Genomic DNA, 233,101 nt, shown 5'->3' with positions numbered 1-233,101 from the left:
TCTCCTCTCCACCACTTCTTTTATCTCCTTGAACCCTGTTGATCTGTGGGCCTTTCTATTTTCTCCAGCCCAGCAGCCTCTTCCTACTTTTCTTCTGGACAGTGTAGACCCTTTCTCATTCCTCCTCTCTCTTTACCATTCTCACCAGTGCCCTCAACCCATTTACCCCTTGGCATTCTACCAATTCACCTCCTTGACTTTTCAACAAAGGATCTGAAGCCAGAGGTCTGGGTTTGAATCTCAGCTTCATCATTTACTAGCTGGATGACCTTGGGCAAGCTACTTTACTGTTGTGCCTCATTATCCTCTTCCATAAAATGGGTGTAATCAAAGCACCTCCCTTGTAGGGTTGTTAGGAATAAATGAGTTAACAACTACATAAGGAAAAGAAAAAGGTACTTAAGACAGTACCTGGCCTTTAGGAAGAGCTATGTAAGTGTTAGCTACTGTTATTCTTCAGAGCAGTGTCTCTTAGCCTTTTTTATGCTAAGAACACTTCTGGCAATCTGGTGAAGTCTAAGGAACCCCTTCCCAGAATAATGCATGCATGAGATAAATAAAGATTGCAAAAGAAATACTATTACCAAAATAAGAAAGACATCTGTAATGTAGTTATATAAGTGCTTCTTTATTAATACATTAAATACCAAACTCTATCAACAGGTCTAGTGACTACGATGATTTCAAATAGTGATGTAATTTTGGGAGATCTGCAACAACCATGATATGCTATGAAAATTTGATTTCTATTGGTGACAAAGCCACAGGTACTGCTAATACTACTGTAGTTTGTTACCCACATGCCCTAGAAGGACATGCTACATATCTGTTGGTGATAGTGAAAATAAAGATGCAATTCCCACCCCCACCTCCAAGTCCATTGGCTCCCTGAATTCTCTCTACAGACTCTGAAAGGGCTGTGGACCCTGGGTTAAGAACTACTGCATTTAAAGCAAACAGAGGCTATTGGGTGAACACTTCCTCTCTTTTCACCTCCAACCTTGTCTCTACCCACACTCTCCTTTCCTTGGGTCTCAGAGAAGAGAGGTCCTGTTTGAGGCTTGCCCTTCCCACTGGGCTCTGGATCCCAACCCTTCCCACTTCCTTGGGGATTTGTGCCATTGAGCATCCCCTCTCTTATTGTTCGCGCCTCTGTCTGAAGATAATTAGAAAATAGGGAGCAGGACTTCCCTGTGGTCCAGTGGTTAAGACTCCACGCTTCCACTGCAGGGGCATGGGTTCGATCCCTGGTCGGGGAGCTAAGATCCCATGTGCCGCACCACTTGGTGCCGCCAAAAAAAAAAAAAAAAAAAAAAAAAAAAGGAAACAGAGCAAACTGAACTTTTGCACACACTCATCAGTTAGGGTGCATGAGGGCCAGAGGTGAGCAAAGAGTCATGTCAGGGACACCAAAACCCGCAACATCCAGCATTACCCAAGGGGTGTTAGCTCTACCAGGAGGTGAGCGAAGAGCAAAGGTGGTCTTCACTCCTGGGAGATAAAAACCACAGGATAACCCATTTAACCCTCGTGGGTGCCTGCAGTTATCCCTGCAAAGGCAGAGCTGCACTAGCTCCGACTCTGAGGTGACATTGGCAAATATAAAGGCCCCCAGCTGATGAGTATGGAGAGCATCTGAAGGTGTGCCTGTAATTTCTGAGTGAGTCGGGGCACAATTCAAATGAATGGTTTAAATTCTGAAGGAGTGTGTGGGATGTGAGAATGACTGTGATGTTTATCTGAGAGCATGCTGAGGACTGCATGCTAGCTGAGTGTTTATCATTTGAATAAATGGGACTGATGTCTAAATGAGCCTGTTTGATGCCAGCCTAAGGTCATGATGACTTTACCTTTGCCCAACTCAATGGTCGTTGTTCAGCCTTTGTGTAATCAGGACTTTCTGGCTGCATCTGACATGGTTGATCACTTCCCCCTCCTAGAAACCACCCCTTGGCTTCCATGACACCTCACTTTCCTGGTTCCTCCTGCTCCCCTGCTTCTTCTTGGCCTTCTGCCTGAGTTCCTTTTCTGGGGAGGTCATCCATCTCCTGGTTTCAATATTGCCTCTCTGCTGAAGACTTCCTAATCTCCAGGCTTACCTTCACCGAATTTCAGAATGAGATAGCCAATCATTTGCTGGCCCCCTACACCAGATGTCCCTTAGGCACCTCCAACACATGTCCTAAACTAAACTCAGTCCTTGCCTCCAACATCTGTTCTATCTCAGTTGGTAGCAATACCATCTTTCCAGACTCCAAAGCTGGACGCTGGGAATGATGCCCTCTTCATTCCATCTAATCAATTGCCAAATCCTGTTGATCTAACTCTTACATACGTCTTAAATCTGGCACTTCCTCTCTCCCATCTTCCTACTATCACTATCCAAAATCTCTTGCCTGAACTATTATAACTAGTGAGATCCCACTGTTGTCCCTCTTAAAAGGATCCTCCAAGAAGCCAGAAGAAACCTCTTCCTAAAACTAAAATTTTATTATGTTACCCCCTCCTTGCTTTAAACCCTTTGAGTGGTTCTCCCCCACTTTTAGGGCTCTCCATAAGTTGCTGCATTCTGACTGTCTGACTTCAGCCTGTATAACACTGTACTTTCCAGCAATGACGAGTGACTTGATACCCTCCACAGTAGTGCTGCCAGATGAGATACAAGATGCTCAGTAATGAAGTTTGAGTTTCACATAAACAACAAATAATTTTTAGCATAAGTATCTCCCATGCAATATTTGGGGCATACTTATACTAATATTATTTGTTAATAATTAAAATTATTTGTTATTTATCTGAAATTCATATCTGAGTGGGAATCCTCTATTTTCAGTTGCTAAATATGGCACCCCTACCCCACAGATAACCTCCAGGATGGTGAGATACTCCTCTTCAGGCTCCCATGGCTCTCTATGCCCACCTCTGAACCAATACTTTCCCTCCTGAGAGATCAGGGATGTATTCTGATCTCTTTATCCTTCATTTGCCATACAGGGCCTGGCGCAGAACAGACAGCAGTTTGCTGAGTGAATGAATGCATATGTGTGACATCCCAATAAACCTGCATCATTTGGTGGAATCGATGTGTTGTGATCAGTACACAGCGTCAGTTCCACTTGTAGCTACCTTCCCTTCACAGACTTGGAAGAATTACCTCATGGTTTACATATCCACCCAGCAGGCGAGCTAAAAAGCTGGGAGTCGTCTGCAGGCTTAGTGAAGCCATTACATGACCAGTTGGGTTTGTTTTTTGTTTGTTTGTTTGTTTGTTTGGAGGGGAGGAGTGGGAGGGAGGCAACAGTATTCTGGCAATATGGAGGTCGAGGAAGGCAAAGAGGACGGGAGCAAGGGAGGAAGTGGGGAAGGAAGGGAAAGGGATGTGGACAGCCGGTGGGAAGGCAGGAAAGCGAGCAGGTACGCATGAAGGCGGAGAACCAGGAGCCAGCTGGCGCCGGAGCGAGCAGTGACAGCCGCCGCCCTCAGGGGGCGGGAGCCGGGAGGAGGGAGGCTCTGGCAATGCGGGTGGAAGCGTTCTTCTCCCTCCGGGCTCCTCATCACCCCTCCTCCAGGCGGCGCGGAACACCCCCGCCCCACTCCTGGTCAGAGGCGGACACAGGGGCTGGCCCTCTCGGGGCCTCCCAGCTCTCCAGCCAAGGACTTAGACTAGTTTCTCCAACAACTCTCCCGGCCCCCAAATCCCCTCCGCGCCCGCCCGGGTCGAGTTAGAAAAGACTCGGAACAGAATAAACGGGTGTGAGGGAGATGAGTCAGCCCGGGCGGGGCGGCAGTGCCAGTGAAACCCCCGCCAGTGTGACTGGGCGACACCCAGAAGTGGGGGGCCCGCGGGGGCAGGGGTGACCATTCCGGGTGCGAGGCTTTAGAGGCCCTGTGTGTGATAAGTCTTGACCATGCACCCACTGAAGGGGCGGCTGGCGGCTGTGGGACCTGGGTCGAGTCTTCTTCGTCTTCCGGCCTCAGTTTCCTCCGCAATCAAGTGGGAATACGAATACTCGCTTTATCCTAGTGTGTCATGTCTGGTATAAAAGGTGGTCAGTCAGTAGTAACTGTCGTGCTTAGTGCTTGTGCCCTCCACCCTAGGCCACCTGCGCCATGTGAGACTGTCCCATTGGAGGGGATATGGGACACAATGGGGGAGACCCTGATCCGTCGGCACAGGTAGCCCAAAGGTGGCTCAGGCCCTCAAAGAGACTGGCGAAGGGGCTCGTTAGGAGGGAACCCAGAGTCCAGCGAAGGGGATCGGCAGGGGGCAAGTTCCCCTTTTATTTCTGCCACTCCCGGTGGGGAAGAAGAGTCGCCTGCTCTGGAACCAAGTATTGGATGGCGATGTACAGGCTGCACCCACTCTAAGCAAGTCAACAGATTCAATATGCTTGTTACTCACTCATTCTTTTTCTTTATCAGAGGGGTTGCTAGCTAAACGGAAGGATTCACACTAAGATTCCAGTACGGGGCTGTCCTATAGTCCTGACTGAGTGTGGGAAGACCGGACCCAGGGAGAGGAAGGAGGGCGGCAGGGGGCTCGGAGATTGACAAGTATAGCTTCGCCACCACCCACTCAGCCCATCTTCCCTTCTGGAGCGGTGCACAGCATCTGCGCATGCGCTCCCCCTCCAACGCCCGGCCCTCCGGCAGGGTCGAGCTGGCCTCCGTGGAGGTGCTGTCCGCGCATGCGCGGCCCGCTCATGTGCTCCCAGTGGGGTGGGAGAGTCAGTTGAGGAGCTGGAGGTGCGATTGAGGGGAGGATTGCGGCCCAACTCATAGGGAGTGGCTGTTAGGAGATGTGGACAAAGCGGCGTGTGACAGCGACAGGTCACAGAGAGAGGAGGAGGAGAAGTGCGGCCGCTCGGGGCGGTTTAGGCAGGCGCAGAGCCCTCAGAGGTAGACAGGGACTAGTGGTTGCTCCTTTCTCCCGGACTGCAATTTGGGGGCCCCTGGGGAGGCAGAAAACCAGAAGACGGAAGGGGGTGGGTGTGTTAGACCCGGAGGAAAGCCCTCTCGATCCCGTCCTCACATCTCCATGCCCTAGAAGGGACTCAGTCTTAGGTCCAGTGGACCCCAGATCATCCCCCTGAAGAAAAGCTAAATTTGGACAGTAACCGCGCCGGACCCCACCCCCAGTCTTTCGGTCAGTTCCAGGGGCTCACACCACCCTCTGGGGGACTCTTGAGTCGAAAAGGGGGTCCCTGGGGCAGGGCAGGGTTGAAAATTGCTGTGGAGTCGTCTTTGTGGCCTAGGAAAACCGCTGCTTCCTCACTGGCCACTGAGGTCGAGGAAGATCCCAGACACGACCAGCCAGCGCCCAGAGGAGTGACTTCAGACCACCGATCAGGTAGTGAAGACTGAAGGAGATGCAAACTGGCCCAGTGGGAGACTGGGTTAATGACTCTGAGCTTTTACCCCCAGACCCCTGTAAGGAAAGGGAAGGAAGCCTTTGGCTGCTCCGGCTGCAGGTGTGAAGTCACCGAGGCTCCAGGGACCTTGAAGCCTGATGCTTCTTATGAATGAGGATCCCTAGGCCCAGTCACACTATTTAACACTTATATATGACGTTATATATGGCGTTGTCGTGAGGACTAACAAAGTAAATACACTCAAAGTGAGTGTATTTACTTTGTTAGTCCTCACGACAACGCTACGAGGTAGGGATTACAATCATCCCCAGTTTACAGATAAAGAGAGTGCTGAGAAGTTAAGCCACTTTCCAAAGTCACATAACTAGTAAGGAGCAAAGCAGGACTTGAAACTCAAGGCAGTTGGCTCCAGAGTCTGCACTCCTAAGAGCACAAGCTATAGGCTCTGGGTAAGAGGCCAGATAAGAGAGACCCAGTAAAAGGTCAAGCTTGGAAATCATTTCCTGAGCACCTTCTCTCACACTATTGTGTTTCTCTCACACCATTTCAGTCTTCCCAACAATCCTGTGAAGAAGGACTTGCTTGGTAACGGAGAAAAAGAGAGGTTCCATATCCTGTCCCAGATTACACAGACAGTAGTTGGACCAAGTTGATGAAGCAACTGTTTTTTTTAATGAAACACCTTTTCATTTATTTATTTATTTATTTACATATTTTTGGTTGCGTTGGGTCTTTGTTGCTGTGTGTGGGCTTTCTCTAGTTGCGTCAAGCGGAGGCTACTCTCTGTTGTGGTGCGCGGGCTTCTCATTGCAGTGGCTTCTCTTGTGGAGCGCGGGCTCTAGGCACGCGGGCTTCAGTAGTTGTGGCATGTGGGCTCAGTAGTTGTGGTGCACAGGCTTCGTTGCTCCGTGGCATGTGGGATCTTCCTGGACCAGGGATCAAACCCGTGTCCCCTGCAATGGCAGGCAGATTCTTTCTTTCTTTCTTTAATAAATTAATTAATTTATGGCTGCGTTGGGGCTTCGTTGCTGCGCGTGGGCTTTCTTCTAGTTGCAGCGAGCGGAGGCTACTCTATGTTGCAGTGCACGGGCTTCTCGTGGTGGCTTCTCTTGTTGTGGAGCACGGGCTGCACGGGCTTCAGTAGTTGTGGCACGTGGGCTCAGTAGTTGTGGCTCGCGGGCTCTAGAGCACAGGCTCAGTAGTTGTGGCTCGCGGGCTTAGTTGCTCCACAGCATGTGGGATCTTCCCGGACCAGGGCTCAAATGTGTGTCCCCTGCATTGGCAGACAGATTCTTAACCACTGCGCCACCAGGGAAGTCCTGATGAAGAAACTTGGTTCAGGTAACAAGTTAACCAAGACAAATGATGAGACTAAAATCTAGGTCTCCTGTCTCACAGTCTTGGGGTCTGTGTAGTCAGACCACTGAAGATGGCTGTTCTCTTGCTCTCTGTACGTCCCCTGCTCGACCAGTGCCTGCTTCACCTATCCCCTACTCACATGACTGACCTTCCTACATACTTGCCCCAGGCCCCAGCTACTGACGAATGTTCTTATCAGTGGGGCAATGAGGGGCATGCTCCTCTGCTAGTTTCCCTGGTAACCGATGAGCCAACCTGACGTCAATTCCCCCTATAACTGGCAATCTCCCCTTCCCCCGGAGCAAAGATTGCAGCTATGTCCTGCCCGCCATAGCTATGTCCTGCCTGCCATCCGCAGCGCACAGTGGGATGTCGCTCCAGGACCTTGCTTCAGACATGTAAGATCCCCCCATCCATTAAACCACTGATGTCTCTGTCTCAGACTCTGGGCTCTTTCTTCAGTCTTGAAGCTGGGCAAGCACAGGGCTTATAGGCCTGCGGGGTGCAGCCCAACAGGGTCTTTTTACTATATGCATTTTAACAAACATTTATTTGTTCATTCAGCAAATGTTTGTTGTGCGTGTCATTCTTGGAGACACTTAAGATTCAGCAGTGAACAAAACAGACGTGGTCTCTGTCCCTGAGTCTCGGAGGGTGACGGTGGAGAGTGTCAAAGATCAACAAAGCTGGACTTTAGTTAAAGCAGTGAAAACAGATTTTGTTCAGTAACTACTGACAGTAGGGGAAAGAGCTGAGCTCCGTTCCAATTTGTGCAGGGTGTTTTAAAGGGAGAATGAGAGAGGAGGGAGGAGGAGCAAGCAGGGGCTCAAGTAGAGTGAGGGAAGTGAAAAATTACAAAAAGCAGGTAAGAGGGTTGGTCAGTGTAAGAGCAATTATGTTGCTCAAAAACTAGGTTCGCCTCTTGGTGGGTGTCAAGCCAAAAGATACAACCAAGTCAAAGAGCAGGAGAAGGAAGGACTTATTACTTGCAGCAAATAAGGAGAACACTGGGGATTTTTCCCAAAGCAGTATCTCCCCGAACAGCAAAATTGGGGAAGTTTTAAGCTAAGGGTGCATGCATATTCATGAAGGGGATTGGGCAGTGTATGCATATACATGGAGGGGCTTGAGCAGAGGAGAATGCAGCATAGAATTGGGGCAAAGGTCGTCAGAGTCCAAGCTATAGTTGAAGTCATGACGTCAGCAAAGGTCAGCATCATCATCCTTTAGGTTCCAGTTGATCTGGTGGTTGAGCACTCGAGGGGGGTTTGAATTCTGCAAAACAGCTCAAGAAAGTGCTTCAGGCTAATCTTTACCCTTGAAACAGAACTGGGAGTCCTTACAACTGATTTATTATCTTTGCTATTATTACTTCTCTTGCCTGACAACAGTTTGTTCTTTTGTTCCCTTAAGATCATTATTACTGAGACCTGTTCAAGGGCAAGCATTGTGGCCAGGCTTAGATCACAAAATGGTTTAGGCCTAAAATGACTTCTCTCTCTCTTTTTTTTATTGAAGTATAGTTGATTTACAATGTCATGTTAGTTTCCGGTGTACAGCAAAGTGATTCAGTTATACATACATATATATATATTCATATTCTTTTCCATTATGGTTTATTACAGAATATTGACTATAGCTCCCTGTGCTATACAGTAGGACCTTGTTGTTTATCCATCCTATATATAATAGTTTGCATCTGCTAATCCCAAACTCCTAGTCCTTCCCTCCCCCACCTCTCCTCCCACTTGGCAACCACAAGTCTGTTCTCTATGTCTGTGAGTCTGTTTCTGTTTCATAGATAAGTTCATTTGTGTCATATTTTAGATTCCATATATAAGTGATATCATATGGTATTTGTCTTTCTCTCTCTCTCTCTCTCTCTTTTTTTTTTTGGCATGCCGCATGGCTCGAGGTATCTTAATTCCCCGACCAGGGATTGAACCTGGGCCCTCAGCAGTGAAAGTGCCGAGTCCTAACCACTGGACTGCCAGGGAATTCCCTGTCTTTCTCTTTCTTGATTTACTTCACTTAGTATGATAATCTCTAGGTCCATCCATGTTGCTGCAAATGGCATTATTTCATTCTTTTTTATGGCTGAGTAATATTCCATTGTATACATATACCACATCTTTTTTGTCCATTCATCTGTTGATGGACATTTACGTTGCTTCCATGTCTTGGCAATAGTAAATAGTGCTGCTATTTCTCTGAATATATGCCCAGGAGTGGGATTACTGGATCATATGGCATCTCGTTTTAGTTTTTTGTTTTTTGAGTGAAAGCAGATTTATTCAGAGAAATACATACTCCATAGACAGAGTAGGCCATCTCAGAAGGCGAGAGCTCTTTTTAGTTTTTTAAGGAACCTCCATATTCCATAGTGGCTGCACAAATTTACATTCCCACCAACAGTGTAAGAGGGTTCCCTTTTCTCCACCCTCTTCAACATTTGTTATTTGTAGACCTTTTAACAATGGCCATTCTGACTGGTGTGATAAAATGGCTTCTTTTTTTTTAATAGTTTTTAATTTTTATTATTTATTTGTTTATTTATTTATTTTGACTGCGTTCAGTCTTCATTGCTGTGCACGGGCTTTCTCTATTTGAGAAAATGTATTTTATTTTGCTTTAAAAATGTTTATATCTTTCTGTTGTATAGTTATTTTGTTATCTTCTTTTCAAATGTGCAGAAAAGTAGAGAATAGTATAAAACACACCCAGTTTTTTTTAACATCTTTATTGCAGTATAATTGCTTTACAATGGTGTGTTAGTTTCTGCTGTATAACAAAGTGGATCAGCTATGCATATACATATATCCCCATATCCCCTCCCTCTTGCATCTCCCTCCCACCCTCCCTATCCCACCCCTCTAGGTGGTCACAAAGCACTGAGCTGATCTCCCTGTGCTATGTGGCTGCTTCCCACTAGCTATTTTACATTTGGTAGAAAACACCCCCAGTTTTATCAAACCTTCACATTTTGTCATAGTTACTTCAGATTTGGCTTTTAATTTTTTATCTATTTAATTTTATTATTTTTCCTTTTGGCCGCGCCCCTCGGCTTGTGTAATCTCAGTTCCCCGACTAGGGATTGAACGGCACTGAAAGCACCGAATCCTAACCACTGGACCACCACGGAACTCCCCAGATTTGGTTTTTTAAAGAGAGCATTAACAGTACAGTTGAATCCCCCTCAGCAATTCCCCAGGCGCATCCCCTTCCTCCCCCAGGGACCACTGTCCTGAATTTGGAATTTTTCATGTCCATGCATGTCTCATTATTTTGCAAACATGACATAGTCTTTTTTTTTTTTTTTTTGGCTGCACTGCGCAGCTTACAGGATCTTAGTTCCCCGAACAGGGATCGAACCTGTGCCCCCTGTGGTGGAAGCTCAGAGTCCTAACCACTAGATCACCAGGGAATTCCTGATATAGTCTTGTTTTGCGTGAGTGGTATTAACACTGTGTGGCCCCTATGCTGGACATGCAGCTCTAGATATTCCCTACATCTCCACAGAGCTCTCCAGCACCCAAAGAACTTTAGGGTCCAATATTTCCTGTGCTCCTCACACAAGCCTCTTAAGAAGGCAGAACAAGTGTTATGATCCCCCATTCAACTCAAGAGGAAACAAAGATCCAGAGTGAAGGGCCAAGACCACAAAGGGGCAGAGGTCCAGGCTCGCTGCAGGCTCTCCCAGCTCAGTGCGGTTTCCACTACTCAGTTGCCATGCGGGTCGTATCAACTCAATAAGTATGAACGACTGGAGAACAAGCCAGTGAGAGGGAGAGGAGAGGAGCGTGGAGACAAGGGTAGGAAGGAGGGAAAAATAAAAGGGCAGAGTTGGTGGCGAGAGCTGTATGGCTTTAAATCTACCAGTGGCTCTCAACCTTGACTGCTCTTTGGGATCGCCTGGGGAGCTTCAAGAAACACTGATGCTTGGAACCCTCCCCCAGAGATTCTAATGTAACCGGCCTGCCAGGCGTCCTGAGCAGCAGGATGTTGAAAAGCTCTCCAGCTGATTTTTTAATGTATAGCCTAGGTGAGGACAATTGACTAAGCAAAGCAATTTGTCAGGCAGTGAATTGGTTGAGGGGGTGGTACTGAAAGGCTGGCTTGTTAACCTTAATAAGATCTTAGACCTCAAAGCCTGGCTTGATAATACAATGTAAATAAGGTATTGAGATCTTAGCCCTGGAGTCTATGGACAGAAATGGGCCAAAATGAAATAGGTGATATAAACCGGTTTCCTCAGTGATGTTCATACTAGTCTTAGATTATTTTGTTCAGTTATCAGGGCTTTAACTTGAAGGGAAGACCAGCAATTTTCAGAATGAATACCAGTAAACCCCCACAGAGTAATAGAATTCGTCAAACATTCTCTAAGTACTTCCTTTGTGCAGGGTCTGTGCTATAGGGAAGTAAGAGAGATGGAAAACTCACAATCCTTGCCCTCCAGAAGCTCAGACTAACTGGCAACCCAGACAAATATACGACAATTAACACAGTGTGCTGAGTGTTAGAAATAAGTCCAAAGTGCGAGGGAACAGAGGGCAGAGAATACCTAACTCTACCTCAGGGAGACTAGCAGAGGGGCTCAGAGTAGGCTTCACAGGAGTGCTGCATGAGCTGGGTCTTGAAGGATGAGTAGGAGTTGGTTAAGTGTATGGTTGAGGCTGGGGGTTTGGAAGAGCATGTGCAAAGGCTGAGGCATAAGTGCGGCTGCAGAAGGGCAAATTGTTTGGTATGGTACAAGCACAGGGAATAAATATGTGGTGGGGGAGAACTTTATCCTGTAGGCAGCAGGAAATCATCAAATGGAGGAGTGTGCGGAGAAAAGCAAGGTCCTTATGGAGGCGAGGGCATCTAAATTAAGTCTTGGAATATGAGCAGAAATTCAACAGGCAGGGATGTGGGATGGAGAAGAAGGTTTCCCAAGTCGGGGTGGGAGTGGGACGGGGAATAGTGTGAGCAAAGGTGTGGAGGCAGGAATGAGCCTGACGTGTGTCAGGTGCATTGAGGGAATCCATAAGCTGGTAGGCATGATCAAAATCATCTGGGGTGTTGTTTAAAAATGTCAATGCCTGGGCTCCACTAACCCACTTCCCTAGAGATTCTGATTTATATGGTCTGGGGTGGGGCTGGGGTCCAGGCCTCAGTATTTTTTTAAAAATCCCTGTGATCCTAATACGCAGTTGAGCTTGAAAGCCACAGCTGTAGGGGAGTTGTTGAGGACGTGGTTGGGAAGGTAGGCTAGAGTCAGATACTTGTGATGATAAATGAGCTAACGTTTATTGAATGTTAACTATGTGGCAGACACTCCATTAGTCCATTTTATCCTCATAACCCTATGAGGATAGGTACTATTATCCTGTGTTGCAGGTGAAGAAAGAATAATTTGACCAAAGTAAGTGGCAGGCAATCTGGCTTCAAAGCATATCCTAGAAGGATTTGTATTCCAGGCCAAAGAGCTTGGGCTTTCTTCTGTAACCGTTTTTATTAGTTTAGTGTGTATCTGTCCAGAATACCTTTATGCGTGTACAAGCAAGTATGGATACATATTCCCCCCTTTCTTACACAAAAGGTAGCATACTAGATACACTGTTTTGCATCTTGCTTTATTAACCATATATCCGGGAAATCTTTACAAATCAATACATAGAGAACTTTCTCATTCTCTTTTTACAGTTCCTGAGCATTTGTTTGTGTGTATGTACCCTAATTTACTTATTCTTGAGTTGTCCTCTGTTTCTAACTATCAAAATGCTGTAATGAATAATCACATATGCATTGTTTTGTACATTTCCAGAAATGAAATTGCTGGGTCAAGGGGTATATGTGCATTTGTAATTTCAATGAATACTGCCAAATTTTTCTCCATAGGTCCTGTATTATTTTGCATTCCTACCTGCAGTGTATGACAGTATGTAGGCACATTTTTTTTTCATGAAATAAGTTTTACTAATCATTTCAAAGGTCAAAAAAATTGAAAAATTTCTAGCAGGACTGATCAAGAGAAAAAAGTGAGAATTCAAATTACTAACACCAGCTATAAAAATCAGGATATCACTACATATCCTACAGATATATGAAGGTTAATAAGTAAATACAATAAACAACTTGAGCAATTTGATATCTTACATAAAATGGGCAAGTTCCCTGAAAATAAAATGACTAAGATTGACATTAGAAGAAATAGAAACTCTTAATTGTTCTATAACTGTTAAAGAAATTGGATTCAACAACATTCCCCCACAAAAAACTCTAGGCCCAGATGGCTTCACCAGTGAATGCTATCTAACATTTAAGGAGGAAATATCAATCCTACATGGTTATTTACAGAAAATGGAGAACAAGGGGATATATCTTACCTCATTTTATTTCAGCTCACTGTGACCAAAACTTGATTGTCTATATCTTCTCGTGTTCATTTGGAGAGCTGTGTTTTTCAAGGAATTTACCTATTTTAATCTAAATTGTGAAATTTATTTGCATAAAATTGTTCATAACCATGTTTTAATACTTGCAATGTCTATAAGGTCTGTAGTGATGTCCTTTTTAAAAAAAAATTTATTTATCTATTATTATTTTTTTGGCCACACTGCGCGGCATTCAGGATCTTAGCTCTCTGACCAGGGATCGAACCTGTGCCCCCTGCACTGGAAGCATGGAGTTTTAACCACTGGACCGCCAGGGCGGTCCCCTGTAGGGATGTCCTTTATATTCCCGATATTTGTTATTAATATCTTCTCTCTTTATTCTTGATTAGTTTTTCTAGGTGTTTATCAATTTTTAAATTTTTAAATTTTTTTAAATTTTTGGCTGTGTTGGGTCTTTGTTGCTTTGAGTGGGCTTTCTCTAGTTGTGGCGAGCAGGGGCTACTCTTCGTTGAGGTGCGCGGGCTTCTCATTGCAGTGGCTTCTCTTGTTGCAGAGCATGGGCTCTAGGCACCCGGGCTTCAGTAGTTGTGGCATGCGGGCTCAGTAGTTGTGGCTCGTGGGCTCTAGAGCACAGGCTCAGTAGTTGCGGCACACGGGCTTAGTTGCTCTGTGGCATGTGGGATCTTCCCAGACCAGGGCTTGAACCTGTGTCGCCTGCACTGGTAGGCGGATTCTTAACCACTGCACCACCAGGGAAGCCCTTATCAATTTTTAAAATAAGTTTTCTAACAACCAACTCTTGGTTATTAATATATATTTTTTGTACATTTGTTTTCTATGTGTTTGTTTTCTGTACTTCCTTTTTTTTTTTTTTTTTTTTTTTGCTACTGCCTTGGAATTTCAGGCTTTTCTTTTCCCAGCATATGCACTCAAGATTATAAAAGTTTCTTTAAGGACCGCTTTGGCTGTACCCCCTAGTTTTCTAATTTCTAATTTGATTTCTACATTGACCCTTCTGTTATTTAGTGATGTACTACTTAATTTCCCAGCAGTTCTGGATTTTCTAGTTATCATATTGTTATTTATGGTATCACATATTTCTACTATGATCAGAGAATGTGCTCTGAATTATTTCAATACTTTGAAATTTATTAAGCTTACTCTATAGCTCTGGATATGGCTAATTTTGGTAAATGTTCTATATGTATTTCAAAAAGTTTATTCTGTTTTCATTGGCTCTGGTGTCCTGTATATGTCAAAATTTTTTTAAAGGTGGGTGTTTTTCTTCTTTTAATTTTATTTATTTTTTGGCTGTGTTGGGTCTTCATTGCTGCGTGTGGGCTTTCTCTAGTTGAGGCGAGCGGTGGCTTCTCTTGCTGTGGAGCATGGGCCCTAGGCTCACGGGCTTCAGTAGTTGTGGTGTGTGGGCTCAGTAGTTGTGGCACGAGGACTCTAGGGCACATGGGCTTCAGTAGTTGTGGCACGTGGGCTCAGTAGTTGTGGCTCACGGACTCTAGAGCGCAGGCTCAGTAGTTGTGGTGCACGGGCTTAGCTGCTCCGCGGCAAGTGGGATCTTCCTGGACCAGGGCTTGAACCGATGTCCCCTGCATTGGCAGGCAGATTCTTAACCACTGCGCCATCAGGGAATTCCCTATGTCAATTATTAATAGTTGTTCAGATATTTTATATCCTTCCAGATTCATGGAGTGGAACTGGAGATGTTTGGGTCTAAGTTCTTATTTTTTATATTGAAGTACAGTTGATGTACAATGTAAGTTTCAGGTGTACAACATAGTGATTCAAAAATTTTAAAGGTTATACCCCATTTCTAGTTACTATAAAATATTGGCTATATTCCCTGTGCTGTACAATATATCCTTGTAGCTTATTTATTTTATACATAGTAGTTTCTACCTCTTAATCCCCTACCCCTCTCTTGCCGCCCCTTCCCTCTCTCCACTGGTAACCACTAGTTTGTTCTCTGTATCTGTGAGTCTGTTTCTTTTTTGTTATATTCACTAGTTGTTTTATTTTTTAGATTCCACATGTAAGTGATATCATACAGTATTTGTCTTTCTTTGTCTGACATTTCACTTCATAATACCCTCCACGTCTCTCCATGTTGTTGCAAATGGCAGAATTTCATTCTTTTTATGGCTGAGTAGTATTCCATTGTATATATGTACCACATCTTCTTTATCCATTCATCTGTTGATGGACACTTAGATTGCTTCCATATCTTGGCTATTGCAAATAATGCTGCTATGAACATTGGGGTGCATGTATCTTTTCTAATTAGTGTTTTTGCTTTTTTTTCAGTTAAATACCCAGGAGTGGAATTGCTGGGTCATGTGATAGTTCTATTTTTGTTTTTTTGAGAAACCTCCATGCTGTTTTCCATAATGGCTGCACCAATTTATATTTCCAACAACAGTGTACAGGGTTTCCCTTTTCTCTACATCCTAACCAACATTTGTTATCTGTTTTTGATGATAGCCATTCTGACAGGTGTGAGGTGAAATTTCATTGTGGTTTTGATTTGCATGTCTCTAATGATTAACAATGTTGAGCATCTTTTCATGTTTTTGGATGCACTCCTATTTCCAGAGGTACCTGATACTGTTAATTTTGGAGTCTTTTGGGGATTCCACTTTCAATATTATGCTGATTTTTATCCTCCCAACTGCTAGTATATAATTTTGCTTTCTCTGGTCTGCTATATCTATTACCACTCATCCATATGCCTCCCACATACCAAAATACATTCCAGAATTTTCTTCTATAATTCTTTTTGTCCTTATGGGTTGAGGTCTTTTTTTTTTTTTTTTGTAGGCACAATTTAAAGAATTACTTAAATTTGGAATAGGTGATATGCATTTACTTCAAAAATGAAGATTAAAAGGTGTGCAGAGGACAGACTTCCCTGGTGGTCTAGTGGTTAAGACTCTGTGCTCCCAGTGCGGGGGGCACGGGTTTGATCCCTGGTCAGGGAACTAAGATCCTGTATGCCACACAATGTGGCAAAAAAAAAATGGTGTGCAGTGGAAAACTTCCTGCCATCACTGTCCATCTACCCAATGTCCACCTTCCCCAACATTAACATTATTCTTTTTTTTTTTTTTTTTTTTTTTTGCCACAAGGCCTGTGGGATCTTAATTCCCTGACCAGGGATTGAACCTGGGCCCTTGGCACTGAGAGCGTGGAGTCCTAACCACTGGACCACCAGGGTATTCCCTAACATTATTCTTTATTAATAATATTCTAGTGTTTTCATTCTCTCACCACACCCCCCCTGCCCCAACTCTCTCTCTCTCATAGGGATTAAAAAAATTTATTAATAGAACTTTTCATACATACACAAAGATAAAGAATAATTCTGAAAAGGAGGAACAGTCTGAGTCCTATGAACTGTCAAAACAACCACACTGGAAACACTGGGAATAGAATCCAATGTGAGTAGGAGGAACATAGTGTTAAAGGAAAAAGAAGGTCCAGATAAAAGTGAGGGAGGAGAATAGAAACCCCAATATCTCAGAGAGCAAGTACCCATAGTTTTGAGCTCTTCACAAAAAAATAGAAGAGGGAGCTATAGAGCCATGAAGTTAAAAAAGCCATCCTGAACCATGCTTCCCTTCTAAACATTCAAGAAAATTGATTTCATATAAAAGAAAGGAGGTCAAATCCCATATAACGTTATTATAAGAAAAAAGAGGATAAGGAGCAGAATAACATCCCTATGGATAATGAGAGAACGCCAGAAAGACATGCCTACGAAACCAATGAAAATTCCATACTGGTATTTCCAAATGAGCTAAGAGATTAACAAGTGATACAAGATATGAAAAAGCAGCATAAATCAGAATGAGAAAAATCCAGCAATCGGACTTCCCTGGTGGTGCAGTGGGTAAGAATCCGCCTGCCAATGCAGGGGACATGGGTTCGAGCCCTGGTCCGGGAAGATCCCACATGCCACAGAGCAACTAAGCCCGTGTGCCACAACTACTGAAGCCTGTGTGCCTGGAGCCCGTGCTCCACCAACAGGAGAGGCCAGTGCAATGAGAAGCCCGCCCACTGCAACGAAGAGTAGCCCCCACTCGCCACAACTAGAGAAAGCCTGCGCGTAGCAACGAAGACCTAATGCAGCCAAAAGTAAAATAAATAAATAAATAAATGAAAAGACTTCTGGTTTCAACTTGGACATGAAAGGAACTGAAGAAAAGAAGCTCCCATCCTTACAACAAGAAATAAGTTGGACAGAGAGCAAATTAACAACAGTGTGAACTCATCAGAGAACTGAGATCACAGGACAGATGGTCATCCTGAAATCTGGAGAGAAACTAGTGCCTGCAGGGAGACACAGGACCAGAGCATTTGCTCACCTGGGGCAGAAGCCACTGGAAGCTATATGAGCTGAGAGGAACATTAAACCAGAAATTTTGACAGATTGCTGGAGGCTGAGTGCAGGCTAGGGAGAGAGTGTGAAGCTTCTGGGGGCTGCAGTGCAGGTTTTTACCTCAGGAACCCCACCAAGCTCTCACCGGAAGGATAAGGGAGAATCTGGAGAAAGTTCCCTCCCTGGCCCCATGGCGGGAGGAGGGAGATAGCAGCCACAACACCAGACCACCTACACTGTCCCCTTACCTGCAGGGGGCAGAGTAAGGCTTCTAGACTGGCTAAGGGGCAGTGACCCAGGTGTGAGATCTCTTAGTTCTTTGGGGATCTGTGTCCTAGGGCGCGGGGTCCATGAACTGTTTGGGGCTCTGCTTCCCAGTATGTGAAGACTTTGAGTACTTTGGTCTATGTGTCCAGGGTGTGAGCCCTCTGAAGTATTTGGGGGTTGCTGACCCACAGTCTGAGGTTCTGAGATGTTTGGGAGTCATTGTCACAGATGTGAGGTCACTGAGATATTTGTGTTTCTTTGTCTCAGGCTGTGAATTCCTTGGGATGTCTGGGGGTCTGTGTCTGAGAGTGTGAGGTCTCTAGGCTGTATCTCAGGCTGTGAGGCCTCTGAACCCTTTGGGGTTCTACTTCTCAACGTGTGACATCTCACACTTCCTAGCTTGTGCAATCTTTGAGCTGATTTGTTTTTGACCGTGGCATGAGTTCTCTGAAGTCTTTATGGGTCCATTTCCATGGTTGTGAGGTGTTTGATATTTTGAGGGTTGGCGTTCCTGACTATAAACATCTCTGAATTTTTGAGGTTCTCTCCTTGAATCTGAGGCCACGTTGCTGTTCCAAGGTGGTGTTTAGCCATGTGTCAGGTTTCTGAGCTGATTTAGCAATTATGTCCAAAATGTGAGGTCAGTAAGCTTTTTAGTCTCTTTGCAGGATGTTAAATGTACAAGTAATTTTGGGAGTCTGTCTTCCAAGTTGTGAAATCTCAAATGCTGATTGGGACATTTTATCATACGGTGATACTAGGTGTTTAGGGGCTCTGTGTCCCAGGGTGTGAGCTGCTTGAGGGCCTTCGTCTACGTCATGATATCTTTAATCTGTAGCTTATTTTATTTTTTTATATTTATTTATTTATTTGGCTGTGCTGGGTCTTAGTTGTGGCACGCGGGATCTTCGTTGCCGCGTGCGGGATCTTCAGTCGTGGCATGCGGGATCTTTAGTTGCAGCATGCGAACTCTTAGTGTGGCATGCGAACTCTTAGTTGTGGCATGTGGGATCTAGTTCCCTGACCAGGGATCGAACCCGAACTCCCTGCATTGGGAGCGCAAAGTCTTAGCCACTGGACCACCAGGGAAGTCCCTAATCTATAGTTTGATATGTAGAGTCTCAATACCATGGTGCGTGCTATCTGAGTTACTTGCGTCTTTGTTCCACAGAGTGAAATCTCTGAGCTCTTCTGTGTCCCATGGTGTGAGGTCTCTGGGCTTTTTGGGGATCTATGTCCTAAGTGTGAGCTCTCTAAGTTGTTTGGTGTCCTGTTTTCTATTTTTTTTTTCTCTCTTTTCTTGGCCACACTGAGCAGCGCGCGAGATCTTAGTTCCCCTACCAGGGTTAGAACCCGTGCCCCCTGCACTGGAAGCACAGAGTCTTAACCACTGGACCGCCAGGGAATCCCTGATGTCCTGTTTTCTAGGTTGTGAATTCAAGCTGATTTGTCCATTTTCTACCTGGGTTTGAGGCCTCTGAGCCCTTTGTGCTTTTGCTATCCAGGGTATGGGGACTCTAAACTTTTGTGAGACTCTCCCTGATGGTGAGGTTTCGATATTCTGTGGGTCTGTATCCCTGAGTATGGAGGCTCTGATTTTAAGGTTTTCATTCTGGTTCCTGTTCAGAGGTATGTTTCAGGCCTCTGAGCTGTGCTGATATAGTACCTATGTCCAGAATGTGAGGTCACTCAGCTGTCTGGGTTTCTGTTCAAGATGATAGTGCCCAAGCAGTTTGTGGGTCTGCATCCTTGGATGTGTGGCATCTACAGGTGTTTGAGGGATTTTGTCGTAGAATGAGATGTCTCTCCTCTGTTTGGGATCTGTTTCCAGGATGTCTCTGTACTCTTTCTAGGGCTGTGCCTCTGGGTGTTAAGTTCTCTATGATGCTTTTGTGGAGATGGGCCACGTAATGAGGACCTTTGAACTGATTTAAGTTTTCTGTCTTAGGATCTGACGTTTGTGTTCTTTCAGGGTTTCTGTGTCCCAAGGCATAAGGTCTCAAATCTGTTTGGGATTCTGTGTCCATGGTATGAGACGTGTAGGCTTTTGGGGGTCTGTGCCCACCATATGTGGCCTATGAGCTTTTGGTGGATCTGTTTTTCAGGGTGTGTAGTTTCTAAGTTGTTTGGGATAGATCACCAACTGAGAAGATCACTGGTGTGAGATACCTCTGAGCTCTCTGAGGATTTGTGTCTGATGTGTGAGATGTCAGAGGTGATTGGGGCCTCTGAGGTTTAAACAGGCAGGCTTGTGTCAGGGTTGGAGGTCTCAGAACTCTTGGGGACTATGTGTCTAATGTATGAGGTATCTAAGTTGTTTGCTGGTGTGTTTTGGAGGATGAGGTCTGTGCTATTGGTGGTCTGTACCCCAGGTTGTGAAATTCCTGTACTTTTGGGGGGGGTCTTTGTCCCAGGGTGTGAGGCACCTGGGGGATTAGGGGGTTATGAATTTTGGGGGTTCAGTCCATGTGGGAGGTTTCTGAGATTTTCACGGATCTTTGTCAGGATTTGAAGTCATAAAGATTTGGGGGAACGTTTTCATGGTGACTTGTCTCTGATATGCCTAGGTGTCTGTATCCATGGGTGCAAAGTCTTTAAGATGTTTTGGTGTCTGTTTTTTAGCGTGATTGGTTGGGGTACTAGAGGGAATGAGCTGAAGCAATGGGAAGAAGTTGTCTGAGAGTGGGATGCATGAACTTAATATTGTACATTTTCCAGTTTGGGTGATGATGTCAAGGTTATTTCTGTGGGAGTGAGTGACTGAGAAGATCACTGGAGGAGAGAAAGTCAAGGAAGAGAGGCCAGGTCTCTGTGTGGAAATGGAAGGGTCATTTAAATGGAAATGAAATTGGTAAGGTTCAAGGGAGGGGTGATATTGGAGAGAGGCATAGCAATCTAGGAGCTAAAATTCCAGAGAAATGAGAGGTGGTAGATGACTTTGACCAAATTGGGACCCTTGTAACATGAGCATTGAAACTGAGGGGCTTTGGGGGGAGGGATAATATAGGGGTAGGGGAAAAAAGGGTTATTATGGGATTATATGAAATTATGTCTGTGAAACTTCTTTTTATATAAATTTATTTATTTATTTTTATTTTTGGCTGCATTGGGTTTTTTTTTTTCCTTTTTTTTTTTATTAGTTTCTGCTTTATAACAAAGTGAATCAGTCATACATATACATCTGTTCCCACATCCCCTCCCTCATGCATCTCCCTCCCTCCCACCCTCCCCATCCCTCCCCTCCAGGCAGTCACAAAGCACCGAGCTGATCTCCCTGTGCTCTGCGGCTGCTTCCCACTATCTATCTACCCTACGTTTGGTAGTGTATATATGTCCATGCCTCTCTTTCGCTTTGTCACAGCTTACCCTTCCCCCTCCCCATATCCTCAAGTCCATTCTCAAGTAGGTCTGTGTCTTTATTCCCGTTTTACCCCTAGGTTCTTCATGACATTTTTTTTTCTTATATTCCATATATATGTGTTAGCATACGGTATTTGTCTTTCTCTTTCTGACTTACTTCACTCTGTATGACAGACTCTAGGTCTATCCACCTCATTACAAATAGCTCAGTTTCGTTTCTTTTTATGGCTGAGTAATATTCCATTGTATATATGTGCCACATCTTCTTTATCCATTCATCCGATGATGGACACTTAGGTTGTTTCCAGCTCCGGGCTATTGTGAATAGAGCTGCAATGAACATTTTGGTACATGTCTCTTTTTGAATTATGGTTTTCTCAGGGTATATGCCTAGTAGTGGGATTGCTGGATCATATGGTAGTTCTATTTTTAGTTTTTTAAGGAACCTCCATACTGTTCTCCATAGTGGCTGTACCAATTCACATTCCCACCAGCAGTGCAAGAGTGTTCCCTTTTCTCCACACCCTCTCCAGCATTTATTGTTTCTAGATTTCTTGATGATGGCCATTCTGACTGGTGTGAGATGATATCTCATTGTAGTTTTGATTTGCATTTCTCTAATGATTAATGATGTTGAGCATTCTTTCATGTGTTTGTTGGCAGTCTGTATATCTTCTTTGGAGAAATGCCTATTTAAGTCTTCTGCCCATTTTTGGATTGGGTTGTTTGTTTTTTTGCTATTGAGCTGCATGAGCTGTTTATAAATTTTGGAGATTAATCCTTTGTCAGTTGCTTCATTTGCAAATATTTTCTCCCATTCTGAGGGTTGTCTTTTGGTCTTGTTTATGGTTTCCTTTGCTGTGCAAAAGCTTTGAAGTTTCATTAGGTCCCATGTGTTTATCTTTGTTTTTATTTCCATTTCTCTAGGAGGTGGGTCCAAAAGGATCTTGCTATGATTTATGTCATAGAGTGTTCTACCTATGTTTTCCTCTAAGAGTTGGATAGTTTCTGGCCTTATATTTAAGTCTTTAATCCATTTTGAGCTTATTTTTGTGTATGGTGTTAGGGAATGATCTAATCTCATACTTTTACATGTCCCTGTCCAGTTTTCCCAGCACCACTTATTGAAGAGGCTGTCCTTTCTCCACTGTACATTCCTGCCTCCTTTATCAAAGATAAGTTGGCCATATGTGCGTGGGTTTATCTCTGGGCTTTCTATCCTGATCCACTGATCTATCTTTCTGTTTTTATGCCAGTACCACACTGTCTTAATTACTGTAGCTTTGTAGTATAGTCTGAAGTCAGGGAGCCTGATTCCTCCAGCTCCTTTTTTCGTTCTCAAGATTGCTTTGGCTATTCGGGGTCTTTTGTTTTTCCAAACAAATTTTGAAATTTTTTGTTCTAGTTCTGTGAAAAATGCCAGTGGTAGTTTGATAGGGATTGCATTGAAACTGTAGATTGCTTTGGGTAGTAGAGTCATTTTCACAATATTGATTCTTCCAATCCAGGAGCATGGTATATCTCTCCATCTGTTTGTATCATCTTTAATTTCTTTCATCAGTGTCTTATAATTTTCTGCATACAGGTCTTTTGTCTCCTTAGGTAGGTTTATTCCTAGATATTTTATTCTTTTTGTTGCAATGGTAAATGGGAGTGTTTTCTTGATTTCATTTTCAGATTTTTCATCATTAGTGTACAGGAATGCCAGAGATTTCTGTACATTAATTTTGTAACCTGCTACTTTACCAAATTCATTGATTAGCTCTAGTAGTTTTTCGGTAGCATCTTTAGGATTCTCTATGTATAGTATCATGTCATCTGCAAACAATGACAGCTTTACTTCTTCTTTTCCGATTTGGATTCCTTTTATTTCCTTTTCTTCTCTGATTGCTGTGGCTAAAACTTCCAAAACTAGGTTGAATAAGAGTGGTGAGAGTGGGCAGCCTTGTCTTGTTCCTGATCTTAGTGGAAATGGTTTCAGTTTCTCACCATTGAGGACAATGTTGGCTGTGGGTTTGTCATATATGGCCTTTATTATGTTGAGGAAAGATCCCTCTATGCCTACTTTCTGCAGGGTTTTTATCATAAAAGGGTGTTGAATTTTGTCGAAAGCTTTCTCTGCATCTATTGAGATGATCATATGGTTTTTCTCCTTCAACTTGTTAATATGGTGTATCACATGGATTGATTTGCGTATATTGAAGAATCCTTGCATTCCTGGAATAAACCCCACTTGATCATGGTGTATGATCCTTTTAATGTGCTGTTGGATTCTGTTTGCTAGTATTTTGTTGAGGATTTTTGCATCTATGTTCATCAGTGATATTGGCCTGTAGTTTTCTTTCTTTGTGACATCCTTGCCTGGTTTTGGTATCAAGGTGATGGTGGCCTCGTAGAATGAGTTTGGGAGTGTTCCTTCCTCTGAAATTGTTTGGAAGAGTTTGAGAAGGATGGGTGTTAGCTCTTCTCTAAATGTTTGATAGAATTCGCCTGTGAAGCCATCTGGTCCTGGGCTTTTGTTTGATGGAAGATTTTTAATCACAGTTTCAATTTCAGTGCTTGTGATTGGTCTATTCATATTTTCTATTTCTTCCTGAGTCAGTCTTGGCAGGTTGTGCATTTCTAAGAATTTGTCCATTTCTTCCAGGTTGTCCATTTTATTGGCATAGAGTTGCTTGTAGTAATCTCTCATGATCTTTTGTATTTCTGCAGTGTCAGTTGTTACTTCTCCTTTTTCATTTCTAATTCTATTGATTTGAGTCTTCTCCCTTCTTTTCTTGATGAGTCTGGCTAATGGTTTGTCAATTTTGTTTATCTTCTCAAAGAACCAGCTTTTAGTTTGGTTGATCTTTGCTATCGTTTCCTTCATTTCTTTTTCATTTATTTCTGATCTGATCTTTATGATTTCTTTCCTTCTGCTAGCTTTGGGGGTTTTTTGTTCTTCTTTCTCTAATTGCTTTAGGTGCAGGGTCAGGTTGTTTGCTCGAAATGTTTCCTGTTTCTTAAGGTGGGATTGTATTGCTATAAACTTCCCCCTTAGAACTGCTTTTGCTGCATCCCATAGGTTTTGGGTTGTCGTGTCTCCATTGTCATTTGTTTCTAGGTATTTTTTAATTTCCTCTCTGATTTCTTCAGTGATCACGTCGTTATTGAGTAGTGTATTGTTTAGCCTCCATGTGTTTGTATTTTTTACAGATCTTTTCCTGTAATTGATGTCTAGTCTCATAGCATTGTGGTCGGAAAAGATACTTGATACAATTTCAATTTTCTTAAATTTACCAAGGCTTGATTTGTGACCCAAGATATGATCTATCCTGGAGAATGTTCCATGAGCACTTGAGAAAAATGTGTATTCTGTTGTTTTTGGATGAAATGTCCTATAAATATCAACTAAGTCCATCTTGTTTAATGTATCATTTAAAGCTTGTGTTTCCTTATTTATTTTCATTTTGGACGATCTGTCCATTGGTGAAAGTGGGGTGTTAAAGTCCCCTACTATGATTGTGTTACTGTCGATTTCCCCTTTTATGGCTGTTAGTATTTGCCTTATGTATTGAGGTGCTCCTATGTTGGGTGCATAAATATTTACAATTGTTATATCTTCTTCTTGGATCGATCCCTTGATCATTATGTAGTGTCCTTCTTTGTCTCTTCTAATAGTCTTTATTTTAAAGTCTATTTTGTCTGATATAAGAATTGCTACTCCAGCTTTCTTTTGATTTCCATTTGCATGGAATATCTTTTTCCATCCCCTTACTTTCAATCTGTATGTGTCTTTAGGTCTGAAGTGGGTCTCTTGTAGACAGCATATATATGGGTCTTGTTTTTGTATCCATTCAGCCACTCTGTGTCTTTTAGTGGGAGCATTTAGTCCATTTACATTTAAGGTAATTATTGATATGTATGTTCCTATTCCCATTTCCTTAATTGCTTTGGGTTCGTTATTGTAGGTATATTCCTTCTGTTGTGTTTCTTGCCTAGAGAAGTTCCTTTAGCATTTGTTGTAAAGCTGGTTTGGTGGTGCTGAACTCTCTCAGCTTTTGCTTGTCTGTAAACGTTTTAATTTCTCCATCAAATCTGAATGAGATCCTTGCTGGGTAGAGTAATCTTGGCTGCAGGTTTCTCTCCTTCATCACTTTAATTATGGCCTGCCACTCCCTTCTGGCTTGTAGAGTTTCTGCTGAGAGATCAGCTGTTAACCTGATGGGGATTCCCTTGTGTGTTATTTGTTGTTTTTCCCTTGCTGCTTTTAATATGATTTCTTTGTGTTTAATTTTTGACAGTTTGATTAATATGTGTCTTGGTGTATTTCTCCTTGGATTTATTCTGTATGGGACTCTCTGTGCCTCCTGGACTTGATTAACTATTTCCTTTCCCATATTGGGGAAGTTTTCAACTATAATCTCTTCCAATATTTTCTCAGTCCCTTTCTTTTTCTCTTCTTCTTCTGGAACCCCTATAATTCGAATGTTGGTGCGTTTAATGTTGTCCCAGAGGTCTCTGAGACTGTCCTCTGTTCTTTTCATTCTTTTTTCTTTATTTTGCTCTGCATCAGTTATTTCCACTATTTTATCTTCCACCTCACTTATCCGTTCTTCTGCCTCAGTTATTCTGCTCTTGATCCCATCTAGAGTATTTTTTATTTCATGTATTGTGTTTTTAATCGATGCTTGATTCATCTTTAGTTCTTCTAGGTCCTTGTTAACTGTTTCTTGCATTTTGTCTATTCTATTTCCAAGATTTTGGATCATCTTTACCATCATTATTCTGAATTCTTTTTCAGGTAGACTGCCTATTACCTCTTCATTTGTTAGGTCTGGTAGGTTTTTATCTTGCTCCTTCACCTGCTGTGTGTTTTTCTGTCTTCTCATTTTGCTTATGTTACTGTGTTTGGGGTCTCCTTTTTGCAGGCTGCAGATTCGTAGTTCCCGTTGTTTTTCGTGTCTGACCCCAGTGGCTAAGGTTGTTTCAGTAGGTTGTATAGGCTTCCTCGTGGGGGGGACTAATGCCTGTGTTCTGATGGTTGAGGCTCGATCTTGTCTTTCTGGTGGACAGGTCCACGTCTGGTGGCGTGTTTGGGGGTGCCTATGGCCTTATTATGTTTTTAGGTAGCTTCTCTGCTAATGGGTGGGGTTGTGTTCCTGCCTTGCTAGTTGCTTGGCATAGGGTGACCAGCACTGTAGCTTGCTGGTCGTTGACTGAAGCTGGGTGCTGGTGTTGGGATGGAGATCTCTGGGAGATTTTCGCTGCTTGATATTATGTGGAGCTGGGAGGTCTCTTGTGGACCCGTGTCCTGAAGTTGGCTCTCCCACTTCAGAGGCACAGCACTGGCTCCTGGCTGCAGCACCAAGAGCCTTTCATCCACCCAGCTCAGAATAACAGGGAGAAAAAGCAGAAAGAAAGAATTAGTAGAAGAAAGAAAGAGAGAGGGAAAGAAAGGAAGAAGGGAAGAAAGGAAGGAAGGAAGGAAGGAAGAAAGAAAGGAGGGAGGGAGTGAGGAAGGATGGAAAGAAAGAAGGAAAGAAAGGAGGGAGGGAGGGAGCAATGAAAGCAAAAGGAAGAGTGAATGGAAGAAGGGAGGGAGGGAGGGAGGAAGGAAAGAAAGAAAGAAAGACAGGAGGGAGGGAGGGGGGAAGGAAAGAAAAAGAAAGTGGAAAGAAGAAGGGTGGGAGGGAGGGAGGAAAGAAAAAGAAAGAAGGAAAGGAAGAGCAGAGGGAGGGAGGGAGGAAGGGAAGGTAGGAAAAAAAGAAAGAGCAGGTAAAGTAAAATAGAATAAAGTATGAAATATAGTAGCGTTATTAAAATTAGAAAGTAATTATTGAAAAAAAAAAAACAAAAAACGGACCGATAGAACCCTGGGACATATGGTGGAAGCAAAGCTATACAGAGAGAATCTTACACAGAAGATTACACATACACATTCACAAAAAGAGAGCATGGGGAAAAATAAAAAATCTTGCTCTCCAAGCCCACCTCCTCAATTTGGGATAATTCGTTGTAAAAAGAGGAAAAGGGCAAGACGTCTGAAATCTTGCTCTCTAAGTCCACCTCCTTACTTTGGAATAATTCGTTGTAAAAAGAGGAAAAGGGGGGAAAGTCTTAAATCTTGTCCTCAAAGTCCACTTCCTCAATTTGGGATGATTCGCTGTCCATTCATGCACTCCACAGACGCAGGGCACATCAAATGGACCGTGGAGCTTTAATCCGCTGCCTCCGAGGCTGCACAGAGAGATTTCCCTGACTCTGCTCTCACAGCTCCCGGGTCTCAGCCTTGGACCTGGCCCCGCCTCTGTGCGTAGGTCGCCGGAGGGCGTCCGTTCTTCGCTCAGACAGGACGGGTTTAAAGGAGCCGCTGATTCGGGGGCTCTGGCTCACTCATGCAGAGGGGAGGGAGGGGCGCGCAGTGTGGGGCGGGCCTGCGGCGGCAGAGGCCGGCGTGACGTTGCAGCTGCCCGTGGCGCTCCGTGCGCTTTCCCGGGAAAGCCGTCCTCGGGTCTCGGGACCCAGGCAGTAGCGGGGTGCACAGGTCCCCCGGAAGGCGGGGCGGACAGTGACCCGCGCTCGCACACAGGCCCCGCGGCTGCGGCGGCGGCGGGCGGCGGCAGGCGGCGGCGGCGGCGGGCCGCGAGGGCGGCGGCGGCGGCGGGCCGCGGCGGCGGCGGGCGGCGGCAGGCGGCGGCGGTGGCGGGCCGCGGGGGCGGCGGCGGCGGCGGGCCGCGGCGGCGGCGGCGGGCGGCGGGCGGCGGCGGGCGGTGGGCGGCGGCGGGCCGCGGCGGCGGCGGGCGTCGGCGGGCGGTGGGCGGCGGCGGGCCGCGGCGGCGGCCCACGCCCGTCTCCGAGGTCCACGCCTTACCTGCGGCTCGCGCCTGTCTCCAGCGCTTCCCTAAGCAGCCCTTTTAATGCCCTCTCCTCGCACACCAGGAAACGAAAGTGAAAGTGAAAAAAGACTCTTGCCTCTTCAGCAACTCCAGACCCTTTCCCCGGACTCCCTCCGGGCTAGCCGTGGTGCACTAACCCCTTCAGGCTCTCTTCCTGCCGCCAGCCCCAGTCCTCTCCCTGCGCTCCGACTGAAAGCCGATACCCAAGCCTCAGCTCCCAGCCCCGCCCGCCACGGCGGCCGAGCAGACAAGCCTCTCGGGCTGGTGTGTGCCTGAGGGCACCGATCCTCTGTGCCGGAATCTCTCCGCTTTGCCCTCCACACCCCTGTTGCTGTGCTCTCCTCCGCTACTCCGAAGCTTTCCCCCTCCGCCACCTGCAGTCTCCGCCCGCGAAGGGGCTTGTAGTGTGTAGAAACCTTCCCTCCTTCACGGCTCCCTCCCAGTAGTGCAGGTCCCGTCCCTATCCTATTGTCTCTGTTTCTTCTTTTTTTCTTTTGCCCTACCCAGGTATGTGGGGAGTTTCTTGCCTTTTAGGGGGTCTGAGGTCTTCTGTCAGCGTTCAGTAGGTGTTCTGTAGGAGTTGATGCACGTGTAGATGAATTTCTGATGTATCTGTGGGGAGGAAGGTGATCTCCGCGTCTTACTCTTCCGCCATCTTCCTGCATTGGGTCTTTGTTGCTGCATGCAGGCTTTCTCTAGTTGCGGCGAGCGGGGGCTACTCTTTGTTACAGTGCGTGGGCTCTAGGTGCGCGGGCTTCAGTAGTTGTGGCTTGCAGGCTCTAGAGTGCAGGCTCAGTAGTTGTGGCGCACGGACTTAGTTGCTCCGTGGCATGCGGGATCTTCCCGGACCAGGGCTCAAACCCGTGTCCCCTGCATTGGCAGGTGGATTCTTAACCACTGCGCCACCAGGGAAGTCCCTGTGTGAAACTTTTGAAAATTATAAAGCACTATAGAATTTAAATAGTCTTTCATTCAATAAAAAAAATTTTTTTAACTGAGGGGCTTTAGGACAATGGGAGGCAGAATTGTTTGAAAGTAATCTCTGTGTAACAAGGATTTTAAAAATAACTCTTATATGAAGAAGGAATGACGGACTCTCATCACTTTGCACACCACTAATGAAGCAGTGGATCCAGGCAACGGCTATCTAGGGCCACAGCGTCACAAGAGAGAACCGGACGTACATGCCTCCTGATGGAAGACCTCACAGCACCACCTATGAAGGATTTTTGCCCCAAAACTGAATGTGTAGAAGGTCAATTTCTAGATCCAACTACCAGTTTATTGATCTCCAGGCATCAGAAGTACATGTTAAACTAGACCATAGGAAGCAGTCAGCCTAATAATCCAGGCTTCCTTCAGGTCTCCGCTTGAATGTCACCTCCTCAGTGAGATCTGCCCTGACCATGTCATATAAAATAACAAGCCCTCCCTATCTCAACGACCCGGCACTCCCTCTCCCTTTGCTCTGATTTGCACTCAGTATCATCATCTGAGTTTCTTATTTTTATTGCTCATTCATTATTTGTCTCTGTCTTGTGAGAAAGTGACATTCATGAAGGCAGGGGCTTTGTCTGGTTGCTGTGTTGTGTGTCCCCAGCAGCCAGAACATGGCCGGGTACAGAGTTAAGCAATGCATAAGCATCTGTGGAGTACATGCATGCATGAATGAATGGATCTGGCAGAGCATCATAGCAGTAGTTCTAGCCCAGCTCAGTGCTCATGATAATTCTCCCACCTGCTTTCTGTTCATCAGAAGGCCCTGCTCCCCACCCCAAGGATGTTAAGGCAGATGTGGGCTCACAGCTCATCTTCAAAGGCTATTGTACCTTTTGTCATAAAACATACTTCCTCAATCCTAACACAATAAATATAACTTCTGCTTCCCTTTTCCTGGAGTGGGGGTAGGTGTGGAATAAAATTCTATCAAGAACTTTAAAAATAGTTAAAGCAGGTGACCCCTGTGATCTTAGAATATCGAGACAAATGTAGCCATTCCTGTTGATATTTGGATGATAAATTCTTATGGTAAATGCAACCTGGTTTGAAGGGGTAGTCTGTAGGAAGATGAATTGTCAAAAAGAATACACCACATTGATATGGGTTGTCATTAGGTCCCATAATTGTGACTTGTCAATGAAACATCATCCCCAACTGGACCTACAGAACATTATGCCGGAGGGTCGTGGGCCAAATCACTAAGTTCCTTATTAATTCGTTTCAGTGTCATAGTCTGTGCTTTTTGTCTGGCTCCTCCGTATCTTGGTGTGTGCTCAAAGGTCCGGCCCAAACTCTTGATTATCCGGGCTGCTGGGAAGGGTTGCCTCTTCATCTCACACCAGCTCTGCCAGACATAGGCACAGAGAGGCTGCGGGGTCCCTCAAGCTGAGGCCTCAGCCTCCTCCCCGCCCACCTGACAGCTGCTGCATCCCTGACCCTATGGTGCTCATGCACACACCACGAGGTGATGGTATTTTTCAATACTATCAAAAGGTTTGATTTTTTTTTTTTTTTTTGGTTGCACCCGGTGGCTTGTAGGATCTTAGTTCCCCACCCAGGGATTGAACCCGGTCCTAACCACTGGACCGCCAGGGACTTTCCAAGGTTTGATTTTTTTTTTTTAATATAGAATTAGGCTTTTTATCTTGTGTCATGTAACCGTCTATTTCCTTACCACCAATTTATTTTAATTTTGGATTAAATAAGTGATTTGGATTAAATAAAAAAAATTCTATCAACATTCTTTAGGTGAATTCCTAGTACATAGAGTTATTTGAGCCACAACAAGTCCATTGGGGAATTTCCTTTTTCTCTACTCTAGAACAGTTTATATCGAGTTTGAGACAAAGTGATGGAAGAATATTATCTAGAGCTGCACTGTCTAATATGGTAGCCACTAGCTACATGTGTCTATTTGCAAATAAATTAATTAAAATTAATTAATAGTATTTGACACATGCTACAACATGGATGAATCTTGAGGAAATTATGCTAAGTGCAATACGTCAGTCACAAAAGGACAAATACTGTATGATTCCACTTATATGAAGTACCTAGAGTGGTCAAATTCATAGAGACAGAAAGTAGAATGATGGTTGCCAGGGGCTGGGGGAGAGGGTAATGGGGAGTGATTGTTTAATAGGTACAGAGTTTCAGTTTTGCAAGAGGAAAAGAGTTCAGGAGACGGATGGTAGTGATGGTTGCACAGCAATGTGAATGTACTTAATACTACTCAACTGTATACTTAAAAATGGTTAAGATGGTAAATTTTATGTTATTTTGTATATTTTACCACAATAAAAAAAATTAAAGTAAGAATTCAGTTCCTCAGTCACACTTGCCACATTTAAGTCCTCAATAGCCATATATGGCTAGTGGCTGCCATATTGGACAGTGTAAAAATAGAACACTTCCATCATTCAGAACGTTTTATTGGACAGTGCTGCTCTAGAGTTATGGGAGAAAGCACTGGAAGAACTAAAACCAGAAAGAGGTTGAAGAGGTATAAATGGTTGTCTCTGGGCCTGAAATATGGGGTGAGGAGGGTCACGCAGAAACCTTGTTTTTCACCAAAAGTTCCTCAGGACTGTGGGACTTAGTCCCATGCTCATGAATTACTGTGATGAAAATGTCCGAAGGTCGAAGGGTACAAAATTTCACTTATGAGTAAATTCTGGGGATATAATGTACAGCGAAATGACTATAGTTAACAATACTGTACTGTATACTCGAAAGTTGCTATGAGAGTAGTTTTTATGTTCTCACCATAACAACAACAAAATGGTCATCATGTGAGGTAAAGGATGCATTAACTAACCTTATTGTGATAAGCATTTCACAATATATAAGTGTATCAAACCATCACATTGTACTTCTTAAACTTACACAATATTGTATGTCAGTTACATCTCAATAAAGCTGGAAAAAATGTCTGAAGGAAAACCCACTCCCCCAGGCCCCACCGGAGAGTTAGATTCCCTCCTCCTTCCCCTTCTTTCCTCCTCCTCCTCCTTCCCTCTTTTTTTGCTTTCTTTTTTAAATTGAGGTGAAGTTCACGTAACATAAAATTAGCTATTATAAAGTGAGCAATTCAGTGACAAGTAGTATATTCACAATATTATGCAGCTACCACCTCTATCTAGTTCCAAAACATTTTCATCACCCTCATAAGGAAACTTTGTACCCATTAAGCAGTTGCTCCCCATTCCATCCCTGCTACCCTCCCAGCCCCTGACAACCACCAATCTGTGTTCTATCTCTGTGTATTTACCCATTGTAGAATCATACAATATGTGACCTTTTATGTCTGGCTTCTTTCACATAATGTGAAAGCATAATGCATAATGTTTTAAAGCATAGCATAATGTTTTCAAGATTCATCCACGTTGTAACATATATAGTATGTACTTCATAACTTTTTATGACTGAATAATATTCCTTTGTATGTATATACCACATTTTGTTTATCCATTCATCTGTTGGCGAATATATGGGCTGTTTCCTTATTTTGGGTACTGTGAATAATTATGCTATTAACATGTATGCATATCTATTTGGTGAGTACGAGTTTTCAGTTCTTTTGTGTGTCTACCTAGAAGTGGAATTGCTGGATCAGGTGGTAATTCTATATTTAGCTTTTTTGTTTGTTTGTTTAGCTTTTTGAGGAATCGCCAAACTGTTTCCACCGTGGCTGAACCATTTTACATTTCCACTAGCAGTGTACAAGGGTTCCAATTTCTCCACATCCTCACCAACATTTATTTTCTGTTTTTGTTTGTTTTTTTTTAAATTATAGCAGTCGTATTGGGAATGGTACCTCATTGTGGGTTTGATTTGCATTTTCGTAATGATGATTGATGTTGAGCATCTTTTCGTGTGCTTTCTAGCCATTTGCATATCTTCTTTGGAGAAATGTCTATTCAAGTCCTTTGCCCATTTTAAAAATCAGATTTTTTGTTGTTGTTGTTGAGTTGTAAGACTTTTAAAAAGATATATTCTGGATACTAGACCCTTATCAGACATATGATTTGCAAACACTCTCTCCTATTCTGTAGGTTGTCTTTTCACTTCCTTGATAATGGTCTTTGATCCACAAAAGTTTTTAATGTTTATGAAACCCAATTCATCTGTTTTTTCTTTTGTTGTCTGTAATTTTGGTGTTATACCTAAGAATCCATTTTCTTTTTCAAAAAAATTTTTTATTGAAGTATAGTTGATTTACATGTTAATTTCTGCTGTACAGCAAATGATTCAAATATATATATGTATGTATATATATGTATACTTTTTGTTTTTTGGGTTTTTTTGGCCGTGCCATGCAGCTTGCAGGATCTTCCCCGACCAGGGATTGAACCCGGGCCATGGCAGTGAAAGCCTAGAATCCTAACCACTAGGCAACCAGGGAACTCCCTATACATTCTTTTTCATATTCTTTTCCATTATGGTTTATGACAGGTGGCAGGTGCTTCCCACCCAGTGGATCACCTGACTCTTGCAGTGCATGCCTTGGCCTATGGGAGTGGGAGGGGAGAAGATTCTAGATCACAGTCTTTCTGCTATCTCTCTCTTTCAGTCAGAGGTACAGACACAGCCCCCTGAATGACCCAGACACACCCATGTACAGTGACTATGCGTTGCTCACACCCCCACGGCATACAAACCCAGACATAGGCACACACACTCTGACACATGGCAACAGCAAACACAGACACCTGCAGATACAGTCACCCAGAGACACTCAGTATAGTGACCATTAGTCACTCACAAAGAGACACAAATCCCATAGAGACCCACATGCCATGTGGACACACAGCCCGTGAGCACAGGTATGAGCAGAGCCTATGCAGGCTAACACACAGCAATGTCAAACCAGACCTATGCAGACACAGTCACACAGGTACATACACAAGCAAAGGTGCTGAGAAACAAAGGGGCATGCAGACTGGGGTCACACACATCCAGAAGCAGCCATAGAAATTTTCCTAAAACACACTGTCAGACACAGGTACACAGAATGGAACATAGTTTTCACATCTGGTGATATCCAGTATGTCTCTTTTGGGGATGTGGCAATCATTAGTGATCACTGCCTGGATCTATATTTTCATTAGGAGATAGGCTGTAGTGAATCCAATGAAGTAAGAGAGGTACTATCAAACATAATTATGGACCATAGAATTTAAGCTGGGTAAGGAGGAAAGTGAGGACATGAGAGAGGTCTGGAACAGTGAAAAGGTAGTGGCATCAATAAATTCTGGGTCCTAATGGGGTTGAAGGGTGTGATGGTTAATTTTATGTGTCAACTTGACTGGACTGTGGGGTGCTTCCTGTTCTCACACCGTGTGCTCTGCTGGCCCAGAGGCCTTAGCTCAAAAGGGAGGAATGCTTCCATAAGGAGATGCAACAGTAATTCCATTGAAATGAAAGTTAAGACTGCTGCCCCACCTCTTTGGTCCTTTTGTGTCTCTGAATCAACAGTCAAAGAAGGGAATTACTGTGCTGGCTGGTGTGAATCCTCACTACCAAGGGGACATTGGACCACTACTTCACAATGGAGGTCAGAAAGAGTATGTCTGGAATACAGGTGATCCCTTAGTATTACCATGCCCTGCGATTGAGGACAATGGAAAACTACAACAACCCAATTCAGGCAGGGCCACTAATGGCCCAGGTCCTTCAAGAATGAAGGTAAAGAACCACCACAAGCTGAGGTTCTTGCTAAAAGCAAAAGGAATATGGGATGGGTTGTGGAAGAAGGTGGTTATGAATACCAGCTACAAGCGCATGACCAGTTACAGAAATGACGACTGTAATTGTGAGTACTTCCTCCTTGTTTTGTGCTATACTGAATTTTTGTGCCCCTCAAAATTCATATGTTGCAACCCTAATCCCCAATGTGTTGGACTTTTCTTTGAAATTTTATTTTATTTTAAAAATAATTTTTAAATTTTATATTGGAATATAGCTGATTAACAATGTTGTGTTAGTTTCAGGTGTACAGCAAAGGTATTCACTTATACATATACATGTATCTATTCTCTTTCAAATTCTTTTCCCATTTAGGTTATTACAGAGTATTGAGTAGAGTTTCCTGTGCTATATAGTAGGTCCTTGTTGGTTACCTATTTTAAATACAGCAGTGTGTACATGTCAGTCCCAAACCCCCAATCTATCCCTCCCCCCGACCCTTCCCCACTGGTAACCATAAGTTCGTTCTCCCCAGTGTGTTGGACTTTGGATGTGGGGCCTTTGGGAGGTAATTAGGTCATGAGGGTGGAGCCCTTATAAAAGGGATGGGATCAGTGGCCTTATAAACGAAACTCCAGAGAGCTCCCTTGCCCCTTCCACCATGTGAGGACACAGTGAGAAGATGAACATCTATAAACCAGGAAGCAGGTCCTCACTGGACACTAAATCTACCAGCACCTTCATCTTGGACCTTCCAGCCTCCAGAACTGTAAGAAGTAAATATTGTTTGTAAACCACCCAGGCTATGGTATTTTTGTTATAGCAGCCCAAATGGAATAAGACATTTTGTTATGAACGTGTGTGTGTGTGTGTGTGTGTGTGTGTGTGTGTGTGAAATATCCTTTTCTTCCCGCTTGTATTCTCTTATCATGGAACATAAGATGTATTCACTCTATATCATAGTATTTAAGTATCGTTAACTTTACATCATAGTATTTAAGTTATGGGATATCAAGGAGAAGATTAAACATCACCCAAGGACTTTACCTCCTCTTTTGGGGAAGGAGTTAATGCATTTTTAGTGTACGCAGGTTAGCTGAATCATGTTAGGTAGAAGGATAACCTTGTTATTACCTTCATTTGGAGATTAAGTATGACTTAAGGAGATGTGTATGTGTGTCAAGCTGACAAGGGGTGGACTTGTGATGGTTAATTTTATATGTCAATTTGACTGGGCCATGGGGTACCCAGATATTTAGTGACACATTATTCTAGGTGTTTCTGTGAGGGTGTTTTTGGATGAGATTAACATTTAAATCAGTAGACTGAGTAAAACAGATTGCCCTCTCTGATGTGAGTGGGCCTCATCCAATCCGTTGAAGGCCTGAATAGAACAAAAAGACTGACTCTCCCCACAGGTAAGAAGGAAATCCTTCTGCCTGACCGCCTTTGAAGTGGGACATCACCTTTCCCTGCCTTTGGCTGTGAACTGAAATATCTACTCTTCCTGGGTCTTGAGCTTGCTGGCCTTTGAACTGGAACTACACCAACAGTTCTCCTGGTTCTCAGGACTTCAGGTTTGTACTGGAACTACACTGTTGGCTCCCCTGGCTCTCCAGATTGCTGAGTCACCACCGTGAAGATCTTGGGACTTGTCAACCTCCATAATTGCATAGGACAATTCCTTATCATAAATCCCTCTACATAAATCCTATTGGTTCTGTTTCTCTGGAGAACCCTGACTAATACAAAAGGAAAGTGAGTTGGAAGAAGAGGTGGTGGTCAAAGAGTGAGAGCCTTTTTTTAAAAAAAGATTTATTGTTTGTTTGTTTGTTTATTTATTTACTTATGCCTGCGTCAGGTCTTAGTTGCGGCACGCAGGATCTTCGTTGAGGCATGTGGGATCTTTCGTTGCGGCGCGCTGGCTCTTCACTGTGGTGTTCAGGCTTCTCTCTAGTTGTGGCGTGCAGGTTTTCTCTTCTCTAGTTGAGGTGCACAAGCTCAGTAGTTGTGGCGTGCAGGCTTAATTGCCCCGTGGCATGTGGGATCTTAGTTCCCCGACCAGGGATCGAACCCACGTCCCCTGCACTGTAAGGCAGATTCTTCACCATGGACCGCCGGGGAAGTCCCGAAGAGTGAGAACCTTGAAATTGATATTGTAGAGAGGCTTCACTGAATGTTATCCATACAGGTTAGGGTATAATGATGGGAGTGGGTGGCTGAAGGAGGGTGGGCACAGCATTAATGGAGAAGAAGAGGAGCTCATGGAACAGAGAGGCCAGAGGTTTGGAATGTGTATTTTGAATCCACCATCATGTAGATTTTGAAATCACCAAGGTTCTGAACAAGAGAGGAACTGGAGAGAGTGAAAACTTAAAGAGGAGTGATGAGGGGTGTGGTAGATGACTGTAACAAAGATGCAGAGAAGGCCTTGTAGACTGATGCTTGTGCCTCAGTCTGGACGAGGAGCTGGAGGACTTCCTGAGTAGGAAGGGAACATGATCTGGGGGCTGTGTGTGAAGTGCAAGGACATTTATGCCTCCTAGATCAGTGGTCTGAGAGCTGTGGGAGCGAATTCATTGCTCAAGAGGGCTGCACTATTGTCCAGGAAGGTTCATGTTCCCACTGGAGTGAGAAGGCAAACTCAACCTTCAGAGAAGAGGTTGAGGATGGAGGGATTCTGCTGATGACTAAGTGTGAGTTCCAGAAGGCAACATCTCAGGAGATGGGTCAGAAAAGAGAGTTTGGGGACTTCTGTTTCCAGCCATGATGCAGGAACAGGGACTAGAGTTAGTTTCTTGCCTTAAACAACTAAAAAACCAGATAAAATATACGGAATGATGGTTTATAGATATGAGACAACAGGAAACATGGGACCATGTTTCCTCAGAGAAGGGAAACATGAATAAACCATATGATTACCTGGAGAGAATTTCCATGTGCAGTGCAATGATGTGGCGGGGAGGACTCAAAACGAGCCTGGTGGTCTCGCTGAGTTTAGAAGACACAGTTAAGAGTTTGTGGAGCTCACAGCAGCTAGAATTTGCAGGACAGGTCAGAGTGCTATGGAAGAGAGAGCTGCGCACAGAGAAAGGTGTGGAGAACTACAGATGGTTCCCTTCAAGTCTTCAACCAAGTACCGATCAGCACGCCTATGTGATAAAACTGCCTGAGGCCAAAGAAAGGCCACTGAAAAGGATCTGGAGGAACAATCCTCAGAGGCAGGAATAGTTCATTTCCAAATCAGCCTGAGTGGAAAAACCTCCTCAGAAACGTATTGCCTCAGTACTAAAGTAGCTCTAGACTAACAGTCAAATTAGCCCTGGACTAAAGGCTATTCAGGTCCTGCCTAAAAAAACTTAAAAGCAAGCCTCAAAAGGATTAAATTGATTAACTGTATCCTAGAACAAAGCCCACCCCCATCCCCCAATTTTTTAAGTACCAAAAATTTTTAAAAAAAGCACTCAGCAAGGTAAAATTTACAACGTCTGGCATCCAATAAAACAAAGAAGCAGGAAAATACACCCATAATGAGGAGAAAAAGAATTCATAGAAAATGACCCAGATGAGAGAACCAATAGACAAAAGGACATTAAAACAGCTATTGCAAATATAATCCATACGCTCAAGAAGGTAGAGGAGAGCACGAGCAGCACCCAAGGAAGACCGTACTCCGCCCCTGCTCCTCCCAAACTGAGATCCAGTCCTTGTTGGAGAGAATATGGTCGTGGTTCTCTGAATGGTGGAACTTGCTGGAAATCTGCTTTCTGGAACTTGGCAGAAATCCACCCTCTAGGGTGCCAAAGAAGGTTGTTCATGGGGAGGTGTGTCATCAGAGGCACTCTGCTACAGAACTACCTGAGGGAGGGTGCGGGGGTTGGGGGGGCTGGAGGGAGTGGCCGGCCACTGGGCACTTCTGGCTGTTATGCGTGCGCATTGTAAGAACTGGAGAATGAAGATGCTGTGTGAGTGCTTCAGAAGCCGGAGGCAAACTGCTAGTGAGCTGGCTGATGGGGGATTCCAGGGAGGAGCTGCTGGCCACTGGGTGCTGGCGGTCACCACGCACTGCAGGAGCCAGGCACTGGAAAATGTGTGGGTGCTTCAGGCCCCCGGTGCTGGAGAAAGCTGTGTGTGCTGCAGGACCCTGCTGAATGGGCACCCCAGAACCAGTAAGCAAAACCATTTTCCACCTTGCAATGCCTCTCTAGCGCCCTCTACTGGCAAAGCTTCCGTGCGGGTTGGCGAAGGAAAAGATATTTAAAGGGACCAGATCCATTTGCGCAGAGCAGGCATAAAGAGTGGATTTGAAGCCAAGAGGCAAAAATCAGTAAGTGGCACAGTCCACCCCTTTGACTACTCAGCTTCTGTGTGCACCCTTTTTGAATTCTTGCACAACAAAACAATTTTATTTCTTCTTAACAAGATATAACTATTCTTCTCGTAAGAGAGGAAGTTATCACTCTCTCCCCCAAATGAGGAGACACCACACAGTTCCAAAAGTCATTGTATCCATTACTGGCTGTTAATTATTCCTCAAATTTAGTCACAGTTCCACTGATATTCTATTATCTAAAGACTAAATTGTAAAATTAACTTCCAACAACTATTTGTATATAAAATAAAAATGATATAAAATCAAAGTGGGAAGGAGAGAGAAAAAGAAAATGGCTAGCATATAAAAATAAATACATAAAAAATAATAATAAATAAATACATAAATATAACAAGCAAAAAGGAAATTGGCAAGGCTACAATAGTACTCATTTCTGTATTTGATCATGAGGCTGTAATCGCCATCGATGGCTTCCTTCTTCTTTCTTCCACTATCCATTCTGTATTTCCCCCTGGCTTCTTCCAGAACCTCAGATGCTTTTTCACCTGATGGAGTAACTCAAACTTTTATTCCTGAGTCCTCAATCATCCTGCCAGTTTTTAGTTGCTGTAGTTCTCTATTACTTTTTACTATTGGGCATGGAAGTACTAAGGGGCACCCTAAATAATCCTCTGGGTTGCAGACATAGTCCTCCTTGCCTGTGTTGTGTAGCACCAAACCAATTTCCCCTTGGTAATGAAGGTCAATCATTCCAGCCAGTAAATTAACTCTACCTCCCCCAATTTTTTTGGCCTGTAGTTTCATTGGCATAGAGCCTAAAATGTCTCACCTTCCCATTCAGTGGACCCATTGATGTGCCTCCTGGTAGAGGCCTCTCCCACTGGCAGAGAAGAGTCATCAGAATTTAGGGCACAATGCCCCCAGCTTCATTAGGGTCTTCCCACACGTACCCATTCTATCTTACAGGATCCTATTCCTTCCCTATCAGTGCCCTCAGTTTAATAGTAGACACCCTGCGAGGCTAGGAGTTCAACTTGCATTGTAATTCAGCTAGTCACAGGATGAGATTCTGCATTTGATTTTTCAGCAGAAGACTGACCCCAGCTCAAAGATAGTCAGGCAGTGAGGAAGTGAATTCTCCATCAATCAGCCTTCTTCTTCTATTCAAGATTTTAGTTGATTGGATGAGGCCAACTCACATTGGGGAGGGCAATCTGTTTTACTTAGTCTACCAAGTCAAATGTTAATCTCATCCAGAAACAGTCTCAAAGGCATATTCAGAATAATATTTAACCAACTATCTGGGCACTCCATGGCCCTGTCAATTTGACACATAAAAATCAGAGGGACTTGAAAGTGAAATTAAGAAAACACTCCCATTTACCACTGCAACAAAAAGAATAAAATACTTAGGAATAAACCTACCTAAGGAGACAAAACACCTGCATGCAGAAAATTATAAGACACTGATGAAAGAAATTAAAGATGATACAAACAGTTGGAGAGATATACCGTGTTCTTGGATTGGAAGAATCAACATTGTGAAAATGACTCTACTACCTAAAGCAATCTACAGACTCAATGCAATCCCTATCAAACTACCACTGGCATTTTTCACAGAACTAGAACAAAAAATTTCACAATTTGTATGGAAACACAAAAGACCCCGAATAGCCAAAACAATCTTGAGAAAGAAAAACAGAGCTGGAGGAATCAGGTTCCCTGACTTCAGACTATACTACAAAGCTACAGTAATCAAGACAGTATGGTATTGGCACAAAAACAGAAAGGTAGATCAATGGAACAGGATAGAAAGCCCAGAGATAAACCCACGCACATATGGTCACCTTATCTTTGACAAAGGAGGCAAGAATGTACAGTGGAGAAAGGACAGCCTCTTCAATAAGTGATGCTGGGAAAACTGGACAGCTACATGGAAAAGAATGAAATTAGAACACTCCCTAACACCATACACAAAAATAAACTCAAAATGGATTAAAGACCTAAATGTAAGACCAGACACTATCAAACTCTTAGAGGAAAACATAGGCAGAACACTCTATGACATAAATCACAGCAAGATCCTTTTTGACCCACCTCCTAGAGAAATGGAAATAAAAACAAAAATAAACAAATGGGACCTAATGAAGCTTCAAAGCTTTTGCACAGCAAAGGAAACCATAAACAAGATGAAAATACAACCCTCAGAATAGGAGAACATATTTACAAATGAAGCAACTGACAAAGGATTAATCTCCAAAATTAACAAGCAGTTCATGCAGCTCAATATCCAAAAAACAAACAACCCAATCCAAAAATGGTCAGAAGACCTAAATAGACATTTCTCCAAAGAAGACATACAGATTGCCAACAAACACATGAAAGAATACTCAACATCATTAATCATTAGAGAAATGCAAATCAAAACTACAATGCAATATCATCTCACACCAGTCAGAATGGCCATCATCCAAAAATCTACAAACAATAAATGCTGGAGAGGGTGTGGAGAAAGGGGAACCCTCCTGCACTCTTGGTGGGAATGTAAGTTGATACAACCACTATGGAGAACAGTATGGAGGTTCCTTAAAAAACTAAAAATAGAACTCCCATACGACCCAGCAATCCCACTACTGGGCATATACCCAGAGAAAACCATAATTCAAAAAGAGTCATGTACCACAATGTTCATTGCAGCTCTATTTACAATAGCCAGGACTTGGAAGCAACCTAAGTGTCCATCAAGAGATGAATGGATAAAGAAGATGTGGCACATATATACAATGGAATATCACTCAGCCATAAAAAGAAACGAAATTGAGTTATTTGTAGTGAGGTGGATGGACCTAGAGTCTGTCCTATAGAGTGAAGTAAGTCAGAAAGAGAAAAACAAATACCGTATGCTAACACATATATATAGAATCTAATATATGTGTGTGTGTGTGTGTATATATATATATATATATATATATATATATATATATATATATATATATATAGTCATGAAGAACCTAGGGGGAAGACGGGAATAAAGACGCAGACCTACTAGAGAATGGACTTGAGGACACGGGGAGGGGGAAGGGTAAGCTGGGACAAAGTGAGAGAGTGGTAGTGTATATATCGACATATATACACTACCAAATGTAAAACAGATAGCTAGTGGCAAGCAGTCGCATAGCACAGGAAGATCGGCTCGGTGCTTTGTGACCACCTAGAGGGGTGGGATAGGGAGGGTGGGAGGGAGGGAGACAGAAGAGGGAAGAGATATGGGGACATATGTATATGTATAACTAATTCACTTTGTTATAAAGCAGAAATTAACACACCATTGTAAAGCAATTATACTCCAATAAAAATGTTTGAAAAAAAAATCAGAAGCACTTAGATATACAGACTAGCAGAGATCAAAGTTGCCAAGATGGGAAACAAAAATTCTGTGAGTGAGTTATTAGGTGTACTACTTAGAGGGACCACTCCTAATTCTACCCCTTGATTTCAGGACCCATTTATACTGGCTGTGGGGGGAGACAGCACCATATAATGGTCTCTGATTCAAAGTATATACTGCATCCTATAAAACAGAATCCCCTCCTTTTAGGGTGTTGTTTCCCAACTAGCATCATAACTGAGTCTTCAAAGCTAATCCAGAAACTCAGTTCACAGCAAAGGACGTGTAGCAAAGTGTTCATGCCTATGGAATTAACTGGTCTTACCACATGCAACATCATCTAGAAGCAGCTAGCCTAATTGAGAGGTAGAATGGCTTTGAAGACTTTGAGATTGGTGTCTTTATAAGAAGAGACATGAGAGAGCCCTTTCTGTCCACTATGTGAAGACACAGCAAGGAGATGGTTACCTGTAAGTCAGGAAGAGGGATCTCAGCACAAACCAAATTGGCCTGCACCCAGATGGTGGAACTTCCCAGCCTCCAGAACTGTGAGAAATATGTTTCTGATGTTTAAGCCACCCCGTCTATGGTACTTCTGTTATGGTCGCCTGAGCAGACTAATATACCTGGGCCCATTGTTTCTTTTACCAAACACTGGAGAGGATGGTGAAAAAGGCTGATTGATAGGCAGAGAGTACATCACTTTATCCACCCAATTATTAAGCGTCTCCTCTGCATGTGTGCCTTTTGGTGGGCATTCGCATGGGACACAAATATCTCCACTGTCTGTGTCCATTCAGAGGTCCGTTCACCTCTCTCCTCGCTAGACTTCCTTGTCACTAATATTCCAGTCCTGTTCCTTCCAAGTCCCTGACCACACATCAGCACAGATCTATACTTTTGGTCATCTCTCACTCTAGACACAGTGGACAATGAATATACTGCCCTGTGTTCTGCTCACTGGAGAGGATTTTCCTTCACTACGGTCATTCAGGGTCACCCCCGAGTAGAGCTGTGATGTGCATCTGTCCATTTTCAGATGGTACCAGCATATCATGCAGATGCGTATGTAAGTCAGGCTTGAGTCTTTTCATCCTCAGTTAACTGGTCATAAGGAACGCCCCATGACATCATAGACATCAACTGAAGGAGAGGAGGCAATACAACAGGAGTTGGTGTCAAAAGAGTCTGAGCCACTTGCTCAGGCAACTTACTTGGACCTTCTGGACCTGCCCAACTTGGTGTCTTCTATACCATTTTCATTTGATATTAGACTGCTGCTATACATGGCTTATTTATGGCCCTGTGGCTGTGTGGGTCACACAAGACACCTACGTGGGGATCTTAGGCTGTATGGTTACCTGCTATCTCATGGTTAGGTGTTCAGTCTCTGCCAAGGTCCAGTACTAAGCCAGCAGCTGTTTCTCAAAAGGAGAATAGTTATCTGCAAAAGAGGGCTCAAATTGCTCTAAAATCCTGGAGGCCAACGCTGTGATTCTTTCATTAGTGCTTACCAGAAATGTCATACGGCATTCTCCTTTGTCATAGACACTTCGAGTATCATTGGATCTGCTGGATCATAAGGTCCAACGTGAAGAGCAGCTTGTCCTTCAGCCTGAACTGCAGAGCTTTAGCTTGTTCTGGTCCCATTCAAAACTGGAGAGCTTGTGGGCAATTCTGTAGATAGGTTCAAAGTAACACACTCAAATGTTGCTTCCAAAATCCAGAGAAGCCTGCAAAAGTATCTTAGTCCGTTCAGGCTGCTATAACAAAATACCACAGATTGGGTGGCTTATAAAGAACAAACACTTAGGGGCTTCCCTGGTGGCAAAGTGGTTAAGAATCCACCTGCCAATTCAGGGGACACGGGTTCAAGCCCTGGTCCGGGAAGATCCCACATGGCGCGGAGCAACCAAGCCCGTGTGCCACAACTACTGAGCCTGCGCTCTAGAGCCTGCAAGCCACAACTACTGAGCCCGTGTGCCACAGCTACTGAAGCCCGCATGCCTAGAGCCTGTGCTCCGCAACAAGAGAAGCCACCGCAATGAGAAGCCCACGCACAGCAACGAAGAGTAGCCCCTGCTCTCCGCAACTAAGAAAGCCCGTGCACAGCAACGAAGACCCAAAGCAGCCAAAAGTAAAATAAATAAAATAAATAAATTTATATTAAAAAAAGAACAAACACTTATTTCTCACAGTTCTGGAGGCCAGAAGTCCAAGATCACGGCGCTGGCAGATTCAGTGTCTGGTAACAGCCCGCTTCATCATTGACAGCCATCTTCTCACTGTAACCTCACATGGTAGAAGGAGTGAGGGAGCTCTGTGGGGTCCTTTTCATAAGAGCACTAGTCCCATTCGTGAGGGCTCCATCCTCATGACCTAAGTATATTCCAAAGCACCTCCTAATACTGTCACACTGGGAATTAGGATTTCAACATACGAATTTTGGGGGGGGACACAAACATTCAGACTATAGCACAAGAATTATACCTCTTTGTGGTAGAAGGTGTGAAGTGTGGCAGCTTGTCTTTCCCCTTGGAGGGAATTTTTCAACATGCTCTAGACCATTTATTCCTAGAGACTTCACTGAGGCAACAGGCCCCTGAATGTTTGCAGGGTTTATATACAACTGTATTCATCAGGCTTCCCCAGGAAAACAGAACAAATAGGATGTGTATATACTAGAGAGAGCTTTATCTTGAGGAATTGACTCATATGATTATGGAGGCTACCAAGTCTAAAATCTGCAGGGTGGGCTGTCAGGCTGGAGACCCAGGGAAAAGCCAATGTTGAAGTTCAAGTATGAAGGCCATCTGCTGGCAGAATTCCTTCTAGCTCGGGAAGATTAGTTCTTCAGCTGATTGGATGAGGCCCACCCACATTATGGAGGATGATCTGCTTTATTAAAAGTCAACCAATTTTTTTTTTTTGGCTACGCCACGCAGCATGTGGCATCTTAGTTCCCCCACCAGGAATCGAACCCGTGCCCCCTGTAGTGGAAGCACGGACTCCTAACCACGGGGCCACCAGGGAACTCCCCACCGATTTAAATGTTAATCTCATCCAAAAAAATCACCTTCACAGAAACATCCAGAATAACGTTGGACCAAATATCTGGGCACTGGCCCAGCCATATTGACCCTTAAAGTTAACCATCACCCAACACTTTCATTCTTACTAAGGCATCTAAAGTACTTGTTACTTCCTGCTCACCAGATCCAATCAACATGTCATCAGTGTAGTAGCCCAGTGTGATGTTTTTTTGAGTGTCAATGTTATGGAGATCTCTGCAGACTGTATTATGGCAGAGATGGAGAGATTTGACATAGCCCTGAGGCAACACCTTGAAGTTACACTGTTGTTCTTATCAGGTAAAAGCAAATGGTTTCTGGAAGTCCTTGAAAATTGGTATGGAGGAAGAGTCATTAGCCAGGCCAATACCTGCATACTGAGTTCCAGGGGCTATGTTGAGTTGTTGCAGTAAATATACTATCGCTGGAACAGCAGCTACAATTGGAGTCACCATCTGATTAAATTTATCGTAGTCTATGGTCATTATGCAAGATTCATCTGACTTCTACACAGGCCAAACTGGTGAGTTAAATGGAGATGTGGGAGGTGTCAGCACATCTACTTCTTTAACTTCTTCTACAGGGCCATTAATCTCTGCATTCCCCTAGGGATGCGTTATCACTTCTGGTTTACTAACTTTGAAGGGAGTGGAAATTCACTTGCATTTAGCTCTTCTTACCATAATGGCTCTCATTATTATCAGCAAGCTGATGTGGGGATTATGCCAGTTTCTAAGTATGTTTATTCCTGGGATAAATTCAGGAATTGGAGAAATAACTACAAGGTGGGTTAATGGACCAACTGGGCTCAATGGGAATCAGATCTGAGCTAAGACTCAATCACCTGACCATCGTAAACCCCCCACTTTCGCTGTTGGGCCACAGTAGCATTTCAGGTCCCCAGAAATTAGTGTCAAATCAGAGCCACTATTTAGTAATCCTCATAAGGTCTGGGTATTTCCTTTTCCCCAATGCTCACTCACTCTATTAAATGGCCACAGGTCCCTCTGGTGAAGGCTTGGAGGAAGATTTACAGTATGTTCTTACAGCAATGGTACAGGCTCCTTCCTCGAGTGGACCTGGCATCTCCTTCAATCAAGGGGCTCTGGGTCAGTGAACTGACTTCTGAAAACAGTGAGAGGCTGACTCTCCACTGTGGTGACCTGAGTCAGATTTTTAGCCACTAGATCTAGAACTTTTCCTATCATATAGATTGAGTGATAGTCTAGTAGGCTATTCATCTATTTTATTCCTAGGGACATCATGATCAATTTGCCTGTACATCCATGCTGCCCTTTACAGATGTGCCCACTTTGTCTTTGGCAGTTAAGTGCTGCTACTTGGCCTCGGCTTCTCTGGGTTTCCATCATCACCATTGAAGCCAGGAAGCCTATCTTAGCCTTTTCTGGCTGCTATAACAGAATATCATAGACTGGTGGCTTATTAACAACAGAAATTTACTTCTCACAGTTTTGGAGGCTGGGAAGTCCAAGATCAAAGCACTGGCAGATTCAGTGAGGGCCTGCTTCCTCGTTCGTAGATGGCTGTCTTCTTCCTGTGTCCTCACATGGCGGAAAGGGCTAGAGATCTCTCTGGAGCCCCTTTTATAAGGGCACTAATCCCATTCATGAGGGCTCCACTCTCATGACCGAATCACCTTCCAAAGGCCCCCATCTCCAAATACTATCACATTGGGGATTAGATTTCAGCATATGAACTGGGGGTGGGTGGGAGACATATTCAATATATAGCATTCTGCCCCTGGCCCCCCCAAAATCACATCCTTCTCACATGCAAAATACATTCATTCCATCCCAACAGCCTGAAAAGTCTTAATTCATTCCAGCATCAACTCTAAAGTCTAAATTCCAAAGTCTCATCTAAATATCCTCTAAATCAGATATGGGTGAGACTCAAAGTACAATTCATCCTGAGGAAAATTGCCCTCCAGCTGTGAACCCAACAAGTTATGTGCTTCCAAAATACGGTGTTAGGACAGGCATAGGGTAGACATTCCTATTCCAAAATGGAGGAATAGGAGAGAAGAAAGGAGTGACAAAGGCCAGAGCAAGTCCTCTTTGGCCAGGTGCTCTGCTCTCCAGGCCCAATGGGGTGGAGGCCCACCTTCCAGATACACTGGGGTGAAGCACAATGGTGTGGCTTTGCTGGGCAAGGGCTGGGCCCCCAAGGCTTCAGACAGCCAGCTCGCAGGTGGTTCTGTGCCACGGCCCCATGGCTCTTGCATCTGGAGTCCTGAGCCTGCAGCTCTGCCAGGAGGCCCAGTCCTTTGAAATCAAGGTGGAGGCACCATGTCCCCTTGGTTCTGCTGGATGTAGCCCATACCACCCCAGGCCGCCGGAGCTGCACCTGGGGCAGGTGGGGAGCCTAGTGCCGAGTGCACTAGCAGAACCCACCACCACGTGAGGCGGTGCCGGGCAGTGTGCCAGCAGCTCCTCCTTTGAAATTACTCTGCCCCCAGGGCCCTTGCACTCTGGGCCTGTGATCAGAAGGGCAGCCCTGATGATCTCTGGATTGTCTTCAGGGTCATTCTTCCCCTACGTCATTCCTGGCCTACAAAAGAGAGCAACCACAAAGCTTTCCAAGTTTGCAGGTGCGCTTCTCACTAATGCTTTCTCAATGTCTCGGTGGAAGTAGTGTCTTCTGAGCCTTGTCATGGAACATAGTTGGGGGTTGCATTCAAGTCATACATGATAAGTTCTGTCCAACATTCCCATTGCCCAAAGCCTTTGGATTCCCTCCTCCATATCATGCCAGGACACCTCTGGCATCTCAACCTCATTAACTGTAGGCCACAATTGAGTCTCAGTTTCAGTCAGCCAACCAAGTAAACCCTTAAAGCATGTGCTGACACGTTAAATCCAGAATCTCTAGTAAGTGTACCTATATCAATGAATTCTGCCTCATCTAGAGTTATATTCTGCCCTCCTTCATCTAACACCCTTAGAGTCCTCTTCTGCATATATTCCCCAGATTTCTGCCAGTATACATTAGCAAAGTCTTGTGATTATTTTGGTGTATAAGCAATTTCCAGCTTGGTCATAGTGTGCACTTGTTCCCCTGGACCATGCTGAGATTTGACCTCAGTCATGTGTCTATCAGCAGTAGGGGTGGTTGCGGTGGGTCATGAGGAGAATGAGTATCCCTTTTCAAGGCACCTCGACCAGGTGAGCTTATCACAGCATTTTCAAGGAGAGAAAGGTTAGTTTCGGACACTGAAGGGCAAGCTACTTCCATTAGTAAGGAAGGCTCAGAGTGACTTGGTAGCTCAGGACTGTGAGTTTCATTTGGGACCAAACAGATATCCCCATTCCAAGTTTCAGGATCACATTCTTTAACAGTCAATACCATAACTTTCACATGGAAAATTGTCAAGACTGTGAATTCAACTGTCGTTGTAATTCAACAACTTAATACAATTAAATGTTGTGTTTGCTGTTCAGCAATATTAGCCCTGTTGCTAGACATCATGAAAGTTCTCTGGTTCTTAGGCTGTGACTTGAGCTGAGAAATTAACAGACCCAAGCTTGTTATTTTTCTCTTTGTAAGTGCTCAAGCGCATTCAAAATAATCTATCCCCCATCACGGTCTTCATAGTCATGATCATGGCCATAATAGTCAAGTGCAGCAGCCATTTCGGCTTCCAGGGAATGTGCTTCAGTTGGCACTTCATCACAATCAACCATAGGTTGATTAATTGTGATGCAACGGCATGCCATGGATTACTAGCATCCATCTCTCATTGGCAAGGAGTTCAGCACCGTGCATAAGCCAGAGGTGTGAACAAACCAATCTCAAAGTCCCATCTTTGCAGATCTCTTTCCTAGCACCACTCCTGGTAACAATTCTGTATCAGTCTGAGTCCTAGCTGGAGAGAGGAGTAACACAGTAATTTGAACAGGGAAAGTTAATATAAGGAATTACCTATAACAGGGGATTGGAATAATGAGGGATTGGTTAGTGAGATGTGAAGAGAATTCGAAATAGCAGATATAAGAAGTAGTCACAAGGGAATTCCCTGGTGGTCCAGTGGTTAGGACTCGGCACTTTCACTGCCGAGGGCCGGGTTCGATCCCTGGCCGGGGAACTAAGATCCAATAAGCCATGCAGTGTGGCAAAGGAATTAGTCACTATCCCTAGGCTGGCATAGAATGCTCCTGGGGCTGAGATCCAGATCTTGTTGGAGAGACATGACTGTAGTTCACTGCAGGGCAGAGAAGTCATTGTGCTGCACTGGTGGAACTTTCCAGAAATCTGCCTGCTGGGAGGCAGGAGAAAGCTGTTCACTGAGTGCTGCTGGCCTCTGTGCACCGCAAGAGCCAGGCCCTGGGGAAGCTGTGAGTGCATCAAGATCCAGGAGCATTGTGCTTGCTACCAAACTGCCTGAGGGTGAGTTCTGCAGGGAGAGGAAAGCTGCTGATCACTGCGTACTACTGACCACCATGCGCGGTAGAAATCAGGCACTGGAAGAGTTGTGAGCACTGCAGGAGTCTGCTTCTAGAAAAAGCCATGCAGAAGGAGCCTGTCAAGCGAACATGCAGGAGTCAGGAAGGAAACCTCTTTTCCTCTTGCAATATCTCTCTAGCACCCTCTACTGAGAAAGTTTCAGTGCCAGCTGTCAAAGGAAAAATGGTTAAAATTGCTTCATTATCAGAGAAGAGGGAGAAAGGGTGAATTTGAAGTTGAGAGGCAATAAATTGATAACCAGCACACCATGGGTCAAACAAGAAATCCTAAGAAAAATTAAAAAGTATTTTGAATGAAATTAAAATGAAATTAAAAAATATAATGTATCAAAATGTATGGAATGCAGCAAAATCAGTGCTTAGAAAGAAAATCATAGCATTAAGTGCTTATATTGGAAGAGTAGTCTCAAACCAATGACCTCAGCTTCTACCTTAAGAAATTATGATAAAAAGAGGAAATCAAACCTAAAGTAAGCAGAAGAAAGAAAATAATCAAGAGCAGAAATCACTGAAGTAGAAAACAAAAAAACAGTACAGAAAAGCAAAGAAACCAATAGCTGGCTCTTTGGGAAGATCAATAAAACTGATAAACCTCTAGCCAGATTGATGAGGGAAAAAGGAGAGAAGACCCAAATGCCTAATATTAGGAATGAGATTTTGGACAACACTGCAGATCCTACAGAAATTAAGATAATAATAAAGGGATGTTATTTATTTTTTAAATTTTATTAAAGTATAGTTGATTTACAATGTTGTGTTAATTTGTTGTGTACAGCAAAGTGACTCGGTTATATATATATATATATATATATATATATATATATATATATATATATGTATTCTTTTCCATTATGGTTTGTCACAGAATATTGAATATAGTTCCCCTGTGCTATACAGGATGACCTTGTTGTTTATCCATCCTATATATAATAGTTTGCCTCTGCTAATCCCAAACTCCCATTCCTTCCCTCCCCTACCGCCCCCTCCCCCCGGCCCTGGCAACCACAACTATGTTCTCTATATCTGTGAGTCTGTTTTTGTTTTATAGATATGTTGATTTGTATCATATTTTAAATTCCACATATAAGTGATATCCTATGGTATTTGTCTTTCTCTTTCTGACTCACTTCGCTTAGTATGATAATCTCTAGGTCCATCCATGTTGATGCAAATGGCATTATTTCATTCTTTTTGATGGCTGAGTAATAGTCCATTGTATATATGTACCACATCTTCTTTATCCATTCATCTGTCAGTGGACATTTATGTTGTTTTCATGTCTTGGCTATTGTAAATAGTGCTGCTGTGAACATAGCGGTGCATGTGTCCTTTTGAATTATAGTTTTGTCTGGGTATATGCCCAAGAGTGGGATTGCTGGATCATATGGCAACTCTATTTTTAGTTTTTTGAGGAACCTCCATACAATTTTCCGTAGTGGCTGCACCAATTTACATTCCTACCAACAGTGTAAGAGGGCTCTCTTTCCTCCACACCCTCTCCAGCATTTGTTCTTTGTAGACTTTTTAATCATGGCCATTCTGACTGGTGTGAGGTGATACCTCATTGTAGTTTTGATTTACGTTTCTCTAATAATTAGCGACGTTGAGCATCTTTTCATGTGCCTACTGGCCATCTGTATGTCTTCTTTGGAGAAATGTCTATTTAAGTCTTCTGCCCATTTTTCGATTGGGTTGTTTGTTTTTTTGTTGTTGAGTTGTATGAACTGTTTGTATACTTTGGAAATTAAGCCCTTGTTGGTCTCATCATTTGCAAATGTTTTATCCCATTCTGTAGGTTGTCTTTTTGGTTTGTTTATGGTTTCTTTTGCTGTGCAAAATCTTGTAAGTTTGATTAGGTCCCATTTGTTTATTTTTGTTTTTATTTCTATTGCCTTGGGAGTCTGACCTAAGAAAACATTGGTACGATTTATGTTAAAGGAATGTCATGAAGAGCTTTATGCTCATAAATTTGACAATTTAGATAAAATAGAGACATTCCTTAAAAGACACAAGCTACTGAGCTTACTCCAGAAAAAGACAATCTGAATAGCCACATGTCTTTTTTTTTTTTAATTTATTTTTGGCTGCATTGGGTCTTCGTTGTGGTGCACAGGCTTCTCATTGTGGTGCCTTCTCTTGTGGCGGAGCACGGGCTCTGGGCACGTGGGCTTCAGTAGTTGTGGCATGTGGGTTCAGTAGTTGTGGCTCGCGGGTTCTAGAGCACAGGCTCAGTAGTGTGGCACATGGGCTTAATTGCTCCACGGCATGTGGGATCTTCCTGAACCAGGGCTTGAACCCGTGTTCCCTGCATTGGCAGGTGGATCCTTAACCACTGCACCACCAGGGAAGTCCCTAGCCATATGTCTTTAAAGAAATTTATTTCATAGTTTAAAACTTTCCTACGAAGAAAACCCCATGCCCCGATGGCTTCACTGGGGAATTTGACCAAAGAGCTAAAGAAGAAATAATAGCAGTTGTACACAAACTCTTCCAGGGGATAGAAGAGTCATGTATTAATTTTCTATTGCTGCATAATAAATAACTACAAACTTAGTGGCTTAAATCAATATCCATTTATTATCTCAGTTTCTGTAGGTCAGAAGTCCAGTATAACACAACACTGTCCAATATAAAATAAAAATTAAAAAAAAGTCCAGTATAACATGACTCTGCTCAGTATAACAAGGCTGAAATCAAAGTGTTTGCCAAGCCAAGATCTTGTCTGGAGGCTCTGGTGAAAAGTATGCTCCCAAGCTCATTCTTGTTGGCAAAATCCAGTTCCTTGCAGTTGTAGGACTGAGGATCTCACTTCCTTGCTGACCATCATCTGGGGATGCTTTTATCTCCTAGAGGCCGCCCACATTCTTTGCCATGTGGCCCCCCTCTGTCTTTGGGACATCAACAGTGTGTCAAATACTTTTTGTCCTTCTGATTTTGGACCTTTATTACATCTGTAAAATCCCTTCACAGCAGTAACTAGATCCATGTTTAATTAAATAACGGGGAGAAAGTACGTGTACACCAGGGGCTGGAAATCTTAGGGGCTGTCTTAGAATTCTGCCTACCACAAGGAAGGCATACTTCCCGACATATTCTATGAGTTCAGTATCACCCTGATGTTATATCAAAACCAGACAAAGAAATCCCAGCAAGTTATTTTATGGATATCAACAAACTGATTCTAAAATGTGTAATGGAGAGGCAAAAGATCTAGAATAGCCAAGTCAATATTGAAGGTGAAGAACAGAGTTGGAGGACTGTTGCTACCCGATTTCAAGACTTACTATAAAGCTACAGTAATTAAGACAGTGTGGTATTGGCAAAAGAATAGACAAACAGATCAATAGAACAGAGGAGAGAGACCAGAAATAGACCCACATAAATGTAGTCAACTGATCTTTGACAAAGGAGCAAAGATAATAACAATGGAGCAAAGATAGTCTTTTCAACAGGCTGTTGACACCTGTCAGGATGGTAATTATCAGAAACAACAGCAACAACAGTGACAAGAGACAGCAAGTGTTGGTGAGAATAGGGAGGAATTAGAACCCTTGCACACTGTTGGTTGAAATGCAAAATGGTGCAACTACTATGGAAAAATGATATGGCAGGTTCTCAAAAGTTAAAAATAGAACTATCATAGGATCCAAGAATCCCACTTCTGGTTATTTATCTGAAAGAATTGAAATCAGTATCTCAAAGAGATATGAGCACTCCTATGTTCACTGCAGCACTATTCATAATAGCCAAGATGTGTGAACAACCTAAATGTCCACTGACAGGTGAATGGATAAAGAAAACATGGTATATACATACAATGGAGGGACTTCCCTGGTGGTCCAGTGGGTAAGACTCCAAGCTTCCAATGCAGGGGGCCTGGGATTGATCCCTGGTTGGGGAACTAGATCCTGCATGCATGCCGCAACTAAGAGTTCGCATGCCTCAACCAAGATCCCACATGCCGCAGTGAAGGTCCTGCCGTGCCGCAACTAAGACCTGGTGCAGCCTAAATAAATATGAATATTTTACATACAGTGGAATACTATTGAGCCTTTAAAAAGAAGAAAACTGCAATATGCAACAACATGGATGAACTCTGAGGACATTATGCTAAATGAAATAAGCCAGTCACAGTAAGACAAATACTGCATGAATCTACTCATATGAGGTATCTTAAGTAGTCAAATTCATAGAATCAAGGAATGGAATGGTGGTTGTCAAGGGCTGGGTTGAGGGGGCAATGGAGAGTTACTAATCAATGGGCGTAAAGTTTCAGTCAAACAAGATGAATAATCTTTAGAGAGCTACTGTGCAACACTGTACATATATAGTCAGCAATAATAATTTTTACACTTAAAAATTTGTTAATGGGGTAGATCTCATGTTAAAGAGTTCTTATCACAATAAAATAAATTGTGCTGAAAGAACTGGTCATTCACATGCCAAAAAAGTAATCTAGACACAGAACTGACACCATTCACAAAAAGTAACTCAAACCCAAATGTAAAATGCAAAACTATAGAACTCCTAGAAGATACCATAGGAGAAAAATCTAGACGACTTTGGGTTTGGCAATGACTTTTTAGATAAAACACCAAATGCATGATCCATGTAAGAAAGAATTAACAAGCTGGACTTCATTAAAATTAAAAACTTCTGCTCTGTGAAAGACACTGTCAGGAGAATGAAAAAACCAGTCGCAAACTGGGAGAAAATATTTGAAAAAGAGATATCTGGTAAAGGACTATTATCCTAAATACACGAAGAATTCTTAAAGCTCAACAGTAAGAAAATGAACAACCCAATTAAAAAATGAGCCAAAAACCTTAACAGACACCTCACCAAAGAAGACATACAAATGGCAAATAAGCATATGAAAAGATGATCCACATCCTATGTCATTAGGGAAATGCAAATGAAAACAGTAATGAGATGCCACTACCACCTATCAGAATGGCCCAAATCCAGAATGCTGACAACACCAAATGCTGGCTAAGATGTGGAGCAACAGGAACTCTCATTCATTGCTGGTGGGAATGGAAGATGGTACAACAACTTTGGAAGACAGTTTGGTAGTTTCTTACAAAGCTAAAGATACTCTTGCCACATCATCTGGCAATCACACTCCTTGGTATTTACCCAAAAGGATTGAAAACTTACATACAAAAGTCCATACAAAAAACTGCACGTGGAAATTACCAAAACTTGGAAGCAACCAAGATGTCCTTCAGTGGGTGAATGGATTTATAAACTGTGGTACATCCAGACAACGAAATACTATTCAGTGCTAAATAGAAATGAGCTATCAAGCCATGAAAAGATATGGAGGAACTTTAAATGCGTATTACTAAGTTAAAGAAGCTGATCTGAAAAGGTATGATTCCAACTATATGACATTCTGGAAAAGGCAAAACTATGGAGACAGTAAAAAGATCAGTAGTTGCCAGGGGCTAGGGGGAAGGAGTGAGGGATAAAGAGGCAGAGCACAGAGGATTTTTAGAGAAGTGAATATACTTTGTATGATACTGTAATGGATACATGTCATTACATATTTGTCCAAACCCACAGAGTGTACAGCACGAAGAGTGAACTCTAATGTAAGGTATGGACTTTGAGTGATTATGATGTGCTAATGTAGGTTCATCAATGGTAACAAACGTACCCCTCTGGTGCAGGATGTTGTTAATGGGGGAGGCTATGCATGTGTGGGGGCAGGGGGTATATGGGAAATCTCTGTATCTTCCTCTCAATTTTGCTATGAATCTAAAATTGATCTAAAAATAAAGTCTATTAAAAAAATCAAAGAAAACTACAGATCAATCTCCCTCATAAACATAGATACACAAATGAATGGATAAAAAAGATGTGGTATATATATTTGCAATGGAATACTACTCGGCCTTAAAAAAGAATGAAATCTTGCCATTTGTGACAACATGGATGAGGGTATTATGCTAAGTGAAATAAGTCAGACAGAGAAAGACATATACTGTATGATTTCACTCATATGTGGAATATTTAAAAAAACAAAATAAATGAACAAACAAAACAAGAACAAACTCATAGATACAGAGAACAGATTGGTGGTTACCAGAGGGGAACAGGTGTGGGGAGAGGGAGAAATGGGTAATGGGGGTCAATTGTATGGTGATGGACAGAACCTAGACTTTTGGTGGTGAGCATGCTCTAGGGTATACAGAAGGTAAATTGTAATGTTGTACACATGAAAATTATATCATGTTATAAACCAATGTTACTTCAAAAAAAAAGAGAGGAGTAGACAGTTGTGGGGATCCTTTCACAATGTATATAGATATAAAATCATCATATTGTACACTTTAAATACATTACAATTTTATTTGTCAATTATACCTCAATAAAGCTGAAACCCCCCCCCACAGATACATGAGTTTTTAACAAAATCCGAGCAAATCAAATCCAACACAATATATGAAAAAGATAATACATAATGACCAAGTGGGTTTTAATCCCAGGAATACAAGTTTGGCTTAGCACTTGAAAACCAATCAATGTAATTCACCATATTAATGAACTAGTAAAGAAAAACCATATGATCATCTTGATTGATGCCAGTAAAGCATTTGACAAAATCCAACATCCATTTCTGATAAAATAAAATAAAAAAGAAACAATAAACAATCTCTTAGAAATTTAGGAATTTGGGGGCTTCTTTAATCTGATAAAGGGCACCTACATAAAAACTACAGCTAATTTCATTCATTTTTTTTTTTTTTTTTTGGCCACTCCGCATGGCTTGCAGGATCTTAGTTCCCTGACTAGGGATTAAACTTGGGGCCATGGCAGTGAAAGCGCCGAGTCCTAACCACTGGACCACCAGGGAACTCCCTCATTCTTTTTTTTTTAATTGAAATATAGTTGATTTACATTGTGTTAACTTCTGCTGTACAGCAAAGTGATTCAGTTATATATATATATATATATATATATATATATATATTCTTTTTTTAATATTCTTTTCCATCATGGTTTATCACAGAATATTGAATATAGTTCTCTAGGCTATACAGTAGGACCTTGTTTATCCATTCTCTATGTATAATAGTTTGCATCTGCTAATCCCAAACTCCCAATCCATCCCTCCACCTTGGCAACCACAAGTCTGTTCTCTATGTCTGTAAGCCTGTTTCTGTTTCATAGATAAGTTCATTTGTGTCATATTTTAGATTCCACATATAAGTAATATCATATGGATGGGATGCTTTAATCCTTTCTTCCTTCCTCTCTTCCTCCCTCCCTCCCTCCCTTCTTTCCTTCCTTCCCTCCTTCCCTCCTTCTCTTCCTGATGCCCGCATACCTGGGGCTTTGGCTCTGGCCGAGTCCATGGGGCCAGGCCCTCAGGCTGCTCTCCCACTAGATGGTAGGCTGTTTAATTTTAATTTTAATTTTAAACTGTATTGGAGTATAGTTGATTAATAGTGTTGTGTTAGTTTCAGGTGTACAGCAAAGTGATTCAGTTATACATATACATGTATATATATTTTTTCAAATTCTTTTCCCATTTAGGTTATTACAGAATATTGAGCAGAGTTCCTTGTGTTATACAGTAGGTCCTTGTAGGCTAGGCTGCGGGATCTCAGTTCCCTGACCAGGGATCGAACCTGGGCCCCTGCAGTGAGAGCACCAAGTCTTAACCACTGGACCGCCAGGGAATTCCCTAGGCTGTGTATTTTTTTTAAAGATATATTTATTATTTGTTTTAATTTATTTATTTTTGGCTGCATCGGGTCTTAGTTGCAGCATGTGGGATTTTCTTTGAGGCATGCGGGATCTTTCATTGGGGCACAAGGACTCTACATTGTGGAGTGCAGGCTTCTCTCTAGTTGTGGCATGCAGGTTGTCTCTCTCTAGTTGTGGTGTGCAGGCTCCAGGGCGCGTGGGCTCTGTAGCTTGCGGCACGCAGCCTCTAGCTGAGGCGCGCGAGCTCAGTAGTTGTGGCCTGCGGGCTTAGTTGCCCCGTGGCATGTGGGATCTTAGTTCCCCGACCAGGGATTGAACCTGCATCCCTTGCATTGCAAGGCGGATTCTTTACCACTGGACCACCAGGGAAGTCCCAAGGCTGTTTATTTATTTATTTTTATTTATTTATATATTTTTAACGTCTTTATTGGAGTATAATTGCTTTACAATGGTGTGTTAGTTTCTGCTTTATAACAAAGTGGATCAGTTATACATATACGTATGTTCCCATATCTCTTCCCTCTTGCGTCTCCCTCCCTCCCACCCTCCCTATCCCATCCCTCTAGGTGGTCACAAAGCACCGAGCTGATTGCCCTGTGCTATGCGGCTGCTTCCCACTAGCTATCTATTTTACATTTGGTGGTGTATATAAGTCCATGCCACTCTCTCACTTCGTCCCACCTTACCCTTCCCCCTCCCCGTATCCTCAAGTCCATTCTCTACATCTGCGTCTTTATTCCTGTCGTGCCCCTAGGTTCTTCAGAACCATTTTTTTTTTTTTTTTTTTAGATTCCATATATATGTGTTAGCGTTCGGTATTTGTTTTTCTCTTTCTGACTTACTTCACTCTGTATGACAGTCTCTAGGCCCATCCACCTCACTACAAATAACTCAGTTTCGTTTCTTTTTATGGCTAATATTCCATTGTATATATGTGCCACATCTTCTTTATCCATGCATCTGTCAATGGACACTTAGGTTGTTTCCATGACCTGGCTATTGTAAATAGTGCTGCAATGAGCATTGGGGTGCATGTGTCTTTTTGAATTATGGTTTTCTCTGAGTATATGCCCAGTAGTGGGATTTCTGGATCATACGGTAGTTCTATTTTTAGTTTTTTAAGGAACCTCCATACTGTTCTCTATAGTGGCTGTACCAATTTACATTCCCACCAACAGTGCAAGAGTGTTCCCTTTTCTCCACACCCTCTCCAGCATTCATTGTTTGTAGATTTAAACAAAATGTTTTTGTTTATTTATTTTTGGCTGTGTCAGGCCTTAGTTGCGGCACACAGGATCTTTGTTGAGGCATGTGGGATCTTTCATTGCGGCACGCGGGCTTCTCTCTAATTGCGGCGTACAGGTTTTCTCTTCTCTAGTTGTGGCGTGCAGGCTCCAGAGCAGGTGGGCTCTGTAGTTTGTGGCACGCAGGCTCTCTAGCTGAGGCTCACGAGCTCAGTAGTTGTGGTGGGTGGGCTTAGTTGCTGCGAGGCATGTGGGATCTTAGTTCCCTGAACAGGGATTGAACCCACATCCCCTGCATTGCAAGGTAGATTCTTTACCACTGGACCACCAGGGAAGTCCCTGTTTGTAGATTTTTTATTATTTATTTATTAATTTTAATAAATTTATTTATTTATCTTTGGCTGCGTTGGGTCTTCGTTGCTGCGTGCAGGCTTTCTCTAATTGCGGTGAGTGGGGGCTACTCTTTGTTGTGGTGCGTAGGCTGCTCATTGTGGTGGCTTCTCTTGTTGTGGAGCATGGGCTCTAGGCACGCGGGCTTCAGTAGTTGTGGCACACAGGCTCAGTAGTTGTGGCTCGCGGGCTCTAGAGCGCAGGCTCAGTAGTTGTGGCGCACAGGCTTCATTGCTCCACGGCATATGGGATCTTCCTAGAGCAGGGATCGAACCCGTGTCCCCTGCATTGGCCGGCAGATTCTTAACCAGTGAGCCACCAAGGTAAGTTCCTGTAGATTTTTTAATGATGGCCATTCTGACCGGTGTTAGGTGATACCTCATTGTAGTTTTGATTTGCATTTCTGTAATAGTGATGTTGAGCATCTTTTCATGTGTTTGTTGGCCATCTGTCATTTGTGTTTCTTCTTTTCTGAATTGCCTTTTCATGTCCTTGGATGTTTTTCTGTTGGGGAGTTTGTCTCTTAGTGATTTGTAAATAAAAATATATATATATACAGTAAGGATTAACCCATTGCCTGTTAGAGATGTATTTTTTCCTAGATTGCCGTTGCTTTTTAATTCTTCTCGTGGTGTTGCCAATGTTTTAGTAGTCGAATATATCAGTCTTTTCCATTATAATGTCTTTTGTAGTTTTTAGTGTTAGATTTTCCATATCCCAGATCACTTGTTATTTGCCCCCCAAAATAAGTTCACGTTTTTCACACTTGAATCTTCCATTTGGAATTTATGTAGTGTGAATTGCAGAGCAAACTTTCTATTTCTCCCCCTTCCAATACTTAGGCAAGTTTCCCAAACTTAACACTGACAAAGCTATTCCCTCCCCAACTGGCTCTTGGTGCTTCATTTTCTCTTTACAGTAGACCACAGCACACTGAATAGTCATGGCTTGAAGCCATTCTGTCAGGTCTGCTCATTTCAGCTTCCACCTTGCTTAGCATGTCTGTTTCCCAAAGTCTCAAGGCCAGCTATACTTGCAAATGAAGACAGTAAGCCTGTTCATTTATTTGCCTCTTTTTATGTTTATGCTTCTCACAAGAGTTTTGTAGCATCCTTCTTCACATGGATCCCAAACACTGGTTCTTAAGATTATTCCTAGGTATTTTATGTTACTGTTGTGAAGGGAATCTATTTCCTGTTATTTTCTAACTGGTCATTGCTTGTATTTGAGAAAATGTTTAATCTTGCTACCCCTGCCTATCGAGTCTTTGTGTATCCATTGCTCCCTGAACTTTCCCAACACCTAACCCCTTCCCTTCAGTGAGTTTTTGGAAAGCAGTGACTTCTCAGTGTTGTCAGTACATGGTAAGCGCTCAGTAAAAATGTTTATGTTGGGTAATAATTGTTTCTCCAGCCCAGACATATTATGTTTCATAAGTATAGAGCCATACATCCCAGTTTATCTGGGTTTGTTTGCACTTGTGGCCCAGCGTAATTTTTTTTTTTTTGGTGGCTGTGCCATGTGGCATGTAGGAATCTTAGTTCCCTGACCAGGGATGGAACCCGCGCCCCCTGCAATGGAAGCATGGAGTACTAACCACTGGACCACCAGGGAAGTCCCACGGCATAATTAATAACACCCTTTTTATTTTAAAATTTGCCCAACTTTGGATGATAAGTTATATGGTCACCCTAATTATAAGAAAAGGGGACTATTTTAATAAGGAGATAACCAGTAGTAATTGTAACTCACACACCAGTGGAGGGAATTATTAGGGGGCAAAAAGAGACATGTTTAATCATATCATGAAAGCAGCTATTAATTAGCCTTCACGTAGAATTAGGCCTGTTATTGACTTCCCTGATACCTGCCTCAAATGCATTTGTCCATCTCAAAAAACATACTTTGAAATATCTCAGGTGTAGAGAAGTGATAAAGTATTATAGTATTATAAGACATACTTATGTACCCAGCACCACCCAGCTTAAGAAATAAAACATTTAATTTAAGCCCTCTGGGGTAATGTACCTCTTCCCAACTGCATCCCCTTTTGTCCCCCATGGCTTATCCTGAACATCGTGCAGTACTGTCATACTTATGCACGGGCTTCCATATTCATACATGTGGATGTGGTTTTTCATGTTCTTGGTACACACGTATGTAGTATTGCTTTGCAATTTTTAAACAGGCAGGTCTCATACATTTTTGCTTATCTTTGAGATTGTGTATGCTGATATATGCAATGGATATTTTTACTACTGTGTAGGATTTCTTTATATTAATTTATCAGATTATACTTGTTGGACAATAAATGTTTACACGGATGTTTTGTTCATTATAACCAGGCCTCCTGCTGGACTCACTTAAGCTCTAATAACTTTTGATTCTCTTGGTTTAGCAAAATGGTTTTTCTTCAACAGCTATACCTTGTTTCCTGCTTTATGGAAATGGCTAGAACTTGCAGAACAGTGTTAATGGTGATAATTGACCACTTTATGCTTGCAGTGTGATGTTGACTGTTGGTCTGATGCTACCTTATCAAGGTAGTATCTTTACAAGTTACCAGGAATAGTTACTGTTGGCAAATGCCTTGCATCTACTGTCAAAAGGTTTTTCTCTTTTGACATTGAGGTGATGAATATCCCAAAGGCAAATCATACTCACTCACATTAGGTTTTTGTGGTATGCCATTGAGTTAGATTCATTTATTTCCTTCAGGATTATTCCATCTGTACTCTGAACTTCCACACCCGACTCCCAACCCTTGCACCCCTTTCAAACTTAAATGACCAGAGCTTTATTCTTTGATTTTTCCAAGAACCGGTTCTTAAGTGTATTGGTCAATTCTACTATATTTCTGCTTATTTGTTCCTTTTATTTTAAAGCCTTGGTGGACTCCTAGCCTCATCTCAGGCCACTATCCTTTGCTCAAGCCTTGCCCTATCAACTGGACTCTTGCTGCCTTGAGCTAGATTACCCTGTTCTTCTTAATCTTCACTCTCACACAGACTTATAATTCAACCCAAATGCCACTGACGATAGAAAGCCTTTCCTGATCTCCCAGGCTAGACCAGGTACTTCTGCTGGGCACCCAGACCCCCTTCAGAACTGATCTGTCTCCACCCCTTGACTAGAAGCTCAATAGGAGGGACAGGGTTGATTCATCTGTCTTCTCAGTGGTCAGGAGGGCCAGGAACAGACAAGTGTGAACATTGGAAGAAAAAAAAAAGATTAGCAGCCATTTGCATCAGGACCAAGGGATCAGGTTAAGGACAGACACACCACTGCTTTCCTAGATCCACACTTTGGGACATGGTCAAGGGGAAAATCTCTAAGAAGTAGAGCCTTGGAGAATGAGAAAAACCACACAAAGCAAGTACCACTTGAGGTTATTTTTCTAACTAAACTTTTATTACTTTTTTCTTTGAAGGCTGGAACCATCAAAGTCCTTAGATCAACTTTAAGTGCTGGATGGAGTAAAAAAACCACAGAAGACTGTTGGGCGATCTGTGAACACACTGGCAAACGAACAGATGACAAAACCAAACCAAAAAGGATGGAAAGACTGTTCTGGGGAGCTAGTCAAATTATTTGCTTATTAAAATTTGTTAGAAATAAACTAAAACATTAATAAATGAAATCAAAATTTTAAACTGAGCTCCAGGCTTGAAACTGTTATAAAGGCTCAGGAAATAGAAACTTCGGTTGGGCTGAGTGAATTCTCTTACAACCTGCTGGTTTGTTCCCCTAGAGCAAGGCGATGCTTTGTCCTTGGCTGCAATCTCTAACACCATCACCACCCCCAAGTGCAGATCCCATTCTGAAAAAGATCCCCCCAGTTCCTGATGACTCTGAAGGAGGAGGATGCACCCGTGTGGTGACAGAGATGGCTTTCTGGAGAGTCCATTGGATTTCTTCTCCAGCCATCTCGCATGTGCTCAAGAGGTGTTTATTTCTTTTTAAACTTGAAAAAAACTCCATTGTGAAAAGTGAGTTATGAAGAGTGCTCTTTATTTGAAACCTCCACAACACAGACGCCAATCTTGTCTCGCATTGAATCATTAGCTGTGCACATCAACACATTCCAAGCACAAATTAAGAAATGCAAACAGAACAAAAAAATATATATATATATAATTTTTTTCCCCTATCCAAAGGTTTCAAGTCTCAATGCAGCAAATCCTTCTGAACACAGAATCTGAGGAGCACACTGTTCAAACAGTTGGGACAAATGGGTCCCTGTAAAGGCTATTGCCTTTTTAATACGTGGGGCGAGGGATCATGGACGGCATGGAACGGGGAGAGGTGAGGAAAAGGGAGCGGGGAGAGAGAATGAGCAGGAAAGGGGGAACGGGTATGCGCTGGGGAAGATGGGGCAGCTGGGACACACACATGGTGAGTTGGTGGATTTTCACTTATTGGTTTTTGACATTTTCTTTCTGGTTCTTTTTTGTTTTCATTTCCCCCCTTCCCAGGTCCAACAATGGTAGAAAAACCCCACAGTGGTGGGCGGGGCCTTATTAGGCCAGCCCAAAGCCTTCAGAGCACTCCTGGATGGCCAATAGTAGCATGTGGCGGAGCTTCTCAAAGCTCTCATAGGCAGGCAGGTCCAGCTGATTAAAACTAGGGAAAGAAGAAAGATCAATTCGTGACAAAAGATGATAACCAAATCCGTGTTCCCATGGTGCCCACTTGACTTCTGCTTGTAGACTCCCAATCCTGTCCTAGCCTTGTCTGCCCTCCTCTAATCTGGCCCCAATACTGGCCACCAGGCACCTAAAACATAATCTGACCCTGTCACTCCTCCTTAAACACCATGGCCCTACATGAAAGCTCCAAGGAGGCATTCAGGGTCACTGGTCACCCCTGCCGTTCTTTAGCATTCTGCTCCCTGCAACTCCTTGCTCTGGCTACGTTGAGCCCTGGAATACACCTTGTTCTCACATGGCAGTGTTCACCTGCAATGTCACCCCAGCCCCACTGTGAATCTGGGCCAGCTTCTCATCTCAAATATCATCTTCTCCACAAAAACCACCAAACTGTGAGTTACCCCAGGTCCGGGGTACCCGGGGCCAGATTTGCGCTCCTGACCACGGGTAGGGGCCTAGAAGTAGCAAATACGCAAATTCAATCTAAATGCTGAAAAGGAGAACAAACCCTTCCTCTTACCATGTGTGAGCTGAAGGCAGGCGGTCTGTGGACCTGTCATCTCGATGGATCTGAAACTTCTGAATGCCATTCATGCCTTCAAGGGCAGCAAAACCTTGCAGGGGCACCTTGGAAGTACCCGTGACAAACTGGAGGAACTTGGCACGGTCAGCTTGATCGAAAGAACGCAATGCTCTCCAGAACCACTGGATCTACAGGAATGAACACAAGAAGCCAGTGTTAGGTAGAGAGTTCTTGGAAGAAAGGGGGATGGGACTTGGAATGTTAGGCAAGTCCCTTCTGTGAGACAGGTTTCAGTTCCTCCATTCACAAGATGAGCAAGGAGATCACCTGAAAACTGAAACTCCAGAAGAGTGAAGAGTTAGGTACAGGTAAGCTGTCACTCAAAACTCCCTTCCCCTAAGAGTACTGGTTTACTTGGTGTCATATAAACTAACACTGCTTAAGGATACAGGGAGGGATGCCAGCAGCAACTCACCTGAATAGAGTTGGACTGGTACTTGTGGTATTCAGTGTTGGATTTCAAATCGTCAATGTCGATTGTGGGCAGTCCTGATATGAGCAGCTCTAACTCCTGCTCAGTGAAGATGGAAATGAGGCGCTTTGGAATGATCTCATAGAAACCTTCTAAGAAAGCCGCCAGCTGTTTGCGGATGGCTCCTGGGGAGAGAACCAACAAGCCACGTGGCATCTGAACTCATACAACTGTTAGAGGTCAGAGATCCCCAATCTGGCAGGATGCTGACTGATCTGCCTACCTCACCTACCACTCTTGTTTCTAGGCTCCCATATGAGGGTGGATGAAGGGAAATATTTTTTGGTCAGGTTTTTGGACTCCTTTTATGCAAGGCATTTGTGGCTGGCATAGGGGAAGAGAAGAAACAATGTCTGTGAAATGAGTGAGGCCTGACCTTGCCCCATACTGAGCAACTAGGGGGTCTAACGGACATTTCCCCTACCTGTCATTCTCATCTGGCACACCAGGTGTACATACTCCTTCTTATTCTCCTCTGTTACCAAGATGTTGGCCCCATTGGGTTTGAGGTCACGAACTTCACACACTCCAAACTCTTGGACCTAGAATACCCAAAACCAATAATATGAATCAGGCTTGGTCTAGGATGGAACTTACATAGATACCTGGAAACACACCCTAAACTCTTTGCTGTATCCTGGGCAAGGAGATGAAGCAAGGTCATAAAAAACAGTGACTTTTCTCATGAGCCCATAAATCCCTAATAGGGAAAGGCCAAGGGTTTGGTCCTAAAACATACAGAAACTATCAATAGTAAAAGGGAAAAGGGCATGGATAACGTACATAATGTAACACAACAGAATCTTTATGGAAAGCAATTTGGGGTAAGAGTAACCTTGAAATTGTTTTGTTTTTCATTTATGTCTATTTGTACAATTTTTCTAGAGTGAACTGCCTTTGGGAATGAAGAATAATGTACTAGAGCACTTTTTCAAAACATAGAGGAAACCAGGAAACAGCCTGGATTGTTTTTACAAATTCTGTTTTTTCTGTTTGTGCCACCTCATGCAAATACCCACTGCTCTCTGCCAGATGGGGAACGGGGAATGGGACTTAAGACATCAAGATGCTTCCTTAGCATTAGAGATTATCCAATGCCAGTTCAAGGACAACCCCATAATGGGTTTCCTAGACTAGCTGGGATGTGCCATGGTCAGGATCTCCTGACCTACCTCAGTGCTGAAGGTGAGGTCGTAGCCTAGTGTGGAGACATCGTTTTCCAGCAGATAAACCAGGCCCTGGTAGAAGTGGTAATCTTCGCTCTCCATATCTGTATATCTAGATAAACAAAATTAGGGCCATGGGTTGGGGTGGAGAGGTAGCCTAGTGATGGGACACAAGAAAAGGGACCAGATTTCCAGGACTGAAGACAGTCCCAGGTTTGTGCCACATCCTCACCTGACAGACTTGCCCAAGATGTGTTTGTAGAAGGACCGAGTAAAGTAGCACTCCAGGAGGCGGTTGTCATATACAGCTTTGGCCACGATGCGTCCGACAAACTTGAAGTAGCTAAGGTGGTTGGGGTTGCAGTGGGAAGATGGATTGATGGTGTACGTGACCCGATCACCAGGTGAGGTACGGAACAAGGCATACATAGGGTTAAACATCTCCCGAGAGATGATCATATACCACTCCCGCAGGAGCCCTCCAGCATCCTGCCCTTCTTCTCCTTCAAACACTATATACCTGTATAAGAGAGCAGAAACAGGGATGTGCAGAAAGCCCAGGACAAATCCATTCTTTTGCACAGCATGACCTGAGTGAGCGATTGTGAAGGAGTAGCTGGGGAGTGCAGGGTCAGAGGACAGTGGTAAATGCAGAGTGCCAGGAGAGCCCAGAGGAGTGGTGGGGATCTGGAAGAGATGTCCCGAAGTATCAGTAAAGCCTCACCCATATTCCAGAAAACAATAATAGGAAAGGTATAAAGGCCTAATAAGAAAGTAGGGAGGAATCATCAAGTGGCATCAAAGAGACCTGAGCTCAGAGTCCGACGTCTGTAAGGATTTGGTGGTGGAGGAGTAGGGTTCAGTCTGTTTTGGAAGCCTCTCTGACTTCCTGTGTGACTACATGGATAGTGAGCCCATGCCATAAGGGAAGGGAGGAATCAAGTTCCTGAGTTCAGGAGGATCAAACTACATCAATAGGTCTATCATCTCAATGGCTCCCATGACATGTGGTACTGCAAACTGCCAATCTCCTCTAGGTGGCGCCAGAATCACTAATGAGGGATTACCAATTTGGTGGGGAGCCACTCTTGCAAGTACGGTCTCCCTCAACCCAGGGTACCATTTGCTCAGCAGGGTTCCCGTTCCTAGTGTAACAACGGAGGAAGCTCTCTTTGCGAAGCCATCAGGTGTACCTTTGTAAATGCGAAAGACTCTCCAGTCTGTATAGGAATTGTTGGATAGCTCAGCCCAAGGGCCAGGTGGCCAGCAGAAGACCAGTCGCATGAGACTGGGTGGAGAAGACGGGTGATAGTTCAGTGAGATTATCTAAGCTGGATTCCTCTTAGGAATTCCTACTGGGGAGGGCAGCACCTCCCTAAGTTCCCCTACACATTTGGGCCCCAAGTAAGCCTTCACTACCACGTAGGGAGGGTCCCAACCCCCCCATCCTGTTTATTCTCTGCTCTGGGCTCTTACAATCGATTCTTCATTTCTTCAGGGGATTTCCGGTGCAGCTCACGATAGGAGTCTTCAAACACATGGTCACGGCGGACGTGCACAGCCATGTCTTCTTTCCGGAGCCCCTCGTCCAAACGCTCCAGCTCTTGGCGGAAATATCTTGGGAGGTAGGAAAGGAAGGAAAATAAGATTGGGGTGGCAGAGTAAACTTTTGTTTGCCTGATTAGGATGAAGATCCGCAGTGATGTTCCCCCCATCCTCCAGACCCTCTGATCCTTCCAGTGTTTGGGAGAGGCAGGTCATTCACTACCAACTCTAAATTTTTCCCATCTCCATCGAATAGGGGCCCACAGACATTATGGCATGGAATTTCTGCAATAAGCAGGTAAGCATGTGTAGGTGCACAGGAAGGAAGAGAAGAGTAAAAAATGACAGGAGTGTTGTGGAGGCTTGCCCCCCCCCCCCCCACGAGCCCTGCTGTGGCTACCTGCACCTCCTGTATTACCCCAAAGGAAGGACTGGGACTTTAGAAATCATGTGATTAAACAAAGGCATGCATTTCTCTGATGAAGAATGGAGACTGGGATGGAGAAGGCCAAGGAGTATTTAAGTACAATGATTGTCCATGGCACAGACGAGTCTCTCCCCCACCCCCACCCCCCAGCATCCTTCTAAGGGCTGCCACCAAGGGAAACTTCTTTCCCTGAAAACATCATCCCAGGAGAAATTTTGGCTCCTTCCTGGGAGAGGAGATACCATTTAGAGAGTTCCCATCCCCCCAACACCAGGGCACATACTTGCGCTTGACATCAAAGTCGAGGACACGAATGTAGTCTACCAGGACAGCAAAAGGCCCGTCAGCGAGGTGGGTGGTGGACTGCCGTAGAATCTGGTTTAACACAGTGCGATGAGTCTCTGGAGGGGAGAAAGGACAGCAGGAATCAGCACATCATGGGTCTCAGAAGAATGAATGAAAGCCAACCAGCCAGCAATTCTCTCTTGTTTCAGGGGAAAAAAACGTAGTGTGGCACACAAGGACTTCCAGACCCAGTCCCTACCTCACTAGCCTCACTTTCCAACCCGCCCCCTCCCCCCCTCCCCCTGCAAATCAGCTAAGAACAAAATGTATGAATTGACCCTGTAAAAAAAAATGAAGCCTTCTACATTTGGGGGCCTAAGAGTTGCCTGTACCTGCAAAGCGAAGAAACTTCTGTGTGTCAGGGGGCAGGCTTGATGAGATGTGCATAGACGAGGGCTCCCGGGAGAAGAATGGGTCAAGGGAGGAAGGAGTGGCTGGGGTTAAGGGGGCAGGGGAGAGTGGAGGAGGCTCGTCCTTGATGTGTGCCAGCTGGCTCTCACGGGTGTCTCGGACAGGAGGCTTGCTCTCCCGCTCTGTGGCATGGACCAGAAAGAAGGCCTCGACAGCAGGCTGTAGTACTGGAGGTAGGAACGATAGGATAGTGACAATTTACTTTATAAACTTCAACATATAAAACTCTTCCCCCCTCATCATCAAATTTCAAAAGTACTACATGAAAAAGTAATGAAAACTTGCAGGAGAAATATAATGGTGCCACAGAGGAAGTCAGAGCTTCCAGAGAAAAATGGGATAGGCAACCAGTTATAAAGATTTCCCCGGTCTAAAAAGTAAAAGATACCAGCTACCAGAAGAGAAGGCTAATCTTTTTTTCTGACAATGAAGTCAGAGAAAAAAAATCCTCTTCTTTGAACTCCTATTATGGAGATCTGACGGAGAGGAGTAATCTGGAAGGAAGAAAATTAAGCTGGCAGAAAAGGCCCTAGAGCAGATCAGTGGACCTGGGCCCTCCCTCAGACCACAACTCACCTAGCACCGCATGCTGGTCATGGGATTCCTCCAGTTCCTTTAGGCATTCTCCCAGCATGTCCCACAGCTCATCTAAGCTCAGTTGCTCACTGAGCAGGGGTAACTCAGGTGGCCTCTCCTCCTTCTCCTTCTCCCCCTGTGGAGTTCCATCTGAGCCTAGAGGGCACAGAGAGGAGAGATTGGGAAGCCCCTGAGGTTTTTCCTTCATTCAGACCAAATGCACAGGCCATTAGACAGATCAAGTAGATCGGTCCACTGGCCACTGCGTAATTGAGTGACATGTGAAAGCAAGCTCTAGTCCTATACTAGATGGCATTTAAACTTAAACTGAATAAAATTAAATACAAGAAAAACTTTGGGGCCTCCCTGGTGGCGCAGTGGTTGAGAGTCCGCCTGCCGATGCAGGGGATACGGGTTCGTGCCCCGGTCTGGGAGGATCCCATATGCCGCGGAGCGGCTGGGCCCGTGAGCCATGGCCGCTGAGCCTGCGCATCCGGAGCCTGTGCTCCGCAACGGGGAGAGGCCACAACAGTGAGAGGCCCGCTTACGGCAAAAAAAAAAAAAAAAAAGAAAAACTTTGTCTAGTTGCACTAGACACTTTTTCAAGTGCTCAATAGCTACATGTAGCTAACGGCTACTGCAAGAAAATTCTACCAGACAGCACTGGTCTTCTCATTGCCTTACTAGCTCCCAGAAAACCTATGGATTATTAAATGATTTAATATATTTTAAAAACTGGATGTCCTATGACAACATTATCCCACAGGAATGTGTTAAAAGGGTGCCTGGTGGTGCAGTGGTTGAGAGTCCGCCTGCCGATGCAGGAGGGGACATGGGTTCGTGCCCCGGTCTGGGAAGATCCCACATGCCGCGGAGCGGCAGGGCCCGTGAGCCATGGCCGCCGGGCCTGCGCAGGCTCCGCGGCGGGAGAGGCCACAACAGTGAGAGGCCCGCATGTCGCAAAAAAAAAAAAAAAAAAGGGTGCCAAAAAGCGTTCTATATGAAATTAACCTTGAGAAATGCTGCTAGTAATAGCATCCACTGTGTGCCAGGTACTGCTCTAAATGCTATATATACACGTGTTAACTCAATCCTAACTATGAATATCCCTATTTTAAATGAGGAAACTGAAACAGAGAGGTTTGCCTTAGGTCCCAGAGATAGTAAATGGGGAGACAAGACTCAAACGTATGCTATCTCCACACGATATCATCATAGTTTCTTGTTTCTTTACTACAGAAATTGCAATGTGTGCTATGAGTCTCCAATGAGGACCAGGTGGTGATGGTTAGTGATCTTAGTTGATTGGTACGGGCCTATCAACATACAGAAACCAGGGTTCACTTGAACAAACTGGAGAACACTGAGCTTATGTATGTTGGAAGCAGGGGATCCAGCAGCCATTCCATGAAGACTGGTTCTCCCTTTTGTTGGGCTGGAAATAGGAAGTAGTACTGACCAATGGACTGAGTATCTTGAGCACTGGGAGATGGCTGGTCCACATCCATGGGTGATTCCTCCCTTCGGACAGATGCCTCTGACTGGCTTGACTCCGACTGGATAAAAGGGAGACAAAGTCACATAAAGGGTGCAACTCTGCTTTCCTCAGGGACAGGCGAGAGGTTGTCCTACAATCTCTCACATACCATAAGCTTGGAAAGAAGCCTCCCATGTCTTCCCATATGGAAAGAAGTTTCCTTAGGTAGCTCTCCAGGACAAAAGAATGGCCTTCCCACCTCCTTTGCTGTCCTCCACCCTGAGCTAGCAAGCTTTTGCAAAGAGCTCCCTGGATGCCCCATTTGCCTCCACTCTATTCCAGGCCTGTGTCCAGTCAGGAACCATCCTCCTGGACTTCAAGACTTCTAGGGACAGTTTACACACGTATATATACCTATATATAAAACTCAGATGGGCAGAAGGTAGGTTTACTCTTTGTTCCTTTTTGCTCACAAAAGGGGAAATAACGGCAATGAATTAGTGCAATCTTTGATGGGTGGGATTGGCTTTTTTAAAAAGCCAACATCTGTCCTATCAGGTGTGGGAAAGAGACTGGGCAGAAAAAATACTCCAAAATGAAGAGTTCTCTATTCTTCCTTTCTACCCTGCTGGAGCTACAGCCCTTAAATTCTAGGCTGTTCCCAGCATACTCAATGAAATCACACTGTATAACAGTAATTACAGACAAATAAAAAACAGGCCTCGAGATATCCTTATTTCCCGGATCTTGGGAAGGCAACTTGCATGTTGTTACAAGGACAGGAAAACAATGAGTGCCACAGCGTATATACATGATGCCAGGCTTTTCCTACAGCCACTCTGTGCTGAGATCCCAACAATGAACTGGCTACCTAGGAACCTGAAAAGGCTTCCTCCTAAAAGTGCCCAAGTGCCTGGGTGCCAAAGGAGTATGGAGAATAGAGGCAGAGACCAGGGTGGAGGGATCAGCCATGGCCAGAAGAGGCTGTGTGGGATGTGTACCAAGCTTGGGGGACTTTCAAGGGCAGGATTCCTGACGTGTCTCTGAGGTACTTGCATTGTTCCATGAGACTGAAAAATCTTTTATCACGAATCCCCTCAGAACCCAGACACTTAGCATTATGCAGTTTGCAAAAGCGCCACTGTTGACTGGATAGCTGGGAGTGGGGAATGATGGCCAAGCTTTAAATCAAACCAAACCAAACCAAACCAATAAACAAACAGTAAAGAAAGCACCAAGAGAAAGTAACCCTGTTGTCCAGAAGCATTCATATAGCAAACTTAATGCAAAAGCATACAAGGTAAGGGCAATGAAACCCCACTGATGATGTGGTGGGGGAGGGAGGAGAGACAAATGAATGAGGGGCCACAGGCATCATGCTAACCGTTGCTGCTTGTTGCTGTCTCCGCGCCCTTTGACCCTCACGTACCATTTGTATAATGGCATCAGCCTCAGCCTCCAGCTGCCGAACAGCTGCCTGGATGCTGCTAGCTGAGCCTAAACCGGAAGAACCTGGGAGAAAGAAAAAAGAAGATGCAAACTGTAGAAAGAGAGAATGCTCAATATTCTCTCTCCCATCTCCTGGGCCACCACAGGGCACCTTGCTGAAGTCTTTGAGCTTTAAGCTCAGGAAGCCTCAGAATGCTCATCATCAGGCACTAAGAACTACCATTACAGATAAGGACAGGCGACATGGGGCTGGGCAGACGGATGGTGGCAGGTGAGAGAGTTCTGCGGGACAGGGGGAAAGATGTTGGATTTGGCATGCCACAGCTGAGGCAACATGGCTACAATATTTTAGCCAAGAGTGTTCAAGGAAGCAGAGAGGAGACAAACTCAGTGAGTTAAATCTTGTTCACCAAAAGATCTGTCCCCAATTTCCTTGCCAGATTTCCACTCCCCTTTAATTCCCACTTGCCCTAGTGAAATTTCCTATGTAGACGGCTTGAGTGAGATACAGAATGCAGCCACCAACATTTTAAGATAGGATCATCATTTTCCTTAGAAAAGATCAAACAGGAAGGAGACATGACATTAAGTCTTGCCCTCCAGGGTATCTTGTTTTTCCACCACCAACCCTGCCCCTCAACTGGACACCCCAGTTCCATACCTAGCCTGCCTGTCTGCTTGGCTTTCTTGTTAGCTCGGCGTGTGTCGTCCCGGAGCTGGATGATGACCTGCAGTACCCTCAAGAAGAACTTCTGGGTAGATGTCTTGGATGTCAACATGGACATAGAAGGCAACTGGAGCTCCCGGCCACCCAGAGGTCGCTTCTGAGATGCCACGATTACCACATTCTCAGCCATGTCGAACCTGGAGAGTGTAGAGGTGGCTTGCGCATACTGAGGGCATCAAAGCATCAACACCCAGAGCAGGTAGGGCTTTCTTGTGTCAAGCAGGGGGTAAGGAATCTCAGAAGAAAATCACACAAGTAGGAAAAATAGGGCCGAGTGTGTACAGGACAGAAACAAAATCTGTCCAGGGAAGAGGGAAAAAATAACCAGGAAGCCAGGAAGAGCCACTCTTCAGGATGTCCCTGATCCCAACCCCACAGCCAAAGGGGCAGCTGCCACCTACCTGCTCTGCATTTTGCCTTTCAGCTTGGTGGTCTGTGGCTGCTCCTCAGGCAGGCCATCAGGGGAGAGGGTCTCACACTGGGCTCGCCGCTGCTGTTCCAGATTGTATTCCCGTAGTTCAGCCAGAAGGGTTCCTGGGCAGGCAGAGAAGCCAGCAAGTGTTCAGAGACTTCCTTAATGAAGCAGTGAAAAGCCAAACCTTTCCAAGAAAACTTCCTAGGTGCTTTGCTCAGCTGCACTGAACCTGGAGTGAGCAGAAATTTTGCTCTGTTCATTTTACTATGTGTGCTCACAGATCAACTAACTGCTCAGGGGCCACTGGTTTATCTGGCCTTGAGAATTTGCTGAATCTACAAGAAATACAGCTCAGTGCAGAGGGGAAAAAGTATCTTTTCTGAAGCCCGTATACCTCTCAAACTTCTTAGGTTTTTGTGGTAATCTCAGGCAAATTGCTTAACCTCTTTCCCAATTTGCTTACCCATCTTAATAATGGGGCTCATACTGCCTAACCTCACAAGGCTGCTTTGAGAATTAGGAGATAACTGTCTAGCAGAGTGCCTAGGATACTGCCTAACCTATGGATGTTGAATAAATGGTGGCAGTCAAGAAAGATCAGAGGCCTCTTTTGGAAGAACTCTGTAATTCTCATGCAACAAAGAACATCCTAGGTCACACAGTTTAATTGACTCTCATATCACCTCAGCTCCAGGGATGTTTGTGAGAAGGAGATAACTACACAGGTGGTTGAGATCTAGGGAGACCCATGATTGGGATGGGGGGTGGGAGAGAGCAAAGAGAGTCTCTATGCTGAAAGCAAATTTGGCCCCACTCCTTGATTCAGTCACCCCATCACCTGGGTTTTAGTTTTCTTCTTGGTACAACAGGAAGACTGAAACTAGATAATTTGCAAGTATTCTTAGAATTTTTGTACCCTCAAAACTGCACAAAGGCAGAGAGTATTATTCTTTCAATTCCCGAGCCTAAATGTAGCATAGGTGCATCTCTGAGGTGGTGAACTGCCTCATCAGGCTCATCATAGGGCTCTTATGAGTGCCCAGGATGGAAAAGCAATGTTGGTCCTATGGGTGCTCACTTTCCTTCACTAAGCACCAATTACCAGCTGTGTGCCAGGGATTGGGAATGTAGAGAGAAGACCAGCCCTGCTCTCAGAGAACTGTGCAGAGGAAAATAGATGACAACCTAGTATTATCAGTGCTGTGACAGAAGAGCTCATGGGGCTGTGCTACAGATGCATAGAGGAGTTTGATTCAGCCTGGGGGTTCAGGGAAGGCTTCCATAAAGAGGTGACACTTAAGTGGAAGGTTTCAGAAAAACAGGGTGCTTTACTCCTATTATTACCTATCTGTTTACAAAGGGTATAACCCAGATGGCGGGCTCCATTCAGCAGCAGCTTCAAAACAGTGTCCCGGGTCCCAGGGTCCCCCCGAGAGAGCTGCAGTAACACATTGGCTGCATCCTCTAGGCCTTCTTCAGAACAAGAATGGGATGTCAACACCTGGGAAAAAGAAAGGAGATGGGGTGAGCCCCAACTTGAGAACTAAAATATTATCTACCCCAGTCAACTCTTTCTCCCCCAACCTTGGGAGGTCGGAAGAGCTTGGACTCACCTCCACAGAGAGCTGGAGCTGATTTTCAGTGAGGCCAGAGGATACCATCTTAAAGTCTGTGCTGCTGCCGATATCACCCACCTTCGCTGGAGATTTGCTGGCCTTAGTAGTAGTAGAAGCTTTGAGGAAACGGACAGAACACTGTAAGCCTCTGAAACTCACATGCCAGAGACTTACTTAAGTGGCAGAGCCAATCGCTGCACTGCCCAGGGCTTCAAGATGGAAAAGTAGTGAAAATGAAGATCCACCCCACATAGCCAAATCCAAATGACTTGGGATACCAAGGACTCTTATGACTGTACCTTCTAAAGTGACAAAGAATCCCAGATATTCCTCGCAACTGTTCCCCTACCGTCAGAGGGCCCTCTGAAAGCCCCCCGTCCTTCAAAATCTGTTTCTTCAAATGATTCTTCTTAGTGTGCCACAGGGCTCATTCCCTTCACTTCCTGCGGTGGCCTGGCTACTTGATTCTACCCTGATTCCCACTGTATCCTGCTTGCTCTTGAACTGCTTCCTCTGAGAACTGGCTCCCTCAACCAGGCTAGAAAGACTGGGGATTCTTTAAAGACAGGGACTTTCTCCCCCTCCTCCTTTTTTGAGCTTAGCCTAGGGGAAGCCACATTCAGTGGTCTCCACAGGAGTGGTGGAGGGGGGAGGGAGTGGAAGACGGAGAGAGAGAACTTGGACGAATGAGGGTGAGAATGAACACATTTGGCTCTCACAAACACAAACCAAGCTGATTGTTGTCATTTAGGGAGGAATACCCGGGTGGGGGAGAGTTGGGGGTGAGGTGGGTGTACACACCCCACAGCTCCCAGCCTATATCCACACTTACTTGAAACAGTAGTGGTAGAAGTCGTGGGGGTAGTCACTGTGGTTGAAGCGGCTACAGCAATGGTGGATATAGTCGTGGCAGCAACCAGGGACGGAACAGAAGTGACAGGGGTGGTTGCAGCAGGGGCAGTGGGTGCGCTGGAGGCAGCAGTGGTAGTGGTGGTAGTTGTGGTTGAGGTGGCAACAGCGGTGGAGGAAGCACTGCTGCCAGAATTAGCCTGTGCTTCCGACACTTTGTTTTCTGGGAGAGCAATTGAGATGAGAGAAAGGAGTCTGAGGAGTTTCTCAGTTAAGAGAGAGCTCCGGCGGATGACTGGGTGTGACAACATGTTCATGAGCTGCCCCAGTGGAGAGGCCTCGAGGCTGTATGGGGAAGTTTCCCCCTCACCACCAGCGCTCACTGGCACTGACTTCACAGAGTTCTTGCCTTTCCGGCTGACATTCATGTTGTCCAGTTTTACCAATAAGTCCCAGAAGTCTGTGCAAATGCCACTGCTCGTGGACTGTGAAGAGCATGGGCTGCAGGCCTGCTTACTGCCCCTCTCCCGATCACTCTCACAGTTTGTTTCTTTGGTCCGCTGCTGTGTGAAGTGGCTGGGAAACACCTGCCAGGAAAAGAAGGACAGGCTTGGTCTACGAGGTCTACACAGAAAATGTCTTGTGACAAGGAAAGACAACTGGCTCCTAGACTCTCCACTCCTTTGGACAGCTTTAGTAACACTGGAGAGATGTAACATAGGAGTTTTATCCAACTGATGTTGTGAAGCAGCCTAGAGAAACTAACAAAAGCTCTGTAGGGAGACAGACGATTAGCAAACTTTTCTGAGCATCTATCTCTATACTTACAAAATAGGGAGGATACCTACACGGCTGTGCAAAATTGTTGAGATTAGAGATAATGCATTTTGCATAGTGCCTGGTAAAAGGCAGGCCCTCAACAAATGGCAGCAAAGCTTATGAAAAAGAGGACTGAAAAAAAAAAGGACTGAATTAAGTCCTAGGTCCAGCCAGCTCCATCACTTAGTAGCCACATGACAAAGCCACTAAAGATTTCTGTATCCCAGCTTCTTCATCTGTAAAATGGGAACCATGCAGACCACTGAGGGTTGTTTGATGGCTGAATGAGACAATGCATGAAAATTGTGAAGAGTGAACACAAAAAACCCACAAAATTATTTACTGGACAACCTTCCAGAAACAGTACAGGCCTCAGCACCAATGATGAGGACCTGGTAGCTCCCTCAGAGTTCAGATTTCACCTACGCTATGGCTGACAACTGTCTTCCATCCCCAGGAGTTGGGTTCCTCCAAGCTCCTCACCTTGGCTAATTGAATGAGTGTATCCAGAACGTGTCTGCAGACAACAGGAGCAGCCTGAGGGTGGATGTGGACAGTGGAGCCACTACTTGCATGCTTCTCAGTATGTTTGCGCCCCCCTGAACGCTGGATCTGGAATATATTAGTCCTGCAGCCTAGGGCTGCATCCATGGATACTGAGAGCCAGGAAAGCTGGTTGGAGCTCTTAGATTCCATCTTGTGTAGCAGGTCCAGGGGCCGGTTCTCATGGCTGCTTGACCCACAGCTCTTGCTTGACTTTTTGCCCTTTTCCTCACTTGAGGAGAGCCTGGGTGTTTCAATGCAAAGCTCACTCTCACTGCTGCGCTGCAAGATGGAGAGCAGGCTTCGGATGACCCAGTGGCGGGTCTGGGCATGGTAGCAGAGATTTCTCAGTACTCGATGTAGACGGCTAGTATTGAGCTTCGGCTCATCCACAAAAAGTAGGACCAGGAGACAAGACAGGGCTTCGTGATCCAGGAGGAGCCGTCCTCGGAGGCGTAGGAGAGTGTCCACATTACTGCCAGAAGGCCTGGAATAGAGCATGGTTTCTGGGTAATACTTCGGCTAGAGCTCTGGGATCAGGCATAGGCCTAGGGGAGGGGGATGAGCTGGATACACCCCAGGAGGCTCGAGCAGGGAAGGTGTCCAGTCCAAGGACTCTTAAGTATTCTTTTTTTTTTTTTTTTTTCTTTTTGTGGTATGCGGGCCTCTTACTGTTGTGGCCTCTCCCGTTGCGGAGCACAGACTCCGGACGCGCAGGCCCAGCGGCCATGGCTCACGGGCCCAGCCGCTCCGCGGCATATGGGATCCTCCCAGACCGGGGCACGAACCCGTATCCCCTGCATCGGCAGGCGGACTCTTAACCACTGCGCCACCAGGGAGGCCCTTAAGTATTCTTAATAGTAACAACAGCTGTCCCCTTGAGTGCCTACTATGTTCCAGACACCCTACAATATCTGTAACAGCTTTCCTCACGGGGCTCCTGTAAAGACTAGAGAACCACCCAATTTTGAGATGAGCAAGAGGCTCAGATAGGTTAAGTGACTTGCCCTTCATCACACAACGACTGAGAAGAGAGCAGAGATTGCAGCCCAGGTCTGTATCAACTGCTAAAACTGGACTGCCCATAAAGTCTTAGGACACAATGCTTACTTTGGCCTTCTGTAGACTACCAGGAGGTTGCCTGCTGAATAGGGACTGATCACTCCACGCCCTGGCCTCGTTAATAATGAACTCTTCTGCAGCCTAGATGTTGTAATCTCAAGGCAAGCGGTTCTCACTGTTTTCCTATTTGTGTGGGAGGCAGGTGGCTTGCCTTGTTGTAACCACAGCTAGAGCCTGCTGCCTGCCTACATTACTTTGTGATTATGGTCTACAGTAGCTACACTAACCAGAAGTGTGGCTTTCTGAAGGGGGAGTCCAAAGATCTGGCTTCCCCATTCATTCAAGTAAACATCCTAGAGAGGTCATTCAGCCTCTCCACCTATAAATAAAGGGAGTTGGACTAGTAGTAGACATGAAAGGTGGTATGGCAAGGAAAAAACGACAGGCAAAGGGTACCTATTATGGCTGCTGCTACCCCCCATCTGGAAGGTGCCGCCTCTCTGCACGGCAAGCCGAGTGTATTGGACCCCACGGTTGCCACTCAGGCGACTGGTGAAGGCTGGAAGGAAAGAAAAAGGAAACTGAAATTGGGGAGGGGGTGTGTGCTGAGCTGGGTCCAAGTAATACAAAGGGGGAACAAAGAGTCTCATGTGGCCAAAGCCAGACATTCCAGAGCCCTCCCACTTGCCTCCCTCTGTACCCGGGCTTCGAAGAATGGCAGAGAGTGCAGAGGTGCTGCTGTGCCCAAAAAGCCGCTCATGCATGAGCTGCCTCTGCCGGGCTTCCTGCTCTCGCCTCAGGGCTTGAGCCTCAGCTGCAATGTCAGGTGGCATCACGGCCAATACGCTGTCCTCCATGTCCTCTAGGACACTACGGCGCAGGTCTGAGGGCAGAGTCTGGATGAAGGTCACAGGGTCCATAGGGGTGTCTGAGCTGGCATTCTGTGCCAGTTCCCGTCGCTGTTGCTCAGCTCTCTGCTGTGCCAGTACCTACAGAGCAGGAGGAGTCAATGGGGGCATACCCACAGCCAGGTAGCCTGGCACCACCAGCCCCCCCGCTCACATACTTCTTCCTGGATGGCTGGAGGCAGGGCGGCCAGGAACTCAGGGCTCACTTCGGTCACACCAGGATTCCCCACCACTGCAGGAGCTGAGCTATTTGTCGAGGGGGCAGTCCGCGTTGGTGGACGAATGCCCAGCTGGTTCTGCAGAACTTCTCGGCGAATGTCATCAGGGAGAGCGGCCAGAAAAGAGGGGTCCACGCCTTCGGGGAGACTAATACCTGAGGGGAGATGCAAGATGTGAAGGGACTCTCACTTCTACTGACGCCTAAAGATGTACTTGGATCAAAGAAACCCATGGCCTTGGATGAGGGAGACCAGCTTTCTCTGTCCTCATTTCATGCCAAGGACACAGGGGACACAGAGAAGACCCACCCACCCTTCCCTAGGCTCAGAACAGCTCTTGCTATATGCCAAGTTCTGTGTGTGCACTGTCACTTAACCTTCAAGACCCCACCACGTAGCTATCATTACCCTCTCAGTATCAATGAGGATCAGGGAAGTTAAGTAATGGCTCCAGGTCGTAAAAGTAGGAGGTGGCAGAGAGAGGATTTGAGCTAAGATCAGTTTGACTCCAAAGGCCTGGGCTCATTCCATTGTGTAGCATCAGCATCCCCTTACTGCAGGCCCTCCCCCCATATATATGCCACCCGCCATCTGGATGGAACGGTTCGACTGGTGGGCATTTCCATGCCAAGGGTTACTAGAAGCCTAAACAGCCCCAGGATGGCCTGAGCACACATGGAGCTCACCTGCTAGAGGATCTTCTTCTTCACTGCTTGTTGAAGGCAGTGGTTCTTCTAGGATTCCCCGGGAATCTGCTCCAGAAATGGCCACGGCAGAATCTCTGGTGGAAGAACTCTCAGAGGATGCAGGGGTAGAGCTAAAGGAAATCATTTGCAGGTTCTCTGTATTATATTTTCCCACTTATAAAATATTCCTGTAGTACCCCTTTTCTCACAGAAGCCAAGTTGATTTCCCCAGTATACGAAGCATGTGCACTGAAGTATGAACGTGGCTTGAAATACCCACCAGCACACCCTGCCCTCCTCTCACTCACACAGTGCTTACCTGTCCTCAGGGGGCTGGGTAGGTTCCCCTGACCCATCACTCCTGCCTTGCACTTCTGTCACAACTGGCGGGGCATCCCCAGGAGTGGAGCTGCCTGCTGTGGGCTGCTCAGAACTGCCAGGTGCTGAGGTGTCACCCACAGCTTCCTCCAGGGTGCAGGAAGCCAGGCTGCTGGTGTCCATGGGAGAGCCTTCCAGCTGACTGCTGACAGCTGTCAGAGCATCAGAATCTTCAGCTCTCTCTGGGGAAAGAGAGGCTAGGAGGAAGTCACATGGAGAGGTTAGATCTGTGCTTCGAAGAGGGGGAGGCTGAATTAAGAAGTAGCCAGATCAGACCTCTCACTTCTTCACCTTCACTTCACGCTGGCCTGATGCTCCCCCCCTCAATCTCATTTGCTTTAAAAAACTCATCTCAAGCCCTTTCTATTATCTGTTGAACATTTATGGTGTTCCAAGCATGCCTGTGAAACATCTTCTCTAGGCACACCAGGTAAGGGATCCTGTCACTTTCAGATTTCCTGCAGGCATCATTTACACAAGCTCTTTGGTTCTGCTTGTCTAAATAACAAGGTTCCTTTAAGGCAAAACCCCCTATACCCTAAGGTTTTTCCAGAGCATGTCACAGGCAGTATAGTAAAGAGCAGGAACGGCAAACAGGCTTGTTTACCCTGTTGGAACACTGCTGAGAAGAATTTTGAGGCCCCATTTCAAACCAGTGGGAAATAGTGCCATGAGATAAATGGTGTTGCCAGGATGGGAGAGCTGCTAAGTGTGCGGTCACGTGCTTGCCCATTCCTGGAAATGTTGAAGAAAAGCAAGCTTCAGAGTTACACAGATCTGGATTTTAATCACAGCTCAACCACTTACTGAGTGACCTTGGGCTAATTATTTCACTTCTGAGTTTCAGTTTATTCATGGAGATAACACCCTCTACTTTGGATGATTGTTTTTTAAAGAAGTTAAATAATAAAATAATAAGCATGGCATGATAGCCAGGAACAGAGTGATCACCTCAAACTGTTGGCACCATCACTAGTATCATTAAGACACTCCGATGTATATATAATCACTTGAGGACGCAGAGAAGAAACCTCAACTTTAGCTAAAAAGGTAATGTGCAATATGAGACCCTACTATGAGGGCTTGAGCTTCTACTTTAGAAATTCTCTAAAGTAAGAGAGTAAAGAGAAACTACAGAGCTGTCCGTTCTTCCCCCCTGTTCTACCCCTACCCCCAAACCTTGAAATGCTACTCACTTATAGTGGGAGCTGGGGATAGCTCCATCTGAGTTGTTTCTGCTTCTCCACTTGACCTTGTGGGACCCAATTCCTCTGGCTCTACAGGCATCAATAATTGGGTAGAGCTTCCCGCTTCTCCAGTCGGGGACTGCAGCTCTTGAGGAATCTCTCCCAAGGCTGGTGGGGGTGGGAGTGTTGGTTGCTGTTGTGAGGGCTGCAGAGTGACAAGGGTCTCTTTGGGCTCAGATGTAGCTGCATCAGTTGAAGATGGGGTTGTTGGGTAGCTGTCAGGCATGGGAGTCCCATCTTTCTCGGAAAGAACGACAATGGGGTTGTTAAAAGGCAATCAGCCAAGGACCGGGGGACCACTCAATCAGCACATATGGCACGACAAGTATCCCAGTCAGTCAGTGATGCAGGATTCCTCTCAGTCACCAACTGCTCCTAGGAACAGCTTGTGGCTGGTCTGGTATACTCAGGATGAGAGCTAAGGCACAGTGCCATCTTAGTCCCAAGAACCAAAAGATCTGACTCTTTGTAGACCCCTAAGAATTAAATCCATTCTGTGCCCTGGGTGGAAGGGGGAGAGTTCAAGTCACTTTATAATACTTGCCTCACCCTAAATACCACCTGTCCCCTTCCACCTCCCTTTTCTCGCAGTCCTGATTATCCAAGGAACATCTACAACTCTTGCCTGATGGAGGCAACGGTGTTAAGACTAAATGTGAATATGCAACACACCAGGGAAAGTAGTAAGTTGTATAGTTATCTTCTAATTGGGGCTTAAAATCCCTACCCCACAACAATACAACTTACTACCTCACCCCGGCATGAGCAGAATCCTCTAGCAAGGGCAGTAGGCAAAAGGCCATTTTACCTGATGACAGACCCTTTCAAAGACCTTCTACCAGATTCAGGGCACCAGGACACCTACCCTCTTTCACTGCTTTAAAAAATACTGTGTAGGCTTTGGTACAATCATTTCCCAACTCAAGTGCCAAAGGAGACAGAAGGTATAGGGAAGCAGAAGAAAGTTCTGAGGAAATAGGGGTGGGGGAGACATATAATACCATATGGACCAGTTATTAGAATCACAAAATGGCTACTGACGTTAGGAAAATTAGGAGGAATAGAAAGCATATAGCAGTAATACCATTTAGCCCACCGAGCTACCTTCCCCAAAAGCAGATTGCTCAAGGCAACATTCTTAGACTTTTAGATTCCACAGACCCACGAAATTTACAGAAAAAGGAAAAAATAAAAAGAGATAAGAGACTAACACAGGGTCACCAACTTTTAATTTAGCCAAGTAAGAAAAAAAATCCCATTAATATCATTTAATAAAAATATTTTGATACCAAAGAAGTAGGAAATACATAATCTCTGTAATTTATAATAGTCCTTTAAACTGAACAAACTCAGCTTTTTGAAAAACTCATTAAACCTCCCTTATTCTGTTCATTTCCACTGAGGACTAGCATTTAGGAACCACTGTCATCAGGTGTTCTCATTAAGCACCACACCATGGGGGTCAGTAAAGGGGACAGGACACATGGCCTCACTACACATGCCAGAACGCAGTACAGCATAATCAGAATGAGGACCTAAAAACACAGCACGTCGGAGGGGAAGTGCACCACCGTGGGAAAGACAGTAGACTGTATAGTTATCTCCAAGATGGGGTATGACCCTAAAACTATACAATCTACTACCTCATCCCACAGAGCACCAGTGTTCATCTTCAGCCCACTTGGGCCAGCTATTTGGGTCAGGATAAAAAAACAATCAATTTAGCAAGAAGGGGAAAAGGGAGGGAGAGTTACCTGAGAGGTTCTGTTCAGTGGAGTCATTTGTCTTAGATGTAGTACACTGCAAAGAAAAGGGACAGACCAATGTGGGACTTTGCAAGCACATGAGACAGAGGTCAACTTTAATAGTTGCCATCTCCCACATATGTCACATATGACCTGGATGGAAGATGAGCACTTTAGCATGCAAGCATACCTCCAATTTCTCTAATACATACTCATGCTCAAGGACTGCTTGGGGACAAGGGAGAAACTGTCAGGGGGCTGACTAAACAATGAGAGGAAAGGATAATAAAAACCACATTGGAGATGGGCTTGGACATAGGACATGACCTGAACACAATCATTGAGACAAACAAGAATTTCTTAAAAGTTTCATCTATATATATTTCCCTTCCTTGGGCTCATTTTGTACACTCTGGCTTTTTCAATCATATGCCAGGCTTATTTCCTATCCCTTTACACGTGCTTGAAACAATGTTACTATTTATTAGGCAAAAGTTCTATACAAAGATATTTGTTAGATCAAGCTTGTTATCATAATTGAACATTACAATATCCTTTTAAATCTGATGCCCTGTTGAGTGAGGTATAATAAAGTCTTTCACTCAAGTCTTTTAGTTTCCTTGTATTTTTATCAGCATTTACTTCATTTATTTCAAAGCTATACTATTCAAGGTTCCAGAGGTTTCAGAAGAACCAAAATCATGTTAGAGATTTCACAAATTGAGCCCTAGAAAATGACATGTGGTCATGGGGTTCAGGGTAGGAACATTTTCTCTGATCTGAAGCCTAAGCCCAACTTTATTCAAATGTTGGAATGGAATCATATTGGTAAGGTTTCCCTGACACTTAAGAAGGCAATCCACCGAAACGGAACTGAACCATTAAGAGCGTGGGCTTAGTCAAGGTCATTGTTCTTGTCTAGCTGTAGTCACTGAAAGTAGAGACTGTACAGTGTAACTGGTGAGTCAGGAGCTGCTCTGGTTCTGGCTCCAGTTTTCCCCAGCAAAACACTGGAGAAACAATTTTCCCTCTGGGTTTGAATTCTTTTCCCCTAAAAACCATTCAAGTATACAGTGAATTTGAAGTGGATCATTTCTCAGTTTCAATGTGAATGTCCTAGAATCTTCAATGACTCTTGGGGCCAGCCACATGTATGCTAAAACCGTGGGAAAGTTAAGGCAGACACAGCCAAAGATGAATCCTCCCAGCTCTTAGGAATCACCTGTGCACTCTGATCCCTGTTCTCCTTATCTTCTTTGCCTTTGTCGGTTATCTTTGTTTCTTCCTCAGCTAGTTGTTTCCTGCGTTTCTCCCGCCTTTCTTCCAGCTCCTCATCCCTCAGGAATTCCAGGTGATTGACAATGGGCACTTTAACAACTGGACCAAAGAAGCAAAGATCGGAGGCTGCTCAGGGGAGGTGGGGGAGAAAGCCAAGAGGCAGAGCTTGGGGCCACAGAGAACCAGGGAAACAACTTTCCATGCACTGTCCCAGCCCTGGAAGACTCACTACTGCCCTGATAACCAAACTGCCACACACCTGAAACACAGTCATGCATGCTCTCAGCATCAAGAACTTTGCATTCCTCTGTCCAACGGGTCAGGGCTGTGGGGATGCTGGACAGGGTCCCTGTAGAGAAACAAAGGAGAGTGAGACTCTTGGCACTGTCATGCATCTATTGATCCAAAAACTGCAGTATTTCCCTAACAGGACCCAATGTCTATCACAAGGTTTGGAACATCATAGGTATCCAGATGTAATACGGTTTTTATTGCCCTTGGCTAAATCACTGAGTGGTTCTGGCTCCTATAAAATGGGATTTCTCCAGGCAGGGCAGATACTGTTCTGCTTTCCCTCAGCAGGGAAAAAGAACCAGACAAACGTTACCCTCTCTTTCACCACATAAACTTGCCTGCTTGGCTGGTAGCTGTACTCTGATCATGGAAAAAGTCATCCAGTAGTTCATCATCAGACCGGGCGATGATGTGGACGTCATCGTTGCCCACTAGGAGGCGGGCCCGGCCTCGGCTTTGTAGGGGAAGGCTGCTGCTCAGCTGAAGGATGTCAGCAGCAGCAGAGGGACCAAGCAACCTGTAGCGTGATGGTGGGGTACCATGGTCACTGTACATCCACAGGGGCACTGCAAACTGTTATTGTGAGATCTTTTCTGTATCCTCTACGAAATGCATGACATTATTATGGACCTGATCATATTGCACATAAGTCTCAGTTACTTTTCTAACTACTCCATCAGTTTGCAAACTTGTTTTGGGCTAAGGTTGCGTATTACTCCATAGTTCCTGGAACAGAGTGAGTGTCACTGATAGTATCAGGCACTGTGTTAGGGCATAATACCTCTCTTGTACACCCACTACCGTCTGTACATTGACCATTATGATACCTATATTCCTTCCTTTCACTTCTAAAACTGTTTCTCCCTAGTGGGAGAAACTCTAAGCCAAAGGGCAGGGATCCTGTCCTGACCATATCTTAAGTGCTAAGTGTTTGGCATATGAGATGCTTAGTGACTGCTGACTGTATGTACAGGACACTTACGCAGAAAAACATGTTATACAATTTGGTATTCTCCCAAAGGCTGCACATATAATCCACAAAGAAACAGGACAAATACATTATCTGTGTGTGTGACAACAGCATTATCCCCTCAGGTCAAGACAATGCTGAAGCTCATTGAGCCAACAATCTTCCTTGTAACTCACCTCTGGAGTATAAGAGGAGGATTGGGCTGACGATTCCCAGGGTAGTGAACGTGAATGGTGTGACCTGTGTTGGCCGTCAGCTGCCTCAGGGTCCTCTGACTGCGCCCAATGCCCTGGGTGAGACGCGTTGTAGAAGAGCCACTGCCCAGTGTCAGGGAACTGTGGTCTGCATGGCGTACCATCAGTGGGTGGGTGGTAGGGATATTTCCTGGGGATGGGGGGATGTCTGCTGCAAGTACAGTATGCAAAGGGGTCAGTGCCAAAAAGAAATTTCTTCTATGGTTGTTCAAGCAGAACCAAGTCTCCTGGGCCTTACTTCCTCACACGGAAACCTGAGCTTTGTCCTTTCTCCCTCATTCCCATGCCTCATCTACGATCACTGACACTACCATGGCTTAGGCCACCATCTCTCACCTAGATACTGCAACAGCCTCCTAAATAGTACCTTCTCCCAATCCATTCTCTATACTAAGCCACAGTGATGCTTGTAGGCCCCTCAGAAACATGCTGTTCTCTCCACCTTGACGACTCCTCTCTCCCTTCTTCACCTGTACTTTTGTTCTTGGCCTAGATATCACTTTTTCTGATTCTACAAATGGGCCTAAAAACCCTTTACTCTGTGCTTTCTTACCATACTACAATGTAATGCCTGCTGACTCATAATTCCTAATAGACCATAAGCTCCTATGAGGGAAAAGGACTGTTTTCTTTTTTATTGCCGTATCCCTAGCACCTAGGACACAGTAGGCACTCCTCAAATATTTGTTCAATTTGCTGAATGGACAGCGGCTCAACTTAATAAGGAAGATTGATGGAAATCACAAAAATGCAAAGAAAATCACAGAATAGAAAAGTATCTTGAAAATTATGTAATCCACCCCATTTTTTTTTCTTTTCACATTTTTCATTTACAGGTGACAAACTGAGGCTCAAAGGCGACAAACTGAGGCTCAAAGAGGTAAGAGACTACTTGGCCAAGACAACAGACCAGAACAGTTCGGTGTTTTCTGCTATATCATGCTTGTGATTTGGGAGTAAAGACCTGCCCTCTCAAGACAGCTTGGTTTTAAGAACTGGATGCTAAAAGGGAACTCTGACGTTGATGGGGGAAGAGAGAAGAGATTCACTCTCTCCTCCGAAAAGATGCATTTTTGATGAACAGAGTGAATGTGTTCAAATCTACTCCCCAATGCCAAGCTCAAAGGTGTCTACCCACTTTCAAGATCTAGTGTTACAGACATAAGGATTAGTGATTGCCCTATCACTGTAGCGTACACATGGGTGCCTGATGCAGTCAGCCTTGGTCTCACTTTTTTTTTTAAATTCAAGCAAATCATCAAGTTGTAAGTTGTCCAGGCTCTAAAATGGCTGGCTGCCTGTTTACTGAGGTGGAGAGAACAAAAGGAGCCTCTCACAATTCCTCCTTCTAGGTATACACTTACTGAGAGAGATGGATTCAGATAGCCCTTGCCCCAGGAAGTTGGCATAAGAAAAGAGGTGCTTTCTGTATCAGATTGATAGCTGCTCTAGTTCAGGGTGTAAGAATCAAGAGATAAAACCCAGCTGAGCCCCTGTGTCTTACTAGCACTGGAGAACATGTTGTCAAACTCAATGATGAGATCATCCTCCCGGTCAAAGCGCTCAAATCGGACCAAGGGAGAAGCGTTCATATCAGGGTAATCCTCATCCAATTCCATTTCAGAGCCATCGTCGTCATCGTCTTCATCTCCCTCTTCACCTTCATCATCCTCCTTAAGGGGAAAATAGGAGATGGAGAATTGCTGGAGGTAAGGATTTTCTGAAGTCTGGTGTCATGGCCACATGTGCACATGAGGGAGGGAGGCGCTGAGGCTAGCAACCCAGACTGTTGGTTTTCTCCAGTTGTGTGTTCCCATGGAAGAGGATGTCTGAACCAACCCAAACACAGTCCCCCCTCACCTGATCATCTTCCTCATCTTCCTCCTCCTCCTCCTCTTCATCCTGACTATCATCCTCATCCTCGTTACTGCCACTGCTGTCCTCTTCCTGAGTGTGCTCCTCCTCATCCTCAGGGTCCAGGATATTCATGGAATCTAAAACAAAGGGAGCACATTGGAGGACTATACTGAGTAGCTAGAAAACAGGCTACTGTGCAGGCCAGCAGATTGAGTGGGAAGGCGATGGGGTATTTGACTCTAGGAGAGGAAGAACCAGATCTGGGGTGATGTACAGACTTAGTGAGCCAGCCCCGATTTCCTGAGAGTGCCAACCAATGCATCAATATGCTGAGCCATGCGGCTGAATGTGGAGGCTGGCTATAGGGTGGTGCTTGAGGAGCCATGGTCTAGGACTTGGCCAAGTCTGTTGGTGCCCCCTTGCCTTTCCAGCCCTACTTTGCTACTGACTGCATCCTGTTGGTAAGAAGGAATCTGGAGCGATGATAGCAGGTGGGTGAGAAGAAAGCGAACCAAGTAAGAAGTGACAAACTTTTGGGCAAGCAGTAGTTAACATGTTATTTGAAAAACTGGCTGAGGATAAAGTGGATGGTGTATGTCAGCGCATGCAGACAGATGCTTCCTTATTCTGCACATGTGGGCAGCTGCCTCCAGGAAAACCCTAGTATAGTGTCTGTCAGACGTGCAGGGCAAGAAGGGAGGCCTTTCCGGCCTCGGCACTCTCACCTTCTCGGTTGGCCTGCAAGGTGGAAGCTTGGCTGAGGTTGGAAGGAGCTTCATCCATCAGCACGTCCTCTTGTGATTCATCCTCTCCACTTCTGCTCACTGAAGGTTACAGAGCAGAGCCTTCACTGAACAACAGAGGACTTCCCTTTCCAGATTGGGTGGGCCTAAAGTAGCTATGTACACCCAGCAGATATCCACTTTTTTTTTGGATGAGGAAGACCTGGGTTCTCTGCTGTTGACTAGCTAGGTGAGCTTGGCCAGTCACTTTACCTGTCTGAGTCTCAGTTTCCTCATATGTAAAATGGGATGATCACATCTGCCCTGCCAATCCCACTAACTGTGAAACCACAGAGGATAATGGGTGTGAAAAAGCCTTGTCAAGTTTAAGAATACATGTCTACTTCTGTTTATCCTTTGATTTTCTTCATCAATAAAATAAAAACAAGTAACATATACCCTTGGAGCCAGGTGACAGTAGAGTACCTTTGCTGTTTTTCCTGAGTTGTAAAAAGCAACTTTTTTACAACTCAGCTGTAAAAGTTGTAAAAGATCCTTAGGGAATGATCACTCTTTTTACACTACTGAGACTTAGAGGCAGAAAGCTCCTGGATTCACTGAAGAACTGAAAGGAAAGCACTTTCTCACCCTACAGCCTCCTCTAGGCCTCCATGAATAAACACCCTTGATGTGCCTGATGTATTATCTATACTGATGGCCACCCCCTCCACCTCCCCCACACAGGCAACACTTCAGACCAGCCACAGGTCTGTAGATGGCTTGTGAATTTCTCATCTGTAAGACTGTCAACATCAAGACAAGCAGCAATCTAGGCTGGCTATGAGCCCTCAGGCAGAGCTGAGCAAGCAGATGATGAGAAAAAGGGTCCTCCCGAGAGAGACTGAGGCAAAGGAAGAGGCTATACTCAGTTCTGGGGCTCTCACCTATAATTGTACTGTTCCCAGATCCGCCATCCCTCTCAAGCAACTCATCTATCAGGTCCTCCAGCTCATTCTCAACCTGGAGAGAAATAGAACATATATATGGATGCACACAAGTCTATCATTGTGCTGGTGCTCAACCCTAAAAAAAGCCAGCAAGGGAGCATATATTTCTAGGATAATATGTGACAGAGGATGTTACATAAACACCACACACTTGGTGCTAAGAGCACAGCAACTACCACGTGCTGCCAATCCACACTCAGACTGTCCTTCAAATGGGTCCATCCCAGGTATCTGAGACTAGATTAAGTCTTTATACTCTTCAGGAATTCAGGAATACATGCAGATCTCCTTAGAGCTAGCAGCTCAGGACTGTAGGCCCCATTGCTACCAGCTCCAGAAATTACAATGCTTTCTTTAGGGTCTGTAGAAGACTGCCATTTGAATGCCCCAGTGAGAGCTGGTGCTATAGGCACAACAGTGATGTTAAGGAGCATCCATTAATGACCAGAGCCAAGTAAATCAAAGACCCTGGGCCCAAAGGGCTCAGGCCAGCTTTCTATATCAGCATTTCACCCACGCCTATGTTTTCTTGTTGGGATCTACTCCATTTTAGAGATAGTATATGGCATCCTGGCTCTGCACCCACCCCTCATTTAATACAATTCAAACACATTTACTGAGCATCTACTAAGCATTATCATCTGTGCTCCTCTGCAAAATAGACAAATGAATTTAGGCAAGGATCTAAAGTACTCACCCACCCACAACACTTGGGGGTTTGGTTCAGCACCACAACAGGGATATGCTGGGTGATCTGCCTCCCTACCTGCATCTCTTGTGAACTGAGCACCTCAGGCTGCCCAGCAATCACCACTGAGTCGGTTTCAGCCTCCCCATCCATGATATCCCCATCTGCCACCTCTGTCTGAGTGACATCATGATCCTCCTCCTGCACTTCTGCTTCCCCAGGCTCGCCTGAAACAATCAACCAACCAGCAAAATAATCAAAGGGTGCCTATGTGCAGGGCACCATGAGACAAGCGTTAAGACAGTAAGGTCCCTTCCCTGGGCAAATTTACAAGTTCTCAGAGAATAAATGAATGGGTGACAAAGGAAAAGACAAGGCTACGTGTGAGGATAGCCAAATAAGGCTGCAATTTTAAGGAATTCTTTGTGGGGCAGATTCCCACGCCACTATGACAGATCTGTGGAAGGCCAGCAAGTTCCCAGGGAAACAATACCAAGCTAGAACAGTTGTGATGCCATGCCCATAAAATAACTACACCCACCCGGCCAGCTCTCCAGTCCATTGGCTGATTCCCTACCTGGGTCCTGTTGGTTGCTATTAGAGTCCTGAGCAGCTCCTTGGGCATCCTGCTCAGACTTGCTCTTGCTAGAAGCACTCTTGCTGCCAAAAAGGCTACTGGGCTGGTTCACAATCCGGGAAAGTGTTTCCAAAGGCTTCAGAGCAGCATTGACTGTGTTGGCCATGTTGGGACTGAGATAAAGGAAGATACAGAGATGAACTGAGCACAGAAATCCATACTAAAAGGAACCAAGGCTCATCAAAGTAACAACTGATCCCCAGAATGGGACATGGAAGGTACAAGGTGAGCCTGAGACATCTTGTCGTGCCAGAAGGCCTTCAAAAGCAAGAAGGCTTTAAAACTAAAGAATGGGGTCATTACCACAGGCCAAATCTTAGCATCAAAAAGAATGATAATGGTAATAGACTGTAACACATTAAATATAATCTGCAGCCACAGGGATACAAATGCAGGCAGAAAGAGGTCTTCATTATTATATAAGAACGCCGGCTAATAAACAGGAATGAGAGAATCAGAAAACTATCACTGCAACCAGCAATGTTAAGTGATCTAGGTAAAGACCACTAGTGAATGCTAAAACTACTGAGTTAAAAATCTTCAGGGCAGGGCTTCCCTGGTGGTGCAGTGGTTGGGAGTCCGCCTGCCGATGCAGGGGACACGGTTTGTGCCCCGGTCCGGGAGGATCCCACATGCCGCGGAGCGGCTGGGCCCATGGGCCATGCCGCTGAGCCTGTGCATCCAGAGCCTGGGCTCCGCAGCGGGAGAGGCCACAACAGTGAGAGGCCTGTGTACTGCAGGAAAAAAAAAAAGTCTTCAGGGCATAGGATATTCACGTGATCTTCACGTGAACTCAAAGCATCACCTCACGGATAATTCATTAATACAAAGTGGAACTCTACCATTAACTATGTGATCAAACTTAGCATCACCCAATAATGGGACAAACTGGCATTATGCGTCTCCTGATGTGATGCACTGAGAAAGGCAAACATCACCTATGTAGTATTCTTGCCAAAAAAGTTTACCCTGAACCTAACCATAAGGAAGCAATTAGACAAATCCAGACTATGGGATGTTCTATAAGACATTCGACCTTCTGGACTCTTCAAAACAGTCAAATGTCAAAAAAATAAGAGACACGTGGCAATCAAATGCAATGAATGATGCTCTCTGGATCCTGGATCAACACACTCTCCCCCAAGATATAAAGACATTCTTAGAATAATTGGAGATAGATGAATATGAAGTACATAGTGAGTATTATTATATTAATGGTAAGCTTCTTAGAGGTGATGACGGTATTTTAGCTATGTAATGGAATGTTTGTTCTTAGGAGACATATGCTGAAGTATTCAGAGGTTAAGCATCACATTTATAACAAATTTCAAATGATTTACCTCACGAAAAGAGGAGCGGGGGAACTAAAGCAAATAGGACAGAATGCTAACCACTGGTTAATCTAGGTGAGACATACAGTGCTCATTATACTGTGAGCTCAAAATTTTTTAAACATTAAGAAAAAAACTGATGAGGTTGTTATCAAAAGAACAAAGAAGTCAGTTTGAAGAGGTCCCACAAGCCCAAAGGTGTAATGAAAAAGAACATGAAGGATGAGCACGAAAAGAAGGATAACTGTAGTGATCCAAGTAATTCAATCAGATTTTAAAAATCAAGGAAAATTCATGAGTCCATAATACTACACAGAAAATAGAAAGCCAGAGCTCGTATTTGAGGTGGAGTTTAACCCATTTTTGACTTTACTCTGAAAATTGGTGACTGAAGGGAAAAAATTAAGTTTTTATCCTGGCTTTTTAGTAGGAACTGTATTACAGAGTAACCAACTTTCCCTCCTGAACTGGAGCTATAATCACAGAAATATAGCAGCTAATAATGTAGAAGGAATGACAGAAATTACAAAGTTGTCATTGGTAACCCTCTAAGAAATTAAAAGACGCAGGCAAGGATTATCAACTGGTGTTAAGACCATTAATTAGGTATATGGTTGATAGGGAACTAGACATTTGTACAGTGCTGAAGTAATAACACTGTTATTTTCTAGTAAGAAGGAGGAAAATATAACAGTACAATGATGATTATCACTCTACCCTAGTGGTCAATCTTATCATGATTAATGGTAGTTCAAAGAGATGCACCTCCCCATGATATAATATGAAATGTACATCATCATCTATGATATATCCTAGCCAAATAATATTTAAATTGCTCCATTAGGCCTCTACCTCTAAGCTTACAGCAAACAGGGAGTAAAAGCAACAAGTTAAACTACACTGTGTGGAACCAAGTGGACCAAATCTAGGAAAACATTCTGCAGGTCTGATCACTTCAATAAATTCGTTCATGAACAACAGCAATAAAATGAAGATTAAAAAAAATTAAGGACCCGTATTAGAATAACAGAGACTCAGAGGACATAACCAGATGTAATACAAGGTCCATAATAATCTTCTTACAATAATTAAGAGGGGGGAAGCTTGGGAAAAAAACTACTGATACAGACCAACTCATGGGTTTGCGGCAAATGAGAGAATTAAGGCCCAAAGAAAGGAAAGTGCCTTGCTTAAAAGCAACAATACTAAGAACTCAGGTTCCCGCCTACATCCAAACTCTTCCTATCACACTGGCTGCTAATCACTTATCTGGCAAGGATACATGAAATACTAGGCAAATGGACAAGTACGAAGCACGATTAAGGAGAGGGCAAAAGCCTGGTGCTGGAGGTCAGGAATAATTTTACCTGGACAGGTCCAGGCTGTGAGGAACTCTGGCCAGGTCATTAACCAGTCCCTTCTTCAGGAAGAGTCGAATGATGTTGTTCATGCCATTGTGTTGGGTCTTGGCTGTTGCACTGCTGTAGAAACTGGAGGTGGAGGGGCAGGACTCCATGATAGTACTGATGATACACATCACTGCCTGAAGCCTAGGAGAGAAGTTTGACATCTCTATCATGTGAATACAGCCCATTCTTAGGCCACGTCTTCACTAACTTGCCTCAGATAACCCTCCTGGTTTCTTTTGTGTTTCCTTCTGGAAGTAACATCTAAACAGGTAAGAAAGAACTCACTCCCTGGGTGGAGGCATTCTTCATTTTCTTTAAACATAATTTGAAAAAGTAAAGTTGAATAACCCCCTCAACTTCTTACTTGAAGACCCTAGAAATATAATGAAAACATCCCTTTGTTTTCTCTGAGCTGTTTACCCACCTCCTCCAAGTGTCATTAGTGCTTTGGGTATTTTGTAGCACTAGAACTATCTGAGAGAACCAGAGAATGTACAGTGCCAGTATGACCAGAACTCTTGTTCAAATGCAAGGAATCCATGGGACAAGAATGAAGTTAGGGGATGCTACTGGTTATTAGCACTAAGTCAGGCATTGATTTTACCTGGCATGTTTCTCTGTACTCTCAGCCATAGCCAGTGCCCTTCCCAGGGCTGCTTTTACTTCATTCACAAGGGCCACCTGGGCATCTGTGCCACTCCCTGCGGCAGCCAGGCTTGCGAGGAATAGGCGGGCCAGGGCAGGTGTGTCCTTGTCTTCTGCATTCTGGGTATGTGGGAGGAGGTGGTCCAGGACAAAAGCTAGCACGCTGCAGTCCTGAAAAGTCATTAATCATGACATTTACTGACAAGCACAATTATGCCATACTGTTTGCACATCAACAAGGTACACGCACACAGAACTGATCCTTGGAGTCATCCAGTCAATGATTATCAGGCCCACTTTATAGACGAAAAAACCAAGACTTAAAGGTGCAAGCCAAGTGAGTAACAAATCTCGAGTTTATGCTTCCAAATTCCATTCATTTTCCAAGTTTACACATCTTCATTAATCTGAGGCCTAAAGAAATGTGGCTTGCCAAAGAACTTAAGTCAATGGCGATGATTCAAACCTTGATCCCTAATTCAGTACTACAATTACTCCAGTTTCTAATTAAATTGTAGTATTTACTGAAACCTACAATGTGCCCAGGACTCTGGGCCAAAAACTGGCAGGGGTTGAATGAGAAACACACAGCACAGTCACAGATATGGATATGCAGAAATAGTTAATGCAGGGTTACTTAAAATAGCAAAAAAGGCCCAATAACAGGGAAGGAAATTAAGTCAGACTTTCCCTCCCCCTCTAAAAATAATTTCTGCCCTGATAATTCTTTATCTTAGAAAGAAACTTAGTTCTGTTGTCATTCAAGTAGATTTTGGATCAAAATGCAGTGGCGATTTTGGAACTAGATAGAGATGATGGTTGCACGACACTGAATGTAAAATGTCACTCAACTGTATACTTTAAGATACTTAGTTTTATGTGCATTTTACCTCAATTTAAAAAATGCATTGAAGGGACCTCCCTGGTGGTCAAGTGGTTAAGACTCCACGCTCCCAATGCAGGGGGCCTGGGTTCGAGCCCTGGTCAGGGAACTAGATCCTGCATGCTGCAACCAAGAGCCCACATGCTGCAACTAAAAGAGCCCGTGTGCCGCAACAAAGACCCGGCACAGCCAAATAAATAAATAAATAAATATTTTAAAAAAATGCATTGAAGAAGTTTAGGCTCTGGGAAATTAGATAAGGTGACCCTGTTAACTATTAGAAATAAAAATTTCCCAGTAGTGAATAAAATACAAAGTTAAAACAGTTTTCTGAAAAAAAGTGTAACATTACCAGTAAAAACTGAAAAAAAAAAAAGCCTTGCAATTTGGGCGACTGAGTGGATTCGTGCAACCGTGACTGAGTGGAAGGAATCTGGATTTGAAACCAGAGACCTGGGCTCTAATCCTAGTCTTGCTACTCTGAAGTGTGGCCTTGGGCAAGTTACTGACCTCTCTGAGCCTTCTCTTCTCTCTGTTAAGGGGAGCAATACCAACAACCTTGCAGTGCTGAGGTGAGGATTATCAATAGTATCTGTAAAGCACCTATGAGTACCCAGTACCAGTAAGTGGGTCACTTGACACATATTAAAGCAGATACTTAATAAATTTGCAATTAAGCATCTTATTCCACAAGTATGCTATTATAACTACAACTGGCATAAATGAGTATAAGCTTTGAAATAAATGCCTAATATATACTTAATACACACATTCCATAAAGGGCTTATATCCAGAATATGTAAAGAACTCAGTAGAAAATAAGAATAAAAGACTTGGACACTTCACAAAAGAGAATATACAAATGGCCAACAAAGACAGGGAAATTTTAACCACAATGCAATACCAGTATGAACCTACTAGAATGGTTAAAATGAAAAACAGGAATACCAAATATTGGCAAGGAGGTGAAATAATCCAAACTTCCATATGCTGTGCTGTGTCAATATAAATTGACACAACTGCTCTGGAAAACTTGTTATCAGTTGCTAAAGCTGAACAGACCAGCAATTCCACTCCTAGGCACACAGCCACACAGCACCCAACAGAAATATATGAACTTATGTATGAACGTGTGTGTGTGTGTGTGTATAAATACACACACACACACACACACGAACTTATGTATGTTCACCAAGACATGTATAAGAGCGACTGTAGCAGCACTACTTTTAATACTTCCAAAAGGAAAACTAGCCAACTGTCAATAAGCACTAGAATGGATAAGACTGTGCTACATTCACACAACGGAATTCTATACAGCAATGAAAATAAACTAAAACTACACACAAAGATGTAGTTGCAAACACGTTAAGCAAAAGAAGCCAGACACAGGACATACTGTAAGATTCCACTTACATAAAGCGCAAACCCAATTCACGAACGCAAGATAATGGTGACCTTATGGAAGTTCAAAGGGGAAGGGGAGATGTGCAAAGGTGTGAGTGGGATTAGCTTTTGTGGAGTTTCTAATGTTGAATTTAGTGGGAGTCATCCAAGAAAAATTAACTGGTGAATCATTTAGGAGTTGTGTATTTTTGTATGCATTTTAAAAGCTTGGATTAAGATAAAAATAGCTTAAAAATGGCAGCTGCTGTCATAGATTCTTTGCAACATTATTGCCCCTGTTCCATTCTCACACCCTTTACTGCTTACTAACCGTAAAATAGCTATGTGACCTCCAAAACAAGGTCTCCTTTATGAAAAAAACCTCCTTGGGTACCCCTTTTACATATAGGGGAACATGACAAGGTTTCTTAAAAGTGTCCTTTCACTTGAAAAATCCAACCTGAAGATAATTCTGTATCAGGACATATAAAATATGACTTCATTCTTTCCCATGCTCTATTGATGAACATTTAGGCTTTTCTTATATTCTATTTATTACCAGTACTGTTACCACATCAGGTGTCTTTGCACAGGTGTGAGTACATCTGGAAGATAAACTCCAATACTGTGTACTTCATTTATTCTCCTGTCTCCTAGATACCTTTACCTAGGTGATCCACAGATACCTCTCAAATTCTACACTTTCTCTTCAAACCATTTCCTCTTCTAACAAAAGGAATTAAAAAAACACAAAACAAGAAACATCTCTTGAGTCCTTGATTTCACCTTTATCCTCCAAATCCAATCTCGTCCATTTCTACTGTTAAAACATCTCTTCAACTCATTCATTTCCCCCTCCAACTTCATCAAGGTCCTGTATTACCTAGACTACTATATCAGCGTCCTGACTGGTCTCTCTGACTCCAACCTTGCCTTTTGCAGTCTCTAATAAGGCAGACCAAGTGATTTTCTACAAAACAAATTAACAAACTATATCAACTCACTCCCTGCAAATGAGCCTAATGGCTCCACATCATGAAAAAAAAGGCCTAGCTCTTTAATGTGTCTTAAGAGGCCTCTGCCTCTCTCATCACTGGGTTAGCATGCACGGGCTCCTAGCAAAACATCCAACACATAGCAGGTATCCAAATTATAACAGTATAAAATATTAAGCAGAAATTAGAAATCTTACCTCTTTGATCAGCTCAGACTGGCCCACAGTATAGCTGTAGTTGGCAATCAGGGTAGCAATACCAACATAGGATCTCACCAACTCTGCCAGAAGCCGAAGAATAGTGGAGGTGGGCATTAATGGTTTGCTGCCCTTGCCTTTCTGCTTGCCTTCCTCAGACGCCCGGTCCCCTTCTTTATCTTTCTTCCCATCCCGAGACTCCTCTGGAGTTGAAGCTGTTGAGAAAGAGCCAAACACTGGTTCAATTCCACACTGGAATATTGGCAAGATCAAGTCTTAGGTGGAAAGGATACTTCAGGCCACTAGTACAAATTGAATGCCCTCCTCCTACTGCAGTGGAAAGACAGATAGCTAATATGACACAGGTCTCAGATGTGCTCTACGGATATAGTTACAACAGAGAGGCTTTACCCAACTGTTCACACATCTTCTGCCATTTCCCTCCTCTTATACATTTTATGTTCCAGAAATACTGTACTAATAGTAGTTCTCCAAACATGCCTTGTATACTCTTTTACCTCTTCTTCCCACGTCTGTGTGGCACACATTTACTTAATCTAGCTAAGCTCAAAAGATGATCTCCTCTATAAATGCTTTCCTGCTTCATCCAGGCACACTGAGATGCTATCATTATCATGTGCCCACTCTATAACTTATCCCAGCACGCCTCCATTCCAGCAGTTATCTTGTACTAAAAGCACTGCATGTCACCCTCACTAGACAAAATTCTTTAAGTGCAGGGAATGAATCTGATTCATTTTGGTGTCTACTATAGTCTGCCACATAGTGGGCAATGATGCTTCCCTTGAATGATACTACCATCACCCATACTATATACTACATATGAGCAGTAAGTCCACCAAAATGAGTTAACCAATATTTTACTAATTATTAGCCTTTTAAGCTTATCCTCCAGGGACTAAACTGGCATTAAGTATAACATCTCAACTTAGATTTCAAAGATCCTCCCTGTCAAGGAGAAGGAGCTCTTGAAGGTCTCATTAGAATTGCTTCCACATGACATTTCTCTAATTCTTGGCAAGTAGCCAATGGGCTCTGTTGAAACTGCTAGAAAGTAAGAATCTACCATATAAATCTTGTAGCCAGAATAGTGTCACTGGCACCAAAGTTCTATAAGCCAGCATGGAAGCTACCAAAAGAAATATACGGAGAGGTTTAAAGAGTAGAACTAAAGGATGTTACCACAGCAACCACTACTGGGTTAGTTAAGTTACAGTTCCATTAACTTTATTTATTCTATATTCCCCGTGTTGTACAATATATTCCGTTGTGTAGCTTATTTTATAACTAATTCCGTTGTGTAGCTTATTTTATAACTATAGTTTGTACTTAATCCCCTACCCCTATACCGTCCCTCCCCCCTTCCTTCTCCCCACTGGTAACCACTGGTTTGTTCTCTGTATCTGTGAGTCTGCCTCTTTTGTTATATTTGCTAGTTTTTAAAAAATATACACATATATTTAAAAATTTATCTTTTGGCTGCTTTGGGTCTTCACTGCTGCACGCGGGTTTTCTCTAGTTGCGCCGAGTGGGGTCTACTCTTTGTTGTGGTGCATAGGCTTCTTCATTGCGGTGGCTTCTCTTGTTGTGGAGCATGGGCTCTAGGCACGCAGGCTCAGTAGTTGCGGCACGCAGGCTCAGTAGTTGTGGCTCGCGGGCTCTAGAGTGCAAGCTCAGTAGTTGTGGTACACGGGCTTAGTTGCTCTGCGACATGTGGGATCTTCCTGGACCAGGGATCAAACCCATGTCCCGCGCACTGGCAGGAGGATTCTTAACCACGGTGCCACCAGCAAAGTCCTACTAGTTTATTTTTTTAGACTCCATGTATAAGTGATACCATACAGTATTTGTCTTTCTCTGTCTGACTTATTTCACTTAGCATAATGCCCTCCAAGTCCATCCATGTTGCTGTAAATGGCAAAATTTCACTCTTTTTAATGGCCAGTTCCATTAATTTTAGCATATAATGAGGGGTGGGTGCAGGGCCAGGATGCCATATACTATGAAATGGAATAGATCCCAATAAGAAAACGTAGGCACGCGTGAAATGCTGATATAGAAAGCTGGCATTTGGGCCCAGGGTCTTTGATTTACTTGGCTCTGGTCATTAATGGACACTCTTTAACATCACTGTTGTGCCTATAGCACCAGCTCTCACTGGGGCAATCAAATGGCAGTCTTCTACAGACCCTAAAGAAAGCATTGTAATTTCTGGAGCTGGTAGCAATGGGGCCTACAGTCCTGAGCTGCTAGCTCTAAGGAGATCTGCATGTATTCCTGAATTCCTGAAGAATATAAAGACTAAACTGGTCTCAGATAACTGGGATGGACCTTTTGTTTACAGAACGCTGAGCTCACCACTGAGAACGTTCACTTACAAGTAAATGTGACAGTTATGCCTGTATTCCCCTATTGCCTGCCCAAGACACTCCGTTTCTTCAAGCTGTCTTCTCAAGAAATAAGAACAAAAGAGAAAAGCAAACCATTACCTTCTCCTTGGGCTGTCCCAGATGTGGAAGTCTCAGTGGAGGCACCATCTGCAGCAAAGACCTGACTCTATGGAGGAAGAAAACTCCTGAGCCATTATTAATTTCAAAGACAGTTGTACCCAAACGGCAGGACTCCTTTTCAGGGTACTGGCCGTAAATGTTATAGACTCTCTTTGTCTATCTTTTAACCACCTTTTCCTTCTGTATACTATAATCCATGGGAAGCCATCATTATAAACAGCGACTGGGAGATTGAGGGGAAAGGGAACAGGGGAAGATGAGAATGAAAAATGAATTAAAGAAACATTTCTAATCCAAGGAGAAAAAAGAAAATCCCAGGGACAACACGATCTTCATTTTTAGGCAACAGATAATTTATAGATACATCAAAATTAATACCTTTGAAATATCCCTGGCATAACCCTATATCCCATAGTAGGTACTGAGAAGCGAGAAGGCAGACAGAAGGTTGGAGTTGACTTACATTAATGGAAAATCCTGACTGTGTGTCAAAGTCACTGCTCTGACGGGTAAGTGACCGGTACTGCTGGTATACATCATCACCCATGTCTTGCAGGAGCTGGCCAACCTCTTGAGTCATACCCCCAGGTTTAGGATCAGATTTGTCTGCTAGAAAAATAAAAACAAAACAAAACTCTTTAGACTGTGCAATGTTAATGACCATCTGGTAGCTGGTCAATTTTGCTCCAAGTTGCTACAACTGTTTACACACTAATATTGCTAGGCTTTGATTTAAGAATGAGAAATGTAGAGAGCATGGTTGAAAGCCTCATTCTATCACTAGTTTTGTGACCACAGGCAATTTACTCTCCGCACTGTCCTTAGTTGTCACTACTAAGCTTAAATGAACATACCTGACATTTTGCCTAGTACAGTGAGAGGTCAATAAATGGTTGCTATATATAGCTAAATTATTATTATTATTATTATTATTATTATTATTATTATTTTGGGGGGGAGGAGGGTTTAGGAGGTGGGGTAAAGGTTTTGCGATTGTGGGAAAAGCAAGGAGCTCTATAAGGATTAGAGTGATGTATGGATGAAAAGCACTAAAGTAAAGACTCAGATTTTCTTGACTTGTTAAATGCACTATTCATCAACTTTTGGCAATTCTGTGGGACCTATCAAATAAGTATGTCCTGAATAAAATCCAGAAGGATCTGACTGGAATGGAACTTGACTTCCAAGCAATTCATTCATGACTTTCCCAATACTTAAAAGCAGCACCTTAACTAAGGACAAAAGATAGGGATGGTGGTCTCAGAGGTCAGGAAGCCTAGCCACGCCTTCTAATATTGTTCCCAGATCTTTGGGCAACAACTATGTTTTGTTTCTGAGAGTGAAAACACTGGAGACTTCTTGGTATTTTATTTTCAACCTGCTCAACCTGCTTACTATCTCCTTTTTAATCTTTGTTCATTCTTCCCTCTGTATGGGATGTACTCTCATACAAAAGATTCTGGCAATCTCCTTATCCTTATCATTCACACTGTATGACTATTAACTTCTTCAGAGAAGTGGGCTATGTGTCTTATTCATCTTGATTCCCAGAGAGTGGGCAAATAGTTGAGTACTCACTAAGCCATGAGTTAGTTGAAGTGACCTAAACAAAGTGCCCAGCCTCCTCAGGTGGGCTAGTTACATACCTTCCTCTGGAGCATGGTATGCAGCCAGGGCATTTAACATGTCATAGATCACTTCCTTGATAGTATCAGGAATGACAGGCAGAGGTGAGGGCTTCAAAGGGGTTGTCTTCACCAGCTGTACAGCATTAGGGCCTTTAATTCTAAGATTCTCAAATTCATCATCTGAAGCTAAGCCAAAGCGAGACAGAGAAAAATCAGTCAATAATGAACGGGTACCTACATCTGGTTACTGATAAAGACTCAGAAGCGGGGGGGCCACTTCCAAACAATGTTCAAGTAGTCTATTAGAAAATCTGGCTTTTACCTTCCCTAAATTCCATAGGATTTCATACAGCAATATCAAATAGTAAAAAAAAGAGTACAGGCTTTGGAGTTGGGGACACTTGGTTTTGAAATCCAGTTCTGTTACAGGATCATGGCCAGATTATTAACAAACCTCAATTTTCTCATTCTTGAAAATTTGAGGATTAAAGGAGACCATACATGAGAAATGCCCAGCACAGAGCCAAGGTGGAGCTCCCAAAATAATTAGTCCCTTTCCCAACTTTTAATTTAAAAAACAAACAAACCAACCAACAAAAAAACCCCTAAAGCCCCACGACCCCACAGAAAAGTTGAAAGGTTAGTACAAAAAAATCCATATACTTTTCATCTAGAATCACCATTTGTCCACCCCTAAATATGTCTACCTGCATCTAAGATCAAGGATATTTTTCTACATAGCCAGAATACCATAAAACCCAAGAAATTTAACACAGATACAATTATATTATCTAATATATAGTAACTGTTCTAACTTCTCCAAATCTCCTTTATCTAGATTCAGCATCCCATCAAGGTTGGTGGTTTTCTCTCATCTCCTTTTATCTAGGAGATCCTTGCATTTTTTCCATTCACGACATTAATATTTTGGAAGAGTCTAGGTCAGTTGTTTTATGGAATGTCTCACAATTTGTACTTATCTAATTGTTTCCTCGTAATTATAGGTCAAACATTTTTGGCAAGAATACACTGTGATTCTTCCTACTGTATCACATAAGTCACATGTCCATTTGTCCCTCAATTATCACTCTATCTGTAAACCATTCACTGTTTACATTCACTATTGTCACATCAAGCTAAGTTATTTGAAGGCAAGGACTAGACTGAATGAGTCCTTGGAATCTCTGGCAGGAATTAGCACAGGGCAAGGACCAGAGAAGCTACTGAACTACCCCTGAATTGACCCATTTGACCAACCAGCCAATGTCCCAACGCTTGCCTAAGGAGGTTTTCCAAGTTATAGGCTTCCTCACAGAAAATTTTTGGAGTTATACTAAGCCACAGACCTCAATGTCTCAAAGGCCAAGAGAAGGGTAAACGTACCAGTTCCTGAGCCTCGAGGGGCTGGAAGGGCAATGCGGATACAGCAGTTGGCCACTTCTGTGAAAATGTCTGGATTGCGGCATGCGGCTGGCCCAAGGACACGAAGGATGTAGTTGATCTCCCGAGAGCCGAGGCTGCCAGATACAACACCAGAGGTAGTGCTACCAGCTCCACTTGTAGCTGCTGAACGAACAACCTAGTAAAGAGAGGGAGAACACTGCTGATTAAAGACCACTTTCTAAAACACAACTGCATTCAAGGAAGAGTTACCAAGGATTAAAATACCAACCAAGTTCTGCCTCAAGACAGTGGATGTAGCCTTTGATCTTTGGGAGAAAGATACACTTGGTCTTTCAAGTGCTATTCCTTCCCAATTCAAAAAATGTGGCTTACAAAAAGCTACAGCATTCAGCATACCCCCCAAATTATCAACTATTAGACTAGATACGTGACCTTTATAGAAACTGGGTAACGTATATAGATCATTGATCATCCAGATTATGGCTCCCAAATTTAAGTGCCAGCTCCTAGCCTTCCCAAATGCCATCCCGATTTTAAACCAGAATGGTTCAAACTCTAAAAATATGTAATATTGACATCCACTTAGTGTATAAGAACAAAATTAAATGCTTTCTTTATGTTTCAAAGTCAATAATCAGTCTTGGATAATGACAGCCAGGAGATATCAAACTACTTATGGACTGCTTGCTTTGATACCACAGGGCTTAGACATTGTCATGCTTTTGCTCTTCCCATAAAATGACTTGTTAATCATGGAAAATATATGAAAGTATAAAGAAAATAGTTCCACTGTATTTCCCACGATCTACTGCTTTGTGAATTATGTTCATAAAGGTAAAAATCTTTTGGACTCAATGTTTTTCTTACCAAATTGGTCATGCTCTTCAGTTTAGCCTAACAACTTCTACATCTTGCCTGCCAGGCTGCAATCGTAAAATAACTCCCATTTTTTATTTTTATTTATTTAATTTTTTTTTTGTGGTATGCGGGCCTCTCACTGTTGTGGCCTCTCCTGTTGCGGAGCACAGGCTCCGGACGCGCAGGCTCAGCGGCCATGGCTCATGGGCCCAGCAGCTCCGCGGCATGTGGGACCTTCCCGGACCGGGGCACGAACCCGTGTCCCCTGCAGCGGCAGGCGGGCTCTCAACCACTGCGCCACCAGGAAAGCCCAACTCCCATTTTTTAAATACAGAAAAGCGTAATTCCACTATGTGCCATCGTTTATTCAGTCCTCTGCTGGACATGAGATCTCTAGTCTTGATATTACAAGTAATTCTACAGTGAACATTCTTGTATATGTACCTTGGCATACTTGACTTTAGTTATCAGATAAATTCTTAGCCACAGAATTTCTAGGTCAAAGGATATCTTAAACTGACAGTACCAAATTGCCCTCCAATGTGGTTGCACCAATTTCCACTCCTACCAAAAGTAAGAGTATGCCTGGTTCTTCACACCCGTACCTGCAATGGATATTATCAAGCATTTACATTTTGCTACTTGATACGTTAAACATGCCACTGATCTTCCTTTGTTTCCCACACCCCCAAATAAAATTTCCTTTAAGCTTACAAAGTTTTCTGTCATCCAAAAAGAACCTATATTTTTTCATAGCATTTTAAAAAAGTTGTATAAACTTTAAACATTTTAAGTATGTTTGTTTTAAAGTCAGAATCCTGTCTGTATATAGTTGTTTCTTCTCTGTTGGGCTGTCTCCTGACCTTGGATCAGTGTACATGCTGTCTTTAACAGCCTTCTTTTGGTTTTGCTCTTGTCAGGTGAAATCAAACAGGCTGGCTGAAGAATAACTGTCTGAAGAATGTGAGATATATACTCATATATGCATAGAAGTATGAAGTGGCACCACCTTTCTGGCAAGCAAGTTAAAAAACAATATATACCTTTTGATCCAATTTCTAAGCATTTATAAGAAAAACGACCTTACATGTGACAAAGCTATGCACAAAAATGCAAATAGCAACACTATATATCAATGTGGGAAACGATGTTCCAAGAGAGGAAATTGAAAGTGAAGTCAGTAGCATTCACCTGATGATTGTTGAGAAAGAATTAGCAGAGGAAGGAGTTTGTAAAAGTACTGTGGAGAAAAAAGCCTTATTGGTGAGATGTTAGCCCCCAACCCCTCTGTTGATGTCTTAAAGTTGATGACATAAAGGTTTTTATTTTTCTAATTGCTTTGTTATTTCTTCTACTGCTTTATATGTTTCCTAAAATAAACAAATAAACCTCAGTTTTCTCATGTGCACAATGCATATTTGAAAAGAGCTTATCACAGTCATAAACATTCCAAAAATTTTACTACGGCTGACCCTTGAACAACATGGGGGTTGGGGCACCAACCCTCCATGCTGTCGAAAATCCACGAATAACTTATAGTGGCCCTCCACATCTGAGGTTCTTTATCTGTGGATTCAACCCACTGTGGATTGTGGTAGTGCTGTAGTGTTTATTACTGGGAAAAAAATCTACATGTAAGTGGACCTGTGCAATTCAAACCTGTGTTATTCAAGAGTCAACTGTACTTTTACAACCCCAAAACACAAAGTTTGGAAAACAGGCTCTTGGGTGAAGTACTCCTATAGGAGAATGACCTTTAAAACATGAACTTGGTGGAGGGTATTCTAGTTCCTTATTAACAAGTTTTGGAGGACACGGGGAGTGGGAAGGGTAAGCTGGGATGAAGTGAGAGAGTGGCATGGACATATATACACTACCAAATGTAAAATAGGTAGGTAGTGGGAAGCAGCCGCATAGCACAGGGAGATCAGCTCGGTGCTTTGTGACCATCTAGAGGGGTGGGATAGGGAGGGTGGGAGGGAGGGAGAGGCAAGAGGCAAGAGATATGGGGATATATGTATAGCTGATTCACTTTGTTATAAAGCAGAAACTAACAAACCATTGTAAAGCAATTATACTCCAATAAAGATGTTTAAAAAAAAAGTTTTGGTTCAAGAAACCTATATTGCTAGAGAGGACTATCTAGATAAGAGCTATCACTATAGTAAATTTAAAGGTAAAAAATGTATTTTCTAGTACCTTTTAAATGTCACTCGATGGGATAATCTACCATACCTAAGCAAGCACCTGAGCACACAGTTGGGAAATTTTGCTGGACAGAGCATATCATGTGTAACACCTAGCCATATACTTGATGAAGAATCAGAAGTCTATCTGCTCTGAGAGCAAGGAGAACAAGGTATTATGTAAAGCTAAACCAGCATCTGACACCAAAAAGACTCACCTTTTCCATGGTATGGCGGAGGGTGCAGGGGTCCTCAATAATGTGTCTTAAGAGAAGGGTGACCAGGGGAGTAAACCCATTGAAGCCTGAACTCTGGGTCAAATTCAAGATCATGCGGGTACTCTTCAGCTCTGCAAACATCATGGCGTATTTGTGGTCTCGGGTGAGCCTCAGGCAGAGGCGAAGGGTGGCATGCAAAGTGTCTGGGTCCACAGGGACCCCTAGCATGCTCACACAGGCCCGGATTAAAACAGTCACCATATCCTCTGTCAGGCCCTGGATCAGGATCTCCCCAATTTTTGTTTCTTCCAGGCTTGTCTCCTTTTCAGTATTTGTACTGTCTAGGGCCAAGGGGGTATCTATAAATGGGAAAGTAAGTGTTCAGACAGTTAACTTGACATTTCCTCCCATCCTCTCCCTCTTAAGTAACCAGTCAAACACTTGGGTCCTATTAAGAGAAACAGACCAAATACCAATTCAAAGACCAGATGAAAAGGCACATAAAGAGGAGGACTGTGTATCTTTAAGTCACCAAGCAATGTGATGGATAAGAAATCACTCATGATGAAATCTGGCCAGAATTTAAGCCATAAAGGCACACTAGCTTTGTGTAAGACACTCCTTGAAAGACTCAAAACTAAAAGTACATACCATTGGCTTTATTTTCTTTACGTTTGATATCCATTTCTTTGCTTTCTTCCAATGTCTTCTCTAGTTCCTGTCCATTGCTGTTTTTAGAATTTTTATTCAGCCGTGGTACCCTCAGGAGTGTCAGCATCACCGGGCGCCGGTTCCCTGTTTCCTCATTAACCTAGGAATTCAAGCAGACAAAAACATCTCTACTGAAAAAAGAATTGTAAGGGGGGTGGGGGAGCTGGAACTCTGTAGCAAAATGCTGTAACAGGAAGGAACCTTGACAAGTTATCCCACCCCTATCATTTACAGGGAGAAAGCCTGAAGGTCCTCAGAAGGAAAGTGGCATACACAAGACCCTACAGCAAACTATAAACTTTCCAATAGAGCAGACTCCATCCCCAACCACTCCCTAATCCTTGACTGAACACTTAAACTCATTTCCGGGTGGGACAGTATCAAATTGCCACAGACTCATGGCCTAACACATGGCTGTAAGAAGACTCAGTTCTCTGAAAACTATACCCCATTTAGTAGTGGTAATACTGTTCTTATAACATGTCAGGACTGCTGGTTCAGGAAGAAGCAAATGGAAAGCCATACTCAGCACCTTCCCCTCTTTTCAACCAAGTTTATGGCACTGAGTGAGCATGTACCTGCACCATTGTAGTGAACTGGACAGTGTATCTTCTTCGGCCTGCAGTGAAACGCACACTTGTCTCTCCAGATTTCCAGGCGGAATCAATAGTGCTATTGTTGCTTGCACTGTAACTACACCAACGTCCAGAGCGGTCATCAAACCAGCGCCAGTTGTTGTTGTTGGACTGTAGGTACTAAATACAAGAACACAAAGTTTCATTGTACTTCCTTACAAGGTTGACTGTTAGAAGAAATAGTAATTTCATCAGTGTTCACTGCTAAAGCTAACCCAGGAAAAAGAAATATATTGGACATTTTAAATGTTTTGCAAACCAAGAGAGAAGTTTTTATATACCTTAACCCTCGCATTCCTGAGCCTCTCCATAGGCACAAAACACTCTATACCCTTATTCTGTGATGCTCTGCTTTCCTTTTGTTTCCAACTATTTTCCACAAAAGGTAAACATTTTAGATGTACTGGAACAAAACTTCTGTTTCTGGGAAGGTACTAAGATGATGTGGCGTATATAATTTTCATATAAGGAGCACTTGCTTTTGGAGGAATCCTTGCACACTCAGTCCTTCACATAAAAGAAGAGCCACTCCTCCTCTGGAGACAGAACACTTCTTTAACATTTGCCTCCAGGCTAAGTCCTTAGACCCTTTAGCCAGCAGCTCCATAAAAAAAAAAAAAAAATTCTAACTCCCAATTCAAAAGAAAACTCTAGCTATCAAGATCCCTCAAGAGATTTATGCCTTGATCAGAGAGCTTTACATTTTTTTTACCACTATCCCATATTCTCTTCTGGTCTATTCTTGCCTCAAGAAGCTGAGCTGTTCTGCTCACCACATACACCATATTAGGTACCTTAGTCATTTGGGCTCTCCTTTTTGAGGAGATGGCTGTCTTTTCATAGAAATCAATCAGAAGCAACACTGGGGTGATCCACCTAAAACAGGAGAAATGATTTACTCTGGGCAAGCCAGAAACCTGCACAACATGGGAAAATTTATCTTGATTTCATCAGGTACTTCACAATTTTCAAACCACAAAAAGTATACAAGATTTGTCCCATACATGACCCAGAAAACTCCCTGATTCAAGCCCTAAGCTTGAGGGCCCAAATCCCCAGGGCAACAGAAATGAAAACAAGAGAGATGACAGGGTCACTCACTTTGGGGTCTGGACCTCCTTTTGTTCCTTGGCGGCCTGTAGGCAGGGCTGAACCACTTCCAAGAGTTTGATTAGGACATTAAGGATGCCACTAGATTCAACCACCCAGGCACAAGGTAGCTTCAACTCCTGATTGATTAATCAAAGGAAAAAAAATAAAACAAATACCAGCTTCTACTCAGTATCAAGGATTAACATGGTACAGAACATAAGAGCAAACGCTAATAGAATTGGTTTGAATTCAAATTCCATTTCCACCACTTACCATCTGTGTGGTCCAAGATTAGTTACTTAAATTCTCTAGGCCTTGGTTTCCTCATGGGTCAAAGGGAATAATTTCTATCTCCAAGGTAATTGTGATACACTGTGCCAACACAGTGGCTGGTACATTAGTATGTGCTTAATATGGAAACTGTTACTAGTATCATTAATATCATTAAGAACTGTTACCTACGCTAGTTGAAAAGCTTCTGATTTACAGAGAACCTTTATAATCTTCCAAGGAAGATGGAATAATTAAACACAGCAACATAGTTAATGGTTCCCCTTACAAGGGCTACATGAAGTGTTACTGATCCAACAGGAAATCACTGGAAGTAATTTAAATGGCCGACAATAGGTAGTTATTTAAACTAGGGGACCTCAAAAAAATGGAATAATATATACATGACGTGGGAAAATATTTGTAATATAATACTGAGAGAAAAGAATACAAAACTTTCTAAATACTCTGATCCCAACTGTTTAAATGTACAGAAAAAAGACTAGAAGAAAAATATTAGGCTGTCATTTGTGATTTTTTTAAAAAACGGGGGGCTCATGAGTGATTTCTTTATATTGTAATGTTTTGGGGGACCCCCAGCATCCAGTACTTTGCAACATTTCCCACAAGTATCTATTCACAAGTGCTATATAATAAGAATCACCACTTTTAACACAAAGGAAAGCCCTGAGACTGTAGACACACAGACTGACACATATATTGGACTTAACTCCTGAGTTGCTATAAGAGTTTACTCCATTAAATCCAGGTTTTACCATTAAACATGATAAGCTAAGAATGAAGAATCACTTGTTCAAGGTTAGGTGCCTCCTAATTCCTATGATGGCTGGAACAAGAACATGTCCTGGCCAAACCACGCTTTACCTCAAATAATCTGCTGACTGACCAGGTAGGAAAGAAGAGTTAGATTCTATCTGACACCTATTACCAAATGTCCACATCCTACCCCACTCTTTGGCTGCTAGTTAGTTTTCCTCAGAGAAGCCAAAAATATTCCACAGCTTAACTGTTAATAGTCATTCTAAGTACCTTCTTATAATTACACCCCACCCCCCAATCCTCTAAGACCCAATTCAATTAACATTTGTTCTGAGAAGCCCTTCTCTCATTATCCAGAAGTGATGCATACTGCCCCACCCTGAACTCAGGTAAAACTGTTTATGCCATTCATGTGGCATAGAATGCTGTATTTTGTACTTAATTGTGTGCATTACAGCCTATTAGAAACTGTAGGCTATGAAATGCAGACATGTCCTACATTTCTCTCTACCTTCTTCAATGTCTCAAATGGTAGGTGTTTGATGATTCTTTGATGAATGAATCACAAGGACCAAAAGGTCTAAATCTTACCTCAAAAAGCAGTGTTAAGAGCAAGATTCTAGTAGCCAAATTGGAGGCCTGGGGCAGGGTGGCCATCTGACTGATCCACTCTGACACAGTTTTTGTGTCACTCGTTGTCAGGGGAAGAGCAGCTTTGATCAATACATCAGCAGCTTCCCACACCTAGGAAAGCAGAAAAGTGGCCAAGTCAAAAACTGTAGATTGAGTATGATGAGGTATGTCAAAACATTCTCAACCTTGTAAAATACTCCCTCCACCTCTAATACATTCACTGAAGGAGAGGGGGTAAATATTAACATATTTACTATAGGGTGTCTGTATCAAAAGAAGATGTATGCTACTAAAGGAGCACCTCTAAAAAATTATTTTCTTAGGCTAGATTACAAGAAGTCTAAATTCTAAGTTAAAGAAAATGAATATTTTTTAAAATTTTCTGGTGCATATATAGTCAATCCCACAAAGGTTCTACCAACTTAAAATCTTTCACTACACTCACCCCAGAATTATCATTAAAAACAGAAAACAAAAATCCCAGTTAGAAACATTGGTCTTGCTTTAGTATGCATGTTAAAAATTTCTTGTAATGAATTTTATGTAATTGCTCTCGTCTATTAAGGTTTTAGTTTGCTTAAAATCACTTCTATAAGCTCTTAATATAGATTAAAGGTAACTAAACATTGGTCATATCTTGTGGGGGGAAGAAAAAGGGTTTATTCAGTTTGCCTTTTACTCTTGTGATGTTTCCATACACTAAAGTTATGTTTACATACAACACTTACTTTCTTCCTCTGTCTCTAAACTTAAAAAAATATATAAAACAAGATTCCAATGATTTAAATACATAAATCATAAAAAATAGTAAAGGAAATACAACCAAAATGCTAACTGGCTATGTGGGAATTTAGGGTAATTTATTTCTTTTTCTACTTCAACAACTAGCATACATTAATTTCATAATGAGGAAAAACACTGCTTAAAAAAAGACAAACAATAGGTCACAAATACTCATTAGGATGGGGACTCATCTGTCAAAATGGTTGCTGCATAGGAGGAGAGGGAAAAACATTTATTTAGGCCAGGGGGCCTAACTTGGCTCAAGAGTGAGAGACATTTTTGACATTTTAGATGAATCTAAGAAGAGATACCTAGAAAAAGAGAGCTTTGTTTTTTTCTTTCCAAGATATTTTGTGTGTGGAGCAGTTAATTCATGTTTTTCAGGAAAACACTCAAGAAAGAGCTAGATTACTAGATCTACAGAATTCAAAGGAAGAATACATCCACATCAGATAAAATGCAAAAATACTGATTAAAAAAATAAAAAAAGAAATCCGGTTTTGATAGATGGCAGGAAAACCATTTTACATACTCCCCTCTTCTGGCCCCCGGAGAACTTACCTGATTGACTACTTGCTTCAGAATCATGTCTCGATAGTCTGCTCCATTACGTTTGATTGCTGTCATGATCAGATCACACACCCGGTACACTGTGTCTGGGAGCTCATCAAGAAGGTGAAAGCAGCCTGGCAACATGGTATCTGTGAAAGTGTGGAGTTCATCTTGCTCCAATGGATCAGCATCCTGGAACTTCTCTAGACATTTAGCCTCTTCCTCTTCCTGCTTTTCCCGAGCTTTCCGTTCCTCCTCCTCCTTCCGGCAAGCAACTTCCTGGAGGCAGGGAAGGAAGAAAGTGAGAAGACTAAAAATGTGTCTGCCCTACCATATGAATATTCTCTACCTTCTCCTCAAGCAGGTGATACATTCGTTAGAGTGTGGCAACGAGTATGAGGGCAGCCACACAGGCTAAGGCAAGACAGGGGAAGGACACCTCCAATACTCAAAGCACTGGCAACTTACGTGCATCATCCTACATCACCCCCCACAAATATCATTTGTAGACATTGTCCTGCATTCTCTGCAGGTATGGTAAACTGAAGTAATTATTACCTAGATTCCTAGGTAATAAAGACAGCCAAGTTTGGCCTAATGGGTACTACCAAGGACATTTTGGGCCTCTTATTTGACAATAAATATTAATGCTTCATCTGTTTCACTTAAAGCTTCAGGTCAATGTAATGTAGATTAGCGATGGCAAGGTTGGGATGAATGAGTATTCACATGTCTTTGTTTAGACTTTAATTCGACCAATTACTCTGCAGTAGTAGCAGAATGTTCATAGAAATACTAAGATTAATGTGTCAGACCCTCTTGGAAGCCCCATTTCCTAGTTACCTCAGGTGACTCTGCCCTTTGATCCATTGGGATATCCTGTCCCAGAGACATGGCAATTGCTCTCATCATCTGGTCCTCTTCGGACATACTCAGATCCTAAAGAGCAACAACAGAAAATCCGGCAACTACACACACTCCAAGGAACTACACACACAACTCATAAGGAGCCAGACATCCTGTGCTCAAGCTTTAGAGAGGAAGAGAAGGGGCTCTGAATGCTGCTCTCTAGTCAAACTCAATTAGGCTTACCTGGTCACTTACGCGAACGAGAGGGAAAAATCACAACAAAATTAAATATAGGAAAGGAGCTTCAATGTGACCACCTATTTGGCATCTCACAAAAGAGAGCCTTCCTATTACTTTCTGATTATGCATAATTTAAGAGTTCCTCTGCAAAGTCCAGTAATTTGCATGACTAGGAGACAGAAAGCTTCTGCTCCTTATATTCTAGAGCTATAAGAGTTAGCATATAAAGAAAATATTGGCACGGGGAAGTAAAGCACATCAGCAGCCAAACCAATGCCCTGAAAGATTAGAGCCCCTGAGCCAACTCACCCGAACAACTCCTCCCATGATCGGGGGAGGGTGGGTTAGAAGGTACTCTGTGGCCTGCTCCATGGTGCTGGTATTCAACAGGGCCTCCATGGCATGTTCCCTTGTGAAACCCATGTCCATGAGCTACAAAAAGAAGGCAGGATCTCAGAACCATGGTAAAAGAGAAATCCAAATGCATTTTAAAAAGAAAGGAATCCTTTTAAGATGTAAGCAAGTTTTCCTAACTTCATATGAACTGAGAACATTTATAAGGTAAGGCAGTTAGATAACGTGAATGACCCTTTCTGCCTGGTGCCTCCATACCATTTACACAGAGCTACACATTGAGGCAAGGAGCCAAGGTGATTCTCAATTCCATCCTTTAAGAAAATTCACCTAGACGGTTATTATCATTAGGAAGATTATTCTAATTCAAAGACTGAGACTCACACACAGAAGCAAAACTTGGTCTCACTTTTCTTGAAGACAAACTGGCAAGAGAACAAGAGCCTGAAAAACTGACCCAGGAAATCTACAACTAGGAAATAATCATGAGATGCATAGAAAAATTTGTAGAAAAAGAAACTATACATCACAGCTTTACAACATCAAATAATAAGAAAATCAACATATCCAGCAATAAAAGAATGATTAAGAAGTAAAAAAGACCCATTTTCTTAATGACAGTGATATAAGCCTACATACTGTATGTTACTATGTAAAAATTAGGCATAGAACTAAGTGATGAAAAAAAGGACATAATGACTATTCTGTGTGGTGATATTAAGAATGCCTTTAAAAAGTATTTTGCTACATTTCTAACTTTTCTTTAAGTGAGCACTTTTAACTATTATAATAAAAAAAGTGGCATGTACATACAGAAGACATCTTTGAACAGGACTCTAGATATAAAGAGAAGACACATACATACACACAAATTGCAAGAGGAGTATGCTAAATGCTGTTTGAGACTGAAATGTGAGGATCTAAGTGCACCCCCCCCCCACTTCTAGCCTCCAATTTTTTAAAATTTAAAAATGCAAACAAAAGTTTTGTAGGTGACTAAGGTTTCCGAAAGCTCTTGATGGAAAATAAATCTGGGCCACGATATTGCTTCTCTTTATAGATTAATGAGAAAGTAGCTGAGGACAGTTTGCCTCCAAAGAACATGGCAACCACAGCCTACTGAGAATACGTAAAAGACTTCCAATACTAAACAATATGCTTGGGAGGACACAAATCCTTTACCTATTAGGAGTACTGAAACTGTTCTCCAGCTTTCTCAAGAGAAAAAAATAAAAGAGTAAAAGAGGGAACAAATTTAAACCTATCCCCTAACAGGACCAGGCATTAAGAAACTTAGAAACCCCACGAGCAGTATACTCTCCGGTGCAAAGTCTTGGTCCTGGAGTGTGAGGCCAGAACCCCACCTGTTGTAGTTGTTGCTGGTTGACTTGAGGTTCCCGGCGGGAGCCACCTTCCTCTTGTCCTGTATCCTCTTCTCCTCGAGACCCCTCCTTCTCTTTGCTCAGTCTCTCTCGAATGACAGGTTCTCCTCGGAGGATGTGGCACAGGATGGCCAGCATGGACTCAGCCATTCGCCCACCATACACCTTCAAGGGTTTCCGGTTCCACAGGTTCTTGATGCAAGTAAAGGCTGCCTGTAAGTCATTTGAAAAGCTGTGTAAAGATCATTTTGTCTCAAATTCAAAACCCCAGGAAGAATAAGTCAAAGACTTATGAGATGGTCCTTCCACAGTCAGTGCCAACAACAAAATCCTAGGCAGTACTGAGGTCGGGTGGGGGGTAAGGAAGTACAGAGAAGGGGCATTTAACCCAACCTGGAAGTACCAATCTGAAGTTTACAGTTCAAATGTTTACACCACAGAAAATTATCAAGTGGTCTCTATCCCATTCTGCAAGGCAGTCCTATCTGGGAGTAGGATCCAGTGGTTCTCTACCAATCGAGTTGTTTCACTAAGGAGGACAAAACAGAGTGGGAGCTACCCAGTTGGCATGAGAAATTGCTCTTGGTTTTAGAATGCTGACTACTCACTTTCTGAGTTACCACAAGGAAGCGGAGGGCACTGAATTGTGGAAAGTTCTGAACACCTCCAGGCAATTTGGCAGGCAGTGAATGTGGAGATTCAAGCACCGTGGTGGGATTCACCATCTTCTCCACCAGCATTAGCCAGGCATCTAAGAATTCTCCTGTGCCATCAGGTAAGTCTGAATGTTCTAATCCCTCTGCAACAGGAACTTTGCCTCCCATGGACAGAGCCCAATTGAATGTTCTAAATTCAAATAAGAGAAAGTATAGAGATAGAATATTAGTATTTTAGATTGGGGATGGGGAGAGAAAGGGACACATTCAAAAGCTTCCCAGTCCCTCCTCTTGGAGCTATTGCTTCCAGTCTGTCCAACATTTATTAGCTTTACCAACACCCCCCCCCCGCTTTTTTACTTGAAGTATAGCTGGTTTACAATGTTGTGTTAGTTTCTGGTATACAGCAATTCAGTTTTATATATATACATACATATATATATATATAAAATTCTTTTTCATTATAGGTAATTACAAGATGTTGAACACAGAGCTTTACCTTTTATTTGGGTTTTTATTCCAGCTTTATTGATATATTATTGACATATATTTGTTATACGCATATATGGTGAAATTACTACCACTTCTAGCTTTACTTTTAAAGCCAAAACAAACAAAAACACCAAAGTGAAACTTAGCTTAGAATCTTCTGACCAAAAGAAGCAGAAAAATGATCATATTCAGAGAAACAGCAGAAAAGGACAAGTCTATTAGAAAAATATGTACCAGACATTACAAGCCAAATGAAGAAAAACAGAGACCCTTACAAACATTCCTAGGACAGGCTGAATCCCACCCTCCAGGAAGATGGAGATAAATACAGTTAGTTCCTGAAACGTGAAAGGGTATACCCAATGGCTGTCTCTATGTATCTCACTGTCACAGGATAGGCGGCTTAGAAAGTTGTGGGCTGCTAAGGTACACAGAAAAGACCAAACTCCAAACAATGCTTCTCTGTAAAGCAACATGATCCTTACTCAAAAAGAGCATTGTGGCCTCCAGAGCAGAGAAATTTCTGCAGCATGAGGTGGTAGGGATACTTCCTCTCATCAAACAGCATTGGGGATGTAAAACCAACTGAACAGATGAAGAATGTCAGCCTGGAAGAGGGAAAAAGCAAAAAGTTAACCTTCTCTGAGGCAGACACAGAAGCAATGGGAAAATCAAGTAAAAGCCAAGAGTAAAACTGAACATTGCACTGGGTGACTAGCTGAATGCAGTTTGGCTACAAATGCTTTTAAAATCTCTATATTTTAGACTAGGCAGAACCAAAACAAGTAGCTTAAACAGTATTTGGGGTACACATTTAAGAGTAAAACAAGGGACCTCCAAGTCCTCTAATTCAGTGGCTCACTCTGCATTCAAGTGGAGAAGGAACCAATTAGATTCTGCATCTCAAGCGGAACCTCACCTGAAGCGTGGAGTAGGCGTATATGGTGGAGGCTGCCAAGATAAGCCCTTTGTGAGGAGCTTAGTGAGAGCTGAGGCCGTTGATCGAGCAGCGGGTGTTGGTGCTGTGGTGGTGCTGGCAGCATGATGACTCCTTCTCTGGCGGACAGGAGACCCCACACAAAGTTTAACAAGGAGTCCAAATAACTCAGCCAGTGCTCTGCCTAATCGAGAGGAAGCTGGAACCCAAAAGTCAGAATAAGGCTGTACAGTACTTTCAGAATGGTTTCATTATAACAGACACATTACTGTTAATACATTTTAATGACTGACTACTCCCTCCCACTCAAACATTCTATGAAACACCTGGACTTGTCTCTACATATGATATCTGAAAAGGAAGCTCTGCAGGGAATAAAATGCCTCTTTTGAAGGCAGGAGACAGAGAAGTATGTTGGCATTCAATATATAATAAATATGAAAGACAAACAAGATAAGCACTCACACTGTTAGGAGATATAAACTGAAACCACCTTTGTAGAAAGCAATACACAATATGAACTATTTAAGTAAATGATATATCTATGTATTGAATTATGGAGTCACTTAAAATGCCTACAGAGAACTTTAAAAATGGTAAAAATGCTAACAACTTAGACCAGAAAAGAACATCACATATATACTAGTAACGTCTCATCACAACATTAAATGTATGGTCCCCAAAGGAAAAAAGATTGTTAGGAAAAGCATAAAAATTTAAAAAGTGGCCTTCTTATAAAAATCTTGTAAGGTGTTAGGTAGATTACAAGTATTTCAAATTTTCATCTTTGTAGGATGCTTTCTGGTATATATTGCTGAACCAAAAAAGCAGAATCCAAATATAAACATGTAAAAGGAGATGTACAGAAAAAGGGAAAGAAAATATATCTAAACACATTATATTTGGGTAATTTCCTTGCTTTTCTTAAAACATTTCTCTGTACTTTTTCTATAGTGAATATTTATTACTCTTAAAATCACAAATGAAAATGCTGTCACAGCATGTCTGAAATAAACATTATTTCATCACGATCCAGGTTTGAATCAAAGCACATCTCTTAATTATACACATGTATATATGAACCCACTGTAAAAAAAAAAATAGGCTCTACTTGAGCTGGTGCCACATATCGTACCCCCCAAACTCAGTAAGCTCTGAGATATATAGCATAAGAAGACAGGAACAGGTCTTTTCTTTTTCCCAATTCACCCAAATTAGGATCTCCCAATCCTAATGAGGGATCAGGCTACAGATACTCGCACTGCCTGGCTGGAGGTTGGGTGGGCCTAGACTCTGAAAGCCTAATGCATGTACACATTAAGTTTGTACTTTTCCACCACCGTTTTCAGGTGAATAGACAACAAAGTGGCTCAAAGGTAGTCAGCAAGGATAAAAGAGAAAAACAAAAGGCCAGTAACCACAGAGAAACAGACATCAAAAGCATGGGCTGGGCCCACAAAGAAACCCCAGAATGTGCCAAGGTCACAGAGGTCTAACAAAGAAAGGGGAAATAAACATTAGCATCTTCTTGGATGGTCAGTTTTCCTTCAATTTGGGGAAAGTGGCAGTAGACTTTCAAATTAAAACAAAGGAGCAGAATTAAACAAATTAAAACAGAACATAAAATTCAAGGGGGTTTAAAATACCAAATGGAAACACCAAAGGCCAAGTTTTGCTTGCTTTTGGGCAGAGCCCCCAATTCCCAGGAGTTGTCTACATTTTCCTTCACATTAAGGTGTCAGCAAGTGGCAAATGTACAAAATTGGTAGAGGTACAGAACATAGAAAATAGGTTCCCCACTGATTTTACATTAAGGGGCAAACGATGGCAAAGACAGATCAGTGCACATCTTTATTCACTGTTTTGGTTGCACCACACAGCACGTGGAATCCTAGTTCCCTGACCAGGGATTGAACCCTCACCCCCCACAGTGGAAGTGCAGAGTCTCAACCACTGGACCGCCAGAGAAGTGCCCAGTGCACATCTTTAGTGTGGTCTTGCATCATATTACTGTAGTCTCCACAGAGCTGGCAAAGTAACTACTAAAACACAAATCAACTATGTCACTTGCCAGCTACATTTGAGGGACAGAGAAAGGAAAAGGAGACTGAGTGCCGTAGCCAGACAGGTAACAGGAAAGCAGGAGGGCTTAATATTAATACCACAAAAGCCAAGAAAAGAGTATTCTGAGAAGGAGGTGATAGGTCAACCATCATGCTGTGGAAAAGTGAGAAGTGGACTGAAAAGTATCCAATGGACTTAGCAACAAGAAGGTTACAGATACCTTGGTGAGACATTTCAGGGAAACGGTAGGAGCAGAGGTCATTTGCAGTAGTAGAAGAGTGAGCAGGAAGAAAAGGAGGGGTAGACTTGGCTTTCAGAAAGCGATTCTCTCATCTCTGTATCCCTAACAGTTAGTACAGAGCCTGTCACATGGCAGACACCTGAAAATGAGCCACCAAGTTTAAAACTTCCTTAAAGGAAACAATACAGCCATACCAGGCTCTAAAAGGGAGCAGAAAGAAGAGAATCACTCACCTGACAATAACGGCTTGATTTGCTTGATTCTGGCAGCCATGGCAGGTGTAATTTTAGATTTGCCCTTAGAGTCTGAAGCAGTAGGTTCATCTGTCTCCATAGGAGCCAGCGTATCACCATCAAGCCCAATGCCTTCCAACAAGCCCTGGGTAGAAGCATCCATACTTCCAGTGGTTCCATCCTGTTCCCCATCTGTAGACATAAGAGGGGAGCAATAAGACCATGTTGAGCCAGCACTCACCTGGTTCCTTGTTCTGAAGAGTCAGAAGAAAGAGCTACCTATAGTGCTTGTTACTCTTTAAATGTCCACAACTTCCTAAATCTGAAAAGAAAAAAACACAAAACTGTACTTCTTTCCCTGGAGTCCTTCTAAGTAGCTAACACTGACATCTTCCAATGAGAGCATGTTAAAAGTCTTAACTTTCAAGGGCTACCATGGAAGACTGTAGGCACACTGCATGACCCAGAAACTTCACATAAACTGCAGTGTGTGTGGTGACCCCATGCACTCAAGGTGCATACCCAGGTAGAATTTTAGAGCTCGTTAATAAACTCAATTTGGACATCACAGATCACCACTGGAGAAATATATTTCCTAGAATTTAAGATTTTTGTATATGAATCTGAGATGAGTCTTTTGTGGGGGGGTGTGCTCTTGATCTAAGAAACAGCATTAGGCAAACTATAAAACACACCAAATTTTCTTTGCAATATTCTGGAAAAACTATGTGGAAATGAAGATACCTTTGTTAAATGTGTGAAAGAAACTGCTGGGGAAAAATATATCTAAATTGTTATGTGGGGCAATTCTTTGACTGTGAGTCTAATTTTGTTCTTGGTTTTTAGTAAATTATTTTATTCTTTCCTTGACTTAAAGTTGGTATATTTAAGACTTTGACAAAATTTGAGATTCTAACATTTGGTTTCATCCATTTTCGTGTATATTTTATTAATTCTGTCCCCTTCCTCCACAATACAATAATTAGCTGTCATATAAATCTTTATTTGTTGTTTCAAAACTTATGTCTGCTTTATTAGTTCCTTATCATTTTCTCTATCTTTAGCAATCTCAATACAATTTTTAAGCATATCTTTTTAAAAAACATCTTTATCGGAGTATAATTGCTTTACAATGGTGTGTAAGTTTCTGCTTTATAACAAAGTGAATCAGTTATACATATACATATGTTCCCATATCTCTTCCCTTTTGTGTCTCCCTCCCTCCCACCCTCCCTATCCCACGCCTCTAGGTGGTCACAAACCACCAAGCTGATCTCCCTGTGCTATGCGGCTGCTTCCCACCCGCTATCTATTTTAGGTTTGGTAGTGTATATATGTCCATGCCACTCTCTCACTTTGTCACAGCTTACCCTTCCTCCTCCCCATATCCTCAAGTCCACACTCTAGTAGGTCTGTGTCTTTATTCCCGTCTTACCCCTAGGTTCCTCATGACCTTTTTTCCCCCTTAGATTCCATATATATGTGTTAGCATACGGTATATCTGATAGGTTTTCTTTAAAAAAATATCTTTATTGGAGTATAATTGCTTAACAATGTTGTGTTAGTTTCTGCTGTATAACAAAGTGAATCAGCTATACATATACATATATCCCCATATCTCTTCCCTCGTGTCTCCCTCCCACCTTCCCTATCCCACCCCTCTAGGTGGAACACAAAGCACCGAGCTGATGTCCCTGTGCTATGTGGCTGCTTCCCACCAGCTATCTATTTGGTAGTGCGTATATGTCAATGCCGCTCTCTCAGTTCATCCCAGCTTACCCTTCCCCCTCCCCGTCCTCAAGCCCATTCTCTGCGTCAGTGTTTTTATTCCTGTCCTGCCCCTAGGTTCTTCAGGACCATTTTTTTTTTTTAGATTCTATATATATGTGTTAGCATACGGTATTTGTTTTGCTCTTTCTGACTTACTTCACTCTGTATGACAGTCTCTAGGTCCATCCACCTTACTACAAATAACTCAGTTTCGTTTCTTTTTATGGCTGAGTAATATTCCACTGTATATATGTGCCACATCTTCTTTATCCATTCATCTGTCGATGAACACTTAGGTTGCTTCCATGTCCTGGCTATTGTAAATAGAGCTGCAATGAACACTGTTGTACATGACTCTTTTTGAATTACGGTTTTCTCAAGGTAAATGCCCCGTAGTGGGATTGCTGGGTCACATGGTAGTTTTATTTTTAGTTTTTTAAGGAACTTCCATACTGTTCTCCATAGTAGCTGTATCAATTTACATTCCCACCAACACTGCAAGAGGGTTCCCTTTTCTCCACACCCTCTCCAGCATTTATTGTTTGTAGATTTTTTTTTCTTTTGCGGTACACGGGCCTCTCACTGTTGTGGCCTCTCCCGTTGCAGAGCACAGGCTCCGGACGCACAGGCTCAGTGGTCATGGCTCACGGGCCCAGCCGCTCCACGGCATGTGGGATCTTCCTGGACCAGGGCACGAACCCGTGTCCCCTGCATCAGCAGGCGGACTCTCAACCACTGCGCCACCAGGGAAGCCCTGTTTGTAGATTTTTTGATGATGGCCATTCTGACTGGTGTGAGGTGATACCTCATTGTAATTTTGATTTGCATTTCTCTAATGATTAATGATGTTGAGCATTCTTTCATGTGTTTGTTGGCAATCTGTGTTTTCTGGAAATTGAGCTGCATGAGCTGCTTATATATTTTGGAGATTAATCCTTTGTCAGTTGCTTCGTTTGCAAGTATTTTCTCCCATTCTGAGGGTTGTCTTTTCGTCTTGTTTATGGTTCTCCTTTGCTATGCAAGAGCTTTTAACTTTCATTAAGTCCCATGTGTTTTTGTTTTTATTTCCATTTCTCTAGGAGGTGGGGTCAAAAAGGATCTTGCTGTGATTTATGTCATAGAGTGTTCTGCCTATGTTTTCCTCTAAGAGTTTTATAGTGTCTGGCCTTTCATTTAGGGTCTTTAATCCATTTTGAGTTTATTTTTGTGTATGGTGTTAGGGAGTGTTCTAATTTCATTCTTCTCCATGTAGCTGTCCAGTTTTCCCAGCACCACTTATTGAAGAGACTGTCTTTTCTCCATTGTATATTCTTGCCTCCTTTATCAAAGATAAGATGACCATATGTGCATGGGTTTATCTCTGTGATAGGTTTTTATACACAGAATTATCTTCAGTTTTCTTAATAGTTTATCAAATTCATTTTCTCCTTGATGCAGAGTATAGGAGAAAAAAACTTTCTAGAAAAGCTACTTTTATTAATTTTAGGTTTGCTGCATTACGGTCAGAAGATTGTACTGGGTGGGCCAAAAGGTTCGTTCGTTTTCCCCCATAAGATGGCTCTAGTAGCACTTACTTGTCTTTAACTTCCTTCAAAACAATTTTGTTAGATTTTATGTGACAGCTGTCATATCAGCACGCATTTAAAAAAAGACATCAAAATTGGTGAATTTCTGTGTAGCCATTTTAATATTAAAGATGGGAGGGGAAAAAAGCAACATTTTCAGCATATTATGCTTTATTATTTCAAGAAAGGTAAAAACGCAACTGAAATGCACAAAACGACTTGTGCGGTGTATGAAGAAGGTGCTGTGACTGACTGAACATGTCAAAAGTGGTTTGCGAAGTTTCATGTTGGAGTTTTCTCACTGGACGATGCTCCACAGTCGGGCAGACCAGTTGAAGTTGACAGCGATCAAACCGAGATATTAACTGAGAACAATCAACGTTATATCATGCAGGAGATAGCCAACATACTCAAAATACCCAAATCAAGCACTGACATTCACTGGCACCAGCCTGGTTACGTGAATCGCTTTGATGTTTGGGTTCCACGTAAGTTAAGCGAAAAAAACAATTCTTGACTGTAACAAAAATGTTCCGTTTTTAAACAAATTGTGACGGGCGATGTAAGTGGATATTGTACAATAATGTGGGATGGAAGAGATCGTGGGGCAAGCGAAATGAACCACAACCAACCACACCAAAGACCAGTCTTCATCCAAAGAAGGTGATGTGTATATGGTGGGATTGGAAGGGAGTGCTCTATTATGAGCTCCTTCTGGAAAACCAAATGATTGATTCCAACAGGTACTGCTCCCAATTAGACCAACTGAAAGTGGCACTCGATGAAAAGTGTCCAGAATTAGTCAACAGAAAACGCATAATCTTCCATCAGTGTAATCCAAGACCATATGTTTCTTTGATGACCAGGTAAAAACTGTTACAGCTTGGCTGGGAAGTTCTGATTCATCTGCCGTGTTCACCAAACATTGCACCTTCAGATTTCCATTTATTTCGGTCTTTACAAAATCCTCTTAATGGAAAAAATTTCAATTCCCTGGAAGACTGTAAAAGGCACCTGGAATAAGTTCTTTGCTCAAAAAGATAAAAAGTTTTGGGAAGCTGGAATTATGAAGTTGAGTGAAAAATGGCAGAAGGTAGTGGAACAAAAGGGTGAATACGTTGTTCAAAAAAGTTCTTGGTGAAAATGAAAAATGTCTTTTATTTTTACTTACAACAAAAAACGAAGGCACTTTTTGGCCCACCCAATATAATTTCTGCTTACTGCAATTTGCAACTTCTATTGTAATATAACATAAAAGCTATTTTATAAAATGGCATTATCTCCAATAAAGATGTAAAAAAATAAATACTTTTATGGCTTACAATGTCCTATTTTGAGGCTCAGAAATATCTAGCAGTTTTTGCAGTTGATGCTAATTCAGGTGGGTGCTAGGTTTTAGTTAAACTAATTTGTGATTATTTCTTAGATGAAAATAAAAAAATCTGCAGGTGGATTCCCTTCCTCAGTGCAGGAATAATTGTGAATTAGTGTTTATTCTAACTGAGATTACTGAGAGTAATGTAACATATTTACTTCCACCTAAAGTTTGTTTCAAGGGAAAAAATTCTCTAAAAGTTTAACTGTTTTAAAAGTATAAATCCCAGCATACGAGTTTCAAAAAAAATTTTTTTCCCGCTTTTCTAGAGCAGGGGTTGGCAAACTTGTGTAAAGGACCAGAGAGTAAATATTTTAGATTCGCCATATGATGTCTGTTGTTTCTACTCAGTTCAGTCACTGTAGCCAAAAAGCAGCTACAGTAAAATATAAATAAAGGAGTATAACTGTGAAAAAAACAAAACAAAACAAAAAAACAGCATTGTCCAACAGAAATATAATGTGAACCATGTATGTAATTAAAAAATCTCTAGTAACCACTTAAAAAGTAAAAAACAGCTATAATTTTTAATACACCATTTAACCCAATATAATAAAAATTATTTTAACATGTAATCAAATATAAAAATGACTGAGCATACATTTTTATATTAAATATTTAAAAAAACAGGTATCATTGTTATGCTTACAGAGCATCTCAATACAGACATTAAGTTTTCATTAATTGATCTATATTTATATTTCATATAATTTACTGGGGAAAAAAAGATTCACATACCCAAGTTTTCAAACATACTTAAAAGTCCTCCAACAACTGAATAGAGTTAATAGTTGTTATATTTAAATTAATAGGGGCTTCCCTGGTGGCGCAGTGGTTGAGAGTCCGCCTGCTGATGCAGGGGACACGGGTTGGTGCCCCAGTCCTGGAGGATCCCACATGCTGTGGAGCGGCTAGGCCCATGAGCCATGGCCGCTGAGCCTGCGCGTCCGGAGCCTGTGCTCCGCAACGGGAGAGCCACAGCAGTGAGAGGACCGCGTACCACACACACACACACACACACACACACACACACACAAAACCCCCAAAACAAACAACAACAACAAAATTAATAAAAATTAAAAATCCAGTTTTCTCCATCCAACCTATGACTTCATCTTAAGTACATCTTCAACAACCCTATTTCCAAATAAGGTCACATTCTGAGGTGCTGGGGGTTAGTACTCCAACATATAATTTTTGGGGGCAGGCACACAATTCAACCCATAACACCCTCCACTTAACACGAGGGGAGAGAGAGAGAAAGAAAGAGAGACAGACAGACAGACGGGGGTGGAGGGGGTGGAGGCGGGGGGAGTGTGAGGCAGCGCGCACAAGGACAGGAGGAAGGAAGGAGGGAGCAAGGGAGCAAAGAACGAAAATTCAGTCTTTTAGTTGTACTAGCCACATTACAAGTAGTAATGTAAAGTAGCCACATTACACGTGGCTGGTGGCTACCATATTGGACAGTGTGGGTCTAAAACTGCTCCACAGCCACTTAGAATAGTCATTTACCATTTTAACGTAAGAAATTAAGCTTCTGAAAAATAAGCATACAAAAAATTAAAGACCCACCATAATCTTTGTTACTGTAATTTCTAAGAATCAATCTTACATTCTCAAAACACTACATACAAAGATGTTCAGTTTTCAAAATAGTACATTAGAAACTTAACAGGGAAGGGTTAATTCATGGTACCTTTACATGGCACTTAATATTAAGTGAAAAGAGACCTGTAAAATATTATGTCTAAGATAATCACAACTATGTTAATAAAACATACCTTCAGGGAAAAAGATTAGCAGATACTTCCAAAATATTTTTTGTGGTATAAATATGGGGGATTCTTCTTTCTACTACATTTTCTAATTTTTATCATTGTGGGTATGTATTTTTTAATAGAAAAAATAACTGAAAATAGTTTAATTTTAAAATAAATAATTAAAAATTAATGAATGGAAAAAACTGAGGACTACAGATGATAGACCTACTAAAATTTCACAATAGACCTATAAAGACAGAGACAGACAGAACTTAAGAGAATTAATGGCTAGGATTTTAGTTTCTTGGAGTTACCTGATCTTTTTCCGCCCTGGGTCGTACCTGCCTTCTCATCCTTTGGAACCAGTTTCTGCATGTCCGCCTGACCAAATTCACACCCAGATGGCAGGCTGCAAGAAGAGAAACAGTGAGCAAAAAAACCTCTGATAACTCATCTTTTTAATGTTGTGCTTGGTCTCTGACCTGCTTGGCTGACACTATCTATCCCCCTCCTATAGCAAGCAGGTAAGTTAACCTAATAAAACACCTGCAATGACGGAATTCCTGAGGTAGTACTCAACAGGTTTCCAACTCAACTCTTTATATCTGGCTAACAACAGGACCAAACTGTAAACACCCACCATGCTGACACAGCATAACTGAGATATCAGGTCAAAGATGACACATTTGTAAGGAAGTCCTTTGGCTGATAAGTGGGAAGGACAATGCTATTGGTTAAATGTTGTGTCTCCTCAAAATTCAAATGTTGAAATCCTAATGTCTGATGAGATGATAGTAGTAAGGTCTGTGGTAGGTGCTTAAGTCTTAAGAGTAGAACCCTCATGAATGGAACTAGTGCCTTATAAAAGAGGCTCCAGAGAGATTCCTAGTCCCTTTTGCCATGTGAGGATACAATGAGAAGTCTGCAATGTGGAAGACAGCCCTCATCCAACCATGCAGACTTCCAGCCTCCAGAACTCTGAGCAATAAAATTCTGTTGTTTATAAGGACGCAATCTGTGGATTTTGTTATAGCAGCCCGAATGAACTGAGACAGGCAAGGAGGCCTCTGAACTTTTTACCTTTCAATCCTTGACCAAAGCAACGCCCCAGGCTCACTAAGCTTAGTTTTTCTGTTAGGAAAGACAACAGAGATAGTAAAAGAGATGACCATTTCCTTACCTGTTTGGGGTACACAGGGAGAGAAGGACAGTGCTTTCCCACACCAGGGAACAGTATAACTGGCTCAGCTTGCTCAGAACACTCAGACCCAACTGAGAGCCCCACTGGTTTACGGAGATGGAACGAATTTCACTCTGTAGCCAAAGTAAAAAAGGTGATCTTTGGGATGCCCTCTGAACATTTATATTCAAAAATCAACTGTTAGCTATTTACAAAGGATAAGGGATTCTATTTTTCCTTCCTTACTATTCTCAGAGTTGTGTACTTCATCAAAATTTCCACACTTAAGAGATCATAGTTCCAGAAGGTATTCTCTTACAATATTTACAATCTGTCGCTAACATCCCTTCTCATTTCTTCTTTGTAAAGTGAAAAACAGGAGTCATAGGCAACTCTGTTCTTCTAAATGGAAGAAACAGTTTTATAGACTCATTGACAGCTTCCTAATTTTTTTAGATGGTGAAGGGGCTTGTTATTTCCTATTTATTTCTTTATTTCAATCAATCAATCAATCAAATCAGTCCCTAAAGCTTTTCTATGTAATTTAATTATTTTCTAAATAGTTTATAATTGTGCTTTTCATTTAATTTGATCCAAAGAACACACTCCTAGCTCAACAGCATAAAACAGAGCTGCTAAAAATACGACATCAATAATCTTTAGACTTGATTACTTGACAACTAAGGGTGGCAGAACTGTGAGTACTCAAAAAACAAATAAACAAACCCCCCCGCCCCCAAACTTCAACTTTCTGGAACCATAAGAGGACCCTCACATGGACTGCAAACATAGGGTTTGATATTTAGGAAATCTTTAGTAATCTGTTAATCACCATTAACTTAAATGTTCTGTGGTCAAATTTCCTTCTTGCCATCTTATTATCAAGCCTACAGGCATTTGTAGAAAGATTAGGAAGTAACACGGTCAGATGAGCACCCAGTTGAGGCTTGTCTGCGAAAAGGGGTGACTATACATCCTTAAGGCCTATATGGATGCTACAGATCTATTAATACCTGTATTTATCTCAACCTCTTTCACTCTCAAGAAGGTCCAGTTCACAAAACAAGTTATATGGTCAACCAACTTCCAATGAAAAAAATACTACGGGGAAGTGAAACTAGACAGCAACTTGAAGCATAAACTTAAGTCATCCACCCAAAAGAACTCACCCTAAAACTGTTCTTTCAGCAGCTTGCCTAGGTAGAACTGCTTCTAAGTATACTATGATGCCACGTACACGCCCTAGGTATTTTACCGACTTTAAACCAACATGTTCACACCTAACATAATTCTTACCTGTCCAACTCTACAAGTATGAACAAACATCATGATGTAGGCGTGGGCAGCAGTGAGTGCATGCAGTAGAGGTGTGGCTTGAGCTGAGAGGGTAGCATCAGCGACATTGCCAGCACAAGCCAGTTCTCGCAACAACACTGAGCCCCCAGGGGATTCTATTGGGCGGTGTAAGGGCTCCAAGGAGGAAAGAATGGAGTCCAACTGAAGGAGACCCTCCTGAAGGACTTTGGGTTCATGTGACAGTGTCTGAAATAAGAATAATAATTAAAGCATTAATGTACAATGAACTTCATATGCATGTATTAATAGTCACAATGAAAGAAGTGGAAGACAAGTCTCACAAATTTCAGACCTGGCCATGGTCTTGCACCTGGTAAATGGTGGAGCCAAAACATGAATGAAGGTATGACATACCTAAACGCCTTTTAGAGCAACACATTACTTCTCTTGAATGAGAGGCTTTCAAAGGTGGTAGGCCAATCAAATTTAAAAGATTGTGATGGCCAAACTGGACTACTGTTACAGCAAGGACTCCATGCTGTAAGATTAATTCCAAATTTTGCACAACAGGGAGCAATGTTAGGCAAGGTTCCAAAGCATGGAAATGAACCACTATTACAAATGTTTTTTTCTTACCACAGTAAGAGACAATTCTAGGATAGGCATCAGCTAGGCATTTTCTTATTTTGGAGACAACTCAAGGATTATATGGCCCCTGCAATTTCTTTCTGAGTAAGAAGAAAAATCTTGACAGTGAACACTATCACTTGCCATTCAAAGATAGGAGAACTTATGTGCCTTTCCTATGGCTTTAAATAAATCTATCCACCCTCACACAGTATCTTACAGGTAGGATAAAGATGGAGCAGCCCTTTCCCCCCCCTCTCTCATAAATAGCACTTAATTAAATATTTGTAAAAAGAAAAGCAGAATAAAATATCAAATGCAGATGTCACAGTTATGGATCTTTCCAGAAATTACTTATCACTGCACAACTCAGCTAATAAATAAGCTTCACAGATTTAATCCAATTCCTATAAAAATCCCAATGGCTTTTTTTTTTTTTGCAGAAACAGAAATATCTCTCTTAAAATTCATACAGAATCTCTAGGGACCCCAAATAGATATAGCTATCTTAAAAGAGAACAAAGTTAGAGGTCTCACATCCCCAGATTTTCAAACTTACCACAAAGCTACAGTAATCAAAAGTGTAGTACTGGCATAAAGATAGACATCAACACCAACAGAACAGAGAGCCCCCCCCCAAAAAACCCTTGCATATATGGTCAAATGATTTTTGACAAGGTTGCCCAAACAAGGGTACAATAGGGAAAGGACAATCTTTTCAACAAATAGTGTTGGGAAAACTGGATACCCACATGCAAAAGAATGAAACCGAACCTTACCTTACACCATACAAAAAATTAACTCAAAATAGATCAAAGACCTAAATATAAGAGCTAGAACTATAAAACACCTAGAAAAAGCCATAGGATAAAAGCTGCATGACACCGGATTTGGCAGTGATTTCTTAGGTATGACATGAAAAGCACAGGCAATTGAAAAGTAAAAAGCAAAAACTAAACAACAAAAAAACCCCCACAAAAAACAAACTGGATTTCATCAAAATTAAAACCCCTTTTCACATCAAATGACACTATTAACAGAGTGAAAAGCAACTCATGGAATGGGAGAAAATAATCTGCAAATCATTTATCTGATAAGGGATTAATATCCAAAATATATTAAGGATTCTTACAACTCAACAACAAAAACAGACAACCCTATTAAAAAATGGGCTCTCCCTTTTCCTCAGAAGCTCTAGGCTGATGAGAGAAGGAAAGCATCAGGCAATTGAGGGGAAAAAAAAGTGCCAGGCTATCTAGAGAAAAGTGAAGAGGTGCTCCAGGCCAATGAGAAGAATTAGGCAAGAAACACACAGATGTGCCAGCCTTCTGAGAAGCACCAGCCAGCAACACCTTATTTCTTTAAACTTGGAGGAACGGCTTCATCTCTACCCTTCTACCTCAAAGGGAATCTATGCCAAAATGCTCCAATGAATGGAGGACACACTTGGATTTGTGACTGAAGTGACATGCAGAATCTCTGAGCCTTGGTTGTTTTGAAGATTGAAAAATCTTGTTCAGCATGGGTGACCACCAAAAAAGCAATCTCAAGCCATCTATATGTCACAACTGAGACAAACTGGGGAGTTTGTTGTCAAATAAAATGTACTGTTTCGGAAAAAAAAAATGGGCAAAGGCCCTGAACAGACATTTTTCTAAAGAAGACATACAGATGTCCAACAGGCACATGAAAAGATGCTCAACATCACTAATCAACAGAGAAATGCAAACGATAACCACGAGATCTCATTTCACACCCATTAGGTTGGCTAGTATGAAAAAACTAGAAAATAACAAGTATTGGTGAGGACGCAGAGAAATCAACCCTTGTGCTTTGCTGGTTGGAATGTGAAACGGTAGAGATGTTGTGAATAATACAGTATAGCAGTTCCTCAAAAAATTAAAAACAGAACTACCAAATGATCTAGCAAATCCTACTTCTGGGTAGATAACCAAAATAACCGAAAGCAGAGTCTTGAGTATGATCTCACTTTCAAGTCAAACTCAGAACCAGAGGGTAGAACGGTGGTTGCCAGGGGCTGGGGGAAGTTGCAGAGATGTTGGCCAAAGGGTATAAACTTTCAGTTATAAGATGAATAAGTTCTGGGGATCTAATGTATAGTGTGGTGACTATAATTAATAATACTGTATTATATACTAGAAATTTGCTAAGAGAGTAGATCTTAAGCGTTTTCACCATACACAAAAGCAGGGTCTGGAGAACACACCCATGTTTGTAGCAGCACTATTCATAAGAAGTGGAAGCAACCAAAATGTCTATCAATGAATGAATGGATAAACAAAATGCAGTTTAAACATACACTGGACTATTCAGCCTTAAAAAAAGGAAGAAAATTCTGACATATGCTACAACATGGATGAATCTTGAGAAAATTATGCTAAGCAAATTAAGCCAGTCGTAGAAAGACAAGTACTTCATGAATTCAACTTACATGACATACCTCGAACAGTCAAAATTCAGAGACAGAAAGTAGAATGGTGGTTACCAGGGGCTGGTAGGGAGAGGGGAATTGAAAGTTGTTGTTTAATGGGTGCAGAATTTCAGTTTTACAAGAGGAAGAGAGTTTTGGAGATGGGTTTCACAACAATGTGATGTACTAAACACTATTAAACTATACACTTAAAAACGGTTAAAGCGGTAAATATCATGTTATATCTCCTTTACCACTATTTAAAATAAAGCAACTTCATTTTTGGGCAAAATTTGAGCAATGAACTACAGGTCAATCATGCTTAAAATACACAACTATCAAGCCTGAGAAAGGAAAAAAAAAACATGGCTAAACAAACTAGACTGTGTTAAAAGCCACTTCCAAAGCTTTCTTGGAGATTTATTTCCCTTCCAAAAAACTCATATGTTAGAACTATATACCAAACTCAGGAACAAAGAACAAACACTTTGACTTTTCAATGAGAAATAACATGGCACACTATTTATTAGTCACAAAACCCACTTACAGTACATAACCACAAATTTCTTCATTATGTTTTAGTTGAAGGGGAGAGACCACAGTAAAAACACGTATATAGAAGTACTGCAAAATTGATTTCTAAAAGAAATGAAAATATTCGACCAGATGCTTCTTACCAATATGGATTTGCAGACACCTGCAACAGCCTGACAGGCTGCAGATGTGGGAAAGTCAATGGGCAGATTGGGAAGACCCAAAATGGTAACCAAAGGCAAGAGTCCTTTCTGATTCACAAATTCCTGGCAGTGGTCATCGGTTGTATTGTTGCTCAGAATAGATTCCACAAATTTCATCTAGGTAATAAAAATTAAAAAAAAAAGTTAGAGCCTGACACTTGGAACTAAAATGCCAGCTTGGAATTAGGACAGGGGTAACCTTATAGTCATGAAATCAGTATTTTCTAGACTATCAAAACCTCAGGTAAGCAGTAATAGGTATATGAAATGACCCCTAAACATCCAGAAAATAAGGAATTACAACTTCTTCCCAATGTATCTTTTCAGCCACACCTAAAGTCACATAATCTGAGAAGCACAGAGAGGTTAAATGACTTGCTCAGGGCCACACCATGAATTAGTGGCAGAATCAGGTCTAATCTCTTAATTTGCTCATTTAGTGCTTCTTACAGATAATGTGTTGCCTCTCCCCTGGAAGCAAACATAATGGATACTTTTCTTCAAATGTGCTCATAATACAAATGAAACCTAGAACTCTGGAAGTGATTTAGACTAAACAGAGCATTTTGTAAGGGTAAGAAAGTAAAATATGGGAAACAAACACACAAGCAAAAGAGAAACCATCTCTGGAAGTCTGGAAGTGCTTACTGGGCTAGAACAAATGCTAAATGGGCTTCCCCTTATAGGTAAATAACTCTGGGAAAATTCAAACTCTTCCTTTTTTCCTGTGAGACACACAGAAGTTAAAAGAAAACACCACATCATCATTATTATTATTGGTAAAAGAGAAGTAATGGGAAAAAAATGGCAAGTAACGGGAAAAAAATATGTTGGGACGCACTCAAAGAACATAATACTGGACTGGCCTAACAAAGCCCATTCTCCTCCTGTTTGGATTCCAAAGGGGAATGAACAGAAAATTGGGAATATTCAAAAAGGGACTGTTAGCTAATTTTTGGCAAATCACACAGAACAAGGTTTACACATCTTTCCCTGCTGCTCTCTGCACTTCAAGGGTCCCAGTGAAAATAAACACAAGTCATCAGACTATTTGGTAACCCCACACATTTTCCAGAAGAGCACACACCTTTACGCAGATTGCCCTGCCATTAACTTACCACATTAAGGATGTAATCCATGAGGGGAATAGGAATACGTTCCTCTGTACCAACAACCCTGTTAAGGGAGAAAAGAGTGAGTTTCACAGAAATTCACAATACCAGTGCAAGAGAACAAAGCGAAGAAAAGGAAACCGTGAAATTCTAGTCCTTTCTCTCAGTTAGACTTATAGCCTTTAGTATATAGCACAGAAAAAAAAAAAGGAGGAAAAAGAAAAGAGCTGAAATCAATTCTGAAGGTAGCTTTCCTAGCCTGGGTAGGTTGAGAGCACAAAAGGAAAAACCAAGCTTTCACAAACTCAGCACTTGTACATATCTCAAAAGAAATTATTCTATCTTAGGCAAACCACTGTAGGAGGAATTCATCAATATGAAAATACTAAAAATAAGCAAGTTCAATTAAGAGACTATTTAAATATTTGCTTGAATAAAGGAGCTAGGCAAAGAAACAAATACATAAACATCTTACCGTGTTCTTGCATCAGATTTAATGTTATAGAGAGCAGGAGATGGAATTTAATTTTGGTCAAGATTCCATGCTTAGATTGGTAAACCATTCAGCAAAGTCAAAGCTGGTCAAAGATGAAGGCAACACCCAAGGCCTCCTTCTCTAACAACCTTTTCCTGAACTACCCAAAAATTGTGATCAGGTCCTTTTGCTTCAGATGCTTCAATGGTGCATTGAAGATAAGAAGGCTGCAATAATGCCATAGCTGCAGAAAATGCAGCCTTTAGACCAATGACTACACCTTGGCATTTGTAAGAAATAAACAGAGGGAAAAACCCCACAAAGTATACTGAAATGAAACAAAATCTACCTAAAAGATAAACCCTAGAAAGGGACAAAACCTGAGTTGAATAAGAACATTTTAGATATAGACCCTTGGGAGAAATTTGGGAGAAAAGGGCAGAGATAGAAGAAGGGAGAGGTAGGGGGAGAAGGCAGAAAAATTGGCAAGAAATAATTTCGTCTCTGAGCAAGATAAAATGTGAACAAAAATGTGCCAGGCATGGGGATATGTGGCAGCAAAACGGAGACTAGGCAATAGGCAAAGAGAGTGGAGAGGCATGACGAGTGGCTTTAGAGCTAAAATATCCCGAGCTAGGGCTTGGTTAGGATGTTGTGAACATGCTCAATGAAGAATATGGGGAAGAACTTTGTACAAAGGGAGGACCTATATATAAGCCAGGGGTGAAATGATTCCATGGGAAGATTGCAAAGCCTTCCCTGACTGTAAACTTCCTCCGCAGAACCACTGCCACATTCCCTGCTACTTACACCAATTATCTGCCCCAGTTGACTGCACCTCCTCGGGAAGAACTCAGAGATCCATCTCTACAGCTAAGAAGTACAGGTATGGCTCTAATAAGCCCAGGGAGATACCTGCCGCCCCTTTGCAGAAGCCAAATATAATGGTAAAGACGCAAAGCACCATCATGAAATGTACTTTCTTCATTTGCTAGATGGAAGTTGGGAGAGAATGAGAGAGAAAACAAACCAACAGTGGTTCTTAAACTCCAGGAATGAACTTGTTCAGTAACCACTCTTCTCCCCACCCTCATCTTTTTGGCTTCCAGGCTCATGGCATCATATAGGAATAGTAAAAATGATCAACTTTCTTCAGTAGAAATCCCCCTACCACTGGTTTTAAGAAAAGTCATTCTAATCCTAACCTGATAGGAAACTCTGACCCATAGCATCTTTGAAACAATGCAAGACTGCATTTCCATGAAGAATGAAACAAATTTATCTTAACTGTCAAATTAAAAACTGCTGCCTCTCCGCCTTCTCCAAAACAGACACACATTCCCAAACTTAATTTTAACTCTAGTCACTTTTACATGGGTATTTATGATGTTGGAGCCCTTAATCAGATGTAGAGGAGAAGGATTCCAATTGAGTGTCATAGTACATGGGTATAGGACAACAGATCTCATGTTTTGGGGTTTTTCGGGGGGAGAGGAAAATCAGGTCTTTCTTCCCACTCCTGAGGAGACACAGCTGCCTTTGGCAAGAGCCCTCCCAGTGGGCCACGATTCAGGGAACAACTGCTTCTCTGCATCTGATGCCTTTAAAGCCCAGACAGTAGCTATTCAAGTTCCAAAGACCACATGGATATATATATAACCCATTTCTTTCAAGTTGTTCAGGGTAGGTGGTTAAGTTAGGCAAAATAAATGGAATCAATCACAAAAATAAACCATGGTGCCCCAACTGAAAACCTTGGTTACTTACTGGCAAGTATATTCACCCCCAGCAATATCAGTTTTGCTGAGCTCAAACAATTCAGAAGGCAGAAGAAAGAGGCCTAAAGACAAGTATTTAGAACTAATTGTGGTGAATGCCTTTGAATGTAGAACAGAACTCCATGTATTTGGGGTAGACTGTAATGCCTAAGTTTCCTTATTGCAGATTTCTGGCACAAAACCAAAGGAAAAGAACACTGTCTTAGTCTGGGGGGAAAAAAAAAACCTCAAAACTTCGTCAACAGGTGAGTGGATACATGCTGTAGTATATTCATACAATGGAATACTATTCAGCAACAAAAACAACATACTGATAGACACAACATGGATGAATCTCAAAAATACGCTATGCAACAAAAGCCAGAAACAAAAAAGTACACACATTAGATATGATATACATATAAGACTCCGTTTATTCTATTTATACGATGTTCCAGAACAGGCAAACTTATTCTACGAAGGACAGAAATAAGATAGATAGCTTCCCCATTTTAGGGTAGGGAAAGAGGAAACTTAAAATCTGTACCGTTTACTGTATAGGAATTATACCTCTATTAAAATTAATGGAAAAAATTTACTCATGCATGTATTTAAGGCATTGGAAAATAGATGTGGGCATGGGAAATCAGAATTTGTTCGGGAGTCCCATTGAAGAATTTTGCGTTGGGTGGGGGAAGGATACAAACAAGACTTCTGGGGAGAGGGATGGCACACACTGCAAATTTTTCAAAGCCACTTTCCCATATTGGCAGAAAAGTACATAGCAACTCCCACCATAACAACTACCTGGGATAAGGAGGTAAAAGAATTTTACCTATAATAGGTAGTGGCTTTCAAAATGTAGGTTGAATTTAGATAGTCTTTTGTGTTTCCTTCCAGCCCTAATAATCCACGTAATGACCCAACTGAAGCTTGTGAAGGTGGCAGAATTGGAAAAGTACATGTGTCAATATTCGTGAGATTCTTAGATATGTTATGCCAATGAGGTGCTGATGAACACCCAGACCATGCAGAAGAACATCAATACCATGGAACAGCAACTATTGGAGTACTTTGCAGCTTAGAAGCTACATATGACTAACACTATGATAGAGTATTACTGTGGGTCTAGATTTTAACTATTTCTTCATTCTTGTTCATGTTTCATTAGGCCCAGCTCTCTTGGCATTTAAGACTCAGGGACTCCTTAATCTAATACTCTTGATTCATTGTATCAACTCACTAAATAAACAGTTATTGACTGATTACCTGCTATATACAAAGTGATCTGGATACACTGTTGAATGAGACATTGTCCCTGCATTGGAGAACTATATAGATTAGTGGGGGAAACCATTAGAATATATAAATAATTTAAACAAAACTGTTGGGAGAACACAAAAGATCAACTTCCTATTTGGAGGTTTAAAAAGGTTCTTTTAAGAATAAAACATTTGGGCTTCCATGGTGGCGCAGTGGTTGAGAATCTGCCTGCCAATGCAGGGGACACGGCTTCGAGCCCTGGTCTGGGAAGATCCCACATGCTGCGGAGCAACTAGGCCCGTGAGCCACAACTACTCAGCCTGCGCGTCTGGAGCCTGTGCTCTGCAACAAGAGAGGCCGCAACAGTGGGAGGCCCATGCACCGCGATGAAGAGTGGCCCCCGCTCGCCGCAACTAGAGAAAGCCCTCACACAGAAACGAAGACCCAACACACCCAAAAATAAAAAATAAATAAATAAACTTAGAAAAAAAACCAAGAATAAGACATTTGAGCTAGACTTGTAGGAATTTGGTAGATGGAAAAGAAGGAGATAAGATAATTTGGGGATGGGGGATAAATATGAATAGAATATACAGTGACTCATGATATTCCAAGAAAAGCATGTAGAGTGAAGACATATGAGGGCTTGAGAAAATGTCAATTTACCAAGGCAGCTTAAAATCTGGGCATGTTAGACAAAAGGTATTAAGAAATCCAGGTAGAAAAGTTATATGCAGACGAATGTACACAGCTTGACTCAAAACCACCACCACTACTAACATTCAAGAAATCCACCCCTAGTTTGTAGCCAGGAACAGGAATCCTATGCCAGCAAGATGGCTGACAATCAAGGATGTGGCAATGAAGCACTAAGATCCCAACTCCTTTGCAAATAAAGTCCTGCTTTCTTTTAGGGTATCCTCCTTTTCCAGAAAGAGAACATTTTGTGTGTGTGTGTGTGTGTGTGTGTGTAAAATTTTTACTGACACACAACATACAAGCAAAAGGTGCACCAACTTAAGTGAACAGCTTGACAGTTTTATACAAATTGAACTCACTATGTTACTACCAGCACTCTAAAACACCTCCTCTCAGAAAGAGAACATTTTAATCAAAACAGAAGATGGTGCTAGATGAGGCAGGGTTGCCTTCTCAGACAATGAAAATATATCTGCCCAAGAAAGCAACATACTTAAAACGTAATGCCTCCCCTCCAAAAAATTCACACCAACAGGCTCATTACTTTCTAGAGTTCCAAGAGAGCATACCTGTTTTGGATTCTAGACCTTCGCTCCTGCTGTCTACTCCACCATAATCTTCTCTTAAGTCCCAAGCCACCCTTTGAGATGAGCTCAAACCCATTCAAATCCACACCTAAAATGCTCATGCTTTTCTCAGAACTACTTCTATATATACACCAAAAGGGCACTTATTAAAGAATGCATGAGTGTCCAGAGGGATCATGCCCATTTCGAACATGAAGGTGATTAAGAGTTACAGCTACAGCAGTTGCTTTTCATCCCTTGCATGCGAACACTGTAAGCTTGAAGAACCAGGTCTACCAGCAGTCTTTAAGCTCATCCCCATCCCCATCTCACCATCCAGGTAATCAATTTTCATGTAGAACAAACCTCAAATAAATAGAAGGAAAATCTACTGTGCCTAGTTACAATCATAGTACATTCCAAAGCCTTCTGATGTATCTGGAATGAACAGATGAAATAAACAAAAACAGAGACCAACCAACAACAGATCCCTGTAACTCTTAAAAACTTCTTAGGAGATAGGCTTCAAAAGTGCGACATGTTTAATGTATGCTCACTTATGGAAAACCATCAATCAGTCAATGACATGGAATACCAAATCAACAAAGGGAAATCCTCTGAAGAAGGCCTTTTAATTTGATATACTGAATTCTGATTCAATTTCATGAACAGCGTTTTAAAAAGAAAGCTTGGGGCCTCCCTGGTGGCGCAGTGGTTGAGAGTCCGCCTGCCGATGCAGGGGATACGGGTTCGTGCCCCGGTCTGGGAGGATCCCATATGCCGCGGAGCGGCTGGGCCCGTGAGCCATGGCCTCTGGGCCTGCGCATCCGGAGCCTGTGCTCCGCAACGGGAGAGGCCACAACAGTGAGAGGCCCGCCTACCGCAAAAAGAAAATAAATAAATAAATAAATAAATAAATAAATAAAAAAGAAAGCTTGCTTAAAGCAATGAAAACAAACACCAAAGCACAAACGACACACAAGGGTCAAAGAAAGATAAATTACAGACATTTAGGGCCGGAAGAACCTTATAACTGGATCTAATCCAACTCCCTCATTTTTACAGATGAAAATAACACGCTCAAGATCACAAGGCTAGAGAACCTGTCTTGTGAACACTTACTGCTGATTTGGCTCAGTTTCATTCTGCTGGGTAGAATTAAAGCTCTGCATGGCCTGTACTTCCTCTTCTTCCTCATCCTCACTAGAGGCCTCTTCTGCAGCATGATTAGATCTTGGGGGAGGAGCAGTGGCAGTGCCATCTGCCTTCTGGATTGATGGCTTCTGACAGATGTATTTAGGGTCTCTTCCAAGGTTACAGATTTCTTCAAGTAACTGAAAGGCAAAGGAAACAAGATTACTTATTAGTAATTAAGGAATGGGGAGATGACTAACATTTTTGGAGCACTTTCTATGTGCTATATACAGAATTGCCAAAACACTTTATATACACTATTCCTGGAATATAGTCATTAATTTCACTTTACCAACAAGGAAACTGCAGTCCTATGAAGTTAAATAACTTCTTCAGGGTCACATGGCTGTTAAGTGACTGACTGACTGATGTGACTCCATGTTCTAATTCACCAACCACCAGTAACTCATTTACCAGTTTCAACAATCCGAAGAGGCAACCAGCAGGGCCAGTAAATGTGGAAAAAACCCCCCCAAAACAAAAACCAAGCAACAAAGATTAGAAAGGGCAATATACTTTTACAAACAGAAGCTAAGCCATGGCAACTTCTTAGTATCCTGTATAAGAAAGCAATACTTAAGTGACTTTTTTGGGGGGTGGGGTAAAGGACCAACCCAAGGACTTGGAGAAAATGAGGCAGACATAATCCTCTTATAGGCACAGTCTAAGAATCCAAATGACCTCCAGTAGGTCATGCCTTTTCCTAAAAACTCCCATTTCACTGCTCTCTCATGCCCATGGTCACAGCCGTATCACTTCCCACCTTGATGATCGCAGTCGTTGCATCTGTTTTGAGGGTTGGCTGATGTCTCATGAGCTCATCAACAGCACTCCCGAGGTTGGAGGCAGTATCCCCTTAAAGCCAAAAATGGAACTGTTAGAAAGACTGAAGAAAATAGAGCTTGGGCTATTTTTTTTTTTTTTGGTGCTAATATAAGGAGGAAAGAAGAAACTGAGCTGGTTGTTGTGATCTTCTAATGCCATGCTTTCTCAAATGAACTCACACCAACCTCTGCAACCAAATCACTGGGGAGGAGGAAAGAAATTTATCAGTCTAGTAAACACATTTTAAAGTAACCATGTATGCTACATTCTACCCTAGTAATCTCTACTGTCAAGGTCTGAACTATTATTGTAGGGTGAAGAGAGAACGAGAAACGAAAGAACCATAAACCATTAACCCTGACTGCCCCGGTAAAGAATGGTAGTGGCTAAAATGCTACAGTGGTGACAAAGCACAAAGCACATTTTGAAAGCTGGATTCTTTCTGGAACCCTTCCTTCTTGCTACGCCTCAATGACCTGGTCTAAAATACACTGAGAAGGAAATCTATTAATTTGTGACTATCTTAGGGACTTGGATATTAGAACAGAAGATTACCAGGATCTCCTGTTGCTGAAGACTAGATGGTGGACCTGAAAATCTACTGCTGGTTTTCTAATACCTATTTCTCACCAGCACTGTAACAGTACATTTAACAGTGAACTGTTGAGGAGCATGGAAATATTATAAGGAGAGGTTAAGGATGAAGTATTCTTTTCTCCCTGCAGTAGACTATATGGTGGTAATTCCCATTAAGCTTAGCACACCTAGCCAGAGACATGAAGTGAGGTCAAGGAAGGGTTTCCTTGCCAAGTGGTGGCTTGATAATCACCTAACTCTCGGCACAACAGCCAACCAATTATTTATTTTAAGGCAAATCCTTACTTACCTAGAGGATCAGAGCTCCTCCTCCTCCGCATGGCTGGGAGGTAATCTGGAGACAGAAGAACTTTGAAGAGACGTTCAAAAGGCTGACACTGTACAAATGACTGAAGACCTCGGGCATTCAAGCAGAGTGCACTGAATACATTTGGGAGGGAGCCAAGGACTTCACGGGTAGCAGGAACCTAGAGAGAAAATAAAGTGAGCTTGAAGACATCTGAAAGAGTCCAGGTACAGTTAGGAAACTTTGGCCAGGGGCACTACACAGAGAGATCAAAGGGATCTTGATGACCAGGTCCCAATGGTTTCTTTCTTTTTAAAAAAACTTTTAATTTTACATTGGAGTATAGTTGATTAACAGTGTTGTGATAGTTTGCAGGTGTACAGCAATGTGATTCAGTTATACATATACATGTATCTATTCTTTTTCAAATTCTTTTCCCATTTAGGTTGTTACAGAATATTGAGCACAGTTCCCTGTGTTATACAGTAGGTCCTTATTGGTTATCCATTTTAAATACAGCAGTGTGTACATGTCAATCCCACACTCCCTAACTATCCCTTCCCCCCACCCTCCAATAGTTTCAATACTACACATAGAAAACAAAAAATAGGATTTTCATGCCATAAGACTGCTTTTCAAGTGTGTGTGTGTGTGTGTGTGTGTGTGTGTGTGTGTGTGTGTGTGTGTGTGTCTGTATATTTTATGGAAAGGGGTACGCATGGAGCATTCTTTACAGATCAGCAGAAAGGTCTCACGTCTTTGATCAGCAGTGCATGCAGCATGACATCTGTCAATCCATTGTCCTGGAGTGAGGAGAGCAATGATGGTTCTTGAAATACAAACACAGTCACCACTTCAGTAGCTAAAAAAAAGATGAAAAGTAAAAGAAACTGAGAGATTCTTCACAGGTATTAAAAGCAAAACTTCAAAGGCTCAAACAAAACAAAATAACAAAAAAAAAAAAACAAACCCAGAGCTCAATGCACAACAATTTAATCGCGTGCATGTGCTTAGTAAAAGTTCTAATATTGCCCATCAGAGATTGATCACTATTAGGAATTTAGTGACTACTCTTCCAAGATTTTTATGGGGCAATGTATAGGCATGACAGTTATAGTTAGTAATATTGTAGTGAGTAGTGGAAATATGCTGAGAGTAGATTTCAGGTGCTCTCATCACACAAAAAAGGGAAACTATGTGAGGAGATAATGCTTGACTGTAGAAATCATTTCACTATGTATATCAGATTATGTTGTACACCTTAAATATATAAAATTTAAGAAAAAATATATAAATAAAACCTGAAAATTTCAAGATTTTTATGAGCAAATTTTGACAAGAATGAGGTTAACTTGTTTTTTCAATTGTAATATGCACCATATAATCTCCTTTATCTTTCCCATGTCACTACAACTCATTCAATTTGAATGGCTGCATACTGTTCTACTAAATACATGTACCACCATGTACATAAACCAGTCCATAATGGTGAGAATGGATAAACCTAAAAATATACCCTTTCTTGTCTGCTTAAGCAGGAAAAAAATGTAAGATGGTGGTGTGTGTTTGCTGGGTCAAAGTGAATGTAAACTTACTGATGAAAATGGACAAAATGTCTTCTAAAAAGCCCTTTCAGCAATTTAAAAATACCATCAGAAATGTTAAGAGTCCTTGGGTAGGGACTTCCCTGGTGGTGCAGTGGTTTAGAATCTGCCTGCCAATGCAGGGGACACGGGTTCGATCTCTGGTCCGGGAAGATCCCACATGCCGTGGAAAAAAAAAGAGTCCTTGTGTATTAATCTGACCAATTTTTGACAGTATATAGAAACATGCCTTAAGACTACCATTAATGCGAATATGGAAAAAACTCTATGCAAGATAGAAGAGTATAGCATTAATGCATTCATTAAAAAGTAAACAAAAGAGAAACTAGAAAAAACAGAAGAAAGTAGAATTTAGTGAAACTGCAAGCAAAATGCACAAATAATTAAAACCAATAACCAGCCAGCCCTCTGAAAAGACTGAAAAAGCTTACAAACTTAAGGGAAATCTAATAAAGAGAGCAATATATATTAGCAATGAAAAAAAAGAGATTTAAATGGATTCAGAACAAATAAAATTTTACAAACCGCATGTTAACAATGAAATGCAATGCTTTTGTAAGAAAATGTCATAAAAATCGACTATCAAGAAATGATAGCAAAGCAGACTAGACCATTACAAGAATTTTAAAAAATACTACCAAGTAACAGAAAGGAACCAAGCCAACAATTTTAGACATGAGTGTTATTAAACCTTCTAGGAGCAATTAAAACAAGGCTTCCTAACTCATTTAATGAGAGTTTAAAAAGTCTCATTTTAAAACCTGACAAGGAAGGCACATGCACATACAATATCCATAAACCATGTATAAAACAAACTCATTATTGCTGATGCCTGAGATCTAAAAGAAACCAGAGGATCTTCAGTTCATGATGGTCAACACAGCACCTCTCATCAAATGCTATTGAAATGGCAGATATATGACAATTACTGGGACCAACAGTTGTCAATGGCCTTTGGTATTTCTGATGAGCTATAAACTTACGGAAAATTTAAGTCCTTTTTTTGGGGTTTCTATTGGTATATGATAGACCCTTCAACAGACTTCCATTCGTACAAATGTCTAAATTCTAAGGAGCTATTAAAATTGAGTATTCATAAACTAAAATTAGTGTTCTATTAGAGCTTACTAAGACATCAAGTCTGTTATTTTAAGGAGATCTAACTATTTAATATAATGCTATGTCATAATGCTACTGTGAAACGGGGACAGTTTAAGCCCTCTTTTAAAATTAATAGATGATTAAGAATTCGAATAAACACACTAAAACCAATTAGTTCCAGATGGAACCAAGCAACTAACTCCTAAAAGAAATAACTCTTAAAAAATTTATGATTAAAAACAAATTCTAGAAACCACAAAACCCATAAAACAGCAATAATCTAAGACAAAGCGTCTCTTAAAAATAAGGTAATAGTTGGTGATCAAAAACATTTGTAAAGAATTAAAGATTTGATAATGCAATAGGCATCTTGAAAGATTATAAAGAAATTCTCTCAGAAAGTAAGTGACATGAGATCAATATGGTAGTCTAATTAGCTAAACAATAGGGTTTCCAGGAGAGAACATGTAAGTTAAATGGAACCAAAGGAATTTCCCTGAAGCAGGAAAAAATATTTAGATTTTTAAAAGGGCCTAACCACGTGCTATGAGGGAACACTGAAAAGAAATAGAACTAAATACATCCTGAGGGCTTCCCTGGTGGTACAGTGGTTAAGAATGGACAAAAAATGGACAAAATGTCTTCTAAAAAGCCCTTTCAGCAATTTAAAAATACCATCAGCAATGTTAAGAGTCCTTGGGTAGGGACTTCCCTGGTGGTGCACTGGTTTAGAATCCGCCTGCCAATGCAGGGGACACGGGTTGGATCCCTGGCCCAGGAAGACCCCACATGCCGCGGAGCAACTAAGCCCGTGTGCCACAACTACTGAAGCCCGCGTACCACAACGAAGAGTAGCCCCCGCTCGCTGCAACTAGAGAAAGCCTGCACACAGCAATGAAGACCCAACACAGCCAACCCCACCCCCTGCCAAAAAACCCACAAAAAACAAAAAAATAAGTAAATTTATAAAATAAATAAATACATCCTGGTAAAGTTTGTGAACTTCAAGCGTAAAGAGAAAATGAAGTTACCTACAAAGGAACAAGAACCAGTTTAACAACATGGTTATTTACAATATGTAACATAAGACAGTGGAGAAACGTCCACAAACTTCTTAAAGAAAAGGAAGTATAACACCCTAAAAATTACCCAAAGATGTACTCCAACAAAATTAAAAAAATGCATCGAAGAGAGGGAAAGCCAAGGGTTACTAAAAAGAAAACAAAGAGAATGCTGAAAAAGAAGTGAGTAAAGGCAAGCTAAAGGTCTTATTTTGTTCATTTTGGCAGAGGATAGAACAAGAAATTTTACAAGTTTAGATGTTGATAAAACAATATAAGGATAACAGTTACAAAAAAAGGAGTAAGAAAATTAATTTAAGATTCAGAATATGAAAAAAGCACCAAGAATTTAGAGCCTCAGGCTTTTGTCCTGCAGATAATTTACCCAACCAAGTGACCTTGGTTTTCAAGACTGTTTAGGGTACTTGGAATAGGACATAAAAGCACAGGGACATACCTTTGTTGAGTAGAAAATTCAGTAAAAAGGGGATTTCATTTATATTATGGATGGCAATCACACGTGATAGAGCCTGCTGGAGAGTTGCTGCTTTCCACCCCTTGACTGCGTCACTCTTGATAAAGGATGGGACTTAAAGAGTCAGCTCAACTTGAGAGCTGACTCTAGTCATTTTGGCACTGGAGAACACACTTCAATAAAGGTTATGTCCATTTTCCATATGTTTATAGATTCCTGGGTGGTAGCTAATGGCCTCACTGCTTATTTCTGGTCAATGGGCTCAAAGTAATTATCCCATTCAGGATCATGCCCTATGGGGCCTTCCACATTGGGGATACGCTGCTGCTCAGACTTTGCATATTACAATTAAAGTTTCGCGTCTCAACTCATGCTAAGGCCACCACAGAAGAAGTTCATTTTAATGCCACAGCTGACTAACTTGCTCACACTTTTTAAATAAGCTCAGATATTACTACCTGTCCTTGGTTCAGTGGGTCCATGAGATGTCCAGTCACCGCAGTCCCCAGACCCTTAAATATGGGCTAAACACCATGGCAACCCCATGACACTGGCCTTGGCCCAAACTATGGCCTCTCAATGTGATCTGTGTCCTGTCCTGTCACTGGCATTATGGCCAATGGAAATCCATACCAAGGAATGAACACCCCTTCTCTTACTGGCAAATTCATTTTGTTAAGCCACTGCCTCAATATGCTGGTGCAAATTGCTATGCCCTCGACAAAGATTGATTGTTAAGACAGGCCTGATCTCGGTTTATCCTTCCTGCCACGCTACTGCTAACAATAGTATTATTATAGGCCTCACAAAACGTTAGTTCCCTTTGGGCTTCCTGGTAACACTGACTCTGATGAGGGTACATATTTTACTGCTCATTCAGTCTGGACATGGGCTGTAAAAACAAGGCATCACTTGAGCTTCCAATCTGTCTTACTGTCGGCAGACAGCAGGCCTAACAGAGAAACATAATGGCCTACTCAAGGATGCTCTCTTAAAATTTACAAAATGGACAATGGTCTCCTAAATGGGTCTCTCTTTTGCCCACTTTCTTATTCTGAACTCTTAACCTTTTAATTCATAGGGCATCCTAACGAAACGCAATGAGGACCTCTCCATTCTCTTTTCTGGCCACAAAAGGGGACACTCCCCATATATGAATCTATGATCCCGAAGAAAATCCCCCCTCACTTAAAAGACCCCTTCCCTTTTTGATCCTGGTGCAATCTATAGACTGGTACTTACATAGAGAGTGGATAATAGACTGGGATTCACTGGAAATTGAGGGCCCTCACACTCCCAAACAGACTATTCTGTATGCCACGAGAAAGGCCTCTGCCAAAGACCTTGCCCAATATATTGGGTTGGCAAAAAAGTTCGTTCAGTTTTTTTCCCATTAAGATGGCTCTAGTAGCTTAGCTGTCTTTAACTTCATTCGAAACAATTTTGTTAGACTGTATTGTGACAGCTGTCCTATCAGCATGCATTAAAAAAAAACCTTATCAAAACTGGTGAATTTTTGTGTAGCCATTTTAATATTGAAGATGGGAGAAAAAAAGCAATGTTTTCGGCATATTATGCTTTATTATTTCAAGAAAGGTAAAAACGCAACTGAAATGCAAAAAAAAAAGACTTGTGCAGTTTATGGAGAAGGTGCTGTGACTGATTGAACGTGTCAAAAGTGGTTTGCGAAGTTTCATGCTGGAGATTTCTCGCTGGAGAATGCTCCATGGTCGGGTAGACCAGTTGAAGTTGATAGAGATCAAATCGATACATTAATTGAGAACAATCAATGTTATACCACACGGGAGATAGCCAACACACTCAAAATATCCAAATCAAGCACTGACATTCATTTGCACCAGCTTGGTTATGTGATCGCTTTGATGTTTGGGTTCCACATAAGTTAAGCAAAAAAACAATTCTTGACTGTATTTCTCTATGCGATTCTCTACTTAAACTAACAAAAATGTTCAGTTTTTTAAACAAACTGTGACGGGCGATGAAAGTGGACATTGTACAATAATATGGAATGGAAGAGATCGTGGGGTAAGCGAAATGAACGACCACCAACCACACCAAAGACTGGTCTTCATCCAAAGAAGGTGATGTTGTGTATATGGTGGGATTGGAAGGGAGTCTTCTATTATGAGCTCCTTCTGGAAAACCAAACGATTGATTCCAACAAGTACTGCTCTCAATTACACCAACTGAAAGCAGCACTCGACGAAAAGCGTCCGGAATTAGTCAAAAGAAAACGCATAATCTTCCATCAGGATAATGCAAGACTGTATGTTTCTTTGATGATCAGGCAAAAATTGTTACAGCTTGGCTGGTTCTGATTCATCCGCTGTATTTACCCGATACTGCACCTTCGGATTTATTTCGGTCTTTACAAAATTCTGTTAATGGAAAAATTTCAGTTCTCTGGAAGACCGTAAAAGGCACCTGGAACAGTTCTTTGCTCAAAAAGGTAAAATGTTTTGGGAAGATGGAATTATGAAGTTGCCTGAAAAATGGCAGAAGGTAGTGGAACAAAAGGGTGAATACGTTGTTCAATAAAGTTCTTGGTGAAAATGAAAAATGTGTCTTTTATTTTTACTTAAAAACTGAAGTAACTTTCTGGCTAACCCAATAGTTTTAAAGGTTCACTAACTGGAGATCCCTCTTTGCAGGAAATGGAGGTCTTGGTGCCTGGCTGGCCCCACGTCTACAACTTTATGGTTCTTCCAAAGAGGAAAGGAAGATCTTAAATTAGTTCCCAGTACCAACACTCTTAAATAGGATGCTAGCTCTGAATCCATGCTATTACAGAGATACTGACTGAGAAACCACTACATAATCTGGGATAACAATGCCCGTGGCCCCTATAATATATAGGCACCTCTAGCATGCCAAGGCCCGGAGACCACAGGTTTGAAAATATTATGCAACATTCTAGCATAATATTATGCCACACTCTGGTTGGCCTGGCAATGCCTCATTTGGCTGGCCTGGGTCTGGGATTCTACCACTCCAGCTCAATGCCAAACTCCTTGGGCCCTTTCTCGTCTATGCTGTGACTTCACTTGTTTGGGGTATTCAATCAGTCCACAGTTTTCCTGTAAGAAGTTACATTATAACTCCTAGGGACAAAGGAATACTGATATTCAGTCATTTCTCTAAGTACTTCTCCAATGTATAAAACTTTCCATCAAAGTTTTGGGGCTAGGCCAGGACTCCCATCAACCCAGCATCCTAGATAATGATTTCAGCATAATTGATAGTCCCAGACTCGATGCTGACACCCTCAAATGTTAACTGCTCCCATATCTGCTGCTATACTCATCACAACTCCATGGCCCCATGAGCTGATTTCCCCTCATCAGACAGTCTCATACTTCACTCCCTATTATTCCCCTATCACTACCCCACATTTCCTTCTTCCTCAACTTGATGGACAACATTTTTTGTAATAGTAACAGAGAATGTCACCTGAGCACTAAACCTCCAGCAATGTTACCAGGTGCCCCAGGAGATGCAACCACTTACACAGATAACTCTTGCTGCTCTGGAGGTCTTCAATATTCATACTGACTACCTGTCACCCTCTCCAGTTAAGCAGCCCACAATAACCATGTTGGTACTAGTGTCAGCTAGGCTAGGAACAGAGCATATGCAGACTTGAACAGATTAAAATGTGGCAAGGCTAAGACAGGAGGTGAGAGAGAAGAAAAGGCAGTTGAGGAAGTTAAAGGGGACACAATTGGGTATAAAAGTGGGGTAGAAGAGCCAGAGGTAGGATATGAAAGGAGTCAGAATTTTTATTTGGTGGGTTTTAGCATGGAATTGTTGCAGCAGGACACCACAACCTCACCAGGTGCTTTCTCACTGACTTCCCCTTCATGCCCCCCGCCCAGGCTCCACCATCAACTGGCTGCAAAAGGGAGCACTGGGACATCCTTTTACCTATTATATTGAGCCTCATCACCAGCTTTGGTGTAATAGACACACGGTGTTTAGGTGTTTCCAATTCTGTAACAGATTCATCTCATAGAGGCTACCCAGATAATGGCATAACTCCTGGCCGACCACATAAACCAAACTCAGGTCTTAGAAGCCCTTAATGAGGGACAAAGCAATCTACTTGCTATGACAATTGATAATACATTACATTAAACTACCTACTGGTATTTCGAAGTGGAGCTTGTGCCTTAAAGGGGACCTCCTGTTGCATGTGGGTTAATAATATAGGAAAGATATCCAGAATAGTTCAACAAATAAAATAACAAACCAGGGCTTCCCTGGTGGCGCAGTGGTTGAGAGTCCACCTGCCGATACAGGGGACACGGGTTCGTGCCCCAGTCCGGGAAGATCCCACATGCCGCGGAGCGGCTAGGCCCGTGAGCCATGGCCGCTGAGCCTGTGCGTCCGGAGCCCTGTGCTCCGCAATGGGAGAGGCCACAACAGTGAGGGGCCCGCGTACCGCAAAAACAAACCAAAACAAAAAAACAAACCAAAACAGCCAATTATATTACTAAAATACTCCAAGAGATTCTCAAACCCCCATTAATTTCTTTTCCTGGCCATCTCCTTCTGCCTGGGGTGAAAGGCTCTACACTATTATTTATGGAGCTAAAATAATTGCTGGACTAATTACTTTGGGTTGGCTTTGCAAATCTGGTCCCTTTCAAGTACAAGTTTATTTACAGGGAACCTGGGAGGTTGTTATGCTAATTCAAACGCCAGGGATGAATCAAGACTTTAAAGAAGGAATTTTGACCTACACTGACGTTTGCTTTTATGCTCTAAGTCTTTATTGCTTCCTTCATCATCCTGAGAGGGCTCACCTGCTCCCCACCCCAACCCACAAGCACATGTATCCTCTTGCTGCCTTTTAAACTTCCCCTTTATAAATAAAGGTCTGTGCACTTGCTTTTCTTTGTTCTGGGGCTTTCTCCCAAAGAGAGCCATCCTTCCCTGTCCCTTGACCTGGGACTTCTCCAACTGTGTAACAAATCCTTTTTAAATCATACCAAAGGACTACTGTCAGGAGTTTTTCCACCTGAAACTAACCTTGGGAGGGAGCCTCTCCATGTCAAAATGGAATTGCTGTAACACAATGGAACACTTCCTCAACCTGATCAAGAGGAACAAAACATTCAACACAAAATCTTCTGCTAGCCTCAAACTTTTTTTTTCTTTTTTGGCTAACCTCAAACTTAAGGGTTGAAATACTGACTGAATGCTTTCCCCTCTGAGTTCAGGAACAAAAAATAAAATAAAATAAAATAAGATAAAAAGCATTTAGCAGAGTCACAGGATACAAAGTTAATATACAAAAAACCCCCTAAATTGCTTCAGCAAGGCAGTTAAGCATCTGAGTCTGTAGTAGCCAAAACTTCTCCCTCTAGACACCCCAAAGTACTAAAATATGTGTGCTACTGGTACAAGGAGGCTTTCTCTATTTCTACACCTCCCACTAAATTCCTTTGCAGTTTTAAGGAGAATTCTAGAAGCATATATATCTCGTGTATTGTCCTGAATATGTATGGCACTCAATAAATGCCAGTTAATAAATATGAGGTTTTAACAACAGCAATACTCAAAGTAGTGGTGATGTCAAAATGCAAGGACATTTTCTATAAGTAACTACAAAGTACCCACAGGTTCCAAAACAATTTTCTACAGTAAGAAACAATTTTCTATACTACAGCTTACAGGTCTGACATTCAGTTCTGAGAATGGAAACCATTCTGATTGGGCTTTTTAGACCAAGGTTAGGGACTAACCATTGAATAAAGACATGTTTCCTATCACACCTGCAATGTAAGTGTAGCACTAAAATCCAAGTGTACAATAATACTACTGATTACAAATGATTCACAATACACTGCAAAAAAAGAGTTCTGTAATGTAGTAGTTATCACATTTGCCTGACACAATACACTGCAAGTGGATATTTATTTGAAACTGGACTCTGACCTTTCTCTATTTCATCACCAACTAGAAAGATACATAATCACACAGTGGACAAATGTGGATAGTAAAATTCTACCAGGATATAAAACACACAGAGAATACTGCTAGGTTATTCCAGCTTGGTATGAACAAATTCAACTCCACTTACCTAGGAGAAAAAGTGATGGGCCATAATATTCTGCATTGCTGATGATGTGTTTCAGGGAGGTAGGCAGAGAACCATCCATCACTAAGAGAAAAGTAAACATCAAGAAGAATATGATCAGTCCAGTAGTAGTTTGATGGGTGGGGATGATGGATCAATATATTACATATACCGCACGGTGGCAAAGTCTATGTTGATTCCAATTTAATGGCCTCCACTTGTCTCCTCTTAATATTCTATTATTTATTCCTTGTCCATGCAATAACCTTTTAACAGTAGGTCAAAGAATAAAAGAATACAGACACTGAGAGACAGAGTGGGGTAGCAGGCTGGAAATGAACACAGATTCAAAAGCTGGAAAAGGAAAAAAATAGGTGAATCATTATTAAAATAGTTGAACGAACAATCCTTAGGTCTAGGAAAAGTGACACTAAAGGACTGAAAGCTATTCAAAATGGCATGGCCTTTTCCTAAAAAGTATGAAAAGGACCAATTTTTGAGAGAGTCAAACACCCCTCCAGAAAGTATCTAGAATCAAATACCATGTCGTATGCCATCTGAGAAAGCAGGGTCTTGAATGGCCTTCTTGAGGAAATTCAACATGGATTTCAGAAGTGCGGCTCGTTGTGGAATACACTGGACTCCTGGCAAGGGAGAAAGAGGATTATACTGGTTCACCATTATGTACAATGAGCAGGTATATAAAACAAATTTTTAGGAGATCCACATGCCCTATAGCAACACTAGCAGACATTCGAAGTGAAATGTCTGGATGTTGGGAAGAACATTTACCTAAGCTTTAAAACTGGAAAAAATAAATCACCAAGGACTACACAAAACCTATACTAAAATTAAAAGTCTAAAGTAAAAAAGAAAAATCACAAAGTAAAAAGATTAACTCTGATCCTCAGTTACTATTTTGAATATTATCTGCCCTCAAACATGGATGTTTTGATAAAATAATCAATGTGTGAATAGTTGGAAAATTATAAAATGCTATGAAATAAATGTTAATACGAGAAAATGAATACCAGAATGGCAAAGTAACAGTCACAGTCATAAGAAGCAAACCTCCAAATGTACTGCTTAAGCTCCCCCAAAGCACCTTGCTTCACTAGTTTAGTAATTCAGTCACTGTTATCGGCTGTGTCTCTCTATGTCTACATACCAGGACGAGGGCCAGGGCCAGAGGAGATGCTAGTGCTGCCGGAACTTGATGCCCTTAATTCAACATCCAGCCGGTGCTCCATAGAGATGGATGAGCCGGGACTACTTTCCATAGTCACATCTGCAACTAAAGTAAAAGTTATGATAAAGAAATTAGTTAGAATAAAAGGCACCACCAAAGAGAAGATTATTTCAGAACAATATTTTTCCGTAAGGTGAGATGAATGATATCGAAATGGAGAAGGATTAGAATATTGAAACCCAAAATGAAAATACAGTTGGCCTTTGAACAACACAAACGTTGGGGCCCAACCCTCCATATAGTCAAAAATCTGCATGTATCTTTACAGTCAGCCCTACATATCCGAGGTTCCACATCTGTGGATTCAACCAACTGTGGATTTTTCTTCTAGTCTTTTTTATACATATACAAACATACATACATGTGCCTACTTACACACAGGAAACACAAACTCATGGTTTTGTAACCTGCTTTTCAGTGAATATACAATTTTCTCTACGAGTATATCATAATCACCAGGATTAGTTTTTAAAAATGTAGATTTCCTGGTCTTACGTACTAAATCAAGCATTGCACTAAATCTTTATTTTAGCAAGCACTTTATTTTATTCTTATGCTTACTAAAGTTTGACAACCACTGATTTATAGTGAACAGTGAGTGAGTCTTTAAATTGTCTTCTACACCACCACATTTAGGAGATGTCACATTTTAATCAATACTCAGGACAACATGACCACACCCATTACCTCAAATGCCAAGTCACCCACTGTAGACTAGAGATAGAAATTGGGTAAAGGGGCTTCTAGGGGCAGCAATGCACATAGTTAATTGTGTTCGGGAAAAAAAGGAATGAAAACTTAGGGATATTTAGTGTAAAGAATGAAAGCATTATAAAAATACTAATACCTTTATTATTAGCATGATAACAGATATATGTAATGACATCCTGGGTCAAAATAAGATTAAATTCTAAGAAAGCTGTTTTGTGGAAGTTTTTTATTTTTGGTACTATTAAGAGCTATGAACTGGGAAAAGTTTTAAAAATGGACTTACCTGATACACCCCAAGATTAAGAATACCTGGTCTTCTATCTTTCAGATTTTATGATTTAAAACTTGTTCCCTACCCAACAACTTTTTCACCTCTCCCTTTCCTTCTCAAAATGGCCAGGTAGTTTCACAGGGTCCCATTTTAGTGTCTACATTCTCCTTATCTTTCCCTAACACATATTTAAACACTTACGATATACATATCAGGCACTACTGGAGATTACAGCAGTGAACAAAACAGTATCCTGATCTCACGGAGCTCACACTTTATTGGGAAAAAGAAGATAATGAACCAATACTTATAGTAACTGTTAATTACCATCCATATCAGTTTCCATTTCTTCTCCTTCTTGTGTAGTACTGGGTCTCTGGATCTTTGGCTTGATCACAAAAGGACATTCTTTTCGGCACAAATCTACTTCATGCTACGATCAAGGGGAAAAGAGCAAGATAATCCTACATAAATAATGGAGATTAAAAACAATTATAACAAAAGAATATCACAGGCAGATTACAGAACTGGTTTCTAAAAACAAAAGAGGGATAAAATGGCTCTTTAGGGTTATAAGGATAGTTCCTAGGCTCAGCTCTCACTACATACAAGTATATGCAAAGTGCTCCGAAGTGCTCCTTGTATACCTCAAGTCTATAAATGAAGATAGAAAGTCCACTATGGGATTGAAAAGCTGCCATGTCCAGATTGGTGATGAGGTCAACCACTCTGACAGCTCTGGTGACAAATGTTATCTGGTCCTGTTCATCACCAAGAAACTTTATGACCTATTAGGGAGAAAAAAAGGTAAAACCAATCAAATGAAAAGACACAAAGCTGTAAATAATGTGCTCTTCTGGAAACATGCAGTCTAGGGTTTCAGAGAGGCAGCACGGTATAGGAGGAAAAAAAATATGTTTGATTTTTGGTGCTTGCCAAATGATAGCTCTATCACTTCTGAGACTCAACCTCCTGAGGTAATAGGGACATAAATTACCTTTCAGGATTAAATAAAATATTCAGGGAGAAAAGAGCTGGTGCCCAGTGCCCAGCACATGGCAAAGCCTATCATGCCTAAGGTCACGATAAGATGTGGCAATATCTTAATTAGTACCCAGGGCCTCCTACCACATCATGCTGGACTATGAGCAATTCTTAATAATGGAAATAGCTGCTCTTAAAAGTTGTTAATGAGATAACTAGAAGGCCAAACTTGAGAAATTAAGTATGACATTTTCTGGGTAAGCTTTCTTATGCTAACTGTTCTCACTGTAAACCATTCACAACTCTACCCTCTTAGTTGATTTCCCCACAAATGTATTTTTTAAAACAAGTAGAGCACCTTCAGTAAGGCTTCCATCATTCCACAGGAGACCAAGGCTTCGCCACCAGCATCGTAGCTGGCCAGATGATATAAAAAAGAGAAGAGAGCAGTGGCAAACTGGTGAGGGTACGGATCCATGGAAGGATCTACAAGGGAAGTGGAGAGAGGGAGAGAAAGAGCAAGCTCAGAATTGGGTGTTAAGTTGGCAGGATGTTAAACAAAGGCAGACAAAGCAAAGGGTAGGGTTCCTCTTGGTGGCTAGGACAATAACCACCAAAACTTACCAATCATGGCCTGGATACAGTTCCGCACAAGTACAGGCAAAAATCCATGGTAGGAGGCAGTTCCAGTACAGTCAATAATACTGCTGAGTTTGGGAGTTCTCTCCAAGTGGACAATTGATGTTAATGTTCGTAAAGAAGCAGCTTTAATCTCCTTTGAAAACAGAAAGTAAACATGGGATGTGTTAAATAAGAAGTAGACGACTGAACCAAGTTGCTAATACCCACTCTAAAATTTAAGTCATTCTACTGGTAATTGCTTGGAGTAGATGGAGGTCTGTTGAGAATAACATTGAAAATCCTGCGTTTGTTAAATTTGCAGCAAAATATCCAAAGAGGAAAAGGGCTAAGCTTCCCTCTTGGGGTTCATTTTAACCTCTGGGAAAAACCAAAAATCAGATAAATACATACGAGCCTGATATACACAGGAAAATATTAATAAATACTTACCATAAGCTGCTTATCTGTTATCTGAAGGACATCTACCAACTCTTCTATCAACCCATTATACAAGATACTGTTTGCGGACTCCTGCAAGGCATTGGAATACACTGCAAAAGGAGAAATAAACACTTTAGGCAAGAAGGCAGTGGTCAAGCCACTGCCCAATGACAAACCTTTTGGCACCTACTGGTTCTGGGGAAGGACTCCCTTCCCACCAGCATTGGAGGGCAGAATCACTGAATTCTAGAGGGTTGGATCAAATACAGTGATAAGCTCTAAATACCCACCAAACTGACAGATTCTCCTATTAATGATGTTGTCTTGAGCAAAGATTTTCAGGAATCAAAAGAGAATGAAGAATTAATATTTTATAACATCACTACTTGCTAACTCTATTACACCCTGGACTTCCACTTTAGTCTCTTCATGTGTTTCTGTTTTACACTGGAAACACTTATACAAACTGTAAAGAACAGAATTTATGGACTACTGCAGACTAAATTAGAAACTTGTATGACACTGTAGTAAAACTTGAGAGAATGCATGTAATCCACTTCCAATAAATCCCACACAAAGGTAATACTGAACACAGTCCCCCGAAGTGCAAACTAATGGGATTTGAGCACATTCAGTTTTCAACAAACATTTCCTGGGTACCCACTAACATACCAGAAGTTATGCTAGGTATGAATACAAATAGAATAGTAGGAATTTCATTTCAAGGAACTCATAGCTTTCAAGAGTAGAAAAACAAGTAATTACATAATGGAGGATGGTAATATTAACAGGAGCTACCATTTTATACCTTCTATGTGCCTGGCCTGTGCTAGGTACTTTACAGGTTTTCATTTAATCCTCAGATCAGCTTATAAAATACTTATTAAATGAGGAAAACTGAGGCCAAAAGGATAAACAGGAGCCTAATAAACTCAGTCAGGGCGAAAGCCCAGGACTGATTTCAAAACCAGTGTGCTTTCCACTATACCACCCTACAGTTAAAAGTAAAATGCACAGTACTATTTAATGAATTTCAAAATTATACTCCCAAAGAAGAGGAAGATGAAATGGCAAGAGGAAAAATAGGGCCCAGAGGAAGACGACTATCTGAACACTCATAAAAAACAAAAACAAAAACACCCCACCCAAATAAAGACTAAAACTATGTGATATATGTCAATCATATCCTCTTTCTGATCCAACATTAAGGAGCCCAAGGATGATGAATACAGTGAACACTAGGAATGCTGGCAATTTTGCAATTTAACTTGCCACCTAGGTAGCTACAATAAGCCCCATAGCAACAAAGACAGACGCAGTTCAAAGGAAATCAAGTCTAAACTGCCTAACCAGGGTCTGTTAATTATAGGGTGTTATTCTTACCTAATATAGATATTGCATGCAGCCTGGCCTGAACAGCTTGCAAGCGCTTCCTGTGATTAGAAAAGCCATGGGCCAGCCGTATGTGTGTAAATAACAGCATCTGTAGAGACATAAGACCTAAATTAGGAAACCAATGGAAAATGTGACTATACTTTCTGAGGAAGGGCTAAATCTTACTCACTGGGCTACTTGACATTTGGCAAGAGTTCTGACTGTTATTAATCAAATCAAATATTTGATCACCATTACAATGAGCAGAAAAAAATAACACAACTAAACGTTTTCTTCTTTGGTATCCAAAGTGTCGAGCTACCACCACTTATTAGATATTCATGGTGAATAAGGCTGCTTCTGTTTTCCTCAAAGTCTCACCAGGACCTAGGAAGTCAGTTTAAGTGTTGGCCTCATAAAAGATGAGGAAACTAAGGCCCACGGAGGCTAATTTGCCCACTGTCTGACTCCATTCTTTCTGCTATGCTATATCCCAGCCCCAGCACATATCACTGATCTATATGGATAACAACCACACCCTTTAGATATTTTTAAGACATATCATACCTGCTTATCCTTAGGAATGCTGTACATTTTGGTAAGAGATTCCATGATTTCAGAAGGGCTTTCTGAAATCTACATTAGAAAAAAACCTGTTAGCAACAAAAAGTGAACCAAATGTTAAGAACTAACCCACAGTCAAAGATTCTTCTTACCTTGTCAAGTTGCTCTATGTGAATATAATGTAGTGTGTTACTAGATGTCTGAAATTAAAAAGATAGGAGAGTTGTTAGGAGTCACTGTATACCTTAGCTTCCCCCTGCCATAGGACTGCAAGAGCTATCTGAAAAACAAGATGTCACCCCCTAGGTTGAAGCCTCACCTGAATGCTCTCAAAAATCAAAATATTCTTTAGAATCCCCCCAAATGTTCATCTTATATATTTTCAGCAAAGCTTCTCTGAAACCAGTACATTAAATATATAATGTACATAGCCAGATACATTTCATGTTCTTCCTTATCCCTTTTTAACCTGTATTGACTTAATACCTACAGCCTCTGTATTCACAGTAGAGTGAATCCATGAAAATGGTTTCTTTCTAAATATGCATTAGAGCTGTTCTCAAGGCACCAAAAACCTAGAAAGATTATTTATTATTATTATATATTTTAAGTAGAAAGGGGAAAAAAAAAGATCTTGTTCACTAGGCCACTTCTAAACCAAAGTGAATTTTGGTATTTCCTCAAAGAATATGCAATGTCCAGACAATTGAAGCAGGACCTTGTAAGCAAATACATAGACTTCTTGCAGGCTGGCTTAAAGTAGAGAAAGTTCAGCCGATCACTACCTAGACTATTATACTAAACGGTGGAATTCTCAACTGAGACTGAGAAAAATACACCAGTCCTAACAGTGCCACATAAAGAGAGTCCTGTCTTTTGGCAGTTCCAACATAAGTGAGATTCAAACCTATCAGAGCTGGGCAAACAATGAACACTTATTCCTGAGAAGCTGCTGGATATATTAGCTTGGAAGGGCAGCAACGTAGCTCAACATCATTCCCTCTTTTTACTGAGGAGTCCTAGAAAAGTTGACCCCAGCTACGGATTACTGACTTTATTAGAACAAGTGTGAATGAGACTCACCCTTCTCTCAATTTTGACCTCGGCCCCAGGGTCTGCATAGAATTCGAAGTGTAGTGTAGTTGCACTGGGTGGGTATTTCTGTGTATAAAGCACATGAAAGGATGAGATACCATCTTCTCTTAAATCTTCCCTCGGACTTAGCCACTTGTCCAACTCAGTGTGACAGCAGAATGAGTAGTATCGTCAGCAGCTACAGTGCCTTCACTCCTTGTTTTAGCAGAGCTCAGATGTAACAACACAGAATCAGGAGGGTGGAGCCCAGAGCTCTAAAAGCTTTCATATTCCTTACTTGATAACTCAAGTTATCAGTTGTTCTTTCTTTCAAGAGATCAATTTTGACTGCAGCTATTCTCAAGAGGAAAAAGAGAGGCAAGTCTGCCCCAATAATTAATAAGAATCCAAGGATGAAGGATAAATACAAGGGTCTAGGTACCAGTTCGAGAATGGAAAAGAACACTCTTATGGAAATCTCAGTGAATATAATCGCCTTTTGAAATATTTTATTCAAACTATGCCTCATGGGCCTACCTTCATAATTCTTTAAATACTCCTTTCCATACTATCCTACATAATTTCTCATGATATCCAACTGCTTTTCTGCACAGGTAGATACCAAGTCAATATAAACCAGACCCTGACAACAAATCCTATTTAACTCTAGAAAAGCAACATGAAAAACAAAGTAAGACTGCAAGAGCATGCCCATTAAAGTGTATCTTTGAAAGAAACCGGTAGCAGTGGTTGCCTCTGGGGATGGAGAATTATACTCTTTATACTCCTAGAATTTTTTAACATGTATATGTATTACTTCCTTTCAAAGCACACAAAGTTTTCAAAGTCCTATGACACACCAAATATCAGTAAATAAAAGAATGCATGATTTCTTAATATAGGCTGAGACCACGATGGGTAAGAGACATCACGCAAGCCTAGTAGAGTATATCATACTGTTTTGCTCAAGTGGCCAAGAACAAGCTTGATATACATAAGGAGTCTCAGAATTAATCAACTAAACTTTAAGATGAAAAATAATTTTCTCAGAATTAGAATTCCAAACTGAATACCCTTTAAGATTTATATAGCTTTGATGATTAAAACAGACAACATTCACCTCTCATATTACCCAATATCCACTCATATAATGCACACTAAAGAAAGTATACCAGCTAAGGTGGGAAAGTAATTTGTTCTATTTGTAGTTTTCTGTGACCAGAAAAAGAACCATTCTCCTAGGGCTAAAAAGGCTTCCTAAGATAAATACACTAAATTTCACTGCAGCCATTTGTCCTATACATGACAAATTGACAAAAGAAGCAGTACATCTGTTGGAAAATACAGCTGCTTCTTGGCACGGAACTGTATCATAATAATCCAGTTGTGCTTTGTGGTGCTATAGCAACGTATCAAAGCAGAGGGGAGGATGGCCTGAGTTCATAGTCTAAACATGGGTTAAAGGTATGAGCAAGACAGGCATGAGGGGTAAACATGGAAAGCACACAGAACACTACAAGTTCTCAATAACCAAAATGGCAGAACTGTTCTCCAAGCAGCCATTCTTAAATCATGCCAGACTGCCCAGAGTTCTGATAGTTCCAGTGAAAAAGTACAAGGAAGTGTACTTTCTGGGATTTTTCATCACTTTCAAACTGACTCACCAAATGCAGTTTCTTACTCAAGAGATGGGTATGATCATATACTTTGTTTCTGAGATTCTTCATTTATCCCCAGAACATTGAGAGCCCAAGTATTTCTAGAAAAGGTATGCTATATCTCAATTGATCTCAGGTTCCTCAAAAGTCCTGATGTGAAGTGGCAACTTTAAATACCATATATTCATTGTAAAGTAAGGCTGAAAAAGAGATCACGCACAGCTGTCAAAAGACACCCATATCCCAAAGAGTCACTTACCACCATATGCAAGTCTCTGCAACATTCTGCAAGTCCAAAGCCATTCTCCTTTCCACCCCAGCTCTTGGAAAAAGAGAAAAGACAGTGTTAAAACAGTGCCTAAGGTAGCTTTGTGTATAAAATATTTATGAGTATGTGGCTGCCTGGAACACAGTGTTGAGAAGACATCCAATGTTAAAGTCAAACAAAAAGAGGGAGCAAAGAGAAGCAAGAACTTCACTAAGACTCAAGGCAACATGGTCTGCCTAAAGGTGATTTCTCCAATGAGATCAATTTCATTATTCTGTGAGGATGCTACTGAGAAGAACATAAACAGCTCCTGCAAGCAAATGTATTTTATATGCCTGCAGTCAGGCTTGCTGAAAGGTCAGTCTTGATCCATTGGGTCTTCAGTACTGTACCGTGCTTTCCATGCTCAGCCTGCTCACCTCTCACATAGGGTGGAATTACATGCTCTCCAGTTTCTTACTTTTTGACATGAGCCAAAGTGCAAAGTAGAAGACTCTGCACTGCTTACTACTACTGTACTCTGCCACCACAAAGTCTAAAACACTCATCAACAAGTACTAGCCCCTAAGGTAACAGGGGAGAATGGCTCAACTGTACACTATTATTGACTTCCAAGTCCAAAACCCCAGCCATACAATCTTGCTTAAAAACTAGCCTGCATTTTCAACAGCATTTGAGATATCCATCATTTTTGCCTAATTCTGAACTCTCCCAGGGGTGGGGTGGGCACTTGTTGAAAACATTCAAGAGTAAGTGCATTAGTCCCCTGGGACAGGCATACAATTGGGGTAAATAATAGACAAACTGAAAAGCTTGGGAAGAAAGGCTGGGGCGTGCAGTGCTTTGGGGAATAAGGGCTTTGAAAAGCCCTTTCCACACACTCCTGGGAATCTAGAAGGCCACATGTATGCCCAAGGTTGGGCACATTCTCAGAAAAGACCTGAGAAAGCACTAAGATCCCACATCTCTGGCTGACATCAGGCTCTATGCAAGCCAGAAGTGAAGGCTAAGTCAGAGTTGTAAACTTCCTGGCCGAGTACTGAAGACAGTGAGTATTCACATTGAAGATACCAACATACACACAGACCCCACCGGCAAAGACGGAGATATTTCGGTTCCAGAAGTTTAAAGCAAATCACTAGCTGACCACTAAGCTAATAGAATAGAGACTTCAATGACCACACAAAACAAAGAATTATGAAGTCAGTTCAGAAAGGTCTAAACAAACAATGACAAATCATAACAACAAACCCTGGGGAGGGGTGAGAATCTGATTTCCAGAGTTGCCACATATAATACCCAAAATGCCCATTACAGCAACATAAAGAGTGATGCCAGCAAGATGGCCAAATAAGATGTCTCTCACTGCACCCCCCACCCCTGCAATAATTTGGCATCCATTCATGGAGAAAAGTGCCTTTATGGGAGCTGTGGAAACCAGCCTCATATGCAAAGGAACCTGGGAGGAGGCATACAGACCTCAGTCCCAGCTGTGGACCCTGCAGTGGCCTGTGAACCAGCTGTAGCCACTCTCAGCAGCTGTTTGAGAGCCCGAGGAGAACACTGTCTTAACAATCATCCATGGATGATAAAGGTTAAAGGACAAAAGTTTAAAAAAAAATAAGAGCTAAAATAATTTGTTAATAAATACACAATATAAAAAGAGGTAAACTGTGACATCAAAAACATAAAATGGGAGGGGAATAAAAGAGTAAAGTTTTTCAGATGCAAAGTTAAGTTGTTATCAGTATTAAAATAAAACGATTATATCTTTTTCTAAAAAATAAATTTATTTATTTTATTTATTTATTTTTGGCTGCATTGGGTCTTTGCTGCTGCGCTCGGGCTTTCTCTAGTTGCAGTGAGTGGGGGCTACTCTTCGTTGCGGTGCGCGGGCTTCTCACTGTGGTGGCTTCTCTTGTTGAGGAGCACAGGCTCTAGGCACATGGGCTTCAGTAGTTGTGGCACATGGGCTCAGTAGTTGTGGCTTGCAGGCTCTAGAGCGCAGGCTCAGTAGTTGTGGCACACGGGCTTAGTAGCTCTGCGGCATGTGGGATCTTCCCGGACCAGGGATCAAACCCGTGTCCCCTGCATTGGCAGGTGGATTCTTAACCACTGCACTATCAGGGAAGTCCCAAAACTATTATATCTATGTTTTATGTAAGGTTCATGGTAACCACAAAGCAAAAACCTAGATTAGATACACAAAAGACGAACAGTAGGGGACGGAAGCATACTACTATGAAAAACCATCATTCACAAAGAAAGGCAGCAAGAGAAGAAAGGGACAAGGGAAATACAAAACCACAAAAGACGAACAGTAGGGGATGAAAGCATACTACTATGAAAAACCATCATTCACAAAGAAAGGCAGCAAGAGAAGAAAGGGACAAGGGAAATACAAAACAACAAAAAAAGAACTAGTAAGATGGCATTACTGAGTCCCTGCCTATCAATAATTACTCTAAATATAGATGGACTGATTTTCCAATCAAAAGGCATAGAGTAGCTGGATGGAAAAAAGAACAAGACCCAACTATATGCTACCTACAAGACTCACCTCAGCTTTAAGGACACACATAGGCTCAAAGTAAAGGGATGGAAAAAGATATTTTACACAAGTGGAAACCAAAAGAGCAGGGATAGCTACTTATATCAGACAAAACAGGCTTTAACTCATAACCTGTAATGGGAGACAATTAAGGTCATTATAGAATGATCAAGGGGTCAATTCAAAGAGGATATAACAATTGTAAATTATATGGACTTAATGTTGGAGCATCTAAATGTATTAAGCAAATACTAATAGATATGAAGGGAGAAACAGAGAACAATACAATAATAGTAGGAGATGTCAACATCTCACTTTCAACAATGGATAGATTGTACTGAGAGAAAAATCAAGAAGGAAACATTGGATTTGAACTATACTTTAGACCAATGGACCTAGTAGGCATATGTATAACATTTTATTTAACAGCAGAATACACACTCTTCTCAAATCCACATGGAACATTCTCCTACATAGATTATATGATAGGTCACAAGACAAGTCTTAGCAAATTTAAGATAGAAATCGTACCAAGTATCTTTCTGGACCCCAATAGTATGAAACTGGAAATCAGTAACAGGAAGAAAACTGGAAAAATTCACAAAGATGTGGAAATTAAACAATACACTACTGAACAACCAATGGGTCAAAAGAAATCAAAAGGGAAATTAAAAACATCTTGAAACAAATGAAAACGAAAACCAAACACATGAAAACGAATGAGATGCACCAAACGCAGTTCTAAGAGGGAAGTTTATAGGAATAAATGCCTACCTTAAGAAACAAAATCTCAAATAAACCCAATTTTATACCTCAACTTGAAACTTGAAAAAGAAGAATAAACTAAGCCTAAAGTTAGCAGAAGAAAGGAAATAACAAAGATCAGAGCAGAAATAAATGAGAGACTAGAAAAAACACAGAAGAGATTAATGAAGGGCTTCCCTGGTGGCACAGTGGTTGAGAGTCCGCCTAACGATGCAGGGGACACGGGTTTGTGCCCCGGTCCAGGAAGATCCCACATGCCATGGAGCGGCTGGGCCCGTGAGCCATGGCCGCTGGGCCTGCGCGTCCGGAGCCTGTGCCCCGCAACGGGAGAGGCCACAACACTGAGAGGCCTGCGTACCGCAAAAAAAAAGATTAATGAAAATAAGAGCTCTTTTTTAAAAAACTGCTCAACAAAACAGACAAAACTTTAGCTACACCAAGAAAAAAAGGCTGAAGACTCAAATAAATAAAATGAGAAACAAAAGAAGAGACATTATAACTGATACCACAGATACAAAGGATCATCAAGAGACTACTATGAACAAACTGTCAACAAATTGGATAACCTAGAAGAATTGGATAAATTCCTAGAAATATATAATCTAATGAAACAAAATCATGGAGAAATAGAAAATATGAATAGACCAATAATGAGTATGCAGACTGAACCAGTAATCAAAAAATACCCCAAAAAGAAAATTCCAGGACCAAATGGTTTCCTTGGTGAATTTCTCCAAACATTTAAAGAATAACCAATCCTTCTCAAACTTTTACCCCAAAATTGAAGAGAAGGGAACACTTCCAAACTCATTGCTTGAAAAATTACCATTGTTTGGCCAAAATTACCCTGATAACAAAGCCAGATAAGGACACTACAAGAACAGAAAACTACAGGCCAGTATCCCTGATGAACAAACTTGCAAAAGTCCTCAGCAAACTACCAGCAAACCAAGTTCAACAGCATACTAAAAGGAACATACGCCACGATTTAAGTGGGATTTATCCCTGGGATGCAAAGATGTTTCAACACATGCAAATCAATAAGTGTGATACCACATTAAGAGAATGAAAGACAAAAATCACATGATCATCTCAAAAGTTGCAGAAAAAGCAATGACAAAATTCAACATCCTTTCATAATAAAAACTCAAAAATGGGGTATAGAAGGAACATACCTCAACATGATAAAGGCCACATATGACAAGCCCACAGCTAACAGCATACTCAAGGATGAAAGGGTGAACCCTTTCCCTCTAAGATCAGGAACAAGACAAGGGTGCCCACTCTAACCACTCCTATTCAACACAGTATTGGAAATACTAGCCAGAGCCAATTAGGCAAGAAAAAGAAATAAAAGGCATACAATTCAGAAAGGAAGAAGTAAAACTGTTTCCATTTGCAAATGATATGATCTTATATACAGAAAACCCTCAAGGCTCCACCAAAAAACTGTTAGAATTAAATTCAGTAAAGTTGCAGGATACAAAATCAACATACAGAAATCAGTCACATCTCCATACACTATCTGAAAAAGAAATAAAGAAAACAATCCCATTTACAATAGCAGAAAAAACAGTAAAATACTTAGAAATAAATTTTACCAAGGAGGTAAAAATCTGTACACTGAAAACTATAAAACACTGATGAAAGGCATTAAAGAAGACACAAACATCCTATGTTCATGGATTGGAAGAACTAATATTGTCAAAATGTCCACAGTACCAAAAGCAATCTACAGATTTTAATTACTATCAAAATTCAATGACATTTTCCCCAGAAATAGGGAAAACAATCCTTAAATTTATATGGAACCAAGAAGACCCCAAATAACTAAAGCAATTCTGAGAAAGAACAAAGCTACAGGTATCATACTTCCTGATTTCAAACATTACAAAGCTATAGTAATCAAAACAGTATGGTATTAGCATATTAAAAACACACACAGACCAACAGAACATAATCAAGAGCCCAGAAATAAATCTTCACATAGTCAACTAATATTTGAAAGGGAGCCAATAATCAATGGGGAAAATATACTCTCTTCAATAAATGGTGCTGGGAAAACTGGATAACCAGTTTTCTGGATAACACACAGAAAAATGAAATTTGACCCCCTATCTTACACCACTCAAAAAATTAAACTAAATTTGGGGCTTCCCTGGTGACGCAGTGGTTGAGAGTCCGCCTGCCGATGCAGGGGACACGGGTTCGTGCCCCAGTCCGGGAAGAGCCCACATGCCGTGGAGCGGCTGGGCCCATGAGCCATGGCCGCTGAGCCTGCGCATCTGGAGCCTGTGCTCCGCAACAGGAGAGGCCACAGCAGTGAGAGGCCCACATACCGCCAAAAAAAAAAAAAAAAAAAAAATTAACCTAAATTAAAGACTTCAACATAAGACCTGAAACCATAAAGCTCCTAAAAGAAAACACAGGGTAAAAGCACCCCAACATTGGTCTTGGTGACAATTTTTGGGACATGACACCAAAAGCAACAAAGGCAAACTGCATCAAACTAAAACACTTCTGCACAGCAAAAGAAACAATCAACAAAATGAAAAGACGACCTGCAGAATAGGAGAAAATATCTGCAAACCATTATATCTGATAAGAAATTGCTATCCAAAATATAAAGAACTCATATTGATACAACTGAATAACAATAACAAAAACCAACCATCTGATCTTAAAATGGGCAGAGAAACTGAATAGACATTCTTCCAAAGACAATATACAAATGGCCAACAGTTACATGAAATGGTTCTCAATATCACTAGTCATCAGGGAAATGCGAATCATAGCCACAATGATATATCACTTCACACTTGATAGAATGGCCATTTTCAAGAAGACAAGAGATAACAAGTACTGGTGAGTATCTGGAGAAAAGGGGACCCTTGTGCACTGTTGGTGGGAATATAAATTGGTATAGCCACTACAGAAGACGAACAGTATGGAGGTGCCTCAAAAAATTAAAAATAGAACTATTATATGATCCAGCAATCCCAGTTCTGGCTATATCCAAAAGAAAGGAAATCAGGACAAAGAGATATCTGCACTCCCATATTTACTGTAAAGTTATTCACACCAGCCAAGGTATGGAAACAACTTAAGTGTCTGCCTACGGATGAATGGATAAAGAAGATGTGCTGTACACACACACACACACACACACACACACAATGAAATGTTGTTCAGCCACAAGAAAGAAGGAAATCTCCCCTTATGCAACAACATGGATGGACCTTGAGGGCATTCTAGTAAGTGAATAAATCAGACAGAGAAAGAGAATTACTGTATGGTATCATTTATACATGGAATCTAAAAAAAGCTCAACACACAGAAATAGAGGTTAGAATGGTGGTTGCCAGGGACTGGGGATTGGGGGAAATGTGGAGATGTTGGTCAAATTGCACAAACTTCTACTGTGGTAATCACTTTGCAATATATTAAGTGTATCAAATCATGTTGTATACCTTTAAGTTACACGATGCTTTATTTCAATTATATCCCCATAAAACCAGAAAAAATTAATTAATAGAAACCATTCCTGAGCAAGTCCAGACACTGGATTTAGTAGGCAAAGACTTTAAATCATCTATTTTAAATGTGCTTAAAGAGCTAAATGAAATCATATACAAAGAACTAAAGGAAAACCATGAGAATGATGTCTCATCAAACAAAGAATGTCAATAAAGAGTCAGAGGTTATAAAAAAGGAAGCAAATAGAAATTCTGGAGCTGAAAAAGCACGATAACAGAAATGAAAAATTCACTAGAGTGGTTCAACAGCAGATGTAAGCAGGGAGAAAAATGAATCAATGAACTTAATTAAATATATATAATGTTAGGTGGTAATATGTGCTACAGAAAAAAATGAAGAGAAGTGTAATAGGGAGTATGGTAGGTGTTCTAATTTTAGAACAGGATGGTAGGGAAGACTTCACTGAGATGGTGGCTCTTAAGACTTAGAGAAGATAAGGGAGGAAGCCATAGAGACAACTGGGGATGTAGCTGTGCAGAGGCCCTGCAGCAAGAGTGTGCCTGCCACTGTCCAGGAAAGCAAGGGTGCCAGTTATCTGGAATGGACTGAGCCTGGAGGAAAGAAATGTGAGGTGAGGTCAAAGTCTGATTTTGTACACATTACAACTGATATCCAGCAGAGATTTTGAGAAGGCAGTAAATATACAAGTTTGAGATTCAAGGAAGACATACAATTTTTGGAGTCAATGGTCCTTAAAACTATGAAATTGGATCAGATCACCTAGGCAAAATGTATTGATAGCTGGATAAGACACAGAGCCTGGGGTGGAGCCCTGGGCCACTCTAACACTCGGGAGGCAGCAGAAGAGGAGGCACCAGTCAAGCAGACATCGAAGGGCAACAATGGAGGACCAGGAGGGTGGTATGGAAGCTTAAGACTTTAAAAATGGTATTTTCAAAGAATATTTAATGCTGTGGGAAAATACTCACCATAGGTTACATGGGGGGGGGGGGGAAGCAGCATATGAAACACAATGTTAGTTGTTTTTTCTACATGGTGGTGGTTGAGGATTATTATTATTTTCTTCTTTATACTTTTTTGTATTTTCGTAATTTTCAACACTGAACATGCATCGCTTTTTATAAAAATTCTGACAAATTTATTTGAAAATAAATATTGGAAGGTGAAAAAAAAAAAAGAACCAATGAACCTGAAGACAGGTCAATTGAAATTACCCAGTCTGAAGAGCAGATAGAGGAAAAAAAAAAGTAAACAGAGGTTAAGAGATCTGTGGGACTTCACCAAGTAAACCAACATACACATAATGGGAGTCCAAGGAGAAGAGACAGAAAAAGGGGCAAAGAGATTATTTAAAGAAATAATGGCCAAAACATCAAATTTGACAAAAGACATGAATCTATAAATCCAGGAAGCTCAATGAAATTCAACAGGATAAAACGACACAGATCCACAGAAAGACACATTATAATCAAATTCCCAAAGGCCAAGACAGAGAGAATAACCTTGAAAGCAGAAGGAGAAATGTGACTTGTTATGTACAAGGGATCCTCACAGCTGATTTTTCATCAGAAACGATGGAGGCCAGAATGCAGTGGGAAGACATATTCAAAGTGCTAAAAGAAAATAGCTGCCAATCAGATTCTATATCTGGCACAGTTATCTTTCATAAATGTAGGAGAAATTAACACTTTCTCAGATAAAAGCTGAAAGAGCTTGTTGCTAGCAGACCTGCCTATAAGAAATGCTAAACGGGAGTCCTGCAGGCTGAAATGAAAGAACACGCCACAGTAACCTGACTCCATATGAAGAAATTAAGAACACCAGTAAGTTAATTTCATAGGTAAATATAAAAGGAATTATTAATGTATTTTTGGTTTGTAACTCCTTTTTTTCTGAGTGTTTTAAAAGACAACTACATAAAAAAGTAAATTCTACATCTATGTTGAACGGGCACACAATATATAAAGATGTAATTTGTGGCAAAAACATACAGTGGGAGGAAAGTGCTATATAGGAGGAAAGTTTTTGTCTATTCTTAAAACTAAGTTGGTATTAATTTGAACTAACTTTTCATTAATGAAGATGTTAGTTGTAATACACAGGGAAAACATTAATAACTAGACAAAAGATAAAACAAGAAAACATAAGACTTGAACATTAAATCAACTAGACCTAACATATATATACATATATATAGAACAATCCACCCCACAACAGAATATACATTCTTCTCAAGTACATACAAAACAGTCTCCCATATAGACCATATGTTAGGCCACAAAACAAACTTTAAGAAACTTCTAAAAAAGAATAAAATCATACAAAGTATCATATCCAACAACAGAAAGAAATTAGAAATCCGTAACAGAAGGAAATCTGGAATATTCACGAACACATGGAAATTAAACAATATACTATTAACAACCAATGGGTAAAAGAAGAAATCAAAAGGGAAATTAGAAAATTCCTTAAGACGAATGAAAATGAAAACACTTCATATCAAAACTTATGGGATACATTTATGGGATAAAGCAGTGCTTAGAGGGAAATTTACAGCTGTTAATTGCCTACATTTAAAAAAGAAAGATCTCAAATCAGTAACCTAACAGTCCACCTTAAGGAACTAGAAAAACAGCAGCAAACTAAACCCAAAGCAAACATAAAGATGGAAATAGTAAAACTGGAGCAGAGATAAATGAAACAAAATAGAAAAACAGAATCAGCTAAACCAAATTTGTTTCTTTGAAGATATCAACAAAAATAGACAAACCTTTAGCTACACTGACCAAAAAAAAAGTATGTTCTTGCTCTCTAAAGCTTGTTCTTTTAAAATATACATGTAGGAGGAACCAGTGAAAAGGGAAAGATTTAAGACAGCTATTCTGTTCATCTTCGATAACACCCAGAACAAGTTACTTGATTTCTCTGATCTTTACCTCAAAATTGAGCCTATGCACAGGGGCATACCTTATTTTACTGTGCTTTGCAGATACTGCTTTTTTAATTGAAGGTTTGTGGCAACCCTGCATTGAGCAAGTCTACTGTTTTTTTCATTTTTCCAACAGCATTTGCTCACTTCACGTCACGGTGTCACATTTTGGTAATTCTTGCAATATTTCAAACCTTTTCATCATTATTATATTTGTTATGATGATCTGTGATCAGTGATCATTGTTATTACTACTGTCATTATTTTGGGGTGCCACGAACCATGCCCATACAAGATGGCAAATTTAATGGAAAAAAAATGTGTTCTGACTGCTCCACTGGCTGGCTGTTCTACCATCTCTCTCCCTCTCCTCAGTCCTCTCTGTTCCCTGAGACACAATAATATTGCAATTAGGCCAATCAATAAACTTACAAGGGCCTCTAAGGATCAAGTAAAAGGAACAGTTGCACATCTCTCACTTTGTATCAAAAGCTAAAAATGATTAAGCTTAGTGATTCCTACACGTTGGATCCATTTCTGGAAATTTTCCACTGTTATTACCACACTATTTTAATTCCTTTTAGCTTTATAAAAAAAGTTAATACCCAATAGGAAGAGTACTTCCTCATTCCATTTTCAATATTTTCTTGGCTATTCCCAGGACTTCCAGTGAAGAAACATGGAATTTGCTGAAAACTGTGAGGACAAGGGAAATATAAATACTTGATGCCACAGAGGGGTGACAGGTAAGTCAAACCAAGGATCTGAATTTGCAAGGCGGAATAAGCTTGAAAGGCTATGTATCTTCACAATTACCTTCCTTTTGTTTCTTCTGTTGTCACAACTAACTGTTCTGTAGAATACTTCAACTATCACTGTCACCCCTAAATCTTTCTATCTTTTGTGTTCTAATAAAAATCAAGTGCCTACGATAAGTAAGTTGTGGTAAGCTGGGATCCTTAAAAGACCATGTCAAGCCAAACTTGATTCATGAAAAGTCTGTGATGTTGTGACATTTCTGAGATATTATCATTATTAAATACAAAGAAACATTTCTTACAAAATTATGTAAAGTTAATATGGGAAAACACTGATGCTAGTATGTTAAGTAAATAAAGTAGGATATCAAGTTACATATACTATATGCATTCAGCTATGTAAAGAAATATGCATAAAGACTAAGAAAATGTACCAAAATGTGAAGAGTAGATACATAATTATGATAAATTTCCTTCTGTACATTTCTAAAATTTTTAAATACCAAGCACCTATTTTTATTATGATGTTTGTTTTGCAGCCAACAAGATAAACCTATGGAATGTTTAAGATTCAAGGGTACTTACTAGTTAGTACTAAGAATAACTAGTTCTTTGTCCTTTTAATTATGCCCCCATAACACTTTCTCAACTACTATGTGAGCTTTTTAGAGAAAAGAACATGTTTTATACTATATCCAGCACAGGATTAGCCATATACTTCTTGAATGTTATCAAGTGGAAGAGTTGGGTGTGGATTCAAGGAGCTGGGTCTCAGGCTGACACCCAGGTTTGGAACATAAGCCATGCTCAATCAACTCTACAAACAGCAGTTATCACATTTTACACTTTATCAGGGGCTAAAAGCCCATGGGCTTTTCCTAAAAATAATGTAACTTCTGAATCTCATCGTCCTCACCTACTCCATAGTTACCATATGATCCTGGCAATTAAGTAGACACCCAATAAATAACATTTATATCAACCATGTCATATTTGACACCACCTCACTAGATGGGATTTGCTCAAGAATGGGTATGTATTCAGATATCAGGGAAAAGGTCTTGATGCCTTTGGGATGGAACTATAAGAATCTGGTAAGATTTTGTAACTTTGCCCAATAGGATAGATTAAACCAATGGTTCTCAAAGTATGATCCCTGGACCAGCAGCTTCAACATCCCCTGGAAACTTATTAGCAATGCACATTACTGGGCTCTGCCCTAGGCCTACTGAATCAGAAATGGGGGTTGTGGGAATTGAGGTAAAGGGGTATGAGCAGACAGGGGAGGGAGACTAATCTATGCTTTAATAAATCAACTTTCTCATGCATGCTCGAGTTTGAGAACCAGTGTCCTAGACCCTTACAAAAATCAACCAACTGGCTTTTAACTGATTCAAGTCTTCCTGGAGAACTTCTGCTATATTCGCAGTTCACTAATATCTGTGCATAGTCACAACTGGCTCACATCACTGGGTTAACTGAGTCACTAAAAAACTATCATGAGAAAATGGTTAAAAATAATCTTGGGGCTTCCCTGGTGGTGCAGTGGTTGAGAGTCCACCTGTTGATGCAGGGGACATGGGTTTGTGCCCCGGTCTGGGAAGATCCCACATGCTGCGGAGTGGCTAGGCCCGTGAGCCATGGCTGCTGAGCCTGCACATTCAGAGCCTGTGCTCCGCAACGGGAGAGGCCACAACAGTGAGAGGCCCGCGTACCGCCAAAAAAAAAAAAAAAAAACAAATCTTGTATTTGCAAATCCAAGAAAATAAAATATGCTCAAATTTTAAGGGAGGCTCCATCTGGATGAATATCAGGTGATTAACATTCTCTTTATACTTTCCTATACATCCTAGAATTTTTGCAATACATGTTACATTTATAATCACACAAAAATGATTTTAAAGTAACCATGCACCTAAACATAGCCTGAAACTTGAGTTGTATGACTTGTGAGGTAACCATTTATTATTCAGCTTTTAAAAAGTTAGCCCTACCAACTTTCTTCCAAGAAAGCTTTCTAGCAATGGCTACCTCTCTCAAACCTGAGTATGCATTATCAGTTTGCCTCTACAAACACTGGACAATAGTTTGACTAAGCTGAATTTAACATGAGCATTTTTGCCTTCAATTAACAATCATTACCACCACAGACCAATTACTGAGCACAGCACTAAGAACCCTACATTTTATTTTATTCTGAAAATACTCTTAAGGTAGATATAACTAAATTCTCAGATGAGAAAACTGCTATCAGAGCTAATAAGGTAGGCCAGGATTCAAAATCCAGATCTTTTATTGCAGCCAATGTTTCCCTCCAAGTAGAATCTGATTCTAAACTTTCCAGAAGAGAAGTGGCCATTTTTGAACAAAGAGAGATTCTCTTTGTGAGCAGAGATTCATGAAATCCCTCAAAATTACTTCATAAAATTGAGAATACTTCCTAGGATTTTTGGGGTAACTTAGTTAAATGGGCCCCAATAGTTCTACTCAATTAGGCCAGTAAAGTTAACTTACGGATTCCTATTCATTTTGACACTGCAAGAAACACCTGTGAAAAGGAATAACAGGGTTCAACTTCTGTGTCCTTCCAACTCTTCACCCATGACTCACCTCTGCCAAGTGCTGCAGCCGGGTTAGCAGTGGGGTTCTCTTGTCAGATCCAAGGCGTGTGATATAATTTGATCTTTTGCTAAATACGTACAGAAGGTTGAGGACTGCCAGCACCACTTGCATATCAGAAGAAGCCAATAAAGTTGTCAAATGCTACAGGGGACAAAAATGGGGGGGGCAAGTTCATGGTATCAGGCATACAAGACCTTGAAAACTTGAAATGCCATGGATTTATAAAGCTATCAAGAAGTTTAACAATACAAAAAAATTTATAAATATTTGAGCACCCACAACATGTAACCTTATGCCCAAGCAGCTTACAATCTGGCAGCAAGCCAGAAAGTCCAATTTAAATTAAAAAAATGTGAACAGTTCAAAATTACATAGGTGTCTCCACAGGAAGAAACAGATTACAAGAGAGACAAATGTAATATTTTAATACATAGCAGAACTCAAGAACATTAAGTTTCCAACTAGACTAAAAGTATAGACTAAGATAATTTTATGCTCCTTCTGTATCCTTTACAACAAATATAAAATTGGAATTAATTAAAACACAGGGTTCTTCATATAGAAACTAAAAATAACAGTTGGTGGCACTTATGACTGTTACAATACAGTGTATGTAACAATAACCCAATAACTATTTTTGCTTTTTAATACAATCAGAATTCACCAATATATTGAAACATTTGGTTAGTGTTAAAATCAGTATGTAATTTAGCTGGAAATGAACCAAAGTATTTCTGGTTGCTGATTATCCACAGAAGGCTATGGATTTCCTTTTGCAGCTTATCTATGTCATCTTCAACAGGCTGCTTAGCCATCCCCTACTTAAAACTTCAGGTACTAGGTCTTTAGTTGAGTTATTCCACTTCTCTTCTTAAGTCATTTACTTTCTGTTTGTTCTGATTCTGTTTCTTTAATGAAGACTTAGGAAAAGTAACACATAACAACAGGGCACTAAATCAAGTGATAAAAACTCTAAAGTTAGGCTAAAGGAAGAGAGTTTCTTCTTACACTGATTTTTGACCAGTTCAAAAGTTCACTAATTCCTGTGCCCACTTTACTCTTTAAGAATACATAGCATGCTATTAATATACATTTTGGGGAGGGGGAGAAGAAATTAAAAAGCAGCACACTAAAACTTAGAAAAGCAGTAAGTGCAGTAATGTGTCAAGGAAATCAAATTATGTCTAATATTTTAAAAGTAATTTGGGGCTGCTCTGATAACCTGGGACCAAGATCAATTCCTGTAAATTCCCAAGAATACATCAATACATGTATTACATTCTCATTAACTTCTTAAATCTTAAAAGGCAAGGTGAAGGTGACAGTAAAGAACCTTCCCATCAACCCTGTGAAGGGTATCTTTAGCCAAGAAACATCCTACCATTGGCTTTGACACTGAAAACCCCAGAACTCCATAATGAAAAAGAAAGAATCATCAGAAAGAAAGAACAATTTCCTTATTCTGGACGTGAACAATTCTAGTTAAGAACAGATCACATAGGCTTGAACCTCTCCTACCTCTATGGAACTATACAGATGCCGGGAAAAGCTGTACTCAATGAGCAAGGCTGTGAAGTTCAACACAGCCAAGAGAAGCATCTTCAGTTGTTCTCTTTCTGGCCTATCACACACGAGCATCCATGACATATTCTCCACTGTCTGTCCAGCGTCTGCCAGAATTCCATCGAAGGAGTCCAACAGATCCACCCAGTGATATAACTCGCACTGGAGAGGGGAAGAGAAAGAGGAAGATATAAGAATAAGGTAGGGCTTCCCTGGTGGCGCAGTGGTTGAGAGTTCGCCTGCCGATGCAGGGGACATGGGTTCGTGCCCCGGTCTGGGAAGATCCCACCTGCCGCGGAGTGGCTGGGCCCGTGAGCCATGGCCGCTGAGCCTGCGAGTCCGGAGCCTGTGCTCCACAATGGGAGAGGCCACAACAGTGAGAGGCCCGTGTATCGCAAAAAAAAAAAAACAAACAAAAAACTTGTGCTAACACCAGGAGACACCACAAAACCCCTACAGCTAGGTCTTCAAAAGGAGAATTCCGGCTACCTCTGAGGTCTAAAAACACAAGGACTTTCCCTGCCAGAATCCACTTTATCTGAAGTGCTCATTTTTAGAGTTATCTAAAGAAGAGTCTTTTAAGCTAAGAGTAAAAATCCTGAGACTATCTCAAACTCATACTGTCAGTCAAACTAAAGGAATTTTGTGGTTGAGATTCTTTATCATCACCTGTATAAACATTCTTCATCCTTGGCTAGCAAAATTTTCCTTTTACATTTCTTTCAAAATTTCCTTGGCAACCATTCACAGGCTAAAAATTACTGGTCTAGAGCTGTGCCAGACACACACTAGATGCTTATGAAGTAATTGCTGAATGAGGCTACCTCATTTTGATTTCTCTTTTGGGAGTATGGGTTTACATACCTTTCCAATGTTCCATGTTTTGATCTGCTGCAGTTCCAAGAGGAGTTGCTCATCATTACAAACTTTGAGTTTGTCTATTAAGGCTCTGCAGTCTGCAGGCTGAGAAAAACAAACAGGTATTCACAAATGGTGTTTTGGAGTATGAGGGAGACACAACAAGGAAGAATAGGAAAAAAAACCCCTTATGTCAACACACTCAATGATTTAACTTTTGATAGAACGCACTACTTAAGTGGAAATTTGCCAGACGATCACTTGAGATTAATACAGAAATCTTACAATGAAACAATCCATCTGTGTATTTTTTTAAAACCTGCATGAACCTGTAGATATAGACAAACTACTTGGAAGTGTACAGACAACACAAATAAAGGAAACAAGCTAAATATCAATAAAAACAAAATGAAGGAATCTGTATCATAGTCTGAAAGTTAACCAGAATGCCTGATAAGAAATGTTCAATTAGAGGAACACTGAGGAGCCCTAGTGAATTCACAAAGGTGAAGATTAGCACTGGCTGCATTTTTCTGCAACATTAAACCGTCCAATTATTGGAGGCAAAGAATTTCTGAACTGTGTAAAACTAGGACTCCATTCTTACTTGGGGTTTCCATTTCCATATATTCCTGCTCTGTTTTACTGATGAAAGGGCCTGTTTGTCAGGTAACAAGGTGTGGATTCAGAGTTCATAGTAAGTTTCCAAAAGTGGTGGCGGGGGGATAGGGACTGGGACAGAGATGCTTCTATTAATGGATGGCAGCTGGAAGTGATTACACTTGCTCTTTGACTCTGTAAAGCAGTATGGTATCCTAGGAATGGGCCTAGATTTGGAACCAAACAAATCTGGGTTCAGTTTTTCGCTTGATGTTTACAAAGTTGTTTGATCACAAGCAAATCCAACCTCTTAGCCACAGTTTTCTTACCAGAAAAAAGACCTAAGAACCACCTTGGAAATGTGAAGCTCAAGTGTTTGCATAAAACACTTATCTCACATAATAGGAGCTTAAATACTGAAAGACAGCTTACTGTTACAAAGAGCATGGACTTTAGAATTAGGTAGTTGGTAAGCTACCTCTTTGAATCTCAGTATCCTCTTCTGCAAAATGAACTTAACATGACCTATTTACCCAGCAATGTTGTGAGATTTAAACTAGGGGCATTTTCAGCAGCCAAAATGGAACGTGGAACAATAGGGGCTTAAGGGCAAATTTTTTTTAAGCTAAGTCTGAAACCTTTTCTCTCTCTAAAGTAAGCATTATTAAGAGCTATCTCAAATTTCTGTGGTAATTAAAGGCATGTAAAATTCTTGGCATAAAACCCTTCAACAAACCAGACCTGCAATTTTTCTTCCTCTCCTTGAAGTCATACAGGTTGAGGGAGAGGTACTGAAGTAGTAGAAACAGATAACAAAGGAGTGTGAACCACCAGCTCATGCAGTTCACTTGTGCCTTCAGGACCTACCTGGGCCTACTATCAAATATACCACTTCAATTTCTAATGGATTGCAACGATGCAGATCCAATTTTATGATTCTGTGGGTTAGATAACACCCAGTTCATGACAAACATTTGGGTCCTGTAATCATTTGGTTATCTCATAATCAGGCATTCAGTCTTTATCAAGGTCCAGTAGCAAGCCAGAAGCTGCTTTTCTGAATGTCAGAATAGCTGTTGGCAGAGAACAGCACGGCCAAACTCTACCCCCTAGGTCTTAAGCTGTGATTCTCCTATTGGGGCTTGCCAGAGGCATCCCACAGCATCTTTGGCTGACACTTAAGTCAGACACCTGGATCTACTAGGCCATAATGTCCACGGAGTAGGGCAGCTTACATCATAGCCTGAACCTTCTGCAGAGTCTTCTCTAGATCCAAACACTACTATCACTTTAGAAGTTATCCAGTAAATGGATCAAAACAGCATGCCTAAATGTAATACATGCTGGCTCCAAAATCCAAAAAGGCACCCCATACACTGTTCCTCTTTCTTCATGGTGTGTGGTACAAGGTGCAAAAACATGTCTCTCACTTTAGAAGGGAAATTTTGACATTTCCCAGACCTTTGAACTCCTAGAAAATTTCCTGACGTGGCAGGCCCTCAACCTTCAAAGGGCACTCTCTGGCACACATATGTCTAAGGCATCTAAAGTGTTTGTGCTTTCTGTTCACAAGCCCCAGTTAGCATAACAGCATCAATTTAACGTACCAGCACCATGTTGTTTTATCAGGAGTATCAAGATCCCTATGGACCTTGTGGTCTGCAGAATGCACCAGGGACAAAAGTGTATCTTTACCGTCTTGTCCCTGCTGCATAAATGCAAACTGAGTGTGATTTTCCTTACTCATGGTAGTGCAAAACAAAGCACTTGCCAGTTCAATGGCTGCATACCAATTGCCATGGTTTATACTGATTTGCTCCAATAAAGATGTCAAATCTAGGGAAAAAATCCTCTGCACAGCTGCCGATACATAAAGTGATCAATAAATATCTTTCTTGTGCAGTCACTATGGAAAACAGTAAGAAGGTTCCTCAAAAAATTAAAAACAGAACTACCATATGATCTAGCAATTCCACTTCTGGGTATTCATCTAAAGAAAATGAAAACACTAACTTGAAAGGATATATGAACCCCCATGCTCATTGCAGCATTATTTATAATAGCCAAGATATGGAAACACCCAAGTGTCCATCGATGAATGGATAAGAAGATGTGGTACGTATATACAATGGAATACTATTCAGCCATAAAAAAGAATGAAATCTTGTCATTTGTGACAATATGCATGAAACTTGAGGGCATTATGCTAACTGAAATAAGCCAGGAATTTGTACATAAGTGTGACTCCAAGAACAAATCTATAACAATCTACTAGGTAAAAGAAAAAGAAATTGAATTTCTCTGATTATCTACAAGGTTGAATTATCCTGGAAGTTAAATGACTTCAGGCAAGTTTTCTTTTTGCTCTTCAGTTTCCAAAAAATTTGAGTATGTTAACTGTCGAAAATTCTAGATGCCGAAACATATCAAAAACAAAATGAGGGCCTCCCTGGTGGCGCAGTGGTTGAGAGTCCGCCTGCCGATGCAGGGGATACGGGTTCATGCCCCGGTCTGGGAGGATCCCATATGCCGCGGAGCGGCTGGGCCCGTGAGCCATGGCCGCTGGGCCTGCGCGTCCGGAGCCTGTGCTTCGCAACGGGAGAGGCCACAACAGTGAGAGGCCCGCATACCGCAAAAAGAAAAAAAAAAAAAAAAATGAAAAGCAAATGAACAGGTATGTAAAATGAATATACTCAATATGTATGGCATATTCAGTAAGAAACTGACATTCCAATGTCAAATACAAAATAAAACAGCATGAGCAGACAACTATTATAAGGCCAATAAATGTGAAAATATATGTATTAATGCATGCAAATCAGAACAGTGAAATATTTTTTCTCCACCTATTAACAAAAATGTAAAAGATGATCTGCAATGCTGGAGAGGATGTAGGAAGACAGCACTTCTCATACTCATTAGTATAACACTGAATGAAAAGGGCAGGAGAACTGCCCATGCAATACTGGAATAAATATCAATAGTGATACCCTTGGGTGATACTTGCCAGGTAGTTACAGTTTTTAAAAAACCAAGTGGCCTGTATTTAGAAAATGAACCAACTAATTATGTGCCAGATACTTTGCTGAGCAGCTACCTCACATCAAGGAGGGAGGAATTTTCAACCCCATTTTACAGCTGTGGAAACCAGGCAAGTTAACTCTCAGACACAAAAATCTAGTAAGATTCAAACCCATGTCTAATTCCAAAGCTTGTGCTCCTTGAACTACAGCACACGGGGTCTATGGGAGTGTCATAACAATACAATACTGTCTTAATTTCAGAATGCAGTTTAAGCAGGCCAATAGAATATTGGACAGAAGCTGGGATTTCTACTGCTGACATAGGATCAACTGACATGGCCACCCAATACATAGGTTAATATAGGTTAAGCTGAACTGTATGATTAAGAATCAGTAATAAAGAAAGCTAAAACACTGGACTCACATGAAATCTAGTGAGAAAGGTGTTACCACTTTAATTTTCTAGATAACAAAATTGAGAAAGATCCTGCAACTACAGACAGAATTTGAATCCGTACTTGCTCTTTCCGTTATACCATGCTGCTTTCAATGCACAGAAGCAGCAGCCAGACAGCCTACTTCAGGTATATATAGCTATAAACTGTTTAGTGCTCACTCTCCACTGATCACTAGCTTATTCACCTTTTTAACCAAGGGAAGTTCAAAAGAAAATTTGACTGTTTCAAGACAAGTTGCTGTTTTACTGCACTGTGTGTATATAAGTGATGATATATTTGGAAGATCAATATGAGTGAACTGACTGCAAAGATTTTTTTCTGAAATGAAAAAACAGGCAAACTTTTGGATACTTACAGCCTCAGTAGGTGTCTTTTTCAGTTTAGTCCTGTCTACTTTCATGTTTTCGATTTTCTGTTTTATGATCTGAAAAGAAATTCCCCAAAATGTGAGACTTAAAGCTGCAAGCTTGAGCTCTACATGCTTGGACATAGACAATATAGAACAAAGAGCATGCAAAATGTTTAAAGTAAAATTGGAGTTATGATGCAGGCCAACTCAGAGGCACAGATACGAGGTAAAGAGTGGTAAACAATCTCTCCAAATAAAACTGGCCCACATTCAAGTTACACAAGCTTGTAACCAATTTAAGCCAAAATTAAAATGACCCCACCCTGACCTCTCAAACTCATACTTGAAAGTAAGAGTAAAATGTTTTAACACACCTCAGGATGGAAAAATTCACCATATCCTGCAGTTTTTTGGAAAACTCAGCAATTCCACTTCTCGGAATTTACCCAAAGAAAATCATAAGAATGTATATAAATATTTAATCACAAGAATCCATACTGCATGACCATGTATAACAGTGAAGAAGTGAAAAGGATCAAATATCCAAAATAGGATTGGTTTAAAACAGACTATTACACAGCTGTTAAAAACACTGCACACAATTACATAACAGCAAAGCTGTTCATGGTGAAATAAAAGGGTTACAAAACAGAATAAATAGTATAAACCCATGTTTAAAGAAAACAGCTTAGAAGGGGTATGCATCAAAATGTTAATTCAATCTAACCAAAAGGATTATGTATGATTGTTTTACCTGTGCTTTTCTATATCTTTATCTGTACTGTTTTAACCCATAAAAATATATTATGTCATAAGAACAAAGGAAACAAAATACTTTTTTTTTTTCATTAGAAAATGAGGTATATAAAACTCCCACTAGAAATATCCTGAGCACAGAACACAATCACTTTACTAAGGTCCATTATGATGCTCCGGCCAAGGCACAGGAAGAAACAAAGGTTTCCCCCCATTAGCAACTAGCACATGTGCAGAGGAAGAGGTGAACTGCAGGGCTCTTTACCTCTAATAATGTATTTGCTATACAGCAGTCACTGGGGGTCAATGTCCCTCCTCCAAGAAGGCTGGCATAATATAAAGCTGACTAAGCACAAGTATAAATTTTAGGCAGCTTTTGGTCTAGAGTTAGTCCAACATGCTCAGTATTTTGGAAATAACATGTATTTGTCTGTATGGCTGGCATCCATTCAACCAATGGGCATTCAGAAAGAGTTGGTACAAAATCCAGAATATGTTCTAAAATGTTGCTGTAGGGATCATTCCTGAAGAAAAAAAGATGCTTCCCCTCTAAAGTTCACATTTAGGGTATGTGATTACAGATTACTTTTAAAAAAAATTACCTCAGCATCTAAGAGAAAATAAGCAAGATGCCTTCTGCCAATAACTTCCAAGTATCTAAAATGAGGCCAACAGGATTCTGGAAACAATCTGATACATGTAGTGGAAACTATAAGTGAGCTACTTGTACACTTACTCTCAGGTTTGCTTTGTCTCACAAAACCTCACACCCATTACTTCGAGCAAGTGGCTGTCACATCATTGTGGCTGTAGTCATTTGTGGGGGGCTATTACACTGCCTCAGCTACAGGAAGTAGCAGTTAGCCCCAACACCATACAACCCGAATCACTGAATACTCTCCCTACAAAATTAGGAGCAAAGTAAGAAGGTCTGCTCTCTCCAGTTTCATTCAACACAGTGTTGGAAGTTCTAGCCACTGAAATAAGGTAAAAAAAGGAAGTAACAGGTATACAGATCAGAAAGGAAGAAATAAAACTGTCCTTATTTGCAGGTAACAAAGGATTATCTAAGTATAAAATCCCAAGGAGTCTACAAAAAACTCTACAGAACTAACAAGTGATCTCAGCAAAGTTATAGGATACAAAATAAACATACACAGATCAATCATATTTCTGTATACTGGCAATGGACATGTGGACTCAAAACTTTACAACACCACTCATAATTGCTCAAAAAAATCTGAAATACTTAGGCGTAAATATAACAAAGCATGTACAGGCCTTGTATGATAAAAACCACAATATGTTGATTTAGAAAATCAAGACCTAAAAATATGAAGTGATATACTATGTTCATGGACTAAGAAGACTCATATTAAAGACAATGGAACTACAATAGCTCAAACAATTTTGAAAAAGGAGACAGAGGGAATCACTCTATCCAATTTTAAGACTCTCTCTCTCTCACACACACACACACACAGAGCTACAGTAGTCAAGATTGTATACACAGTAATAGAGGAGGGATAGACACATATGCCAATGGACCAGAATAGAGAACCAAGAAATAGACCCACACAAATATGCCCAACTGATTTTTGACAAAGGTGAAAAAGCAAGACGATCAAAGGATATTTTAATCAACAAATGGTGCCAGACCAAGTAGACATCTATATGCAAAAAGATGAACTCTGACCTCAGTCTCATATTTTATATAAAAATTAACTCAAAATGGATCATGTGGCCAGGATGTGCAGAAAAGGGAACTCTTGTGGACTGCTGGTGGGAATGTAAATTGGTGCAGCCACTATGGAAAACAGTAAGGAGGTTCCTCAAAAGATTAAATATATGATCCATCAATTCCACTTCTGGATATTTATCCAAAGGTAACGAAAAAAACTAACTTGAAAAGATATATGCACTCCCATGTTTACTGCAGCATTATTTACAATAGCTAAGACATGGAAGTAACCTAAGTGTCCACTGATGGATGAATAGAGAAAATGTGGCTGTAGATAGATAAAATGTACACCACATTTTATGTTTTTATATATATTAAAGATATATAAAATGTAATATTGTTCAGTCTTACAAAAAAGAAGGAAATCTTGTCATCTGCGATAACATGAATGGACCTTAAGGGCATCATGCTAAGCGAAATAAGCCAAACAGAGAAAAGACAAATTCTGTATGATCCCACTTATATGTGGAATCTCAAACAAACAAACCCCCCCCCCCAAAAAAAATACAAAACTTATAGATACAGGAAACAGATTGGTGTTTGCCAGAGGCAGGGGCTGGGGGGTGGGGTGGGTGAAACAGATGAAGGTAGTCAAAAGGCACAAACTTCCAGTTATAAAACAAAGAAGTCATGCGGATATAACGTGCAGCGTGATGACTGTAGTTAATACTGTATTATATGTTTGAAAGTTGCTAAGAGCAGATCTTAAGAGTTCTTATCACAAGAAAAAAAATTGTAACTATGGTGATGGGTGTTAACTAGACTTATTGTGATCATTTCACAATATATACAAATATGGAATCATTATGTTGTATACCTGAAACTAATATAATGTTAAACGCCAATTACATCTCAAAAAAGAAAAAAAAAAGGATGATGGACTTAAATGTAAAACTATAAAATCTACTGGGAGGGGCTTCCCTGGTGGCACAGTGGTTGAGAGTCCACCTGCCGATGCAGGGGACACAGGTTCGTGCCCCGGTCCGGGAAGATCCCACATGCCGCAGAGCGGCTAGGCCCGTGAGCCATGGCCGCTAAGCCTGCTCGTCTGGAGCCTGTGCTCCGCCAACGGGAGGGGCCACAACAGTGAGAGGCCCGCGTACCGCAAAAAAAAAACAAAAACAAACAAACAAAAAACCACAAAAGAAAAAATCTACTGGGAGAAAATATTTGCAAACCATACATACTATCTAGAACATATAAAGAACTCTTGAAACCCAACAATAAAAAAAAATCCTCCAGAACAAGAGCACAGACTAAAACTTGTGCAAATAACCAACTCACCACGATTTTACTGGTTTAAAAAAATGTAGATGAAGTCACTGGCAAATCTTCACACAAATATGTATCTCACTTTAACTAAAGCTATTTTGACTTATTCTGTACCATTCAAGGGTCTGGACTGAAAACAATAGACTCTGGCTAACTAAAACAAAAATGTGATTTACTGGAAGGGTAACTGATAGCTCACGCAATCAACAGGAAAGCTTAGAGATCCACATTCAGAAAACAGACAGAACCAAGGAAGCGAGGCATCCTGGAACTACAGCCAAAGACCTCCCACAGACACAGCTTAGTTGGGGGTGCCTACGCTGCCAACACCGGACTCTGAATGCCTAGAAGCTACTGCTGGTAGCAGTATGATTTCTAAATGGCCTCAGGTATTTGCATCAGTGGCTCTAGATGCACTGTCCCAAGTGTGAGCATCTGATTGGTCAAGCTGAGGTCCCATGCCTATGCTCTAGCTGTCAAGGTTCTGGGAGAGCAAGTGCATTTGGCTTTTTCAGTTTCCACACTGTTCAGGTTCCAAACTTTTCATAAACAGATTCAGATGATAGGCACCCAAATAAAAAAAACAAGCCAAAACAAATGAATGATCAAGCACACGTTCCCGTAACAAGTACAATGTTAACCTGGCCTCTATAATTTTGTTGCAAGAAATACCTATAGTTTAAAAAAGATATCACTGCCTGTGAGACATCAATTAAGAAAATTCAAGTCTCTTTTGTTCCTGTTCTATTTCTAAGCTGGTTTCACAGTAGGAAGGGAGAATACTTTTTGAGTGCCCACTACAAACCAGATAATACTTAGGCTGGTGTTTCTCAAAGCATTCTAGAGCATCTTGCTCCATGAAGACTAGGTTCCAGTAATTTAGGAAATGTTACAAATTTCTCGTCCTTTAGGACAGTCACATGGCTGACTGACATTACTAACAGCTCCAAGAAATCCCGGGTAAAGGAAACTTATTAGGACATAGAAACATTTTTCCTGCAGGTGGCATCTATTGAAAGTCCAATTTAAGAATCCCAAAGAATACACTTTGAGACATGCTGCTCAGGGGCCTCATATTTTTCTTTCCTACAATCCTCACCATGCAAGCCAAGTTCTTTCCCCATTTACAGATAGAAAACAGAGGCTCAGAGAAATTCAGAACCTTGCCTGGTTAGTGAATGTTGGCGCCAAGATCTAAATCCAGGCCCTTCTGACTCCCAAGTCCATGCTTCAATAACATGCTGTTCACTTTATTTACTAGTTTTACAACAATAAATGCTTACAGATGAAAATACAAATTTGTGACAAATTCCTCTACACTGTTGGATCCTATTGTTCACAAAAAATATTGTAAGAGAGGAAGCTGGGGCACAGGGTGAAAAGCTGAGATATTATCAATCTCACTAATGATGGAACAGTAACTAGAGAATGAGTTCTACCTAATGCTTAGAAGTTAAACAGATGAAAATCCCATTACATAAAAAAGTCTCTAACAAAAAGAAGTGAATTCTAAACAAATCCCTGGAAATAGCCTACTGCCTTTGTTGGGTCAGACCAGAACTCTGTGCACCAAGCAATCTCTACACATAATAAATATTTCTTCCTAAACTCAGGTTAGAAAGATCAACTTTCAGAAAACTAATGAATTATTATGAATCACCATCTGTAGCGATTACCATTACACTTAAATACTTCCATTTAATTAACCATTTCTTTTTTCACTCCTTCACTCCCCCAACTTCACTTATCTTTGAAGTTTGAATCTTGGTTTTATAGGGTTTACATCAAGACAAGACGGTACAATTAGAATACAGTGAGGGAAGTCACTCTTTAAAGGGTAACTCACTCTGTAGTAACCACCTCCGGTTGATCAAATTTATAATGACTTTCAATATTGAAATCAGCTTAAGGGCAGAGGACACCTATAGTTCCAAATCTGGGTCAACAGCAGTTGAGTACAGTGGTGGACTAGCCTTACTATTCAAAGTATGGTTGAAGGATCAGCAGCACTGATATCACCTGGGAGTTACTAAAAACGCAAAATCTCAGGCCCCACCCAGACGTGAAGAATCAATCTGTATTTTAATAAGATCATATATTAAAGTTTGAGAAGCACCAGATTATAACACAGGCTCCAAACCAGGAAACCCAGGTTAGAATCCCTGCTATATCACTTACTCACTGTATGAACATGGACAAATCAGTGTATGTGCACTTCTGTTTTCTCAACTGTGAAATATGGATAACGGATCTCCCACTTCCATACTCACTTTCATCCAATCCATTCTCCAGAGAGCAGCAAAAGTAATCTTCTTAAAACATAAATCAGCTCACATTACTTCCTTGCTTAAAACCTTTCAACAGTTTCCCTACAATTATTTCCAAATTCTAACCATGAGCCAGAGGGCCCTGGCATGATTTGGCTCCTGGAACTCTCTCCAATCTCCTCTCTGCACAACCACATTAGTCCTTCCGTTTAGTTTCTGGAACACTCTAAATTGTTTCCAGCCTCTAGACAGTTACAGGTGCTATTCCTACTGGAATGCTTCTGCTCCACACTCTCATTCTTCCCAGAGCTAGTTCTATTTGAGAAATTCACTTTAAACTAAGACCCAAAGCGGCTTCCCAAGGCAACCTGCCTAAAGCTGTCTGTTATTTTTTTTTATGATAGTAACCCTGCTTATTTCTCTCATCGCAAATATCAATTAGTATAACTGGTTTGATTTCCTACAGTGTTAAGCTCTCAGCATCTAGCACAGCATCTTCCATGTGATAGATATGCAAATATTTATAGAATTGAGTTCAGGAAAGGAGTATGCACTGAGAAAAAAAATCTGTGATTGTAAGCATATAGACAGTACTTGAAGCCATGGGAGGAGAATCCAGCAAAGGAGAGGCTGGTGAGGTAGAAGCAAAACTAGTTCATCACGGCATCATGAAAGACACAAGATGGCAAGGCTAATCAGCTGGGTCAAATGTCAAAATGAGGTATGTCCAGAAAAATGTCCATTGAAATTGGGACTAGAGATAACTTGACAAGCATTAGTTCCAGTGGCATGGTTGGAAAGGAAGTCAGACTGGAATGAGTCAAGGAATCAATAGGAAGTGAGGCAATATAGATGGCATGTGTAGAATACTCCTGAAAAGGCTGATTGTAAATACAAGCAGAAAATTATGGGGTCTCACTGAAAGGCAGAGGGTAAGGGAGAGGAAAAGGAGATAATGGAAAGAAAATCCCTAAGAAAGTTGAGGGTAGGGGACTATATAGAATCTCACTATTTCACCTTAACATAGTGAACACTTACGTGGGTTTTCAACAGCAGAAATAGTACTAACCAGAATTAGGACAATCCTCTTCTTAATCTCTTAAAACTTGACTGAGTGTCCCTCCTACATGCTCACACTGTACCCTGTACCTATCACTTCCTGACATTAATGAGAAAATGTATGCCACAGGATGAGGAAGAAAACCAACCAACCAACCAACCAACCAACCAACCAACCAACCAACCAACTAACCAACCTTGGGAAGGGAAGAAATATACAACATTATCAGTGGTTGCCTCTAGGTGGCAGGATAACACAGTTTTATTTATGCTTCATGCTCTTCAGAGCCTTCCAAATTTTCTATAATCATGCATCCATTTATAATGAGAATTTTTCTTTTGTACAATTTTTCTTAAGGTAGAAAACAGTGGCCCCTGAACCAAAGGGCATGTATCAAATTAAGAAAAATATCCTCTAAACAAATGCCTTGGATTGGCTGCTGTTGGCTCTTGGAGCCTCTTTCCTATACCTCTTGCTGGTTAATCCTGAAGTATGGCACACAGCAAGCATTCAGTATTTATTGATTTGGTTTATTATTGGTAGGTTAAGAAATGCTGCACACATGTACGGGAGTGTGGATGAATCAGAGTCAGCCTACCCATGGGAACGGCTGCTCCGTGAAGGCATTTTCCCTATTTGATTGTTTTGTTCACAGCTTAGCTGTGCACTAAGCTCCTATAGGAAACAATAAATATTGGCTAATTAAATGAAAAACAAAAAGAACAAAACAAAAAAGTCAGCCTAAGATTCCCACCGAAATCATGGAAAAGCATTATGGTGGTTTTAAAGTAATGCTTTAGAGAATACTGAACTCCAACGTCCTACAAAGCAAAATACTTAATTATATTTGCCTTTTGCCTCTCTGCAGTCTCTTGAAAGTAAATTCGGGTGAGAAATGCCCAGACCGTCCATCATGTCAGGAAACAGCAAGCTGTAACTTGAAACCCAGCCTGCTATTGACCATTTGATTAGAGGCAGAGACATCACATTGACTGATTTGTAAAAGGGGACAAGGGGACACCACCTGATTATCAGGCCTTTCCATCCAGTCTAGTTTCTGATTGTTTACATTAATACCCACCAAATATTCTGAGAACCCATTTATCACCATAGTAACAACAGATAACATTTACTGACCACCTATTATGTATTATCTCTAATCCTTATAACACCTTGGCGATGAAGATCATTCCTGGTTTACTGAGGCCAAGAGTAGCCACATACCCAGTAAGTGGTACAACCCAGATTCAAACCAAATTTGCTCCACAACTGTACAGTACACAAAATGTCTATGCACAGTCCACCCTGCTACACCCCTCCTATAGACACCGATATCCCTGTCCTTGGCCACATAAAATATGACCCTGAGAACTTCTGACCTAGATTTTATTGGACATTTGATAGTAAGATGTAGTAATAAAGCAAATGAGGTATAGCCTTTACTCACCCAAGACAAATCTGGAAATTATCTGCAGAAATACGTCGACAGGGTCTCTCTCTCCCTCAAAACCTGAAAACACTATACCTCAGATAAGTTTTCATGCCTGTTCTTGGTGCTTTTCTGCACTGCAGTATACTCAAAATAAGGGCAGGGATACCGAGGAGGAAGAATCTGAAAACTCCAACACTGACTTTGGAGGTGAGAATGGCGCCTGAGAAGTCATCCCCTACACGTCCTCTACCCTACAGTCCTGGGAAGCTGCAGATCCAGGAGTTATCCTTCTGGTCATTACTCCCAATTACTTAGAGAGAGAAACTGGCATCAAAAGAATTTAGGCAACAAATAGGGCTCACCAAAGTTGTAAATCAGTTTTGCCAGCAGAGACGAAATGGCAGCATGCCAAGGAGACCTCCCTTCCTAGCATTCCTTAGAAAAAAAAATAAAAACAGCAATGCCTGTGTGAAAGTTATGCTTATTAAGGAGAAGAGGAAGAGACTCCTTGTCTACACATTTTAAATTGGTGCTCTGGAATAATCTTAGTCTACGCTTTAAGAATGCTCTGTCTCCCATCCCCATCTTTACTTGCGGCTGGATTTGGTGCAAAAGATCAATGCTAACAATGATGGATTATTCCCTATCTCATCACATCCAATTTCAAAGATGCAAGTACTTCTCAGTCTTGCCCACCTCTAACGGAAAATTAAGACATCAGCCTTTAAACTAATATGCTCTATTGAATTGTCAACAACTTAACCACACAAAAGCCTGCCACTATCTAATAGATGATCTTCACTCAGAAGAGCCACAGACAGCATTCAGTGAGTTCAGGAAAACACATCCGTCAGAAGTCAAAGCTAATTTAAAAATATCTTTAAAATAATTTACTTAAAAATTAAATCTGGAGTTCTCAACCCTAGCTTTGTAAAATCAACTGACACTTATTTTGAAAACGAAAAATGTCTGGCCATATAAACATCTGACTCAATAGATAAGAGGTGGGAACTTTTTTTTTCAAGCTGTGTAGGTGATTTGGCTGCACAGCCAGACTTGAGAGCCACTTTGTTATATATTGTTAATTATGCTTTGCCAATCTGTGATTCATTTAGGAATATGCTTAAAAATAATGGGGGAGGGAATGGGATATAAATAAGTATAGCCATGTGTTGACAACTGTTGAAGCTGGGTAACAGGTACATGGGGGTTCATTATACTGTTTGAAAACTTTTGTGTATGTTTGAAAATCTCATAAATTAGAAATATTTTAAATTAAGACTTTACCTTGCAAGATCCCCCTATTCCATCCTCCACATTGCTCCCAGAGCAATCTCCCTCAAACTCAAAATCTACCTACAACATCAAGTGTAAACTCCTTACCTAACCAGCATCCAAGACCTCTAGGACCTAATCCCTGCTTACCTCTCTTACCAGGGCCATGACATTACATAATATTCCTCTTGGCTCCCCACATGCTTTAACCATGTCAAGTTTTTACAGTTTCCCTACCATTCAAGACCTTTGATACCTTGACTCAGATTGTTCTCTCTGCTAAAATGGCTGCTCCCTGCATATATTCCCTAGAGCTCAGCTTACATGTCACTTCCTCTGTCAAGCCTTTTCAGATATCCCCTCCCCCAGAGTAACACTGATCACTCTCTCCTTTGTGTCCCCACTGTGTCCTGCACATACCCTCAATCAACACACCTCTCTTTATTTACATGTCAGTCTCCCCACTAGAGTGAGTTCTGCATGAGTGGGATTCTCTTTATCTTTGCATTCCTGTTGCCAGCATAGGAACTGTCACTTAGTAGATTAATAAATGAATGAATGACTACCCAGTAAATGTTTAACAAAGCTAAAAATCCCAAATCACTTTCAACGCTTTTTTAAAGTGACATTTTCAACTGAGAAAACCAATTTATACAACTCATTCAATCTGCATCTTTCATTCAACAAATAGTTATGAATATGCTATATGCAGGGCATTGTGATAGGTGCTATGAGATGGTCAGGTGTAAATCAGAGAAAAGGGAAGACTAGAAGCAATGGTAATATAAAAGCAACAAAAAGCCAGTATACAAAACACACAAATTACAGCTTCCTAGTGGTCAAAGCAAAGCTGGAAACACAATCAATTACAAGATCAACACACTACATAGGATAAATCCTTATGTAACACCAACCATAATCTTCTTGCTTTTTAAAAAAATTTGGATTTTTAGAGATTAAAGTTGCATAAAGCAGAGTACACTTTCAGCGAAAGTGAAACAATTTTAGCCCAGCTTTCACCTTTGGGCATAATGCTTTGGTCTAGGGAAAAAAAAATACACACAGACACACTAGGAAATATAAGCACAAACAACAGCAATTTGGACATCCTCTTAATGACACATGGAGAAATCTTTAGATTTCTTTGTGTCCTATATTGAGGGAGCACCACAAAAATCCTAAAATTCTATGGAAAATTTTCACCTATGTGGGTATTTTTCTGAGAAGATAGTTGATAGCTTTCTTTCATTGGCTTCTTAAAGAGATCTGTGACCTGAAAAACATTAGCAACTATCACCCCCCAGAAATATCTCCAAGACACCGTGTGCTTAGCCACTACAGTGTTTTCACTTTCATTTATGAAACACAGGCGTATGGTATTTCCCTTAAAGCCACATGACAGGCCACTGTCAAATACAATAAAGACAGTACAGGAAACCAAAGGAACAGAATTCCAACCCTTGTGCATTATTCAGCTCCAATTCTCTCATGTCCCTAGGTTTATAAAGAAATATGCAGCATCTCTAAAATTAAACCTCCTCTATGTAAGGGGGAATTCTGTATTCCTGGATAAAATACTCTAGCTCTGTATCCTGAAGACAGGTAGAAAAGGCACAATCCTTTTATAAAAAGGTTAGATTAAGTATATTTCTAAATAAAAGCTAGGTTTTAATGCCTTAAAATATTCTGACAGGGGCTTCCCTGGTGGCGCAGTGGTTGAGAGTCTGCCTGCCGATGCAGGGGACACGGGTTTGTGCCCCGGTCCGGGAGGATCCCACATGCCACGGATCGGCTGGGCCCGTGAGCCATGGCCGCTGAGCCTGCGTGTCCGGAGCCTGTGCTCCGCAACGGGAGAGGCTACAACAGTGAGAGGCCCGCGTACCGCAAACAAACAAACAAACAAAAATAATCTGACTAAAGATATATCTGTATGACGGGAAGAGAGAACTTAGTATTTATCTGCTACCATACATAAGGATTATTATTTTTTTTAATTTAAAGGTAGAAACTGAGGAATACTACTGGAAGAAAGTAAAAGTGAAATAGAGACAACAACAGAATGGAAAAGCCTGGGAGTCAAGCTGGGCTTAAATTCCACTTACTAGGTGTATAATCTCAGACAAGTTACTCCAAGTCAGTAACCTCTGTAAAATAAACAACACAGTCTATCTCATAGGATTGTGCCTGGCAAAGAGTAAGCCACATTATTATATCTTATTTCTTTTAGCTCCAGATTAATCTAAGGGCAGCAATCTTATGCTGGGTATCTCTCTCTCTCTCTCTCTCTCTCTCTCTCTCTCTCTCTCTCTCTCTCACACACACACACACACACACACACACACACACACACACACACACACACACACACACACACACACACACACGATCAAGAGCCAAAAAAAGCTGTTTCTTTCCCCAGCCTTTCTACATGTTATCCGCATATGAAGAACATAAAGTATTTATTAATCTCCAAACTGTTTGCCTTAATTACGGACATAAACTTAACTTTGATAACAAGATTAGGAAGCTCCAGGTCTCACTCTCAAGTTAGTTATAGTTCTCCAAAGGTTAGTCTACTAAATAATGTTTGGGCCATGCCACTTAAGAATCAAAAATTTTAAGTGTACCTCAACTATTCTGAGCTACTTTTAATGAATTTGGAAGGAACAAAGATTCTTTTACATGGTTAAAAGAATAAGTTATTTATAGCAATTATCAACATAGCAGCAAACTCCTTTCAGAATGATGAAAACAATTCCAGCTTCGCAGGTTTGTTACAAGGATCAAATTAGTTCACTGATAAGAAAGCTTTAAAACAAAGCCTTTAGAAAAAAAGATTATGTCCCAACATATAGACTAAACTGGCTCTGTTTGAGTAAATTTAACACCACTACATACAGCCCGGCACATAGTCATTTCCAATGTTCTTTAAATAAACCAGACAATGTGAACAATCTGCTGCTTTAAAACATTTATAACTGAAAGGTGTTTGCTAAAAATGTAAGAATAGTATGCAAAGGCACTCTAGTTCCCTGACACAAACTGACTTTGTGACTTTAGGACAATCTGGGCCTCAAACAAACGTAAAATGGAAATATAATAAATAAGATCCCTTAAAACACTGTCTATAATACTATGCCTTCAGTTCAAGACAAATGTTAAAAGTATTAAACATGAACAACCTGAATTATTCTCAAAACCTATAGAGCAAAAAGTAACCAACCCAGTTTGCTACTTGGCCAAATTCCAACTTAAAAAAAAAAACTATTAAAAAATATTAGAAGATAAAACACAGGGAAATATTCTTGTAATCTTGGCAAATAAAAGATCTCCCCCTACCCCACCCCCAAAAAAGATCTCCCAAGAAAGATGTGCAACCTAGTAACCATAAACGAAAGAATTTGACTACATAAAAATTCCAAACCATAAACAAAGAAAATATCTGCAACAGGAAAAATAAAGGGTTAATGTTTCTAATATACAAAGAACATCCAAAACTCACTAAGACAATCATTGAAAACCAAGTAAAAGGGAACTTGTAATTTGCAGAGGATATAAACATTTGCTTATCCTTACTAGTAACTACAAAAATGCTAATCAAAACGAGGAGATGTGATTTCTCGCTCAACAGACTGGTTAAAATTAAAAGGACCAACTGTATCTTGTTTTGGCAAATGTAGGTGGAGAAAAGGACACTCACAAACACTTCAGTGGAAATGGCAATTCTATATAGCCTTTCTGGAGGTCATTTTGGCAGTACCTATCAAAAAATTAAATGGGTACCACCCTTTGACCCAGGATGAATTCTATTTCCAAGGCTCAACAACAGGGAATGATGAAATTATAGCAGATTCATGCTTTTGGGATGCAACGCAACCATTAAAAAGAATGGAGTCCAGCCATATATTCTAACGTATAAAAATACGTATAGTACGTAAATGGATAAGTATAGTATGTAAACGTTAAAAGCTATAAAAGAATATGTACACATTGTTAACAGATATAAAAGGAGATCATCATTTGTGGGGGGAGTACTAATTTTTAACTGAAATGTTTATTTTGTTTGTATCTTTTTTAAAATAGCAAACGTTACTTTTATAATTTAAAACAGTTGAAAAGGAAGGGAAAAAAAGATGAGCTTAGAAAACATCACTTTAATTTGAAAGTTTTACAAGCAGGAAATTTAGTCACATCTATAGATTTACAGCATCCATAAATATGCATGAAAACATGCAACCAAATCGAATTGTCCCATGAAAGAGCTCCAAATTGACCTTATGTTGAAAAGTAATAACCATAGTCAAAAGGGCAAAAGAAACTGAGCTTTCTTTGAACTTCTGACTTTCTCATTTACCTTTCTACTCCCTTAAATTTCCCCCATTTTTTTGGTTAACTTTCTTATAGGAAGGGGGCCACTTATTTTGCACTTCTATGGATGACACCTGCTGGCATATTTAGAAATACAGATAATAAATTCAGTTTTAAGGAAAGATACAGCAAAGTGGAAACATACCAAACTAGATAACCTGGGTTCAATGGCCAACTCCACCCCTAAGCAGCCATGTTAGCTTGGGCAAGTCATTTCCCCAAAACCTGTGCCTATAAAATAAGGAGTTTGATGTAGACAATACCAAATATAAGCGTCTTATCCAGCTCTTCTGTTGGACATGGAGAAGACTACCATTTTTATGCCACTGGTAATTTGTTTTGCTAGAGGTAGATATGTGAATTCACCCATGCAGGCAGTCTGCCTTTACTTTTGAAAAGCAAAAATCTAAAATGCTCTATGTAAGAGGTTGTATTCAAGTGACATCTATACTTCTCCAGACTATACTTCCTTTTAAGGCTGGCCTCACCAAGACAGTTAAGGAAATTTGAGAAGCAGGGAACTGGAACTCCAGATTAGGTCAACAGACTGCAAGGCACTCTAAGCTGGAGTAGTCAAGCTAGTCCCTGTAAAACATGGCAGCAGATATAGATACAAAGAGAGAAGCATCTATAACAATGATACTGGATATATCCACGTTTATATTCTTCTCATATACTAATGTATGTCCCTAGCTCCTTGTACTTAGAAACACTCAGAGAATGCTTGTTGAACTGAAGAGAAGTAAGATGTGAGAGGGAAAAAGAAGATATAATATTAACAACAATAACAACAACAAAACCAACAATGGTTTCCAGTTTATTGAGGACTTACTATGTGCCATATGCTATATTTTATACAATAGATGAAATGTTAAAAGTGCTACTCAAGGGCTTCCCTGGTGGCACAGTGGTTAAGAATGTGCCTGCCAATGCAGGGGACATGGGTTCGAGCCTTGGGTCTGGGAGGATCGCACATGCTACAGAGCAACTAAGCCCATGTGCCACAACTACTGAGCCTGCACTCTAGAGCCTGCGAATCACAACTACTGAGCCCACGCACCTAGAGCCCGTGCTCCACAACAAGAGAAGTCACCGCAATGAGAAGCCCACGAACCGCAACGAAGAGTAGCCCCCGCTCGCCACAACCAGAGAAAAGCCCGCATGCAGCAACGAAGACCCAACACAGCCAAAACCAAAAATAAATAAAATTTATTTTAAAAAAGTGCTACTCCAGTATGTTAATAGTGGTGATACTGATAACCATTAGGAAGACTCATCATGGGTTACTAAGGTTACAGGAGAACCTTGAACAAACTAAAACACTAGGGGGCTGTGTAGCTGGAGGGTGGGAGATCAAGGCAATCAATGTACTGCACACCACCATAGAACTGGGTAAGACCCTTCAGGGGGTATGAATGTGACTCCAAAGGCTTGGCAAAGCGAAAAACTACTCTGGTGGAGCGTTCAGTTATCACTGGCCAGAGACTTAGCCCCCCAAATGATCAAAGAACAAATACCATTCCTCCTTAAGCACAGCCTTGAAGGATCCAGACAGGCTTTGCTAACTGGCCATCAGTTCACCACCGTGACTGCCCATCTTTGAGCTGTCAGAGGGGTTAAGTGAAATAGTATGTTAAAGAAATTATCATATACTTAACCACCTACAGTATACTAACACCTTATATTTTCACATTTAACCCCAATAAACCCATAAATAAGGTATTTTTCCCAGATGAAGCAACTGATAGGTTAACTTGTCCAAAGGGACAGAACTAGTTAAGTTGCCAGAAAAAAATTTAAAACCTGAGCATTTATTCTGCCTTTCTTATATAAACTATAAATTATTCCAGCCAATACATGAAAAGAAAATGAGAGTTAAAACACCATTTTGCAACTCCCAATGAATTAATAATGGATCTAAGCTTTGGGCAGCAGTAGCTGTTAACATCAAAAAAAAAAAAAATCCAAGAGACCACTACAACCTAACAAATGTAAATGAACACACCACCGCCAAAGGGAATGAATCTGAATTTATAAAGCCTCTGGATGTAGCTATCAATTTTTAGGAAATACAGAGGACAGAAGAACATATTGAACTATACTGAGTATGCAATCAGCAAAATTTAGTCTGGGAAATTCTACAGGTCAAATGGCCTGAGTTCGTCAATAGACAAAGTATAAAGAAAAGGAAGAAAGGGAAGCTACAGATACTTAAAAGACAAATTGAGTTTTTTAAAATGGACAAAGTAAATTACACTGTCCAGGGATGCACACTTGTATGATTAAAACCATAAAAGAATGCAAAGAAGTGACTACTATAAAGTCAGAACAGTAGTTACTTTCCAGAGGGAGGGAGGATGCTGTGATGGGGATGGGCACATGGAGGGACTCCTAGGGTGACAGGCAAAATTCTATTTCTTGACTTGGGTGGTAGTAACAAAAGTGCTTTAAGATAATTTATTAAACCATAAATTTGTTTGGGGGTAGTTTTCCTATTTGTTTTCTATTTTTTTTAACAATAAAAGGAAAACATTTTAATCACATTAAAGTTTCTCACATATGGTAAGATTCCATTTTGTATGAAATGCCCCAAATAAGCAAATCTATAGAGACATAAAATAGATTAGTGGTTGGTTGTGAGAAAGGAGAAGGGGAGTGATTAATGGCCACTGGGTTTCCTTTAAAGATGACGAAAATGTTCTAAATTGGTGTAGTAATGGTTGTACAACCATGAACGTACTAAATAAAAACGACTGTATACTTTAAATGGATGAATTGTATGGTATGTGAACTATACCTCAATAAAGCTGTTAATAAAAGTCTAAGACACCTCAATTAAGTCAAGACACACTTTTAAAATAAAACCGGGGTAGAGCCTGAGAATCTGCATTTCTGACAAGTTCCCAGGTGATGGTGCTGATGCTGATCTGGGGACCACATTTTGAGAACCACTGCAATGAAGGATTTCAAAACTGCTTCTAGCTGAAGGCAGTACTAATCAGCACTGAAGAGTCAAGTGTTTTACTCAGGGACTGGGAAAGTAGTCCTGAATAAAAAGTTAACACTTTGTGCCAAGCACTGTTCTATTCTACTGGTTCCCTGACCATTAACACCAGCATCTCCTTGGGAACTTGTTGGAAATGCAAAATCTAGCCCCCACCCCCACCCCGACCTACAGAATCAGAAACTCAGTGTTTTAGCTAGCCCTCTAGGTGATTCTGATGTTCCCTAAAGTTCTATGAACTTTATATGCATTAACTCAGCTAAACTTCTCAAAAACCCTATGAGGTAGGTTAACACTATTATTACCATTTTACAGATTAAAAACTGTGGCACATTGGTTAAGTAATTTTCACAAGATGACACAGCTGATAAGCAATGGAGTCGGAACTTGAACCCAGGGAGTCTGGGTTCTTAATCACTGTGCTGAAAGCTCTTTCCACCTATAAGAATTCAATCAGCAGAATGCAGTAATAGAAAATTAGTAGGGGAAGTTTAAAAACAAACAAAAAAAGCAAAGACCAGAAGACAGGAATTCCCTGGTGGTCCAGTGGTTAGGCAGGACTCCACGCTTTCACTGCCAAGGGCCCAAGTTCAATCCCTGGTCAAGGAACTAAGATCCTGCAGGTTGTGTGGTGTGGCCAGAAAAACAAATTAAGAAGACCAGGAAAAATACACCTCACTATAAAGACAGGAAAATAAGAAAATAACTGTAGCAAATAAGGTAATCATTAAAGCAATCTTCCAAATGTGTTCCAAAATATAAGCAGCCACCAAATACAATATACCCAAGTATTTCCAGAGCAATTATCTTGGTACCTAATTATAAGGACTTAAAATTTGTGTTATGCTAAAGATGGTACATAAATTCATGGCAGTATGTTCACACTTACCAATCTTTAAAATCTAAATGATTATACTAAAAAGTCATTCCAGAATAATTTGCATCTCCCTACTCCTTGTCCCTTTCAGTCACTACTTAAAGATTACTGAGAAGGAAAAACTGCTTTCTTTCAATATCTAAGATCATACAATCAGAATCTCAGAGTTGAAAAAGAATTTTCACATTCACCTAGTCCAGTCAGCAATCCAAACTGAATCAATCTACAATACCAATCTCCATTTAAAGATATATTAATAAGAAGTTGAAAGAAATTCCAATTTTCGGTAAAATCACATTCTGGAACTAATCCATGTCACCACTGTAATTTTTAAAGCCAAATGACTAAAACTTTTAACCAGAAGTTGAAAATGCTCAGGTTAACAGCCCAAACAAAACCTACAGCTGTTTTACTCAGAGAGAACCACTCCTTCACTATCTGAAAGTGTTTCTGTACCAAGCTGGTCAACAAGTACATCAAGTTTTAGCAACTCAACCCTTATGACACATCAAATGAGAGGGCTTCCAAAGAATCTGAGCTGAATTATCCCTGACATTAACACATAAACATCTGGTAACCGGTCACTGAGGAAACAAGTCAGAGAACAGTATAGCAAAACACCCAATTGCTTGTTACTATCAACTTTACAGATAGTGAGATCACTGTAAAGCAGCCAAATATGATTACAGCTACACATCAGATTTTAACAATTTAATCAAACTGCAAGAGAGGTAACATAGAATGTGAAAGGCAAATATTTTCAAAGCAACCATTTCTGGCATTTCAGTAATACTTTGAATCCATGGTTGAAAACACAACAAAAGGGAAAAGAAGCAATAGATTTCCATTGTAAACTTGTAATTCTGGAAACAATTCAAATATTGAAATGTCTACTGTGTGCAAAGCTCTCTCCCAAAACTCTAGTTATCCTAGTTTCAGAAACTCAGGATTACAAGGTTTAAGCGATATTGTTCAAACTTCCTAACTACAGAAAACTCAGGATGACAAGGGTAAATGTCTAATCACTATACATAATGTGCTCAAATTATTTTCTTGGACAAATGGATTTCACTGTAATTCCCAAGAAATCACTTCTTTAATACTTAGTCAATTTACAACTAAGGGTCTGATTTCTCCATTAATGAACAAAGAACTGAAAAGCCTGAACTCATGATCCATAGCACTGATGATTCACAATCATATTTCATCTAAACACCTCAGAAACTTTCATTCATGACCTCTAACCTTCTCTGCCCCTTCAACTTGTAATCACTCTCATTTCAAAGGTAGGTACAAGTGGCCCTGCTCTGCCCCCCAACGTGTGCTTAAGTCAAAGGCTGACTGGAGCATATGTGCCCAACTTCCATTCTCAGGTTTTGACCATGGAAGGGACATGCAGTAGATCCTATGATGGCCAATGCTGAACAAGGAAATAAATGAACAGTTTAAAGGACTCTATGCTGGGGGAACAGCATTTCCAGAAGAAATAAAATGGAACAATAAATAACAACAGGAAAACTACAGTTGTGTATAATAGCTGAAAATCAGGATGTCTAAGTGGAAGCTCTCAAAAACTGTTTAGTATTGCCATTTCAAAAACTGTATTACAGCCAGAGGAACTCATTACTAAGTCTTAAAAGCCTAGAAGTTATGGGTCAGAGCAGCTGAGATACCAACATCAAAAGAATAAAAAGCAACATTATAAGATAGTATAAAAATAACTAAACTACCTAAGGAAATTGAAACCATAATGAAAAACCCCAAAGGCACAATCAGGTCATTATCTAGGAAACATTAGCTTCTTCCACAAGGAGGCCTACTTTTCATGTGGAGCAGTAAGCAGGGCCAAGACATGGAACTGAAGTCAGGTATCAATTAAATCAGACTCTGCCACAGAAAAAGGAACCCATGACTAGTTATTTTGGGATAGTGCCTAGGCCAGCAGTATCAACTCCAACTGGGATACAGGAGATTACTGCCATTGTTCCATTATAATGGGGTCCTCCAGGGTCTTTAACTTAGTACGAATGGGTTAGATACCACTTTGAGAATGTAATCACCAAATGTGGGGGAAACTCTACAGGACAAGTTCTTCAACAAATAAATTGAAAGAAAAAGAAAAGGGAGGGAACTTGCAGATTAAAAGAGATTTAAGAGAGATATCAATCTTCCTCTGTGATAAATGGACTTTCTTTGGATCCTGATTCAAACTAAAATTTGAACACTAGCTTCATATTTGATATTTTAAAAAATCAGTTAATTTTTTTTATCATCCTGAAAGTCTTAGCCAGTGCAATACGGTGAGAAAAAGAAAAAAAAATCAGTTAATTTTTTGAGTTGTGGTAATGGTTTTGATGTTTAAAAGAGCCCTTTATCTTTTAGATACAAATATTTTGCAAATAAAAAGAGAACAGCAGGGGTTTATTTCAAAATAATCCAGGGGGTAGGGAGTAAGGGACCTCACCTCAGTGGGTAGAAGTATAGATGAAAAAGAATGGCTGCAAGTTGGCAACTGTTAAAGCCGGTGATGGGTACACAGGGGGATCATTATATTATCCAATTTTCATATGTTCAAAAAATTCCAAAAAATTGGTTAGACATAATATATTGCAATTTTATTTTTTGAATGATGCTTAGAGTGATTTAAAAAATCATGTACAGACAGAATTCATTTAAATTTTAATTTAGTAATGAGCTCCACTTAAACACAAGAAACAGTCAGTACCACATCAGATCCAGACAATGGAAGAAACCAAAGTAGCTCAATTACAGAATGGAAATACATACACCCCCACCATCTCCATTCTAGGAAGTAAAATATAAATACTACCCACAAAGATCCACAAAAACTAACCTAAAATCACAGCCAATCATACTCATCCTGGTAGGAAATCCCAACACTGCTCCAACAGCTTCCTGAACCTTCCTGACCAAGTTGGTCTGCTGGTTCCTCTGGAGTGCTAACCCACTCAGGTCAGACTACTGGAGGACCTACAAAAAAAAAAAAAAAGGGGGGGGGGGAGAGATACACAACACATTTATTAGGGTGTGGGGGAGCTAACGATTATATCAACGTTCAAACATAATCACAGTTATTATTTCTTAAGCAATAACCCTCACATATCAATTTTCATTTTTTAGGACCTGCTTTGAGCAGCAACAAGAATTCAGAACCAAAGCTAAAGCAATTCTTTTGACATTTAGACAACACCCCTGAAAACTCAGCTCTCAATTCCAATAAAATTATAGGGAATAGTGATTATTTTATAGACAAAGTTATATCCTTGTTGTGAAATGACAGTAAAACAACGTTGAATTTTTTGTGAAAAAGACTGCACACATAAATTATTTTTCACCTTCATACATGCTTTTTTGGCCATACTGGGAAACAAATGATAAATACCCTGGAAACTCAGGTTGAACTCTGCCACTGAACCTTAGACAGTTTTTAATTGGTATTGCCACTCCTTCCTCCCTTCTCAGAGACCAACCTAGAATAAATTAAACCTTTTAGAGGTCACACCTAGATTATCATTCCCAGATTTATTCTAGTTCCGAATGACAAAACTCAAGTTAAGGTTTAATTTCTAATCAGTACTTGAACCATTGTGAAGAACACCAAGGCAAAATCTCAAAACAGAAAGCGATCTCTTGTCCTCCCAATAAAAAGGGGGAAAATTACATTACCTCCAAAGCACTTCAAACTAAATAAAGCAAACCCTAAAGCGCAAAACCAGTGTCTGCATATAGTTAATTCACAGATGGTTACCCATGGCAAAATTTTAATCCTATGTAAACTTTTCACCATCATATTCCTATTTCAAACCCCATCATCCATCCAAGGTAATTAGAAAAAAGCACTCACTTTAATATTGGTCTAATTAAAATATAAACAGTAAGGAAAACTAACATCCAATTGAATACAGCAACTTCTACTTAGTAAGAGTGTTGGAAAATATCAAATGGCAAAAACACAACACGGGATAGTGTATTAAAGAACTGTCAGTAATTCACTTTGGAAAAGAAGCTTGGTATCCCAAACAACCTTTCTAAATCCTCTCAGATAGGAATTATCCTGCTCAGGTAAGCCCAAATGACAGATCCCCACACTGATCTGAGGGACCAAAGAAAGGAGGTAGGGGAAAAGCAGTATGAACACTTAAAAACTAGCTAGCAGATGTTCTCTTTCTTACTGTGAAAAGCACAGCACCAAATTTCATTACTTTCATAGGGTGAATGACAGGACAGACTGACTTTGAAGGAGTGGAAGGAGGGAGTAGGCAAGGGATGAAACATCTCTTCCTAAAGGCAGAACACCTGGGTGTGGTTCTTGACAGGAACATTATGGCCAGGGGTCATTCCAGGAAGGTGATTTTGCATTAAAATTCCTAGACCAGAAACATAGGTAGGAATCACATTCAAACATAATAAACCATTGGAGATAAAAAGTTTGGCTTACGAAGGGGGGGAAATATACAAAAATGATAGGACTGGCCTAGAAATATACTAAAAATTTACAGTTCTTTAACTGTTTCTTTAAACAAAAATCTCTTCTTTCCCAGGTCATAAAACTACCATATGACACAGGTGCATCTGCCAACGTATTTTTACACCAAGAAAAAGTAACCACAATTTACTGTATGCCTACCATAAGCCAGGCACTTTATAAATTGTTTAATTCTAACAACTATTAAGAGCTACTGTCCCCATTATACAGATGAAAAACTGAGAATACGAAAAGTAATTTCCCCAAGGTCACAAAATCTGACGTGAACCCAAAACACACAGTATTTCTACCATACCAGGCTGCCTCCCTTGAGTGGGAAGTGTTGGTGTCTCCTCAATATACACAACTCCGGGGCTAAGAGAAAACAATGCTGAACATGTAATCTAAAAAGGAAACAAATGATAGGGAATTGTCTATAGTAATTGTGGAATGGCGGGGGGAGAAAAAAAGTACAAAAGGGGAATGATTGAGGGGCAAGACATAATCTATCAAAGCTATTTTATTTTCCAGCACATGGTGGGGGTAAATGTAGTGGAGACTGACAGGAGGCTACCTTTCTCTCTAGGGGATTCAGCTCCCAGAAAAACAGCATGGTGGGGGCGGGGAATAGAAGAAGTAATAAATCCTTAATGATTACATGAGAAACATGTAAGAGGTGGTTAGCAGCAAAAAAAGATGTCCAGACCAAGAGGCCACAGGAACTCAGAGCAAGGCAGGGAAAAGGGGCGGTTCCCAAGCTTGTAAAGGAGATGGGCGGGGAGGGGGGGGGAAGAAGAGCAAAAAGTTAGTTCACTGGAGGGTTATTCTCTACAGCCTTTTTAAAAGTTTTTTTCCCCCTTTTTTTGGGGGGGGGGAGTGGGTGTTCATGAGGAAGGAAAGGCTAACGGCCCCGAGAACGAAGAGGTCACAAAGACTGCAATCATCCAACCACCAATCCATTCATTGTTCCACTTAAAAATGGTTGAGCAGCAGAGCTGGAGAAATCAGTGCCCTGTGCTCCGATCAGGGTCATACAGGCTTGAAGGCTACTATGACCATCCACGAAGACGGACTAACTGCAGGAAACAGGAAAGGGTCTCTAGTCAACGTCTGTGTCAAGTGGATCAATTGGGGGGGGGGGCGGGACGGATTAGGAGACTTGGGCTAAGCTCTGCCTAACAGGACCGGGGAGGGGATGACAGGGAAAAGCTTTGACTCTCCCTCTTAAATACGAGCCTCAAATATCCATGTAGATGAGGAAGATTCAAAGGGACGGTGGAATTAGGGGAGAATGGGGAAGGAATACGTCAGAGGCACCAAAGCTTGACCCGCTCTATCTTAGTTCAAAGACCATGGGAGTTGGGGAAGTACAGCCCACCTCAACTCAAGAAAAACTAGAGGATTCACTTGGGCCCCGAAGGAGCGGAAAACCGAGGCGAGCCCACAAAAAGGTAGGAGGAGGGAATCAGTCATCGTAGGTTGGTCCCATCTCCCCCGCTGCCCAATCTAACCCCCAACCCCACTCCCCAACGAACTCCAGGACTCCCGTCCCCCACCCTTCCCAACCCGCCCACTGCGGCGGCGACAACGGAGGCGTTGACCGATTGGTGGGGTAAAGGCGGGCCCACACGCGGTTGAGGCCCGGGAAATGGTGTCGCCTCAACCGACCACAGACGGAGTGGTCTTCGCCTCAGGTTCGGCTTATCGGCACCTCGGCTTTTCGCCAATCGTCACCTTCTTAACGTCGGGTACCTGAGAGATGTCACAAACGCGGACAGCCAACATCTCAGTCCCGGGTCCTGGCCGGACAGACATCAGCTTCCGCCGCCATCTTAACAGCAGGCAAACCGACCCTAGTCACTGCCACCCCCCACCCGAGGTACCTCCGCCACCGCCGAAGGATTCCAAGAGAACGTAACCCCGCTCCCGCGAGAACTCACCGGCTAGGAACAGCACGAGCCGAAGACGCTGCCGCCGCCTCCGCGGCTACTGCAGTCTGTAGCCGAACCGCAGCCGCCTCCGCGCGATCCCGCGAGAACCTCTACCCGACGGGAACAGCCTGAGCCCAGCCCTTCACAGACCCCTCCTCCCACCAAAGCCGAAGTCGCTACGGCTCCGCTCTCACCCTACGCGAAGCAAAAAGCAAATGACGCACAAACTCACGGAGCCGAGGGGCGGAGCCACTCTGCCGCCGCCGGCTCGCGCATGCGCGGTCAGAACTATCGCGATAACACGTTTCGGTCTCCGCGAGACCTTCGAATTCACCGCAGGATGCCGCCCGCGCCTCGTCTTTAGGAAATACGAGATCTCGCGAGACCTGGGGCACGCTCCTAAAAAGGAGAGAGGCGGAGCTCCATGAAAATGACTGGGAGTTTTCAGGGGAAGGGAGGAACCTCCCGTCCTGCAGGGATCTCGCCTACCACGAGGTTTCCGACCCACTGCGGAGCTGGCTGCCAAACCTCGCGATGACACAGCTCAGCGCCAAATCTCGGCCATGTCCTGAAAACTGCCTCCGCCCCCGATCTAAGGTGTCTAGAGCCTAGTGCTTGAGGAAAATTTAAAAAGTCAACCTGTTTATTCTCACGCTTCCGGGCGGAGCTGTACCAATTAACCAAACTCCATTCTGGAAGAGGAGCAATAGATCTCCCATTGTTACCTGACTCCAGGAATCACATATTATTTTGGACTAACACATAAAAGACGTTCTATCTCACAATAAGCACGCAAATGCAAATGAAAACAATGACATAACATTTTTGGCCCATTAGATCGGAAAAAAATTTTTTAAGACCGATAATATTCAGACTCCTTCCCTCGCCGCACTGCAGGCTACTGAATCCATCTTAATCTAACTAAAGGCTCATATCATTAGTTCTAGCTCCAAAGCCACAAATTTTAACTCCTGAGGCTTTACCTTGGCATAACCAAAAGATCCAATAAAGTGGTTTTCTCCAAACAAAGAGGTCTGCCTTCAGGAAAAATTCAAGCTTCCAAGGGGGTGGGTTGGGGGGGGAGTGCGTGCTTGAAGCTTTTAATATGGCAGTTTTTCCACGTCTAGCCAACAATGTTTCTCCAATAAATCTTGGGAGCCAATCTGGCTCGATTTGTGGGCTTTCCTATTCTAATGCATTGTTCTGTCTATTCTAATTTATATAATGTTCCTTTAGAGTACATTTTAATATCTGGTAGTACAAATACCCCATATTTACTTATCTTTAAAATATTTTCTCGGTTGTTCTTAGCCATATTTTTTCTGGATGAACTTTAGAATCATATTAAGTTCCAAACACTTGGTATATTTATTGAAATTGCATGAACTGTATAAATCAACACAGAAAAAAATGGACATCACTACAAAATTGAGCCTTCTTATACAGAAGCACAGTATCCCCTTCTTCACGTATGTAAACGTTCTTTCATTATATTCCTCAATAAAGTTTTGTAGTTTACTTCTAGGTATTTTTATTCTTTTTTCTTGCTATTGTGAATGGGGTTTTTTTAGTGTTAAATTTTCGAAATGCTTACTGCTTATAGATAGGAAAACTATCGATATTTGCCTATTTAGTTCTGTAATCGGACAAATAAAAAATATGTTCAACTTCACAAGTAATCAGGGAAATGCAAATGAAAACAATGACATACCATTTTTTGCCCTTTAAATTGGCCAAAATTACAAAGGTTGATGATAATTTGTGTTGGCACAACTGTGGAAAAATGGGCATTCTCGCACAACATTGAAGAGTGTAAATTAGTATAGCCTTTTGGGAAGACAGTTTGGACAAATTAATCAAAATTCAAAATGCATAAACATTTTGACCCAGCGATTACTCTCCTAAGAATTTCTCCTATAGAAATACTCATACATGAAATATACACACACACACACACACACACACACACAAGCCCATTCATTTATAGCATTGCTTGTAATAGCCCCTTCCCTCCCCCAAAAGGGAAACAAGCCAATGTACATCAATCGGGAAATAGTTAAATAAACTGTAGTACAATCATACAATTCAGCTGTTTATAAATGAGATAAATTTAGATTCCCTGATATAGGAAGATCTACAAGACATATTGTTAAGTTTTTAAAAAGCAATTAGCCGAAATGAATGTGTGTGTGTGTGCGCGCGCGTGTGTGTGTAGTACCGTTTAGATACCAAAACCTACATATACGACGCCTAAGTAGTTACCCGCGAAGCCTGCCTGCCAGCCCCCTCACCTTCCCCCTCCTCTGAGGCCGCCTTCCTCGAACCCCTGAGAGAAACGCCGCAGGCCCGGCCTTTACTCCCTCTCTAGGGCCACTTGGCCACGACTAATGCCGGTACCTCGCATCCCCACTGTCGGCCGCTCTCTCGCCGCACTGCCGGCCGCTGCCGGGCTGCCTCCAGGAGATGCGGCGAGCTCTCTTCACTGGCGCCGGCCGAGGCCTGGGGGAGGGGAGAGAAGGCGGGGTTGAGGGAGGGCTGAGGCAGGCCGCCGGGTTCCTTCACCAGCCTCTCCCGTAGGCTCCCCAAGGCCGCCACCTCCGCGCCTCAGCGCAGGGTCCCGTGGGAACATCCCCCAGCGAGAAGCAGAGGACGGCCGCGAGAGCAGAGCCCGCCCCCCAGCCCGGAGGAAGACGCTCACCTCAGCGGCACTACCAGGAGCGTACCGAGTCCGCGGCCCTGCTTCAGACCTGCTCCCCTCGCTCGCCCTCCGCCGAAAACCTCCCCCTCCGGCTCTCCTCATACTCGTTCTGAGGCTCCGCCCCCAGCTCGAGAAGCCCCGCCCCTGCCCCCTGGGAGGGCACTCCCTCCGCGGTGAAGCCGGGTCCCCTACGGGGGGGACCGCGCCTGAGGTACTCCAGGCCCAGCAAACCCAACCGTAGAGGATAGTAGGGTCACTAAGGAATTGTGAGTTGATTCGAGGCACGATGGAAACCGCTGAAGGGTGACGTGATTTGATGTGACTAACGTTTAAAAATTAATCTCTCCAGCTGCCTAGCGAAGAATGGGGGGCGAGAGGGCAAGCGGGGACACTGTGTGGAGGGCGGGAGATGACGGGGGCGCCTACCATAGTGAGTTTACACAGGTAAACCCTTACTTCAGGGAGGTAGTGAGACCTCAATAAACATTCTCTTTTTCTCCTTGGTATTATTTGGGGTGACAGTGCGATTGGCAAAGAGCTTATAGAGGATCTACATCTGTGAATGCATAAGAATAAAAAAGATCAGGTAAGAGTTACCACTATTAACCGTGCTTTACTTCTGGGGTGCAGAAGAAGGGAGCTTTGACTCGAAACTCTAGATACTTCAGTAAGGTTTGAATTTTTAACAAAAAGCATGTAAAGTATAGAGACAAAAGCACTATCTGAAGTACTCTTGAGACATAGAGGAAATAAAAACTGTAATTGTACCCTCCGGTTCTAATTCCAGCCCTCCAGAGCAGTGGTTAATGCCCCAAATAGAGAATCTGATGAATGGATCCACTGCCCGCCAAATATATATATTTACACATAAAATTTTGTGTATAATCTCAGTTTTATGGAGGCTCATTTGAGGTAGATTGACCCATTAAATATTCTTACAATGCTATTTTTAATGGGTGAATGTTACTCCATTGTAATGCTAATTATTTAACCAAGACTCGATGTTTGTCTTTTTTAATTATAAAAAATACAGGTATGAAGTTTGATGTAACTAAATATTTGGATATTTTTGAGACTCTTCTCGAGAAATTTGTAGAAATGAAGTAGCTAGGGTCCCACCAGAAATACATGAGAATTCCAGTTCATTCAGATATTCCCATACCCTCACCGATATTGCCATTATAGTTTTCAAAAAACCTTTTAATTTAATACAGACTTTGATTTTAATTACAATCTCTCACACCATCTGAATTAATTCTAATAATCCATGGTCTCTACTCCTAATTCTAACCCTTAAATTTCTATTGTCAATTCCTAGGCCCCATAAAGTCTAGTTCCCCAACTCCTAATTCTAAAATCCCACATACCCCACAACTCTAGTTTTAATTTCAGTCTGCAGCACCCTTTAGTTCTCTTGCCAGCTCCACTCCTTTTGCAGTCCTAATTTCAACTAATATCCCCCTACACACACACGCACACACCTGTTGTTTCTATTTTTTTTTAATTGTAGACTATTCAGAAATTATATGAAAGCATAAAGAAGATACCAAAAGATTAAAAATTTATAATCCTACCACCTAGAGAGGACCACTCTTAATGTTTTGGTTTTATGTCCTCCCAGCCTTTTTCTATGCATTACACATGTACTTATGTTCTAAACAAAAACAGTATCATAGCATGTTATTATTTAATAACCTAGTGAATATTTGTCATGCCATTAAATATTTGTCTGTAACAATTTTTTTTTTTTTTTTTTGCGGTACGCGGGCCTCTCACTGTTGTGGCCTCTCTCGTTGCAGAGCACAGGCTCCGGACGCGCAGGCTCAGCGGCCATGGCTCACGGGCCCAGCCACTCCATGGCATGCGGGATCCTCCCGGACCGGGGCACGAACCCATGTCCTCTGCATCGGCAGGCGGACTCTCAACCACTGCGTCACCAGGGAAGCCCTGTAACAATTTTAATGGCAACATTAGGCATTCCTTTCTTTAACATGTAATTAGTTTCGTTTTTGTTCTTTTTTCATTTTAAAAATGTTTGCCTAATTACACATGAATGAATACATTATTGCAAAACACTCAAAACAGAAAAATGTAAAGTTCCTCTTACATACACATATAGAAATACATAGCTTTGTTTTGTGTTTTTTACTTTTTAAAAATATAAATGGCATCCTATTTTATGTATTGTTCTAATTGCTTTATTCACTTACTATGTCTTGAAGATCCTTCCATGTCAGTATATATAAATCTACCTCATTCATTTTACGTACTGCATAGTATTCCATTGAATGAGTGTACTAGAGTTAACTATTAATAAGTAACCTATTGATAGATACAAAATTGTTTTCAATCTTATACTGTTACAGTGCTTTTTTTTTTTACTATTAACAGTCCTATGCTAAAATATTTCTATAAGATAAATATGAAGAAGTAAAATAGGTGGCTCAAACAGCACTTTTTGGAATTTTAATAGGTAATGCCAAATTGCCATGCAGAAAGACCCAGTTTACACCTACATCAGGAGTGAATAAGAATAACCATTTCCCTAAATTTTTATCCATGCTGGTATTAACCAATCATTTCAATGTTGTACCAATGTGATGGTTGAAAAATGTCTCATTATTTGCATTTCCCTGATTATTATCGAAGTTAAGGAATATTTTCATATGATTTTTTGGCCATTTGCTTTTGTTGTTTGGTGACTTTGCCTGTTCATATCTTTTATCTGTCTTCCAATGGGATTTTTTGACTTGTTATTAAATTATGTAGTCTGGATATAAATCTTTGTTACAGGTATGGGAAATTTTTTTGCAGACTTTTCCTTATTTTTAAGCTTTGCTTATGGGATCTTTTTGAGTATAGATGTTTTAAATGTTAATGTATTCAAATTTATCAATGGTTTCTTTTATAGCTTTTGCAGTTTGAGTTTTGTATAAGACTTTTCTACTCCAAGATTAGAAACATTGTTCTATATTTCCTTGTAATATTTTAGAATTTTATAGATTTAGCTCTTTAATTTTCTGGAATTTTTTTGGTAAACATTTTTCTTAGTCATTAAATGTTCTAACAATGGTATGTTTCATAGGTGAATATTATTCCATTGTAATACTAATTACTTATTAGTATTTTTCATAGGGCCCTAAGCATTAATTGAACAGATCATTCTTTCCCTCTATCAAAAACCAAATTCCTGGGACTTCCCTGGTGGTGCAGTGGTTAAGAATCCACCTGCCAATGCAAGGGACACGGGTTCGAGCCCTGGTCCGGGAAGATCCCACATGCCATGGAGCAACTAAGCGCATGCACCACAACTACCGAGCCTACTCTCTGGAGCCCGTGAGCCACAACTACTGAGCCCACATGCCACAACTACTGAAGCCCACGTGCCTAGAGCCCGTGCTCCGCAACAAGGGAAGCCACCTCAATGAGAAGCCCATGCACCGCAGCAAAGGTAGCTCCCTCGCCACAACTAGAGAAAGCCCACGTGCAGCAACAAAGACCCAACATAGTCAAAACTAACTAAATAAATAAAAACCAAATTCCTAAGTATGTATATGGGTTTGAATGTAAATCATCAGTTCGATGGTCCTAAAATCCATACCAGCATCAATACCATACTTTTTAAAAACATTAAATTATTTCATCTCTGCTAGGGCAAGCTCCTCTGTCTTTTTCCCCACAAATTTCTTGGCTATTCTGGTGCATTTTCTTTTCCAGATGAATTTTTAAATTAGCTGGTAAAGTTCTATAAGAATTACTATTGGGCTTTATATTACATAAATTTATTTCATCAAATGGGTGTAGGATATTATATTTGACAAACTAGTCTTCTATTGCCATATATTCATGTTGTTCCTAATTGTCCACTGTTAATAAGCAATTCTGTGAAGGACATTTAGAAAAATCTTTCCTCACCACTATAATTATTTAACTACAATAATTTCAATAAGGCACAGCATATCCACATTTTGGGAGAGGTTGATAGGCATAGCTCAGTGTACTTTGAGAAAGATTTTCCCAATTTACGTTTCCGTGGGGTGTATGGGATATCACCTCCCTATCCTGCTGCATGACTGGGTCATTAACAGATTTTGAACTTTTGAAAATTTGATAGAGGACACATCATTGTTTTGCTGATGTAATGTATTTTGTATTTGTTTTCTATAGTTGCATAACAAATTACCACAAATTTAGCCATTTAAAACAACACCTTAGGGCTTCCCTGGTGGCGCAGTGGTTGCGAGTCCGCCTGCCGATGCAGGGGACATGGGTTCGTGCCCTGGTCTGGGAAGATCCCACATGCCGCGGAGCGGCTAGGCCCGTGAGCCATGGCCGCTGAGCCTGCGCGTCCGGAGCCTGTGCTCCTCAATGGGAGAGGCCACAACAGTGAGAGGCCCGCGTACCGAAACAAACAAACAAACAAACAAAAAACCCATAAAACAACACCTTATTGTCTCACAGTTCTGTAGGTCAGATGTCCTAGTGGGCTTGATTGAGTTCTCTGTTTAGGATCATACAATGCCAAAATCAAGGTGTCCCCAGACTTGGCTTTTATCTGGAGTTCTCTGGAGAAGAATCCACTTCAGGTTCATTCAGGTTGTTGTCAGGATTTAATTCCTTACTGTTGTAGCACTGAGATCCCCATGCTCCCAACTTCTAGAGGCTGCTCACATTTTTCCTTACGTGTCCCCTTTCATCTTCAAGCCAGCACTGGCACACTGAATCGTTCTTTTGCTTGAAATCTCTCAAAGCTCTCTGCTTTTAAAAGGTTTATGTGATTAGATTAAGGCTATTGGGATAATACAAAATAATCTCCCTATTTTAAGGGGAACCTTAAATACATCTGCAAAATCTCTTTTACCAGGTAATATAACATATCATAGGTATGGTATCTCATCACATTCAAAGTCCAGAAATTAGGGTGGGAAATCTAGGGAGGGGGCATTCTAGAATTCTGCCTACTATAGATTTATTTTCCCCTTTTCAAACAACTACGTGAATCATTCTTGTTGTAAAAGATTCAAACATTACGGAAGTACCATTCACGGAGCAACACATGAAAGACGTGTTTCACCACCCTTCCCCTTCACTACCACCTCTATTTAGAAGTAGCCCTTTATATTTTTCATGCATAATGGGATGCCTTTTTGTAACTGGCCATCCTACTTACCTTCCTTATAAGTTCTAATAGTTTTTCTATTCATTTTCTTTGGTTTTCCAGGTGGATAATGATTTCCCCTCCTTATCATATTTATAATTCCTATATACATTTACTTGACATATAATGTTTTACTGAACTTCTGGGAAAAAAAGGTTAAATAGTAGAGGCAACAGTGGACATCTTTGTCTTTCTCCTGGTTTAGTGAAACTTCTAGTGCAGTGTTTCACAAACTCATGTTCTGGATGATAATAGGTTTTTAATCTATTTAATTATGAACATTTCAAACATGGAGCAAAGTTGAAGGAGTTTTACAGTGAACACCTGCATACCCACAACATAGATTTTATCATTAATGTTTTGCTATACTTTATCACATAGCTATCATCTATCCATCAATCAAACCATATTTCTCGGATTTATTTTCCTATTCTACCACTTTCTCCCATCCTATTCTCTACTTAATAAATTATTTTCAGCTTTTATATTTATTAATATCTTCCTCTAGTTCTAAGTTTGTTTTGCTGTTTTCTTTGAAATGGCTTACATTAAATATGTGGCTTATTCATTTTCAGTCTTCCTTACTTATTTCTAAAATCATTTAAGGTTATAAATTTTTTCTATTTGACCTTAATATGTAGTACTTTCATTCTCATTAATTTCTAGTCTATAATTTTGGTTTTGATTTCTTCTTTGACCATGAGTTATTTAGAAGTGTTGTTTGATTTTTGAAGTGACAACTTTTTTTTGGCTGTTTTTGTAATTAGAAGTTAGTTGTATTGCACTGTGGTCCAATAGCGTGACTTTTATGATTCCTACTAATAGAAATGTATTATGCTTTCTTTTGTGACTTAGTACATGATCAACTTTTGCAAGGGTTGCATAGGCATTTTCTTAAGTTACCTTATAAAATATAACTTATCTGTTTTTCTGATTTCTTTATATATTTTAATGGAATATCATTTGGTATATATGTTCATGACAGAAGATATTCTTGATAGATAGTATCTTTTATCAGTATCTCTTTTACCCTATTTAAAATTTTTTGCCTCGAATACTAACATTTCTAACGTTAATGCTGTTGCTCCTATATATATACGTCTTTATTGGTTTTTTTCTGATTACAGAATGTCAGACAGACAAATTATTCAAATAGAGTTAACAACTGTTAGTATGATATATATTCTTCCAGATCTTTTTCTATCTATGCATTGATAGATATATGTATTATACTATAGATTTTTTAATCATAAAAAGGGAGAGAATTATGCTATATCTGTTTTACAACTTGCTTTATTGACAATGTATTCTTGACATGCTTTCTATGTCAGTGTATATACATCTACCTTATTTTTTTTAACTAATCTCTGGAGTGAGCATTTGTACAAAGTGCCTGGTCCATCACTATCTTTTTTTAATTCAAATATCACTTCAGGGAAGCCCTCCCTCACCCCCCCAAAACTAGACCAAGGCAGCCTGTAATACACTTTCATGATACTCTGCTATTTTACTCCATAGGCACCCAAGACAGTTGTACAGCTGTGTGATTAATGCCTGTTCCCCCCACCACACACAGACATACATATACCCTACACACACACCTTATAGTGGACAGTGAGCTCCTCGAGAGCAGGGACTATGTCTGTTTTGTTTATATTTGTACCCCAGCACCTAGCACAGTACCTAACATTTGTATCTATTTAATAAATATTTTTTGAAAGAAAGAATGAATAAACAATCCTATGAGGCAAGTATTACAATTATGCCCATTCTACAAGTTACAAAGCTGTGCTAATTTAAGTAATAGTCACCCTATAAGAATCCCCTGAGGATCCTCAGAAATAAGTGGATAAGGTAACAGTAGATTATGGGTTTCTTAATATATAAATACTTAAAACTTTACCCTTTCTAAAAAATTAGTTGCATGGGGTGGGTGCTCCTTTGGATTGTTACTGATTTTTCATTATTATAGAGTGCTAAAATGAACATCCTTGTAAATAACTTTGCACATGTGTATAATTCTTTTTTTAATTAATTTATTTTATTTTTGGCTGTGTTGGGTCTTCGTTGCTGTGTGCAGGCTCTTCTCTGGCTGCAGCGAGCGGGAGCTACTCTTCGTTGCGATGCACGGGCTTCTCATTGCAGTGGCTTCTCTTGTTGCAGAGCATGGGATCTAGGCGTGTGGGCTTCAGTAGTTGTGGCGCGTGGGCTCAGTAGTTGTGGCTTGTGGGCTCTAGAGTGCAGGCTCAGTAGTTGTGGCACACGGGCTTAGTTGCTCTGCAGCATGTGGGATCTTCCCTGACCAGGGCTCGAACTCACGTGCCCTGCATTGGCAGGCAGATTCTTAACCGCTGCACCGCCAGGGAAGCCCCACATGTATGTACTTCTGTAAGACAAATGCTGGAAATGGAATTGCTCCAATGGGTATGCACATTTTACAATTGGATAGCTATTGCCAACTTGCCCTCTAAAAGAAATTATACAAATTTATATTTGTAGTACCAGAGTATGAGAGTGATTCCCCCCATACCCTTGCCAAAGCTGTGCATTTTCATTCATTTTTTCTTTGTTAGTCTGATATGTCAAAGTGATATGTCATTGCTTTAATTGTTTTTGATTTTTGGTAAAGTTGAGCACCTTTTCATTTGTTTCTTAGCCATTTGTATTCTTCTTCCTTTTTCAAATGGGTAGCCTGTTTGTGTTGTTTGCCCATGTTTTTATTGAATTTAGTATTTTGTTACTGATTATGAATAGTTCTCTTCTTTAATTTTTATTTAAATTTTTTTTATTGCAATGACATTGATCTATAACATCATATGTTTAATCTATACTACATTATATTTCTACTTCTGAATACATGCCAGCATGCTCACCACCAAAAATTTATTTCCCATTTACCACCCTACAGTTGACCCCCTTTAACCAGTTTGAACTCCCCCCTGCCACTTCTCCTCTCGAAACTGCTACTCTGTTCCATATATACATGTTTGTTTTTGTTTTGTTTGGTTTATTCATTTATTTTGTTTTGTTTGTTTGTTTTTTGTATTCCACATATGAATGAAACCGTGTAGTATTTGACTTATTTCACTTAGCATAACACCCTCAAGATCGATCCATGTTGTTGTAAATGGCAAGATTTCATTTTTTTTATGGCTGAGTAGTATTCTGGGGTGTGTGTGTGTGTGTGTGTGTGTGTGTGTGTGTGTGTGTATGTAAAACATCCTCTTTATCCATTCATCTGTTGATGGGCACTTAGGTTGTTTCCATATGTTGGCTACTGTAAATAATGCTGTGATGAACATAGGGGTGCGTATATCTTTTCAAATTGGTGTTTTTGTATTCTCTGGATAAATACCCAGAAGTGGAATAGCTGGATCGTATGGTAGTTCTATTCTTAATTTTTTGAGGAATCTCCATACTGTTTTCCAAAGTGGCACAAATAAATGGAAAGATATTTTGTGCTTGTGGATTGGAAGAATCAACATTGTTAAAATGTCCATATTACCTAAAACAATCTACAGATTCAATGAAATCCTTATCAAAACCCCAAGGAAATTTTTCACAGAAACAGAACAAAAAATTCTATAAGTTATATGGAACCACAAAGACCTCAAATAGCCAAAGCAATCCTGAGAAGAAAGAGCAAAGCTGGAGGTATCACACTCCCTGATTTTAAACTATGTTACAAAACTATAATAATCAAAACATCATGGTCTTGGCAGAAAAACAGATACATAGATCAATGGAACAGAATTGAGAGTCCAGAAATAAACCCACACATATATGGACAATTAATTTACAACAAAATAACAAAGAATATACAATGGAGAAAGGATAGTCTCTTCACTAAATGGTGTTAAAACTGCACAGCCACATGCAAAAAAAAAAAGAAAAAGAAACTACACTATTATTTTATACCATACACAGAAATCAACTCAAGATGGATTAAAGGCTTGACTGTAAGACCTGAAACCATAAAACTCCTAGAAGAAAACAGAGTCAGTGCACTCTTTGACATAGATTTTAGCAATATCTTTCTGAATATATCTCCTCAGGCAAGGGAAACAAAAGCAAAAATAAACAAATGGGACTACATCAAACTAGAAAGCTTTGCCTAGCAAAGGAAACCATCAACAAAACAAAAAGACAACCTACTGAATGAGAGAAGATATTTGCAAATCATATAGCCAATAAGGGACTAATATCCAAAACATATAAAGAATTCATACAACAACAACAAAACCTCAAACAACCAGATTTTAAAATGGAATAGCTCTTTTTTATATTATGGATAATAACCCTTTGTCTTCCTGTCTCAAATATTTTCCTCAGTTTGTTATTTGTTTTTGAAACTTGTAAATTTTTTTCTTAGAATATACAAATTTAAAATATTTTATATAATCAAATTATTGTTCATTTCATTTATAATAGCTGGCATATGTGTTGTACTTTGAAAAGCTTTCCCTACATCAAGATTATAAAACTCTTTCTCCATGTTTTCTTCTAGCACCTTTATGCTTTTAATTTTTACCTTTGAATACTTGTCCCATACAGGTTTTATTTTGATGTACAGAACAAATGTAGATTTCCAACTTTAATTTTTCCCAATGGCTATCCAATTGTTCCTACATAATTATAGAATAGTTGACATTTTACTCATTCATTTGAAATGCCCCCTTTATTAAATGCTAATCTCCCAGATATCTTAGAGTTTGCTTCTAGAATCTTATGTTCCATTGTGTAATAGTAAAGCGTGCAAGTGCTGAAGCCAAACTACCTGGGTTTGTACCCAGCTCTGCCATTTACAGTTTCTGCATCTGTAAAATGGGGAAAATAGTACCCATATGATAGCATTGTGATTACTAGATAAGTTCATTTATGTATAATTATTAGAGCAGTCCCTGGCACATAGGAGTACTGGTATTTTTATAATATTTGTTATTAAAATTTTAATTATTTTTTCATAGTACATGATATCATCTGCATATGTATTTCTATTATCTTTTTTTTGTGTGTGGTATGCGGGCCTCTCACTGTTGAGGCCTCTCCTGCTGCGGAGCACAGGCTCCAGACGTGCAGGCTCAGCGGCCATGGCTCATGGGCCTAGCCACTGCACGGCATGTGGGATCTTCCCGGACCGGGGCACGAACCCGTGTCCCCTGCATCGGCAGGCGGACTCTCAACCACTGCGCCACCAGGGAAGCCCTCTATTATCTTGTTGTAGCATGACTTCTCTTTTTTCTTTAACATCTTTATTGGAGTATAATTGCTTTACAATGGTGTGTTAGTTTCTGCTGTATAACAAAGTGAGTCAGCTATACGTATATATGTGTCCCCATATCCCCTCCCTCTTGCGTGTAGAATGACTTCTAAGCAACTTGAATACTTTGCAGATGACCTATAACAACTCTACTTATCCTCCACTCTTATATTTCATCCAAATTAGGCATCTTAATCCTAGGCAGTTAGGGAGGGGGAGGAGAGGAAAGAAGGGAGAGGAGTAAAACTGTCCCTATTCACAGATGACATGATTGTCTACACAGACAGTCACAAATAACACGCACACACACACACATTCACCCTCCTGGAACTAATGAATGAATTTAGCAAGGTTCAAGAATACAAGATCAACACACAGAAATCAATCACATTTCTATATACTAGCAATAAACAATACTACTTATAATAGCTCCAAAAAATGAAATAGATAAAAATCAAACAAAACATGTGCAGGATCTATATGCTGAAAACTGCAAAACACTGATGAAAGAAATCTCCAAAGGCCTAAATAACTGGAGAAATATACCATGTTTATGGACTGGAGCTCTCAACATATTAAAGATGTCAGTTTTCCCTAAATTGATCTGTAGATGTAATGCAGTTCCTATCAAAATCCCAGTAAGATTTGTTGTATATACAGATGAGCTGACTCTAAAATTTATGTGGACAGGCAAAGGACGTATAATCCAAAATGATATTGAAAATATTGATAAAGTTGGAGGAATCACACCATCTGATTTTGAGACTTACTATACAGCTACAGTATTCAAGACAGTGTGGTATAGAGAAAGGATAGACATATGGACCAATGCAACCAAAGAGAGAATAGACCCATACAAATATGGTCAATTGATTTTTGACAAAGGTGCAAAGAATTCAATGGAGAAATGACAGTCTTTTCAACAAATGATATTGGAACGATTGGACATCCATGTATAAGAAATGAACCTTGACCAAAACCTCACACCTTGTATGAAAATTAACTCAAAGTGGCTAATAGATCAGAATATCAATCATAAAACTATATTTTTTTTTAGAAAAAAGCATACAGAAACATCTGGAACTCTCTTATGTTGCTGGGAGGCATGAAAAATGGTACAGCCACCCTGGAAAAGAATTAGTCAGTTTCATATAAAGTTAAATATACACTTAACATATGACCAAGTAATCCTAATCCTAGGTATTTACCCTGGAGAAATAAAAACTTATGTTCACAAAGAGCCTGTACATAAAAGCTTAAAGTGTTCTATTCATAATCACCAAAATCTGGAAACAACAAATATCCTTTGTGGAATGAATGGATAAACAAACTGTGGTACATCCATCCAATGGAATACTACTCAACAATAAAAAGAAACGAACATGCAACAACTTGAATCAATCTCAAAGGCATTGTGCTGAATGAAGGAATATGATCTCAAAACATTACATATTGTATACTTCCATTTATATGATATTTTTGAAAGGATAAAAATATAGTGATGGAGAAAAGATCAGTGGTTAGGAGTGGGGGGTGGGTGTGACTTCAAAGCCAAAGCATGATAGAGTTTTATGGGGCAATGGAACTGTTCTGTATCATGATTACAGTGGTGGTTACACAAATCTATGCATGTGTTAAAATGGAACTATATACACAAAAATTTAAATTTACTGTATGTTAATTTAAAAAGAAAATACAAAAAAAAGATACTAGAATTAGAATGACATCTGCTATGTCTGGTGGGTCCGTACACAACTGCAGCTTTGTTTAACCATTTTTTATTTGAAAAATTTCTTCTGAGAATTCTAAGCTCACAATAAAATATCCTAAGTACAGCTAGGCCTCTGTACTCAGACTAGTTAACCCTGTCATGTCCTGCAAGGTACATCAATTAGAATTCTTTCGGTTGCAAGTAACAGCAAAGCCAACACAAAGTGGATCAACAAGTAAGCCCATTTTATTATCTCCCATATATACATAGAGGGAGGGATGCAAAAGTAGGTGATTCAGCAGCTCAACAACATCATTAAGTACCCACTTTACCTCCATCCTGTACCACTATCCTCAGCCTATTGGTCCTTCACCTTATGATCCCGAAATGGCCGCAGCTACTCAGTCATCACGTTGTCATATACCAACATCAAGAGGCTGGAAGAAAGAACATAACTGTCATGTATCCCTTATTAAGACTAAGAGAAACTTTTTCCAGGAACCCCCAGTAGACATCCTCTCTTAGCTCAATGGCCAGAAATCATGTCTCATGCCCATGCTGAAACCAAGTATTTGGCAAGGTAAATAGAATTACCATGATTAGTTGCCTCAGACGAGTGCCCCTCTCAGTATGGTCCCTAGCCTGGTACTAGTCTGCAAACTGTTGGTTACCAGCTAGGTGCAGAATTTGAGATTATATGTTTAGAAACTTTAAAAAAAATTGAAGTATAGTTGATTTACAATGTTGTGTTAGTTTCACTTGTAGAGCAAAGTGATTCAGTTATATAAATTTCAGTTATGTATATTTTCAGATTCTTTTCCATTATAGGTTATGACAAGATGTTGAATATAGTTCCCTGTGCTATACAGTAGGTTCTTGTTGGTTATCTATTTTACATATAGTACTGTGTATCTGTTAATCCCAAACTCTTGATTTATCCCTCCCTCCTTTCCCCCTTTGTCTTCTGTCTATCATTTGGAAACTTTTATAACAAGTTGACTGAGTAGTTGTTATGCCTTTTGAATGTAATAAAAATTGGGGGCTGGCATTTTGTAGGTAGGTCTTCATTTGAGAATCCCAGCTCCCATGATGCACAGGGTTGCCCTAAATATTCACAAAAATGGGGACTGTAAAGTGAAGGATGGCCATTGGGTAGGGTAACAACAGTGCGGACCATGCAAAAAATGATGGGAACGATGTTGCTGCTAGAACCCTGGAAAATTCCAGACAAAAACAGATTTGGGGTCCAGCACTGCAGAGCAGTCTCTCCTTTCGGCTTCATTTGCATACTCACCTGCGGTGCTACCACTCCCAGGAGGGAGAGTCTTGAGCAGCCAGGTGGAGTTGTGCCTCTCCTGAGAAGCCACACCCCAAAACCTGTTTCCCAGCTCGCCCAACATTACCTGTGTTTTTTCTGATACTGGAGAGTCCTCTTTAGAAGGCTATAATTGGCCTACATCTGCCATTCTTGCTCACAACAGCAAAAACAAAAACAAAAGAGAAAAAAATCCACTAGACTTGCCAAATTAGGCACATACAGTCAGCTGGCCACAGTGACTCACTCTGTAGCCTGTGACAGGGGCTCTCAAACTTTTCTGAGCTCAATTCACAGAGTAAGAAACATATCCGACATCACAACTCAGTATACGTGCACCTGCGCACACATGCACACACACATACCTGAAACCAGCATTTCACAAAACAGTATTTACTGTGTGTAATACAACTCTGTTTTTAAAAACTTGTATTTATTTCTTTTCATTAAAAAATTATGATCTCGTCCCACTAAATCAACTTCACAGCCCACCAATGTGTTACAACCTATAGTTTGGAAAAAGGTGCCCTTAAGGGGGGAGATGTAATAGTTTTCAATTACAGAGGCCTTTAGAGTGGCCACCATTGGCTCTGTGTGGGACGTTGTGGCTCCCTCTGTATCTACTACCAACACTTGAGCCCTAACCTCAGGACAATGCTTCTGCAACCTTATCTTTTTCCTCATAAGCTTCCCTGACCTCAGAGCTCTAGCCTCCTAAATCAGCTGCCTTAGCAGTGAGAAGGCCAGAGGCCCTCCAGGCTGTTCATGAAGCCTGAGTTGCCCTAGCAACACTTGGCTGTAATTGACTCCCGCTGTCACCTGCTCCAACCTAGCCTGCTTCTCCACACTGCGGGCTGTGGCTCCCTTTTCTCCGGCCTTTCATAACAATCTCTCCATCCTCATTACATAGACAGATGTCTTCTTATTCTTCCCCCTCCTGATGGATGGTCAGATTCTTGGCACACACCTCCCTGGCACTCTCCACATTGCCAAATACTTGCTCTGACGTGATTAAAAACTTATGGAGATGGATGATTTGCATGTCTTTCAGATCACAAACAATATCTAATGCTGGTCAGTTTAAATCAGCGATCACAAGCTCAAATGTAGGCAAGGGCTAGGCAGGTCACACAAAAGCCTACATGGAGACTGTGCCTCTTCCTAAAAGAAGCATGACTTCTTTGTACAGCTAATTTTGCCATACAGAAATGCACATCCACATAGCCAGAATCTCCCGACTTTTCCAGAGAAGCCATAAAATCTGAGTTTTTATATGAACTCTACCAATTTTTATATGCTGGCAAGTACTTTAAAATATATTTTTTAATTCTTATAGGCCAAATCAAACACATCTGTAGACTGGGTCTGTTCAGCAGGCTACCAGTTTGCAAGCTCTGTTTTAAGCTCTCTTTTATCCTCTGTCTTGCATTTGGACTTGATGTCTTCTGCCATCTAGGGCAAAAGAAAAAAACCACCACCAATAACTGGGTTTAAATTGACTTTAAAGTTCTCTCTCTCCCAAATGGCCACAGTAATCAGGCACGACTCTTAAGAGATGTTCATGGGACGAAAGCAGTATGTTACACTGTTTCTACTGGGCACTGGGGCACCCATTTCTACATATCACTGTGTTCTAGTTTGTTCCAGTCATGCAGTGAGGATGTAAGCCACTGGAGAAAGCCCTGCCCTCTTGGGAAGGGAGCCCTTCTCTTGGTGCTTCTCCTTTGACCATATTTATTAATGACGTAATATTTCCCTTTCTAGTATTCCCATCTGTACCTGAACTAGAAACTTTTTTTTTTTTTTTTTTTTTTTTTTGCGGTACGGGGGCCTCTCACTGTTGTGGCCTCTCACTGTTGTGGCCTCTCCCGTTGCAGAGCACAGGCTCTGGATGTACAGGCTCAGCGGCCATGGCTCACGGGCCCAGCCGCTCCGCGGCATGTGGGATCTTCCCGGACCGGGGCACGAACCCATGTCCCCTGCATTGGCAGGCGGACTCTCAACCACTGCGCCAGCAGGGAAGCCCTGAACTAGAAACTTTTGCCCTTTCAGAAATATTAGGAAGAGAGCTTCTCAGCACCCCCTCCACTACCCCCACCTTCACTCACCTCCTCCCCACAGTGACTGCTGGGTGAGATTCCAAAATGTCATCGAGGGTTGTCGAGCATCCTGCTCTCTATTTTTCAGAGCTCCCTTGTTCATAGCATGCTTGTGTCCTCCTCTCTGCCCCTCTGTGTAGTCAGCCCCACTAGGGTGAGCTCAGCAGCGTGAGGGTCTGCTATATAGACCCACCTATTCCCTCAGAAATGTGCAAAAGTCTAGGCTTAGGATGAAAAAGTTGAAAACCTGATTCAGACTGCAGGCCATAGACTTATTCTCCAAACCAGTCTTGTCAACAGTAAATCTCAATATTCCTATCCTTCTTTGACTCCTATATATCTCTCTCAATTACTTTGGAATTCAAAGGGAGAAATTGGGCTGATTATAGGACCTTTAGAGAGATCCCATGGGTTGGGTCAAGAAACTTTGGAAATGGATACAGTGTCTGGCCTTTGAGATCTAGAGTAACATTTGAGGGAGGCAGCTCTCCTTGCAGGAGTGTGGTGGCTGGCATGCACATGTGTTGCAGCTGCTTTTTTTTTTCATAAGGGTAGGCCTTAGAAAGCACTGGCCATGCACATCACTGACTTTGGGAGTTTGCAGAAGTTTATATTATGATTGGTGTCTGAAGGCACACAACTGCTTCTAATAGACAGCAGCTTTAGAAAGCACAGGCCTCATAGGTTTTTGACCTTACAACTGTGGCTGGTATCTAAAAGCAGGTGGGCCCAAGTGAACCCTAGCAAGAACAGACTGTGCATGCTTTTGTGGCAGAGACAGGGGTTAGGGTATCAGGAAAATAATATTTTGGTACCTCTTAAGGTTCACCTCAAAGCAGCTTCAAAGCAGCATCAGAGGGCTGAAAATTTTTTGCTCCCCTTTTCCTATTTCTTAGCCAGGACCATAGGCTGGGGCTTTTAATTGCAAAAGTAGCAAAGTTCCAGGTGAGTACTAAGGAGTGAGATTATATCTTTACATTCAGTAGGTGGCATTCCATCAGTGCTGTTTCTCTATCTTGATTTGAATTGCATCCTGTCCCAGAGGCAAGGAAAAACTCTGGAGGAGCTGCCTTCTTGAACTTTTGTGGCACATCCACAGACTTCTAGACTTACCCCACCAAACATACACCATCTCCACATGGTCTCAGGTTGACTCTGAATTTACTAATGACATGAGCCACGGCCATGACTTTGGATTTTAAACACCCAGACTATGGGCTTAACTTAGGAAAGCAGGTGGTTCTTTATCAGGGTACAGATAGAGAAGTGGGAGTCCTTACCATATATAGGATATAGCATCTTCTTGTATTGTGGAGAAACCTGTCTTAAAATTATTAAAATTCCAAAGGCTAAGCAAAAAACTTTAAAGACCACCTTCTCTAGGAATACAGTTTGCTCACAAAATCAAGGAGGTACTGGATTTCTTTCAAAATAATGCTTCATACTAATTTATTTGTGAGTGATATGACATGATGTTTGAAGTTAGCTTAATATTCCAGAAAAAATGTATGAATAGATGAATTTAAATTGGCAAAGTGTTCTCCTGGGATCTCTGTGGCCAGCATGGAAGGTGCGTGAGAAGGGCAAGTTTCCCCAGGCAGGGAGGGTGCCATTGTTATAGTTTCATCTTCGGGCTGGCCTGAGGCCGGAGGCCTCCCGGGTTGAATGGCAGTCTGTCCCTTGCCCCAGCCCAGCCCACTGGCCCCGATCAGGCTCTGCGGTTGGCCCGGGAGTCAGTTTTGCCGAGCCTTGATTTTTTCATGTGTAGAACGAGATGATGCAAAGGAGTGTCAGCAGATCCTGACTCTCAAATTGTAATTGTCGTTATAAATTAGCACCAGCGGAGTGCTTTCCCTGAACCCCCCTCAGAATTCCCGGCCACAGAGCTTTCTGCTTGTAATAAAAGCTATCATTCAGTGAGTGCTCACTGTGCGCCAAGTCGTGTTCTAAGTACTTTCAGTGGATCAGCTCGTTTGAGGTGCACAGCGATCCCGTGAAGTAACGTCAACAGGTGGGGAGTCAAGGCTTGGAGGGGATAAGTAACATAGCCACTATGCTACTGCCCTGCCCTGTGATTGATAACTGATCTCTTTCCCAGCTAGACTGTGAGTTTCTTGAAGTCAGAACATTGTTTTTGGTTCCTAAGTATGTGCTGGGTATGGGTCAGACACGATGAATCACATGTGGTCCTCGCCCGCAAGCAGCCCCTACTGGGGGAGGGATTATAGTACAGGTGGTAAGAGCTTTTTCTCCGTTTAACACATTTTAGTCAGCACCTACTACATGCTGAGATTATGGGAGGGACCAAGACAGTCTTAGTCCCTACTCTGGTGGAATTTAACAGTCTATCAAGGAATGTACTAGACATTAAACAAGCAAATACAAAAAAAAGCAAGAAATAAATTGGCAAAGTGTTGATAATTGTTGAAGCTGAGTGATTCATTATTATTCATAGGGGTTTGTTACAGTATTCTAATTTTGTGTATGTTTGAAATTTCCCATAATAAAACATTAAAAAATAAAAATAAGCTTTGATCTTACTATCAGAACAAGATCAGTGACAGAGTGAAAGAAAAAGATCTAAGAAGATATACTATTTAAGCTGGAGAAAGAGAGATTTTCTTAGGAAAATGTGATCTTGGAGAACAAACTATACAAAGATGAAAGGGAAAAAGAAGGTACACTCAGATCTAAAGGTTCTTAAAGATGTAACTAGAAAACAGAGATATTTTAATTGTTAGTAAGTCAGAGAGGTTGTCTGGGTCCCAAAGAACCAAGGAGAGAAGAAAAAAGTGCACTGGAATTACTCTACCAGCAAGAGTCCTGATCTACAATGCTATGAGGAGGTATTCCCGCAGAAAACTGTTCTCCAAAAGCTGACCCTAGACGGTATATTTAGAACAGCTGGGAAAAAAACCCCACATAGTATAGGCAAAATATACCCCCCCCCAACATGTTCACACTCTAATCCCTAGAACCTGTGAATATGATATATTATATGACAAAAGTGACTTCGCAGATATAAATAAGGGTACAGACTTTAAGATAGGAAGATTATCCTGGATTTTTTGGGTAGGCCCAATCTAATAACATGAGCCTTTTAAGAGCAGTGAACCTACCCTGGCTGTCAGCAAGAGAGATATGGCAGAAGTCAGAGGGATTCCAAGGGTAGGATGTAGGCGCCCATGTGCGAGGACTGGAAAGGGGCCTTTAGGAGCTAAGGGCTGCCCTCAGATGATAGCCAACAAGGAAACACGGTTCTCAAGTCTACCAGAGTATAGAACTAGATTTTAACAACAATCTGAATGGACTTGGAAACAGATTCCAGAGCCTCTGATAAGAGCCCAGCTGGCCAAGATCTTGATTATGGCCTTGTGAAACCCAGAGCAGAGAAACCAGTTGAGCCAATCCAGACTGCTGACTTACAGAACAGTAAGATAACAAATTCGTATTGCTAAGCCTTGAAGTTTGTGGTAATTTGTTGCAACAGCAATAGAAAAATACTATATACTATAATATTAAGTGGATATAAAACATTTGAACTGATTTATGAAGGGGAGATAAGAATATCATTGTAACATACTTCAAGTGTTTTACTTTATTTTATTTTTCTTGGAAGCAATATAAAATATTTATTCAATTTTTATAGGTCCCACGTGTTTATTTTTGTCTTTATTTCCATTTCTCTAGGAGGTGGGTCAAAAAGGATCTTGCTGTGATTTATGTCATAGAGTGTTCTGCCTATGTTTTCCTCTAAGAGTTTGATAGTGTCTGGCCTTACATTTAGGTCTTTAATCCATTTTGAGCTTATTTTTGTGTATGGTGTTAGGGAGTGATCGAATCTCATACTTTTACATGTCCCTATCCAGTTTTCCCAGCACCACTTATTGAAGAGACTGTCCTTTCTCCACTGTACATTCCTGCCTCCTTTATCAAAGATAAGGTGACCATATGTGTGTGGGTTTATCTCTGGGCTTTCTATCCTGTTCCATTGATCTATCTTTCTGTTTTTGTGCCAGTACCATACTGTCTTGATTACTGTAGCTTTGTAGTATAGTCTGAAGTCAGGGAGCCTGATTCGTCCAGCTCCATTTTTCGTTCTCAAGATTGCTTTGGCTATTCGGGGTCTTTTGTGATTCCATACAAATTGTGAAATTTTTTGTTCTAGTTCTGTGAAAAATGCCAGTGGTAGTTTGATAGGGATTGCATTGAATCTGTAGATTGCTTTGGGTAGTAGAGTCATTTTCACAATATTGATTCTTCCAATCCAAGAACATGGTACATCTCTCCATCTATTTGTATCATCTTTAATTTCTTTCATCAGTGTCTTATAATTTTCTGCATACAGGTCTTTTGTCTCCTTAGGTAGGTTTATTCCTAGATATTTTATTCTTTTTGTTGCAATGGTAAATGGGAGTGTTTCCTTGATTTCACTTTCAGATTTTTCATCATTAGTATATAGGAATGCCAGAGATTTCTGTGCATTAATTTTGTATCCTGCTACTTTACCAAATTCATTGATTAGCTCTAGTAGTTTTCTGGTAGCATCTTTAGGGTTCTCTATGTATAGTATCATGTCATCTGCAAACAGTGACAGCTTTACTTCTTCTTTTCCGATTTGGATTCCTTTTATTTCCTTTTCTTCTCTGATTGCTGTGGCTAAAACTTCCAAAACTATGTTGAAGAAGAGTGGTGAGAGTGGGCAACCTTGTCTTGTTCCTGATCTTAGTGGAAATGGTTTCAGTTTTTCACCATTGAGGACGATGCTGGCTGTGGGTTTGTCATATATGGCCTTTATTATGTTGAGGTAAGTTCCCTCTATGCCTACTTTCTGCAGGGTTTTTATCATAAATGGTGTTGAATTTTGTCGAAAGCTTTCTCTGCATCTATTGAGATGATCATATGGTTTTTCTCCTTCAATTTGTTAATATGGTGTATCACGTTGATTGATTTGCGTATATTGACGAATCCTTGCATTCCTGGAATAAACCCCACTTGTTCATGGTGTATGATCCTTTTAATGTGCTGTTGGATTCTGTTTGCTAGTATTTTGTTGAGGATTTTTGCATCTATGTTCATCAGTGATATTGGCCTGTAGTTTTCTTTCTTTGTGACATCCTTGTCTGGTTTTGGTATCAAGGTGATGGTGGCCTCGCAGAATGACTTTGGGAGTGTTCCTCCCTCTGCTATATTTTGGAAGAGCTTGAGAAGGATAGGTGTTAGCTCTTCTCTAAATGCTTGATAGAATTCACCTGTGAAGCCATCTGGTCCTGGGCTTTTGTTTGTTGGAAGATTTTTTTATCACAGTTTCAATTTCAGTGCTTGTGATTGGTCTGTTCATATTTTCTATTTCTTCCTGATTCAGTCTTGGCAGGTTGTGCATTTCTAAGAATTTGTCCATTTCTTCCAGGTTGTCCATTTTATTGGCATAGAGTTGCTTATAGTAATCTCTCATGATCTTTTGTATTTCTGCAGTGTCAGTTGTTACTTCTCCTTTTTCATTTCTAATTCTATTGATTTGAGTCTTCTCCCTTTTTTTCTTGATGAGTATGCATAATGGTTTATCAATTTTGTTTATCTTCTCAAAGAACCAGCTTTTAGTTTTATTGATCTTTGCTATCGTTTCCTTCATTTCCTTTTCATTTATTTCTGATCTGATTTTTATGATTTCTTTCCTTCTGCTAACTTTGGGATGTTTTTGTTCTTCTTTCTCTAATTGCTTTAGGTGCAAGGTTAGGTTGTTTATTCGAGATGTTTCCTGTTTCTTAAGGTGGGATTGTATTGCTATAAATTTCCCTCTTAGAACTGCTTTTGCTGCATCCCATAGGTTTTGGGTCGTCGTGTCTCCATTGTCATTTGTTTCTAGGTATTTTTTAATTTCCTCTTTGATTTCTTCAGTGATCACTTTGTTATTAAGTAGTGTATTGTTTAGCCTCCATGTGTTTGTATTTTTTACAGATCTTTTCCTGTAATTGATATCTAGTCTCATAGCATTGTGGTCGGAAAAGATACTTGATACAATTTCAATTTTCTTAAATTTACCAAGGCTTGATTTGTGACCCAAGATATGATCTATCCTGGAGAATGTTCCATGAGCACTTGAGAAAAATGTGTATTCTGTTGTTTTTGGATGGAATGTCCTATAAATATCAACTAAGTCCATCTTGTTTAATGTATCATTTAAAGCTTGTGTTTCCTTATTTATTTTCATTTTGGATGATCTGTCCATTGGTGAAAGTGGGGTGTTAAAGTCCCCTACTATGATTGTGTTACTGTCGATTTCCCCTTTTATGGCTGTTAGTATTTGCCTTATGTATTGCGGTGCTCCTATGTTGGGTGCATAAATATTTACAATTGTTATATCTTCTTCTTGGATCGATCCCTTGATCATTATGTAGTGTCCTTCTTTGTCTCTTCTAGTAGTCTTTATTTTAAAGTCTATTTTGTCTGATATGAGAATTGCTACTCCAGCTTTCTTTTGGTTTTCATTTGCATGGAATATCTTTTTCCATCCCCTTACTTTCAGTCTGTATGTGTCTCTAGGTCTGAAGTGGGTCTCTTGTAGACAGCATATATATGGGTCTTGTTTTTGTATCCATTCAGCCAATCTGTGTCTTTTGGTGGGAGCATTTAGTCCATTTACATTTAAGGTAATTATCGATATGTATGTTCCTATTCCCATTTTCTTAATTGTTTTGGGTTCGTTATTGTAGGTCTTTTCCTTCTGTTGTGTTTCTTACCTAGAGAAGTTCCTTTAGCATTTGTTGTAAAGCTGGTTTGGTGGTGCTGAACTCTCTCAGCTTTTGCTTGTCTGTAAACATTTTAATTTCTCCATCAAATCTGAATGAGATCCTTGCTGGGTAGAGTAATCTTGGTTGCAGGTTTTTCTCCTTCATCACTTTAATTATGTCCTGCCACTCCCTTCTGGCTTGTAGAGTTTCTGCTGAGAGATCAGCTGTTATCCTGATTGGGATTCCCTTGTGTGTTATTTGTTGTTTTTTCCTTGCTGCTTTTAATAGGATTTCTTTGTGTTTAATTTTTGACAGTTTGATTAATATGTGTCTTGGCGTATTTCTCCTTGGATTTATTCTGTATGGGACGCTCTGTGCCTGTTGGACTTGATTAACTATTTCCTTTCCCATATTAGGGAAGTTTTCAACTATAATCTCTTCAAATATTTTCTCAGTCCCTTTCTTTTTCTCTTCTTCTTTTGGAACCCCTATAATTCGAATGTTGGTGCGTTTAATGTTGTCCCAGAGGTCTCTGAGACTGTCCTCTGTTCTTTTCATTCTTTTTTTTTTATTTTGCTCTGCAGCAGTTATTTCCACTATTTTATCTTCCACCTCACTTATCCGTTCTTCTGCCTCAGTTATTCTGCTATTGATCCCATCTAGAGTATTTTTTATTTCATTTATTGTGTTTTTAATCGATGCTTGATTCATCTTTAGTTCTTCTAGGTCCTTGTTAACTGTTTCTTGCACTTTGTCTATTCTATTTCCAAGATTTTGGATCTGGGAAATAGAATCTTGGATCATCTTTACCATCATTATTCTGAATTCTTTTTCAGGTAGACTGCCTATTACCTCTTCATTTGTTAGGTGTGGTGAGTTTTTATCTTGCTCCTTCTCCTGCTGTGTGTTTTTCTGTCTTCTCATTTTGCTTATGTTACTGTGTTTGGGGTCTCCTTTTTGCAGGCTGCAGGTTCGTAGTTCCCATTGTTTTTGGTGTCTGTCCCCAGTGGCTAAGGTTGGTTTAGTGGGTTGTGTAGGCTTCCTGGTGGAGGGGACTAGTGCATGTGTTCTGGTGGATGAGGCTGGATCTTGTCTTTCTGGTGGGCAGGTCCACGTCTGGTGGTGTGTTTTGGGGTGTCTGCGGACTTTTTATGATTTTAGGCCACCTCTCTGCTAATGGGTGGCGTTGTGTTCCTGTCTTGCTAGTTGTTTGGCATAGGGTGTCCAGCACTATAGCTTGCTGGTCGTTGAGTGAAGCTGGGTGCTGGTGTTGAGATGGAGATCTCTGGAAGATTTTCGCCGTTTGATATTATGTGGAGCTGGGAGGTCTCTTGTGGACCAGTGTCCTGAAGTTGGCTCTCCCACCTCAGAGGCACAGCACTGACTCCTGGCTCCTCAATTTGGGATGATGTGTTGTCTATTCATGTATTCCACAGATGCAGGGTACATCAAGTTGATTGTGGAGCTTTAATCCGCTGCTTCTGAGGCTGCTGGGAGAGATTTCCCTTTCTCTTCTTTGTTCTCACAGCTCCTGGGTCTCAGCTTTGGATTTGTCCCCGCCTCTGCGTGTAGGTCGCCGGAGGGCGTCTGTTCTTCGCTCAGACAGGACAGGGTTAAAGGAGCAGCCTCTTCGGGGACTCTGGCTCACTCAGGCCGGGCGGGAGGGAGGGGCACGGAGTGCGGGGCGAGCCTGCAGCGGCAGAGGTCGGCGTGACGTTGCACCAGCCCGAGGCGCGCTGTGCGTTCTCCCAGGGAAGCCGCCCCTGGATCCCGGGACCCCGGCAGTGGCGGGCTGCACAGGCTCCCGGAAGGGCGGTGTGGACAGTGACCTGCGCTCGCACACAGGCTTCTTGGCGGCGGCAGCAGCAGCCCCAGCGTCCCACGCCCGTCACTGGACTCCGCGCTTTCAGTCGTGACTCGCGCCCGTCTGTGGAGCCCCTTTAAGCAGTGCTCTTAATCCCCTCTCCTCGCGCACCAGGAAACCAAGAGGGAAGAAAAAGTCTCTTGCCTCTTCGGCAGCTCCAGAGTTTTCCCGGACTCCCTGCCGGCTAGCTGTGGCACATTAGCCCCCTTCAGGCTGAGTTCTCGCCGCCAGCCCCAGTCCTCTCCCTGCGCTCTGACCGAGGCCCGAGCCTCAGCTTCCAGCGCCGCCCGCCCTGGTGGGCGAGCAGACAAGCCTCTCGGGCTGGTGAGTGCCGCTCGGCACCGATCCTCTCTGCGGGAATCTCTCCGCTTTGCCCTACCCAGGTATGTGGGGGAGTTTCTTGCCTTTTGGGAGGTCTGGGGTCTTCTGCCAGCGTTCAGTAGGTGTTCTGTAGGAGTTGTTCCACGTGTAGCTGTATTTCTGGTGTATCCATGGGGAGGAAGGTGATCTCCGCGTCTTACTCTTCCGCCATCTTACCCGGAAGTCTCTGAATAGACATTGATTTTAATGGGAGAATACGTCCTTGTGGAATTATCCAATTCTGGGAGGTGAAAGTAGATAAGAATTGTTGAACTGTGGATGCTTTTCCAGATCCAGAATTTCTTTCTTCCCCCTGCCCAGTTTTATTGAGGTGTAATTGACATATAACACCTTTATCACACCTAAGGAAATGAACAATAATATTCTCACAATAAAATTTTAATATCATCTAATAATATCATCCAAGCCATATTAAGATTTCCCTAGTTGTCCCCCAAATATCTTTTC

General features: G+C 41.4%; 1 protein-coding gene, 1 long non-coding RNA gene and 1 other non-coding gene across 13 annotated transcripts; 2 read left to right on the top strand and 1 right to left on the bottom strand.

Annotated features, from left to right (window-relative positions):
* Positions 1 to 49,521: 49,521 nt before the first annotated feature.
* Positions 49,522 to 49,593, top strand: TRNAE-UUC (transfer RNA glutamic acid (anticodon UUC)). The gene has a single exon. It is a non-coding gene; the product is annotated as a tRNA-Glu (tRNA).
* A 13,726-nt stretch (positions 49,594 to 63,319) lies between these two features.
* HUWE1 (HECT, UBA and WWE domain containing E3 ubiquitin protein ligase 1) lies at positions 63,320 to 208,229 on the bottom strand. 10 transcript variants are annotated; one of them, XM_060087588.1, is made up of 85 exons: positions 208,136 to 208,229; positions 207,835 to 207,936; positions 201,875 to 202,011; positions 180,975 to 181,043; positions 176,545 to 176,643; positions 175,636 to 175,842; positions 174,106 to 174,258; positions 160,986 to 161,048; positions 159,078 to 159,155; positions 158,147 to 158,194; positions 157,998 to 158,066; positions 157,440 to 157,539; positions 156,066 to 156,187; positions 155,619 to 155,769; positions 155,353 to 155,480; positions 154,658 to 154,798; positions 154,338 to 154,443; positions 152,948 to 153,073; positions 152,322 to 152,423; positions 151,783 to 151,863; positions 142,191 to 142,297; positions 141,439 to 141,616; positions 140,491 to 140,582; positions 139,656 to 139,867; positions 133,780 to 133,837; positions 132,602 to 132,778; positions 128,867 to 129,112; positions 127,571 to 127,704; positions 126,705 to 126,799; positions 119,921 to 120,112; positions 117,365 to 117,581; positions 116,931 to 117,053; positions 115,906 to 116,143; positions 115,280 to 115,510; positions 113,871 to 113,993; positions 113,316 to 113,411; positions 112,482 to 112,751; positions 111,096 to 111,248; positions 109,464 to 109,591; positions 109,157 to 109,238; positions 108,306 to 108,482; positions 107,668 to 107,827; positions 107,017 to 107,375; positions 103,734 to 103,929; positions 102,369 to 102,536; positions 101,186 to 101,331; positions 100,702 to 100,768; positions 98,192 to 98,406; positions 94,690 to 94,901; positions 94,044 to 94,226; positions 91,286 to 91,458; positions 90,787 to 90,935; positions 89,958 to 90,033; positions 89,017 to 89,115; positions 88,295 to 88,428; positions 87,939 to 88,107; positions 86,357 to 86,585; positions 85,549 to 85,727; positions 85,176 to 85,265; positions 84,861 to 85,015; positions 83,648 to 83,693; positions 81,843 to 82,130; positions 80,588 to 80,843; positions 80,269 to 80,399; positions 79,523 to 79,737; positions 79,157 to 79,445; positions 78,913 to 79,015; positions 77,335 to 77,881; positions 76,016 to 76,619; positions 75,181 to 75,299; positions 74,912 to 75,068; positions 73,554 to 73,686; positions 73,087 to 73,289; positions 72,361 to 72,488; positions 70,959 to 71,055; positions 69,500 to 69,655; positions 68,845 to 69,090; positions 68,451 to 68,568; positions 67,672 to 67,812; positions 66,428 to 66,715; positions 66,202 to 66,307; positions 65,454 to 65,571; positions 64,973 to 65,154; positions 64,495 to 64,685; positions 63,320 to 63,948 (listed from the first exon to the last, which is right to left on the bottom strand). In XM_060087588.1, exons 4-85 carry the CDS (start codon positions 181,017 to 181,019, stop codon positions 63,846 to 63,848), a joined length of 13,272 nt encoding a protein of 4,423 aa, XP_059943571.1. In that variant the 5' UTR covers positions 181,020 to 181,043; positions 201,875 to 202,011; positions 207,835 to 207,936; positions 208,136 to 208,229; the 3' UTR covers positions 63,320 to 63,845. The 10 variants fall into 10 exon arrangements, with proteins under 10 accessions (XP_059943571.1, XP_059943577.1, XP_059943574.1 ...); XM_060087594.1 differs by having other exon boundaries at positions 72,406 to 72,488; XM_060087591.1 differs by having other exon boundaries at positions 101,186 to 101,328.
* Positions 208,032 to 210,298, top strand: LOC132482338 (uncharacterized). 2 transcript variants are annotated; one of them, XR_009530895.1, is made up of 3 exons: positions 208,032 to 208,346; positions 208,658 to 208,721; positions 209,935 to 210,298. It is a non-coding gene; the product is annotated as an uncharacterized LOC132482338 (long non-coding RNA). The 2 variants fall into 2 exon arrangements; XR_009530896.1 differs by having other exon boundaries at positions 208,032 to 208,401.
* Positions 210,299 to 233,101: the final 22,803 nt, after the last annotated feature.

Source organism: Mesoplodon densirostris, chromosome X (genome assembly GCF_025265405.1).
Source record: "Mesoplodon densirostris isolate mMesDen1 chromosome X, mMesDen1 primary haplotype, whole genome shotgun sequence".
Lineage (NCBI taxonomy): Eukaryota > Metazoa > Chordata > Mammalia > Artiodactyla > Ziphiidae > Mesoplodon > Mesoplodon densirostris.
Note: the sequence above shows the minus strand (reverse complement) of the source record. Positions and strands in the feature narration are given on the sequence as shown.

Bases quoted from the DNA above. Each gene is read 5' to 3' on its own strand.
- HUWE1 (XM_060087588.1), bottom strand. From the start codon at position 181,019: ATGAAAGTAGACAGGACTAAACTGAAAAAGACACCTACTGAGGCT. The intron at 98,407-100,701 runs GTAATGGTTTGC...CTTTCTCAACAG, and splicing joins TGGGACAGCCCAAGGAGAAG to CTTCAACTCCAGAGGAGTCT. The intron at 91,459-94,043 runs GTAAAATTATTC...CCTTTATCTCAG, and splicing joins CACAGCCTGGACCTGTCCAG to TCCCAACATGGCCAACACAG.